At 42.8% G+C, this 288,358-nt stretch overlaps 3 protein-coding genes across 6 annotated transcripts in view; all 3 read right to left on the bottom strand.

Annotated features, from left to right (window-relative positions):
- Positions 1-69,208: 69,208 nt before the first annotated feature.
- il6r (interleukin 6 receptor) lies at positions 69,209-95,678 on the bottom strand. 2 transcript variants are annotated; one of them, XM_060921502.1, is made up of 11 exons: positions 95,267-95,678; positions 92,962-93,639; positions 92,541-92,664; positions 85,779-85,951; positions 85,537-85,691; positions 85,271-85,424; positions 73,046-73,086; positions 72,836-72,884; positions 71,205-71,313; positions 70,410-70,495; positions 69,711-69,798 (listed from the first exon to the last, which is right to left on the bottom strand). In XM_060921502.1, the coding sequence occupies exons 1-10, from the start codon at positions 95,352-95,354 to the stop codon at positions 70,423-70,425; spliced, it is 1,644 nt and encodes a 547-aa protein (XP_060777485.1). In that variant the 5' UTR covers positions 95,355-95,678; the 3' UTR covers positions 69,711-69,798; positions 70,410-70,422. The 2 variants fall into 2 exon arrangements, with proteins under 2 accessions (XP_060777484.1, XP_060777485.1); XM_060921501.1 differs by lacking the exon at positions 70,410-70,495 and having other exon boundaries at positions 69,209-69,798; positions 95,267-95,676.
- Positions 95,679-95,996: 318 nt separating this feature from the next.
- Positions 95,997-269,589, bottom strand: atp8b2 (ATPase phospholipid transporting 8B2). 3 transcript variants are annotated; one of them, XM_060921500.1, is made up of 29 exons: positions 269,378-269,589; positions 245,492-245,559; positions 211,844-211,902; positions 211,570-211,683; positions 210,330-210,428; positions 201,381-201,442; positions 201,173-201,245; positions 200,750-200,820; positions 200,251-200,330; positions 195,645-195,803; positions 195,481-195,569; positions 186,322-186,518; positions 185,108-185,316; positions 182,092-182,126; positions 181,499-181,667; positions 180,942-181,130; positions 178,150-178,265; positions 175,384-175,548; positions 168,489-168,600; positions 165,446-165,548; positions 165,087-165,294; positions 164,817-165,000; positions 145,160-145,383; positions 138,013-138,096; positions 137,675-137,920; positions 106,661-106,799; positions 106,285-106,415; positions 102,117-102,601; positions 95,997-99,437 (listed from the first exon to the last, which is right to left on the bottom strand). In XM_060921500.1, exons 2-28 carry the CDS (start codon positions 245,520-245,522, stop codon positions 102,122-102,124), a joined length of 3,828 nt encoding a protein of 1,275 aa, XP_060777483.1. In that variant the 5' UTR covers positions 245,523-245,559; positions 269,378-269,589; the 3' UTR covers positions 95,997-99,437; positions 102,117-102,121. The 3 variants fall into 3 exon arrangements, with proteins under 3 accessions (XP_060777483.1, XP_060777481.1, XP_060777482.1); XM_060921498.1 differs by lacking the exons at positions 245,492-245,559; positions 269,378-269,589 and adding an exon at positions 224,838-224,935; XM_060921499.1 differs by lacking the exons at positions 245,492-245,559; positions 269,378-269,589 and adding an exon at positions 224,838-224,935 and having other exon boundaries at positions 145,160-145,371.
- Positions 269,590-279,078: 9,489 nt separating this feature from the next.
- aqp10a (aquaporin 10a) overlaps positions 279,079-288,358 on the bottom strand; it is a 10,374-nt gene continuing 1,094 nt past the window's right edge. The window contains exons 2-6 of the mRNA XM_060920477.1: positions 283,863-283,989; positions 282,161-282,298; positions 281,837-281,955; positions 279,366-279,583; positions 279,079-279,244 (exon numbers count right to left, since the gene is read on the bottom strand). Of these exons, the coding sequence (XP_060776460.1) occupies positions 279,079-279,244; positions 279,366-279,583; positions 281,837-281,955; positions 282,161-282,298; positions 283,863-283,989 (768 nt within the window). The remainder of the gene's footprint in view (positions 279,245-279,365; positions 279,584-281,836; positions 281,956-282,160; positions 282,299-283,862; positions 283,990-288,358) is intronic.

Genomic DNA, 288,358 nt, shown 5'->3' with positions numbered 1-288,358 from the left:
GCAGGGAGAGAGAACAGCTGTCCCTTTGTGACAGGCAGGGAGCAGAAACAGCTGCCCCAGTGTGACTGGCAGGTAGTGGGAACAGCTGTCCTGGTGTGAAGGGCAGGGGGCGGGTACAGCTGCCCCATTGTGATGGGAAGGGAGGGGGAACTGCTGACCCATTGTGACGGGCAGGCAGGGGGAACCACTGTCTCGGGTGACAGGCAGGGAGCTGGAACGGCTGCCCCAGTGTGACAGGCAGGGAGCGGGAACAGCTGCCCCAGTGTGACGGACAGGGAGGGGGAACAGCGGCCCAATTCTGACGGTCAGGGAGGGAGAATAGCTGCCCCAGTGTGATGGGCAGGGAGCGGGAATAGCTGCCCTGGTGTGAAGAGTATGGAGTGGGAACAGCTGCCCCATTGTGACGGGCAGGGAGCAGGAAAAGCTTGTGCATTGTGACAGGCAGGGAAAGGGAAAACCTGACCCAGTTTGACGGACAGGGAGAGGGACCAGCTGCAACACTGTGACAGACAGGAAGGGGGAACAGCAGCTCCAGTGTTACAGGCAGGGAGCGGAAACAGCAGCTCCAGTGTGACTGGCACGGAGCAGGAACAGCAGCCAGAGTGTGATGGGCAGGGAGCGGGAACAGCTGACCCAGGTTACAGGCAGTAGGGGGAACAGCTGCCCAAGTGTGACAGACAGGGATGGGGAAAAGCTGCCCCAATGTGACGGGCAGGGAGGGGGAACAGTGCACCCATTGTGACGGACAGGGAGGGGGAACAACTGCCCCATTGTGACGTACAGGGAGTGGGAACAGCGGCCCATTTGTGATGGATAGTGATGGGGAACAACTGCACCATTGTGACAGACAGGGAGGGGCAACAGCAGCCCCATTGTGGCGGAGAGGGAGAGGGAACAGCTGCCCCAACGTGACAGGCAGGGAGCGGGAACAGCTGTCCTGGTGTGAGGGGCAGGGAGCGGATACAGCTGCCCCAGTGTGATGGGCAGGGAGGGGGAACTGCTGACCCATTGTGATGGGCAGGCAGGGGGAACTGCTGTCTCGGGTGACAGGTAGGGAGCTGGAACGGCTGCCCCAGTGTGACAGGCAGGGAGCGGGAACAGCGTTCCCCAGTGTGATGGGCAGGAAGTAGGAACAGTGGCCCCATTGTGATGGACAGGGAGGTGGAACAGCTGCCCCTTTTTGATGGGCAGGAAGCGGAACAGTGTTCCCAGTGTAACGGGCAGAGGTTGGGAATGGCTGTCCCTGGTCACAGGCAGGGAGCCTAAACAGCTACACCTGCAGGATGGGCAGGGAGGGGGAACAGCTTCCCCACTGTGACTCGTAGGGAGCGGGAACAGTGGCTCAGGGTGAAAGACGGAGCGGGAACAGCTGCCCCAGTGTGACAGGCAGACAGGGGGAACAGCTGCCCCAGTGTGACGTGCAGGGAGCGGGAACAGTGTTCCCCAGTGTGACAGACAGGGAGCGGGAACAGCTGCCCCCGTGTGACAGGCAGAGAGGGGGAACAACTGCCCCATTGTGACGGACAGGGAGGGGCAACAGCAGCCCCATTGTGATGGAGAGGGAACAGCTGCCCCAGTGTGACAGGCAGGGAGTGGGAACAGCTGCCCCAATGTGACGGGCAGGGAGTGGGAACAGTGGCCCCATTGTGACAGACAGGGAGGGGGAACAGCTGCTCTGGTGTGACGGGCATGGAGTGGGAACAGTGGCCCCATTGTGACGGGCAGTAGAGGGAACAGCTGCCCAAGTGTGATGGGCAGGGAGGGGGAACAGCTGCCCCAATATGACAGGCAGGGAGTAGCAACAGCTGTCCTGGTGTGACAGGCAGGTTGGGGGAACAGCTGACATAGTGTAGCGGGTAATGAGGGGGAACAGCTGCCCCAGTGTGATGGGCAGGGAGTGGGAACAGTGGCCACATTGTGATGGACAGGGAGAGTGAACAGCTAGCTGCCCCAATGTGACGGACAGGGAGCAGGAACAGCTGCCCCAGTGCGATGAGCAGGGAGTAGGATCAGTGGCCCCATTGTGATGTGCAGTAGGGGGAACAGCTGCCCAAGTGTGATGGACAGGGAGGGGGAAAAGATGCCCCAATGTGATGGGCAGGGAGGGGGAACAGCTTCCCCAGTGTGACTCGTAGGGAGCGGGAACAGTGTCTCAGGGTGAAAGACAGGGAACGGGAACAGCTGCCCCAGTGTGACAGGCAGACAGGGGGAACAGCTGCCCCAGTGTGATGTGCAGGGAGCGGGAACAGCTGCCCCAGTGTGACAGGCAGACAGGGGGAACAGCTGCCCCAGTGTGACGTGAAGGGAGCAGGAACAGTGTTCCCCAGTGTGACAGACAGGGAGCGGGAACAGCTGCCCCAGTGTGACAGGCAGACAGGGGGAACAGCTGCCCCAGTGTGATGTGCAGGGAGCGGGAACAGCTGCCCCAGTGTGACAGGCAGACAGGGGGAACAGCTGCCCCAGTGTGACGTGAAGGGAGCGGGAACAGCGTCCCCCAGTGTGATGGGCAGGGAGCGGGAACAGCTGCCCCAGTGTGACAGGCAGGGAGCCGGAACAGCTGCCTCTGTGTGACAGGCAGGGAGCGGTAACAGCTGCCCCATTGTGACGGACAGGGAGGGGGAACAGCTGCCCAAGTGTGACAGACAGGTGGCGTGATTAGCCGCCCCTTTGTGACTGACAGGGAGGCGGAACAGCTGCCTCTTTGTCATGGGCAGGGAGTGGAAAAAGCTGCCCCAGTGTGACGTGCAGGGAGCGGGAACAGTGTTCCCCAGTGTGACAGACAGGGAGCGGGAACAACTGCCCCATTTTGACGGACAGGGAGGGGCAACAGCAGCCCCATTGTGATGGAGAGGGAACAGCTGCCCCAACGTGACAGGCAGGGAGTGGGAACAGCTGCCCCAATGTGACGGGCAGGGAGTGGGAACAGTGGCCCCATTGTGACAGACAGGGAGGGGGAACAGCTGCTCCAGTGTGACGGGCATGGAGTGGGAACAGTGGCCCCATTGTGACGGGCAGTAGAGGGAACAGCTGCCCAAGTGTGATGGGCAGGGAGGGGGAACAGCTGCCCCAATATGACAGGCAGGGAGTAGCAACAGCTGTCCTGGTGTGACAGGCAGGTTGGGGGAACAGCTGACATAGTGTAGCGGGTAATGAAGGGGAACAGCTGCCTCAGTGTGACGGGCAGGGAGTGGGAACAGTGGCCACATTGTGATGGACAGGGAGAGTGAACAGCTAGCTGCCCCAATGTGATGGACAGGGAGCAGGAACAGCTGCCCCAGTGCAACGAGCAGGGAGTGGGATCAGTGGCCCCATTGTGATGGGCAGTAGGGGGAACAGCTGCCCAAGTGTGATGGACAGGGAGGGGGAAAAGATGCCCCAATGTGATGGGCAGGGAGGGGGAACAGCTTCCCCAGTGTGACTCATAGGGAGCGGGAACAGTGTCTCAGGGTGAAAGACAGGGAGCGGGAACAGCCGCCCCAGTGTGACAGGCAGACCGGGGGAACAGCTGCCCCAGTGTGACATGCAGGGCGTGGGAACAGCTGCCCCAGTGTGACAGGCAGACAGGGGGAACAGCTGCCCCAGTGTGACGTGAAGGGAGCAGGAACAGTGTTCCCCAGTGTGACAGACAGGGAGCGGGAACAGCTGCCCCAGTGTGACGTGCAGGGAGCGGGAACAGCTGCCCCAGTGTGACAGGCAGGGAGCCGGAACAGCTGCCTCTGTGTGACAGGCAGGGAGCGGTAACAGCTGCCCCATTGTGACGGACAGGGAGGGGGAACAGCTGCCCAAGTGTGACAGACAGGTGGCGTGATTAGCCGCCCCTTTGTGACTGACAGGGAGGCGGAACAGCTGCCTCTTTGTGATGGGCAGGGAGTGGAAAAAGCTGCCCCAGTGTGACGGGCAGGGAGCAGGACCAGTGGGTCAGGGTAAAAGGCAGGGAGCGGGAACAGCTGCCCCAGTGTGACAGGCTGGGAGCAGGAACAGCTGCCCCAGTTTGACAGACAGGGAGAGGCATAAGCTGCCACAGTGTGACAGGCAGGTAGGGGGAACAGCTGAGCTAGTTAGATAGGCAGGGAGCAGGAACAGCTGCCCCCGTGTGACGGACAGGGAGGGGGAACAGCGGCCCAATTCTGACGGTCAGGGAGGGAGAATAGCTTTCCCAGTGTGATGGGCAGGGAGCGGGAATAGCTGCCCTGGTGTGAAGAGCATGGAGTGGGAACAGCTGGCCCACTGTGATGGGCAGGGAGCGGGAAAAGCTTCCCTATTGTGACAGGCAGGGAAAGGGAACACCTGACCCAGTGTGACGGACAGGGAGGGGGACCAGCTGCAACATTGTGACAGACGGGGGGGGGGGGAACAGTGGCCCCATTGTTACAGACAGGAAGGGGGAACAGCAGGTCCAGTGTTACAGGCAGGGAAAGGAAACAGCAGCTCCAGTGTGACTGGCACGGAGCGCGAACAGCGGCCACAGTGTGATGGGCAGGGAGCGGGAACAGCTGACCCAGGTTACGGGCAGTAGGGGGAACAGCTGCCCAAGTGTGACAGACAGGGATGGGGAAAAGCTGCCCCAATGTGACGGGCAGGGAGGCGGAACAGCGGACCCATTGTGACGGACAGGGAGGGGGAACAACTTCTCCATTGTGACGTACAGGGAGGGGGAACAGCGGCCCATTTCTGATGGACAGTGATGGGGAACAACTGCACCATTGTGACAGACAGGGAGGGGGAACTGCGGTCCGAGTGTGACGGGCAGGGAGAGGGATCAGCTGCCCCAGTGTGAAACGCAGGATCAGCTGCCCAAGTGTGATGGGCAGGGGGCGGGAATGGCTGTCCCAGTGTGACAGGCAGAGAGGGGGAACAGCTGCCCCAGTGTGACGGGCAGGGTGTGGGAACAGTGGCCGCAGTGTGATGGGCAGGGCGCGGGAACTGCTTTTCAAGTGTGACAGGAAGGGAGCGGGAACAGCTGCCCCAGTGTGACGGTCAGGGAGCGGGAAGAGCTGACCTCGTGTGACAGGGAATGGAGCGGGAACAGCTGGTCCGGTGTGACGGGCAGGGAGCGGGAACGGCGGCCTCAATGTGACGGGCAGGGGCGGGAGCAGCTTTTCAAATGTGACAGGCAGGGAGCAAGACCAGCTGCCCCAGTGTGACACGCCCGGAATAGCTGACCTAGAGTGACGGGCAGGGTGCAGGAGCAGTTGGCCTGGTGTGACGGGCAGTGAGCAGGAACATCAGCCACGGTGTGACAGAGAGGGAGCGGGAACAGCTGCCCCAGTGTGATGGGGATGGAGTGGGAACAGCTGCCCCAGTTTGACAGGCAGGGACCGGGAACAGCTGCCCCAGTGTGACGGAGAGGGAGCGGGAACAGTGGCCTCAGTGTGACGAGCAGGGGGCAGGAACAGCTTTTCAAGCGTGACATGCAGTGTGCGGGTTACAGCTGACCCAGTGTGACGGAGAGGGAGTGGGAACAGCGGCCTCAGCATGACTGGCAGGGGGCGGAAACAGCTTTTCAAGCGTGACAGGCAGCGAGCGGGAACAGCTGCCCCGGTGTGACGGGCAGGGAGGGGGAACAGTGGCCCCATTGTAATGGACAGGGAGGGGGAACAGCACCCCCATTTTAATAGGCAGGTAGAGGGAATAGCTGCCCCAGTGTGACAGGCAGAGAGGGGGAACAGCTGCCCCAGTGTGATGCGCAGGGAGCGGGAACCGCTGCCCCAATGTGATGGGCAGGGAGCGGGAACAGCTGCCCCAGTGTGACGGAGATGGAGTGGGAACAGCTGCCCCAGTGTGACGGTCAGGGAGCAGGAACAGCTGCCCTGGTGTGACGGTCAGGGAGCAGAAACAGCTGCCCCAGTGTGACAGGCAGGGAGCAGGAACGGCTGCCCCAGCGTGAATGGGAGGAAGAGGGAACAGTTGCCCCGGTGTGACGGGCAGGGAGCGGGAACAGCTGCCCCGATGTGACGGGCAGGGAGGAGGAACATCTGGACCAGTGTGATGGTCAGGGTGGGGGACCTGCTGCCCCAGTGTGATGGGCAGGGAGGGGGAACAGTGCCCCCATTGCAATGGACAGGGAGAGGGAACACCTGCCCGGCGTGACGGGCAGGGAGGTGGAAAACCTGCCCCAGTGTGACAGGCAGGGAGGTGGAAAAGCTGCCCCAGTGTGACAGGCAGGGAGCGGGAACAGCAGCCCCATTGTGATGGACAGGGAGGGGGAACAGCGGCCCCAGTGTGACGGACAGGGAAGGGGAACAGCAGCCCCATTGTGACGGACGGGGAGAGGGATCAGCTGCCCCAATGTGATGGGCAGGGAGCGGGAAACCCTGCCCTGGTGTGACAGGCAGGGAGTGGGAACAGTGGCCCCATTGTGACGGACAGGAAGGGGGAACAACTGCCCCAGTGTGACAGGCAGGTATGGGGAATAGCTTGCCTAGTGAGATGGGCAGGGAGCGGGAACAGCTGCCCCAATGTGTCAGGCAGACAGGGGAACAGCTGCCCCAGCATGACAGGCATGGAGCGGGAATGGCTGCCCTGGGTGAAAGGCAGGGAGCGGGAACAGCAGCTCCAGTGTGACTGGCACGGAGCGGGAACAGCGGCCACAGTGTGATGGGCAGGGAGCGGGAACAGCTGACCCAGGTTACGGGCAGTAGGGGGAACAGCTGCCCAAGTGTGACAGACAGGGATGGGGAAAAGCTGCCCCAATGTGACGGGCAGGGAGGCGGAACAGCGGACCCATTGTGACGGACAGGGAGGGGGAACAAATTCTCCATTGTGACATACAGGGAGGGGGAACAGCGGCCCATTTGTGACGGACAGTGATGGGGAACAACTGCACCATTGTGACAGACAGGGAGGGGGAACTGTGACAGACAGGGAGGGGGAACTGCGGTCCGAGTGTGATGGGCAGGGAGAGGGATCAGCTGCCCCAGTGTGAAACGCAGGATCAGCTGCCCAAGTGTGATGGGCAGGGGGCGGGAATGGCTGTCCCAGTGTGACAGGCAGAGAGGGGGAACAGCTGCCCCAGTGTGACGGGCAGGGTGTGGGAACAGTGGCCGCAGTGTGACGGGCAGGGCGCGGGAACTGCTTTTCAAGTGTGACAGGAAGGGAGTGGGAACAGCTGCCCCGGTGTGACGGTCAGGGAGCGGGAAGAGCTGACCTCGTGTGACAGGGAACGGAGTGGGAACAGCTGGTCCGGTGTGATGGGCAGGGAGCGGGAACGGCGGCCTCAATGTGACGGGCAGGGGCGGGAGCAGCTTTTCAAATGTGACAGGCAGGGAGCGAGACCAGCTGCCCCAGTGTGACACGCCCGGAATAGCTGACCTAGAGTGACGGGCAGGGTGCAGGAGCAGCTGGCCTGGTGTGACGGGCAGTGAGCAGGAACATCAGCCACGGTGTGACAGAGAGGGAGCGGGAACAGCTGCCCCAGTGTGACGGGGATGGAGTGGGAACAGCTGCCCCAGTTTGACGGGCAGGGACCGGGAACAGCTGCCCCAGTGTGACGGAGAGGGAGCGGGAACAGTGGCCTCAGTGTGACGAGCAGGGGGCGGGAACAGCTTTTCAAGCGTGACATGCAGTGAGCGGGTTACAGCTGACCCAGTGTGACGGAGAGGGAGTGGGAACAGCGGCCTCAGCATGACTGGCAGGGGGCGGAAACAGCTTTTCAAGCGTGACAGGCAGCGAGCGGGAACAGCTGCCCCGGTGTGACGGGCAGGGAGGGGGAACAGTGGCCCCATTGTAATGGACAGGGAGGGGGAACAGCACCCCCATTTTAATAGGCAGGTAGAGGGAACAGCTGCCCCAGTGTGACAGGCAGAGAGGGGGAACAGCTGCCCCAGTGTGACGCGCAGGGAGCGGGAACCGCTGCCCCAATGTGATGGGCAGGGAGCGGGAACAGCTGCCCCAGTGTGACGGAGATGGAGTGGGAACAGCTGCCCCAGTGTGACGGGCAGGGAGCGGGAACAGCTGCCCCAGTGTGACGGTCAGGGAGCGGAAACAGCTGCCCCAGTGTGACGGGCAGGGAACAGGAACAGCTGCCCTGGTGTGACGGTCAGGGAGCGGAAACAGCTGCCCCAGTGTGACAGGCAGGGAGCAGGAACGGCTGCCCCAGCGTGAATGGGAGGGAGAGGGAACAGTTGCCCCGGTGTGACGGGCAGGGAGCGGGAACAGCTGCCCCGATGTGACGGGCAGGGAGGAGGAACATCTGGACCGGTGTGATGGTCAGGGTGGGGGACCTGCTGCCCCAGTGTGATGGGCAGGGAGGGGGAACAGTGCCCCCATTGCAATGGACAGGGAGAGGGAACACCTGCCCCGGCGTGACGGGCAGGGAGGTGGAAAACCTGCCCCAGTGTGACAGGCAGGGAGGTGAAAAAGCTGCCCCAGTGTGACGGGCAGGGTGCGGGAACAGCAGCCCCATTGTGATGGACAGGGAGGGGGAACAGCGGCCCCAGTGTGACGGACAGGGAATGGGAACAGCGGCCCCATTGTGACGGACGGGGAGAGGGATCAGATGCCCCAATGTGATGGGCAGGGAGCGGGAAACCCTGCCCTGGTGTGACAGGCAGGGACTGGGAACAGTGGCCCCATTGTGACGGACAGGAAGGGGGAACAACTGCCCCAGTGTGACAGGCAAGTACGGGGAATAGCTTGCCTAGTGAGATGGGCAGGGAGCAGGAACAGCTGCCCCAATGTGTCAGGCAGACAGGGGAACAGCTGCCCCAGCATGACAGGCATGGAGCGGGAATGGCTGCCCTGGGTGAAAGGCAGGGAGCGGGAACAGCAGCTCCAGTGTGACTGGCACGGAGCGGGAACAGCGGCCACAGTGTGATGGGCAGGGAGCGGGAACAGCTGACCCAGGTTATGGGCAGTAGGGGGAACAGCTGCCCAAGTGTGACAGACAGGGATGGGGAAAAGCTGCCCCAATGTGACGGGCAGGGAGGCGGAACAGCGGACCCATTGTGACGGACAGGGAGGGGGAACAAATTCTCCATTGTGACGTACAGGGAGGGGGAACAGCGGTCCATTTGTGACGGACAGTGATGGGGAACAACTGCACCATTGTGACAGACAGGGAGGGGGAACTGCGGTCCGAGTGTGACGGACAGGGAGAGGGATCAGCTGCCCCAGTGTGAAACGCAGGATCAGCTGCCCAAGTGTGATGGGCAGGGGGCGGGAATGGCTGTCCCAGTGTGACAGGCAGAGAGGGGGAACAGCTGCCCCAGTGTGACGGGCAGGGTGTGGGAACAGTGGCCGCAGTGTGACGGGCAGGGCGCGGGAACTGCTTTTCAAGTGTGACAGGAAGGGAGTGGGAACAGCTGCCCCGGTGTGACGGTCAGGGAGCGGGAAGAGCTGACCTCGTGTGACAGGGAACGGAGTGGGAACAGCTGGTCTGGTGTGACGGGCAGGGAGCGGGAACGGCGGCCTCAATGTGACGGGCAGGGGCGGGAGCAGCTTTTCAATTGTGACAGGCAGGGAGCGAGACCAGCTGCCCCAGTGTGACACGCCCGGAATAGCTGACCTAGAGTGACGGGCAGGGTGCAGGAGCAGCTGGCCTGGTGTGACGGGCAGTGAGCAGGAACAGCAGCCACGGTGTGACAGAGAGGGAGCGGGAACAGCTGCCCCAGTGTGACGGGGATGGAGTGGGAACAGCTGCCCCAGTGTGACGGGCAGGGACCGGGAACAGCTGCCCCAGTGTGATGGAGAGGGAGCGGGAACAGTGGCCTCAGTGTGACGAGCAGGGGGCGGGAACAGCTTTTCAAGCGTGACATGCAGTGAGCGGGTTACAGCTGACCCAGTGTGATGGAGAGGGAGCGGGAACAGTGGCCTCAGTGTGACGAGCAGGGGGCGGGAACAGCTTTTCAAGCGTGACATGCAGTGAGCGGGTTACAGCTGACCCAGTGTGACGGAGAGGGAGCGGGAACAGCAGCCTCAGCATGACTGGCAGGGGGCGGAAACAGCTTTTCAAGCGTGACAGGCAGCGAGCGGGAACAGCTGCCCCGGTGTGACGGGCAGGGAGGGGGAACAGTGGCCCCATTGTAATGGACAGGGAGGGGGAACAGCACCCCCATTGTGATAGGCAGGAAGAGGGAACAGCTGCCCCAGTGTGACAGGCAGAGAGGGGGAACAGCTGCCCCAGTGTGACGCGCAGGGAGCGGGAACAGCTGCCCCAGTGTGACGGAGATGGAGTGGGAACAGCTGCCCCAGTGTGACGGTCAGGGAGCGGGAACAGCTGCCCCAGTGTGATGGTCAGGGAGCAGGAACAGCTGCCCTGGTGTGACGGTCAGGGAGCGGAAACAGCTGCCCCAGTGTGACAGGCAGGGAGCAGGAACGGCTGCCCCAGCATGAATGGGAGGGAGAGGGAACAGTTGCCCCGGTGTGACGGGCAGGGAGCGGGAACAGCTGCCCCGATGTGACGGGCAGGGAGGAGGAACATCTGGACCGGTGTGATGGTCAGGGTGGGGGACCTGCTTCCCCAGTGTGATGGGCAGGGAGGGGGAACAGTGCCCCCATTGCAATGGACAGGGAGAGGGAACACCTGCCCCGGCGTGACGGGCAGGGAGGTGGAAAACCTGCCCCAGTGTGACAGGCAGGGAGGTGGAAAAGCTGCCCCAGTGTGACGGGCAGGGAGCGGGAACAGCAGCCCCATTGTGACGGACAGGGAGGGGGAACAGCGGCCCCAGTGTGACGGACAGGGAATGGGAACAGCGGCCCCATTGTGACGGACGGGGAGAGGGATCAGCTGCCCCAATGTGATGGGCAGGGAGCGGGAAACCCTGCCCTGGTGTGACAGGCAGGGAGTGGGAACAGTGGCCCCATTGTGACGGACAGGAAGGGGGAACAGCTGCCCCAGTGTGACAGGCAGAGAGGGGAACAGCTGCCCCAGCGTGACAGGCATGGAGCGGGAATGGCTGCCCTGGGTGAAAGGCAGGGAGTGGGAACCGCTGCCCCTGCATGACGAGCAGGGAGGGGGAACAGCTGCCCCGGTGTGGCTCACAGGGAGCGGGAACAGTGGCTCAGGGTAAAAGGCAGGGAGCGGGAACAGCTGCCTCTGTGTGATGGGCACGGAGTGGGGACAGCTGCCCCAGTGTGAAGGGCAGGGAGAGGGATCAGCTGCCCTAATATGACGGGCAGGGAGTAGCAACAGCTGCCCCAGTGTGACAGGCAGGTAGGGGGAACAGCTGACCTAGTGAGATGGGCAGGGAGCAGGAACAGCTGCCCCGGTGTGACAGGCAGAGAGGGGGACCAGCTGCCCCAGTGTGACGGGCAGGGAGCTGGAACAGCGGACTAGTGTGACTAGGGTAGGGGGTGTGAACGGCTGTCCCTGTGACAAACAGGGAGCAGGACTGGCTGCCCCAGTGTGACAGGCAGGGAGTGGGAACAGTGACCCCATTGTGATGGACAGGAAGGAGGAACAGCTGTCTCAGTGTGACAGGCAGGTACGGGGAATAGCTGACCTAGTGAGACGGGCAGGGAGCGGGAACAGCTGCCCTAATGTGTCAGGCAGAGAGGGGAACAGCTGCCCCAACGTGACGGGCAGGGAGCGGGAACAGCTGCCCCAGTGTGATGGGCAGGGGGCGGGAACGACTGTCCCGGGTGATGGGCATGGAGTGGGAATGGCTGCCCTGGGTGACGGGCAGGGAGCGGGAACAGCTGCCCCTGCATGATGAGCAGGGAGGGGGAACAGCTGCCCCTGCATGACGGGCAGGGAGGGGGAACAGCTGCCCCAGTGTGACTCGCAGGAAGTGGGAACAGTGGCACAGGGTGAAAGACAGGGAGCGGGACCAGCTGCCTCAGTCTGACGGGCAGTGAGCAGGAACAGCTGCCCCAGGGTTACGGGCAGGGAGCGGGAACAGCTGCCTCTGTGTGACGGGCAGGGAGGAGGACAGCTGCCCCAGGGTTACGGGCAGGAAGAGGGATCAGCTGCCCCAATATGACGGGCAGGGAGGAGGAACAGCTGTCCCAGTGTGACAGGCAGGTGGGGGGAACAGCTGACCTAGTGAGACAGGCAGGGAGCGGGAACAGCTGCCCCGGTGTGACAGTCAGAGAGGGGGAACAGCTGCTCCAGTGTGAAGGACAGGGAGCGGGAACAGCAGACAAGTGTGATGGGCAGGGGCGGGAATGGCTGTCCCGGTGACAAACAGGGAGCGGTAACAGCTGCCACAGTGTGATGGACAGGGAGGGGGAACAGCTGCCCCATTGTGACGGACAGGGAGGGGGAACAACTGCCCCATTGTGACGGACAGGGAGGGGCAACAGCAGCCCCATTGTGATGGATAGGGAGAGAGGGAACAGCTGCCCCAATGTGACGGGCAGGGAGCGGGAACAGCTGCCCCAATGTGATGGGCAGGGAGTGGGAACAGTGGCCCCATTGTGACAGACAGGGAGGGGGAACAGCTGCTCTGGTGTGACGGGCATGGAGTGGGAACACTGACCCCATTGTGACGGGCAGTAGAGGGAACAGCTGCCCAAGTGTGATGGGCAGGGAGGGGGAACAGCTGCCCCAATATGACAGGCAGGGAGTAGCAACAGCTGTCCTGGTGTGACAGGCAGGTTGGGGGAACAGCTGACATAGTGTAGCGGGTAATGAGGGGGAACAGCTGCCCCAGTGTGACGGGCAGGGAGTGGGAACAGTGGCCACATTGTGATGGACAGGGAGAGTGAACAGCTAGCTGCCTCAATGTGACGGACAGGGAGTGGGAACAGCTGCCCCATTGTGATGGGCAGTAGGGGGAACAGCTGCCCAAGTGTGATGGACAGGGAGGGGGAAAAGATGCCCCAATGTGATGGGCAGGGAGGGGGAACAGCGGCCCCATTGGGACAGACAGGGAGGGGGAACAACTGCCCCATTGTGACGTACAGGGAGGGAGAACAGTGGCCCCATTGTGACGGACAGGGAGAGGGAACAACTGCCCCATTGTGATGGACAGGGAGGGGGAACGGCTGCCCCAGTGTGACAGGCAGGGAGCGGGAACAGCTGCTGAAATGTAATGGGCAGGGAGTGGGAACAGCTGCCCCAGTGTGATGGACAGGGAGGGGGAACAGTGGCCCCATTGCGATGGATAGGGAGAGGGAACAGCTGCCCCAATGTGACGGGCAGGGAGTGGGAACAGCTGCCCCAGTGTGACGGGCAGGGAGTGGGAACAGTGGCCCCATTGTGATGGACAGGGAGGGGGAACAGCGCCCCCATTGTGATGGACAGGGAGAGTGAACAGCTAGCTGCCCCAATGTGTTGGACAGGGAGCAGGAACAGCTGCCCCGGTGTGACAGGCAGAGAGGGGGAACAGCTGCCCCAGTGTGACAGGCAGGGAGCGGGAACAGCGGCCCCAGTGTGATGGGCAGGGGGCGGGAACGGCTCATGGGTAGGTTTGTACACAGACCTCCAGCATCCTCTGAGCAAGAAGTCTGTTGCAAACACTTCTGACCATCTCCATGCTCTTATTCTTCTTAAAACAGACTGATGTGTCACCTTTAAATATGTAATAACTATAGTGCCTTTTTGCTAATGTCCAAAATAATCCCCCAATTCAGGTGTTTTAAAAACCACAATAACATGATTCTCTTCAATCACTTCATCCTGCACTGCAGAGGACACACGAATGGATGGAAAGCTGTTGTCCCTCTCCAGATCTTGTGAGGGTTGGCGTTTTAATGCCTCTCTCCAGGCACCAGGCAGTGCTGTCCGCACTTCCTCCACCATCCTTTCCAGTAATCATGATGAGCAGATCCGTGTGTCATATTGAAGTGATATTGGAGTTTTCCATCTTCTACCATCTCTGAGATGTTTGAGTTTGGTACATCCAGCTTATACCAGACAGTCTCTTATACTTCTGAAAGATAAAGTTCTTGATTGCATCAGGGGATTATAACATAGAGTCTCTTCCATAATCCAGTCCTTTGGCTGTGAGACATCTCTGTGTACATTAAAAGTTGTTTGCCACACTTAAAAGGGATTGATTAAAAGGAGTCATGTTGATCAGGTCCAGTTCATTACATTTCAGTTTAAAAAAAAAAAGGTGCCTATTATAACCAAGACCCGACATTTTCCTTAATAAAGCACATATAACACTAGTCCAGACCCAATTTTTACCATACAACAGTCTCTGTACAGCCTGCAGATGAAAGACATTAACTCGACTACTTACTGTATGTTGACCAGGCTCTGACAACTTTCTTGCACAGGGAGGTATAACATGAGTGCAGAAATCCAATGCTGCCCTGACCAAAAAAAGTTCAACAATTTCTTTTGCAGTTCCTTTATTAAGGCCCCGTCACACTTATTCAGAATTAGCAGAAATCAAGCAGAACCAGCAGGAATGAAAATTTTTAAAAAATTCATGCCACATTCAGGCAGGAACTTCAAACTGACCAACATTCTTACAGCTTTGTAAGAATGCCATTTGAATACTTAGAATGTGTTTTGAACCCGCCTCGAATGATTCTTGCACATTCTGGGTGTATTAGCTTTCGAATACAGTTCAAATGTAGTTGGAACACAGTAGGAATACCTAGAATGCTGTTAAAATGCATTAAGAATATTAAGAATGCACTTTGAATGCTGTACGAGTGCGGTTCGATTGCTGCCCGAATACCACCCGAAGTCTGGTCGGAAGGTGTCTCGAATGCTGTACGAATTCACCTAAAATGCAGTCAGAACGTTCCCGGAATAGCTGCCGAATATGTTTCGAATGTCTAGGAAGTCAAAAAGAATGCAGCTCGAATACTTAGAATGTACTTCAAATATCCCGGAAAATACAAAGAATTTTAATTCCGACGGCATTCCGGCTCATTCGAGGCACATTCGGGACATTGTGGCAGGATTTGAAGTGGCTTGCCATTTCGATTTTTCCCTTGAATGTGATCAGAATGTTTAGAATGCTGTTGGAATGCCGTAAGAATATTTAGAATGCAGTCAGAATGCAGTTAGAATACACTTCGAATGCCGTTTGATATTTCTCCTCTTCGAATGTACCTCGAATGTTTTGAGCATGAACAAAACATTTGGGACAGCCACAAGAATGGGCCCGAATGTTTGGAATGCACTCAGAATGCAGTCAGAATTTTTAGAATTCACTTTGAATATCCCAGAATATACGAAGAATTTTCATTCCGATGGCATTCTGGCTCATTCCGCCTATAGTGTGATTACCCTATTAGATCGTCCGGTTGCAGTACAGCTAGATTATTTGCAAAAAAGACTCCACCCCAATTGAGGTATTTCACCTGACGTCACAGGGTCACGTGACGCCCCGGTGTCCGCCATTTTGAAGGTCAAGCTAGCTAATGTCAACAACATAGTAGCTAGTATGTTACTTTAGCAATGTTTACGTTCAGTCATTTGGATGACTGTTAAAACCTTTCAGTCTCAAGTTTTTCCTTTACTGTATTTACTAGTTTACTGTAATTATGATCCGGCAGCTATTTACACCGGATCCAGTGTAAATAGCTGCCGGAGCGCGCTCCGGCTTGCTCCCCCTCAAATTAAGCAGCGCGCTCCGGCTTGCTCCCGGAGTGCTCCGGCCAAGTTTCCGGAGAGCACTCCGGTTTGCTCCCCCTCAAATTAAGCAGCACGCTCCGGCTTGCTCCCGGAGTGCTCCGGCCGAGGTTCCAGAGCGCGCTCCGGCTTGCTCCCCCTCAAATTAAGCAGCACGCTCCGGCTTGCTCCCGGAGTGCTCCGGCCGAGGTTCCGGAGCGCGCTCCGGCTTGCTCCCCCTCAAATTAAGCAGCACGCTCCGGCTTGCTCCCGGAGTGCTCCGGCCGAGGTTCCGGAGCGCGCTCCGGCTTGCTCCCCCTCAAATTAAGCAGCGCACTCCGCGCTGCTTAATTTGAGGGGGAGCAAGCCAGAGCGCGCTCCGGCAGCTATTTACACTGGATCTGGTGTAAATAGCTGCCGGATCATAATTACAGTAAACTAGTAAATACAGTAAAGGAAAAACTTGAGACTGAAAGGTTTTAACAGTCATCCAAATGACTGAACGTAAACATTGCTACAGTAACATACTAGCTACTATGTTGTTGACATTAGCTAGTGCTAACAGCTAGCTGCTAGTACACTGCTACAACACAGACACCGACCCTAATAATACAGTTCTTGGTCATTGCCTGGTAACAGCAAATTTATAACGGGCCATGTCTCAACAGACTAAGAAGTTATTTCAATGACATTTAATAACATTTTGTTTATCCTGAGGACCGAAAGTAAATGAAAATGTGAACAAACCTTAGCTGTAATAAGATGGCGACCACCGGCTCCAGGGACGACCCACTGATGTAGGCATGTTACCCAGCCTGACACAAAATATTTGTAGGCATCCAAACTCTTATACGCTATCAGATCAATACCTGTGTATGGCGATGGGTTTTTAATGACGTAGGTATACAGATCATGTGGGCCGAAGTCAGGTAAAGACGAGGGCTTCGTGTACTTCCGTACGTCAGTGAACAATCCTGGTGGAAGCAGGTAAACGTCGTTCTCTAAGCCTGCTAACCTCAATTTTTGCAAATACCTCTCCCTCTGCTCGCCCTGTAAATGCCCTACGTCGCTGGATAGTGAAGGTGTTTTCTGCATCTCGCTCCTTTTTCTTTTATGTTTTTCATTTGTCGCCTTCCTCGCATTCAAACTGATTTGAGCCGTGACGTCCAAAATGGCAGCCTAACGATGCATCACATGACTTGGTCATGTGGGTGAAAAACCTCAATAGGATAGCTTGGGTAATAGCCAGTTCCATTTAGACAATTTAGCAGACACTTTTTCCAGCATTCCATTGTAGTTTTTCTGTTGATAGTCTTCTGTACCAAGAAAAACACAAAGTACTTTAAAACCTTCCATTCCACACTGTAATCCACCTGGAAGCAGAGGAGTCCCTCTATTAATTCATGGACCCACAATGAATCCCTCACTCTTTGACCAATTGACTTTTGCAGACAAGACACTCTCATAAATACTCAAACTCCTACTGAGGGCTAAGCTATCTTCATGCCCCATAATAAAAACAGTAATGTCATCTGCATATGCTGACACAGAACAAGTTTTCCTTTTAGGATCCCCTGGTATAAGAAACCCTTTTAAATGATGTCTTAAAATGCATAGTAAAGGTTCAATCACTAGGCTATACAACTGTCCAGAAAGAGAGCAACCTTGTCAAATCCCTCTTTTCACAGACACTGGGAACTCAGTCCACCCTGGATCTTAAAGGAGATATGCAGAACCATGGCCTCACTTTTTGTTTATAAATGCCTTGAGACCTCAAGAATGGCATAAGAATAGTTTTAAGCATTAACAATGAATCTAATATAGTAATTTTTATGATTAAAATAATTCATATAGGTAGCGGTCTGAGTGAATGACCTTGACATCTGTGACGTCACCACAGGAAAGCTATCAGTCTCATTGCCATTTTCGCTATACTAAAACACAGAGCTGACTGCAACTTCAAGCCTCCATTTTGAGCTAATTTATTGCCATGCCACGTAGATGTGTTGCTGGTTGGTGCAACAACATGACAGAAGGTGGATTTACGTTGCATTCATGGCCCAAGAATGTTCAAACTGCAAAGATTTGGACGCATTTTGCGAGAAGTTTACGGGCACATTGGGCACCTATGAAGCGGTCTCTCCTCTGCTCTGAACATTTTACTGATGACTCGTATGAGACCTCTGATCTATTGAGGAGTGTTGGTTATAAGCCCATATTGAAAGAGGGTGTAGTACCAACAATTAAAGGAAAAGAAAACTACAAGAAAAGGAAAGTAAGTTCAGTTGCACCAGTTCTCCCGGAGTGTGAGCCAAGGGTTGTTGCTAAAACCCAGGACAGAACGGCACGGGATGGGACGTGACATTATTGCTCGGGCAGTGACCTCCCCATGGTTGTTGCTAAAACCGGTGATGTCCCATCCCAGGTTTTAGTAATTGCCTGAGCCGAGCAGTAATGGCGGAGTACTCAATACGGAGAAAATGGAGAATGAGTGGGCCAGCCGTCTGATTTCTCTGCTGGATATGCTTGCCTCAGCAGCAATATCTCGCCCTTACATGGAAGAAGCGAATGAATGGAAAACTGAATGAACAACTGAGAGTCAGATTGTTTCAAAACAATCGTCACAAGATCGGCCTTCAAGAAGCGAGAACACAGACAGGTAAGCCACGACTCTCATTTGGATACAAAACAAAAAAACCAACAACGCTTGTTGTTTACCTGCATTTAGATTAATACATGTAACTTGTATTGTGTACAGTGCCTTGCAAAAGTATTCATACCCCTTGAACATTTTCACATTTTTCCACCTTACAACCACAAACTTAAAAGTTTTTTATTGAGATTTTATGTGATAGACCAACACAGAGTAGCACATAATTGTGAAGTGAAACGAAAATGATAAATGGTCTTCAAAATTTTAAACAAATAAAAATCTGAAAAATGTGGTGTGCATTAGTATTCAGCCCCCTGTACTCTGATACCTCTAAATACAATCCAGTGCAATCAATTGCCTTCAGAAGTCATCTAATTAGTTAATAGAGTCCTACTGTGTGTAATTTACTCTCAGCATAAATACACTTGTTCTGTGAAGGCCTCAGTGGTTTGTTAGAGAACACTGAAGAACAAACAGCATCATGAAGACCAAAGAACTCACCAGACAGGTCAGGGAAAATGTTCTGGAGAAGTTTAAAGCAGGGTTAGGTTATAAAAAAAATATCCCAAGCTCTGAACATCTCAAGAAGCACTGTTCAATCCATCATTCAAAAATGGAAAAAGTGTGGCACAACTGCAAACCTACCAAGACATGGCTGTCCACCTAAGCTGACAGAGCGAGCAAGGAGAGCACTGGTCAGAGAAGCAGTCAAGAGGCCCATGATCACTCTGGAGGAGCTGCAGAAATCCACAGCTCAGGTGGGAGAATCTGTGCACAGGACAACTATAAGTTGTACACTCCACAAATCTGGCCTTTTTGGAAGAGTGGCAAGAAGAAAGCCATTGTTGAAAGACAGGCATAAGAAATGTAGGAGACACAGCAAACATGTGGAAGAAGGTGCTTTGGTCAGATGAGACCAAAGTTGAACTTTTTGGCCTAAATGCAAAGCACTATGTGTGGCGGAAAAATAACACTGCTCATCACCCTGGACACACCATCCCCACTGTGAAACATGGTGGTGGCAGCATCATGCTATGGGGATGCTTTTCTTCAGCAGGGACAGGGAAGCTGGTCAGAGTTGATGGGAAGATGGATGGAGCTAAATACAGGGCAATCCTGGAAGAAAACCTGTTGGAGGCTGCAAAAGACTTGAGACTGGGAAGGAGATTCACCTTCCAGCAAGACAATAACCCTAAACATACAGCCAGAGCTACAAGGGAATGGTTTAGATCAAAGAATATTTACGTGTTAGAATGGCCCAGTCAAAGTCCAGACCTAAATCCCATTGAGCATCTGTGGCAAGACTTGAAAATTGCTGTTCACAGACGCTCTCCATCCAATCTGGCTGAGCTTGAGCTATTTTGCAAAGAAGAATGGGCAAAAATGTCAGTGTCTAGATGTGCAAAGCTGGTAGAGACATACCACAAAAGACTTGCAGCTGTAGTTGCAGCAAAAGGTGGCTCTACAAAGTATTGATGCAGGGGGGCTGAATACTAATGCACATCACATTTTTCAGATTTTTATTTGTTTAAAATTTTGAAGACCATTTATTATTTTTGTTTCACTTCACAATTATGTGCTACTCTGTGTTGGTCTATCACATAAAATGTCAATAAAAAACTTTTAAGTTCATGGTTGTAAGATGGAAAAATGTGAAAAAGTTCAAGGGGTATGAATACTTTTGCAAGGCACTGTATACTTGTCCAGGGTGTATCCCACCTCTAATTGGTGGCACTAAATTGACCGTAGGTGTGAATGTGAGTGTGAATGGTTGTCTGTGTCTATGTGTTAGCCCTGTGATGACCTGGCGACTTGTCCAGGGTGTACCCCGCCTCTCGCCCATAGTCAGCTGGGATAGGCTCCAGCTTGCCTGCGACCCTGTAGGACAGGATAAGTGGCTACAGATAATGGATGGATGGATGGATGGATGGATGGATGGATAAAGAGACAAGGCAACCTGTAGGGGCTGCCAAAACAAAGCCACATAATGTATGACAGGCCACAAGAGCTGGGGGATGTAATAAGCATAACAGACAGAAAAGAAAGCCCAGCAAAGACATCCTGTGTATCTCTCATTATTAAGAGGCTATTTAATTTTTTTTTCACTAGGGTATTTCCCTTATGCAATTTCATTTAAAAAAATCAAACATAATCTCTTCCTTTTGCTCAATTTATCCTCGCCAACTCTCTGCTGCCAAGAAAGCACCAAGGTTTAGAATTGTTTTGCATCTGAGAAAAACTCCTGGACATCATTTTTTTTTTGTCAAAACTGTTATTCAAAATAATGTCTATTTCTTCCAATGAGTAAACTTCAGTGCCTAATTGAGAAAGGTCCGACATGTCTGAAAAATGAGACAAAGCATCGTCGTCGTCATCATCACCATTATCATCTTTAACATTTTTTTTTCACTTGGTGGTAATTTTCCCACTTTCAAATTAGTGTTCCCTGCAGTGGTCAACTCGGATCTTATCCCAGGCACTGAGCTTACTACTGTAGGCTCTGCAGCTACTTCCCTCTCACTATTCTCCAAAACAGTATTTTGATCTGCAGTCTGTGCCTTTGCACTCTCATCACTGACATTTTCCACAGACTCCTTATATTCTTCTGCTTTCTCAGTCCTTTCCTGTATTTGTTCCTCCGCTATAACCTCGCCTACCTGACTCTTTGTGTCTGGGCCCTTCAACAGGACCTCTGCGGTACCAGTGACTCCGTTCACCGAGTTCTTGCTAGGGCCTGCATCAATCTCACCTTCAGTCCTGAAAGGACAAGTTAACTTTGCATGTCCTAAGTTACCACAGTCAAAGCACAGCATCTTACCAGTGCTTGCATATAACATGTACAACTTCCCTTTGTACATGCACGTAAAAGATACATTTAAAGTCAGCAACTTAAGAAACATGAACACCTGTCTTCTAAAAGACCAAATATGTTTCAAAGCCACATTTTTACAGCCAAGTGGTACCGTTCTCACTCTGCTAGTGATCTTGCTCAAACAAGAGAGCTCACGCTCAGTATCCTTATCAGGAATAAATGGTGGAACATTGGATATCGTCACCTTTGTTGTGGAAGAGAGTAGTGGTATAACAGGTACATAAATTCCACTTACCCAAATCCCACTCTCAACTAATCTATTAGCAAGCTGTACATCTTTCAAAAATATCACTACGGCTTTGTTCGTTCTTGAGGCCGAAGCAATGTTTTCATGACCAATATGTTCACCAATGCCCAACAAAACATCCTCAAAAGACACACTGGCCTGAACACCACACCTAACTCCATGACACAACGATAGGGACGACATCCGCCCCCGCATCAAGAGATGCCATCCCTATCACCACACGAATCTGCTATTTGAAGTAACACTCTACAATTATACGCACCAAAAATTTGAAGCAATCTCTAATAAAGGTATTACAACCCTTCCTCAAAAGTTTAGAAAATAGAAAAAAGACAGAAAGCACTCTTTCAAAGTTCCCTCTCATCATGGTCACCCTCCGCACACCCAATTCCCAGCAGGCACAGAGAGAGAGAGAGAGAGAGAGAGAGAGAGAGAGATGTAATTTGTGTGTGTGTGTGCGGGGGGGGCGTTTTTATCTCTTTCTGGGGACCAAATGTCCGCACAAGGATAATCGTAGCTGACTACTTTGATTGTGTGTGTGTGTGTGTGTGTGTGTGTGTGTGTGTGTGTGTGTGTGTGTGTGTGTGTTTCACAGAATTCTGGCCTTGGCACTGTCACAGCTTGTTTGCTTAAGACCTACCGGTAGAAGTTCTGCATGGAGAGATAAAGTAGTACACATTGTGCAAGTGGATGCCTTCCCTTTCCCCTTCCTGATGATTGCTTTTCTGAATCATCAGGGGCTGCTGAAGGAGAGGTGATGGAGAGGAACAAGAGGCTGAAGAAACACTCTCCTTGCTCTTTTTAGAATTGAATGGCATTCTGTGTCTGAGAGAAAAACGCAGACAGAAACATATGAGGAAAACAATGAGACCTTAACACGGTCACTGCAAACAATTTCACTTTCTGTTTATTTATATTTGATCTTCCTTTGTTTTAATTTATTGATCTTCATATTCACTTTGCACCTGAGATGTACATAAATTATTTTGTGATCATTTAAATGACTATTCTCTGTTTTTACTGTTAAGTACTTTGAGTTGATTGTGTACAAAATGGGGGGCACAGTGGTATAGTGGTTGGCACTGTCACCTCACAGCAAGAAGGTCCTGGGATCAAGCCCAGCGGCTGACAAGGGTTTGCATGTTCTCCCCGTGTCTTCATGGGTTTCCTCCGGGTGCTCTGGTTTCCCCCACAGTCCAAAGACATGCAGGCTAATTGGTGGCTCTAAATTGATCGTAGGTGTGAATGTGAATGGTTGTTTGTCTCTACGTGTCAGCCCTGCGATGACCTGGCAATTTGTCCAGGGTATACCCTGCCTCTTGCCCATAGTCAGCTGGGATAGACTCTAGCTTGCCTGTGACCCTGTACAGGATAAGCGGCTACAGATAATGGATATTGTGTGTGTGTCTAATACACTGTGTGCACAATTATTAGGCAAGTTGTATTCCTGATGATTAATTTTATCGTTGAACAAATACAGTGCTCTCAGTCAATCCAAATTGTTAATAAACCTAAAACCAGAATGATTAACAAAGGAAAGGGGAGTTTAGGCCTTCTCAGGGGAATATATAAGTGTGCACAATTATTAGGCAACATTTAGTGTGCAGAATTATTATGCAACTAAATGAAAAGCTTAAAGTTTCCCATCTCACTTGTTTATTTTAATTTTCAGTGTAACAAATAAACAACTCAGAATTAACAAATAAACACTTCTAGCATTTCAAAAATATTCAGTGACCAATATAGCCACCCTTCTTTTCAATAACTGCCATGAGCCTTCCATCCAGTCTGTTAGTTTTTTGATTTGTTGACGATCAACTTTTTGTGCAGGAGCAACCACGGCCTCCCAAATGCTATTCAGAGTGGTGTATTGTCTTCCCTCGCTGTAAATCTCATGCTTAAGAAGGGGCCACAAGTACTCAATAGAGTTTAAGTCAGGTGAGGAAGGGGGCCATGTCATTACTTTGTCATCTTTAAGGCCTTTGTGGGCTCGCCAAGCAGTGGAGTACTTGGGTGCATGTGATGGTGCATTGTTCTGCATAACAATCATGGCCTTCTTGAATGATGCAGACTTCTTCCCATACCACTGCTTGAAGAATGTATCTTTTAGAAACTGGCAGTAGGTTTGGGAGTTGATGTTAAGTCCATCTTCAACCTGAAATGGTCAAACTAGCTCATCCTTAATAATAGCAGCCCATGCCATTACCCCTCCACCACCTTGCTGGTGTCTGAGTCAAAGTGCCCTGTGTCCATTAGTTATCCAGCTATGGGCCCATCCATCTGGTCTATCCAGAGTCACTCTCATTTCATCCGTCCATAAAACCTTTGGAAAATCTGTCTTCAGATATTTCTTGGCCCAATCTTGACATTTCAACTTATGAGTCTTGTTTAGTGGTGGTCGTGTTTCAGCCTTCCTTACCTTGGCCATGTCTCTGAGCACCGAACACCTTGTCCTTCTGGACACTCCAGGTCGGTTGCAGTTCTAGAATATTGTGGCACTGGAGGATAATGGGTTCCTGGTAGCTTCATGTTTAATCCTTCTCAAGTCTTTTGCGGTTAATTTGTGTCTTTTCTTCTCCACACATTTTTTGCAACCCTGTTGACTATTTGCAACAAAACGTTTGATTGTTTTGTGCTCACATTTCTATAGCTTAGCTATTTCAAGAGTGCTGCATCCCTCTGATAGGCATTTTACAATTTTTGTCTTTTCAGTGTCTGTTAAATCTCTTTTTTGGCCCATTTTGCCTGAGATAAAGAAGCTGCCTAATAATTATGCACACCTTAATATAGGGTATTAATGACTTTAGGTCACACCCTCCCTCATTACACAAATAAATACCACCTGAGAATGCTTAAATCCAATTAGCATTCAAGTGTATCTAGCTTGCGGTTGGAAAACATGCATAGAAATAATGGTAGGGTCAGAGTACTCACTTGCCTAATAATTGTGCACACAGTGTAGATAGATTGATGTAGTCCTTTGTTGTGTTGGTATTATGTGCAAGATGGAATCTCATCTCATTATCTCTAGCTGCTTTATCCTGTTCTACAGGGTCACAGGCAAGCTGGAGCCTATCCCAGCTGACTACAGGCGAAAGGCGGGGTACACCCTGGACAAGTCGCCAGGTCATCACAGGGCTGACACATAGACACAGACAACCATTCACACCTACGGTCAATTTAGAGTCACCAGTTAACCTAACCTGCATGCCTTTGGACTGTGGGGGAAACCGGAGCACCCAGAGGAAACCCACGCGGACACGGGAAGAACATGCAAACTCCACACAGAAAGGCCCTCGCCGGCCACGGGGTTCGAACCTGGACCTTCTTGCTGTGAGGCGACAGCACTAACCACTACACCACCGTGCCACCCACAAGATGGAATATTGTGAAAATATATTCCCTGTAAATATAAGGCATATTAGGAATGCTAATATAGATCTGATGTCCTGGAATACTTTAGGGACGACATAAAGAAAATTATGAGCTCAAATCTCAGGAATAAAAGTAAGGTATTCATGGGTCCACAATCACTCAGCTCTATCACTGGCCTGTGACATAATGTGAAAGAATAGTTTTATGAATCAGAAACTGAACTAAGAAAAGGCAGAAGTACCTGAGAAAGTAGACAGAGAGAATAACGATGGTGATAAAGAGACAGACTCCCACCATCCAGAACACATTCACCCACATTACACCATCACCTCCATCAGCAGGCCTAACTTCTATCTCATCAGTTGTCCAAAGTGCTCTTTTTAGATAAAAGTAAATTTTGCATTTCATTTGGAAATCAAGGTCCTAGAGTCTGGAGGAAGACTGGCAAGGCACAGAACCCAAGGTGTTTGAAATCCAGTGTGAAGTTTCCACAGTCTGATGATTTGGGGTGCCATGTCATCTGCTGGCTTTGGTCCACTGTGTTATATCAAGTCCACTGAGTAACAGTCCAGTTCTTTCTCTCCTTAGCCCAGGTAAGACACTTCTGACATCTCTGGTTCTGAGTCGCTTGATATTAGGAATGTAACAGTTGTAGCCCCTTTCCTGAAGACGTCTGTGTGGTGGCTCTTGATGCACTGACACCAGCCTCAGTCCACTTCTTCTGAAGGTCTTCCAAGTTCTTGAATTGACTTTTTTTGACAATCCTCTCAAGGCTGCAGTCATTCCTTTTGCTTGTGCACCTTTTCCAGCCAGCCTTTTCAGCAATGACCTTCTGTGACTTACCCTCCTTGTGGAGGATGTCGATGACTGTCTTCTGGACAACTGTCACATCAGCAGTCTTCCCCATGATTGTGGTTGCATGTACTGAACTAGACCAAGAGATACACAATATTTATCCTGTTTTGCTCAAAATGAAATATTCTAATATTTTGAGATACTGGCTTTCTAATTTTCATGAGTTGTAAGCCATAATCATCGAAATTAAAACAAATAAAGCATTGAAATATCACTTTATGTGTAATGAATATAGAATATATGAAAATTTACCTTTTTGAATTAAATTACAAAAATAAATGAACTTTTTCACAATATTCCAATATTTTGAGATGCACTAATATTATCATCAAAATCAAATCACTTGAACCTAGTATAATACTTAAGCTGTACACCAAATTTCATCAAAATCTTTTCACTAGTTTTGAGTTATATTGGGAACAGACAAAAAAAATCCTGGATCCACATACATGTCTGGATTTGCATCAAAATCTAATCAATTGTTCCTTGGCCCATGGCCCACCATTCCTCAAAATTTCATCAAAATCCATTAACTACTTTTTGAGTTACGTTGTGAAGAGGCAAACAAACAATAACAACAAAAAACAGGCGTGAAAACATGACCTCCAACAAAGTTGGTGGAAGTAAAAATGTAACAATGAAAGAGTGACCTCACCTATGTAAGTCCACCCCTGACTATTTCTGCTACTGATAATTATATGCATACAATTTTAACGACCTACTGTTAGCATCTGATCATGGCTGTCTCTCCCTGCATGTACTGCTTGACCTTGGTGCAGCTTTAGACACCATTGATCATTCCATTCTCCTAGATAGACTAGAAAATGTGGGAGTTAAGGGAACAGCCCTCTCCTGGTTCAGGTCTTATTTAACTGATTGCTATCAGTTTGTTGATGCAAATGGTGATTTTTCTACACATTTGGTGTTCCACAAGGTTCTGTCTGTTGTAGGTTCACTGCTTTTTTCTTTATATATGTTACCTGTGGGCAATATTATTCGTAAGCATGGTATTAGCTTCCACTGTTATGCTGATGAGGCACAGTTGTATGTTTCTGCAAAACCTGATGAGAGACACCAGCTTAATAGAATTGAGGAACGTGTAAAGGATATGAAACACTGGATGCTTATTAACTTCCTTCCGCTTAACTCTGACAAGACAGAAGTACTTGTACTAGGACCACATGCAGCTAGAAGTAGGTTTTCTGATTAGCAGTAACTCTGGATGACCTTTCTGTTTCTTCACATGTGGCAGAAAAAAACCTCAGGGTGATCATTGACTCCAGTCTTTCATTTGAAACTCATATCGATAACATTACCCAGATAGCTTTTTTCATCTCAGAAATATTGCTAAGATAAGAAATATAATGTCACTACATGATGCAGAAAAACTAATTCATGCTTTTGTTACCTCCAGGTTGGATTAGTGTAAGGCCTTACTGTCTGGATGTTCCAATAAGTGCATAAACAAGCTCCAGTTAGTTCAAAATGCAGCAGCAAGAGTCCTTACTAGAACTAGAAAATATGACCACATCACCCCTGACTTATCGACACTGCATTGGCTCCCAATCACATTTCATGGTGATTATAAAATACTACTATTGACCTTTTAAAGCACTGAATGATCTCACACCACAGTACCTGAGTAAACTTCTGGTCCTTTATGACCCACCACGCCTACTTAGATCAAAAGGTGCAGGCTATCTGCTGGTACCTCATGTAGTGAAGGCTACATCAGGGGGCAGAGCCTTTTCTTCCAAAGCCTCGCAGTTATGGAACAGCCTTCCAAGTAGTGTTTGGGAATCAGACACAGTCTCAGCATTTAAGTCTCGGCTGAAAACATATCTGTTTAGTCAAGCCTTTTGTTAATAGTTTTATTAGGTAAAGGAGTAGATCTGGAGGGTCCTCAGGCATAGAGTGTTTTGGTAAACTGGGATGTGTGGGTGCTGTCATGCTGTCCGCCCCCCACTCACTCAGGTTTGTTGCCAGTGTAGTGGCTGGCTGCTTTATGTCCCAGGACGCCTTCATGTCTGTGTTACCTTCTGGCTCTCCCCTTTTAGTTATACTGTCATAGTTAGCTTTGCCAGAGTCCCTGCTTGCACTGAGTGCAAAACATATACTGTTTTTACTCATTAAGTGACATTGGGCATACCTAACAACCTGTGCTTTCTCTTTCTCCACCCACCCCACCACTTCACTCTGTCTGTCCCTCTGAATTACATGTCAATCCTGAGACTGAGATGCTGACCTCTTCTGTTCCTTGGACCTGCCTGATCCATCCGGATGCACTACGTCTGGCTGGAGTCTCATCATTGCTCCTGTGGAGGATGGCCCCATATGGATAGTCAAAAGTCGCACATGGTAGATGGCTCTGGACATTTACAGTATTTATGTCTGAGGACTACAGTTAACTTGCTATCTTTTGGACTGCAGTTGTCATGAACAGTTTTGCACTCAAGTTTCCATCAATGAACAGTTTATAATCTCAACAAAACAGACTTCATGTAAAAACTATGATGAATTTCCTGGTTTCACAGTTATACTTTGTGACTATATAGGATACTTTTATAGAAGCAAGTTATTTATAATCACATTATCTGTTATCACCCAAATGAGGATGGGTTCCCGTTTGAGTCTGGTTCCTCTAGAGAGTTCCTCCTAATGTCACCTGAGAGAGTTTTTCCTTGCCACTGTCACCACAGACTTGCTCATTGGGGATAAATTAGGGATAAAATTAGCTCATGTTTAAAGCCTTTAATTTTCTGTAAAGCTGCTTTGCGACAATGTCCATTGTTAAAAGAACTACAAAAATAAATGTGACGACTAGATGAGCCTGTTTGCAATGGCAATAGTCAATTCGCTAATGTCAACAACTGAGGAGTCCAAATCTGACTGTGTTGACGTGTTTACCATTTAGCGAATGTTACCGTCACTCATTCATGCTATGTCAGATGTAGCATCATGTCACCCTACATGGCTGAGCACAGGAAACTTTTATTTCTAAAATATTTTAGCATCCAATTTTTTGCATCATTGCAATGTGATATGTATATGTAATTACTGTTTTCTATAATAAAATGAAATTAAATGATTTTTTTCTGCAAGGCTCTTGCGTACCACCAGGTGGAGCCTCCATATCACAGTTTGGTAGCATGGACTGTCTCTCTTTAATGACTGATTAAATGTGATCTGAGTGTGATCTCTTTCTTTTCTACTGTATCTACCAGGAGTGCCAATTGTACACTTACAATATTAATATCCCCTCAGCACTATCCAGTGCGTGCGAAATAGCCAGTTTGTGGTGAGCAGAAAAGCAATTCAGCATGCAACAGCAGAAGACCACATTGGGTTCTACTCCTGTTAGCCAAGAACAGGAATCTTAGAATCAAATATAAGTTCCTATTAAATTGGCCGGTGAGTATATATCTACACTCGCCATCCACTATATTGGCAACACCTATACCTGATGGACTGGAGTCCCAATTAAGTTTTCAAGGAAGTGCTAAAACTGGAGTGGTGCTTATGCACATTCAGAAGGCATCAGAATATTAAATCTGATAAGATGCCACACCTTTATGCCAACATGATAACTAACCAGGGGCTGTAAATCAAACAAACTCACATGGGGTTGCAAGCCCTAGTTTGAGAACCCCTGTTATAGGAGGAACTCTATATATATTACTCGAAGCTCTCTTCTGTAAAGGTTTCCAGGTAACATCTACCTCTGTATTATGTATCAAATTACATACTGATGTACAATTCTAGACCATTATTAAGTACCAACACTACCTGGTTTTCTTATTAGAGATAGTGTTTGAATTTGAAAAATCTCTCATATTCTTCAAACTTAATCTTTTGTGTATCAGTCTTCTGGATACTAAATAAGGTAGGACCTGAGGTTAATTTTACCAACTGTACTGTATTTCATTATTTCTTTCTTTGCCGTGACTAGACCATACTCATGCACAATAACAGTGTTTAAAATATGCAATGTTTATAATGAAGAAATGTAAGCCAGCTGTGTAGCATGGTGTCACTATAACCTTAAAGGAGATATACAGAACCTTATTTTTTAAATAAATTTCTGAGCGGACAGTATCTTCACCCTTGACTCTTGTATGCTGCATAAATGGGAATTAAATATATATATATATATTTTTTTTTGAGAGTTAAAATCAACCACAAAGTTGGAATTTGAGCTGCCTTGCTGAGCCAGCCAGCCCTGAGTGTGACGTCACAGCGGTAACTGGTTTTAAGGTCGAGGCCTTTTACAACTATAGACCATATAAATAAAAATTTATGGTGAAAGTAAGAAATACCATTACTGACTTGCTCAACTAAGACTGATTTGACTTCATTGATTATGGGTTGACTCTCATTAAACAGGATGGGTACTTATGCAGCGTACATGCATGCATTTTCACTGATAAAACATACAGTGGTGCTTGAAAGTTTGTGAACCCATTAGAATTTTCTATATTTCTGCATAAATATGACCTAAAACATCATCAGATTTTCACACAAGTCCTAAAAGTAGATAAAGAGAACACAGTTAAACAAATGAGACAAAAATATTATACTTGTTAATTTATTTATTGAGGAAAATGATCCAATATTACATATCTGTGAGTGGCAAAAGTATGTGAACCTCTAGGATTAGCAGTTAATTTAAAGATGAAATTAGAGTCAGGTGTTTTCAATCAATGGGATGACAATCAGGTATAAGTGGGCACCCTGTTTTATTTAAAGAACAGGGATCTATCAAAGTCTGATCTTCACAACACATGTTTGTGGAAGTGTATCATGGCACGAACAAAGGAGATTTCTGAGGACCTCAGAAAAAGTGTTGTTGATGCTCATCAGGCTGGAAAAGGTTACAAAATCATCTCTAAAGAGTTTGGACTCCACCAATCCACAGTCAGATAGATTGTGTACAAATGGAGGAAATTTAAGACCATTGTTACCTTCTCCAGGAGTGGTCGACCAACAAAGATCACTCCAAGAGCAAGGCGTGTAATAGCCGGCGAGGTCACAGCCGGCCAGGGTAACTTCTAAGCAACTGAAGGCCTCTCTCATATTGGCTAATGTTAAATGTTCATGAGTCCACCATGAGGAGAACACTGAACAACAATGGTCTGTATGGCAGGGTTGCAAGGAGAAAGCCACTGCTCTCCAAAAAGAACATTGCTGCTCATCTGCAGTTTGTTAAAGATCACATGGACAAGGCAGAAGGCTATTGGAAAAATGTTTTGTGGACGGATGAGATCAAAATAGAACTTTTTGGTTTAAATGAGAAGTGTTATGTTTGGAGAAAGGAAAACACTGCATTCCAGCATAAGAACCTTATCCCATCTGTGAAACATGGTGGTGGTAGTATCATGGTTTGGGCCTGTTTTGCTGCATTTGGGCCAGGACGGCTTGCCATCATTGATGGAACAATGAATTCTGAACTATACCAGCGAATTCTAAAGGAACATGTCAGGACATATGTCCATGAACTGAATCTCAAGAGAAGGTGGGTCATGCAGCAAGACAACGACCCGAAGCACACAAGTCGTTCTACCAAAGAATGGTTAAAGAAGAATAAAGTTAATGTTTTGGAATGGCCAAGTCAAAGTCCTGACATTAATCCAATCGAAATGTTGTGGAAGGACCTGAAGCAAGTAGCTCATGTGAGGAAACCCACCAACATCCCAGAGTTGAAGCTGTTCTGTATGGAGGAATGGGCTAAAATTCCTCCAAGCCAGTGTGCAGGACTGATCAACAGTTACCAGATACGTTTAGTTGCAGTTATTGCTGCACAAGTGGGCCACACCAGATACTGAAAGCAAAGGTTCACATACTTTTGCCACTCACAAATATGTAATATTGGACAATTTCCCTCAATAAATAAATGACCAAGAATAACATTTTTGTCTCATTTGTTTAACTGGGTTCTCTTTATCTACATTTAGGACTTGTGTGAAAATTTGATGATGTTTTAGGTCATATTTATGCAGAAATATAGAAAATTCTAAAGGGTTCACAAACTTTCAAGCACCACTGTAAAAGGCTAATTAAATAATCAGATGAACTGAGACAATCACATTCTGAAGCAAATTAAATAATCTTATACCAGTAACTTAAACACACAATACAAGTTACATGTATTAATCTAAATGCAGGTAAACAACGTGTTGTTTTTTTATCCAAAGGAGAATCACAGCTTCCCTGTCTGTGTTCTCGCTTCTTGAAGGTCGATCTTGTAACCGATTGTTTTGAAACAATCTGACTTTCAGTTATTCGTTCAGTTCTCTGTTCATTCACTTCTTCTAGGTAACGTCAAGATGGCAGCAATATCCAGTGAAGAAATCAGATGGCTGGTCCACTCATTCTCTATTTTGTCCATACTGAGTACTCCGCCATTACTGCTCAGCTCAGGCAATTACTAAAACCCAGGATGGAACGGGACATCACTGGTTTTAGCAACAACCGCAGGGAGGTCACTGCCCAAGCGATATGTCCTGTCCTGTTCCGTCCCGGGTTTTACCAACAACCCTCAGCTCACACTCTTGGAGAACTAGTGCAACTGAACTTACTTTCCTTTTTAAAAAATAAATAAAATAAATACTTTCCTTTTCTTGTAGTTTTATTTAATTGTTGGTACTGCACCCTCTTTCAATACGGGTTTATAATCAATGCTCCTCAGCAGATCAGAGGTCTCGTACGAGTCTTCAGTAAAATGTTCAGAGCAGAGGAGAGACCACTTCGTAGGCACCCAATGTGCCCATGAACTTCTCGCAAAACACATCCAAGTCTTTGCAGTTTGAACATTCTTGGGCCATGAATGCAACATAAATCCACCTTCTGTCGTGTTGCTGGTACATCTACGTAGCATGGCGATAAATTAGCTCAAAATGGAGGACCGGAGTTGCAATCAACTCTGTGTTTTAGTATAGCGAAAATGGCGATGAGACCGATAGACTTCCTACTGTGACGTTACGGTCATTCACTCAGACCGCTACCTATATAAATCACTTTAAATGTAAAAATTACTATATTATATTTATTGTTAATGCTTAAAACTATTCCTATACCATTCTTGAGGTCTCAAGGCATTTATAAACGAAAGTGAGGCCACGGTTCTGCGTATATGCTTTAATGAAGTTAGCTAAGTAGGTGTGTTATCAAATTACTTTAGATAATTTGTTGTATGTATTATGGTCTTATGGCAGAACTGGCACTTGTATATTCTAATATTTTGTATATTACTACCATGTGCTATCACTGGACAGAAAATTGACAATGCTATAAAGTTGCATTTTGTCCTATTACCCTGGCCTCCTCTGGACTCAAATGTCAAACTCTACCCATGATTGTCATGGATTAGTTCCCTGTAGGAACATGTCCTGTCTTGTTTTATTCCTTATTAGCTCATCCAGCCAACAGGTGAAGAACTTATGCTAACATGTGCTGCCCATCGTCCATCTGTCATCCATTGTCTGTCTTCCGTTGACTGGCTGGCATCGTCCACATTTCACGAAAATCGCTTCTTCTCTCTCAATTCTTCACCAATTTTATTCTTTTTGGCAGGAAGCTGGGTATCCCTGGGGTACATATAGCTTCTACCCAAATTTGCATAATTGCAATTAATAAAATGAAGATATGAGGTAATTAAGCCCTCATGAGCAGTTTCCATACAAATCGCATCTCATCACTCAATTCCTCAGTGATTTTTTTTTATTTTTTATTGTCAGGAAGCTAGGTCAGTCTGGGGTGCATATAGCTCCTACCCAAATTTGCATAATTGCAATTAATAATGAGAATATGGTGTAATTAAGCCCGAACAAGCAGTTTCCATACAAATCGCTTCTTCTCCCTCAGTTCTTCACCGATTTTGATTCTTTGTGGCATGACGGTAGGGATACCTAGGGTGCATATAATTTCTACCCAGATTTACTTAATTACAATTATTAATGAAGTTATGGACTAATTAAGCCTTAATGAGCAGTTAAACAAAAATTGCTTCTTCTTGGTCAATTCCTCGCTGTTGTGGATTCTTTCTGGCAAATAGGTAGGCATTCCTAGGGTGCATATAGCTTCTATATATAGCTTGTATATAGTGTATATAGCTTGCAACATTTATTGCTCAAGGTGGCCCACTTTAGATCATTCCTTCTGGACTAGATGGGACCCAAGCGAGCTACACAATCATTGACGGTGTCGTCTGAATTACCACATGCTTCTTGTCAGCTTGAACTAGTTCATTCTCCTCTGAGCTCACATGATTAGCTGAACTGCATGAATATGCAGGTGCTGGGGGGGATGGTGGGAATCATCCCCCCTCTGGTTTTTATCTCTGCTGAAAAAAAAATCCTCAGGGACAACCCCGTCAATAAAACAAACAAACCAAAAAAAAGTTGACATGACAGGCATGTTGTGACAGTTTTCTATGGTCTACATTGCACAAAATGACCCGAAGTGGCAGCTTTGATGTTCACGAACGTCCCCAGCAAATAGATACATTGTAGATAATAACCAGAGTGTGAACGTGAATTTAGCGCCATGAATCACATCCTTACTGATGAGCGCAACAGAATGAATGTATCCACACTGAACAGCCTTCTTTTCCTCGCTGTCAATGGGCCAGATGTGCGTTCCTTCCCTGCTGAGAAGTTTGCAGAAATGTGGATTAAAGAAGGGCGAAACGCGGCGGATAGCGCACCGACGGGAAAGCAGAAAAGGCCACATGAACTGCGCCATCAGAGCAAACTGTTCATTTAGTATTCATGTATTTTAGTGATTTTTGAGTCACTGTCCATTTAATCCGGAGGGAGAGAAACATCACAGCAATGCGACAAGCCATGCAAACTTTGTTGTGTGTTAGTGTTCGTGTATTTAGTCAGAGAGATAGGAAGATGAATTTACTATCTCTGGTTTAGTGTTCGTTTTCATTTAGTGTTTTCATTTGATATCATCGGATGTTATTGAGCTGTTAGCCTATTGTTACCTTAATTTTGTGACGTTTCATGATTAAAAAAAAAAAAACATCCTCCCTTCTGGTTTTTTGACAAATCGCACCCTGTGCAGGTGTATAGGTGTTCCTAATAAAGTGAATGATGAGTGTATATAATGTGCAATGCTAGGTTAAACTGGTTCATTTGCAGTGGGTTGTTGGTCTAATTAGCTCTATCTCTTTGTTTTTACAGAGATTATGTTTTCTTTCTGATTGTGCTTTTTTCTTATTCTTTTGGCTGCTCCCATTAAGGGTCACCATAGCGGATCATCATGATCTGCATATTTGATTTGACATAGGTTTTTACACCAGGTGCCTTTCCTTATGCAACCCTCCCCAATTTGTCTGGGCTTGGGACCGATGCTTGTGCAACCCCAGTGGCTGGGTATACCTAATCTGTATGTCTTTAGACTGTGGGGGAAACTGAAGCACCCGGAGGAAACCCACGCAGACATGGGGAGAGCATGCAAACTCCACACAGAAAGGCCCCCATCTACCATGAGGTTCAAACCTGGAACTTTCTTGTTGTGAGGTGATAGTGTTAACCACTACACCACCATGCTGTCACCTGTTGTTTGTTTGGTTTTTGTTTGGTTTTTCACCCTCCAGTATGTATTTTAACATGCATATCACAGCTTGAAGTATGGTGGTACTACAAGAAGTGACTGAGAAATGTAATTCTTGTATTATATCACTACATGTAAGGATTATTTCCATCTGATTGGTGCACTGCGAAGGGACTCACAGCCACCAGAAAACATGTACACTTTGGGAATGTAATACATTAACATCTGGTGAGAGATATCCTGTAGTGTTCACATTCAGAGACAAACTTTTAAGGAAGGCACAACAAAGTAGTAACTGAACTGGACTGCTTGGAATGTAAAGTATACTGGATATACATATATATTTTTTATATACAGTATGTGGCTGATTAAAGAGTTTAGTATGTGAATATATAAAGGTGGATGACTCACAAATTATTTTGTATATGTATGCATATATAGCTGAATAATCACCTCCCACATTTAAATGCAGTACTTTAAGTTTCAGCTTGATATCCTTGGAGACCATGTTACAGCTGTATGCCCAGATGTTTTCTGGCCGAGCACTGAATTCACAGGTTCATGTTCATGGATCTTACACTAAAAGCCCCTCCTTTTCTTTAACTCTGCCCACATTGTTGGGGTTAGTGGATTGATTGACAGCCTGCAAAACTTGCCCACTTCCCACGTGCTCCTTTGCTGAGCTCATAGCCAGGTTAGCAGTGGTTATGGATTCATTGACTTTAACATATATTCCACTTACAGTATTAATTTTGACATTTCCAGGGATGGCAAAGTTCTCAATTTCTGGATGGTGTATTCCAGTAGTACCAGGACGGTCTCTGGCTTTTTGGGGTTTCCAGTGGCTAGTTGCATCTTCTCTTGAGTCTCTGGGTTTTGTAATCATTACTAATAGCACTCTATCCACAGTGACATTGGCTCTGCAGCCTAGAATGACCTCTGACCCCATGTTCAAGGCAGGCACACCAGGACAGGATTCTAAGGGAAAATTAATATTTCAAATTAGTCAAGTTTTGATAGAACTATTTGTACTGCTATGGAAAAATATCTTGCATTAACGGTAACATTCATTCACAAAAACATTAGACTTATAATTGGCTCTAATAAAAGAGTATAATTTCCATGTGTCAGTCCTCACACAATTCCTGGGGATCCACAATTCCTAGGTAGAGACACTCTTCTTGAACAGTTTTAGCTGCGCTTCTCATTTTACCTGAGACTCTATGAGTGGATACACCTGGTGGTCACATGACTCATTTGCTGAATATTTAAACTGAGCTGAGACTGGCCTCAGTGCTCAGTCATGATCTTCCTGTGCATTATCAGGCTCCTTTGGTGGATTCTACTCCTGGGCAACATGACTGAGCCTAAATCAAGCACAGCAGAGAGCTAGAGACTGTCAGAGTTTAATTAACCATGGAACTTTGCTAGGTGAACAACAGGCTTTCCTCCAAGACTTAAGTGACAATATGACCTGCATGGGGGAGGCCATAAATGAACTATGTGCTCAGACCTTACCAGCACTTCCGATTGATCCAACTCCAGTGGCCCTTTCCCCAGCAGGGGAACCCAACCAGCCAACACCCGCCTAACCCCCAAGCAGGGAAATCTGCCTACTGGCCCCACCAAGGTTTGATGGAATGCCAGAGGCATGCTGGGGCTTTGTAACACAGTGTACTTATGTCCTTTAATTCCAGTTGACTCAGTTTCCCTCTGAACATGCCAAAGTAGCATACATCATCTCTCTGCTTGTTGGGAGAGCCCTGGAATAAGACACTCCCATTTGGTGTCAACAATCCCTTATCTGTTCAGACAGCAAGGCCTCCATCCCTTTGTTGAAGAGTGTGTTTGACCATCCATTGAGTGGGAGAGAGGCTGCATGATGTCTCATCATGCTCAAGCAAGGTTGGCATTCAGTGGTGGATTATGCCATTGAGTTCCAGACTCTGGCAACAGAGAGTCACTGGCAAGGTGAGGCCCTTCTCACCACCTTCTACTACGGCCTTGCAGATGACATTAAAGATGAGTTGGCCAGTCACGACTGGGGTAATTCTGTGGAGGAGCTTATCACCATGGCCATCCATCTGGATCTACACATGCAAGAGTGCACTGTAGGGAGAGAGGCCGAGGGGGACCCTGCTCTTCAACACCTGCAGGATTTGAGTTCCCTTCCTCCAGCTTCCCTGGAGGATGTCGAGCACTGGTGGAAGAGCAGGAGCCCATGCAGCTGGGGTGTTCCCATCTTTCCCCTGGAGAAGAAGCAGAGGAGGATCCATGAGGGGAGGTGTCTGTACTGTGGCACAACTAGACATCTCCGTGCTCAGCGTCCTGAGCTCCTGGGAAAAGTCAACACTTGCTAGAGTGTGTGGGAGCTCTGGTGAGTGGAGCAGTTACTTCTCCTACTCACTCGTCCTGACTGGTGCTGCCTATTTCCTTGAGCTGGTAGTCAACTCAGGAGCTTAAGGTTAGACTTCTTGTCTTTGTTGATTGAAGAGCTGCAGAAAATTTCCTTGACATTACTCTAGCCCAACAGCTTAACATACCATTTGATGATTGTGAAGTTGCCCTTAAAGCATATATGCAGAGCCATGGCCTCACTTTCGTTTATAAATGCCTTGAGACCTCAAGAATGGTATAGGAATAGTTTTAAGCATTAACAATAAATCTAATATAGTAATTTTTACATTTAAAGTGATTCATATAGGTAGCGGTCTGAGTGAATGACCTTGACGTCCATAGCATCACAGCAGGAAGTCTATTGGTCTCATTGCCATTTCCACTATACTAAAACACAGAGCTGACTGCAACTCCGGTCCTCCATTTTGAGCTAATTTATCACCATGCCATGCAGATGTGTTGCTGGATGGTGCAGCAACGTGACAGAAGGTGGATTTACATTGCATTCATGGCCCAAGAATGTTCAAACTGAAAAGATTTGGATGCGTTTTGCAAGTTCTTCATGGGCACATTGGACGCCTATGAAATGGTTTCTCCTCTGCTCTGCACGTTTTACTGAAGACTTGTATGAAACATCTGATCTGTTGAGGAGCACTGCCTATAAGCCTGTACTGAAAGAGGGTGCAGTATCAACAATTAAATAAAACTACAAGAAAAGGAAAGTATTTATTTTATTTATTTTATTTTTTTAAAAGGAAAGTGAGTTTAGTTGCACCAGTTTTTCCAGAGTGAGCCAAGGGTTGTTGGTAAAACCTGGGATGGAACAGGATGTGACATATTGCTCAGGCAGTGACCTCCCCATGGTTGTTGCTAAAACTGGTAACATCCCATTCCATCCCGGGTTTTAGTAATTGCCTAAGCTAAGCAGTAATGGCGGAGTACTCAGTAATGGAGAGAATGGAGAAAGAGTGGCGCAGCCATCTTATTTCTAAACTGGCTATCGCTGCCATCTCATCCTTATGTGGAAGAAGCGAATGAACAGAAAACTGAACGAACAACTGAAAGTCAGATTGTTTCAAAACAATTGGCCACAAGATTGGCCTTCAAGAAGCGAGAACACAGAAGGGTAAGCTCTGACTCTCATTTGGATAAAAAACAACAAAAACAACACGTTGTTTACCTGCATTTAGATTAATACATGTAACTTGTATTGTGTGTTTAAGTTACCGGTATAAGATTATTTAATTTGATTCAGAATGTGATTGTCTCAGTTCATATGATTATTTAATTAGCCTTTTACATTTTATCAGTGAAAAATGCATGCATGTACATGTATGTTGCATAAGTTATAACCCCCGTCCTGTTTTAATGAGAGCCAACCCACAATCAATGAAGTCAAATCAATCTTAGTTGAGCAAGTCAGTAATGGTATTTCTTACTTTCACCATAAATTTTTATTTATATGACTTTGGTCAATAGCTGTAAAAGGCCTCAGCCTTAAAACCGGTTACCACTGTGACGTCACTCACTCAGGGCTGGCTGGCTCAGCGGGGCAGCTCAAATTCCAACTTTGTGGTCGATTTTAACTCTCATCATCTCATCTCATTATCTCTAGATGCTTTATCCTGTTCTACAGGGTCACAGGCAAGCTGGAGCCTATCCCAGCTGACTACGGGTGAAAGGCGGGGTATACCCTGGACAAGTCGCCAGGTCATCACAGGGCTGACACATAGACACAGACAACCATTCACACTCACATTCACACCTACGGTCAATTTAGAGTCACCAATTAACTTAACCTGCATGTCTTTGGACTGTGGGGGAAAACGGAGCACCCGGAGGAAACCCACACAGACACAGGGAGAATATGCAAACTCCACACAGAAAGGCCCTTGTTGGCCACAGGGCTCGAACCCGGACCCTCTTGCTGTGAGGCGACAGCGCTAACCACTACACCACTGTGCCGCCCCGATTTTAACTCTCAAAAATATATTTTTATTTATCCAGCATACAAGAGTCAAAGATGGAGATACTGTCCACTCAGAAATTTATTTAAAAATAAAGGTTCTGCATTTCTCCTTTCAGGTTCAAGCCATCGATGGTCAGCCCATTAGATCAGGGAGACTGAAGTATTGTACAGCCCTTTAAAAATGACTATGGCAGACTCCCATACTGAGATGATACAATTTTTCTTAATCAAGACCCCTAATAATCCTGTTGTTTTAGGTTATCCTTGGCTACAAGTCCACAAATCACAGTTCTCACAGAGGAAAGGTGAGCTGCTCAACTGAGGTCCTGCTTGTGAGACTTCCTGCTTCCTGGACCCTGTCGCCATTAACTCTGTTGGCAAGCTTCAAAACCCTGAGATCAAGTCTCCTGTGCTCTCACCCACTACAACCTCACACACATTTCCTGACCTTCCCAAGCTCCCTCTACATTACCATAACCTAGCAGAGGTGTTCAGCAAGACCAAGGCTTCCACCTTGCCCCCTCATTGTTCATATGACTGTGAAATTGAGCTTCTGCCAGGCACCATGCGCCTCAAGGAAGGCTGTACCACAGCCTAAAGCTATGGGAAGAATACATCCAGGAGGCCCTGAGCAATGGATTCATCTGACCAAGCACATCTCTTGCTTGAGCCTGGTTCTTCTTTGTCAGTAAAAAAAGACGGGGGGCTTAGACTTTGTATCAATTACAGAGGCCTCAACAAGATCACGGTAAAGAAAAAATGTCCATTGCCCTAAATGTCCACAGCTTTTGACAGACTCAGGGGGCCAAGATCTTCTCCAACCTGGATCTGAGAAATGCTTACAATTTGATTCATATTCGCAAGGGAGATGAATGGAAAACAGCATTCAATACCCCTAGCAGACATTATGAGTATCTTGTCATGCCTTCTGGCCTGTCTAATAGTCCTGCTGTCTTCCAAGCTTTTGCCAATGATGTTTTATTATTATTATTATTATTATTATTATTATTATTATTAAGTTCAATTTATATAGCGCCTTTCTCAAAACCCAAGGTCACTTTACAATTATAGGGAATAAATAAATAAATAAATAAATAAAGTCTACCAAATAGAAGCCAGGATATCATTCCAATGGTGTAGCAGCCACAGTCCCACCAAAAGGCACACGAAAACAAGTCCCATACCGCCAGCACAACCGCTGCGCCGCCGCCGGCAACATCACTTGAAACACCATGCCATGGATCCACAAAGTGAGCACAGAAGCACTGCCACGTAGAGCGCTGATACGTCCCAAACTGCCTGCACAGCTGCTGCGATACCACCGAACAACATCGCTCGGAACACCACGCCAAGCACTAAAGCACAGAGTGCTGGACAACCACAATGTTAAAATGAGCAACGAGCTCACTGCAGTCCATAGCTAGGAGCATAGGCATCACCCACGGCGAACCAAGGCCTGGAGGGAACCAACACCCAAAACTGGGTCCGGAGCTACACCACAACCGGCTGACAAAAACACTCAAAAACAAACATCAAACTACACAAACGCACATAAATAAATAAAATTTAAAAAGAGAGAAAATAAAATAAAAAAGCTCCAGTGAGAAGTGGCAGCCAGAATGCACACAACGTACTCTCAACCGGAAGCGGAAAAAGGAGTGAGGTTGCGCCAGACAACCATTTCATTTTAAGAGAGATGTTGAGTCATTTTGTTTTTGTTTACCTGGATGACATCCTGATCTTTTCTGAGTCTCTGCAGGATCATATCACGCATGTCAAAGAGGTTCTTCTGCGGCTGTTTCAGAATAACTTGTATGTAAAATTGGAGAAGTGTGAGTTCTACACTACCTAGAATACCTTTTTGGGGTACTGTGTCGGTCCTGATGATATTGCCCTGGATTCAGAGAAGGTGAGAGCTGTCACTGAGTGGCCTATTCCGACCAACCTGAAGCAGGTCCAACGATTTTTAGGAGTCACCAACTTCTATAGAAGGTTCATCTGCAATTTCAGCACCGTGGCAGCCCCAATCACCATGCTCATGGGGGCTCCTTTCAGGATTTACTGGACCCCTGCAGCACAGGAAGCCTTTGAGGAATTGAAACGCAGGTTCACCACTGCCCCCATCTTGGTACATTCCAACCCTGACTTACCTTTTATTGTGGAGGTCGATGCCTCTGATGTTGGAGCAGGAGCTATCCTCTCCCAGAGGTCAGAAAGTGATGGCAAAGTTCACCCTTGTGCCTTTTTCTCCTAATGATTCTCTAGGGCAGAGCAAAATTATGATGTAGGCAACCATGAACTAATGGCAGTCAAACTGGAGGAATGGAGACAATGATTAGAGGAGGCAGCACATTCATTCATGGTTTGGACAGATTATAAAATCTTAGAGTACATTAAGGACATTAAGGAGGCTAAGTGCTTGAATCCCCACCAAGCTAGGTGGCCACTGTTTTTTGCCAGATTTAACTTTACTTTGTCTTACCGTCCAGGTTCCAGAAACATCAAAGCAGCTGCTCTCTCACAGTAATTAGATCCCTCCAAAGAGGACCATGACCCTGAACCTATCCTTCCTTCTGTTCACATCATGGCCCCAGTGAGAATCACCATAGAGGAGAAGGTACGTCAAGCCCAAGCTACAGCAGCATCACCCAAAAACACTCCTGGAGGTTGCCTGTTTGTTCCCCAGTCTATGTGGTCCGAGGTTTTGTGGTGGAGACACAGTTCCAGATTAGTGGGCCAATCAGGAGCAGACCAAACTTTGGAGTTCATCCAGAGGTGTTTTTGGTGGTCCAAGATGACCACAGATGTCAAGGAGTTTGTGGCAGCTTGCCAGAACTGTTCCTGCCAAAAAGCCTCCACACAATGCCCAGCTGGACTTCTGCATCCATTCCCCATCTCTCACCACCCCTGTGCCCACATCTCTATAGATTTCATCACAGGGCTTCCTGAGTCCAGAGGTAATAAGGTTATTCTGGTCATCATAGGTCATTTTTCTAAGGCTGCTCACTTTGTTCTTTTGCAGAGACTCCCTTAAGCCAAGGAGACTGCTAACATGAGGTGGTACTTTATCATGGAGTGCCAGCAGATGTAGTGTCTGACCGGGGTTCACAATCCTCCTCATGGTTTTGGAAGGCATTTTGGACTTTAACACTTCTGTGAGTCTCTCCTCAGGCTATCATCCAGAGTCCAATGGCCAGACAGAGAGAATCAATCAAGAATTGGAGAAGTACCTGAGGTGCATCACTGCCAGGAATCCATCTAAGTGGAGCCAGAACTTGACTTGGGCAGAGACGGCGCACAATCAACTGGTGTCCTCTTCTACAGGGATGTCTCCATTTGAGGTCCAGTATGGGTTTCGGCCTCCCCTCTTTCCTGAACAGCAGAAGGCAGTGGCAGTGCCATCGGCAGAAGCAGTGGTCATGCGTTGCAGACGGGCATGAAGAAAAGCTCGTCAGACCCTGTTAAAGATGTCAACCTGTCATCAAAGGCAGGCCGATAGAAGGCAACAATGGGGACCATCTTTCTGAGTGGGACAGAAGGTCTGGTTATCCACTAAGAATCAGCCATTATGGACAGAATCCAAAAAGTTCACACCATGGTATATTGGTCTGTTTCACGTCATGTAAAGAATCAATGCAGTGGCTTACCAACTGGCCATTCCCAGGGCCCTTTGGGTGAGTCCTGTCTTTCACATCTTCTTGTTAAAGAAAGTGCATACTTCTCCCTTGTCTCCTCTGGTGTCTCATCCTACTCCCCCTCATATGGTTGCAGGTGATCCCGTATATACTCGTACAGTTCAGAAGCTATTGGACTCCCACCAGATTGGACGTGGTTGGCAGTACCTGGTGGATTGGAAGGGCTATGGACCAGAGGAGTGTGCCTGGGTTCCCTCTAGATACATATTGGACTGGCCTCATATGGGACTTCCACACCACCCACCTTGATCATCCTGGGCCAGCGGCAGTTGGCCAGCGGGGTAGGGGGGGTACTGTCAGATCTCGCACAATTCCTGGGGATCACCACTCGGTGGAGACACTCTTCTTGAACAGTTTTAGCTGAGCTTCTCATTTTACCTAAGACACTATGAGTGCATACACCTGGTGGTCACATGACTCATTTGCTAAATATTTAAATTGAGCTGAGACTGGCCTCAGTGCTCAGTCATGATCTTCCTGTGCATTATCAAGCTCCTGTGGTGGATTCTACTCAGCCAAACTTCCTTGTGGATTACTTTTGTTTGATTACTCTTTGTAAGTGGACTTACTTCTCCCTTTGTGGATATTTCTGTCATGGACTGTATTCTCTGAACCCTCACTGTTTGCGGGTTATCTTGAAAGCCCTGGACCTTTATGTTTATGGACTGAACTCTCTTGTTTGGCAACTGTCTCAGCTTGTGAATTCTCTCATGTGATTACTTGCCTGTGCTGTATGAACTTTGTAAATGCTGAATCTTAAGCCCAGCCTCTTGTGAACTGCCTATCCCTTTTACTGTTTGCTCTGTCCGAACATAGTGCCCTGTGCTTACTTATTGGATTAAAAGACTGTATTATCTGACTATTCTCTGTCTCTGTGCTCAAAACCACATCCTGAAACTATGGCTTTAATATAATTTTCACTGAATTACTTTCAATGTATTTTCCACATTGTTGTTACAGTAGTTGTGTGATAGTTGTGTTAATTTCATTCATTCATTTTCACCAAATGCTCACTGTTGGTCAGGATTATGGTGGACCACTGGGCACAAGGCAGTTAAACACCATGGAATAGTCCATTGCAAGGCTCCATTCACACACACATTCAGTTAATCAATCAGTTGTTCCAAAATGAATCAAGTTGAACTTGTTTCTTTCTTGACATTGTGAAAACATCCTCCATGATTCTATCACATGAGGGTTTTCCTATATTTTAAATGATAAGCTTATAAGCAGGATGAGAGATAAGACTTTATTTGAGTCATTCTTACAATATCCAGTCTGCTAGTCATTTGCTCCTTCTAGCTCACATTCACATACCCTCACCTGCACTTCCTGGACTTGTTACTATTTCAATACAAAATAAAAGTGACTTTACAACTAAGAGTATTGTAGTCCTTTCTTAATTTTTAATAGAGTTTTCAGTATTTAAAAGGTAATTCTGAAAACTTTAGGACTGAACCAGCTATGATAAACACAGCTAATACACCAGCATCACGGACCCAAGATACAAACTAACTGAAGCCAGGACTTCTGAAAATAAACAACATGAAACAAACTCTGGTCAAACAATGTAAATATCTTAATGAGCTATTAATAGATAAGACCAATTTGCTCATTTGAAACCTGTCATAATACCGAGCTCAATGTATTGCATTAAAAATGGATAGATCAATTTATTAATCCCACAGGAAAAGTCACAAAATGCACTAATCATTTTATTAAGTTATTACAGCTGCAATTGGTGGGACAAGTGGTATAGACAGAAAATATTCAAAAGTGAACATAATTGGAGAAACTTGATATAGAAATGTCATCATGTACAAACAAACAATTTGTTTTATTTTGTAAAATAGACTTGACTACTGAAACTTATCATTTGCTGAGTGAGCGCGCACACACACACACACACACATTAGAGAAAACACTTGTTTATTCCACGAGGACATGCAGGACTCTCCTGACCACAATGGACTTTGGCCACCACACAGCACGAGAACAGTAAGTGTAATCAGGACTCTCATGGTTCAGTAGTTTACCAAATAATTGCAATTGATGAGTTTTGTGAACATGAACAAGACAAACATCATGAGAAACATAAAAGATTGATCATTAAATGTTACCTCATGTTATCTTCTTTTTTTGGTGTTTGCATTGAAAGATTGAAAACTGCTGTAATTAAAATCCTGCTCTGTTCAAAACAGTTCTTAAAAATTACATTTGACAGTTGTTTTCTGTAAAGTCTCTCTCTCTCTCTCTCTCTCTCTCTCTCTCTCAGGTTATTCTTGATGTTCTCAAATAAATCCTTATGCAATGAGATTAATTTGAACATGTAAAATATGCTAAAATCTGCATTAAATCTGGGCCTTCTGCAGTTCTTTTAACAGTGGAGTATTGACTTGGAATTGATCTCATCATTACTGTCAGTGTGACATATACTAGATACAGAAACACATTCAATTCTTGTTCAATTCTTAAGCAATTCTTAAATAATATTCATATTTGCCCATTTTTTTCATGACATCAGACTCCAGACTCTCATGATGTAGAGGTTATATTACAGATTAAAACTTCAGATGTTGGTTCGTAAAGTAACACAAGGGCTTGTCTCTTATTGCAATAAACAATTTATTGAAGAGTTTCAACATAACTACATTTCAACTTTCAAAGCAAATCACTGCCTATTATGTTTCACCCAATGGAGGTGTGAGACTTAGATTGATCCCAAACCCAATGAAACAGATAATGGTGTTATGCCATACAATACATGTATGGCTGCACGGTGGTGTAGTGATTAGCATGGTCGCCTCACAGCAAAAAGGTTCCGGGTTCGAACCCAGCAGCCGGTGAGGGCCTTTCTGTGTGGAGTTTGCATGTTCTTCCCGTGTCTGCGTGGGTTTCCTCCGGGTGCTCCGGTTTCCCCCACAGTCCAAAACCATGCAGTTAGGTTGACGTGGGGCAGCCTTGGGCTGAGGTGCCCTTGAGCAAGGTACCTAACCCCTGACTGCTCCCAGGGTGCTGTGTGTGGCTGCCCACTGCTCTGGGTGTGTGTGCGTTCACTGCTTCAGATGGGTTAAATGCAGAGGATGAATTTCACTGTGCTTGAAGTGTGCATGTGACAAATAAAGGTTTCTTCTTAGGTAAGAAATGAGTCTAATAGTCCAGCTCAGAGTCTTGGAAAACCAATATCGGGTTATCCACAGATCCACAGAATCAAGATATCTTCCAATGGTCCATGTATTTCAAAATGAGTGAATCAAATATAGCAAAACAAATCCAGTTCTCTGCAGCATCTTTAAATGCACAAATAAATCAAGCAAACATTCAAACTTGAGCTTTTGCTCATTTCCCACCAATCTGCTCTTGAGAAAAAAATTTGCTATTCTCCAGAATTCATTGACTATTTACTGCAGATTTGTTAGCTAGCTCAGGAGAGCTACCCAGGGTGGATGTCAAGGACATACAGCAGTTCCCCTATGGGCAATTTAGAGTAGCCAATTAACCTAACTACATGTCTTTGGACAGTGGGGGAAACCAGAGCACCCAGAGGAAACCCATGAAGAAGCAGGGAGAACATGCAAACTCCACACAGAAAGGCCCCCATCAGCCATGAGGTTCGAACCCGGAACATTCAATGTTATTCAACATTATTCAAAAATAAATTAATTGATCCCTGGGGGCAAGCCTGGGGTAACGGCGGCAAGGGAAAACTCCCTCAGACAACCTGAGGAAGAAACCTTGAGAATTTCTGCAGACTCAAAAGGGAACCATCCTCATTTGGGTGATAACAGATAGCATGATTATAAATAACTTGCTTCTATAACTGTGTCCTATGTAGTCACAAAGTACAGTTGTGTAATCAAGAAATTCATTATAGTTTTAGCATGAAATCTATTTTGTTCAAATTATCAACTGTTCATTGATGGAGACTTGAGTGCAAAACCGTTCATGACAACTGCAGTCCTAAAGTTATCATGGCAATTGTAGTCCTCAGCCATCATAGCTAAATTGTAAGTATCCAGAGCCATCTTCTAAGCATGTCTTTTGATTGTCCAAATGGGGTCATCCTCCATAGGAGCAACGTGATGAGAGTTCAGCTAGAAGTAGGGCATCAGAATGGATCAGGCAGGTCCAAAGAGCAGGAGAGGTCAGCATCACTGGTATCTCAGGATCAACATGCAACTCAACAGGGAGAGACAGGCAGAAGGAAAGACAAGCAGGGGGACAGAGAGAAAGCACAGGTTGTTAGGTATGCTCATTTTCACATAGTGGTTAAGAACAGTATACATTTTGCACTGAGTGCAAATGGCAATACTAACTATGATAGCATAACTAAAAGGGAGAGCCAGAAGGTTACACAGACATCAGGGAGCCCTGGGACATAAAGCAGCCAGCCACTCCACCATCAACAAACCTGAGTCAATGAGTGAGAGTGGGGGGACAGCATTGATCCATCCCAGTTTACCAGAACACTATATGCCTGAGGACCCTCCAGATCTACTCCTTTACCTAATAAAAAGCTATTAACAAAAGGTTTGACTAAACGGATACGTTTTCAGCCTAGACTTAAACACTGAGACTGTGTCTGAGTCCTGAAAATTACTTGGAAGGTTGTTCCATAACTGTGGGGCTTTGTAAGTAAAGGCTCTGCCCCCTGATGTAGCCTTCACTACATGATAGCCTGCACCTTTTGATCTAAGTAGGCGTGGCAGGTCATAAAGGACCAGAAGTTTACTCGGGTACTGTGGCTCGAGACCAGTCAGTGCTTTATAGGTCAATAGTAGTATTTTATAATCGATACAAAATTTGATTGGGAGCCAATGCTCCCAAGGAGCTAGGAGCCAAGTTGCTAGCTGAAGAAGGAAGTGACAGCTAGCAAGCTAAACTTATGAAGAACAAATTTTATAAATGAATGCATATAATCAAACTAAACTTTATACTTGCAGTTTATTTGCAATGTTGACAAATTATACCACTACTGCAGACTCCAACAATACTGTCTGATGTTGACATGCTTAAGTTTGAGATGTCAGTCATGCTCATTACTGTTTCAGTGGTTGGCAGTTGGTTATGAGATTTAATCCCAGAGTGGTTTCTGGATGGGACTCAAAAGGAAGTGTTAAAAGCCTGTTGTCCAATGAGCATTAAATTTTTGCACCATTAAAACATATTGTACTTGAATCTCACATAGACACCCTGGCATCTCCGAGAACAGCTTGCATTAAATTCAACGGAATGTTCAATATTGCCATGAGATAATGGTCATTTGATTCACTGAAATATTGAATTCCACCAAGACTGATGTTACAATATAGACACTTTTATTGCCATACTTTCTTAGTCCTCTTTTCTTTCATACTTTCGTATTAAGAAATTCCTCTGTCTTTTAATGATTTATGATAGATATAATTTTTGATCTACTACAAATTTATTTTGGTGCCTGGAATTGTTTTCCTTTTGGAACTGTATTTTTCACAGAGAACTGGCCCCAACCAATTACTCTCTCCACTGAAATGTGTCCAGAAAGCACAGGACAAATAAATATGGACTCTGTCCCTAGCAACAGTCTTAGTGATGTCCACTTAAGCCTGACAAATATGTTGAACCTTCTCGCTGTGAGGCAACAGTGCTAGCCACTGCACCACCTTGCCACTAAGTACATGCTTGTGTTTACGTGCGATGTTTATACATGTTCTATATCAACAATGTATATACGGTATTGTCCATTCATAAATGGCTGCGTAACTTTATAAAGCAAAGCTTTCTATATGAAAGTATATGCTTGTGTTTACCTGCACTACAAGACTGTAGCTTCTATCTCCACTTGTGCAATATTTGTCAGGCTTAACTGGACATCACTAAGACTGTTGCTGGGGACAGGGTCCACATTTATTTGTCCTGTGCTCACTGGACATGTTCAGTGGAGAGGGTGATTGGTTATTAGGGATAAAATTAGTTCATATCTTTAAATTCTTCATTTTTCTGTAAAGCTGCTTTGCAAAACCGTTGTACAAATAAACTCACTTGACTTGCTGGCAGAAAATGGCAGAAACTACAAACGTTGACCTAATTTTTAAAAAAGCATTTTGATGCCCATACTTATGAGGACTGGCTGAAAATTAAACAAAAAGACAAACCAAACCCCAATATCTGAATTCGAAAGCCAAGAAGCAAAAAAAAAAAAAAAAGGGCATTAATATCATTCATGTTTCATATGCATGTAATATGTACCGTAAAAACACACTGCCAACACAACAAAGGACTACATCAGGGAATATATCTATCTATCTATTACACACACACACACACACACACACACACACACACACACACACACAATATCCATCCATCCATTATCTGTAGCCGCTCATCCTATACAGGCTCACAGGCAAGCTGGAGCCTATCCCAGCTGACTATGGATGAGAGGCAGGGTACACCCTGGACAAGTCGCCAGGTCATTGCAGGGCTAGCACATAGAGACAAACAACCATTCACACTCACACCTACAGTCAATTTAGAGCCACCAATTAGCCTAATCTGTATGTCTTTGGACTGTGGGGGAAACCAGGCTACGTTTACATTACGTCGAATCAGCGGATCATCAGATTAACATTCTTAAAACGATTCGCGTTTACACTAAAACCGCTAGCCGTGCACACAGCAACACCAATACACGGATACGCTTGGCTCCGCAGGCATCCTGCACTCCAAATCACTCCGCCCTGAACAGCGAGTGCCCTCTGGAGGGTGCGCACTCCGGCCCTGCGCAACTCACACAGCACGCGAGTGAAGTGCACAAGCCACGATTCGGGACTGAGCCGCTGTGTGTGTGATCCCAGCGCATATCACTTACCACTTGCAAGTGGAAGGATGGCAAGCCTAAAGACAATCATAACTACACAATGGGCAGTATTTGCATCAGTATTTGCAGTATTTCCATACTTTTATACTCTTTAATGAAAGGTGATACAAGGCGGAAGTCCGCGCCGTTTTTCAGCAGTCGCGTCACATGACCAACGCCAGCGAATCAGGAAGGTGGATGTCACAGTGACGTTGTCCAATGAGGACGCCAGCTAGAGCTCAGCACAGCGTATTCGCGTATCTCAATGTTTACACAGCACCGGACCAGATACGATCTAGATTGAATACGTGGACGCTGGCGGATTCCCGTTTCCCGGCTTTTCCAGGTGGTTTAATGTAAACGGACAGTGCATCCGCGAAGAAAACGAGACAGATACGGTCTAATGTAAACGTAGCCCCAGAGCACCCAGAGGAAACCCACGCAGACACAGGGAGAACATGCAAACTCCACACAGAAAGGCCCTCATTGGCCGCTGGGCTTGAATCCAGGACCTTCTTGTAAGGTGACAGTGCAAACCACTACACCACAGTGCTGCCGCCACACACACACACACACACACACGCACACAAAGCTCGGGAAGAAATTAAGAGACCACTGCAAAATTATCAGTTTGTCAGGTTTTACTATTTATAGGCATGTGTTTGAGGAACATGAACATTTTAATTTTATTCCATAAACTACTGACATTTCCTCCAAATTTCACATAAAATACTGTCACTTAGAGCATTTAATTTCAGAAAATGACAACTGGTCAAAATAACAAAAAAAAAAAGATGAAGTGTTTACAGACCTTGAATTAATGCATAGAAATCAAGATCATATTCAATTCTAAATAACACAATACTAATGTTTGAATTTAGGATGAGTTCAGAAATCAATATTTGGTGGAATGTCCCTGACATTTAATCACAGCTTTCATGTTCTTGACATGGTCCCCCACCAGTCTTTCACGTTGCTCTTGGGGGACTTTATGCCACTTTTGGTGCAAAAATTCAATCAACTTAGCTTTGTTTGATGGCTTGTGATCATCCATCTTCCTCTTGATTGCATTCCAAAGATTTTCAATGAGGTTCAGGTCTGGAGAACAGGCTGGCCATGACAGGGTCTCGATCTTATGGTCCTCCATCCACACTTTGATTGACCTGGCTGTGTGGCATGGAGCACTGTCCTGCTGGAAAACCCAATCCTCAGAGTTAGGGAACATTGTCAGAGCAGAAGGAAGCAAGTTTTCTTCCAGGATAACCTTGTACATGGCTTGATTTATGTGTCCTTCACAAAAAAAAAGTCTGCCCCATTCCAGCCTTGCTGAAGCACTCCCAGATACATAGAGATGCTGATTTAAGAAAAAAAAACTGTAGTGGTCTCTTAATTTTTTCAGAGCTGTATACACACACACACACACACACACACCTTTCTGTTTTAGCCAGCATTAACTTTTTCAGCAGTTTGTGCTACAGTAGCTCTTCTGTGGAATTGGACCATATGGGCTGTCTTTGCCCTATGCGAATCAGTGAGCCTTGGTTGCCCATGACCCTGTCACCAGTTCGCGGTTGTCCTTCCTTGGACCACTTTTGGTAGGTACTAACCACTGCAGACTGGGAACACCCCACAAGACCTGCTGTTTTGGAAATGCTCTGACCCAGTTATCTATTCTAGCTAATACAGTTTGGCCCTTGTCAAAGTCACTCAGATCCTTATGCTTGCCCACTTTTCCTGCTTCCAACACATCAACTTCAAAAACTGACTGTTCACTTGCTGCCTAATATACAACCCCAATTCCCAAAAAAAAGTTGGGACACTGTGTAAAACATAAAGAAAAACAGAATGTGAAGATTGGCAAATCATGGCAACCCTATATTTTATTGAAAATAGTACAAAAACAACATATCAAATGTTGAAACTGAGAAATTTTGTTGTTTTTTGAAAAATATATGCTCATTTTGAAATTGATATCAGCAGCACGTTTCAGAAATGTTGGGACAGGGCAACAAAAGACTGAAAAACTTGTGTAATGATTAAAAAAACTAATTTGGTTAATTGGCAACAGGTCCGTAACATGATTGGGTATAAAAAGAGCATCCCAGAGAGGTTGAATCTCTCAGAAGTAAAGATGGGGAGGGGTTCACCGCTTTGTGAAAAACTGTGTGGGCAAACAGTGCAACAATTTAAGAATAACGCTCCTCAATGTAAAATTGCAAAGAATTTGGGGATCACATAATCTCTGGTTCATTACATCATTAAAAGATTCACAGAATCTGGAGAAATCTCTGTATGTAAGAGACAAAGCTGAAAACTGGCATTGGATGCCTGTGATCTTCAGGTCCTCAGGTGACACTGCATTAAAAGCAGACATATGTCTGTAGTGGAAATCACTCTATGGGCTCAGGAACATTTCAGAAAACCATCATCTGTGAAAACAGTTCATTACTGCATCCACAAGTTAAAACCATATATAAACAATATCCAGAAACACTGCCACCTTCTCTGGGCCTGAGCTTTTTTACAGACTGAAGCGGTCTGATGAATTAAAATTAGAAATTATTTTTAGAAATCATGGACACCACGTCCTCCAGGATAAAGAGGAGAGGGACCATCCTGTTTGTTATCAGTGCACAGTTCAAAAGCCAGCATCTGTGATGAAACGAGGGTGCATTAGTGCACATGACATGGGTAGCTTGTACATCTGGGAAGGCATCATTAATGCTGAATGATATATGCACGGTTCAGAGCAACATGCCTGTCATCCAGACAAAATCTTTTTCAGCAGAGGCCTTCCTTCTTTCAGCAAGATAATGCCAAACCACTTTCTGCACATATTAAAACTGCATGGCTCCATAGTAAAAAAAAAAAAAAAATCTGGGTGCTAAACTGGCTTGCCTGCAGTCCAGACCTGTCTCCCATTTAAAACATTTGGTGCATTATGAAGCACAAAATGCGACAAAGGAGACCCTGAACTGTTGAGCAACTTAAATTGTATATCAGGCAAAAATGGGACAACATTTATCTTTCAAAACTACAGCTATTGGTCTCCTCAGTTCCCAAACATTTACAGAGTGGTGTTAAAAGTAGAGGTGATGCAACACAGTGGCAAACACACCCCATCCCAACTTTTTTGAAACATGTTGCTGACATCAAATTCAAGATGAGCATATATTTTTCAAAAAAACAGTAAAAATTTCTCAGTTTCAACATTTTGTAGTATGTTGCCTTTGTACTATTTTTAATGAAATATAGGGTTTCCATGATTTGCAAATCTTCACATTCTGTTTTTATTTATGCTTTACACATTGTCCCAACTTTTTTGGAATTGAGGTTGTATCTCACCCCACGACAGGAGCCATTGTAAAGAGATAGTCAATTTTATTAATTTAACCTGACACAGGTTTAATGTGTATAACACACACACACACACACACACACACACACACACACACACACAGGTGCATCTCAAAAAATTAGAATACTTTGAAAAAAGTTCTTTTTTCATAATTGAATTCAAAAAGGTAAAATTTCATATATTCTATATTCATTACATGTAAAGCAAAATATTTTAAGTCTTTTGTTGTTTTAATTTTGATGATTATGGCTAATCGCTCATGAAAATCAGAATTCCAGTATCACCAATTATTAGAATTTTTCTAAGATCAATCAAAAAATAATTTACAATTCAGAAATGTTCAATTTCAGAAAAGTATGTTCACTTATACACTCAATACTTGGTTTGGGGCTCCTTTACCATGAATCACTGAATCAATGCAGTGTGGCATGGAGGCGATCAGCCTGTGGCACTACCAATGTGTTATTGAAGCTCAGGTTGCTTTGATAGCAGCCTTCAGCTTGTCTGTATTTTTGGGTTGCCGATTTCTCATCTTCCTTTTGACTTTCTATAGGGTTCAGGTTAGGTGAGTTGGCTGGTCAATCAAGCACAGTAATATCATGGTCAGCAAACCATTTGGTAGTAGTTTTGTCACTGTGGGCAGGTTCTAAGTCCTACTGGAAAAGGAAATCAGCATCTCCATAAAGCTTGTCAGCAGATGGAAGCATGACGTGCTCTAAAATCTCCTGGTAGACAGCTACATTGACTTTGGACTTCTTAAAATGCAGTAGACCAACACCAGCAGATGACATGGCATCCCAAATCATCACAGACTGCGGAAACTTCACACTGGAGTTCAAACACCTTGGATTCTGTACCTCTCCACTCTTCCTCCAGACTCTAGGACCTTGATTGCCAAATTAAATGCAAAATTTACTTTCATCTGAAAAGAGGACTTTGGACCACTGAGTAACAGTCCAGTTCTTTCTCTCCTTAGCCCAGGTAAGATGCTTCTGATGATCTCTCTGGTTCAGGAGTGGCTTACTATTAGGAATGTGACAGTTGTAGCCCCTTTCAGTCCACTCCTTGTGAAGCTCTCCCAAGTTCTTGAATTGACTTTTATTGACAATCCTCTCAAGGCTGTGGTTATCCCTGTTGCTTGTGTACCTTTTCCAGCCAGCCTTTTCAGCAATGACCTCCTGTGGCTTACCCTCCTTGTGGAGGGTAAGTCAGCAGTCTTCCCCATGATTGTGGTTGTGTGTACTGAACTAAACTGAGAAACACAGTATTTATACTGTTTTACTCAAACTTGAAATGAAATGTTTTAATAATTTGAGATACTGTGGATCGGGTGGCAGCCAAAGGTGGAGGCCCTGGCGTACTGATCCCCGGCTGATAAAACCGGCTTTTGGGACATGGAATGTCACCTCTCTGGTGGGAAAGGAGCTTGAGCTTGTGCATGAGATTGAGCGGTACCGACTAGATATAGTTGGGCTCACCTCAACGCATAGCTTGGGCTCTGGAACCCATTTCCTGGAGAGGGGTTGGACTCTCTTCTATGCTGGAGTTGCCAAGGGTGAGCAGCGCCGGGCAGGGGTGGGGGCTATTGGTAGCCCCCCAGTTTGGCGCGCTAACATCGGAATTCTCCCCAGTGAATGACAGGGTCGTTTCCCTGTGCCTTTGGGTCGGGGAATGGACTCTGACTATCATTTGCGCTTATGTGCCAAATGGTAGTTCGGAGTACCTGGCCTTCTTGGAGTCCTTGAGTGGGGTGCTAGACAGTGCACCAAGGGGGACTCCATTGTTTTACTGGGGGACTTCAATGCTCACGTGGGCAATGACAGTGAGACCTGGAGGGGTGTGATTGGGAGGAACAGCCTGCCTGATCTGAACCCGAGTGGTGTTCAGTTGTTGGACTTTTGTGCCATGCACAGTTTGGCCATAATGAACACCATGTTCAAGCATAAGGGTGTCCATAAGTGCACGTGGCACGAGGACACCCTAGGCCGCAGATCAATGATTGACTTTGTAGTTGTTTCATCTGATCTACGACTGTATGTCTTGGACTCTCGGGTGAAGAGAGGAGCAGAGCTGTCAACTGATCACTACCTGGTGGCGAGCTGGATCAGATGGTGGAGGAGGAGGCCGGACAGACTGGGCAGGCCCAAACGAGTAGTGAGGGTATGCTGGGAACGTCTGGCGGAGGCTCCCGTTCGTCGGATCTTCAACTGTCACATCCGGCAGAGCTTCAACTGCATACCAGGGGAGGATGGGGACATTGAGTCTGAGTGGACCATGTTCCACACCTCCATTGCTGAGGCGGCTGTGCAGAGCTGTGGTTGAAGATTGTTGGTGCCTGTTGTGGCGGTAATCCCCGAACCCACTGGTGGACACCTGTGGTGAGGGGAGCCGTCAAGCTGAAGAAGGAGTCCTATCGGGCTTGGTTAGCCTGTGGGTCTCCAGAAGCAGCTGACCGATACTGATGGGTCAAGCGGAATGCGGCTCTGGCAGTCACTGAAGCAAAAACTTGGGTGTAGGAGGAGTTCAGTGAGGCCATGGAAAGTGACTTTCGGTCAGCCTTGAAGAGATTCTGGCAAACCGTCTGGTGGCTCAGGAAAGGAAAACAGTTCTCTGTCCCTACTGTTCACAGCAAGGATGGAGTGCTGTTGACCTCAACTGGGGACACCATCCAATGGTGGAAGGAATACTTTGAGGGTCTCCTCAATCCCACATTCATGTTGTCTGAGGAGGACGCAGAATCTGAGGGTACTTGGGAGGACTCGCCCATCACAGGGGCTGAGGTTGCCGAGGTGGCAAAAAGCTCCTCAGTGGCCAGGCTCCGGGGGTGGATGAGATTCGTCCTGAGTTCCTGAAGGCACTGGATGTTGTTGGGCTGTCTTGGCTGACACGCCTCTTCAACATTGCATGGAGGTCGGGGATAGTGCCTCTGGATTGACTGACTGGGGTGGTGGTCCCTCTTTTTAAAAAGAGCAACCGGAGAGTGTGTTCCAACTATAGGAGGATCACACTTCTCAGCCTCCCTGGGAAAACCTATGCTGGGGTGCTGGAAAGGAGAGTCCAGTCGATAGTCAAACCTCGGATTCAGGAGGAACAATGTGGTTTTTGTCCTGGTCGTGGAACACTGGACCAGCTCTTTACCCTTGCAAGGGTACTGGAGGGAGCATGGGAGTTTGCCCAATCAGTCTACATGTGTTTTGTGGACCTGGAGAAAGCTTATGACCATGTCCTCCATGGTGCCCTGTGGGGGGTGCTTCGGGAGTATGGGGTTCAGGGCCCACTACTGCAGGACATTCGGCCCCTGTATGACACGGAGCAGGAGTTTGGTTCGCATTACCAGCAGTAAATCAGACTCATTCCCAATGCATGTTGGACTCCACCAGGGCTGTCCTTTGTCACCGGTTCTGTTCATAACTTTTATGGACAGAATTTCTAGGCGCAGCCAAGGGGCGGAGGGTGTCTGGTTTGGTGGCATCAGGATCATGTCTCTGCTTTTTGTGGATGATGTGGGTCTGTTGGCTTCATCAATCTGTGACTTACAGCATGCGCTGGGACAGTTTGCAGCCAAGTGCGAAGTGGCTGGGATGAGGATCAGCACCTCCAAGTCTGTGGCCATGGCGCTCAGCCGGAAACGGATGGAGTGCCTACTCCAGGTCAGGGGAGAGTTGCTACCTAAAGTGGAGGAGTTTAAGTATCTCGGGGTTTTGTTCACGAGTGAGGGTAAGGGGGAGCGGGAGTTGGACAGACGGATCGGGGCAGCGTCAGCAGTGATGCGGATGCTAAACCGGTCTGTTGTGGTAAAGAGAGAGCTGAGCCAAAAGGCAAAGCTCTCAATTTACTGGTCCATCTATGTTCCCACTCTCACCTATGGTCATGAGCTATGGGTAGTGACCGAAACAATAAGATCGTGGATACAAGCAGTAGAAATGAGTTTTCTCCACAGGGTGGCTGGGCTCTCTCTTAGAGACAGGGTGAGAAGCTTGGTCATTCGGGAGAGACTTGGAGTAGAACCGCTGCTCCTCCACATCAAAAGGAGTCAGTTGAGGTGGTTCGGGCACCTTGTTAGGATGCCCCCTGGACGCCTTCCAAAGGAGGTTTTCTGGGCATGCCCCACCGGGAGGAGACCCCAGGGCAGACCCAGGATACACTGGAGAGATTACATCTCTCAACTGGCCTGGGAACGCCTCGGTATTCCCCCGGAAGAGCTGGTGGAGGTGGCCAGGGATAGGGAAGTCTGGGCTGCTCTGCTTAGGCTGCTACCCCCGCGACCCAGATCCGGATAAGCGGTAGAAGATGGATGGATGGATGGATTTCTGATTATCATATGCTGATGAAATCATAAAAAATAAAACAAAAAAGGCTTGAAATGTTTCACTTTATGTGTAATGAATATAGAATCTATGAAAGTTTACCTTTTTGAATTAAATTATGAAAAAATGAACATACACATATTATATATATATATATATATATATATATATATATACACACACACACACACACACACACGTGTATATATATATATATATATATATATATATATATATATATATATATATTTTTTTTTTTTTTTTTTTTTTTTTTTTTTAGATGCACTAGTCTATACAGGTAAACTTTTTCTGTATCTGTGCTTATCAGTCTTTTGTTTAACCCTATATGTTAGTCTTTACCCAAATACAGATGTGTTTTTGGCATCATAGCCCTTGTACTCAGTCAGATGTAAGATCAGTGATGCATTCAAACTCTCACTCTCAGTCTACATCTCTCACTTGCCAATGGATGTTTCCCCAGAGATTGAAGTGGAGAAAGATTTCTGGCTCCACTGTGCCATGTGCCTGTTCCCCACCAGCCAAACAGTGTTTCCTATAAAAGAAAGCACAGGAAATGCTGATGAAATGTTATCCACTGAATAAAAGGCAGAAATGCCCCCTAAGCAGATGCATCCTGCTATTTCCTTCTCTTGTGAATTAAGGATCTCAGGGGAATTTTATTGATGAATATTTCCCCTAATTACAGCATCTTTCTTTTAAATGCAGCTAAATGTCTTGAACAGCTTCTCAAATCTTATTGTAGGTCATAAAACCCTGGCTAATAAAAGGTGTATGCTTATTTGTACAGTGCTTCAACTCCGAGTCTTCTGATTCAGTCCAAGCATTGGTTCACTGGACTCAAAGGAAAGGTTTCAGCATGCTTGCAGTGCTCGTTGTCAATATTTTCAAACAAATAATTCACCCAGCAACAGTCACAGCAGACAAATTATATACACTCAAAATAATTTTATTAGGAACACTATACTAATACTTGGTAGGGTCTCCCTTTACTCTCAGAACAGCCTCAATGTTTCGCAGCATGGATTACTCAAGATGTTGGGAACATTCCTTTGAGATTCTGGTCCATGTTGACATGATTGCATCAGGCAATTCTTGCAGATTTTGTCAGGTGCACTTTTATGCTGCTTTCTCCTGTTCTATCATCTCTCAAAGGTGGTCTATTGGATTCAAATCCAGTGACTGGGAAGGCCACTGAAGAACATTGAACTCATTGTCATGTTCATGAAACCAGTATGAGATTACTTTTGCTTTTTGATAATGTGCATTATCATGCTGGAAGTAACCATTAGAAGATGGTATACTGTGGCCATGAAGGGATGCACATGATCAGCAATAATACTCAAATAGACTGTGGCATTCAAGTGATGATTGATTGGTATTACTAAGCCCAAAGTGTGCCAAGAAAGCATTTCCCACCCCGGTACACCACCTTCACCAACCTGGACTGTTAACACAAGACAGGTCGAGTCCATGGATTCATGCTGTAGGCACCAAATTCTGACCCAACCGTCTGTATGGTATGTCTCAGCAGCAACTGGGATTCATTAGACCATGTTACATTTTTCCAGTCTTCACCTGCCCAGTTTTGGTGAGTCTGTGCCCACTGCAGCCTCAGCTTTCTGTTCTTGGCTGACAGAAGAGGAACCCAACATAGTCTTCTGCTGTTGTACAGTAGCCCATCTATCTCAAGGTTTGACATGTTGTGCATTCTGGGATGCTTTTCTGCTCACCACGATTGTACAAAGTGGTTAACTGAGTTACTGTAGCCTTTCTGTCAGCTCGAAACAGGCCGGCCATTCTCTGAGCATTCTTATCAACAAGGTGTTTCTGAAAGTTTTTCCTTTATTGCACCATTCTGAGTAAACTCTGGCTGTTGTGCATGAAAATCAGCAGATCAGCAGTTATACAACCTAAATCAGAAAAAAGTTCGGAGGGTCTGTTGAAATTGAAATTAAAACCGAAAACAATGATTTGTAAATCTTCTTTGACCTATATTGCACTCAAAACAATACAACAGTGCATTATTTGATGTTTTACCTCATGAATTTGATTATTTTTTCAAAATAAACACATTTCAATTTTGATTCTTGCAACACATTTAAAAAAAAGTTGGGACGCATTTACGACGTTCTGTTACCATTCCTTCTCACAACGCTTAGAAGATGTTTAGGGACTAAAGACACCAATATGTTATTTTGACCTATTCTTCCTGCAAACCAGTCTTAAAGTGTGCAACAGTACGGGGTCATCGGTGTCATATATTTCATTTCAAAATTTGCCATGCATTCTCCACTGGGGACGGAGGGGACAGGCATCCTCTTTGTCCGCAGTCATGCCTTTGGAATGTGTGCAGAATTTGCACTGTCTTGTTGAAATATCCCTGGAAAAGATGTCATCTTGAAGGCAGCATATACGGTATTGCTCCAACATCTTGATGTACTTTTCTGCATTAATATGGCCATCTCAGAAGTGTAATTTGCGTTTGTCAAGGGCACTGACACAACCCCATACCATGACAGACCCTGGCTTTTGGACTTGTAAGCTAGTAACAGTCTGGATGGTAATTTTCATCCTTGGTGTAGAGCACATGGCATCCATTTCTTACAAAAAAAAAAGACCTAGAATACTAATTCGTCTGACCACAATATACATTTCCACTGTGTGATAATACATCCCAGGTACCTGAGAGTCCAGAGAAATTGATGGAATTATGCTCATTCCACAGGTGAATTCAGCACATCATTTTTCAGTGCAATGTTGCTATGAGGCGGCTTACATTCATGATCATGAATTTATTCATGCTTAGGGAACGCTGGTCAGGACGATATTCTGGTACTAGTAAACCAGTAACTTGTAGTTTGCCACGTGTGTGTGTGTGTATGTGTGTGTATGTGTGTGTGTATACACAGAGTCCACAGAAATGGTCAGAAACTTTAATGACTCAATGAATATTCACCATCATGGTGAACACTTCACTCTCAGAAAAAAGGGTACTAAACTGTATTTTTCCCTTATCACTTGGATCTTTTGTACCTTTAGTGTGTCTTTTAGTAAAATATACCTATAAAAGACTGTGCATGTATTGTATCTATGCATTGTTGCTCTAAAAGCTCATTAATACAACCCCGATTCCAAAAAAAGTTGGGACAAAGTACAAATTGTAAATAAAAACAGAATGCAATAATTTACAAATCTCAAAAACTGATATTGTATTCACAATAGAACATACTGTAGACAACGTATCAAATGTCGAAAGTGAGACATTTTGAAATTTCATGCCAAATATTGGCTCATTTGAAATTTCATGACAGCAACACATCTCAAAAAAGTTGGGACAGGGGCAATAAGAGGCTGGAAAAGTTAAAGGTACAAAAAAGGAACAGCTGGAGGACCAAATTGCAACTCATTAGGTCAATTGGCAATAGGTCATTAACATGACTGGGTATAAAAAGAGCATCTTGGAGTGGCAGCAGCTCTCAGAAGTAAAGATGGGAAGAGGACCACCAATCCCCCTAATTCTGCGCCGACAAATAGTGGAGCAATATCAGAAAGGAGATCAACAGTGTAAAATTGCAAAGAGTTTGAACATATCATCATCTACAGTGCATAATATCAAAAGATTCAGAGAATCTGGAAGAATCTCTGTATGTAAGGGTCAAGGCCGGAAAAGCATACTGGGTGCCCGTGATCTTCGGGCCCTTAGACAGCACTGCATCACATACAGGCATGCTTCTGTATTGGAAATCACAAAATGGGCTCAGGAATATTTCCAGAGAACATTATCTGTGAACACAATTCACCGTGCCATCCGCCGTTGCCAGCTAAAACTCTGTAGTTCAAAGAAGAAGCCGTATCTAAATATGATCCAGAAGCGCAGACGTCTTCTCTGGGCCAAGGCTCATTTAAAATGGACTGTGGCAAAGTGGAAAACTGTTCTGTGGTCAGACGAATCAAAATTTGAAGTTCTTTATGGAAATCAGGGACACAGCGTCATTCGGACTAAAGAGGAGAAGGACGACCCAAGTTGTTATCAGCGCTCAGTTCAGAAGCCTGCATCTCTGATGGTATAGGGTTGCATTAGTGCGTGTGGCATGGGCAGCTTACACATCTGGAAAGACACCATCAATGCTGAAAGGTATATCCAGGTTCTAGAGCAACATATGCTCCCATCCAGACGACGTTTCTTTCAGGGAAGACCTCGCGTTTTCCAATATGACAATGCCAAACCACATACTGCATCAATTACAGCATCATGGCTGCGTAGAAGAAGGGTCCGGGTACTGAACTGGCCAGCCTGCAGTCCAGATCTTTCACCGATAGAAAACGTTTGGCGCATCATAAAACGGAAGATATGACAAAAAAGACCTAAGACAGTTGAGCAACTAGAATCCTACATTAGACAAGAATGGGTTAACATTCCTATCCCTAAACTTGAGCAACTTGTCTCTTCAGTCCCCAGACGTTTCCAGACTGTTGTAAAGAGAAAAGGGGATGTCTCACAGTGGTAAACATGGCCTTGTCCCAACTTTGTTGAGGTGTTGTCATAAAATTTAAAATCACCTAATTTTTCTCTTTAAATGATACATTTTCTCAGTTTAAACATTTGATATGTCATCTATGTTCTATTCTGAATAAAATATGGAATTTTGAAACTTCCACATCATTGCATTCTGTTTTTATTTACAATTTGTACTTTGTCCCAACTTTTTTGGAATCGGGGTTGTATGATCCTTAAGGTCCAATTACATACACGGTAAAGCATATATACATACATACAGGGGTGAAAGTAAGCTGGTCCTGGCTGGTCTGGCGTACCACTCAAAGATTTGGCCGTACCGGAAAGAAAAATGTACTGTCTCTGAAAAAAAATGCACTTTCAGCATAACAACACACCTGCTAACGTCAATTTACCAAAAGCAACATGTTTTCCTCAATATACATTGCATATAATTCATTCTGACCTGTCTCTGAATTATGTCTGAAGTGAATTCCTTCCGTGTTTCACTCGACAGTCAACGCCTAGCCCAGATAGTGCGCGGAGCCCACTGCTTAACCATCTTGCGCCAACGTGCGCAGCTGGTATCCAAAGTGTTTTAGTAGACAGACGTTTGTTGCAAAGTCTCCCAAATAAAAACAACATGTACAGAAACATATATTTATGTTTCAATATTCTATTATGTGTGCAGTGTTTCGCTGGACAAACAACGAGCGAGCTACAGCGCGTGTACAGCTTAACCAGATCTTGTGCTATAACGTGCGCAGCTGGTAATCCAAGTGTTTTAGCAGACAGATGTTAGTTGCAAAGTCTCCCAAATAAAAAGGCATATCAAGAAACATGTTAATGTTTCATGATAGGCTATTTAAAAATTACTTTGATCAGAATTCATAAATCGAGTGGAAGTTGGGGCAAAGATTCTAGATTACTGTCTGGTTGGAGCAAGCAGAGTAACTAGGCTACCAATGCATGGCATGCACACTGAGAACACATGCACTTACTGTAGAACGCGCACACTTTCTCAAACGTTCTGATACACCCATGAGAAAATAAAAAGAATCCAAAAAACACCAACAGAAAACCACAACAATATATTTGATAAGATAAGGAAGAGAGCCTATTGAGTGATAAGAAGTCCGAGTGAATGCTTGATAAGTAGATAATAATAAATAATTAAGTGTATTCAATATAATAGTACCGGCAAGAAATAAAAGTTACTTTCACCCCTGCATACATATATACTGTACAGTGGTGCTTGAAAGTTTGTGAACAAGTCCTAAAAGTAGATAAAGAGAACCCAGTTAAACAAATGAGACAAAAATATTATACTTGGTCATTTATTTATTGAGGAAAATGATCCAATATTACATGTCTATGAGTGGCAAAAGTATGTGAACCTTTGCTTTCAGTATCTGGTGTGACCCCCTTGTGCAGCAATAACTGCAACTAAACGTTTCCGGTAACTGTTGATCAGTCCTGCACACCGGCTTGGAGGAATTTTAGCCCATTCCTCCGTACAGAACAGCTTCAACTCTGGGATGTTGGTGGGTTTCCTCACATGAACTGCTCACTTCAGGTCCTTCCACAACATTTCGATTGGATTAAGGTCAGGACTTTGACTTGACCATTCCAAAACATTAACTTTATTCTTCTTTAACCATTCTTTGGTAGAACGACTTGTGTGCTTAGGGTCGTTGTCTTGCTGCATGACCCATCTTCTCTTGAGATTCACTTCATGGACAGATGTCCTAACATTTTCCTTTAGAATTCACTGATATAATTCAGAATTCATCGTTCCATCAATGATGGCAAGCCATCCTGGTCCAGATGCAGCAAAACAGGCCCAAACCATGATACTACCACCACCACGTTTCACAGATGGGATAAGGTTCTTATGCTGGAATGCAGTGTTTTCCTTTCTCCAAACATAACACTTCTCATTTAAACCAAAAAGTTCTATTTTGGTCTCATCCATCCACAAAACATTTTTCCAATAGCCATCTGACTTGCCCACATGATGTTTAGCAAACTGCAGATGAGCAGCAATGTTCTTTTTGGACAGCAGTAGCTGTCTCCTTGCAACCCTGCCATGCACACCATTGTTGTTCAGTGTTCTCCTGATGGTGAACTCATGAACATTAACATTAGCCAATGTGAGAGAGGCCTTCAGTTGCTTAGAAGTTACCCTGGGGTCCTTTGTGACCTCGCCGACTATTACACACCTTGCTCTTAGAGTGATCTTTGTTGGTCGACCACTCCTAGGGAGGGTAACAATAGTCTTGAATTTCCTCCATTTGTACACAATCTGTCTGTCTGTGGATTGTGGAGTCCAAACTCTTTAGAGATGGTTTTGTAACCTTTTCCAGCCTGATGAGCATCAACAACGCTTTTTCTGAGGTCCTCAGAAATCTCCTTTATTCGTGCCATGATACACTTCCACAAACATGTGTTGTGAATATCAGACTTTGATAGATTCCTGTTCCTTAAATAAAACAGGGTGTCCACTCACACCTGATTGTCACCCCATTGATTGAAAACACCCGACTCTAATTTCACCTTCAAATTAACTGCTAATCCTAGAGGTTCACATACTTTTGCCACTCACAGATATGTAATATTGGATCATTTTCCTCAATAAATAAATGACCAAGTATAATATTTTTGTCTCATTTGTTTAACTGGGTTCTCTTTATCTACTTTTAGGACTTGTGTGAAAATCTGATGATGTTTTAGGTCATATATATGCAGAAATATAGAAAATTCTAAAGGGTTCACAAACTTTCAAGCACCACTGTGTGTGTGTGTGTGTATACGGTATATACACACTAGTGCATCTCAAAAAAGTGAAAATGTTGTATATTATAGACTCATTACACAAACTAAAATGTTTCAAGCATTTTTCTATTTTAATTTTAATCAGTATGGCATACAGTACAAAAACATTAAAAAAAAACATCTCAAAATATTAGAATATTTCATTTCGAGTTTGAGTAAAACAGTATGAACACAGTGTATCTCTCGGTCTAGTTCAGTACACACAACCACAATCATGGGGAAGACTGCTGACTTGACTGTTGTCCAGAAGATGATCACTGATGCCCTCCACAAGGAGGGTAAGCCACAAAAGGTCATTGCTGTAAAGGGTGGCTGGAAAAGGTGCACAAGCAACAGGGATGGCCACAGTCTTGAGAGGATTGTCAAGAAAAGTTGATTCAAGAACTTGGGGGAGCTTCACAAGGAGTGGACTGAGGCTAGTGTCAGTGTATCAAGACCAATCACGAACAGACATCTTCAAGAAAGGGGATACAACTTTCGTATTCCTAATATCAAGCTACTCCTGAGCCAGAGACAATGTCAGAAGTGTCTTATCTGAGCTAAGGAGAGAAAGAAATGGACTGTTGCTCAGTGGTCCAAAGTCCTCTTTTCAGATGAAAGTACATTTTGCATTTAATTTGGAAATCACGGTTCTAGAGTCTGGAGGACGAGTGGAGAGGCACAGAATCCAAGGTGTTTGAAGCCCAGTGTGAAGTTTCCACAGTCTGTGATGATTTGGGGTGCCATGTCATCTGCTGGTGTTGGTCCACTGTATTTTATCAAGTCCAAAGTCAACACAGCCATCTACCAGGAGATTTTAGAGCACTTCATGCTTCCATCTGCTGATGAGCTTTTTGGAGATGCTGATTTCCTTTTCCAGCAGGACTTAGCACCTACCCACAGTGCCAAAACTACTACCAAATGGTTTGCTGACCATGATATTACTGTGTTTGATTGGCCAGCCAACTTGCCTGACCTGAACCCCATTGAGAATCTATGGGGTATTGTCAAGAGGAAGATGAGAAACACCCGACCCAAAAATACAGATATGCTGAAGACCACTATCAAAGCAACCTGGGCTTCAATAACACCTCAGCAGTGCCACAGACTGATCACCTCCATGCCACACCGCATTGATACAGTAATTCATGGTAAAGGAGCCCCAACCAAGTATTGAGTTGAATATACTTTTTAGTTTGAATATACTAAATGAATATACTTTTCAGAAGTTGGACATTTCTGTATTGTAAAAAAAGTTTTGATTGATCTTAGGGAATATTCTAATAATTTGAGATACTGGATTTCTGATTTTCATGAGCTATAAGCCATAATCATCAAAATTAAAACAAAAAAGGCTTTAAATATTTCACTTTACATGTAATGAATATAGAATATATGAAAGTTTACCTTTTTGAATTAAATTATGAAAAAAAGGAACTTTTTCATGGTATTCTAATTTTTTGAGATGCACTAGTATATATGTTCATGTACCACCATGATTACAAGGATATCACCTTTTTATCAGAGAGTATTTCATCTCTTAATAATTACTTCCAAAGGATGAAGTTGGATTCTTATTCAGCATTCTTATTTACTTACACCAAAAGTCAATTTTATTGCAATAAAAAGTGGGGGAGCAAACCTGTATTTTTTTTTCCAATCACCACTGCAAACTCTGAAACTCTGCACCAAATGTTTTGTGAACAGCAAAACCTCAAATCAGTTATAACTACAGAAAGCTGAGAATAGCTGGTTTTATTTTTTAGTGTTTTATAGAAAATTATCTCATCTCATCTCATTATCTCTAGCCGCTTTATCCTTCTACAGGGTCGCAGGCAAGCTGGAGCCTATCCCAGCTGACTACGGGCGAAAGGCGGGGTACACCCTGGACAAGTCGCCAGGTCATCACAGGGCTAGAAAATTATATGTTTTTTTTTTTTTTATGTGATCAGAGAAACTTCTATAATAGGGTAAGCAGGGTGGCATAGTGGCTGCTGACTTTCGGACAACCTAGTCATTGAGTCAGAGGATTTATAATGGTGAGGTAAATATTACCTACCTTTTTGCATTTTTGCTTTCATATTTGTTTTGAATATGCTAAATATAGGCTACACTGAATTGTTCCTAGTTATGAATGTGTGTGTATAGTGGCCTCCAATGGACTGGCATGATACCCAGCATGCAGCCCGCACACCCAATGTCCCAGAATAGGCTCTGAAACTACCACAACTTTAACCATCACAAAGAATTTACTGAACTTAAATGAATGACTGTTCAATATTTTTACTTATTCAACTTGCTTTTCAAAGAGCTAATTTCTCTTTTGGTCGTACATAATGTAGTAAAATGCAGAATTTCTCAGTCTTACTTTTGCTATAATTTTCTGACAGGTACTTGTTTAAACCAATTACTTGGACTTAATCACTGTCCATGTCGCATATAAACACGGTTACCCAATGAAACATTCTGCATGATATTTCATTTGCAAACTGACACAAGGTCTCTTAGAACTTTTTGTAACATTGTAATGTGATGCTGAACAAGTACAAAGTTGAAACCCCCAATCAATCCCCTGGCCCCATCCCCTGAGACTGTGGCTGTTTAGGTCAGCGTTCATTCTCAAGTTCCATTTAATCCAATTAGCACTGTTTGACTGTATAGTTCACATTCATAGAAGATAAATTAATTTATAAATCACACTATCCAGCGTCACCCGAATGAGGATGGGTTCCATTCTGAGTCTGGTTGTCCTCAAGATTTCTTCCTCTTGTTACCTCAGGAAGTTTCTCCTTGCCACCATCACCTCTACATAAATAAAACTGAATTAAATTGAATATCTCTCTATTTAGAGGTAGCAATTGGACATTTCAGTCATCAATGTCACTGATTCACAGTTTCAGATTATACTGTGGGTCCACCTACTGATCAAGGCCACTGTACACTAACATGCACAGAACATTTCACTTGGAAGATGACGATTTAAAATGTAGTTACAGTATAGACCCTTTTCAGTCACATGACCTTCGTAAACGCGACTACCATTTTGGACATGTAGCGGACTTCGGCTCGAATTGGTTTGAATGCGAGGAAGACGACAAACGGAGAACATACAAGAAAAAGGAGCGAGATGCAGAAAACACCTTCGCTATCCAGCGACGTAGGGCATTTACAGGGCGAGCAGAGGGAGAGGTATTTTCAAAAATTGAGGTTAGCAGGCTTAGAGAGCGACGTTTACCATCACACTGCCCTGGCGCTGTGTACAGTTTACCTTCTATGGTTTGTGCACTCACTATTTGCCATTACTTTCTCCAACCGTTGTTACAGATTACAGGGAACGGCCTGGATTTAAGAGACAAATACATGTTCCTCTTGTTTTGAACACTTATTTGTAGGCAGTGCTTAATTTATAAAGTGGGAGGTCCCGGAGCGCAGAGGATGAGCGGCTCCGGTGCGGAAAAAAGAGGGGGGGAGGGGGGTGCGGCGCTGTGCTGCGCTTCTGGGCATGTTTTGTAATAACACTGCAAATTAAGTTCATCTGCAGATATTTTGTGGATGTCGTTTCATGAGAGAAATCACCAACAAGACAGATATCAAAATCAGACATTAACACTAAATAAACTTGCATTTTTTTATTTAATTATTTGGGGTTTTTTTTGTTGTTTTTTTGTTACATAGTCAAAAGAGGTGTCGGATCACCGGATCCAGTGTAAATAGCTGCCGGAGCCAACGCCCGAGGTTCCGGAGCGCGCTCCGGCTTGCTCCCCCTCAAATTAAGCGCTGTTTGTAGGACACTGCCTCTGATCTGTCCTACAGTCTACCAACAGCAAAGGAACACAACGCTAGCTAATGTCGTTAGCTAATAGCTACTACAGAAGAACAAAGAGGTTACAATGGGTTATTTTAGCCTATTTGGTTACACACTCACTGCCACAGAATGTTAACAGCAATGTAATGCCTTTTCTGGCTAATTTTATTCGTCTTACCTCCAACAAAGTGGTCACTACACAAGCGTTGGTGTGCCGCTATCCATCTTCTCCGTCGGTCAGCATCTACCGGGATCCGATAAAATGATAACCCTTGCCTTGTTTGTTGATGGTTACTACATCCAGGTGCACAACAATATAGTGGCATGATGGAAGTCTTGCTGAAAATAAACACTTTCTTTGCTGCCGTTCCTCAATGCTGGCTGTGGTAAACTACTGGTAGTACATGTCCAAAATGGCAGCCGCATTTGTCGTGACATCACGTGAAAAGGGTCCATATGAGAATATATGAAAATAAACACCCAACACAGTAATTTACTGCTATGTCACAAAAATAAGGCACTCTTTATTAAGCTAAACAGATCAAATCCAAATGTACAGATTATGAACAAAACCTTAAAGGGGTTATGCTGGAAAAGAAGGATGCTTACAAAGAGGGAAAAAAAAGCTGCATATTTACATAAGACAATGGTAGGATTTTAACCAGTAACCAATTACCTGCATTAATAATTATGTCAATGGGCATTTAGCAAGACACCCAAGGACAGTAAGACAAATGTGTGTGGAATAGGGGATGTGTGCATTGCACGTGTGTGTGTGTGTTTTCAGAGAATACTGGCCTTAGCACTGTAACAGCTTATTTGCTCAAGACTTATAAGATTCATAGGAAGGGAAAAAGTAGTCCACATTGTGTACAGTAAGTGGATGCTTTGCTCAAGACTTATAAGATTCATAGGAAGGGAAAAAGTAGTCCACATTGTGTAAGTGGATGCCTTCCCTTTCCCCTTCCTGATGATTGATTTTCTGAATCATCAGGGGCTGCTGAAGGAGAGGTGACGGAGAGGAACAAGAGGCTGAAGAGACACTCTCCTTGCGCTTTTTAGAATCGAATGGCATTCTGCGTCTGAGAGAAAAACGCAGACAGAAACACATGAGGAAAACAATGGGACCTTAACACAGTCACTGCAAACAATTTCACTTTCTATTTATTTATATTTGATCTTCCTTTGTTTTAATTTATTGTTCTTCATATTCACTTTACACATGAGATGTACATAAATTATTTTGTGATCATTTAAATGACTATTCTCTGTTTTCACTGTTAAGTACTTTGAGTTGATAGTGTACAAAATTGGCTGTATAAATAAAGCATATTAGGAATGTTAATATAGATCTGATATCCTGGAATACTTTAGGAAATATATTATGGAAAGCCATAGCAGGAAATAATAATTGTGAGATGGGACAGAGCCAGGCTTGTAGTACTCGAGTCCAGGACTTGGACTCGAGTTCAACTCATGCCCTAATTTTAAAGACTCGTGACTCGACTTGGACTTGAGCACTGATGACTCTGACTTGGACTCGTGCATTAACTGCATTAGGACTCGGAAATTGGAGACAAGGACTCTGATTTTTTCTTTATTTTTTGTAACATGCCATAATAATTTGGCATAAGATATTTATATCTACATTAATTTTGTACTAATTTTGTGCAAGAGTGTCACACCTGCGCACCTTGGCACGTGCATCAGATAGACTCTCGGGCGCACTCCGGACAGCACACGTGCCAAGCGGACTCTCGTGCCGTAAATAACTCGCACCTGCACAGGGTTAAGGTACAATCAGCGCGCCTATATAAAAACTGTGAAAACACACGTACTTTGCGAAGTATTGAGTTGCACTGCGGACATATTACCTAGCTTTCTTTCTTTGCTTGGTTTCCTGATCCCTATTTTCCTGTTTCTCGCCTTTGATTCTGCCGAGTCTACGATAGCCTGTTTGTGCCTAGCTTGACCTATTACCTGTTTCACTGTTTTGCGATTTTGCCTGCTGTTCTGGATTGTTTACTTGTCTTCACTTGTATTAATAAACACACCTTCTGCACTTACATCTGTCTCCCAACCACCTCTGACAGAATACTTCACACTCCCTGACAAAGAGAATGCACATTCACCTGTTCATACGTCATGTTCAGGAACAAACTAATGTTAATGGCGCTAAAACAGCCACCGTCAAATGGTGTGGTTGGAGTGCTTTTCTCGAACTTGACTTGGACTCAACTCAGATCACTAGTGGACTCGACTCAGACTCAACTCAAATTTTTTTTATTAAATGACTTGGACTTGACTCAGACTTGAACACTGGGGACTCGAGACTGGACTCAGACTTGAGGTTTAGTGACTTGACTACCAGTGGGGAATTTATAGGCTCATTTAACCTCACTATTGCTCAGCTCTATCACTGGCCTTGACATAACTTAAATGAATAGCTTTATGAAGCAGAAACTGAACTAAGAAAAGGCAGAAGTACCTGAGAAAGTAGAGAGACAGAATAACAATGGTGATAAGGAGACAGACTCCCACCACCCAGAGCACATTCACCCACGTTACACCAACACCTCCATCAGCAGGCCTAAACTCTATTACACCAGAGAGAGAGAGAGAGAGAGAGAGAGAGATATTCAGGAAAGATATAAGCTCACAAAGATGATTACTGATGAGTGCCATTATTTCTTTTCATTTCAGTGCAGTACCATCTTGAGTAATGACAGCCAACAAAATAACAGAATTAACTTAAAATTAACTTCAGCACAAACCCATATTGTACCTCAATAGGGACCGCAAATTAAAATAATACCTGTATTGGATCTACTTGTGATTTCAATATAATGTTTAGATGGTTTGAAAATCATATTTCTCAGGCTAATTCCTCACAAGTAAGTTTTATCTGAGACCTTCGACTCACAGAAATGTTTCGTAGTGGTGACCAGTGGGGTGGGGGCATGGTGGGTTGAGACAGGAGTAGTTTCACAGACTCCCACTCAAGGGCAGGGGCTGGGGGAGGTGTCCCAGCCATCTCTGAATTTATTTATTTATTTATTTATTTATTATAAAAAATTTCATGATGTATTGTAGAGAAGTACCAAAATGATCAATTTCACATCGGCATTGACCTTGCAAGGTTCAGGATGATTGTAACCAGGAGATTGCGTTTTTGAGTCATTTCTAACCCATAAAATGCTGATTTTTTAATGATAATTTTGTCAATATTAACACCAGCATTGATGTGTTTCATCAGAGTACAATCATATAATTTAGTTTACACACAAAAAAAATTTAAATTGTGCAGTACATCTTTAAACCACATCTAAGATTATTAAGCCTATTTCTAGACATCTCATCTCATTATCTCTAGCCGCTTTATCCTGTTCTACAGGGTCGCAGGCAAGCTGGAGCCTATCCCAGTTGACTACGGGCGAAAGGCGGGGTACACCCTGGACAAGTTGCCAGGTCATCACAGGGCTGACACATAGACACAGACAACCATTCACACTCACATTCACACCTACGGTCAATTTAGAGTCACCAGTTAACCTAACCTGCATGTCTTTGGACTGTGGGGGAAACCGGAGCACCCGGAGGAAACCCACGCAGACACGGGGAGAACATGCAAACTCCGCACAGAAAGGCCCTCGCTGGCCACGGGGCTCGAACCCGGACCTTCTTGCTGTGAGGCGACAGCGCTAACCACTACACCACCGTGCCACCTAAACACTTAATATTAGCAAAATTATTTCTCAATAGAACAAGACTACTTCAAGTTTGAAATGAGTGAAAAAATGTCTAGAATTAGGTTTAATAATCTTATATTTAGCTTCTTGTAATCTTCGAATAGGAAATGCTTGATCATTTTAACTACATTCTAGATAGTTTAACTTGTTAAGATGGCTTTTTTTTGCAGTGTAGAGTGCATACTGTAGATGGGGTTTTAACTCTAAAAATTCACTACAGTAGATAGTATACACAAGTTATATGTTATATTATTTGCAGTATATAGATGATATACCTTTCAAGTCATTATTAATGACTCACCAAAATCTATATTTATGAGCCACTGATGGTGCTGAAAAAATATGTGCCTTTGTACAAGCCCAAACTCACCCACATCATCTGACCCCCCAGAACCTTCAGGATCTGTCCAAACTGGCCCCTAATACAATGTGCAGAGAAGAGAGGTCTTAAATGTCAAGGCATGTATATATTGTCCTCAACAATTAATCTGAACAAAAATTGCAGGATATATTATTACCATTTTCCTCTCTATTTTTTTTTTTTTGTGTGTGTGTGTGTGTTTGGAGAGGTAGAACTTACCAGACTGGTATTAATGTCAGGAGCAACAGTGGTTTCAGGAGCTATAAAGACAGAGACGAACTTTTGTTATAAAGCGGGCTTGTTTTGTTTGTTAATGTGTATCTTATGTTACTATTTTGATTAATATATGTAATAATTTTGTAATCTTTTCTGTTTCCAATCGTCAACTGTCCAGTTTTGATGAGTCTGTACCCACTGCAGCCTCAGATTCTGGTTCTTAGCTCAAAAGAATGAACCCGATGTGGTCTTCTGCTGTTATAGCCTGTCTGCCTCAAGGTTCAATGTGTTATGTATTCTGATATGCTTTTCTGCTCACCACAGTTGTAAAAAGTGGTTGTTTGAATTACAGTAGTCTACCTGGCAGCTTGAAACAGTTTGACTGTTCTCCTCTGAGCTCTCTCATCAATAAGGTGTTTTTGCCTGCAAAAGCCCTATTCACCGGATGGGTTTTATTTAATCGAACTATTCTGTATAAACTTTAGAGACTACTGTGCATTAAAATCCCAGGACATCAGCAGTTTCTGATGTACTCAAACGAGCCCATCTGGCATCAACATCCATGCCATGCTCAATGCTGCCACATGATTGGCTGACTAGATAATTGCATGAATATGCAAGTATATAGGTGTGCGTAAAGTGCACGGTAACTCTGCAGTCAGATCTATAAATATTTTTACACTGCTTGGACAAAAGTATTGCCATTTCTGCCGCATTACCAAAATAGATTGTAGCTGAAATTATCATAATGAATATTTCAGCTTTAAGGGTATTTACTTCCAAATCAGGTGAATGGTGTAGGAATTCTGACACCTTTTACAGTATATCTAACCCCCCCCCAGTTTTTTTTTAAGGGATCAAAAGTAATTGGACAATTGCCTGCTTCGCTGGTCTTTGCCAAGGTGTGTGTTATTCCCCCAATATATTATTACATCACTTACAAGGAAGAAGTTAAAAGGCCTAGAGTTGATTTCAAGTATGACATTTGTATTTGGAATCCGTAAACTCTCAATATGAAGTCCAAAGAGTTGTCAGTGCCAGTGAAGCAAGCCATTATTATGGTGAAAAATCAAAACAAACCAATCAGAGAGCTGGTAAAAATATTAGATGTGGCCAGATCAACTATTTGGTAGATGCTTTAAAAAGAAAGAATGGATTGGTGAGCTCAGGAAGACCAAAAGGCCCAAAAAAACCCACAGAAACCAACTGTGGTGGATGACAGAAGAATTCTTTCCTTGACTAAGAAAAAACCCTTCACACCAGTTGGCCAGCTTGGGAACAATCTCCAGGAGGTGTGTCTGTATCAAAGTCAACAATCAAGAGAAGACTTCACCAGAATAAATACAGAGGGTTTATAAGATTTAAACCATTGGTAAGCCTCAAAAACAGGAAGACCAGTTTAGAGATTGCCAAAAACATCTTTAAAAAAATCATACATTTCTGAGGCAACATCCTATAAACCGTAAAGACAAATATCAACTTTTAGCAGGAAAAGGGAAGGAACTGCTCAATTATGAAGTATAATTGAATCATCTTATGACATGGGCATGTCAATGAAACTGTTTCCCCTTATATTTATTAATGTTATGACTGCTGACAAAAGCAGCAGGATGAATTCTAATGTGTATAGGGCTATATTATGTGCTCAGCTTCAGCCAAATGTATCAAAACTCACTAGAGGAAAGCAATTTCGAAAGCAACCCAAGATTTCTTTTAAGGCAAAAAAAAAAAATTTGGAATGTTCTGAAATAGCCAAGTCAATTCCCTGACCTGAATCCAATTGACCTTGGATTTCACTTGTTGAATACAAAACCAAAGGCAAAATGGCCCAAGCACAAGCAGGAACTGAAGACAGCTGCAGTAAAGGCCTGGCAGAGCATCAGCAGAACATCAGTGTCTGGTTATGTCTATGGAGTCAAGACTTCAGACAGTCAATGACTGCAAAAGATTTTCAATCAAGTATTACAAATGACAATTTAATTATGTTAGGTTGTCAAATTACTTTTGCTTCCTTAACAAGGGACTTCATATAAAAAGTGCTGCAATTCCTATACTGGTCACCCACTTACTGTAGGATCAAATAAACATAAAACTCAGATCACTTGGCATTGAGGTCATATGAATTATTTAATTTTCATTTAACTTCAGCTCTAATATACTGTGCAAAACAACTGAAATAACTTTGTCAATGTCAAAATATTTATAGACCTGACTATACAAGTACATAGGTTAATTTTGTTGTGAATCTGCTGGCATAATTAGTTGTATCTGTTTGTTTTTACAGAAAGGTTTTTGTTTTCTTTCTTGTGGGATTTTTATTATTATTATTATTATTAGGAATTGTAACTTGTGCACATCACAGCTTCGAGTACCGGGATCCTGTGAGACGCTACTGAGAAACAGCATGATTGCACGTGTTGCACAACATGACTTCATTTAAGGATTATCTCCATCTGTTTGCATTGCCAAGAGACCCCTAGCCACTACAAATCATGTGCACTCTCAGAATGCAGTACAACAACATCTAGTGCAAGATAACTGAACTCCTTGGACTATAAAGTATATTGTACGCACACGCACGCACGCACACGCACACACACACACACACACACAAGTGGTGTGAAAAACAAAAGCGGGATCAGAGGAGAATGACTAGACTGGTCTGACCCAACAGGAAGTTTATAGTAACTCAAATAATTAGTCTTTACAACTGTGGTGAACACAAAAACATCTCAGAATCCATAACACATCAAACCTTGATGTGTATAAGCTACAACAGCAGAAGCCCACATCAAGTTCTACTCCTGTCAGCCAAGAACAAGAATCGGAGGCTATCATGGGCACAGACTTACCTAAACTGGACCGCTGAAGACTGGGGGGGGGGGGGGGGATGAATCTGTGCCCATTATCCTGGTAACTCAGACCAGTCTGGTCATTCTCCTCTGATCTCTCTCATCAACAAAGTGTAGACCCTCCGCACACAGGATTTTTTGTTTGTTTGTTTGTGTTTTGCACCATTCTGTGTAAACTATACAGACAGTTGTGTATGAAAATACTAGGAGAGCAGCAGTTTCTGAAATACTCAAACCAGCCCTTATATGCCAGTCACAGTACTATGTCTGGGAATTATTTGGTTCACTGAATCATGTTTTGAATTAAGTATAATTATGTTCATATTTTAATTACTACCGCTGTGAAAAAAAAACACTGAAATTTTGTACTATACGACAATGACACAATCAAGTAAAATTAACATTTGAATAATGTAACAAACAGCTGAGAGCAAGAAAACTTTGTTAATGAAAAATATTACTTTATGACATGGCTGCCCTTACAAAAAAAAAAGAAGTTTATTCAAGTGTGCTTCTAGTATACTTCTTTTAAGGGTGATTCTTAGAATTTGTGCACTTTTAGAGTCTCTGGTCATATTTTTAAAAATAATAGCAATTTTTGACAAATTCCTCTTTCTATGTGAAAAAGATAATAAAAAACTCTTATAAAAAAATTTACCACCTCTTAAATACAATTTTTTAATACTTTTCACCCTCCTGGAAGTTGCAAAATCACTGTTTTTCCCTTGTCACACCCCCAGAGTTTCCAACCTCAACAATGCAAAAAAAAAGGTTAAAAGTATCAGTTATATGAGAAATGTTGATGCAGTTAAATTAAGAAAGACTAAAATAAATAAAATATAGTGTAATATTTCATGTAAGTCCACTGTCAATATTATATTTTATACAAAATGTACCTGTCACATACCATTGGCGTCATTTCCACCACAACGCCTACTTTCCCTTTAAAAAAGTTCTTGTGAAAGATTGTTTGGGTAGTTTCCATGGAAATGTGAAGTGACATCAGAGCACATGTTGGACATGGAGGCCAGTTAAATTTCCACCCACAACTATTGAAGAAAAATCAAGGTAAATATTGCTTGATCAGCAAATATATTTATTGTATGTCATTTCCAAACATGCTGTAGTTCCATTGTTGTTTTGAAAAAGATTGCAATTTTTGCATAAAAAGAATAATGTTGCATGCATGAAATGCTAACTATCAATTCAAAGCTAATCAATGAAGCCATCATCCATTTTTCATGAAAAAAATGTAGAAATGTCATTTCCACCACAGTCATTTCCACCACACTGCCATCTGTGGTGGAAAAGACAGTATGTGGTGGAAATGACATTTCAGATTATAAATGAGTGGTGTAGATTTTGAAAGTGAATATATTCCTTTAATAGTATCATGTGGAGTATTAAACACCGTCAGACAAACATGTAGCTTCGTAAGAGACCACCACAATCACAATATACGCACACTAATAGATAGGAAATCTTTTGGTGGAGACGGTGGGGACCTCGACTGGCTATCGTAGCCTGCAGGGAATCGGCCGTCAGACATTCTGTCGCATGTCCCAGACCCGGTGAAATGTAACTGAATTGTCTTGGCCAGGCCTAAGGGTCCCATCTGCATCTCATCATTGCTGAGGAGTGTGCTCCCATCACCCAATCTAGCATCCAGCCAGAGCAGGTCATGATATATTTTTTTACCATATTAACATGCCATTGTGTGTCATGCCTGATGTAAAGACTCTTGTCTCTGCGAGCCTACCACACAGATTTAATACTTGTCATTTTTAGGGCATACCTAACAACATGTTTTCTTTCTCTCTCTCTCTTCCCCCCCCCCCCCCCCCCCCAATCTGTCCCTCTGAGTTACATGTTGATCCTGGGATTGAGATGCTGGCCTCCTCTGCCCCTCGGACCTGCTTGATCCATCCTGGTGCCCTGTGTCTGGTCGGAGTTTTATCGCCCCACTCCTGTGAAGGACGGCCCCATGAGGACAGTTGAGGGTTATACCTGTTAAAACTGTTAATATTATAGTCAGGCTGTCTGTTGTTGCCCAAATGAGGATGGGTTCCCTTTTGAGTCTGGTTCCTCTCGAGGTTTCTTCCTCATGTCGTCTGAGGGAGTTTTTCCTTGCCACCGTCGCCACAGGCTTGCTCATTGGGGATAGATTAGGGATAAAATTAGCTCATGTTTTAAGTCGTTCAAATTCTGTAAAGCTGCTTTGCGACAATGTTTATTGTTAAAAGCGCTGTACAAATAAACTTGATTGATTGATTGATTTTTTCCCTCTCCTGTCAGATACTGTCTTCAAGTCCTAGCCAAATGTCATGGAGAATCCTCAGCTGCTTCTGCTCTGCGCCAGTTAGTTGCCAGTGCTTCCAACCTGAAACGGTGGTCTTCCCTACATGGGATGAAAGCATTCCCTCTGCCAGTACATCACATCCTGTCGCATCCCATCACATGCAGCGCATTGCTGATCTTAACGAGGGCCTTGTTGGTCAGTGGTGTGCCGTCAATTATGATGGCGATGCCTATCCTGGCATCATTCAAGAAGTTGATGCGTATGGTGGCGCTCTAGTGAAAACTATGAGCCGAATTGGTGAAAATCGATTCTTTTGGCCCCTACGTGATGATATCATTTGGTATGAAACCATGAATGTCCTAGGCCTTATCCCTGAGCCTGTACCGGTCACTAAAAGGCACAAGGAAATTATTGTGCCCGTTTGGAAAGAAATCTGTGAGGCACTTCATAAAATGGAGCTCTGAACAGAGATAAAACACACACTCTCTCTCTCTCTCTCTCTCTCTCTCTCTCTGTGTCTCTCTCTCTCTCTCTCTCCCTGTCTCACACAGACACTCACACTCAAACACACACATACTCATACACACAGTTGCAAAATACAGTAGTTTATACTGCAGTTAAAAGTTTTTTGTATTGTTAAGAATTAAGGTCAAGAGTTCATTGACTTCCTCAGTACACACACACACACACACACACACACACACACACACACACACACACAGATTGAGAACAAAAAAACAGTTGCCTATGACACTAAAGTTACTGAAATAATCTTTTATTTGAAGTACTGTTGCCAACCCCCTGTTTTTGGGTTATTTACAGCATGTACTGTTACGGTTCTGTGAAAGTTTGAAGATTTTTTGAACAAGCCATAATTTAAATGTTAACCGCAACACTGAAGTGGACAGGTGTGCTCAGTTTTTTCACATGGTGTTGTAAAACGAAGTTGAATGATTGACATTTTTTTCTAATAAATATATCTACGTGTTCTCTATGTGTTAAGTCATTGTCATTTCCACAACACCATGTCATTTCCATCACAGCTTGTCATTTCCATCACCACACATATTTTTCAGAAAATTTCCAAAAACTAGTCAGTTCATATTAAAATCACATATACATTTCTTGATGGTTTGCCTTACTTTATGTAACAAGACAGATTATTCATTATTTACAAGGACCTCCTCAAAGTAATATTGAATTTCACGCTGTGGAAAATGTACCTTTCAGCATTTGATCCTTAGAACTGTTAATTTACATCATTCAGAAATTAATGGTTGTTGTAAATACTGGTAACTGGTACAACTAGTTAAACTAATGGTCCTAGAAGGATCCTGGGATGTTTAAATTATTGCACTGTTTATTTATTTCTGTTAATTGAAATGTGGTGGAAATGACAGTTGTTTATTCCGGGTCAGGTAAAATGTGAAAAATAACAATTATTCTTGTAAATTTAGTTTGAAATCTTATGGATCTCAATACAATAATGGTTATTTAAACATATGAATCTGTGTGAGTTCAAATTGGATAGTCTTTTTTTCACTCAACTTCACAAGGCCAAAGGTGCACATAATCTAAGAATCACCCTTAAACTAAAAATAAGAGAGGATGCTTTCAGTTTACTTTTTATTTACTTATCAGAGATATACTTAATAAAGTTATACATAAGTATACTTGGCTTATACTGAAAAGTATATAGAAAAGTCTAAGTATATTAAGCTTATACTTCAACTTTTGATCAAGATATACTTCACAAAAGTGAAATAAAGTATTAAAATATTTGTGCCTTAAGTATATTTCCAATATGCTATAAAGTATACTTTTATAAACTAAAGTGGACTAGAAGTGTGTAACGAGTAAACCAATAGTATATTTCCAGTATACTACAAAGTATACTTTAGTAAACTAAAAAGTGGACTAGAAGTATAAAACAAGTAAACTCATAGTATATCTCCAGTATACTATGAAGTATGCTTTTGTAAACTAAAGAGTGGACGACAAGTATAGAACTAGTAAACTATTAGTATATAAGTTTACTTGTGGTATACTTGCAGTACAAAATAAAAAATACTAGTTGTATACTCAGAGTTTACTTCTCTTAGACTTAAAGTATACTTTTTATAAATGAAAAGTGGCCAATTTAGTCCCAAGAAGTATTAGATTAGTTTACTTACAAGTATACTGCAAGTACATTGATATCAGTATACTTGGTACACAAAAGTATACTTAAGGAAATATACTTTAACTTTACTTAAGTATATTTAATAAAATGAATTTGAAGTATACTTCTTTTTGATAAGGGTGCTAATAACATTATCTTTGTTTTAATGAGATTGGAACGCATTATAAAGAAGCACTCAAACTTTACCTTGCAATGCATATTCTCAAAAGTACTACATTTCTGCTTCTTTGCAGGTACACCAGAATCATGTCTCTGTGATCTCAGCATGTTCCTCACTCTCTCAGTTTGGTTGATCAGAATCTCTTGCTTTTACAAAGAAACCTTTAAGAGTCACCATTTTCTGTTCAATCACATGGTTGCGTAGTGACTCCTTGACTATTGGTTCCTGGTTCGAGCCGAAGCTCGGGTTAAGGTCTGTGTTGAATTTCTATGCATGTTCTTCTTGTGAATGTATGGCTTTCCTCTGGGTTCTCTGGTTTCCTCCCAACTCCCAGAAACATGCTGGTAGGTGGACTGAATATTATAAATTACTCCTGTGTGTGAATAAATGAATAAGTGCAACTGTATTTTTTCATGTTGCCTTGTAATGGATATGTGTTCCAAATAAATTTTGGATAAAGTGCTAAAACTGGACTGGTGATAATGCACATTCAGAAGGCATCAGAATATACCCGGATGTCCACGAATTTATGATACCGACTAAAATGCTTCTAACTTTTTTGTCTTTTAACATTTTGACTTTCTGTTTCAGATTTAAGGAGCTGAGAAGATAAGAAACCCAGCCACCCATCAAGAATGCCATTCACCAAAGAACAGAAATTTTTCTGCGCGGTTAAAAAAAACTGAGAAAAACTCCTTCAAATATGCAATCGCTCAGTTTCGCCAAAAATATGATCATAATAAATACCCCACAAAAATGCAGATATATCGCTGGGTAAAGAAGTTTGAGACTGCAGGGACAATAAATGATATGAGGGAGAAGTCTCATAGCAGAGTTGGCAGAAAACTCACTGTAAGATCTCCAGAAAACATTGCTAGAGTACAGGAGTCAGTGGGACGTAGTCCCAAGAAATCTCTCCGTAAAAGGGCCCAGGAACTCCGCCAAAAAAAATCATCAGTACAGAAGATTCTGATCAAAGACCTCCATCTTTACCCTTATAGGATACAAATCAAACAAAAGCTGACTCCTGCTGATAAAGAAAAGAGAGTTGTCATGTGCCAATGGTTCTCTGAGAAGATCGAAGAGGAGCTGGACTTCCTGGACGACCTCTGGACCTCGGACGAGACCCATTTCACCCTGGAAGGCCATGTGAACAGTAAGAACAATGTGTTCTGGGGCTCAGAGCCTCCCAATGAAGTACTCCAAAGACCTCTTCACTCTAAGAAGTGTACGGCATGGGTAGCCTTATCGAAACATGGCATAATTGGCCCATTCTTTTTCAAGGATGCACAGGAGAATGCGGTCACGGTAACCAAGGAACGCTACCTGGAGGTCCTCCACAAGTTTTGGGAAGAATTAGGTGTCAGAAATAGGAGAAGAGGTGCAAACAGGGTGAAGAGGAATATACAGTGGTTCCAGCAGGATGGGGCCACCCCTCATACAGCCACTGTCACTCTGGACTGGCTGGACAGCAAGTTCCCTGGTCGTCTCATCAGCCGTAGGCGTAATCCAGAATGGGCGCCTCATTCCCCTGATCTGAACCCCCCAGATTTTTACTTGTGGGGATATCTGAAGGACAGGGTATACAAGGACAACCCCAGGACCATTCCAGATCTCAAGGAAGCAATCACCAGAGAAATCCAAGCTATATCAAAGGAGGAGTGCTGCAGGGTCATGAATCATTTTGCTCGGAGAATCCAAGTGTACCTCCAGCAGAATGGATCCCATCTGGAGCATATTATCTAAATGACGATTACTTTGTAGCCAGTAGAGCTAGAGACTTGTAGTTTTCAATATTAGATTTCTTAACTTCTCTAGTTTCCAGAAACGTATGGTTTATATATATATATATGTTGTGTACATAAAAAAGTTCTACTCACTTTATCCGGTATCATAAATTCATGGACACCTTGTAGATCTTGCAGTTCTCCAAACTGATAACACACCACACTTTCATGTCAACATGCTATCTCAAAACTGCACATTTATTTCCATGTTCCAGTTACCCCAAAACACAGGTGCTTTTCAACATCTTTCTAGTACAATGGGTGTTTTCGAAATCTAAGTAGGTGACCCTGTCTCCTCTGATGGCAAGAGGCATTAGGATGCTGCTGTATTTTGATGACTTGCTCCTATGCGCCCCAATCAAGAAGGAGGCCTGTCACCCTCCTTTCTTGTATTACGGCTTTCTGTCTTACAATATACTCAAAAAAGGGCTGCCTAATATCAAAACAGACAACATAACTCATTAGTGTGAAGCTAGATTGACAGAGTGCCTGTCACTCCAATGTGTAGCAGATATTACACTTGGCAGCTGTATTCAGTCAGGACCCAAGTGTAGGATCAGCTCCTGCTGAGGACGCTAGGACTGCTGATGGCACTTGAAATAGTAATTCCACTAAGGCTTGAATGATCTAAGAGACAAAAGCTGAATTGCCCTTATTTCAGTTAAAGGACAGTGACCAGTGATGCCTCCCTTACTGGCTTGATCGGGGGCATTTGCTCCTACCACATGGGCCCCACAGTGTGAGATCAGAATACATAGAATTGTAGCTAGAATTGTGGGCAGTTCATCTGGATTTTTACAGGTTGAGATGCTGTCAAATGCTAGTCTGGAATCATCAAGGCAACAAGGCCCTCCTCATGCTGCATAGACACTTCTGAAGTAGGTCCATCCACCATTAGCAGCTAGCGATGATTAGTGACTCTCCTACTGGGAATGTACAGTGATTCAGCTGACATGCTGTTTCCCAGATCTGGGAATAGTTTTCAAGGCTCATGTGGATGGTTTTGCAAAGACCAGGCCACCTCACTGACGACTGTGGCTCTCCCTAGCAAAACCTTCTGGGTAGAATACACTGGCCCTGTCATTTACTGTATGGCTTTTCATTTCTACCACTGAGTCTTAGGCTACATCCACACGACAACGGCAACAAGATTTTATTTAAAAAAATATCGCGTCCACATGGGCAACGGATCAGTAAAATATCAGGTACATATGGCAACGCAACGCTTGCTGAAAACGATGCAATACACATGCCACACCTCTACGTGCACTGTAAGACGGTCCCATCGGAGACACCAGAACAATAGAAGAAGTAGGACGCATGCGCATAAACCCCTTCTTCTACCCGGTGTGAAGTACTCACAGGAACAAACACACAACAACAACAAGAAGATGGCTGCGACTATGCGAGGAAATCGCGCCTTCTGTGTGTACAAATTAGTTTTATTAGTGTGCATAGTTTTATATAACTTAATTTTCTTATTGTGTGTGAATATTTTGAAAAGCATTTTTATATAATTTATATAACTTTTTATATTGTGTGTGAACATTTTGAAAAGCAGTCTTATCCAATAAAAAAAAAAGAAATTCAAGAAATCGTTCAGTTACTTGTTTATTTAAAAGAAAAGCTGTATACAAAAGTGAATGCAATGCAGTGGTTCATACAAAACAGCGAGAGTGCTGCTTGTTCTAGTCATGTGGTTGTGACGTCATCGTAAACAAATCCGTTCTACTCATCCAGACGACTTTGAAACGGCGCCGTTGCCAGATTTTTCCACTCTGGAACCCGTTGGGGCACCCAAAACGCCGGTGCCGTGTGGACGCCAGGCCGAAACGATAAACAATTTTATCAGATTCACCTGAATCCGTTGCCGTGTGGACAGCCTCTTATTATAATGCACAGAATTCAACAACTAGGCTGCAACCAGGCAGCTTCTCCAGGTTGTACAAGGTTAATTTTGCCCCTCCCCTTAGCACAAACTGGTTCTTCGTGACAATGTGTTCTCATCTCATCTCATCTCATTATCTCTAGCCGCTTTATCCTTCTACAGGGTCGCAGGCAAGCTGGAGCCTATCCCAGCTGACTATGGGCGAAAGGCGGGGTACACCCTGGACAAGTCGCCAGGTCATCACAGGGCTGACACATAGACACAGACAACCATTCACACTCACATTCACACCTACGGTCAATTTAGAGTCACCAGTTAACCTAACCTGCATGTCTTTGGACTGTGGGGGAAACCGGAGCACCCGGAGGAAACCCACGTGGACACGGGGAGAACATGCAAACTCCACACAGAAAGGCCCTCGCCGGCCCCGGGGCTCGAACCCAGGACCTTCTTGCTGTGAGGCGACAGCGCTAACCACTACACCACCGTGCCGCCCCTGACAATGTGTTATTCAGATTATTTAAATGGGATGAAAGTTTGAGGAACCGTGGTGAGAAGGTTCCAAGGAGAAAGAAAGAGAGAGAGAGAGAGAGAGAGAGAGAGGAAGAAAAACAGCTGTATGACAGCAGTATTTAATGTGAATGCAGTATGATATGCCAAATGCTTCCAAGTGATTCTCACCGCCCCCAGTGGTTATCCAGCTTTCATAGGACCGCAGCCACATATGTAACTAGTGTTTTATTAAAAAGCCAATATTTGTATATTACTTCTTCAAATAACATGTTCAACAAGTTATATTTAAAGGAGAAACATATTGGGGTGCTATACTGTATATTTTTATGTTAATATAATCTTATCTATAATCTTAAATGGTGCAGGCGTTTTCTGAAAAAAATAAACAAACCTGATTTTGTGTTTCTACAACATATTCTGTGTAGATCTGTATAATTTAATCATTGTGTGTAATGCTTATTCTGTTTATTCTATACAATCATTTTGAGCTTCCTTGAAGGTGTCATAATTCCTTGAAGGTGTGTGTGTGCGCGTACACTGTAATTACCTGTCCATGTGTGTGCATGCACAGGACTGGTCCAGTCGCTCCACTGCCCATCATACTCATCTTTTGCTCGAATCTGAAGCTCATACTGAGTGTGTGGCAAAGCATCTGAAATCAACCATAAGCGCTCTGTATCCTCCATGCGCACCAACTGATACTACACACACAAAACATACTGTTTCTTTCAGACTGTAATGTTAATGGACATTTACTACAATTTGTCATTTAAAGTTGTGTGTGAACACACACACACACGTCTCTCTACCAACCTCCTTGGCACGTAGAGGACGATATCTCAGTTGGAAGTGAAGGCTGTAGTAATTGCTCTGCTTCCAGGTGGCAGGTAAAGACCAGGAGACCTTTAGTGTGCGGGGCTCACCCATGACTGGCTTCACTACAACTCGAGCTGGAGGATCTGGTTTAACTAGGAGAGAGAGAATAATCCAATCCAATCCAATCCCATTATAATTATACCGAGACTATGTATAAAAAGATACGCATACACACTCACTGATGTTTTTTGGAATGTAGTTGTATGGAGAGCTGGTGGCATTGCCCACTGTGTTAGTCACACACAGTTTAGCTGTATAGGATTTTCTGTCAATACCGTCACTGGGTAATACACACCAGCAACGGGAGCGTGCAGCAGAGTATGAACAATTCACACGGGAGATCTTCTCTAATCTAAAAAGAAACAGAAAGGATCATTGTAATTCTTCAAAAAGACAACCTACAGTACAGGTACAGTACCTTTCGTGAGGTGCACTGTACATTTTCAATATACATTATGAATGCAGTGAAAATTATGATTAACTCGAAATAAAAATTTTATTTTAAAAAATGGCCACAGACCAGGGGCGGTACGGTGGTGTAGTGGTTAGTGCTGTCGCCTCACAGCAAGAAGGTCTGGGTTCGAGCCCCGTGGCCGGCGAGGGCCTTTCTGTGTGGAGTTTGCATGTTCTCCCCGTGTCCGCGTGGGTTTCCTCCGGGTGCTCCGGTTTCCCCCACAGTCCAAAGACATGCAGGTTAGGTTAACTGGTGACTCTAAATTGACCGTAGGTGTGAATGTGAGTGTGAATGGTTGTCTGTGTCTATGTGTCAGCCCTGTGATGACCTGGCGACTTGTCCAGGGTGTACCCCGCCTTTCGCCCGTAGTCAGCTGGGATAGGCTCCAGCTTGCCTGCGACCCTGTAGAACAGGATAAAGCAGCTAGAGATAATGAGATGAGATGAGGCCACAGACCAATAAAAATTATGGTTAGAACATGCTCTATTAAGAACGTGCTTTGGACTGCTCACTAAAGGACATCTAATCTCATCTCTTTGATTCAGACCAATGTTATTATGATCTAAATAGGAGATTTATCAGTGTTGGGAACTGACTTCCCTGCACTGTTTTCTGTGCTCAATTCACATGATCTAGCTCATCAATTAATTAAGCCCTTCATGAGTTGAGATTAGGAAAAAAAAAATCTTGAAACTGAGTAGCACCAATGAACCTCCCATATTATTTCTGAAATATAAGGATGGCCAAAGATAGCAGTAATGTTGTAAATTCTGTTTGAGCTACATTTATTAGAAGACAATGCTACAGAGCAGCTTGCTGGCAGAGATATCCCAGTTTCGATCTGGTGACTATGGTGAAATTTATTGTGATTCAAGATTCAAGAAGTTCGTCATATGTACAGCGGTAAGATGACGCAATGAAATTCTTACTTTGCAATTCTCACAATTCACCAGAGGTGGAAAGAGTACTAAAATATTATACTCAAGTACAAGTACTGTTACTCTGATGAAATTTTACTTAAGTACAAGTAAAGTTACCAGACAAAAAATCTACTCAAGTAAAAGTAAAAAGTAGATCATTTAAAATGTACTTTGAGTAAAAGTAAAACGTTACTTTTAACAATGGGTGTTTTCTGCCTCCATTGTGTTGTGCAAAAATGAAAAAGAAGAGGAAACAAGGATATATGTACATCTCAACCCAGATGTTTTATTTAAAGGAAGTGTATCAAATTGAATGCTTAGGATAATGCTGCATTAAAACTGAGACAAACAAAAAAGGTCAATACACACAGTCATGTCGTTTACATCGCCCTGACCACAAACAAAGCATTGTACACGAAATATGAAAGTGAAATGTTGCACCGAAATCTCATAGCTTGCCTGTGTGCACTGTGTGTTATTGAACAATTCAATTCAAACATTATTTGTTTTGCTTAGTATTCCTTTCTGGCCTGTTGGATGTAGAATGATAGGAGGACTGATCACGTCAGGTTGGCGAGCTAACTTGCTTGCATGATTAGCCAACCGAATAACAGACTAGTTACCGTTATGTTACAGTACCAACAGGTTGCTACTTCAACATTAGCAATGCCATCCACTATTTTTGGAATATAACCAGCCTATTGTCGGTTTTACTATGGAAAGGAAACATTATGATCAGGGGCGCAGATACGTTTTTTGAACTGGGGGGGACAAAACACTGGGGGGGACAAAGCTGCCAGCAAACCAACCCCAACCCCGATATGCCGGTCAAACTTGTTGTGGGTAACCATAGCAACCAAGCTCGAGCTCGCAACCTGTGCAGGCTGCGCAGCTCAACCAACCGAATATCAGTTTTTGTTTTGTTTTATGTGAGTTGTTGCAACTATGTATACACTGCTGTGCACCTCAATAAACCGAATGGTAATTAGTCTTTTGATTTTTCCATGAGGTTTGCCTTATGCAAAGAAAGACAGCATCGACGTTTTTTCCTCCCTATAAGTGGGGGGGACCGAACGAGGTGAATTTAAATCTGGGTGGGACGAATCCCACCCGTCCCACCCTCTATCTGCGCCCGTGATTATGATGCCAATGACAATACTTACCTCAACATGCTTGCGCAGATTAGACGTCGAATTTTTGTATGCCGCAATGGTTGTCTTCTTGAGCACACATAATCTGCATTGCATAATGAAACTGTCACCCCTTTTCTCTACGAAGCTGAAGTGATCACGTACGTAGGGCCAGGGGTGCACTTCATTACTGGAAGAAATTGCGTTTTCTGCAGGGTCGTCCACCACAGGTTCCTCGGTCTCCTCCATGTCCGCAGGGGCGCTTTATCAACACCCGTGGCCCAGGGGCTAGGCCCCTCATAGGCTACCTGTCAACCCTACCCTTACCATTGGCCAGGAAAACACTCTTATTTTATTTGCAATACGTGTCAAGCATTTACAGTGTAAGCGCGTAATGAGTCTAGAAGCCTACGATAGGTTACGTTTGGCTCAGTGTAGCTGCGCAAGGCCCACGCTCGCATCGCTCAACACATCCGACCACAGAGGGAGAGAAGAACGCACGCATTATCATTACAGAGCCGGTTCTGATTATTACCACCGACAGGACAGTGATACTGCGTAACTTTCACGCAGGGGCATGGCCAGAGATAACCACACAAGCGCACGTGCGCTAATGTAGACCTATGTGTTGTAAACATAAAACACACACACCTACAGACAAGTCCTTTTAAAAAATAAAATACATAAAAATAGCTCGGCGGCATGAAAACAAAAATTCACTGCAAGACAAGGTGCCCTAGAATCGCCATCAGTTTTTAATATCTATATGGACTTTGTTGTCAGGATTGCACAGCATGAGATATCAAAACTGTACCCAGATACAGGCTTCAAGTTCAGATATTGCATTCCAAATGAGGTATCCACAAGAGAAATGCGTACGAAAGCACGAGCATCAGGAGAGGGTTGCATAACAGAGATTCTATACGCAGATGATCAGGCCATACTCGCTGGATCCATCGAGGAGCTTCAGAATATTCTTCAGTTGTATGATAAGACCTACACCCGCTTTGGTTTACAAATATCATATGTCAAAACAGAAACAATGGCTTTTAACGTCAATGAGGATATCAAATGTAAACCAAGTATCATTTCCCTTGGCAGCACTAATATTAAAAACGTCCGCACCTTTAAATATCATGTCAGCAACTGTGATGAATCCTCACACTTCCTGCATGCTAGGATAAGTGCTGCATTCATGAAATGGAATGAACTGAAACACGTTCTAACTGACCACCGAATACTACTAAAAACCCGTATAAAGTTCCTAGTGGCATGCGTTCGATCTCGCCTCCTGTACAGCACACAGGCATGGCAACTATCATCCAGTGAAATTCACAAAATTGAGGTAGTGTGGCACGGCTTCCTAAGGAAAATGATTAAAGGTGGATATAAACGAAAGAATGCCCCTGACCAAAAGAACACTACAAATGAAGATATAGACTGGAGCTACAAGATGTCCAATGCTGACCTCCGGAAACTGACAGGAACCCAGGATATAAAACTATCCTGCTACGTACAACAACTAAAATATATTGCTCACGTTTGCCGGATGGGCAATAACCAAGTGCAAAAGCAGCTCCTGTTTGACAAAACTGGTTACAAATGGACGAAATGGGAAAATCTGCTGGGCATAGACACCCAACAGATAAGACGTATGATGATGGACAAATCAAACTTTGAGAAACTGCTGCAACTGCTACAGCAGAAGCACCCCTAGAGAGTTTAACTTTTGACAGGGGAACATGATGATGATGATGAAGGTACTTGGCTCGGCGGCCACATGAAACTTAAACACTATGGACAGCGGCCAAACTCATAACTCTACAGACCGAAATACACGAAACCGAGTCCTACTAGGGTCTATTTTACCGATCTATGTTCAAGCATCATGCAAGTCTTCCTTCTCCTTGAATAAGATCGTGCATTCAACTGCCTTTTTGACATGACTGCATCGAAATACCACTCAACAATATTTCATGCACTCCATCAAGAAAAAAGTTAAACATGATGAACACGCGCATACTGTTTTGAGCATACGATTTTTTAAAAAGAAACTAGCTACATCAAAGTCCTTCAATAAATCCATCCTTTAGCGCAAATGAGCTTAACCGAGTTCAAAGCATGACGCTAGCAGTAGCTGCATAAGGCAAAATCATGTGGGCCTTTCGTCAACAACAAGCCACGGCGGGCAAACATTAATAATCAAGTGTCCTTACCTTAAAATGTTGTCTTGACCACAGAACTTCTCAAGTATTTCACTTAAATCCACACGGGTTAACAACACACCCAACACAGCTAGCGAGAAATGTGGATCTGCGCTAGCTTTGTATTGCTATTCCCCTCAGTATGCTTACTCTGTCTGCTGCCCGAACTGTGAACATTATAGGCTACAATCTTTTCATCAATTTCTTCAGTAGATGCCGTTTTAGACATTTTATTATCCCCATCGAAATATGCTATTATACTAACAGGATTATAACTCAAATCACATGACACGTATTCAAATCACAACTGATTTATTTTACTGTTGGACAGATCATAGCATATCTAGCCTAGCTGCACATAGCCTAGCTGCTGGTAGGCTGATAACTGATAAGTAGCTGATATTCTGAACAGATTGGTGATCCTTACCTTAAAAAGTCTGTGACTTTAGGCAGCGATTCTATCATTACCTGCATCTCTCTCTTTTTTTTCCTTTTATGCGCCCCGCTAACATGTGAACGCTTCATCTTTCAAAGCCTCTAAATTTGTGTCTCAGTAGTCTGCAGTCTTTGGCACGCTTTCGTGCGCGACGTTACATTTTGTTATATTTTATTCTGGTACAGTTGTGGGTGTTCGTTTCGCGAACCACATCCACCATGTCTCTTACAGCAGGCTACTGTGCGCTCATTTATTTCCAACCTTATTTCTATCCATACATTAATGTAGGCCCACGATTCCGACAGTTTATTATTTTATTAATATTACAAGGCCCCTGATTGGCTGTGGCCCAGAGAAGCCCCCCCCCCTTAAAGCACCGGTGCATGTCCGCCATCGTCTGTGTGAGACTCGCGCGCGCGACAACTGTCCTTCCCGTGATTCATTTCCAGAACGCATTTCCCCTTCTCCGTTCTAGCCTTTTTTAAATTTTTTATTTATTTATTTTTTTTTACTCAGTAACGGTTGTGATGTAAAATGTACCGAAGTACACTACTTAAAAGAAAACATACTTAAGTAAAAGTAAAAGTACACTCTTTAAAAATTACTTGAAAAAGTATAAGTACACAAAAAAGCTACTCAAGTACAGTAACGCGAGTAATGTAATTCGTTACTTTCCACCTCTGCAATTCACAATAATAATTTAAAAAACTGAGTTAAAAAAAATAGTCATCTGTATTACAGTAAAGGAAGAGGCAATAATTAACCTTTATATTTGATGGCAGGACTAAGGCTCCCTGCCTGTACACACCCTTATTTTAACACTGATCACAACTTAAACATTTGTTTATGGGTTTTAGGACCACTAAGTCCTGAAGCCTTATCTTTCTTTTTCTTAGTGCTTAAGAGATTTCATTGAGCAACACATACAAATAGCCTGTTTGGGCCTTTACCCTCATCAATCAACGGACACCACCTGCACCTTCTTCCAAACATGTTTAACATTGCAGAGTGTAAAATTCTACAATAATGATGAAGTTGTGAGCCCTCAACCTTGAACTGTAGGTTTTAATTGTGTCCTGGATCAGTTGTGTGTGAGACTTCTGACAAAACACAAAATGAATACATCCATCCATTAGCTTATCCTGTGCAGGGTCGCAGGCAAGCTGGAGCCTAGCTGACTACGGGCGAGAGGCGGGGTACACCCTGGACAAGTCGCCAGGTCATCACAGGGCTGACACATAGAGACAAACCATTCACACTCACATTCACACCTACGGTCAATTTAGAGTCACCAGTTAACCTAACCTGCATGTCTTTGGACTGTGGGGGAAACCGGAGCACCCGGAGGAAACCCACGCAGACATGGGGAAAACATGCAAACTCCGCACAGAAAGGCCCTCGCCGGCCACTGGGCTTGAACCCAGAACCTTCTCGCTGTGAGGCAACAGTGCTAACCACTACACCACCGTGCCCAAATGAATACATGTAAATGTAAATCCACTTTTTGCATGTTGTCCCTGTAGTCTCCTCTATGCCATTCCTTATTCAACAGATACTGCAATAGTTTAATATGATAAGGAAGGTCTAATGGACCTTATGTGCATCAGTGAGACAAAGCAACAACTAGTAATTGTATGTATTATGATATGAGGGATAATCACGGACAAGACTTTAGTGGTTCAGAATAGGCAGAATCTATGTCCATCTGAACACAAACATTCCCAAACATTGGTGATGGTGTGTGACAACATAATCACTAATTTAGAATGACACACTTTCTCACTCACACACACTTACCCTTTCCTGAGGAGCATGTAACACTGAGGTTGTGGGATAATGGGCTGTCTGGATATCCACTCACACCGGATTTTGCTGGCATGGGATTTCTTGTAGCATGACAAGGTTGGGCTCTCTGGAGGGACTAAGAGAGACATAAGAATGTTTGCAATATACGAGTGAGGATTTATGGATCATTTGTCATCATATGTCTGTGTGTGACACAGACACAGGGAGAACATGCAAACTCCACACAGAAAGGCCCCTGTCGGCCACTGGGCTCGAACCCAGAACCTTCTCCTGAAGACTACAGGTTCTGGGCTCGAACCCAGAACCTGCAGTCTTCTCCATGTCATTCCTTATTCAACAGATACTGCAATAGTTTCATACGATGATATGATATATATATTAGAGAGAGAGAGAGAGAGAAGTGTCTCCTTACTGCCAACATTGATTTTCACCAATGAAACTAGTTTGCCTCTTCTATAGCAGCTGTAGTTCGCAGAATCATTCAACCTAAGAGCAGGAAGTCTCAAAGCCCCGCCATTTTCCACACCGTCTCGTATGCGCTGACCATTCCTAGTCCATCGTGCCTGCCTCTTAATGGACCTGGTCACTCTCAATCCCTCCACATTCTCCTCATAGTCCTCATCATCTTCATATTCTATGTTGGTGCTCCTCTCATTGCTCAACCCCATTTCCATGGTTACACTAAAAGCCCCTCGTTCTTCTGTAACTCTGCCCACACTGTTGAGGTTAGCGGGTTGATTGACAGCCTGAAAAACTTGCCCACTTCCCATGTGCTCCTTTGGTGAGCTCATAGCCGGGTTAGCAGTGGTTACGGATTCACTGACTTTCGCATAGATGCCAGTTGCACTATTAATTTTGAAATTTCCAGGGGTGGCAAAGTTCTCAGTTTCTGGAGGGTGTATTTCAGTAGTACCAGGACTGTCTTTGGCTTTTTGGGATTTCCAATGGCTAGTTACATCTTTTCTTCTCTCGAGTCTCTCTTTGGGTTTTGTACTTGGTACTAATAGCACTCTATCCACAGTGACATCGCCCCTGCAGCCCAGAATGACCTCCGACCCCACGTTCAAGGCCAACACACCAGGATAGGATTCTAAGGGAAAATAAAAATTTCAAATGAGTCACATTTTGATATAGTGTATTGTTAAAGCAAAACAGATATCAAATACCTTGCTATAAGGTAACATTCATTCATGAGACCATCAGACTTTTAAGAATTGTGACTGCTTTACTTTTCTACATACTAATACTTTTTTTACATTCACTTTTATTGAATCACTTTCCATGTCTTTCATATTGTTGTCACAGTTATTGCGTGATAACTGTTCATGCATGCCACTTCTACTGTGTTAGTCATTCATTCATCTTCAATAACAGCATAATGCTGAGGTGGGAATACACCCTGGAATAGGCAGGAAGTCCATCGCAGTGCACCATGCGCGCACACACATTCAGATCAGCCAGTTGCTCCAAGTTAAATCAATTGAACTTATATATATTATTTTTGACAATGTGAAACTTTTCTCCATGATTCTACACTAGGGCATTCCGACGTTTTAATCATCAGCTTGTAAGCAGGAATAGAGGAGATGTTACATGAAAGGGTATTAGAATAACCCACGTGCTTGTCCCCAAGTTTCCTGACTTTGTGTGTAAAGCAGTTGACTGATTTGTACAGATAAGCTGCAAAATTGCACAATGAAGCACCAAAGTCTCAGTTCCTTCTTCTTCTTCTCCTCCATTTGCTCTTTCTGTCTTAAAATCATATGCGCTCTCTCTCACTCCAGCTCTTCTTGGATTAAATGAAAAATAAAAATGTCTTCAAAAATATGAGTATTAATGCCCTGTGTTAGGGGTTTAATACTGATTTTCCATATTTAACAGGTAATTCTGAAAACACAGAGACTGGTATGATATAGTTTTCAGTTGTCTTTTAGACTGAATGATGAGCAGCTAAAAGTAGCAGTATGAGGGAAAACCCTAGATGCAAAATAAGTGAAACCAGTACTTCTGATGATAAACAATATGAAACATAACTTGTGGCAATGTAAATCAACTGATGGAGATAGTATCAGAAGCTACGAATGCAATCTTTTGGGACCTGTCATAATACCAATCACAATGTATTGTTTATAACATTTATTTAATCATTTTAATAAATTATTACAGCTACAGTTGGTGGGAAAAGTGGTATAGACAGATTAGCAGTCACACACTGTTTCTGATTTTAGAAAAAGGCAGTTAATATGAAACTATCTTGAATGTATTTTTCAAGAAAATGATCATACACTCTAAAAAAAACCGCCAGGCTAAAAACAACCCAATTTAGGTTGTTTTTAACCCAGGTGCTGGTTAAATATTGGCCAGAACACACAGTGGGTTAAAGTAACCCAGCAAGGGTTACTTGGGTCACTTAACCAAACCAGCTATTGGTTCATTCTGACAAAGATGCTGGATTAAAATGACCCAGAAATCTAGTCTGACCCATCAACCCAACAATAGTCAAACATCCTCAACCCAGCATTTTTAATAGTGTAATTGAGTCATCATATATAAACACACACAATTCGCTCCATTTTATGAAACAGCTGTGACTCCTGTAAGTAATGCACTATAAGCAATTGCTGAATGAGCATGCAACTTATTTATTCCATAAACAAACAGCCTGATCAAACTCTTCATTTGTCTAGCAGCTGAAGTCAAGGCTATAGTTCACTTACCTTTCCGAGGACATGCCGGACTCTCCTGACCAGAGTGAACTTTGGCTGCACACAGCACGAGAACAGCAAGTGCAATAGGGACGCTCATGACTCAGTAGTTCAACAAATAATTGCAGCTGATGAGGAGTTTTGTGAACATGGACAAGACAAACATCATGAGAAACATAACGGATAGATCATTAAATATCACCTCACGTTATCTTTTTTTTTTTTGGTGTTTGCTTCCGGTCCAAATTGCCATGTTTAAAATCCTGCTCAGTCTGTGTCAAGTTCAAGACAGTTCTTAAAAATGGTGTTTGGTTGCTGGGTGGTTGTTTCCCTAAAGTTCTTCCCCTCCTCCTCCTCCCTCTCTCTCTCTCTCTCTCTCTCGCTAACTGTGTGTTTGATAAATTGCACAACTACGCAGCAGGGTCACCCTTCTTAAGCACACAACTGAGACAAATAGTCTGTGCAGAAGCAGGAAACAGGATGGGAAGGTTGATGTGGCACTGGAATCAACTAAAGATGCGTTACCGACCTACAAAATTCACAAAATATAGAGTTCACAGAATATGATGAATAATGGAAAAGCTATTTCAAGCATATAAATAAAAAAAAAATTTAAACACAAAATAATAAAAATGAAGAGACATTTCAGTGGGACTTTCTTTTCCCAGAGGAGTACTGACAAAGTTCTTGAAATTAATCTCACCATTACGGTCAGTGCGACATATACTAGACACAAAAGCAGTTGATTTTTAAATACTATTTTAATCATATTCGCCCATTTTTTCCATTACATCAGATTCCACACCCTCATGATGAGGTTACATATATTACGTAAAACTGCAAATGCTGGTTCACATCGTAATACAAGGGCTTGTCTCTTATTGCAATAAACAAATTATTAAACTGGGATTCAACATAACTGCATTTCAATTTTCAAAGAAAATCAATACTGTTATGTTTTACCCATAGGAGGTATGAGGCTTAGATTTATCCCAAACCCAATGAAACAGGTAATGTTGCGTAGTTATGTCTTACAATACATACAGCCATATATTCAACCACGCATATAACTTGTGTTAACACACGTGTCTAAGGCCACTTTGAGATAGAGACCGTTACTGGTCCAGTAGACATTGACTGAGATCCATTTGGTTAACTTTCTGTGACTTCCTTTCCCAGTTCGTTCCTGTAGAATCCAAAGGAGCAGATTTATGGCTTTAAAGTAAATGACTCCAGCAGTCCTGCTTACAGTCTTGGGACACCAATATGGTGTGATAAATGCGAAAAGAGAAGTTGAGCGAGACGTTTTATTCCATTTAAGTTCATATTGTGTTCTCACGGAGAACTGTAGTATATGCACAAACACAAGAAGTGCTTCACACATTAGGCCATCGTCTTTGCTTGAGCTGCAACTGGATAATAGGCTTTATACATTCCATTGTCCACAGAACCAAGACAACCCCCAGTCGTCCATGTACAAGTTCCTATGCATATGACAGTATATAATCCATACCATAGATTATACTGTGGATTATGGTCATAAACTACTTTAAAATATCGCAAGTATCTTCTATAACACTGACCATCTTCGTCATTGCACCAACACCAAATAAGTAATAAGATGTTAAATATATTTTGGTGCAGAATGTTTCCTTTTCCCACCTTTTCACTCACCATCCACATTATCATCATCTGTACACCTGCTCATTCATGCAATTATCCAATCAGCCAATCATAAAGCAGTAGGAAATGCGTATGATTATGCCACTACAGGTTCAAGAGCTTCAGTTAACGTTCACATCAAACATTACACACAACAGTCTCTAGAGTTTACCCGGGTTGGTGCTGTTGTAGCCCATTTGTCTCAAGGTGTATTCATACATGTCAACCTTTGGTCAATCAAACCTGTATAACCAACCTTCAAAATCCGTATTTCCCTTATAAAATCCGTATAAGATGCAAATTAAAATAATTTACCTAAAATTTGAATGATAATTAACAATGATATATCCCAGTTACTTTTTATTCAATATTAATAACAATAAACCTTCAGAATGAATACCAAGCTCCAATGTTTGACAAAAACACAAAGTGTTATCAGCGTAGTTACGAAGGAAATACTTCGTTGTTTGGAGACAGGTTTCACCGAGCGGCTATTATGCGTGAGACTTCATATTAGCCACAAAGTCAGGAAAATCTGTTCGTAAAATTACGTTATAATGACCAAATACAATGAAAAGTATTTTTCCAGTCTCACCTGTGAAAGGTAATCCCATGTGATCTCGTTTGGACGGTAAACCTGTTGGTACAGTTAAACGCAGCACATGAATGAGGCATCTTTATTCTCGGCTACCGTCTAGACGCTATACCAGAGACGGTTGAAGAATCTCCACTTTGCCACATCCAATATGGCGGCGAGGATGACGTATGATTCTACGCAGAAGGCGGCGTCTATGTTTATATGTCTATGACTTCACGGTTGGCGGGATTCTCGCAATGCGGTGTGCACATGATCAAAAGTGGAACGAAGTCTCGCTACCACAAGATAACGCGCGATTTCATAAGACTCTTTACTGGCTGTCTGCGGTGTACAGTACGTTTGTAAATGTTATGCGCTCTTTTATCATCGTGGGAATTGATTATAGCTCTAAATAAATATTGAAGTTTTTTTTAAAGAATCTGTATAACTTTATTTATACGCCCGTATACTACGTTTATTGAATCAAATCCGTATAAAATACGGACATTCCGTATAGGTTGACATGTATGTGTATTGCATCCTGAGATACATTTCTTATCACCATGTTTATAAAGAGCGGTTATTTGAGTTACTGTAGACTCACACCAACAACCATGCCATGGTCAAAGTCACTGAGATCACATCCCCTCCATCCCATTCTGGTGTTTAATGTGAACCAGAAGCCCTGACATGTACCTGCATAATTTTATGCATTACACTGTTGCCACAAGATTGGCTGATAATTGAATGAATAAGCAAGTGTACACGTGTTCCTATTAAATGAGCCAGGAAGTGTATATCGTGTATCATGAAAATGTTTTCAAGTATTGTGAGTTGCTACACTACAGACCCCTGACCTATACTCCGGTCGGTGGCAGTTCTCTGACAAATACAGCCCCCAAAGGGGCCAAAATAACCACATATCACAGTAAAAGCCAATGAGGAATACTTTAGCAAAAAAGTATGAAAGAAAAGAGGACTAAGCAAGACTGGATGTTCTCTATTACAGTAGGTTTATCTGTTTTATCATACATAACCTTTGCAATTATTAAAAAAAAATGAGGATCAATAATGATAACTTGGATATCTAAGATAATTTAGTGCAACTAATGACTGTATGTACAGTATATAGAAGATTTACTGGTCATTGCATTGTCTAGTGGTATTGTCTAATCTTAAATCAAGCCGACAGAACTGGAAGTGTATAACACAAGTCCATTTACCTCAGACAGGAACACACTGCAACTCTAAACATCTGCATCAGTTAACTGCTCATATTACAAATTCACTGCTAGATCTTTGCTACAAAGACATAAAGGAGAAGGATATAACCCCCCCGTGATAGTAATGGCTGAGTAAAGCTATGTAGTATTTCGATGCAGAAATAATCCTTGATGCCATTTCTAAGGAATGTTCCCTCCCTGACAACTCAGCTATTTCAAAATTATTCTGAACTGAAACCAGACTTGCAAAAAAACTCGACAGTAAATGGCGTACAAGACAATTCCAGTTGTTGTTATGTAATAATTATTCGAACCTGGGACTGTTAACCCACGTTTCATTTCTAGTTCACTCTTATAAATGAACACTTTTTTTTTTTTTTTTTGTCGTTGTTGCTTGAATTAAAAGGTTGTGCAGTGAAAAATACACACAGAACAACAGAGACAGGAAATAGTATGTGTGTTGGTGAAGTCTACCATGTTCAGTGCTCTGCTGTATCTGCACTTAAAGGTTTTTTGTTTCGGTCTGTGTGTCAGTCTTTACCAAAATACATATGTTCTTGGCATCATAGTCCTTGTACTCCATCAGATACAAGAGAAGTGAAACATTCAAGGACATACGGTACAGAGGCACTCACTCTCTGTATATCTACATCGCTCACTTGCCAGTGGATGTTTCCCCATAGAACAAAGCGGAGAAAAATAGCTGGCTCCATGCGTCGTCCTATAAGAGAAAGCACAGGTAACACTGATGAAACATTATCCACTGCATAAAAGGAAGAAATGCCCCCTAAGCAGATGCATCCTGCTATTTGCTTCTCTTGTGAATGAAGGATCTCAGGGGAATTTTATCGGGGAATATTTCCCTAATTACAGCATCTGTTTTTTTTGTCTGTTTTTTAATGCAGCGACTTGTCTAATAGTTTCTTAAAATCCTAGTGCAGTTCATAAAACTCTGGCTAACAAAAAGGTGTGTGACTAAAAGTCTAATAAGACTAAGCACTGGGTTAAAAACTGTATGAGGTTCACTGGACTCAATTTATGCATGTTTAAAAATATCTTTAATTTACACATGCACTGTATAAACTATACTAAAAAATATATCATATACATAACATGTTCTGTATCAACAATGTATATGGGTAGTTGTCCGGTAACGGAATTACATTCACAGCGAAACGCTTTAACTTTTTTTAGTTACAGTACTCAAGATATTAACTAACCAGAGCGTCAGCGACGCAGTAGCTCACACCATGAGAAACCAGACTCGTTTATAATTAGCTATGTTGCTCTTCATGAGAACAATTTGGTCTTCAAAACAAAACAATCAATATCCATTGAAAACTCCGGGAGGAGTAGTGATTTTCCTGAAAGTTTGTTAATCGACCTAATTAGCAACTTGCTAATGAGAAATCACAAAACCAGGGAGTCCATTTTGTGCAGACTGATTAGATCTTCCAAACAAAACAATCGGAATCAAAATCCATTGAAAACTCAGGGAAGAGTAACCATTTTTGTGAATTGTGGACGGACGGATGGACGACGGGCACCGCGTGACGGGAATAGCTCATCGCCTTACAGCCAGTGAGCTAAAAATTTCACACTGTACGGGGAATCTTTTGTCCCTAAGAAAAGCATAGAAAACTTGGCTATGTTTAATTCTGAACGCAACATTTTTTTATGAGGAAAGAAAAAGTCAGTAACGGAATTACATCAGAAAAAAAACTGAACTTTCATTTCCTAAAATTCAAACCAAGATTTCTCTGAAGTGACACTGCTATAATTGGGGGTGATGGTTTTTAAATATGGGTTTCAGTATAGACCCTTCCCACTGATGTCACCGGAACCTGGAAGTAAACAAACCCTGCGCCATATTGGAAGACCAACAAACTCGTGATTAGGGGGAAATAACGGCAGCGCGCGGAATTTAAACCCACGAGGCACTTGATTCATCATAAACCTACAATGGTAAACTTTTGTGCTGTGTTAGGGTGTTCCAACAAAGCTGATGGGAAAGGTGAAAAGAAGTCTTTCTACAGAATACCAGCTGTGATTGAGACACAAGCAAACCAAGGAGCTTTCTGCCAGGAGACAGAGAATAAGTGCATTACTGAGTGTCTGTGAGCCAAGGAGAGCCTGAACGTTGCAACCTCCCTATTGGCTGTTTGTAAAAATGTATCAATTGTTGCCCTTCATCGCGGGCTCGAGAGACGAGACCTGACGAGTTAGTTCGTTGGTAGCAGAACAAAATGTCTGGACACAAATCGGGTTTTCAGAAAAGGAAAGAAAATAAACGCAGGGTCGAAAATACAAAAAAGGAGGCAGAAAAAGCAAAACGAGTTAAGGTAGGACAAATGGTTACTTTTCTGAGGCAGCCCGCCGTGGCTGCAGGCTTTCAGTTGTGTCATTGAATGGTTACTTTTCTGAGGCAGCCCGCCGTGGCTGCCTGCAGGCTTATTTATTATAGCCCATTTAGTTAAAATAGTTGATATAAAATGTTTATAGTTATAGTTATGTGATGGTTGTCCTCAGTGTTCGAACTATGCCGATATTTTCGGGGGGTCCCTTTTTTTCCCTGGGGGGTGCTTGCGCTTGTCTCGGAGCGCGGATCTCCAAACACGAGAAGCCTATCTTACGCACGTATCACGCGGACTCCACACCTCCACACACGCATCGCGTCTGAAGTCATAACTCATCAGGGGAAATCGTGTCCGCATTGGCATGTTCAAAAAACAACCTCGCGTCAACAATGATACCACACGCAAGAACAAAAAAAACAGTCAGGCTACTCAACAACCAACCTGGCAGCAGCAGCTGTTGTCATATCGGTTTATTTTATCTTTGATCTAAACACAACACTTCGGATATGCAAATGCTTCCCGTTACACACGATTGCTATGTCAATAAACATCATTTTGCCAATATTTTAGAGACCCCCCAACATTTCCCAAATCATGTTTTCAAGGGATCTCATGTCTGTTTCAGGGGATCTCGGATCCGCCGAGTACCCCCGTAGTTCGAACACTGGTTGTCCTGATTTAGACTGGTGTGTGTTTTTTTTTTTTGGGGGGGGGGTTGCGCGATGTTGCACCCGGGTCCAGATTAGGGCAGAACCGGCCCTGGCTACATTTCAGGTGTAGTTTGTTTTATGTATGTATGTACTTGCATAGATGTGTACTTGGTCTTCCAATATGGCGACTACCGAAATCTCGCGGCGCGGTGACATCATGCGGGATCCCTCTATATTTTGCCTTGGATGTCATACTTTAGCAAGATCACTGAGCTGACAAGTTAAGGCAATCATTTAATTATTTTGGCCTCTCTGCTGAAGAATTGCTCATATACAGTATTGTCCATTTATAAATGGCTGTGTAACTTTATGAAAGTATATGCTTGTGTTTACCTGCACTACAAGACTGTAGCTTCTATCTCCACTTGTGCAATATTTGTCATGCTTAACTGGACATCGCTAAGACTGTTGCTGGGGACAGTGTTCACATTTGTTTGCCCTCTGCTCTCTGGATATGTCTCCTGGGGGCCAATCAGAGAGAAAGATGTGGAGAGGGGCAGGGCCTGAGAGTTGGACGGTATGTTCTGAGCCGCGGAGGCCGCTGTCTGTTTTTTCTTGCGAAGTGTGTCGATCCAGCTGGTACTGTGCCGCGAGGCAAACGTAGCAAGAGTGAGTGAACTCAGGCGCATATTTTTGCCAGATGTGATTAGCTCTCCGAAGCCCTCTTGATGTGCAAATGCATAACCTGAGCGACGGGAGCCACCATGACATGAATGCCGAAGAGCTCCACCCTCTGAGGCACCCATTCCACCTGGACTAGACCTGGCACGTCCACCAGGCTTCCACTTCTTCTGACGCACAAGCTGAGTGTATCGTACCTTGAAGGAAATATGAAAACAGGTGAGACTGAATAAAAGTGCCAGCTTTCAGGAAATAAGCCAAGACATACAGAGGAAAACACACACACGCAAGGTTTTCTACTATCCTTCAAAAGACTTTATATTAACATAATTTTTAATGGAATTAATTTGTCCTATGCCTGAACCTAAATACAGTGCCTTACAAAATTATTGGCCCCCTTGGTGTTTTTCTGTTTTGTTGTCTTATAACCTGGAAATAACATGGGGGGGGGGTCCCTTTGATTAACACAACTTGTCTACCATTTTCAAGGAGCAAAATATTGTTATTGTGACACAAATAATAATTAAGGCAAAAAAAAAAACAAAAACACCTAGAAATCTTGAGTGTACAAAAGTATCCCTACCCCACCCCTCCAAGTCAATACTTTATTGAGGTTTTTCACCTGACGTCACAGGGTCACGTGACGCCCCGGTGTCCGCCATTTTGAAGGTCAAGCTACATACTAACGCTGCAGACAGAGAGGGAGAACCAGCTTGAAAAAAAAAAACGTGTTACAGACACCGGATCCAGTGTAAATAGCTGCTGGAGCACGCTCCGGCTTGCTCCCCCTCAAATTAAGCAGCGCGCTCCGGCTTGCTCCCCCTCAAATTAAGCAGCGCGCTCCGGCTTGCTCCCCCTCAAATTAAGCAGCGCGCTCGAGCTTGCTCCCCCTCAAATTAAGCAGCGTGCTCCGGCTTGCTCCCGGAGTGCTCCGGCCGAGGTTCCGGAGCGCGCTCCGGCTTGCTCCCCCTCAAATTAAGCAGTGCGCTCCGGCTTGCTCCCGGAGTGCTCCGGCCGAGGTTCCGGAGCGCGCTCCGGCTTGCTCCCCCTCAAATTAAGCAGCGCGCTCCGGCAGCTATTTACACTGGATCCGGTGTAAATAGCTGCCGGATCATAATTACAGTAAACTAGTAAATACAGTAAAGGAAAAACTTGAGACTGAAAGGTTTTAACAGTCATCCGAATGACTGAACGTAAACATTGCTACAGTAACATACTAGCTATGTTGTTGACATTAGCTAGTGCTAACAGCTAGCTGCTAGTACACTGCTACAACACAGACACCGACCCTAATAATACAGTTCTTGGTCATTGCCTGGTAACAGCAAATTTATAACGGGCCATGTCTCAACAGACTAAGAAGTTATTTCAATGACATTTAATAACATTTTGTTTATCCTGAGGACCGAAAGTAAATGAAAATGTGAACAAACCTTAGCTGTAATAAGATGGCGACCACCGGCTCCAGGGACGACCCACTGATGTAGGCATGTTACCCAGCCTGACACAAAATATTTGTAGGCATCCAAACTCTTATACGCTTTCAGATCAATACCTGTGTATGGCGATGGGTTTTTAACGACACAGGTATACAGATCATGTGGGCCGAAGTCAGGTAAAGACGAGGGCTTCGTGTACTTCCGTACGTCAGTGAACAATCCTGGTGGAAGCAGGTAAACGTCGTTCTCTAAGCCTGCTAACCTCAATTTTTGCAAATACCTCTCCCTCTGCTCGCCCTGTAAATGCCCTACGTCGCTGGATAGTAAAGGTGTTTTCTGCATCTCGCTCCTTTTTCTTTTATGTTTTTCGTTTGTCGCCTTCCTCGCATTCAAACTGATTCGAGCCGTGACGTCCAAAATGGCAGCCTCACATGACTTGGTCACGTGGGTGAAAAACCTCAATAGAGCCACCTTTTGCTGCACGTCTCTCGAGGTCTCTATTAGCTTAGCACATCTAGCCACTGAGATTTTTGCCCATTCTTCAAGGCAAAACTGCTCCTGCTCCTTCAAGTTAGATAGGTTGTGTTGGTGTACAGCAATCTTCAAGTAATGCCACAGATTCTCAATTGGATTGAGGTCTGGGCTTTCAGTCGGCCATTTAAAGATATTTAAATGTTTCCTTTTAAACCACTCCAGCGTAGTTTCAGCAGTACGTTTAGTGTCACTGTCCTGTTAGAAGGTGATCCTCCATCCCACTCTCAAAGTTTTGACAGACTGAAGCAGGTTTTCCTCAAGAATTGCCCTATATTTAGTGCCATCCATATTTTCTTCGATACTGAACAGTTTTCCAGTTCCTGCCAATGAACGGCATCTCATCAACATGATGCTGCCACCACCATGCTTCACTGTGGAAATGATGTTCTCAGGGTGATGGTAAGTGAATAGCGTTTCCCCATGATGGCTAAAAAGTTCAATTTTAGTCTCATCTGACCAGAGAACCTTTTTTGTAGCCTTGTTTTTGTCTCCTTGAAGCTCTTTCAGTGTTTGGTGTCTTTATTGAATCTCTGATTAATGCTCTCCTTGCCCAGTCTGTGAGTTTTGGTGGGCGGCCTTCTCTTGTCAGGTTTTTAGTCAAGTCAAGGCAAGTTTATTTTTATAGCACTTTGAACAATAGACATTGCCGCAAAGCAAATTTACAGAAATTTAAAGACTTTAAAAATGAGCTAATTTTATCCCTAATTTATCCCCAGTGAGCAAACCTGTGGCGACGGTGGCAAGGCGAAACGCCCTCAGATGACACAACGAAGAAACCTCAAGAGGAACCAGACTCAAAAGGGAACCCACCCTTATGTGGGTGATAAACAACGCGATTATAAATAACTTGCTTCTATAACTGTGTCCTATATAGTCACAAAGTACACCTGTCAAACCAGAAAATTCATTATAATTTTAACATGAAGTCTGTTTTGTTGATGTTATAAACTGTTCATTGATGGAAACTTGAGTGCAAAACTGTTCATGACAGCTGCAGTCCTAAAGTTAGCAAGTCAACTGTAGTCCTCAGCCATAAAAGCATTACTGTAAGAGTCCAGAGCGTCTTCCAAGTGCGACTTTCAATTGTCCATATGGGGCCGTCCTCCACACGAGCGATGTGATGAGACTCCAGCCAGACGTAGGGCATCAGGATGGATCAGGCAGGACCAAGGAGTGACCTCGTAGTGATGCCATATTCTTTGCTCTGTGGGATGTTCAAGGTTTGGGATATTTTTTATAACCCAACCTTGATCTATACTTCTCCATTTCTCCAACTCTTTGTCTTTGACCTGTCTGGAGAGGTCCTTGGTGTTCGTGTTGCAGACTCTGGGGCCTTTCAGAACAATACTGACATTATGTGACAGACCATCTAACACTTTGATTGCAGACAAGTAGACCTTAATCAACTAATTATGTGACTTCTGAAATTAACTGGTTGGACCAGATCTTATTTAGAGGTTTCATAGCAAAGGGGGTGAATACTTATATACTCACCATTTTTTAGTTTTTAAGGTTTTTTTTCCATTCATTCCACTTCAACAATTTGGACTATTTTGCCAGATCCATCACATAAAATCCAAATAAAAATCAATTTTAATTCCAGGTTGTAGTGCAGCAAAAAAGGAAAAACAGAAGGGGTGAGTACTTTCGAAAGGCACTGTATATGTCAGCAGCCAAAAGTAAACATTTAGGCTCTTATCATTTTAAATTAAAACTGCTATTTTTGTCCAAATGTTTTGGAAAAATTGGTATACCAGTCAAAAGGTCAAATCTTTTAGATATTTCTCTTCCTGTGGGGACATTTGGTAGATTATTACCCCCATCCCCATCCCCACTCCACCCACACACACACACGGAGTTCAACACTGCATTCAGTCTGTAATAACTACAAACATATTTTGACTTACTGTGTCTGACAACTGGGGTTTAAGGTTTAGTTTGAGGAAGCGAAAGGAGACCACAGGGACAATGCAAATGACGGTAGCTAAAGCAATAGTCAACCACACCACTGGTTGTGCTAATGTGTTCTGTGCACTTCCTGTGGAGAAACAAATGTGTTACACCATTAAATCTTACATACATGTTTACCTAAAGTAAAAAAAAAAAAAAACTTCTTCCCAGTTAGATCTATTGACAAACCAGTTATCTCTTTTTTCCAAAGGTCTTTACAGATCATGTACTGTAATCTGTGTTAAGCTACAAGTCCACTAATGTAGATCTCACAAATTCTGTGCTCAGATATTTATAACTGGAGTCTGGATGGCTTGGTCAATGGAGCCTTACCTAGGAAGTGAAACTGCTTGGGGAAGAAGTTAAACAGGACGCTGGAGTGCATGGTGAAGAGAATAATGAAGTAAGCCCCCAGAGAACCCCAGACAAAGAAATGGTTAATAGCTGTCCAGTATCCTGTGTCCATAGAGATCTACAAATACATACACAAACACATGAACAGCTACAAACTCAGGATGTCATTCAGTTTTAGTATCTTAACACACTGTGTTACTGTGGATTATTCAGAGGTGCCTTATGTTTAGTAGCATACTAAAATGTAGCATGCTACAACGTCTTTCTGTAACAGTCATATTCAGTAACAGACACAGTTGTTGTCAGAAGTTTACATACACTCTCATGCGCTCAAAAATGATTCAAACGATTCGATTCAAACAATAGTTAGCAACTGGGTGCGATTTGCTGGGGGGGATGGTGGGGATCATCCCCCCGTCTGGTTTTTATCTCTGCTGAAAAAAAATCCTTGGGGACAACCCCGTCAATAAAACAAACAAACCAAAAAAAAAAAAAAGAAGTTGACATGACAGGCATGTTGTGACACAGTTTTCTATGGTCTACATTGCACTCACTTTCAAAATGACCCGAAGTGGCAGCTTTGATGTTCACGAACGTCCCCAGCAAATAGATACATTGTAGATAATAACAATATCTTTGCGTTCTGCAGGGATGCAAACAGCGCGCCTTTGTTTTGGCGGATGCCGCCTTTTTCACGGCCGATTTTTTTTTTTAGGGGGGACGTTGGAGTGTCTGATTATAATTTCAAAGTAAATTCTGTATTAAAATTACTAAATAAGCAAATCCGTTACAGTCCATGAAACAGGAAGTATAAGGATGAGAAAAAAACAGTTTAAATCGGAAAGCTGCGCACAATGTGAACTGCGCCATCAGAGCAAACTGTTCATTTAGTATTCATGTATTTAGTGATTTTCGAGTCACTGTCCATTTAATCCGGAGGGAGAGAAACATCACAGCAATGCGACAAGCAATGCGAACTTTGTTGTGTTAGTGTTCGTGTATTTAGTCAGAGAGATAGGAAGATGAATTTACTATCTCTGGTTTAGTGTTCGTTTTCATTTAGTGTTATTCATTTGATATCATCGGATGTTATTGAGCTGTTAGCCTATTGTTACCTTAATTTTGTGACGTTTCATGATTAAAAAAAAAAAGCATCCCCCCTTCTGTTTTTTTGACAAATCGCACCCTGGTTAGCAATGTCAGAACCCTACCCAAGTGGCAAAAGATGGAGGACATACGACATTTTGTTTTCAAAAAAAAAAAAGGAGTGTGAGTGTTGTCTTCAGACACACTATATTAAGTTAGCTAACATTATGTTACGAACATTCATAGTGAGGGGCGGCACGGTGGTGTAGTGGTTAGCACTGTTGCCTGACAGCAAGAAGGTTCTGAGTTCGAGCCCAGTGGCTGGCAAGGGCCTTTCTGTGTGGAGTTTGTATGTTCTCCCCGTGTCTGCGTGGGTTTCCACCGGGTGCTCTGGTTTCCCCCAACGACATGCAGGTTAGGCTAATTGGTGGCTCTAAATTGATTGTACGTGTGAATGGTTGTGTGTCTCTATGTGTCAGCCCTGTGATGACCTGGCGACTTGTCCAGGGTGTACCCCGCCTCTCGCCCATAGTCAGCTGGGAAAGGTTCCAGCTTGCCTGCGACCCTGTAGAACAGGATAAAGCGGCTACAGATGATGGAGAGATGGATATTCATAGTGAGATCATGTTGGAATACGATATCACTCTGTAAACATCTTCAAGTTAACTTGCCATAGAAAATGACTTATTTTTGCATGTTATTTCAAATGAGCACAGTCTGTCTACTACTGTACCGGTACTTCTTCACTCAACACATGAATCAAAGTAGTGATCGGCAATGGATAGGGGAGTGAAAAATTGCAGAAAGAAGAAATAAGCTATCCAACTTTCTATTTAAAGTTATAAATCAATTAGAACTATAAATGGTTCATATGCCATTTTAATCTCTTGATACTTGTGAAAAAAAGATTTGTCAAATACATGAGTTTCATTTGAATTGGGACTGCCCTTTGCGCACGTGCGAGGCAACGCACTCTCAGTCTCTGGTCGTTTGTCTTTGCGCCCACTGTATGCCGCATCTGCAGCGGGATACGAGACGGTGACTGCTCATGGCAGTTCATTCCTTGGCGAGTATTTGTTTTTTGTAATAGTTTAAAAAGCTTGTTGTGAAACAGCCGTTAATTGAGGTGACTTTTACCAGGTTTTCAGTCAAGTTGGACATGGCGGGCTGGCTAGCTAAGCTAGCTCCAGAAGGGAAGCTAAGTTTACGTGAGTTTCTGTGGTCAAGTTAACTAGTACTATAACCACAGGTCTTTTTTACTGGCAAAGTATTGTACATGAATATGAATTATGAGCTCTTGCAACCAGTGAATCTATTTTGACAAATGCTCCCCCATCCTCCCGCATATGTTTTTTTTTTTACTTTTTATGTGGCAAAATAATATTTAATGAAATATTAATCATAGCGTAATTTTGAGTGCTCAAATGAAATTTTGTCTTCTTGGTAGGGTGACCAGACGTTCCCGTTTTCTGGGGACAGTCCCGGGTTTTAGTGGCCTGTCCCCGGCTGGAGCTGTCTCCAGAAATATCATTTTAACCATGACCGACAGACCGGAAAAAAAAAAAAACAGACTGAAAAAAAAAACCCAGACTGAAACATCTACAAGATTTCAGCAGATGCCTTGTGTATTGTTTTGTGGATCACTTTAAGACGGGCTCAGGACAACTGCAGAGATGTTCTAGAACACCTCTGGCAATAGCCTTTCCAGTATTTTGATTAGTGGAGCTGAGGAACAACTTTTTAGCGGTGCGTGACTGGCGCAGATTTGGGGAGGGGGGGCACCCAGCGCACATCCCCCCATCCAAAAAAAAAAATTTCATTTTAGTACATGGCTACTTGGAATTGTGACTTGATTGTATTGCAGATACCGAGATATGCCTGACGTTTTTTAATTAATAAGGTTTAAAAAAATAAATAAAATAAAAACATTGTGCAATTGAGCTGAAGAGTTTATGGTATATATTTATATTTAACAGTAGGTCCTAGTGTTAGCGCTGTCACCTCACAGCAAGAAGGTCCGGGTTCGAGCCCCGTGGCCGACGAGCGCCTTTCTGTGCGGAGTTTGTATGTTCTCCCCGTGTCCGCGTGGGTTTCCTCTGGGTGCTCCGGTTTCCCCCACAGTCCAAAGACATGCAGGTTAGGTTAACTGGTGACTCTAAATTGACCGTAGGTGTGAATGTGAGTGTGAATGGTTGTCTGTGTCTATGTGTCAGCCCTGTGATGACCTGGCGACTTGTCCAGGGTGTACCCCGCCTTTCACCCGTAGTCAGCTGGGATAGGCTCCAGCTTGCCTGCGACCCTGTAGAACAGGATAAAGCAGCTAGAGATAATGAGATGAGATGAGATGAGATGAGAGTAGGTCCTAGCTTAGGTTCTTTTGCTCATGACACAAATGAAGTGAAAAGCAAGCTGGGTTTTAAAATCCTGCTGGATTTTAGCAGGGCGTGGGAACTTCGTGCATCGATGTACTGTATGCCCCAACTGCACTGTAGATGACATGTAAAGGGTGTGCGCCATCCTTTTATGTTTATGGTATCGTTAACATGCATGTTCACAAGCCAAAATGATAAGATGCTGCAGCAGGCTTACCGCGCACACACACACACACACACACACACGTGTCGGCTGTCCGGCTACTGCTTGTGTTCATTAATAGGGTATCCCTGTACTTACTATACCCTGTGTATGTACATGGTACACCTGCCGTTTGGGATGAGCCTCACTTTGATTTTTACAACAGTGGCTGGATAGGTCAGGGCTCGAAATTAACTTTTTTTCTTTGTGTCCCCCAGTGGTCCCGAATTCTGTGTTGTATTGTCCCGAATGGAAGCAATAGTGTCCCCATTTTTTTCCTCTCTGAAATAACCAGTGGTTAATATTATCATATGAAGTCTCATCTCATCTCATTATCTCTAGCCGCTTTATCCTGCCCTACAGGGTCGCAGGCAAGCTGGAGCCCATCCCAGCTGACCACGGGCGAAAGGCGGGGTACACCCTGGACAAGTCGCCAGGTCATCACAGGGCTGACACATAGACACAGACAACCATTCACACTCACATTCACACCTACGGTCAATTTAGAGTCACCAGTTAACCTAACCTGCATGTCTTTGGACTGTGGGGGAAACCGGAGCACCCGGAGGAAACCCACGCGGACACGGGGAGAACATGCAAACTCCACACAGAAAGGCCCTCGCCGGCCCCGGGGCTCGAACCCAGGACCTTCTTGCTGTGAGGCGACAGTGCTAACCACTACACCACCGTGCCGCCCATCATATGAAGTTACTATTATATTTGTAACTATGCGATTTTGAACCCCTTATATCATTTTTACAATAAGTCACAAGACACAAGCGACACATGTCCTATACATCATCTACTTCAAAATTACAGTTATTGCATTTTCAGTTTATTAAACTTTGGCGATCTCACTGTATGAATAGATACCCGTTTATTTAAAGGGGCCAACTAGCTCATTCAGAAAATGTTTCAACTCCCTACATCTGCAGTACACTTTAGTTGAAAATAAGACCCCTTTTATGTTCATTTCATCTACTTATACCTTGAATATCTGTTGGTACTTATAAGGCCAACTTATAATTTTCACCATTACCGTTATCCATTTTTATGAACTTTCCGTTATCCATTTTATGAACTTTCGCTGCCGAAGCGTGGGTGCAAATGTTAGCAACATCAGCATAGTGGCAGGTCCGAGCCTAGTTGTGCTGCTGACTGACTAAACTTTCTGAACTAGAAAGACACCAAGAAAACTCACTTATTCTGTTGAACGGTATCTTCCGTCAATATCATCCACATCATTCCTGTTGTATTTTATAACGTGTCTAACAGTGTTAGACACGTTATATAGCGTTGCCTGCAGACCAGGCGATGACACTTTGGATCCTGAAGGTCCTGGAGACGTTATGTCTGGGCTTTCAGTTTCTTCCCCGCGGTCGGCCCGCTTCAACCACTTCAGCATTTTTGTTCTGGCAAGAGTCGGCGCAGCGTGTGCGGTAGCAATTCCATTCCAAGTCCATATAATGCGGACTCCGGCCGAAGATTCTAGAACAGAATGCGCTGCTCTGTAGCCTACGGATGCAGGTGCATCGAAAGTGTAGCTACTATGTATTTTTCGCTGTTAACGTTTTAAAATTAAAATTGACAAATTAGGTGAATGTCTACGTATGTGTTACGGCTTTGTAAATAATATTAATGTAGAACTTTTTTCTAGATCTGTTTTTTTTCCATTGTCCCGGGATTGTCCCAGATATGATAATTTTGTGTCCCGATGACATTTTTTATGGTCCCCGGGACATCGGGACACCGTTAGTTTCGAGCGCTGGGATAGGTCTGTGAGAGATGTTGATTTTTGCAATGACTCTGAAGAAAATCTGCTTGAAATCCCCCGAGTCTTGGGAACTAAGACTTATTATAGCACTTGTTCACATGCAACTCACACGATCATTATATAGTTATTAGACTCAGGAGCTCAGATTGCAGTTACTGACTTTGTATTATAGACATGCAACTCTTGCAGTCTTTGTTTATAGTTATCTTAGTATTAAGCTCGGTCTTAAGTGGCCACATACATTACCTCAGTTTATCTGGGTAGATCCACTGTTTTATATGTATTGGTGAGTGTGAATTGGTGTGAGTGTGAATGGTTGTTTGTCTCTATGTGTCAGCCCTGCGATGACCTGGCAACTTGTCCAGGATGAACCCCATCTCTCGCCCATAGCTGGGATAGGCTCCAGCTTGCCTGTGACCCTGCACAGGATAAGCGGTTACAAATAGAGAGGCCTTATCTCTCTCGCTAATACTTTCCTACCACACACCTCAGCACACTTCAGACTTCAGTAAATTACGGGCTGGGTTAGCTCAGTTGGTTAGCGTGTGGTGCTTATAATGCCAAGATCGTGGGTTCGATCCCTGTACAGTCCAACGATTAATTATGTAATGCCTTTTGTGTCTTAAAGTCAGAGGTGGACAGTAATGAAGTACATTTACTTGAGTACTTAAGTACACTTTGAGTATCTGTACTTTATTTGAGTTTTTTTTTTAACTTATGACTTTAACTTCACTACATTTGAAAGACAAATATTGTACTTTTCACTCCACTACATTTCTATCAAAGTCCTCGTTACTATGAAGCAGCTTAAAAAGTGGATGCTTTTTTCTTTTCCTTTCTAAAACGTGATTTTTAAAAAAAAAAAAATCAAAGGCTACTGTATAAAGTCAAGTTCAGTGATTTCTCAGTAGCATTATTTAAACACGATCAGTTGATGGCAGAATGGAAGGAGACGGTTCTTCTGGGGAATGCACGCACCCATGGCCATACCGAGAACCCATGTTTCAGTTTTCTGTACGGATTAAAGATTCGTTTCATTTTAAATGTTTGCGTTGTTTGCCTAAAAGGAACCACATCACGACTTCAAAAACTCGCCATCCAACCTGCGGAAGCATATTGAGGTACATAAACGTTTTATTCCAAGAGAAAGCTTGCAATGAAGCTGTCTTTGCTTTTAGAGCTAGCGGTAACGTTGCAATAGCTATGCAGTCTGGTTAGTCAAATGACTTTCTATGGATTTGCCCGGCAAGTTGCCATCGCCTTGTCCACGACTAACATTTACACATAACTAGTTAACTTGGACACTGTTAGTTAGCATGTAAAAATGGAGTTACGCTAACATGAATAACATTAACTTATCTGAAGTCCTTTCAGAAATATGTTTTAGCATAATCTTGCCAAATAAACAAAATGTAGAAATCTCTCTTTTCTAGTAACGTTAGCTACCCAATATGATTTCAAGTTTGAAAAGAGTTTGCTAGCATGTCAGGTGGAGCTTCACTGACTAGCTAGCTTAACGTTAAACCCCCATGATGGCACAGCATGCGTTCATTTTGTAAATCCAGTAGGTTGCTTCAGTCTCATTCAGTACTGTAAGTCATCATCTTCATTTAACATCCTCTTGTTCCCATATTTCATGGGGTTGGACGAGCTATGAGCATTCTCCATCTCAGTCTGTTATAGACCATCTCTTCTTCAAGGTTAAGTTCCCTCAGATCTTCCTCTATACACTTCTTCCATGTTTTCAGGGGCCTTCCTCAGGGGCGTCTTCCATCAACTACAGCTTCTGCTGCTCTCTGTACCACACTACTCTCTTCTTTTCTTTTGATATGCCCAAACCATATCAAACGTTGTCTTCTCATCAAGTTCCATATGCTTTCCACTTGACATCTCTCCATCACTTCCTCACTTGATATTCCCTCTTCCCAATGTATATTTGCCATATATCGGCGCATCCGGCAATCACATCTCTTCACCATGTGTTACGTCCCTGAGGATTAAGTCCAGGGAATGGGGGAGGTAACAAAGTACGTCAACCGAGAGAAGAAGAAAAAACAAAATAGAGGGGAAACGGAAATGAGTGAGTGAGTTTATTTATAAAAAAAAATAAATAAAGGGGCACAACAAAACGGAAAGCAAAACCCAAAACCACTCCCTATGAAGTCAAGGTTGCGCGCCTAGGCGCACCGCGACACCACTATTAACACACACACACACACACAGCGTAATCGCTGTTAAATGAAATCAGATTTCAGTTATCCACACAGCATAACTGCTGTAATCCGACAACACCAAAAAACACACACAGAGTGATCTCTGTAATACAGGGTTAAATTACGCACGCACGCATGCACGCGCGCACACAGCATCCACACTGCTGTCTGGCCAACGGCCCTGTCCGTAGGTTTCCCCAGGTCTTTTAAAATAGCCGCTTCCGGTGAACAATTAAAGGTCCCATGGCATGAAATTTTCACTTTCTGAGGTTTTTTAACGTTAAAATGAATTCCTCTGACCTTCTTAAGTCACCCCAGTGGCTAGAAATTTCATAATGTGTAAACCAAACTATGCCCAACATTTGAGAATGGCGCGTCAAAACGGCGCGTTGATGAGCTCTTCCCTTTACTACGTCAGCAAGGGAGATGATCCCCACGCCCCCCCCGGATTTCCATCCACTGTATGGATTGCCCCGCCCAGTTGTAGTGAGGAGACCATAGAGGACACAGCAACATGGCATCACCTAAGCGAGCGAAACATGGAAATTGGGCTGTACATGGATGTGACAACACAGAAAGGAGTCTGTTTTTACTGCCGACGGGAGAGCCCCTGAAGACGCAGTGGCTTAATTTTATTTACTCCAATAATACGCCGTCGAGTCTACCTAAGACGGTGTATGTTTGTTGGAAACATTTTCCTGAGGAATGTTTCCACAACTTGGGACAGTACAGGGCAGGTTTTGCACATCAACTGTCACTGAAGCCTGGGTCCGTACCAAGCATCCCTGCCGCATCAGCAACAAACACCGAACAAGTAAGTGTATAACTGGTCGTTTTGCCATGTTTTAAAATTGGTGCGTTAGCCTAGCAATGGCTACATTAGCTGTGCAGCTAACCGCTTCCTGCAGTTAGCCAGGTAATCTGCGCTACAAAACTAAAGAGCATGCAGCATGCTCTGTTAAACTGAGTTTAGTCTGGAAATTGACTGTAACTTATGAGCTTATGTTTGACTATTGCTCCGCAATGCATGTCTTCTGTTGGATAAGCGCTATGTTGCTGTAGTTGCTGCTTCTATCCTTTTTGGTTATGGAGTGCGTGTTCAAGCCTAAGGTATTATACGTTCGTAAACTACCACTCCGAACACTCTCACTCTCTGTTCTCTGTGTCACGTTGAGTTTACGAAAGGAGTCCGAGGGAGAACGGGGTTTTGTCTTAGCAGCGTGGCTACAGGCGCTGATAGCAGCGAGTATGTGTGTGCGCAGCTTGGTCAAGCCCCTCCCCCTCCCCCCATGGCCCGCCCCCACCCTCTACCCTTCCCCGCCTCCTGCTTCTCATTAGCAAAACGACGCACTGGGAAAAGCGCTGAAATGGGGCTTTCTCCCAGGAGGCTATATTTACATGCCGAGGGTTCATTTCGAGAAAGGCTGCGGATATAACATCCGGAAGCCTCCACGAGCCCGTTTAAAGCATCAACAAACCACCATGCCATGGGACCTTTAAGCACCGGCGTAGCTAACCACTCACAGCAACAGTGGAGGGTGGTACCTGGAGAGAGACATTAAAAAAAAAAAAAAAAAACACCCTCAACACCATAACACCATGTTTTCAAGGTTCCTAGTCATCAGCCATGTTTCTGCTTCATATACAAATACGGGCCTAATGCATGCACAGTACATTTTCTACTCTACTTTTTAAGGGAATTCTTTGATTCGTCAAAAGACTAGCTATCTGTCTCCATTTTGACCAAGCAGCTGATATTCTGGTTCGAACTGCTCTCTCTGCACCTTGACTGCAGTCAATAGTGTAGCCTAGGTAACAGAAGCTTTCAACTTCTTCGATAGTACCATCATCAACCCTTATTCTGCCATGTCTCCTTATCTCAGCACCTTGTTCTCTTCTTTCCCCTCTTCTTGTACAAGCAGAGCAGACAAGGTTTTTGCCTGCTTGATTTACTCTCAGTCCAGAACATCTCATGTGGCACCACTTCCTGCATTCTGTACATAGTATAGAGTTGGCGCCTACTCCCATTCCACAGACACTGCATGGATATCTACCTTGATCACTGATCTCAACCTCTTCCTTTCCCGATATCATCTTTGTCTTTCCTAGGTTTACCTTCATACCTCGCCTTTCCATCTTTCTTCTTCAGTCATTAAACATTCTTATTACTTTTTCTTCTTCTTTCTCTGCTGTTAACACCACATCATCAGCATACAAGAGTTCCCAGAATTCGTCACTGCGTCCTTCCTTTGTTACTTCCTCAATGACGATTATGAAGAGAAGTGGAGAGAGAGGGGAGCCTTGGTGGACTCCCACTCTGATGTCAAACTCCTCAGAGATTCCAGCCTTAGACTTGACCTTTGACCTAGAGTTTGTATAGAGTGCCATTATTGCCTGTATCATATGCTCAGGTACAAGTTGCCTTCTTAAAGCCCAGACAATTACATCCCTAGGTACCCGGTCAAAGGCCTTTTCAAGGTCCACAAAGATGTGATAAAGTTTTCTTTTTTCTTTCTTGATACTTTTCCTTTAACTGTCTAATGATACGGTAAATATTGCATCCGTTGTTGATCTCCCAGCTTGGAACCCAAACTGGCAATCACTAATCTTTGAAACTTTCCTCAATCTGTTTTCGAGAACCTTCTCCCAAACCTTCATCGGATGTTCTAGAAGGCGAACTCCTCTGTAGTTATTACAACTAAGAGCATCCCCTTTACGGTCCTGGGTTCGAGCCCCGGGGCCAGCGAGGGCCTTTCTGTGTGGAGTTTGCATGTTCTCCCCGTGTCCGCGTGGGTTTCCTCCGGGTGCTCCGGTTTCCCCCACAGTCCAAAGACATGCAGGTTAGGTTAACTGGTGACTCTAAATTGACCGTAGGTGTGAATGTGAGTGTGAATGGTTGTCTGTGTCTATGTGTCAGCCCTGTGATGACCTGGCGACTTGTCCAGGGTGTACCCCGCCTTTCGCCCGTGGTCAGCTGGGATGGGCTCCAGCTTGCCTGCGACCCTGTAGAAGGATAAAGCGGCTAGAGATAATGAGATGAGATGAGCATCCCCTTTACCCTTATAAATCAGTATGGTAAAGCTGCTGCATCATTCCTCTGGTGCCTCCTTGCCTTGTAAAAGCTTTTGGAAGAGCTTTGTGAGCTCCTGTACTCCCATCACTCCTGCAGCCTTTATAAGATCGCTGGCGTTCTCAATTGGTCCCTCTACTTTATCTGCTTCCTCAATCTCATATTGATTTTCTTCATTCAGAAGTCCTTCAGAGAACCTCCTCCATACTCCCATTATTTCTTTCTTGTGAACTACTACATTACCATTCTCGTCCTTCAGATATATAGCTCCATTGGCATCCGTACAGTCCCTTTTCATCTGTTTTGCTACTGTGAACATCTTCATCCTTCCTTCTGCAGATTCTATGTCCTCTGACCATTCTTGCCATGCCTTGATCTTTGCCCTTCTAATTTCTCGTTTAACAATTCTCTATTTCTCCTTATACAGTCTCTTACTATCTTCTGTACTTTGTCTCTTCCATATTCTAAAAGATTGTTTCTTTTCTACTATAGCCTCTTGAACCTCTTCACACCACCACCATGTTTCTCTTTCTTTCAGTCTCCTTCTTGATGTCTCCCTGCAAACTTGTCTGGCTGCTTCTATGCAAGCATCACTAAAAGTTTCCCACCTTCTTTCTTCTTGGTTATTAAATAGTTCCTCTAGTTTTCTCTGGTACTCTTGTTTCACTTCTGGATTCTTTAATTTCCAGCTTTTTATTTTCTTCTCTCTGCCTTTGGCCTTCTCATATCTTTGAACACAACATCTGCACAAAGAATTCTATGCTGTGTTACACATTCTTCCCCAGGTATTACTTTGCAGTCCTTTGCTCTTATTTCACTATGTCTCCTCAGTAAAATAAAATCTATTTGAGTACAGTTTTCGCCACTTTTGTATGTTATTAGGTGCTCCTCTTTCTTCTTTAACCATGTATTTACTATTTGAAGGTTTAGTTGTTGGCAGAGTTCCAACATATTGTCCCCTTCTTGGTTTCATTCGCCAAATCCAAAATTGCCTATAACTTCCTTGTAGCCACCCCTCTCTCTTCCAACATGACTAAGTGTTGTGGCAATAATACAACAATGCATTGACAGAAAATGTACTTTTAACATTTAAGTATTTTTAAAAGCAAGTACTTCAGTACTTTAACTTAAGTAAAAATTTGACTGGACGACTTTCACTTGTATCAGAGTAACATTTGACCAGTGGGATCTGTATTTTGACCGAAATAATTAAGTTGGGTACTTTGTCCACTTAATGTGGGGGGTGTCAAGCAAATGGCTTTGCCTTGCTGAGAGTGCTCACTCCTTCCCCATATAATGAATTTGAACTTGTCTGGGTCTGCCTCCAGTCCAAAGGGGGAGCTGTCTGGTACTGTAACACCTGGTCTAGACAGCCGTGACAGTTCAAATACATGGCCATTCAGTGTTCGCTAGGTGGCTATCGGGGCTTTTGGTTTGGGTAATTCTTGTTTTGCGTCATGGAGGTCCTGCACGGGCCAACCAGCGCTTTATTATTTTCCTTTAAATGCTTATTATTTTTTATTTCTTAATCATGTTTAAATAAAATACTATTTAACCCGAACAACGGTGTGGGCTCCCTTTATGTTGTGCTTATTTTGAGCCAAGTAGGCACGACATATGGGGGCTCGTCCAAACCTTTGATAGTGAATTGGATTGTGGCATTTTGGTAGTGTAAACTTCCTGTGTTTGTTTTGTGGGGAGTTTCACATCGTTTGGAAGGTTCAGGGTTAAATATTGTAGTTGTTTTGGTAAACTTCCTCATTTTGATAATACTTTTTGGAATATTGTTTTGGAAATTTGGAGCCTTTTGGCTTATTATTTTGATTGTTTGGAGTGGCAAGTGTGTTTGTGCTTGTGCTGCGGGGTGGCATATCGCGGAGCTGCATTTTCCCCAATTAGAATGCGCTGCGTTGGGTTTAGGCTGCTGTGCCACTGAAGCCTGGGTGAGGCCAATTCAGCCTTGGAAATCCGGCTGAATTGGCATCTGTCGGGACAGTACGGGTCCAACGGTATTGGTGAGTAAATGATCCTTGCTCTGGGGCCTAATGTGAAGACAGGTCAGTTTAGTGGGGGGTAAATGTTTAGGGGGAATCTTCGCTGCTGTCTCATAGCGCAAGTGGCATTCCAATTTGCCAAAATAATTTGGATTTGATTGTGTTTGGATATCGGATTTGTTTGGTAATTGTTTGAGGAAGTGTTTTGTTTGTTTGACCCAGGGTTTGGTGGCACGCGTTGGTGCCTATTTGTGGCCAGTTTGAATATTGTATTGATGACTTGGATTTGTTGCAACAAGATGAGTAATCTTGAAGCGTTTTTTAAAGCTCCTTCGGAGGCATTGTTCCTCATGCTTACCAAGGATCAATTATATAGTGTTGCTGACCACTATGAAATTGATATAGCGTTGCCGAAGACTGCATTAAAAGAGGACTTGTTTTTTTTTATTTGGGGGATGTTGATTAAGAAACAGGTGTTGCCTGCCGAGGGGCGGAAGCACGGTCATAAAGGTGAATTGGGCTTTGATGCGAAGCCAACTTTGCCGGCTGCGCACTCACAGACGGTGACCTCGCTGTCGTACGAGCAGCAAGTGGAGTTGTTAAAATTGCAACACGAACTGAAAATGCAGCAAATTAAATTAGAAATGCAAGAAAAGGACAGGGAACGCGAGTTGGAGATGCATAAACTTAGAAATGCAGAGCAGCAACGCGAGTTTGAGCGCGCTAAATTACAGCTGGCGGCTGAGGGTAACCTCGGCAGCTCTACGCCAACTTCGAACAGCTTGGCCAATATGGTAAAGTTCCTGCCTAAGTTTAACGAGCGTGACCCAGATGTCTTTTTCTCATTGTTTGAAAATATTGCATCTGAACAGCACTGGAGTGATGAGGAGAAAACTTTGTTACAGACATCTTTAATTGGTCGCGGACAGCAGGCATTTGTGGTTTTACCTTCTTCGGAATGGAAGGTGTACAAAACTGTTAAGGCGGCTGTGTTAAAGTGTTATGAGTTGATTCCTGAAGCGTACAGACAGCGTTTTCGTTCGTGGAAAAAGACTAACAAGCAAACGTATGCAGAATGGGTCAGGGATTTAACCAGTTACTTCCAACGTTGGCTTACAGCCGAAAGCGTTAATACTTTTGAAAAGCTTTGTGACCTTTTGGTATTGGAGCAGTTTAAAAACACACTGCCTGATCGTATAGCCACTTATCTTAACGAACAGAAGGTTAAGACACCATCTGATGCTGCTGTCCTCGCCGATAATTTCTCGCTCACTCACAAAATTCCATCGCGTGTTTCTACTTTGGGTTTTGACACTTGCAAGGACCGTCGTCCTGGCAGTGGTAGCACGAATACTTCTGTTAATTCCAACACCAAGTTCGTGCATTTCAAACCTTTTGGGTTTGATCCTAAAAAAGATTGCAATTATTGTTTTGGTAAAAACCACTGGAAGGCAAATTGCCCCGTTCTATTGGATAAAATAAAGAATGACGGAGGCAAAGTTGGCTTCTGTGCTTCCTCTACTCCTGCTGTGCGATCAAAGGGTAGCTCCAAAACTGTTCCACTGAAAATGTGTATCAGTGCTCAGTGTACAGCGTCAGTTGATCACACAGTAGCTGTGCAGTGTGATGCGTCTGAGTTGGTTACATCTAGTCTAGCAGATTATGTGCCATTCGTTACGGAGGGGTTTGTTTCACTGGTTGGTGGCTCTTCTCGTGTTCCTGTAAAAATTCTTCGTGACACAGGGGCATCAGAAAGCTTTGTCAGTCTGTTTTGCCATTTTCCTCTAAATCTGATACAGGTAATTTCATATTGATTAGAGGTATTGATTTACAGTCTTTCCCTGTGCCATTGCACAAAATTGAGTTGTATTCCGGTTTTGTGAATGGCGAGGTAACAATTACTGTTCGTCCCTCCTTACCCATAGAGGGAATTCATTTGATTGTAGGAAATAATTTAGCCCGTGACTGTGTGTTCCCTAATCAGGTCTCACCATCTCCTGTGGTTATGACAAAGGCTTTTCCACCAAATGAGTTGGATAAGTGTCAAAAAGATTTTCCAGATGTTTTCACAGCATGTGCTGTGACACGCGCTATGGCACGTGCGCAAAACTCCAAGATGTCTGATGTATCTAAGAACACATTTGTTCCTCATTTACCAGTACCTTTGTCTCGCCCTGAAATTGTGGAAGCTCAGAAAACAGAAGAGTTTACAAAAATATTTTGACCTTGCTGAACAAAATTGTTAGGGTTTTGCTGGGATTCAAACCTGGTTCGTTGGTGTGATAATCCAGCAAACCCCCACTAGGCCACCAGGGGGATGACTCAAATGCAGAGGCGTGAGGCGGAAGTAGAAAAAGAATCAAAAGGTTTATTTAAACTATATACACTATATACAGGGCAAAACAAAAGACAAAAAAAACCAAAGAGTATAATCCAAAAGAAAAGCAAAGTGCAAAAATTCAAAAGCTAAGAAGATCAAAAAAACACAGTACAAAGGAAACTGGAGATAAACATAACAGCACAAAGACTCCGTGACAAGAGGACTGAACTCAGGGGTATAAATAGACAAACTAATTAAGGACACAGGTGAAGATAATTAGGCAATTAACACAAACACAAAACACAGGAACAGTGGCGGCCTCTAGAGGCCAAAATAAACACGACATGAAAAGGAAATAACAGCGGCCTCTAGAGGCCAAAACAGTCCTAGTCCTAACAGGACCCCCCCCTCTAGGAGCGTCTCCTGACGTTCCCAGGGCGATCCGGATGGGCCGAATGGAAGTCCCGACATAGTTCTTTATCAAGGACATCCCGAGCAGGAACCCAGCAGCGCTCCTCAGGACCATAGCCCTCCCAGTCCACCAGATATTGCAACCCGCCGCGGACCCGGCGGGAGTCAAGCAGGCGATTCACAGTGAACACAGTCTGCCCCTGGAAGATGCGGGGGGGTGGGGGGTTCCTAGGGGCAGGGGCATACGTAGACGTCAGTACGGGCCGTAACAGGGAAACATGGAAAGTGGGGTTGATCCTCAGAGTCCGGGGCAACTGGAGCCGGTAGGAGACAGGGTTCACCCTGCGCACCACCTTGAAGGGGCCAATGTAGCGAGGAGCAAGCTTGCGGTTCTCCACCCGCAGTGGAAGGTCCTTAGTGGACAGCCAAACACGCTGCCCAGGGCGGAAAGCGTGTGCAGGTCTTCTATGGCGGTTGGCCTGAGTCTGGTTGGTTCTGGAGGTCTGTATGAGGGTCTTCCTGACCTTGCTCCAGGTCTTGCGACACCGTCTCACATATTGGTTGACCGAGGGCACCCCCGCGTCCTCCTCCTGGTCCGGGAACAGAGGTGGCTGGAACCCGAATTGGCACTGGAATGGCGACAGCTTGGTGGCCGATGACTGCAGGGTGTTGTGGGCGTACTCCGCCCATGGCAGCCAGGTGCTCCACGATGTCGGGTTATCCATAGCCAGGCCTCGCAGGGTGGTTTCCAGGTCCTGGTTGAGCCTCTCCGTCTGACCATTGGACTGTGGGTGAAACCCAGAGGAGAGGCTGGCAGTGGCTCCGATGACCTTGCAGAACCCGTGCCACACTCGGGAGGAGAACTGGGGCCCTCGGTCTGAGACGATGTCCTGTGGAAGACCAAAGACTCGGAAGACATGATTAAACAAAAGTTTCGCAGTTTCAAGAGCAGAGGGGAGTTTGCACAGTGGTATGAAGCGGCAGGCCTTGGAGAATCTGTCAACTAAGACCAAAATGACCGTGTTACCTTGTGACTCAGGGAGACCCGTGATAAAGTCGACTGCCACGTGGGACCAGGGACGCCGGGGAATGGTCAGAGGATGCAGGAGACCCTGGGGACGCTGTCGTGGGTTCTTGGTTCTGGTGCAAACCTCACAGGACAGGACAAATGACCTTACTTCCTTCTCCATGTTAGGCCACCAGAAGCGTCTTTTCAGGAAGTCCAGGGTCCTCCGAGCTCCCGGGTGGGCGGTGAGAGGGGAAGAGTGACCCCACTGGAGAACCTTGGCCCGGGCTTGATGTGGGACGTACAAGAGGCCTGGTGGCCCCGTCCCAGGACCGGGGTCCTGGCGTTGGGCTCGTCGGACAGCCTCCTCAATACCCCAGCGGACAGGGGCCACAATCCGGGACACAGGGATAATAGGCCCGACTTCATTCTCCCTGTTAGTGGCAGAGAACAGTCTGGACAGTGCGTCAGGTTTGGTGTTCTTGGAGCCGGGGCGGTATGAGAGGGTGAAGTCAAACCGACTGAAAAACAGGGCCCACCTAGCCTGTCGAGGGTTCAGTCTCTTGGCTTGCTGGAGGTACTCCAGGTTCTTGTGGTCAGTCCAAACCAGGAATGGATGTTGTGCTCCCTCCAGCCAGTGCCTCCACTCCTCAAGGGCCAGTTTGACCGCTAGCAGTTCTCGATCCCCCACATCGTACCGGGACTCAGCAGGACTCAGGCGGTGGGAGAAGTAAGCGCAGGGGTGCAGCTTTCCTTCCGAACGTTGAGAGAGCACCGCGCCGACACCACTGTCCGAGGCGTCCACCTCCACGATGAATGGTTGGGAGGTGTCCGGGAGAACCAGAATGGGTGCCGTGCAGAAGCGGTCCTTGAGGTCTTTGAACGCCTTTTCTGCCTGAGGAGACCAGCCATAAGATCCACCTGTCCCTTTGGTGAGGTCTGACATGGGTGCTGCCACAGAACTGAAGTTCCTGATGAACTTGCGGTAGAAGTTAGCGAATCCTAAGAACCGCTGAACCTCCTTAACGGACTTGGGAGTAGGCCAATCCCGGACGGCCAGGGTCTTGGCAGGGTCCATTTGGAGTTGGCCTGTCCGTACAATAAATCCCAGAAAGGAGACCTCGGGAACATGAAATTCGCATTTCTGGGCCTTGGCGAACAGATTGTTCTGTAGCAGCCTCTGGAGAACCTGGCGGACATGGTGGCGGTGCTCCTGCACGGTCTTGGAAAAGATAAGGATGTCGTCGAGGTAGACAAAAACGTATAGGTTAATCATGTCCCTTAAGACGTCGTTGATTAGGGCCTGAAAAACAGCTGGTGCGTTGGTGAGTCCGAAGGGCATCACCTGGTATTCGTAGTGCCCAGACGGGGTGTTAAAGGCAGTCTTCCACTCGTCTCCCTGTCGGATACGGATGAGGTGGTATGCGTTCCGTAGGTCCAACTTGGTGAAGACGGTGGCGCCTTGGAGCAGGTCGAAAGCTGTGGACATCAGCGGAAGGGGATATCGGTTGCGCACAGTGATCTTATTCAGGCCCCTGTAATCAATACATGGTCGGAGCCCCCCATCCTTCTTGCCGACAAAGAAGAAGCCGGCTCCAGCAGGTGAAGTGGAGGGTCGAATAAACCCAGAGACCAGGGCATCTTTGAGGTATTCCTCCATGGCCTTGCGTTCTGGCTGAGAGAGTGAAAACAGTCTGCCACGAGGAGGGGTAGTCCCAGGGAGCAAGTCGATGGCACAGTCGTAGGCCCGGTGTGGAGGAAGAACGGCGGCCCTGCTCTTGCTGAATACCTCCTTGAGATCCCAGTACTCTGTGGGAACTTGAGATAACTCGGTGAGATCAGGGGGCTCGGCAGGAGACACAGGAGAGCTAGAGAGCAGACAAGAGGCATGGCATGCAGGGCCCCATTCCACAACCTGGCTTGTTACCCAGTCTATGCGAGGGTTGTGGCGAGTAAGCCAAGGAAGGCCTAGAATAACTGGGAACTCAGGTGAAGGAATCAGGTGCAGGGATATTTCTTCCTTGTGACCTTGAGACTGGAGGAAAACTGGAGAAGTAACTTGGGTGACTCTTCCATCACCTAACGCTTGGCCATCGAGGGCAGACACAGACAGTGGGACTTCAAGAGGTGCAGTCGGAATATTGATGCTTTGGGCGAAGTGAATATCCATAAAGTTCCCAGCCGCCCCTGAGTCTATCAAAGCTTGACAAGAGTGGACAGACTCACCCCAGGAGATGGAGACCGGGATGTAGATTCCTTGGCCAGGGAGTCCGGGAGAGAGGGTAGGCCCCGTCACAACCCTCCCTCGGCTGGACGGGGCGGTCCTTTTCCCAAGAGTTCGGGACATGATGCTCGGAAGTGACCAGGCTTGCCACAGTAGATACAGCACTTGTCCCTCCTTCTGCGCTCCCTCTCAGATGCGGAGAGGCGAGTACGACCCACTTGCATGGGTTCTGGACAGTCACTGAAGGAGGTAGACGGTCTCCAGGTAGAGGTAGGGAGGCTGGGGGGGCTCAAGGCTTGGTGGCGTTCTCTCATCCTGTTGTCCAGACGAATAGCATGTGAGATGAGGGTTTCGAGGTCACTTGGGCATCCAATAGAGGCCAGACCGTCCTTGATGGGGTCAGACAGACCATGGTGGAAGGCTGACACCAGGGCAGTCTCGTTCCATCCACTTACTGCTGCGAGTGTTCGGAACGAGATGGCGTAATCTGCGACGCTTCCTCCTTGCCGGATGGACATGAGCTTTCGGGCTGCGTCGGTACTGATGTCTGCCTGATCGAAGACCCGAAGCATCTCTTCAGAAAACAGCTGGAAATCAAAGCACTCAGGTCCCTGTCTTTGCCAGATAGCAGTAGCCCAGGCTCGCGCCTTACCAGCTAATAAGGTGATCACAAAGGCAATCTTGCGGCGATCCGTAGTGTAGGTGGTAGGCTGAAGCTCAAAGGTGAGTTGACACTGGGTAAGGAACTCTCGGCACTCACTGTGCTTGCCGTCATACCTCTGTGGTGCAGGAAGGCTGGGTTCGCGAGGTGAAGAAGGCAGCATTGCAGGAGGCACTGGAGCAGGAGTGGGAGCTGGATCAGGAGCAGGAACTGGATCAGGAGTAGGAGATGCAGGCAGAGATGTCAGCTGTGCCAGGGTTTTCCCAATTTGCTGAAGCAGTTCCTCGTGGCGAGCGAGGGCCTCACGTTGGCTGGTGAGCGTACGTCCATGAGCGTCCATGGTCGCTCCGAAGCGTGTCAAAGCTGCCATAATTCCCTGAAGGTTGGCCGGGTAGACAGTTGAAGCAGCCTCTGCTGAGTCGGTCATGACGGAGTCTTTCTGTTAGGGTTTTGCTGGGATTCAAACCTGGTTCGTTGGTGTGATAATCCAGCAAACCCCCACTAGGCCACCAGGGGGATGACTCAAATGCAGAGGCGTGAGGCGGAAGTAGAAAAAGAATCAAAAGGTTTATTTAAACTATATACACTATATACAGGGCAAAACAAAAGACAAAAAAAACCAAAGAGTATAATCCAAAAGAAAAGCAAAGTGCAAAAATTCAAAAGCTAAGAAGATCAAAAAAACACAGTACAAAGGAAACTGGAGATAAACATAACAGCACAAAGACTCCGTGACAAGAGGACTGAACTCAGGGGTATAAATAGACAAACTAATTAAGGACACAGGTGAAGATAATTAGGCAATTAACACAAACACAAAACACAGGAACAGTGGCGGCCTCTAGAGGCCAAAATAAACACGACATGAAAAGGAAATAACAGCGGCCTCTAGAGGCCAAAACAGTCCTAGTCCTAACAAAAATAATGAATTGGAACACAGTTATTTCGTCAAGGATGGGTTGCTGCTGAGAAGGTGGTCACCTAATGCAGATTCTACTGTGAGAGAGCAGGTTTTGCAGGTAGTGATGCCTGAGAAATGTCGTGAAGTTGCTCTTAAGGCAGCTCATGGGGAGGCAGCAGGTCACTTTGGGGTGAAGAAAACCTACAACCAGTTGTTGCAACATTTTTACTGGCCACAGATAAAAAGGGATGTTGCTCGGTTTGTCAGGAATTGTCATGTGTGTCATGTTGCTGGTAAGCCAAGTGTTGTTATTAAACCAGCACCTTTGCAACCAATTCCATCTGTTGGTAATCCATTTGAACATTTAATTATTGATTGTGTAGGCCCTTTGCCCCAGTCCAAGTCTGGATGTGTGTATTTGTTTACTATAATGTGTCAGGCTACTCGTTACCCTGCTGCATATGCTTTGAGGTCCATCACTACTAGGTCTATTATGAAATCTTTGTCTCAGTTTGTTTCGATATTTGGCCTTCCTAAAGTCATTCAAAGTGACCGAGGTTCAAATTTCACGTCAAAGACTTTCGCAGCAGTCTTGAAACAGCTCCAAATACAGCATAACCTTAGCAGTGCATATCACGCACAAAGGCAAGGGGCCTTGGAACGTTTCCATGCTACCCTCAAGTCTCTGTTGCGTGCGTACTGTGTGGAAATGGGTCGGGATTGGGAAGAGGGTCTGCCTTGGTTATTGCTGGCAGCTAGGGCAGTTGTGTAGGAGAGTACTGGCTTTAGTCCAAATGAACTGGTGTTTGGCCATAAAGTTCGTACTCCTTTGTCCGTGTTGTCTGGTGATTTCAGTTCCTCTGAACCACCTAAGACCGTGTCTGAAAATGTGTATGGTTTTCGACGCAGGCTTCTCCTGGCATGTAAGTTGGCTAGTGAAAATTTAACTGAAGCCCAGGTAAAAATGAAAAACAATTATGATCGAAAGGCTGAAGTTCGTACTTTTAGTCCAGGAGATCAGGCTTTGGCATTGTTGCCTATTCCTGGGTCTCTATTTGCTGCTAAGTTTTCAGGGCCTTACAGTGTTGTTCGACAGGTGTCAGCAACAAACTATTTGGTTGCTACACCTGAACGTAGGCGTGCTACACAATTGTGTCATGTGAACTTGCTTAAGCCATACTATGTGTCTGTGCATTCTGCTACTGGTAAGGGTGGGACTGAGTCTGTTGGTTTAGTGCTGTCTGCAGTTAGTAGGTCTCCTGAGGTGGGGGATGACATGAGAGGCCCTGATGACCCTGTATTACATGCTCGGCTGAATAATTCAGACATGTTGGCTCAGTTGGATACTGTCCTGAGTCATATAGAAGACAGACAGAGAGAACAGTTGAAAACATTAATTTTAGAGTTCTCTTGTTTGTTTTCAGATATTCCCACATGTACATCGTGGATTGAGCATGACATAGAGGTTGGAGATGCAGAGCCTGTTCGTCAGAGGTTCTACCGTGTTGGTCCAGACAAACGTAAAAGCTTGGATGAAAGTGTCCAGTATCTTCTTGACAATGATCTTGCTGTTCCGTCATCTTCCAGTTGGTCTTCACCTTGTTTGTTGGTCAAAAAACTTGACCACATGTATAGGTTTTGTACGGATTACAGAAAAGTGAATGTTGTAACAAAGCCAGACTGTTATCCGTTGCCTCGTATAGAGGATTGTGTTGATCGGGTCGGTTCAGCTTGATATGTGAGTAAATTTGATTTACTTAAAGGATATTATCAGGTACCTCTCACTCCTAGGGCACAGGAGATCTCTGCTTTTATCACGCCAAATGGTTTGTATTCTTACACACGGATGCCATTCAGGCTGCGTAACGCCCCCTCCAGTTTCCAACGGCTCATGAATCGGGTCGTTGCGGGACTGGAGGGGTGCGCTGTGTATCTTGATGATGTGGTGTGTCATTCTGACACATGGGAAGACCATCTTGTGCGTATTTGTTTGCCTTTTGAACGGTTGCCGCTGCCAATCTTACTGTAAACTTAGCAAAGTGTGAGTTTGCTCAGGCTACAGTGGTGTATCTTGGCAGAATAGTTGGTCAAGGTAAAGTGCGGCTGATAAGAGCCAAAGTCTTGGCCATTGGCAAATTTCCACGTCCGGCAACGAAAAAAGAATTAATGCGTTTCTTAGGTATGATAGGATATTACAGAAATTTCTGCTATAATTTCTCATCTGTTGTTGCCCCTTTGACAAACTTGTTGAAAGATTCATCTCAGTTTAATTGGACTCTTGATTGTCAGCAAGCATTTGAGAATGCCAAATCCCTTTTGACTTCTGCCCCAGTCCTGTCTGCACTAGAGCCCTGCACTCCCGCGGGAGTCCCGCGGGACTCGCGGGACCCGCCGCAAAGCAGTACGGTGCGGGACAAATTTTGAAAGCTCATTGCGGGCGCGGGCGGGACCGGAAGTGCACATATGCGCACGCAGGCGGGAGTGCACATATGCGGCGCGGGCAGGAGCAGTGATAAGCTGCAGTCCCGCTAACTAAAATTTATAAATTATTAATTTGTGTCTATCATATATAATTTGTGCTGGATATTTTATTTGGCATTAATAAAAACATTTTAAGATGCCTAAATTTACAGAGAGAGTCAGATTGCCAGATTGAGTGAGGAATGGCATCTTAAATTTGCCATTGATCACCCTAACGGGAAATCCTTTGATCACTCTAATGACTCACAGTTCACACCCAGCTAGCAAGAGAACCATGAGTGAAGTGATTTACTGCTTGAGTTACGTATTGAGTTATGTAGTGTCTCTAATAATAATTAGTACTGTCAAGCGATTAAAATATTTAATCGCGAATCGCACATTTTTATCACATGAGAAACCATTGTAATTCTCTGATCAGCATAAAAAAGTGAATGGGCTTGCTTTGTACCAATGGTGGTTTGTTGTTGTTGTTGTTTTTTTTATTGCAAAGCAGAGCTAGTAAGAGAAGTGAATTGATTTACTGCTTGAGTTAGTCTACAATTTTACTCAGAGAGACAGATTACACAGTGACGGTAGGCTTGACTCAATGCTATCCCAGAAATCCTTCCTGTAATATGCAAATTTGGCCGCCTCTGATTGGACAGCCAAATTTGCATATTACAGGAAGGATTTCTGGGATAGCATTGAGTCAAGCCTACCGTCACTGTGTAATCTGTCTCTCTGATTAAAGTTGTAGACTAACGCAACAAGTAAATCAATTCACTTCTCTTACTAGCTCTGCTTTGCAATAAAAAAAAAAAGAAGAAACACCATTGGTACAAAGCAAGCCCATTCACTTTTTTATGCTGATCAGAGAATTACAATGGTTTCTCATGTGATAAAAATGTGCGATTCGCGATTAGATATTTTAATTGCTTGACAGCACTAATTATTATTAGAGACACTACATGCTGAATTCAGAAAGAAGGTAAATAATAACGAACGTGAGCTGTAGATATTTATGCTCAAATCCACTCAAAGTAGGGGGCGGGGCACCATCACGCTGTGTCAAGACAAAAACTTTCTTGAGAAATAACGCGAACGTCTGCATCATGCGGGATTTGCGGGCGGGAGCGGGATAAAATGTGGCAGGCGCGGGTGGGAGCGGGACTGAAAATCATAATTTTTTTGTGGGCGCGGGCGGGAGCGGGACTGAAAAGTCCGACCCGCGCAGACCTCTAGTCTGCACCTAAGTTGGAGGAGCTGTTCCTGCTGCAGGTAGACGTTAGTCAAGTAGGAGCAGGAGGAGTTCTCCTCCAAAAGGATGAGGATGGAGTAGACAGGCTGGTTTGCTATTTTTCTAGAAAATTTAACTGTCACCAATTTAACTACTCCACCATAGAGAAGGAGGCCCTGGCCTTGGTATGGGCGCTCCAATATTTTGACGTCTGTGTTGGTGGTGGGGTGCACCCTGTGGTCATTTTGTCTGACCACAATCCCCTCACTTTTCTGTCCTCACTGCAGAACACTAACCAGCGCTTGATGCGCTGGGCTGTTTTTCTGCAGTCTTACAACTTGTCCATAAGACATATTAAAGGGTCTGACAATGTTGCAGCTGATGCATTGTCTCGGGCCCCTGAGGATGGTTAAGGCATGTATGGTTTCTTCCCCTGTCTCAAATTCTTTCTATCTATTTCCTGTTTTTTTCCATTCTTAAATTGCCGTCCAGGCGCCGGGATTTGCTGGAAGGAAGGCAGGGATGGAGAATTTTTTTGGGGGGAAGGGTGATTGTGGTCCATGTTGTTGTGAGTGTGGGGTGTGTGTGTGTGGGGGGGGGGGTATTAAAACTGGTCAAAATAGTCAAAAAAAAAGAGAATTGTTTAAAATAATGTTAATGGTAAAGAACATGTATATATGGTGATAAATAATGGTAATGGTAAAAGAAAAGTTGAAAAAAAAAAGAATGGTAATTGTAATTTGAAAAAAATGGTTAAAAGAATGGGTTAGTTTTTGTGTTATTTGGTTTAGTTTTGGATTTTGATTTATTTAGTCATAAGGTGAACAGAGTCCCTTATATGGGTCTCTGTCTTTTGGGGGGAGTGATGTCATGCCTGGCTTTGCCTTGCTGAGAATGCTCACTCCTTCCCCATATAATGAACTTGAACTTGTCTGGGTCTGCCTCCAGTCCAAAGGGGGAGCTGTCTGGTACTGTAACACCTGGTCTAGTCAGCCGTGACAGTTCAAATACATGGCCATTCAGTGTTCGCTAGGTGGCTATTGGGGCTTTCGGTTTGGGTAATTCTTGTTTTGCGCCATGGAGGCCCTGCACGGGCCAACCAGTGCTTTATTATTTTCCTTTAAATGCTTATTATTTTTTATTTCTTAATTATGTCTAAATAAAATACTATTTAACCCGAACAACGGTGTGGACTCCCTTTATGTTGTGCTTATTTTGAGCCAAGTAGGCACAACAGGGGTCAAATGAAAAAGATTTTTGCCTTATTTAATTTCAGATTAATTATTAGTTTGAGTTGGACGAATGTAAATCAATTTAACTTCATCTCATCTCATTATCTCTAGCCGCTTTATCCTTCTACAGGGTCGCAGGCAAGCTGGAGCCTATCCCAGCTGACTACGGGCGAAAGGCGGGGTACACCCTGGACAAGTCGCCAGGTCATCACAGGGCTGACACATAGACACAGACAACCATTCACACTCACATTCACACCTACGGTCAATTTAGAGTCACCAGTTAACCTAACCTGCATGTCTTTGGACTGTGGGGGAAACCGGAGCACCCGGAGGAAACCCACGCGGACACGGGGAGAACATGCAAACTCCACACAGAAAGGCCCTCGCCGGCCCCGGGGCTCGAACCCAGGACCTTCTTGCTGTGAGGCGACAGCGCTAACCACTACACCACCGTGCCGCCCTCAATTTAACTTAGTTAATGTAATTAATTTATTTTGGCTGTACTTGATAAAAATGAGTTGGACCAACTCAAATAATATTGCATAGATGTACTTAGTTTGCGTTGGGGCTACATATATCTGTTGGATAGAAATCCTGCCCACAATTTGAGTTTATCCAGTGAGTTACTTTTTTGAGTGCATGTGGCAGCGACGGTGTTCCGCCATGCGAATGTTCTACATTTGGACATACGCCACTCCTGTCCACGTAAGCGCCCAGTGCACAGCTGCCTGAGTAGTTCTGTGTGGAGATTGTCACTGATCATGCTAGTCCAGTTTACCTCCTTCCTTATGCGGTGTTTGCAGTAAAGTGCCATCCATGTTAAGAGGCACTTGCACACCACACATGCAATACGTGCCAGTCCCTGAGTTAGATCTGGATAGTCATGTATTGTAATTGAATGGCTGAAGCTGAAAATAAAGCTGGCATTTGGTGAACATCAACTGGTGGTTTTACTCTTATTCCATAAATATGTCACCAACATAGTTGAACATTAATTATAATGTCTTCAATCAAAAACAAATCACAGCAACTTTTGGCAAAAAAATGTATTCATAATACCAAAAAAGAGTGACTTTCAGGGAGGCCTGCAAGTACCAGGCAATGCACTAGAATGCATCTCCGAGCATGGAGAACCCGTGAGAACCCCCGGCTGCTATGACTGGTGCCACTATGCTGATGTAGTCACTACGGTAGTTAGAACCCTGATATGGACACGAGTGTTTTACTGAGAAATATGCTACTCATATTTCATACGAGCTACATCTGGGACAAGGAGAACCAAAATTGTGACATATTTCTCACCCAGTCTCTCGGCCCAATTATCTCTGTTCATGGTCTATCCTACCACTGCTATGCTGACAACACCCAACTGTTTCTCTCTTTTCTACCTTCTGACACCTAGATCTCCGCTCGCATCTCTGCTTGCCTACATGACATCCAGAGCTGGATGGACAATCATCACCTGAAGCTCACCCAGGCAAGATGGAGGTACTCTACATTCCTGCTCCATTCTCTCCACCCCTGGACACTGTCGTCTCCCTGTAGGATATCTCTAGGTCACCTTCACCCAGTGAGAAGAACCTAGGGGTCGTGTTCGATGACGAACTCTCCTCCTCAGCAAACATCGTTGCAGTGACCCAGATGTGTAGATTGCTCCTCTACAACATTCAAAGGATCCGCCCTTTCCTCACCACCTACTCTACTCAGCTCCTGGTCCAAGCACTAATCCTCTTCTGTTTGGACTACTGCAACTCTCCTTATTGGCTTTCTCAGAACTGCATCTCTGTGTGGTGTGGAGGCTGCAGCGCCTCTGACTGGAAGAATGTAAGGAGAGTGGTGAGGACAGCAGAGAAAATCATTGGGACTTCTCTTCCCTCCATTCAGGACATTACACCAAGGCGCTGCATGTCTCGAGCCAGTAACATCATCAGTGACCCCTCACACCCTCACTATGGACTGTTCTCCCCTCTGGCCTCTGGAAAGAGGTTCTGCAGCATTCGATGCAGGACCACCAAGTTCTGTAACAGCTTTTTCCCCCAGGTCACCAGACTGCTGAACTCCAAATCCAAACTCTAAACTTCTATTTATAACTTGAACATTTCCTAATTCCACAGGTCACTTTATACTATTGCACTTTATAATATTGCATAATTTAATTTAATACACTTCATATTTAATTATGTGCTGAGCCAAATTGTAACAAAATTTCGTTTGGTGTACACTTTTTGCATACTGAATGACAATAAAGGTTATCTAAGTTCCAAGATTGTTGGTTCTCTCTGTTCTCCTGTGAGTCACTGAAAACAGCTGGGTTTTGGTGTGCATTTCGTTGTCTGGGAAGTGTGCTAAGGACTGCACTGTAGGTGGCTGATGAATGTTTTCAGTGACTCACAGGAGGACAGAAAGAACCAACAATCCATTGATCATCCCAACGACTCTCTAGGCCGTTCACACCCGGCCCCCAGTGACCCACACCAACAGGATGACTCAATGACACCTTAGGATTGCTTTTCATCCATGAGAGGATAAATACTTGATACTCCCTATTAGTCAGACAGAAGTGAAGAAGCCTTTCGGATGAGAGGTGAAACGTCTTCAAGAATCTTCAAGCAAGTCCAGTTGCTCTCTTTTACCACCCGCAGTTTACTATGACCTGGATGACTGAGAATCTTCACAGACAACCTCCCTCATTCTTCCCATGTTACCCCTCTGCTTGCCAACTTGCACTGGCTACCTATCGCAGCTCATATCAAATTTTATGTTACATGTGTCCATGTAACATAAAGAACATTACACGTGGCACGAAGTTTAACTTTGAGTAGTGAATGGATACATCATGAGTGAGTGAAGCAAATGAGTGATATATTTTTCAACATGAGAAGATAACCATGTAATATCCTCTCTCTCCCTTCCTATATGTACACATGTATATTACATGGTGGTGCGAAGATATGAGGTGTATATATATATATATATATATATATATATATATATATATATAGATAGATATATGATATATATATATATATATATATATATATATATATATATATATATAAAATGTGTATATGTGTGTGTATGTATGTGTGTGTGTGTGTGTAGGTACAGTCCCTTTAAGAACTACACTTCCCATCAGCCAACTTCCGCGTTGACCTACGTCACGCCTGGGCGGGATCACCTACGTCACATCCTCCATGAAGGAATAAGTAACCCGGAAACTTCCAACTCGGTCTCTTTTGGCGCCATGAATTCAACACGGACACAAGGAGGACTTCTTCTCTCTCTCTCGTCTTGGATGTCAAGCCATCTGGACACAAAGAGATACCCCGCACCAGAAAACCCAAGAAAAGACGTCTTTCTCCCGAGAATACGATTCAACACGGTTTTTGTTTACCCTTGGCCATGGTAGAACCATTTAAATCGTGCTATCTCTCTCTTGGTTGAGCTACAACAGGTTTTGTTTGTCTATTATAGTAACGTTACGAATTGCAGCCCGGAACAGTTCATTTAAAGTTTAGAAGTGACCGGATCCTTCTAATTAAAAAGCTGTGCACATTGTCTGATCAGAGAATTTCTTTTCATCATGAGCGACCACGCGTCGGACCAAGAAATCCTCTGCCTTCCACGGAAGCGACTCACGTGCTTCACAACGGTGAAACTCCAAAAGTCTCGGAACATCTCATAATCTCGCGTAGAAGCAAGATACTGAAGTAAGAGACTGGCATTTGGGCAAAACTAGTCTTAGGAATTAGTTTTATTGAAGTAGTGTGAATTTAAACTCAGGAACGGTTTAATTGTTTACACTGTAGACACGCAGCGTGTCGAATGGATGATTGTTCTATTTTGTTAATCTCTCATTGTTTAATAGATAGGCTGTGCATGCTTCTCTATTCCTTACTAACATCCTCAATTTCCTTATTACACATTTTGACTTAAGATTTCAGTGGATTTAGTAGTGTTATGAGCTAGTGGGTTAGCTACTGGCTAGTCCTTTGTTACTTAGAAACACGTGGCCACAGGCCTCACAAGCACACCTTAGCTAAACACACGGCTAATTCCTTTGTCTCGTTAGCAAGCTAGGCTAACCTTTGTTTAGGCCACACACAGGCTAACTCTTTGTCAGGCAGGCCACGTGGCCACACACAAACACACCTTAGCTAGCATTCCTTTGTCTTAGCTAGTGACACAAGGCTAATCTGTGTCTCCACACATGGCCAACACATCTCAATTAGCAACTAAAGCTAACTCTCTTGCTGTACTTAGAAACACGTGGTCATAAGGCCTCTCTCTCACACACACACACACCATATCATATTTGTATATAATGATTCCAACTGCTATTATCCATTTTTATCTTTATCATAAATTCATTTATTATTGAAACTGTGTGTACCAATATTTTTGAAGTACCCACTCTCAAAGAATTCCAAGGTGCATATGAGTTATGTAATACGGTAAGTGATCATAATAATTTGGAATATACCATAATTTAGCTGTTTGGTAATTTATTATTAAGCATCAAAATTAATGGTATTAATTAATGAGACTGATTCAATGACTGATTTAATGAGATTGATCACTCAATTACCAATTGCACCCACATATATATATATATATATATATATATATATATATATATATACACACACACACAGGTAGTCGTCGATTTACGACCTATGCAACTTATGACCGATCGACTTTACGACCGTCTGGTTATGACTGGCAAGTGTTTCCCAGCTGAGCTAGCTGAGCGCACGACAGTTTCCGCCCCAGCTCCTGACAGCGCCCAGCATCCAGCCTCTCGCCACGTACAACAGTTTCCGCCCCAGCTCCTGGTTTATGAAACGAGCAAATCCTCCCGCCAGCCCGAGCGCTGCAACAGCTGATGATGACGTAGACGACCCACAGCCAAGCACCAGTGATGCCAGCGGTCACTAAGTTTTGTATTTTGCTATGTTTTACATTTGTATTTTGGTATGTTTCAAACTAAAATGTTTTCTATTTTTCACACCTGTATTTCGTATTTTGTTTTTTTGTTTTGCACGTATTAAACGAATTGTACTGTACGCAGTGTAGTATGCAGTGTTTGACTTAAACCAAATAATGAGCCACGGTAATGAAATAAGAAAATGTTGAAAAAATAAGACTTTAAGATGATTACAATATCATTACACATCACAATATACTTACGTTCATTTAACATAGGCTGACTTACGACCAGATCGGTTTACGACCAGTCAGTCGTAACCAAACGCAGTCGTAAGTCGACACATACCTGTATATATGCACTGTGTGATGTGTGTCTGTTCTGCTGTGATGTTCCCCAGGCAATGTATAGACATTATCATTATTTTTTTTTAAGTCTTGCATGTATATATTATATTTCTAAGCCATGTTATTCAAGACACATGCCCTGAAAGTATATTAAATAACAAAAACAAAAGTGCCCAAATACCTACCGTATTTCCCCTCACTATATGATACACCCTTCTCAGCACCATTCTCAGTGACAGTTTCTGTGGCATTACTACAAAAATTGGCAGCATTACCGGTGATTTTAAAAACACTTCGATATCCACAAACCAAAAATATCCAGCGGTCATAAACTAAACACTGATGAAGACAAATAACAAGCATCTCTCCAACCTGCACCAACAAGGTAGGTGTGTCTAATAAAGTGGCCAGTGTTCTCCCCCATTAATAAATCGGGGAGAATTTGGATGACAATTTGTTATAGAATATCAGAATATCTTTGGTTATACTTTTACCTTGGTGTTTAAAAAGCTAATTTGATGATTCAGATCAGCTGAAGAATGTCTTAACTGACCTGGACGCTGACGACGATGACGAGGGCTGTGGCGGTGGTGACAGCGAAGGTCTGATAGTCAGCGAGTGGAACACCGTTGTTCTGCGTGGCCCGTGAAAGAACACCATACGGCACAAAGAACAGCACTACAGAGGTGTAGATTCCTTGAGTGATGCAAATGAAGAACTCACGCTTATTAAAGAGCAGGTTTAGTTGACCTGGCTCATACAATTTCGGGCACTCCAGACTGCGCTGTTCGGGGACGTCCTGGGGGGAAAAAGGATGATGCAAATTTCATGATTGCTAAGATCGTTGCAATCATGATTTCTACAAGAGTTATTTCTTTGTAGTGAGAATACCTGGTCAAAGATCCCCATAGCCAAAACAGGCAATGATGTATACACAATATTGTAGAGAGTAATGAAGTACTGGTCATATACTGTCTAAATGAGGAAAAAAAAACAAAAACAAAGGTTAGGTTAGGAAAACAGTTTATATAAATGCAATATGCCATAGCAGAGTACCTATTTTAAATGATACAGTGCATCATCAAATATCTTCATCACCCCTTGTTTATGCCCGTGTTCATGTCTGTTTTGTTGTGATGTTACCCCAGGCAATGTATAGACACTTTTTGTTTTAGAAATCCTTCCATGTTGTAAAGTCTTGTATGTATATATTGTATTTCTAAGCCATATTATTAAAGGTGGGGCGGCACGGTGGTGTACTGGTTAGCGCTGTCGCCTCACAGCAAGAAGGTCTGGGTTCGAGCCCAGTGGCCGGCGAGGGCCTTTCTGTGCGGAGTTTGCATGTTCTCCCCGTGTCCGCGTGGGTTTCCTCCGGGTGCTCCGGTTTCCCCCACAGTCCAAAGACATGCAGGTTAGGTTAACTGGTGACTCTAAATTGACCGTAGGTGTGAATGTGAGTGTGAATGGTTGTCTGTGTCTATGTGTCAGCCCTGTGATGACCTGGCGACTTGTCCAGGGTGTACCCTGCCTTTCGCCCGTAGCCAGCTGGGATAGGCTCCAGCTTGCCTGTGACCCTGTAGAAGGATAAAGCGGCTACAGATAATGAGAGATGAAACTGCTGGAGGAAGTTCCTCCTTTTTGGGTGTCTGTACTGCAGCAACTGGGAATGACTGTAATTTTTAGAACACCGTTTTGAGGGACTTTTTTAGCTCCAATTTCAGTGTAGGTTCTCTCCTAGCACAAGAGAAACCATGAGTGACATAAGTGTATGTTGATTGGTCCAGACGCAAGGTGTATGTTGATTGGACGAACACTGCCCGTAACCACCATTTTTAAAAATCTGTGTAAAATGTCAGCCATGTAAACAACAGCTCTTAAGGTTAGCGTTAAAAAAAATGGACTGAGAGTGAAGTCCAGGCTTTATTGAGCCTATCCAAAACTTTCCCGAACTCTGACCTTTCCCATGATTCATTGCTGCATCATTACGGAAGTCGGTATCTTTCTTCCGCTCCATTGTGTTTATGTTTGTAGCTAATGCTAACTGCCATGTAGGTAAGCTCAAAGATGACTAAAAGATGTTTACACAGGTCTGATTTTCTGATGTGCTCTGGGGATAATACGATCAAAGTGCCCCATCCGTCTACCCTCACGGAACAGACAGACAACATGAAGTTGTGGCCCAACGTCAGCTACGCTGACAATGTCAATTATTTTATTCTTAGCGAGGGCATTGATGGCGAGGAGCTAAGGAACTACAAAAGCATGGAGGCGTACAATTATCTACACAATAATAAAATTGGCAAAATTATGTGTAAAAGAGAGGGCGGCGAGTTTGTTTGCTTAAAAGCTGAGGTTGAGCCGAGCCAGAGCAAAAAAAGGGGAAATTCTGCAGTCATGCATCTGGAAGGTTAGCTGTGTCAGAGTAGAGCGATTGTATTATTGTATTGGTTTACTAATAATGTAGTGTTTATATACTGTAAGTTGCTTTGGACAAAAGCATTTGCCAAATACCATATAGGCTCAGTTTCAATATGTACAGTGGTGCTTGAAAGTTTGTGAACCCTTCAGAATTTTCTATATTTCTGCATAAATATGACCTAAAACATCATCAGATTTTCACACAAGTCCTAAAAGTAGATAAAGAGAACCCAGTTAAACAAATGAGACAAAAATATGAAACTTGGTCATTTATTTATTGAAGAAAATGATCCAATATTACATATCTGTGAGTGGCAAAAGTATGTGAACCTTTGCTTTCAGTATCTGGTGTGACCCCCTTGTGCAGCAATAACTGCAACTAAACGTTTCCAGTAACTGTTGATCAGTCCTGCACACCGGCTTGGAGGAATTTTAGCCCGTTCCTCCGTACAGAACAGCTTCAACTCTAGGATGTTGATGGGTTTCCTCACATGAACTGCTCGCTTCAGGTCCTTCCACAACATTTCGATTGGATTAAGGTCAGGACTTTGACTTGGCCATTCCACAACATTAACTTTATTCTTCTTTAACCATTCTTTGGTAGAACAACTTGTGTGCTTAGGGTCGTTGTCTTGTTGCATGACTCACCTTCTCTTGAGATTCAGTTCATGGACAGATGTCCTGATATTTTCCATTAGAATTCGGTGGTATAATTCAGAATTCATTGTTCCATCAATGATAGCAAGCCATCCTGACCCAGATGCAGCAAAACAGGCCCAAACCATGATACTACCACCACCATGTTTCACAGATGGGATAAGGTTCTTATGCTGGAATGCAGTGTTTTCCTTTCTCCAAACATGACACTTCTCATTGAAACCAAAAAGTTCTATTTTGGTCTCATCCGTCCACAAAACATTTTTCCAGTGGCCTTCTGGCTTGTCCATGTGATCTTTAGCAAACTGCAGACGAGCAGCAATGTTCTTTTTGGAGTGCAGTGGCTTTCTCCTTGCAACCCTGCCATGCACACCATTGTTGTTCAGTGTTCTCCTGATGGTGGACTCATGAACATTAACATTAGCCAACGTGAGAGAGGCCTTTGGTTGCTTAGAAGTTACCCTAGGGTCCTTTGTGACCTCGCCAACTATTACATGCCTTGCTCTTGGAGTGATCTTTGTTGGTCGACCACTCCTGGGGAGGGTAACAATGGTCTTGAATTTCCTCCATTTGTACACAGTCTGTCTGACTGTGGATTGGTGGAGTCCAAACTCTTTAGAGATGGTTTTGTAACCTTTTCCAGCCTGATGAGCATCAACAATGCTTTCTCTGAGGTCCTCAGAAATCTCCTTTGTTCGTGCCATGATACACTTCCACAAACATGTGTTGTGAAGATCAGACTTTGATAGATCCCTGTTCTTTAAATAAAACAGGGCGCCCACTCACACCTGATTGTCATCCCATTGATTGAAAACACCCGACTCTAATTTCACCTTCAAATTAACTGCTAATCCTAGAGGTTCACATACAGGCATGTGAGAAAATTAGGACACCCCATTAAATAATCAGCTTTTTATTTAGAAATGGTACACATACCAATATCCAGGCATGTTTTTATGTATTTTTCAAAAAGAAAGTGATTTGATTGCAATTTAACAACAAAAATGAACATTGTTTGACAAATCCAAAAAAAGAAAAAAAATAAAGTATGTATTTCAATGGAGGAAAAAGTTAGGACACCCTACCCCCTAGTAGCTAGTGTTGCCCCCTTTGGCTGATATAACTTCAACGAGACGCATTTTGTAGCCTTTTACCAGTCTCTGACATCGATCAGGAGAAAGTTTGGCCCACTCCTCAATGCAGAATTCTTTTAGCTGTGAGATGTTTGAGGGGTGTCTTGCATGTACAGCCCGTTTCAAGTCACCCCACAGCATTTCGATGGGATTAAGATCAGGGCTTTGACTTGGCCATTCCAGGACTCTCCACTTCTTCTTTTTTAGCCAGTCCTTGGTGGATTTGCTGGTATGCTTTGGGTCATTGTCTTGTTGCAGTATCCAGTTACGCTTCAGCTTTAATTTTTTGACAGATGGTTTCACATTTTCTTCAAGCACCCTCTGATACACAGTAGAATTCATGGTGGATTCTATGATGGTGAGTTGGCCAGGTCCTGCTGCAGCAAAGCATCCCCAAACCATGACACTGCCCCCTCCATGCTTTACAGTTGGTATGAGGTTCTTTTCTTGGAAGGCTGTATTTGGTTTACGCCAAACATGTCTTCTGTTCTGGTGTCCAAATAATTCAATTTTAGACTCATCTGTCCAAAGAACCTTATTCCAGAAGTCGTGGTCTTTGTCTATGTTCTCTCTGGCAAACTTCAGTCTGGCCTTGATGTTTTTTTTAGAGAGCAAAGGTTTCTTCCTTGCACACCTCCCATGCAAGTCACACTTGTGCAGTCTCTTTCTGATGGTAGAGTCGTGCACTTTCACATTGACAGTTGCCAGAACCTGCTGTAATTCCCTTGATGACACTTTAGGATTTTTCAGGACCTCTTTGACCATCTTGCGTTCTGCTCTTGGGGTAAACTTGCTCGGACGGCCAGATCTTGGCATGGTGGCAGTTGTTTTAAATGTCCTCCACTTGTAAATAATTTTGCGAATGGTGGAATGGCTAATGTTAAATGCTTTTGAAATCTTTTTGAATCCTTTACCAGAGTCGTAAGCGGCCACAATCTTCTTTCTGAGGGCATCAGGAAGCTCTTTAGACCTCACCATGGCGCTCACCTCAACATCCCAACTGTCAGGGCCACACCAAACTAAATTTGAGGTTTAAATAGGGCAAGGCTCCATTCAAATGCTGGGTAACGATGTACTAATCATGTGCACCTGACGTGATGCACCTGTTTGGGATTTTCAACATTTTAAGAGGGATAATATAGGGGGGTGTCCTAATTTATTCCTCACCAGAAATTGCATTATTTTTTAATTAAATTTTACAGAAAGTTTTAAAAAGGCTTTTCTTATTTTTTTATTGTTTAGTTATATTACTTGGATCCCTCATTTTAATTAAAATTTACATTAAATACCCATATGTCCAAATATATTTTAAAATACACAGGATTTCATGAGGTGTCCTAATTTTTTCACATGCCTGTACTTTTGCCACTCACAGATATGTAATATTGGATCATTTTCCTCAGTAAATAAATGACCAAGTATAATATTTTTGTCTCATTTGTTTAACTGGGTTCTCTTTATCTACTTTTAGGACTTGTGTGAAAATCTGATGATGTTTTAGGTCATATTTATGCAGAAATATAGAAAATTCTAAAGGGTTCACAAACTTTCAAGCACCACTGTATAGGCTCAAGAAGCAAAAGCTAGGTAAGAAAAGCATACGCTAACCATTTTAATGCAGATGCTATCAAACTTTGGAAACAATAAACATGCCATACTGTACTTAAATCATTCCTTGTCTATGTATTTGTCCAAACTTCAACTTCTTAACTACCCTGATCATTCTAGATATTGGATGGTATTTGTAGGCTCTATGTTTACACTAGTACTTCAGCACTGGTCGCTCTTGGATTCTCTTGGCTACATGCACTTATTGTTAGTCGCTTTGAATAAAAACGTCAGCTAAATAACTATCGTAGCGTAATGTTTGAATAATGTACAATATCTAAACAACAATTACACAGAATTAATGTTGTTGATTCAGGTCTAAAATGCAGTGGTTAGTGGAAAGACAGAAATCGCATGTACAGATTATGAGCGTATGGTGCTAGACAACACGTCTTGCGAGTCTGTTTGGGCTCGAAACAGATTCCATTCAGAAAATCTTTAAGCTTTTGCAAGTTGTTTGTGCACTGACGACAGCACATGTTGAACCAGAAAAAGACAATTTAAAAAAACGTTATCATCTGACTGAAACATGATTGTCATAGCTAGCTCCGCTCAGCTATGTTCGGTTTCCTCAGCATCAGCTGCTTGGATAAACCGGAAACCAAAGACCGGCATCCGGGAGAGGCGGGTGTCATGGTGACCCCCATTGTCTCTTGCAGGAAAGCCGTGGATATGTGATGGAGGAAATACAGCGCAATTTTGACACATCTAAGCAAAATATAAAACTCTCCGCGAACATTTCCTGCTAACGTCACGCTCGCAAGCTGGCATATGTCAGTTCAGCGTTCTTACTGGTGATGCGAATGCAAACAGAAAATAAGCCTTTGAAACTATGTAGTTCTTGGGGGAGCTTCCCAGTGGGTAGTTTCTCTCAAATAAGTCCCTAGAACTGTTTGGTTTGGTAAGTGTATTCATATTTAATAATTCTAGATCCTTTGTTTCCCAGTTTTCACAATTTTTTTGCCTAAATTTGATTCCATGTTTGTATTATGAAAATGTTTTTTTTTTTTTAAATGCCAGGATAGAGACTCTGTATTTACACATATTGACTCAGGCCCTCATTAGTTATATTGAAGTGACAATATTGGGTCAATGTTGGAGTTGAGTCCAAAATACTGTAGTCTTAGGTGGTGTTTACATTAGACCGTATCCGTCTTGTTTTCGTCGCGGATGCACTGTCCGTTCACATTAAAACGCCGGGAAATGACTCCACAGGCGGAACAACTTGAATCCACCAGGGCCCACGTATTCAACCCAGTTCGTATCTGATCCGGTGCTGTGTAAACATTGAGATACGAGGAAACGCAGTGCTGAGCTCTAGCTGACGTCATCATTGGACAACGTCACTGTGACATCCACCTTCCTGATTCGCTGGCATTGTTCATGCCACGTTGGTCATGTGACGCGACTGCTGAAAAACGGCGCGGACTTCACGTCCTGCTATTGTTTCCGCCTTGTATCACCTTTTTGTTTTTCATTAAAGAGTATAAAAGTATGAATATAATGCTTTGCTTTGTCATTCTTAATGTTGTTCATGGTAAGGTGCAAATACTGCCCATTGTGTAGTTATAATTGTCTTTAGGCTTGCCATCCCTCTACTTGCAAGTGGTGAGTGACTTGCGCATGCCCGATATGCACTGAGATCACACACACAGCGGCTCAGTCCCGAATCACTGCTCGTGCGCTTCACTCGCGCGCTCTGTGAGCTGCGCAGGGCCGGAGTGCGCACCCTCCAGAGGGCACTCACTGTTCAGGGCGGAGTGATTTGGAGCGCAGCCGCTGAGGAGGAAGCGCTGAGCCACACTGACACATTTCAACTTACTAATTAGTCTAATTAGTCATGTGATTAGCGTATCCGTGTATTGGCGTTGCTGTGTGCACGCGAATCGTGTATTGGCGTTGCTGTGTGCACGCGAATCGTTTTAAAAACGTTAATCTGATGATCCACTGATACGGTCTAATGTAAACACCACCTTAATCACAAAGAGACCACATACAATGCTACCCATGCCTGCTAAAATTTCTATATACCACCACATGGTTTCCTCATTTAATGCAACAAAACTGTTCTACTTCTCAACTTCAAAATCACGAGCTCAACGCAAGTTTCATAACAGCATTGATGTGGTCTAGTATGTGGGTAAAGTTATATGAATTGTTCTCAGAGAGAGGTCTTGAGTTTTCAGATGACATTACACTGTCTGTAGCCACAACCGTCTGACCTGAGCAGAGAAGCCGCAGAAGAAGCCAAACCAGAAGTGCACCATGGTGAAGGCAAAGTTCTTGTAAAAGAAGTAGCAGAGGAAGCGGCACATGCGCAGGTAGGACCAGCGGCCATGAACCAGTAGAAGGCGCTGCAGGAAGCGGAACTGGGAGAAGGAGTAGTCGGACGCCAGCACTGCTTGAATGCCCTCCTGCCCGCTAACTCCCACACCTATATGAGCCGCTGGATAGATAATGGAAACAAAAAATAACAGAGGGTGCACATGTTTATATAGGGTGTAAGGTTATTATATAAAAAAAAAAAAATCTAATCCAGTCTTCAGAGGGAACAGGGCACAATCAGGACTGAACTATAATGGATTACAAGTAACAGTATAGCATACCAACAATACAAAACTGTCAAATTTACAGTATATTTAGTCCATAATGTTCTGAAACACAGTATTCAAATTACAGTAATACAACACCGATTGCAAAAAAGTTGGGACAAAGTACAAATTGTAAATAAAAACGGAATGTAATAATTTACAAATCTCAAAAACTGATATTGTATTCACAATAGAACATAGACAACATATCAAATGTCGAAAGTGAGACATTTTGAAATTTCATGCCAAATATTGGCTCATTTGAAATTTCACGACAGCAACACATCTCAAAAAAGTTGGGACAGGGGCAATAAGAGGCTGGAAAAGTTAAAGGTACAAAAAAGGAACAGCTGGAGGACCAAATTGCAACTCATTAGGTCAATTGGCAATAGGTCATTAACATGACTGGGTATAAAAAGAGCATCTTGGAGTGGCAGCGGCTCTCAGAAGTAAAGATGGGAAGAGGATCACCAATCCCCCTAATTCTGCGCCGACAAATAGTGGAGCAATATCAGAAAGGAGTTCGACAGTGTAAAATTGCAAAGAGTTTGAACATATCATCATCTACAGTGCATAATATCATCAAAAGATTCAGAGAATCTGGAAGAATCTCTGTGCGTAAGGGTCAAGGCCGGAAAACCATACTGGGTACCCGTGATCTTCGGGCCCTTAGACGGCACTGCATCACATACAGGCATGCTTCTGTATTGGAAATCACAAAATGGCCTCAGGAATATTTCCAGAGAACATTATTTGTGAACACAATTCACCGTGCCATCCGCCGTTGCCAGCTAAAACTCTATAGTTCAAAGAAGAAGCCGTATCTAAACATGATCCAGAAGCGCAGACGTCTTCTCTGGGCCAAGGCTCATTTAAAATGGACTGTGGCAAAGTGGAAAACTGTTCTGTGGTCAGACGAATCAAAATTTGAAGTTCTTTATGGAAATCAGGGACGCCGTGTCATTCGGACTAAAGAGGAGAAGGACGACCCAAGTTGTTATCAGCGCTCAGTTCAGAAGCCTGCATCTCTGATGGTACGGGGTTGCATTAGTGCGTGTGGCATGGGCAGCTTACACATCTGGAAAGACACCATCAATGCTGAAAGGTATATCCAGGTTCTAGAGCAACATATGCTCCCATCCAGACGACGTCTCTTTCAGGGAAGACCTTGCATTTTCCAACATGACAATGCCAAACCACATACTGCATCAATTACAGCATCATGGCTGCGTAGAAGAAGGGTCCGGGTACTGAACTGGCCAGCCTGCAGTCCAGATCTTTCACCCATAGAAAACATTTGGCGCATCATAAAATGGAAGATACGACAAAAAAGACCTAAGACAGTTGAGCAACTAGAATCCTACATTAGAGAAGAATGGGTTAACATTCCTATCCCTAAACTTGAGCAACTTGTCTCCTCAGTCCCCAGACGTTTACAGACTGTTGTAAAGAGAAAAGGGGATGTCTCACAGTGGTAAACATGGCCTTGTCCCAACTTTTTTGAGATGTGTTGTTGTCATGAAATTTAAAAATCACTTAATTTTTCTCTTTAAATGATACATTTTCTCAGTTTAAACATTTGATATGTCATCTATGTTCTATTCTGAATAAAATATGGAATTTTTAAACTTCCACATCATTGCATTCCATTTTTATTTACAATTTGTACTTTGTCCCAACTTTTTTGGAATTGGGGTTGTATATTTTGTAGCATACATCAATACGTGTTTACAAGAGGTGTAATTAGGATGCAGTGCTGCAGCACAGCAACCTATGGGCTCCCCTAGGGGAGCCCATAGGTTGCAGTGCAAAGCACTGCAACTATTGTTCTTCTACGTGTTTCTTCTTCTTCTTCTTCTTCTTCCTCCTACGCAAATTTCGATTTCGAATAACTCAATAACCGTACGCCGCACACAGACAAACAATATATCAAAACGTGCGGTTCGATCGGACTCGCTATGCTATTACTTTTCTCTACAGAATACGATTTTTTCACGACATAGTCGCGAAAAAATCGTCGAAAAAACCCCCATTCATTTCTATGGAATTAATTGAAAAAAAGCACTTTTTCAACGTTTTTCAAACGTCCGCTGCTCTGGCATGCTTTAACCTAGAGACGTGATTCAAACTCTAAAACGTAGGAAAACTTCTCCTCTGTGGATCTGGCATTCAACTTTTCTGCTAGGTTCTACACTTTCGGATCAGTCCCGGCTCAAACGCCATGTGAGTTCTGGGAGAAAATCCGGCTTTTGAATGGGTGTCTATTGCGTTACACACCAGTGAAGCTCGTTAACTTAGAGTGGAGAGAGGTTGAAAATAAAGCTCAAACTTTCTCGCTTAAACTGTGTTTTCAGCCACAAATTTCACTCTACAGACATGATTTTCTCAAAAGTAGTAGTAAAACTTGTCCTGATTCACACAATGTGTCTACCTAAACGATAGGATTTACGGTTTTTGAATGACAAGCGTCAAACTGAGGACAGGGCAGCTGACAGGCCTCATTGACACCCATTATAAACGTGAGAGAAAAGTCACTCATTTTTAAATCGCTCTAGTGTCCTTATTTTTAACATTACAGACAAAAAAATATACATCATTTTATTCAGGAGACCCTTCTAGCGCTCACTGTGAAAGAATTTTGTGAATAGCTGCTTCCGTTGTCGAGTTATTTGTCATTGTTCGAGGCCTGTTCCGTAGTAAAACACAGCACAAAATTCAAGACCTTGTGTGTCTTAGCTCATTGACACCCATTATAAAAGTGACAGAAAAGTCTCTCATTTTTAACACTACAGACAAAAAATTACATCAGTCTATTCAGGAGACCCTTCTAGCGCTCACTGTGAAAGAATTTTGTGAATTTCTTTTTTTTGTGAAAAAAAAAACCCGCCTCGGTCGGCATGACACTTCACCTTAGCCGCCCACTTTATTAGGTACACTTCTGTTCGTACATACAAACTACAAACACTCTTCTTAGAGTTTAGAGTTTATTTTATTTTTAAAAGGGACAGTGCACAAATTAAACATTATCCTTGTGGTAAGGACAGATGTCTGTCCCAGGTTATAGCAGTACATGCTAATTTCCGCCTGTAGTCACTTTGTTTATACTCTTGAATAGCTCTTCTTCATGACGGCTGCTGTCTCAAGCACACACATAATCATTGCATTGAAACATCATTGCAGGTCACACATTCACGGCCAGCAAACATGCGTGACCGAATTGCTTCGCGCACTGCATCCTCTCACAATTTCCCCCAGGGAATTGTCCGGTCTAGTTCAACGTGCTATAGTGATGTCTAATTCTGACACATTTTCCATACAGCAAAAATAAGCCTGAATATGTGCCTTAGGTTTTTATAGTTACTTCGGTAACTAATGACAGCGTTTCTGTGATCCATTCTGCCTCTTAGCAGTTTAGAACAAAGCAAAAGCTGTGTATTAGAATGCAACAAATTAAACAAGGCTCATGAAAAATTAGCTCCCTGGCCAAGCTTTCACTTGTGTACATGGTTGCCAGGTCTGACCAAATTTTCCAGATCAATGACATCTAAAAACCTGCACAAAATACCTGAAACTAGCCCTAAACAATTGGGAATTGGAAAAGTATTTTCCCCTTAACAGACTTCATTTTTTTCCCACCCGAAACATTCTTTCAAAACTATCCCTGGCTTTTTGGTGTAAAAAAAAAAACACGCGACCCTGGCAATTTTGTTGGTGTGACTCTAAAGGGGGCATATATATATATGAAGTCATGCAGCTCTCTGTAACTCAGACGTATTTTTGAATTCTGCATTCCCTTTATAGCAAGCAGCGTCTTAAATCTCCAGCTATGAACTTTGAACTACAGCTATGAACCCACTGCCGTGCTTATTTCTTTAACCTGGATTTTTTTTTTTTTCAAACAGGAAACACTGTGTGTTCTTTTTTCTGTCTGTGCAGATGCAGTGGTACAACCCCAATTCGAAAAAAGTTGGGATGCTGTATAAACTGTAAATAAAAAAAGAATGTGATAATTTGCAAATAAATGGAAACTGGATATTTCATTGAAAATAGTTTTTTTGAAAAATATATGCTCATTTTGAATTTGATGTCAGCAACACGCTTCAAAAAAGTTGGGACAGGGGCGTGTTTGCCACTGTGTTGCATCACCTCTACTTTTAACAACATTCTGTAAACGTTTGGGAACTGAGGAGACCAATAGCTGTAGTTTTGAAAGAGAAATGATGTCCCATTCTTGCCTGATATACAATTTCAGTTGCTCAACAGTTTGGGGTCTCCTTTGTTGTATATTTTGTGCTTCATAATGCGCCAAACGTTTTAAATGGGATACAGGTCTGGACTGCAGGCAGGCCAGTTTAGCACCTGGACTCTTTTACTACAGAGCCATGCAGTTTTAATATGTGCAGAAGCCCTTGGCATTGTCTTGCTGAAAGAAGGAAGACCTTCCCTGAAAAAGATTTTGTCTGGATGGCAGCATGTTGCTCTGAAACGTGTGTGTATATATATATATAAAAATTCTGCATTAATGATGCCTTCCCAGATGTACAAGCTACCCATGTCATGTGTACTAATGTACCCTCATACCATCACAGATGCTGGCTTTTGAACTGTGCACTGATGACAAGCAGGATGGTCCCTCTCCTCTTTAGCCTGGAGGATGCGGTGTCCATGATTTCTAAAAAGAATTTCTAATTTTAATTCATCAGACCTCGGGACAATTTTCCACTTCGCCTCAGTCCATCATGAAAGAGCTCAGGCCCAGAGAAGGTGATGGTGTTTCTGGATATTGTTTATATCTGGTTTTAACTTGCATTTGTGGATGCAGTAATGAACTGTTTTCACAGACGATGGTTTTCTGAAGTGTTCCTGAGCCCATACAGTGATTTCCACTACAGATACGTGTCTGCTTTTAATGCAGCGTCGCCTAAGGGCCTGAAGATCACAGGTATCCAGTGTCAGTTTTCAGCCTTGTCTCTTGCATACAGAGATTTCTCCAGATTCTCTGAATCTTTTAATGATATTATGTACCATAGATGATGTGATCTCCAAATTCTTTGCAATTTTACACTGAGGAATGCTATTCTTAAATTGTTGCACTGTTTGCCCACGCAGTCTTTCACAGAGCAGTGAACCCCTCCCCATCTTTACTTTTGAGAGACTCTGCCTGTCTGGGATGCTTTTATATATATATATATATATATATATATATATATATATATATATATATATATACCCAATCATGGGCAATTCCATGTAAATGTCAACCTCACCATGCAAAAATAAAGCAACATGTAATACATCAAAACCACTCCCAGAGATATCACCTAGGCCTGTATTTTACAGATGTGAATAAGTTGAACCAATTTGTAACCAACCTAATATGTTACTGTCAGTCTTTCTTTCTTATAATGTAAAACCCAAGCTAAAATCAACTTTGATGATGTACAATTCTATATTATTCCCACAAGCCACAGAAATGTATGCTAAAATCCACAAAACAGCAAAACAATAGCCATCCTAAATATTATTTAAGAACTTTGATAGTTTTAGCTGATATTTAGAGAGTTTTTCAAAGGGTTATGGTGGTTAAATTGCTGATTTTCTAAACATATGCCATGTCTATTTCAGACGCGTCACATCCATAACGGAATTTCGTCACATCCATAACGCTGACTTTTCCTTCCGAAACTCTGCATGAAATACAAAATATTTTAAACAAAGATTTTTTTTAATATTCACCTTGGACCCCTCTATCAAATGGATATCTCCATTTCGACATTAGGTTTACAATTTCAGAGAGTTTGATAAAAATGTACCGTCACCCAAGAAAAGTGATACTTTTTCTGTCACATCCATAACGCATCTTTTATTGGCATTTTCTGGCATGCCCTAGATGTACTATGGGAATTGTTCTTGTTCTATCACTTCTCCAGTATGGTACAGCCTTAAAATATGCAACACCTGTTTAAATACTGGGAGACAATAAAACATGCACTGGGTCATTTGTTGCCATTTTGAGTTCAAGTGTCACGTCCATAACGCTGGAATTGCTCTCATGTTACCAACCTGTTGATAATTAACCAAGTTTTTTTTTTTTAAATCATTAATCAAGACCTGGCGACTTGTCCAGGGTGTACCCCGCCTTTCGCCTGTAGTCAGCTGGGATAGGCTCCAGCTTGCCTGCAACCCTGTAGAACAGGATAAAGCGGCTAGAGATAATGAGATGAGATCATTAATCAAATTCAAAATGAGCATATATTTTTCAAAAAACAACAACATTTCTCAGTTTCAACATTTGATATGTTGTCTTCGTACTATTTTCAATGAAATATAGGGTTTCCATGATTTGCAAATCTTTACATTCTGTTTTTATTTATGTTTTACACAGTGTCCCAACTTTTTTGGAATTAAGGTTGTATTAGTGCTGACTAGTGTGCTCATAAAAACAGCATGCTTTGGAGATGGATGCATATTTTAAGCCCTGTACTATCTTTTTCAGAGATACGCTAGGCTTGATTAAGTTAAAATATTCATTATCCCTCATGTAATATTTGACACAAAGACATATCAAATCAAGAGTGTCATATCGAATGACGAGATACAATACTTCATATCATACACCCCTATTGTTTGTACAGTTAAAAAGTAGATACTAAGTACAGCTTTACACATTAAATGCATACTGTATATCTGACTTTGAGAAAAACATTTTTCTTCACCACTGCTCTGTGAATGTAACAAGCATATGCTTTTCATACGAATTTAATTCTATTATCTGATTTCGGTTCTAGGCTAGATCAGTCTGAAATACTGATGGTACAATAAAAGAAAACTTGCATAAGTCGTTTAAATAGTTTCTCATTTCCAGGCCATTCATGTTCCCTGGCCGTTGACTGTTTAATGTAAAGAGTAAAATGCAATCATCATATTCACCCTTCGGAAGCATAACATAAAGAAAGCTGCCAGACAGTAGCACAGAGGAACATGTAACCGGCTGCATTACTGTTTAGTGAGGTGTGTACATAATCATGATAATTTTAGAATGGTCCACAGCCTTGGACAGGACGTTAAAATTCTACATCACACATCATGTCACTTTCTCAGTCTATTTGAGCAGCTCTCTTTCACGCTGTTGGCTTTGTTTTCAAATTCAATTCTGGGATTTTGATTCTTTTTGTTTTTCCTACAGTACATTGTTCTGACTACTCATGCACTTAAACTTACATCCACCTTAGAATTTGTGACATCTCTAAAGGAAAAAACAAGTAGGTGAGTCAGTGCATGGGGAAATGTGTTGAGAAAAGTGTTCCGAGATTGTGTACAGGAGATTTGCTCATAAACATAAACAACATTGCTTTCCACATCCTTATTTTTTCACTGCCACCAGTTGTGGCATGATGGGGCTTTATTGGCAAACTTTCTATTAAATGCAAACATACACAGTAGCGGAACATGGGAAAACACACACACACACACACACATACACACAGTATCCTCATAAACATTATCCCCCATGCCCCAACTATAAAAGTTTCATTTATTATAGATTTTTAATTCACTCACTCTCAACAACTTTTATCCTGATCAGGGTTGTAGTGAATCTGAAGCCTATCCAGGGAACAATGGATGCTACAGTAGGTCAGAAATACCATGCACAAACACTGACACACTCTTCCACACTTTATCTTAGCCATTCTACCTACTAATATGTTTTTGGAGGTGGGAAGAAGCTGGAAAACTTCCAATCAACTACTGCATTCTTAATGAGGTATCACCAGGGGAACTCTGGAAAAACACAAGAGTGAGTGGGGAAAATAGAATAACGGAGCTTCTATATGCAGACGACCAAGCCATTTTTGCGGAGTCAGTTGAGGAACTACAAACCATCCTCCGGATTTATGACAACACATATACTCGGTTTGGACTGAAAATGTCATACACCAAAACAGAAATGATGGCCTTTAATATCGATGAAACCGTCAAGAACCAAGAGAGCCTCGTCTATGTAAACGGCACTAAAATAAAGAATGTGAGAAGATGCCGATACCTAGGTTACACCATCACGAACTCCAGCGAGGACACGCAGACCCTTGGCTCGAGAATTGGATCCGCATTTGAAAAATGGAATGAGCTTAAACATGTTCTTACGGCCAGGCCTTTGAACCGGTTCAAGGAATGAAAACGAAAACCGGGAACTTTTTCTATTTCACATGGAACAGAAACGAAACCAGAAACTTTATTATTTTTTATGCTCCGGAACAGAAACGCTTATTAAAAATAATGGTAACCGGTTAATACCGGTTTTTATTTCGTTCCTCAAAGTTTCCGTAGCCTACAAATAAAAAAAGTCATTCTTCTCCTGCGCAAGTTTCTATGACCCGCTGGGGTTCACTTCCTGTGTGACGTTCGCTGACTGAATGGAGAGAGCGGGAAGGTGGACTACTATCACTTCTCCATGTGATAATAAGTGAGTAAGTGCATTACTGAGTGTCTGAGCAAAGAAGAGCCTGAATGTTGCAACCTCCCTATTGGCTGTTTGTAAAAATGTATCAATTGTTGCCCTTCCCACGGGAATCATCGCGGGCTCGAGAGACGAGGCCTGACGAGTTAGTTCGTTGGTTGCAGAACAAAATGTCTGGACACAAATCGGGTTTTCAGAAAAGGAAAGAAAATAAACGGAGGGTCGAAAATACAAAAAAGGAGGCAGAAAATGCAAAACGAGTTTTAAGGTAGGACAAATGGTTACTTTTCTGAGGCAGCCCAGCGTGGCTGCAGGCTTTCAGTTGTGTCATTGAATGGTTACTTTTCTGAGGCAGCCCGCCGTGGCTGCCTGCAGGCTTATTTATTATAGCCCATTTAGTTAAAATAGTTGATATAAAATGTTTATAGTTATAGTTATGTGATGGTTGTCCTGATTTAGACTGGTGGTTTTTTTTTTTTTTTTTTTGGGGGGGGGGGGGTTGCGCGATGTTGCACCCGGGTCCAGATTAGGGCAGAACCGGCCCTGGCTACATTTCAGGTGTAGTTTGTTTTATGTATGTATGTACTTGCATAGATGTGTACTTGGTCTTCCAATATGGCGCCTAACAAAATCTCGCGGCGCAGTGACGTCATGCGGTAGCCCTCTATAGGGCCTGACTAGCCTTTGGTAACACACTAAACGAATTATCTTTCATTTTTGGCACTTTTTCTGTTTGTGTAGATGGGAAGACATACTGAGAATCCAAATCGCCAACATTTGAAATAATAATTGTTTTGAATTATTTCTTGTCTTATTTAATGAAGGTTGTAATAGAATTAGCCTACATTTGGCTTAAGCTGGATGAGACAGAGACATAATTTTATAGCCATTTGTTAAACAGCTGACAGGGAACGTAATTAACCGTTCCGGGAACGAAATTTTTTTGTTCTAACCGGTTCGGGAACGTCTATTTAATGGTGGAACCCAAAACCGGAAACGTTAAAATTCCGTTTCTGTTCGGAACGAACCAATAGGAAAAAAATTCTGGTTCAAAGCCCTGCTTACGGCTCAGCGTATACACCTGTCGACTAGAGTAAAGTTCCTCACTGGATGTGTGAGATCCCGACTCTTGTACAGAGTACAGACATGGCAGCTGACCATGAAAGAAGTCGCAAAGATCGAGGTCGTATGGAATGGATTCCTGAGGAAGATGGTGAAGGGTGGATACAGAAGACAGAAGGATGACAGAACTGAAGAAAATGTGAATGATGATAAACAGGAGTGGAGATTCAAACTCTCAAATGCAGACCTTCACCGCATTACTGAGACAAAACCGATCAAGTCCTTCTACTCATATACCAGCGATTAAAATACCTGGCGCATGTCTGCAGGATGGATAACGGAGACATAAGGAAACAGATACTTTTTGACGAACGCTCCCCAAGTTGGATGAGGTTGGAGAGACTGTTGGGGATAGATGCCCCTGTGGGATAAGGAGAATGATGATGGATAGGACAAAATTTCAGCGCCTATTGGATACAACAGACACACCGTAAGGAGTTAAAATCTCCAGAAAAGGGAACATAATGATGATGAAAACCCAGAGGAATCCCAACACGAAAACGCAACCAAAGAATTCAAATGAAAAACAAAGAAACATGTTTTAGAAGCAAAAAGAAAAATATATAGCCTGGTTGCACAAGTGTGCACACACCTTAACTAATACTTTTTAAAAGCACCTTTAGCTTGTAATACAGTACTCAGTCTTTTTGGGTAAGAATCTACCAACGTAGCACTTTATGATTTGGCAATAAAAAAAAAAAACCTATCAAATTGCTAAAAGATCTCCTGTGCACAGACCTCAAGTCATTCCACAAGTTTCCAAAGCATTGATTTTCCTCTTCTAAAAGCCATTCTTTTGTTGACATTTATTCATGCTGTGGGTCCTTTATCATGTTGAAAGTGAAACCTTCAGCTGACTCTGCAGGTTTTGTGTCAAAATAGGTTGGTATTTATAGATATCCATGATTCCCTCTATCTTGACTAGAACCCCGGTGTCATAGGATGATGCCGCCACCACTATGCTTCACCACAGGTATGGTGTTCTTTGGGTGATACATACGGTATCTTTTGGAATTATGCCCAACAAGATCTACCACAGTCTCTTCAGACCAGGATAAATGTTGGCATGCAGTGTGGGTTGATTTAGGGTACCCCATAGCACAGACATTTGAAGACTATGAGGGATCGTTGTCCCATGCAGGGAGTGACCCAGTACTTGCCGGCTATTCCCATACTGTAGCTCCTTTAATATTGCTGTATGATTCTCAGCAGCCTTTCTGATACGTTTTCTTTTTGTGTTTTTGTCTATATTGGATAGACATCCTCTTATTGGTCATGTCAATGGGGTGCCCCTACACTGGACCCATGGTACAGCTAATGTTTTGGAAGTTCTTTTGTACCCCTCTTCCTCTGTGATCAATGCCTTTTGACAGTGATATTCCATACATGTTTTGTAAGCTTTTTGTGGACCTTGGCTTCAGCAGCAGAATGAAACAAAGATGATGTCAAGAAAATCCAACAGAAACAGCTGATCTTCATTTGGGGTTACAATCACTTCACTCATGGCAGATGCATGATAATTAATTTTGAACAAGTGTTTGAACGTGATTGGTTCATTTTGAGCACAGCCACATGCCCATTATAAAAGATTGTGCATACTTATGTAACCAAGTTATTGTAAGTTTTTCCTTAACTTTTTTTAACCCATAAAACATGTCTATTTGTTTTTCACTTGAATTTTTGTTGCTTGCTATACCAAATTAGAGATCTCATCTCATTATCTCTAGCCGCTTTATCCTGTTCTACAGGGTCGCAGGCAAGCTGGAGCCTATCCCAGCTGACTACGGGCGAAAGGCGGGGTACACCCTGGACAAGTCGCCAGGTCATCACAGGGCTGACACATAGACACAGACAACCATTCACACTCACATTCACACCTACGCTCAATTTAGAGTCACCAGTTAACCTAACCTGCATGTCTTTGGACTGTGGGGGAAACCGGAGCACCCGGAGGAAACCCACGCAGACACGGGGAGAACATGCAAACTCCACACAGAAAGGCCCTCGCCGGCCACGGGGCTCGAACCCGGACCTTCTTGCTGTGAAGTGACAGCGCTAACCACTACACCACCGTGCCGCCCCAAATTAGAGATTTAAAAAAAAAAAGTCTTCACACCCTATTAAAATTGTAGTTTTTTGTCATGTAAAAAATTAAACTAAGATAAATCCTTTCAGATCTTTTACCTTTAATGGAGAAAAAAAGTCAATGGCAGGTACAGTAGTGCTTGAAAGTTTGTGAACCCTTTACAAATTTATATATTTCTGCATAAATATGACCTAAAACATCATCAGATTTTCACACAAGTACTAAAAGCAGATAAAGAGAACCCAGTTAAACAAATGAGACAAAATTATTCTACTTGGTCATTTATTTATTGAGGAAAATGATTCAATATTACATATCTGTGAGTGGCAAAAGTATGTGAACCTCTAGGATTAGCAGTTAATTTGAAGGTGAAATTAGAGTCAGGTGTTTTCAATCAATGGGATGACAATCAGGTGTGAGTGGGCACCCTGTTTTATTTAAAGAACAGGGATCTATCAAAGTCTGATCTTCACAACATGTTTGTGGAAGTGTATCATGGCACGAACAAAGGAGATTTCTGAGGACCTCAGAAAAAGCGTTGTTGATGCTCATCAGGCTGGAAAAGGTTACAAAACCATCTCTAAAGAGTTTGGACTCCGCCAATTCACAGACAGACAGATTGTGTACAAATGGAGGAAATTCAAGACCATTGTTGGACTAGGAGTGGTCGGCCAACAAAGATCACTCCAAGAGCAAGGCGTGTAATAGTCAGCGAGGTCACAAAGGACCTCAGGGTAACTTCTAAGCAACTGAAGGCCTCTCTCACATTGGCTAATGTTAATGTTCATGAGTCCACCATCAGGAAAACACTGAACAACAATGGTGTGCATGGCAGGGTTGCAAGGAGAAAGCCACTCCTCTCCAAAAAGAACATTGCTGCTACTCATATGTAATTTGCTAAAGGTCACGTTGCAAGCCAGAAGGCTATTGGAAAAATGTTTTGTGGATGGATGAGACCAAAATAGAACTTTTTGGATTAAATGTTATGCGTTATGTTTGGAGAAAGGAAAACAATTGCATTCCAGAATAAGAACCTTGTCCCATCTGTGAAACATGGTGGTGGTAGTATCATGGTTTGGGCCTGTTTTGCTGCATCTGGGCCAGGACGGCTTGTCATCATTGATGGAACAATGAATTCTGAATTATACCAGTGAATTCTAAAGGAAAATGTCAGGACATCTGTCCATGAACTGAATCTCAAGAGAAGGTGGGTCATGCAGCAAGACAACGACCCTAAGCACACAAGTCGTTCTACCAAAGAATGGTTAAAGAAGAATAAAGTTAATGTTTTGGAATGGCCAAGTCAAAGTCCTGACCTTAATCCAATCGAAATGTTGTGGAAGGACCTGAAGCGAGCAGTTCATGTGAGGAAACCCACCAACATCCCAGAGTTGAAGCCGTTCTGTACGGAGGAACGGGCCAAAATTCCTCCAAGCCGGTGTGCAGGACTGATCAACAGTTACCGGAAACGTTTAAGTTGCAGTTATTGCTGCACAAGGGAGTCACACCAGATACTGAAAGCAAAGGTTCACATACTTTTGCCACTCACAGATATGTAATATTGAATCATTTTCCTCAATAAATAAATAACCAAGTAGAATATTTTTGTCTCATTTGTTTAACTGGGTTCTCTTTATCTACTTTTAGGACTTGTGTGAAAACCTGATGGTGTTTTAGGTCATATTTATTCAGAAATATAGAAAATTCTAAAGGGTTCACAAACGTTCAAGGACCACTGTACATTAAAAAAAAATAAGTACTTGCAAAACATGCTTTTTCTTTTCCCCCAGACATTCATAAGTAAACACACACACACACACACACACACACACACACACACACACGGTTGTTTTTTCTGGCTGGATTCCAGAAGCCTAAGTGGAATGTTGACCAGTAGCTGTGGCCTTTAGGGTCAGTGTTAGAATTTCCATACTCTTAAACCAACAATAAACAGCCTGTGTTCCTTGATTGAAATGGCAAGCCAATAAAAACCTGGGCAGTCAGGGTCTATCTTCCTGATAACAGAAATCTGGTGAATTGTGATGCAGGGGTCAGCACTCTTGTGCTTACTTAACAATGCAGGTCAGTTTTATTTACACTAGTAAGCATCTGCATTTAGTGGAAAGGGAAATGCTGAAGCAAGGTGGAGAGGTGGAAATCTCCAGATCCATAAAAAAAAGAGGCCGGCTTCCAGAATTTTAATTGAGTTGTTCAAGAGATAAGAAAGTCCCTTTGAACTGCTCTCTCTTTTATCTGCTCTAATACACTACCGTTCAAAAGTTTGGGGTCACTTTGAAATGTCCTTATTTTTGAAAGAAAAGCACTGTTCTTTTCAATGAAGATCACTTTAAACTAATCAGAAATCCACTCTATACATTGCTAATGTGCTAAATGACTATTCTAGCTGCAAATGTCTGGTTTTTGGTGCAATATCTCCATAGGTGTATAGAGGCCCATTTCCAGCAACTCTCACTCCAGTGTTCTAATGGTACAGTGTGTTTGCTCATTGCCTCAGAAGGCTAATGGATGATTAGAAAACCCTTGTACAATCATGTTAGCACAGCTGAAAACAGTTGAGCTCTTTAGAGAAGCTATAAAACTGACCTTCCTTTGAGCAGATTGAGTTTCTGGAGCATCACATTTGTGGGGTCGATTAAATGCTCAAAATGGCCAGAAAAATGTCTTGACTATATTTTCTATTCATTTTACAACTTATGGTGGTAAATAAAAGCGTGACTTTTCATGGAAAACACAAAATTGTCTGGGTGACCCCAAACTTTTGAACGGTAGTGTATGCATATAGTTAGCAGAGAGAGAGAGATGGAAAAATGGGCTGAGCATTCCATGAACATTATTTTAAAGCCAACATGGCACATGTACTAGATTTAAGTCATCAGTGTCAAATATGAAAGCTGGGACTGTTTTTGTAACCTTCTCAAAAGAAAGACAAAGGGGAAGAAAGGTTAATTCACTTCCTGTGTTGAGAAAGGATGGAGTTATGTGAAAGGAAGTCCTTTGCTGGCAGTGGTTGAATATTTTTAAAAACATGTCTCTAAAAATATTACAGCGCTTTCTTTTTAAATACAGGCCTAGAATCCTGTCACATTGCTTGGTACCAGGTTTGGTGACTGTCCACCACTATTTCTGTAGAACTGTGCGACTTTGCCCAGTCTAGCTCTTTACTCTGCACATCACTGTCTCGGTGCAAATTACTGAGCCAAAATGAGCTTTTCTCCTGGTTTTTCTCCCTTATGCTGTTGGATCGCTGTATTAGCTTGATATTAATATTTTTGTATCAGTATCCATTGTTTTCAAAAATCCTAGAGAATGAGAAAATGCCAAATGAATGGAGAAAGAGTGTGGTAGTCCCAATATACAAGAATAAGGGAGATGTACAGAGCTGCAGTAATTACAGAGGGATAAAACTGATGAGCCACACCATGAAGCTATGGGAAAGGGTATTGGAGGCGAGATTGAGAAGAGAGGTAGCAATCTGTGAACAGCAGTACGGGTTTATGCCAAGGAAGAGCACATCAGATGCAATTTTTGCTCTAAGGACGTTAATGGAGAAGTACAGAGAAGACCAGAGAAAGCTACATTGTGTGTTTGTAGACCTGGAGAAGGCATACGATAGAGTGCCGAGACATGAGTTATGGTATTGTATGAAAAAGAGCGGAGTGAATGAGAAGTATATTAGAGTGGTGCAAGACATGTACAGTATGAGAACAGTGAAACAGCAGTGAGGTGAGCAGTTGGAACGACTGAATGGTTCAAGGTGAAGGTGGGACTCCATCAAGGATCTGCTTTGAGTCCTTTCTTGTTTGCCATAGTGATGGATAGCTTGACGGACGAAGTGAGGCAAGAGTCACCATGGAACATGATGTTTGCGGATGATATTGTGATATGTGGTGAAAGTACGTAGAAAGGAGGTTGAGCTGGGTTTGAAGAGATGGAGGGATGCATCGGAACGAAGAGGAATGAAGGTGAGCAGGAGCAAAACAGAGTACATGTGCATCAATGAGAATGGGGATGAGAGCGTAGTGAAGATGCAAGGAGTAGACGTAAAGAAAGTTGGTGAATTCAAGTACCCGGGGTCAACTGTGCAAGAAAATGGGGGCTGCGATAGTGAGGTGAGAAAGAGAGTGCAGGCAGGGTGGAGCAGTTGGAGAAGGATTTCGGGAGTCATTTGTGATAGGAAAGTCTCAGCAAAAGTGAAAGGTAAGATCTATAAGAGAGTAGTGAGACCAGCTGTGATGTACGGATTGGAGACCGTACCCTTAACGAAGAGACAGGAGGCAAAGTTGGAGGTGGCGGAGTTGAGGATGTTTAGGTTTGCGATGGGAGGTTGGACAGGATAAGGAATGAGCACATCAGAGGGACAGCACATGTGGAGAGCTTGGGAATGAAGCTAAGAGAGATGAGACTGAGATGGTACGGGCACATCCTGAGAAGAGATGCAGAGCATGTTGGAAGGAGAATGTTGAGGATGGAGCTGCCAGGCAAACGAAAATGAGGAAGGCCAAAGAGGAGATACATGGATGTGGTGAGAGAGGACATGAAAGTGGCAGGTGTGGTAGAGAAGGATGCGGAAGACAGGGAGCAATGGAGACGAAAGATCCGCTGTGGTGACCCCTAATCGGGAGCAGCCAAAAAAAGAAGAAGAAGAAGAATCCATTGTTTTCAAAATATAAAACCTCGTGCCTTCTCATTGTGTGCCACTACTAATGAAATATCTACAGTGTTTTTGCCTCTGTACGCCACCACAATGGATTGAACCAATTAATCTCTTCTTCCATCAACCTCGTTTTACCTCCAGCTCATTTGAAAACCATGGGGTTTAGAGCCTTCAGTCGTGTTGTCAGGATTGCACAGCATGAGATATCAAAACTGTACCCAGATACAGGCTTCAAGTTCAGATATTGCATTCCAAATGAGGTATCCACAAGAGAAATGCGTACGAAAGCACGAGCATCAGGAGAGGGTTGCATAACAGAGATTCTATACGCAGATGATCAGGCCATACTCGCTGGATCCATCGAGGAGCTTCAGAATATTCTTCAGTTGTATGATAAGACCTACACCCGCTTTGGTTTACAAATATCATATGTCAAAACAGAAACAATGGCTTTTAACGTCAATGAGGATATCAAATGTAAACCAAGTATCATTTCCCTTGGCGGCACTAATATTAAAAACGTCCGCACCTTTAAATATCATGTCAGCAACTGTGATGAATCCTCACACTTCCTGCATGCTAGGATAAGTGCTGCATTCATGAAATGGAATGAACTGAAACACGTTCTAACTGACCATCGAATACTACTAAAAACCCGTATAAAGTTCCTAGTGGCATGCGTTCGATCTCGCCTCCTGTACAGCACACAGGCATGGCAACTATCATCCAGTGAAATTCACAAAATTGAGGTAGTGTGGCACGGCTTCCTAAGGAAAATGATTAAAGGTGGATATAAACGAAAGAATGCCCCTGACCAAAAGAACACTACAAATGAAGATATAGACTGGAGCTACAAGATGTCCAATGCTGACCTCCGGAAACTGACAGGAACCCAGGATATAAAACTATCCTGCTACGTACAACAACTAAAATATATTGCTCACGTTTGCTGGATGGGCAATAACCAAGTGCAAAAGCAGCTCCTGTTTGACAAAACTGGTTACAAATGGACGAAATGGGAAAATCTGCTGGGCATAGACACCCAACAGATAAGACATATGATGATGGACAAATCAAACTTTGAGCAACTGCTGCAACTGCTACAGCAGAAGCACCCCTAGAGAGTTTAACTTTTAACAGGGGAACATGATGATGATGATCACCTCTGGAACCCTCTTCCTCATGACAGTCGTAAAACTGATTCTCTTCCAACCTTCAAATCCTGCCTTAAAACCAGGGCTTTGAACCGGTTCAAGGAACGAAAACCGGGAACTTTTTCTATTTCACATGGAACAGAAACGAAACCAGAAACTTTATTATTTTTTATGTTCCGGAACAGAAACGCTTATTAAAAATAATGGTAACCGGTTAATACCGGTTTTTATTTTGTTCCTCAAAGTTTCCGTAGCCTACAAATAAAAAAGCCATTCTTCTCCTGCGCAAGTTTCTATGACCCGCTGGGGTTCACTTCCTGTGTGACGTTCGCTGACTGAATGGAGAGAGCGGGAAGGTGGACTACTATCACATCTCCACGTGATAATAAGTGAGTAAGTGCATTACTCAGTAAGTGAATTACTGAGTGTCTGAGCAAAGAAGAGCCTGAACGTTGCAACCTCCCTATTGGCTGTTTGTAAAAATGTATCAGTTGTTGCCCCTCCCACGGGAATCATCGCGGGCTCGAGAGACGAGACCTGACGAGTTAGTTCGTTGGTAGCAGAACAAAATGTCTGGACACAAATCGGGTTTTCAGAAAAGGAAAGAAAATAAACGGAGGGTCGAAAATACAAAAAAGGAGGAAGAAAATGCAAAACGAGTTTTAAGGTAGGACAAATGGTTACTTTTCTGAGGCAGCCCGCCGTGGCTGCAGGCTTTCAGTTGTGTCATTAAATGGTTACTTTTCTGAAGCAGCCCGCCGTGGCTGCCTGCAGGCTTATTTATTATAGCCCATTTAGTTAAAATAGTTGATATAAAATGTTTATAGTTATAGTTGTGATGGTTGTCCTGATTTAGACTGGTGTTTTTTTTTTTTTTTGGGGGGGGGGGGGGGGGGGGTTGCGCGATGTTGCACCCGGGTCCAGATTAGGGCAGAACCGGCCCTGGCTACATTTCAGGTGTAGTTTGTTTTATGTATGTATGTACTTGCATAGATGTGTACTTGGTCTTCCAATATGGCGACTACCGAAATCTCGCGGCGCGGTGACGTCATGCGGTAGCCCTCTATAGGGCCTGACTAGCCTTTGGTAACACACTAAACGAATTATCTTTCATTTTTGGCACTTTTTCTGTTTGTGTAGATGGGAAGACATACTGAGAATCCAAATCGCCAACATTTGAAATAATAATTGTTTTGAATTATTTCTTGTCTTATTTAATGAAGGTTGTAATAGAATTAGCCTACATTTGGCTTAAACTGGATGAGACAGAGACATAATTTTATAGCCATTTGTTAAACAGCTGACAGGGAACGTAATTAACCGTTCCGGGAACGAAATTTTTTTTGTTCTAACCGGTTCGGGAACGTCTATTTAATGGTGGAACCCAAAACCGGAAACGTTAAAATTCCGTTTCTGTTCGGGACGAACCAATAGGAAAAAAATTCTGGTTCAAAGCCCTGCTTAAAACACACCTTTTCAAACCTGCCTATTCTGCCTGACTTCAGCGCTAATGACTTTCGCAATTTTATTTTTGTATTTTAGGCTTTACATGTTGATTTTTATTGTGTATTGTAAGGTGGGCTTGAGCGCTTTGAAAGGTGCCTTATTATTGTATGATTATTATTGCAATCCTATTAAGGCACCTTATAATACATTATTATTAGAACTTATTTTGCACATCCCAAAAATGAAGACCTTAGTTGTTTATAAAGCCAAAACTTCAATGATAGTGGATCCTTAACATGAGCAATTCCTGCGTTCGATACCAGATCTCATTTCTCTCTCTTACTCACTCTTGATCATACTGACGTCATTGGCGCCATCTCCGATGGCGAGGGTGACCGCTTTCTTGTGCCGTTTGACGAGCTCAACCACTAAAGCTTTCTGTAGAGGAGTGACCCTGCAGCAGATCACTGCCTTACATGCACATGCTGTGTCCAAAAATTCTTGCTCCATGTCTGACTCCAGTGCATGAGCCTGCCACAGAGACACAAATGAGATATGCGTTAATGACTATTCAGCAAATGCCATCAATCAGATTCCAGAAAGCAACTGTCACTTACCAGGCTGTGTCCACTGATAACAAGTGCAAACTCTCCACTGATGGACTCCAACACTGAGGTAGGAAGGGACTGGGGTTGGGCACTTTTCTCCAAATTAGGGGTCTGCTTAGCTGCATCTCTCTCAAATCCATTGCCTAGTTCTTGAGTCTCTGCTTCCTTCCCATCATCTCTTGTGCGGGCAGACTCCATCATACGCTCCCTTGCTCTCCTGAAGAAAAGAGAAGAGGATCAACCAAGCTGGTCACGTGAGTGTCACAACTCAGAAAATAACTAATTGACCATTTGATACTGGATATATAGACAGGAACTGGATGGGTGGATGAATGGGCAGAAGTATGAACAGGCAGAATGGACCATACCTAAGGTCCGCACGAACGCTTTGGACAGTGTGCCCGTTCACAATGAAGACCTCGGTCATGTCAGTCAACATTTTACATGAGTAGCCAATATTCACTGCTGTCTCTGCAAGACAGCCAAAAGATATCATATTAAAATATGTTTAAAAATAAGTATGAGAATTATAATTATTAAATCACAAGTAACTTTTTCACATTTTGTAGTGTTACAACTAGGAATTAAAACTGGACTTAAGTGGGACTATATGTCATGAATCTACATAAAATTGCCCAGAAGCCATTCAAAGGACACTCCGTCAACATGGAAAAAAAGTTCTCTGGTCTGAGAAGGCCAAAAATTTAATTTAATTTCATTTTTTGGCCTGAGCACAAAGTGCTACATTTGCCAGAAACCCAATGGTGCTTATCACTCTGAGAACACCATCCTGACAGTGAAGCATGGTGCACCATGTTGTGGCAAGGTGGATAGAGTGAAATACCTTTTCCGGTCTCCAAGAGATTTTTGGCTGGCACAGAAATTCACCTTGCAACAAGAAAATGACCCTAAGCATGGTGCCAAAGCTATACTGGAGTGGTACATTGGAATAGTACACACACAGCCAAGACCTCAATCTGATTGAGAATCTGTGGCAAGACATGAAAATCACTGTTCACTAAACAACATGGGGCAGCCATGGCCTGAAGATTAGAGAAGCAGCCTTGGGCCCAGCCTTGGGTCACCGGTTCGATTCCCAGGACTGGCAGGAAAAACATGAGGGGAGTTGAGTGAAGGAACAGCATTTACCCCTCCTTCTGTATCATGGCTGAAGTGCCCTTGAGTAAAACACCTAACCCCCAACTGTTCCCTGGGTGCTGTAGCATAGCTGCCCACTGCTCTGGGTATATGTGTGTGCGCTCATTGCTCACTTGTGTGTGTTCACTGCTTCAGATGGGTGAAATGCAGAGGAGGAATTTCACTGTGCTAGAGTGTACATGTGACAAAGGCTTCTTCTGATGTTCATCCAATCTGTGAGAGCTTTGAGCAATTTTACTAATAAAATTGCAGCCAAATGTGGTACTGATGCAGGGGAGTGAATACGCATGCAAACAACAAATTTCTGCTTTTTATTTTGTCACACAAAAAATACTTTGTAATTTCAAATGTTCGACATTGTGTAAATCAAATGGTCAAAATCCCAGTTAATTCCGTTTCAGTTCCAGGTTATAACACTACACAATATGGGGGGAAAAGTCAGTGGGGTGAATATTTAGGAAAGGCACCGCATGCTACTATTGAGGTATTTCACTCACGTGACCAAGTCATGTGATGCTGCCATTTTGGACGGCACGGCTCGAATCAGTTTGAATGCGAGGAAGGCGACAAACGAAAAACATAAAAGAAAAAGGAGCGAGATGCAGAAAACACCTTCACTATCCAGCGACGTAGGGCATTTACAGGGCGAGCAGAGGGAGAGGTATTTGCAAAAATTGAGGTTAGCAGGCTTAGAGAACGACGTTTACCTGCTTCCACCAGGATTGCTCACTGACAGCTAAGGTTTGTTCACATTTTCATTTACTTTCGGTCCTCAGGATAAACAAAATGTTATTAAATGTCATTGAAATAACTTCTTAGTCTGTTGAGACATGGCCCGTTATAAGTTTTTCCTTTACTGTATTTACTAGTTTACTGAGCGCGCTCCGGGGCTGGCTGGCCGGCTAGCTAGCGCTCCGGGGCTGGCTGGCCGGCTAGCTAGCGCTCCGGGGCTGGCTGGCCGGCTAGCTAGCGCTCCGGGGCTGGCTGGCCGGCTAGCTAGCGCTCCGGGGCTGGCTGGCCGGCTAGCTAGCGCTCAGGGGCTGGCTGGCCGGCTAGCTAGCGCTCAGGGGCTGGCTGGCCGGCTAGCTAGCGCTCCGGGGCTGGCTGGCCGGCTAGCTAGCGCTCCGGGGCTCGCTGGCCGGCTAGCTAGCGCTCCGGGGCTCGCTGGCCGGCTAGCTAGCGCTCCGGGGCTCGCTGGCCGGCTAGCTAGCGCTCCGGGGCTGGCTGGCCGGCTAGCTAGCGCTCCGGGGCTGGCTGGCCGGCTAGCTAGCGCTCCGGGGCTGGCTGGCCGGCTAGCTAGCGCTCCGGGGCTGGCTGGCCGGCTAGCTAGCGCTCCGGGGCTCGCTGGCCCAGTAAACTAGTAAATCCAGTAAAGGAAAAACTTGAGACGGAAAGGTTTTAACAGTAATCCAAATGACTGAACGTAAACATTGCTACAGTAACATACTAGCTACTGTTGTTGACATTAGCTAGCTTGCCGTCCAAAATGGCGGACACCGGGGCGTCACGTGACCCTGTGACGTCAGGTGAAATACCTCAATAGTAAAGATGACCACCTGTCATTGTACATTTAACAGTTATTCCACAAAATCGTGTCGTACATGAGCTGATAGCCAGCAAGGCATGTATGACGAGATTGCGTGGAATAACTGGTTTATTCTATCCACATTCACTGGATTTTGAGAAACAGAGCATTTTTATTTTTTGCAAATTCCAGAAATAAAAACTTTATGCAAAACGTCCGACAAAATCATTTCCGCTTGGAATGTAAACAAACCGGCAAAGTGACGGCAGCAATTTGTGAAAAATGCTATAATAATAATTCTTGAAAAATAAAAAAAGATGCATTCTTACCATGAAATACTTTCATTCCATATTTTGTTGCTCTTTTTTTTTGTAATTTTGAGGGGTTTGTTTTTGAGTAAAGTTTTTATTTTGTCCTTGGTTGGTTCAGCAACACGCTCTGCCATTTTCTTATTCTTCAGGTTTTTTTAAAGCTATTTCTGTTTCTTTTAAATACTTGATAAAGTGATGTATCTGACTTGATGCGTTCTGCCATTTTGTTTTTCTCTACTCATGATATATGAGCTGATAGCCTAGTAGTAGAGTAGCCAAACAAAGCCCATGATTGCTCATATCCAGTGAATGTGGATAGAATGTAAACATATACTGTACAAGTTGTTCAGTTTCTTACGTTTTCTTATAATGTCCTTTAGTTATTAGGGTTTGTTTGTGTGGACTGTTGTCACTCACCCTGTTTGTCTCCAGTTAACACCCAGATTTTAATGTTAGCCAGTGTCAAGATAGCAATGGTCTCAGCGACACCCTCTTGTAGCTTATCCTCTATAGCTGTGGCTCCTAAAAGCTACAACATACAATTTCAAACAATATATGAACAATGCACACAGATTATATAAAAATATCCCTTATGCAAGCTCTGACACCAAGTCTGTTTCCTTTTGACTCTCTGGAGTTCCTTTGGACTTAATCTGATTCATATCATAAAATGCTTAGCAAATAGCTTAGTTTAGGCAGCAGAAAATTCTAAACTATACAGTAATGGACTGTAATACCCCTACTATATATTGCATTATCCAAACAATGAGATGCTCTGGAATATTACACTGTCCGCTTACAGAAACAAATCAATATCTGCTGCTACACTTTGTGTCTTATTAATGCATTTTTATTTTACGAAATGCCTTTAACATGGTACTTCAGAGACCTCTAATACTATCAGGCCCATTTGCTGCAGGCCCACCATAGACCCTCTTTCAGTTCTGTAAAAAAAAAAAAAAGTCTTTATGAAATTAGTACACCTTTCTAAAGGAGTCATTAAGTGTTAAAGGTTAACACTCAAACCTTGTAATTCACTTTATACCTCCAAGTTAAAGAGACAGAAGGCGACAAAGAGGCTGCAAATTAAATAAGAGTATTAAAAACAATTTCCTAAAGGGCATGGGCATCCTGTGAAGGGATTTAGATGTGTATCAGTCAGCACCATTCTGAACATGTAGTGATGAGATTTTTGGTAAAGAAGATAAGAGTAATCTTGTCATCCAACCTGCTCAATAAAGGCAATATGTTTTTTTTGTAATCATTATTGATGTGGGTTTTAAAACTGAGGTCATGGTCAAAATTACTTGCCATAACTTTTAATGGACAAAGAATCTCGATTGGCCGGCACGGTGGTGTAGTGGTTAGCGCTGTCGCCTCACAGCAAGAAGGTCCGGGTTTGAGCCCCGTGGCTGGCGATGGCCTTTCTGTGTGGAGTTTGCATGTTCTCCCCGTGTCCGCGTGGGTTTCCTCCGGGTGCTCCGGTTTCCCCCACAGTCCAAAGACATGCAGGTTAGGTTAACTGGTGACTCTAAATTGACCGTAGGTGTGAATGTGAGTGTGGATGGTTGTCTGTGTCTATGTGTCAGCCCTGTGATGACCTGGCGACTTGTCCAGGGTGTACCCCGCCTTTCGCCCGTAGTCAGCTGGGATAGGCTCCAGCTTGCCTGCGACCCTGTAGAAGGATAAAGCGGCTACAGATAATGAGATGAGAATCTCGATTGGGGTGTCAAACATACGGCCCACAGAAACAAACTGACCCCATAAGGATCTTGTGAACTGCAATAGGCTTCTACATTCTTTCTGGGACTCTAGCAAAACCCAGGGTGGGGCATCTCCGAATGGAGAAAACTTGGAACAGTGGTGAACCAAAATTCCTTCACCCCAGAAGTTACAAAAGAATCCTGATGAGCAATTAAGGAACTGTGCAATTAAGGAATTCTAATGAGCTCCTTGTGACATAGAAAGGGGAGCCAAATCTGAACGGCTTATTGAAGTGCATGTTTTCTGAAATAGGCAGCCTGTGGGGCTCTTGCATGTGACGTCACAGCCGGTCCAGATTGTAAACAGACGCCATCTTGTCGGTCAAACGCCGTATTTCCGCAATTTACCAACACTGACTTTCTTTTTTTTTCGCCCAAATCTGCAAATATTACCGTGCCACAATGCCAGAGAGTTGTATGGCATATAAATGCCACAACAGGAGAGGTCAGAAATCGGGAAGAAATTTTCATAGGCTGCCACGGGACCCTGACAGGCGTGCAAAATGGATTGCTGCTATCAGCCGGGCCAATCCAAACAACAAGAACAAGGCATGGGTACCGACTGGAAAGAACGATCACTGGCGCCTGTGCAGTGACCATTTCATCTCAGGTTCGCCATGTATTTATTCCAGTATATCCATGTGGTTATTTGCAACATAAGTTTATGACTTGCTCTAATAAAAAATTCCGGGAAGTGGGAACCTGCGAAAAGGGTTGGGGCAGGGGGGTGGATTGGGTCTTTAGTGGTGTGACATTCTATGTAGTCTCTAGATGTATAATAATTTTATACTTTTAGGGGTCACATGTAGAGATAGATAACTGTGCAGAGATTTATAAGCACGCAGTGCTTCACCACTGAACAGCGAGGGAAAGTTGATGAGGTAATTATACACATCTGGGTATTCCACCTCTGGCAGTTCAATATCCACTGACACGGTCATGAAACCTACGTCCGGTAAGCCATAAGGGTCACTAATCTGTAGGTCGTTTATTTTAGACATATATCTAATTATCTGTTCATTAGAAAAATGAGCCGTGTAGTCCGTCGGTTGAAATTGATCCATTTTGTATATGAGTGCAGCAGTATTCAGCTGTGTTGTTGACCGACAAGATGGCGGCTGTTAACATTCCGGTCACGTGACTGCAAGAGGTCCGTACAATTCAATAGACCTCTTGCAGTCACGTGACCGAATCCCGGCTGGAATGTAAACAGCCGCCATCTTGTCGGTCAACAACACAGCTGAATATTGTTGCACTCATATACAAAATGGATCAATTTCAACCGACGGACTACACGGCTCATTTTTCTAATGAACAGATAACTAGATATATGTCTAAAATAAACGACCTACAGATTAGTGACCCTTATCGATTACCGGACGTAGTTTTCACGACCGTGTCAGTGGATATTGAACTGCCAGAGGTGGAATACCCAGATGTGTATAATTACCTCATCAACTTTCCCTCGCTGTTCAGTGGTGAAGCACTGCGTGCTTATAAATCTCTGGACAGTTATCTTTACAGAAATTCAGGATTTGTCAGCCCCCCTCAGATGTGGCATCTTGTAAACAAGAAAATAACAATCCTCATTGGACGGGTAAGTCACTTAAGTATTGAGTACTAGTACTCATCTGATACTAGATATATCAGTAGTATCTAGTATAGCACTGACCAGCCGATTATAGAATAGAATAAGGTAATTCCAGCTGTAATTCCAAATCGTCCGTCTTGTTTACCATGGATCTGGCGCTGGAGAGGTAGAGGCTTGGCAGTGGAGGTTTGAGTGGCAGTTTTCTGAGCTTAGTCAACAGGCCAGCTCTGCAGCCTCGCTTTTGCTTCCTCTCCCGACGCCGCCTCCTTCGCCTGCCAGACCCGATAACAATCCACGGAGACCCCGCTGGTCTCGCTATCTCGTCCGGAATGTTGTGCATGCGATGGAAATCGCTACAAACCATCATTTTCTGCTGGAAACCAATGTCCAGTAAGTCCATACGGTTGTAGTGGATATTGAAGTCCGGTACAGACGAACAACACGCAAAAATACACACAAAAAACATAAAAAACGTGCACAGGTAGGGAGAGCTTGTAGCCGCAGCATCCCCATCATGCGCCGCCATATCCACTATTATGGTTGAATATTTTATATTATCAGTTAGATCAAGTATCAGTAGTCCATCACTATTACTGTATATATAGCAGCAATCCATTCTGCATGCCTGTCAGGGTCCCGTGGCAGCCTACTGTCAAGTGTATGTGAGCATCATGGGTTTCCCACATTTGAAAGGGAAGGACTCGGACACAGGATTCCACTCATCTTATGTTTTATTGATTTTCAGTGGAGTTGACGTTGTAGTAGAATTGTATATAGTAGGGTTTTCCAGAAGAAAAGGTAGAAGTAGAAGTGGAACCAGAAGTAGAAGGCGGAAATTTGATCGACAAGATGGCGTCTGTTTACAATCTGGATCGGCTGTGACGTCACATGCAAGTGCTCCATTGAAAAACAAACAAATCTGTTAGGGGGGAAAACATTAAAAAAATAAATCTACAATAAGCTGGTTGCGTAAGTGTGCACACCCTGAAACTAATACTTTGTTGAAGCACCTTTTGATTTAATTACAGCATTCAGTCTTTTTGGGTTCACACCTGCCATCAATTAAAATGACTCTGATTAACGCCAAATAAAGTTCAGACATTTACTCTGTTGCTCCTCCAGCAAAAGCCAGCGTTCACAGAGAGCTTACAAAGCGTCAAAGGGATCTCATTGTTGAAAGGTATCAGTCAGGAGAAGGGTGCAAAAACATTTCCACGGCATTAGATATACCATGGAGCACAGTGAAGACCATCATCAAGAAGTGGAGAAAATATGGGACAACAGTGACGTTACCCAGAACTGGACGTCCCTCCTAAATTGATGAAGACAAGACGAAAACTGGTCAGGGAGGCTGCCAAGAGGCCGACAGCAACACTGAAGGAGCTGCAGGAATTTCTGGCAAGTACTGGTGACATGTGACATACTACATGTGACAACAATCTCCCGTATTTTCCATATGTCTGGACTATGGGGTAGGGTGGCAAGACAGAAGCCTTTTCTTACAAAGAAGAACATCCAGACCTGGCTAAATTTTGCAAAAAAAAAAAAAAACATCAACTCTCCCAAAAGCATGTGGGAAAATGTGTTATGGTCTGATGAAGCCAAGGTTGAACTTTTTGGCTATGATTCCAAAAGGTATGTTGGGTGCAAAAACACCACTGCGCATCACCAAAAGAACACCATACCCACGGTGAAGCACGGTGGTGGCAGCATCATGTTTTGGGGTTGTTTTTCTTCAGCTGGAACAGGGGCTTTAGTCAAGGTGGAGGGAATTATCAAAGTCTTTCCCACGCCATGTGGCGCATAGTGCGGCGCCGATCCCCATTTACGTAGCCCTCGGCCTCTCGCCTATTGCCTAGCTAGGGTTACAGTGGGGGGCTAGTCCTCTGGTAACTGCGAGAGTTTGACTCCCCACTCGCATCTGTATTGCAGCGTGCCTTGCCAGACGGTAGTAGGTACCATTTTTATGATGGTCTTTGGTATGACCCGACCGTGAGTAGAACTCCCGATCAAGAGGCGGACACGCTACCACTAGGCCAACTCACAGTTGGAGGGAATTATGAACAGTTCTAAATACCAGGTAATTTTGGCCCCAAACCTTCAGGTGTCTTCTAGAAAGCTGAAGATGAAGATGAATTTCATCTTTCAGCACAACAATGACCCCAAGCATACATCGAAATCAACAAAAGAATGGCTTCATCAGAAGAAAATTAAAGTTTTGGAACAGCCCAGTCAGAACCCAGACCTAAATCCAATTGAAAATCTGTGGGGTGACCTGAAGAGGGCTGTGCACAAAAGCTGCCCTCGCAATCTGACAGATTTGGAGCGCTTTTGCAAGGACGAGTCGGCAAATATTACCAAGTCTAGATGCGGCAGGCTGACAGACTCCGACCCAAAAAGACTGAATGCTGTAATTAAATCAAAAGGTGCTTCAGCAAAGTATTAGTTTAAAGTGCATATTCTGGACCAATTAAGTTTATATATATGAAAGTATGTCCCTTTACACACTCATCCAGAAGGGTAATTTTGCACAAGGCCATCTGTCTACAGCAGAAAAAAATAAAATAACAAAACGCGTCTGGAAAAATCCCAAGGGAGTCTGGAGCCAGAGTCGTGACGTTACCTGTGGAAGCGCCAGCAGGCTGCGTGAGCTTTGCACAGTTTCAGTGCACAGCCTGTGTAGACCAAGCGCTCCCATTTCTCTCTCATTGTCCAGTCTTTTGGAAAACGATGAGTACTAATCCCATCAAGATTGGTGTTGCTACACCCTCCAACAATACATCTGTTAACCATTTTAATAATTACGTGATAACGTTGAAGAAATTTGCAGAAAACCACCAGGTTGTTTTCTCATAAACAAACCAGCGCTGACGTAGGATTCAGAGGGAGGCGTCCCGCACACGACATCACGAAAATCAATATTTGCCGGGAAATCCAAATGGCAAATTTTTCAGAGGCAGACGAATTCGCCTCAAATGGCTTGATTTCAACTAAATTTTTCTGGTATTGCGCAAAGTAAAAAAAACTGCACAAAATGCAAAATGTGACAGATATTTGACCAAAGTTGAATATAAAATAGGAGAATTACATTGATCTTGCTCCTGAATTTACCCGTGATATGCACTTTAAGGGTGTGCACACTTATGCAACCAGCTTATTGTACGGTTTTTTTTTTTTATGTTTCCCCCCCAACAGATTTGTTTGTTTTTCAATTGAATTGTACAGGTCACATTAAAGGTGGGAAAAGTTTTGAAATTATCGTGATCTCATTTTTTTTAACGTCAGAAAAACCTATCATTTTAACGGGGTGTGTACACTTTATATCCACTGTAGATGCCCTAACTGACTCGCCAAAAGAAACTTAGGGTAACCTTGAAGTGTGTAGAGTTTTCAAAAACTGAGATTGAATATCTTTAGCCTAGATGTAAACTTTTGGCCTCAACTGTAAAATCCCAATTCAAGGCAGTGAATACTTATTATATTTATACTATATTTATTACTGTGTACGGTAAAATATAATTTGGAATTAACATTAGACTTGGTATAATTGGACCTATTACGTAAAATATAATAGGTTTGACGTCACTGCTTAAAACAGTCTCCCTAAAATGAAACTGAAAATAAATGTGCTCAACATTGCTCAGAAGAGTCAGCCAAGTTATTTCCACCTTCCGCTTTCCCTGGTGAAGTAAGCAGTGTATTTCCCTGTGAGTCATGTCCAATAAGTAGAAAAGCAAACCGTATGAGTAACAGTAAGTAAGGCCTACATGTTATAAAAAAATAATAAAAACCATATGAGTAACAGTAAGTAAGGCCTACATGTTAAAAAAAATCCAATTTTGTTTTACAGTGGCCTCTTAGTCAGCAAAATATATTTTTTGCAAATACTTTGTTTTGCTGAACCATGGTAAAACAGTGTGTGATTTCTACCATTATACCATCCATTACGACACAGTACCATCATGTCCTGTTCAATCTCCTCATAAGCATCAGCCAGACGATCTTCTCTGAAGTCTGTAGCTTTCTCAGCACCACGGAAACGCTCTGCCCACTCCTCCCACTGCTCCTCAGACAGATCCCGACAGGCCAGCACCAGAGTCCGTAACCCGTCACCTGCATACTCCTATTAGGGTCAGTCCATGAAATGGGGTTACCAAAATGTGACATAGAGGGAGTCACTTAAAACAATTTACAACTGAAAACAACTTTTATTTCTGTGAAGCATTGACTATATAAGAAAATATAACATAGTTGTTAAGATAACTCCTGCTCTACAATGTATGATAAAATCCATAAATATTTACCCGGTTGCTAATGTAACAAGGACACGAACAAGCTTTTAAAAATAAAGGAAAAATATTGATAAAATCAATTTTTTGCTTTTATTTGCTTACTTTAAACATTAACACTGAATAAGAATTCATTAGAAATATTAGTTCAACATCATAAACACTGAAAATATGAAATACCAGTATTTCAAAATCTCTTTAAGATTTGAACAATAACAACAGTCATTAACAGGAAACAGTTTCATCCTATATGAGGTAAATGAGATTATTGAATTCATTACTTTACTTAGTCACACTTATATCTGCACTTCTCTAGAGCACGTGTTGTGGTGTGTGAGATCCCGCGAGAAGTTCTCTCGCGTCAGTTCAGCTGACCTAGATTGAGGCCCACTTTACACGGGGACGGTATAAAACAAAAACGCAAAAGTCCATTTTCGTTCTCACTTTTTTCCGCGTCTACACGACCGTTTTCAAGGAGGAAATCTGCGTCTATACGGTGACGCATAAATGTCTCCACTATGTCTGCACGCATGCGCAACGTCTTCCGTCTTGTCTGATCTGCACTGCTGTTCTGTCAAGTTATCCTACCAAGCCTACTACGCATGCGCGAAATCCAGGAGGGTAGGAAAATTCAACAGTAGTTTTGTCCCACCGATCAGCTGGGCTGATAGAAAATCGGTGAGAATTTCACGCATTTGCCGATTTTTATGTTTTGTGCGTATTGGTCGAGTCTTTGGCCGAGTCAAATAATTTGTAATGACTTGTTTTGAATAATAAAACGGTCTGTATGAGAACTTGCTAGGATAACTTTACAGAACACCGGTCCGGCTGAGGTACTGTAGTGCTCGAGGGAGGAGCAGGAGCAAACCGAAACTCTTTTAATCTGCCTTTATTAAGTAACACTCACTCTTGTTTCGGTGAAGAAGAGAAAAGGCAGTGTCCATCTCAGCAAAATAAACCCGTTCGGCTGCTAGTTTTGTTTTCAGTCTCGGGTTTATGGTTTCACGAGCGGCTTGAATAGGCGGCGCGCCTTGGCGACACCAAACTGAGGAGCTCCAGCCGGGCGGGTGAGCAGGAAAACACATCTACTGCATTAAAACACAGAGCAGCTTGAAGGTCCGTTGGATCGATGTAATCAGACATGCTCTTACTTTTTTACTTACTTTCTTACTTCCCGGGCTGGCATGTGCAGTATATGACATATGTATGACGTAAACGCGTACCCGACGTGAGCAGATCCGAGCAGAGTTTTGCGTATTGGGTAGTTTAGACGGATATGCAACAGGGGCCGTTTTTAACTTATCCACTCTGGAAGGCGTTTTCAATTTTATCCGTTTTTCAGCCTCGGAAACGCCATCCTCGTGTAAACGAAAGGCACTTCTGATAAAATATTTAGTCGTTTTTACCCGACAGCGTCCTCGTGTAAACGGGCCCTGAGTAAATAGGTCTCGCAGGTTGTGAACAAACCAGGAAGTGAGTGGACGCTAAGTTAGGATGTGAGAAAAAACATCGATAATTTCTTTTATTGCCGTTTGTTTAAATTTCTTTCTACCTACATCGTTTTATAGTATAATCTTCTTTATATTAAAAACATCAATCATGATTTCAACTCGTTTTATCATTTTTTTATAAGCCTGGTTTCTAACGTAACACGGTAGGACACCACAATGTTACGTTCACAACCTATTTTTAGTGGATGAATTCGAAGCTAAATAGTTTATAGAACCTTCTTAACTTTATTATGTGAGTGTAAAACTAAATTGCAAGTACCATGAAACTAATTTTATTGAAATTCTCAGAAAGTAATGAAGGTTTATTTAAGCTCAAAGTCAGCAAATATTCCATGTCACAAAAAACGTGTCATCCGTGTCCAGTCACAGGGGAAGAAAATGTTTCACATTTCTTTATTTCAAAAGAAAACTTCATTTTTTTATTTATTTTATTTCTTCAAACAATATTTATGGATAATCTGCTAAATATTTCTTTAAATCATGGAAATTAAAGATGAAATGATTATGTAAACCCGGACCAATGAAAAGTAACATCATTTCATGGACTGACCCATTAACAAACCCACACAGACATCAGCACGCTTGATGTCAAGTCCTAATACTTCACTCATTGATTTACTATAAATTCATTTGATTCAGGACACTTCTTCCATCCTGAGCTATAAACTCACAGTATACAGATGCAATGGGGAGAGTAATGGGCACGGACTTTTAGAACAAGCCCACTAGGTGGCAGTGTTTAACTACTAACAGCAGCAAACAGTGGGCTTCTTGTAACTTAGAACAAAGTACAGGAAATGAAAACTGTACTTTCGATACTACCGTTCAGTAGAAACAAACAGCAAGTGATGAAGTATTATTAATCTGCAAGTTGAATATAATATATTTAGCCTTTCAAACATACAGACACACAAGCATGCTCACATTGAGGTGGTCCGAGGTTATGTTCATCAGTTCATGGTTGCAAGGGTGAAGTCTTTCAAACAGCACTGTATCTGCTCCCTTACAGTACAGACGAATATGGCCCTCAGGAGTCCTTACTAAACACACACACACACACACACTTAAATTGTACCAAATTTTATGATGCACATTTAACTTAACCTTACTGAGGTCTATAAAATTTCCCTCACTTCCCAGTTCTTTTTAACAGAATGATAAAATGAGCTTAAACTGGTGATTCTTATGGTGGTGTAGAGGTTAACACTGTCACCTCACAGCAAGAAGGTTCTGGGTTCAAGCCCAGTGGCTCCCTTTCTGTGTGGAGTTTGCATGTTCTCCCCGTGTCTGCGTGGGTTTCCTCCGGGTGCTCCGGTTTCCCCCACAGTCCAAAGACATGCAGGTTAGGCTAATTGGTGGCTCTAAATTGATCGTAAGTGTGAACAGTTGTTTGTCAGCCCTGCAGTGATCTGGCAGCTTGTCCAGGGTGTACCCCGTCCCTCACCTATAGTCAGCTGGGATAGGCTCCAGCTTGCCTGCGACCCTGCACAGGATAAGCAGTTACGGATAATGGATGGATGGTAATTCTCATGCATCAAATCTATCCTAGTCCCTTACCCTCTCGCCATCTTTTCCTCTACAAGTTTACTGTCCATATCATCAGTTATGTATTGGTATTTCGCAACAATATAATGCGTAATATTGCTCAGATATCACACTATTTTTGATCTAGCCCCAGGGCCGTAACCAGGATTTTTCAAATACCGAGGTCAAACATTGCGATACATCTTATTTGCCAAAAAAAATTTCCTAATATGGTGACTTTTCATACATTTTGGAAACGAGTCAAAATCACAAGCCCAACAAGATGAACATGTAGGTGAACATGTTTATTTTAACAATTTCAAAACTGCACGATCACAAAAGTATTTTGTGTGTGTGTGAGAGAGTGAGTGAGTGAGTGAGAGAGAGAGAGAGAGAGTGTGTGAGAGTGAGTGAGAGTTTGAGTGAGTGCTGGAGTGTGAGTGAGTGAGAGTAAGTGAGAGAGAGAGTGTGAGTGAGTGAGTGAGTGAGTGAGTGAGTGAGTGAGTGAGTGAGTGAGTGAGTGAGTGAGTGAGTGAGTGAGTGAGTGAGTGAGTGAGTGAGTGAGTGAGAGTGACAACGCAATCTAGCCGAGCCTGAATGGACTTCAATTGCTTTTTAAAAAATATATGCCCTTTTCAATAGCAAAATACTAGACGGTTATTGGACAAAACCGACTAAAACGCTACATTCGGAGACTGAGCCTCACTGGAGATGGGAGTCAATAAGAGGGGCGGGACAAGACTTCCCGAGAGGAGGCTCATCTCCAGCCGCTGATTGGAGGAGGAGCTGTGAACGCGGCTGGGCTGGTCATGATTGACAGAAAGCAGTCAGAGGTGGTACATCATGTTGTAAATAAAATGTGAACATAATAAGTTTGCTACCCGTTTTCATTTCCGTTCGAAAATACAACCAATGATCAAAACAATAGTGTCTTGGGTTCACGTTAGCCTATAGTCTGGTAAGTTAGCAAAATAGCTCAAGTCTCGTCAGTATCCAATAACTTCATAAACAACAGGTCACGACTGTCCAGCCTTTTCTGATCTGAAACGCACCAAATCAAATCGAGAGAGAGAATAAAAGAGTTTGTGCCGCCTGGAAAACGAAAATCCTATCTAGCTAAGTGGCTTCCACTGTTGTTGCTTGAAATGCTAATTAAAATTGCACTGTTAATGATCATAAGCATTCCGGCACATAACTGTCAGTGACTGGCAAAATTAACTCACCTTCTTCCCTCTTTCTTTTTCTCTCACTGGTTGACTTTCCAAAGCTGAGTTTGGTTTGTTTTAGTGTAGTAGACTTCATCTTATGTCAATTTTCAGATTCCACGACTAATTGACAAACTGCCTGGCTGCGGAGTCGGACCTTGATGAGAACACTTCTCAGCTCTTGTATATCCCGTGGTGCTTAGCTGACTATCGCGAGGCTGCCTGATATGAAATGTTTCCAATGTCGGATATTTCAGCTTCGTTTAAAAATGATTATGTGGACTTTATTTTTAGACAAACAAATGAGAACAGGGGGATGCAAGCTGAATTTAGAATTTTCCACCGATCAAAGTCAGAACGATTTTCATCATATATTAATTTCACATTTCTGAGTGGAAAAAAAAAAAATACCGTGGGAAAAAAATGCCGAGGACATGACCTCGGTGTCCTCAATGGTAGTTATGGCCCTGTCTAGCCCAAACAATCTGTACTGTAAGCTTGGAAGTCGAGGGTACACGTGTGTCTGGATATGAGAAAAGTTGCTCTTGGATTGCACTTTCATCTCATCTCATTATCTCTAGCCGCTTTATCCTTCTACAGGGTCGCAGGCAAGCTGGAGCCTATCCCAGCTGACTACGGGCGAAAGGCGGGGTACACCCTGGACAAGTCGCCAGGTCATCACAGGGCTGACACATAGACACAGACAACCATTCACACTCACATTCACACCTACGCTCAATTTAGAGTCACCAGTTAACCTAACCTGCATGTCTTTGGACTGTGGGGGAAACCGGAGCACCCGGAGGAAACCCACGCGGACACGGGGAGAACATGCAAACTCCACACAGAAAGGCCCTCGCCGGACCCGGGGTTCGAACCCAGGACCTTCTTGCTGTGAGGCGACAGCGCTAACCACTACACCACCGGGATTGCACTTTGGATTAGTAAAATAGTAAGCCTGCATGTGTACGTTTGTGAATGGCACACCTATGACTGACATCCTCTTGCGGATGTTGTTGAAGTCCAGGATGGCAAGGAGTGTGTATGTGACGGCTTTGCCCAGTTCCTGCGTAGTGATTGTTCCAGGTGTACGAGAACGGAACACGAAGCCAAAATTACGTGCTGCTGTCACCAATGCGCCCTCGTCAGGGGACTGAGCCTTATACACCAGCTCTCCTACAGACAGGAGATGGAGGGGAAGATAAAATTGAGGAAAACAAAGAAACATAATGAGTTAGATATAACCGCATTACTGTCCAGAATATGCTGGCCCATTTCCCTCTAATTTTATTATGAAAAAAAATGGAATTATGTTTTCTAATTTAAACATTTTCGCAATCCAGTTTGAAAGCTCCAGGAGTACAGAATTGTCACTCTAGATCATAAGGTGTAGAACGCTCAAGCTATCTACAGCCTTTCTTGTACAAGGATTTTGGGCTTCTATTCATTAGAACAATAGAAATGAGAGGAAGGTAGCCAAATGCTAGTCATGCTCTTAACCTTATTAACAAGAACTAGGCCTGGATTTGAGAGTAATTACATACCTTCATTTTTCTCCTCACTCATGACTGTGTGACAGAGAGACAGCAGGCGAAAGAACTCATGCACTCTTGGCTCCCCAACCTTCACAGCTTCCAGGAGTGAGGAGTCGTAGAACTGAAACCCTTGATCAGCCAGCGAGTTCCATGTGCTGAAATCCAGAGGCTCAGTCCTCTGACAAAGAGACATTATATCATAAGAATCCCTTAACCTTACACACACACACACACACACACACACACTGAGGTCATGGTCAAAGATAATAAACCACACGTTGTAATAATAGATTAAGCATTTCCCACTTGTACAGCATGGAAAAAAAAAAATAAAGCTGTCATTACATATCTAACGTTAGTCTGCAGATTAAGAGTATAGATGACATCAAGAAAGAATTTCTCCCAGAACAAAATTTTATTTGCCAAAATGTCATCTGAGTGTGTGTGACTACAGTGTCTGAAGGTAAAAAGGTCAATATCTATACATAGTCCTAGATCATTTAGGCATTTTTGTGCTTTCACCCAGTAATATAAAATGTCCTCACTTTTGTAATAATTTTGTAATCACATCACCTTAATTGCCTTTGTAAAGCAGCACTCACTTTATGCTGAGCTCCTGGAATGTCCACTACCTCGCCTGTGAGTAAAAAAAAGAGAGATATCGATAGACATGTCTTAATTTACAACATGTAAGCATTTTCAGTCTTGTGCATTGCTCGTGCCTCAGGGTTAACGTCTGTTATTTACAACACTAGGACATTAATTCATACAAATCTTGCTGTTTTTGTGTTTTTTGGGTTGTGTGGTTGCATGTACAGTTGGAACTGGGGAATAATTCAATGAGCAGAAAAATAATGAATGAAAAATACATTTGTGATGAGGGGCGGCACGGTGGCGTAGTGGTTAGCGCTGTCGCCTCACAGCGAGAAGGTCCGGGTTCGAGCCCCGGGGCCGGCGAGGGCCTTTCTGTGTGGAGTTTGCATGTTCTCCCCGTGTCCGCGTGGGTTTCCTCCGGGTGCTCCGGTTTCCCCCACAGTCCAAAGACATGCAGGTTAGGTTAACTGGTGACTCTAAATTGACCGTAGGTGTGAGTGTGAATGGTTGTCTGTGTCTATGTGTCAGCCCTGTGATGACCTGGCGACTTGTCCAGGGTGTACCCCGCCTTTCGCCCGTAGTCAGCTGGGATAGGCTCCAGCTTGCCTGCGACCCTGTAGAACAGGATAAAGCGGCTACAGATAATGAGATGAGATGAGATTTGTGATGAGTAAAAAATGTAATATTTTAGGGCTTTAATTCTTGATTAAATACTTTATTTAGCCATATATTTCCTGTGTATAGTTGTGTATTTATTTCTGAAGGTACTATGCTGTATATGTTTTTTATAGTGTGTGTGTGGTGTGTTTTGACTGAATATGAATGGAGTCATTAGTATTTTAATTGGAAAAGTGTCACTATTCCCTAAATTTATGCTATTAGGTTCTGCATTCTGCATGTATATACTTGCAGTAATTATATTTAATACAAGATGCCTTTATTGTCACTGTACAAGTACAGTGAGATGTCATTTGGAGCAAACCAGCAGATGCTCAGTTACAGTGTCTTGCAAAAGTATTCAACCCCCTTCATGTTTGTCCTGTTTTGTCACATTACAAGCTGGAATTAAAATGGATTTTTGAGGGATGTGCACCATTTGATTTACACAACATGCCTACCACTTTCAAGGTGAAAATTGTAGTTTTATTGTGACACAAACAATAATTTAGATGAAAAAACAGAAATCTGGAGTGTGCATCGGTATTTACCCCCAAAGTCAACACTTTGTAGAGCCACCTTTTGCTGCAATTACAGCTGCAAGTCTCTTGGGGTATGTCTCTATTAGCTTAGCACATCTAGCCACTGGGATTTTTGCCCATTCCTCAAGGCAAAACTGCTCCAACTCCTTCAAGTTAGATGGGTTGCGCTGGTGTACAGCAATTTTCAAGTTACGCCACAGATTTTCTGTTGGATTGAGGTCTGGGCTTTGATTAGGCCCTTCCAAGACATTTAAATGTTTCCCTTTAAACCACTCCAGTGTAGCTTTAGCAGTATGTTTAGGGTCATTGTCCTGCTGGAATGTGACCCTTCATCCCAGTCTCAAACCTCTGGCTGACTCAAACAGGTTTTCCTCCAGAATTGCCCTGTATTTAGTGCCATCCATCTTTCCTTCAGTCCTGACCAGCTTTCCTGTCCCTGCAGATGAAAAACATCTCCACAGCATGATGCTGCCACCACCATGCTTCACTGTAGGAATGGTGTTCTCAGGGTGTTGGGTTTGCACCACACATGGCGTTTCCCATGATGGCCAGAAAGTTCAATTTTAGTCTCATCAGACCAGATAATCTTCTTCCATGTGTTTGGGGAGTCTGCCGCATGCTGTTGGGCAAACTCCAAACATGTTTTCTTAAGTAATGACTTTTTTCTGGCCGCTCTTCCATAAAGCCCCGCTCTGTGGAGTGTACAGCTTAAAGTGGTCCTATGGACAGATACTGCCATGTCCGCTGTGGATCTTTGCAGCTCCTTCAGTGTTATCGTTGGTGTCTTTGTTGCATCTCTGATTAATGCCCTCCTTGCCCGGTCTGTGAGTTTTGGTGGGCGGCCTTCTCTTGTCAGGTTTGTAGTGGTGCCATATTCTTTACATTTTGCTATAATGGATTTAATGGTGCTCCCTGGGATATTCAAAGTTTGGGATATTTTTTATAACCCGACCCTGAGCTATACTTCTCCACAACTTTGTCTCTGACCTGTTTGGAGGCTCCTTGGTTTTCATGTTGCTTGCTTAGTAGAGTTGCAGAGTCAGGGTCCTTCCAGAACAGGCTGATTTATACAGACATCATGTGACACATCATGTGACACTTTGATTGCACACATTTGGATCTTTCACAGTTATGAGACTTATGAAGTGAATGGGTTGGAGCAGCTCTTATTTAGGGGTTTCATACGAAAGGGGGTGAATACCTATGCACACTCCAGACTTGTTTTTACATCTTAATTATTGTTTGTGTCACAATAAAACAACAATTTTCACCTTTAAAGTGGGAGGCATGTTGTGTAAATTAAATGGTGCTCACCCTCCAAAAATTCCAGATTGTAATGCGGCAAAACAGGACAACCACCAAGGGGGATGAATACTTTTGCAAGGCACTGTAAATTTACTAAAGTATAAAAGTATTTATAAAAGTATGAAAGTACTTCAATAAAAAAGTAATAAACACAAACATGCACAGTAAAATTATTGCGGTAGAACAGAATTACTGAGATAAAACAGAATGGAGGTAATATGTACAAATGGAGGAGTAAGATTCTGTACATGATAAAGTGCATGAGTATTGCACAGAGAAATATTTACAAGTATGTTATTGAACTAGTGTTGATATAGTAATATACAGCACAGAATATACAGTAATATATAGTAATATGCATGAATATACAGCACCGGTCAAATAATAATTCATCTTATAAGTTAGTTTGCATGGCTATTTACATTTTTAAGTACCTTTACGCATAGGATTTTCTCATTTTTTGCCATTACACTAGTATCTGCAACTACGTGAAACATTAAAAGTGCTTTGTGTGTCTTACCGTAAGTATTTCCATTGATGGAGCACTTATTGAAGGTCATGATGTTCTGAGTGAGGGTTCCAGTTTTGTCGCTGAAAATATACTCCACCTGACCCAGCTCTTCGTTCAGCGTTGTACTCCGAGCCTCTGCTGCTGTGTTACTATGACTACAGAACATCCGCCGATCCCAGTTAATGAAGTAACTGTGACCCAACCGAATCACTTCCACACTGACAGAGAGGGAGGAAAAAAGAGAAAAAGCTTGTAGAATATTTTACAAAATGTATAGTGCCATTAGAGAATTCTTTCATTCACTAAAAACATGAAACAAAGCTGTGATCATATGCTTAACAAGCCCCTTAGAACGAACAGGACATCTGAGCATGGTTTCTCTTCCTGATGGGCCTTACAGGCGAAGAATACTTTAGCCCTCCCTTCTGTTTAACGTAAGAAAAGCGTGTTTAATAGTCGATAATCTAAAACAATAAAGATAAATGCTTTGATGAGAAAAAGAGCCCACCCATGACCCATTCTGTGAGAATGACTGCATTATATTATGATTTTTTTTTTCTTCCAAAGCATCATTATAACCATAGCCTGTCCGAAATCACTCCCTGCTCACTATATAGTGAGGTCACCATTTTATAGTGCTGTCTGAATGTATAGTGAGCATTATTATATAGTGCACACAAAGTATCCCACGATGCATCATGAAAAGTAGTGTACAACCGATGGTCACTAACCAAGCAATACATTCCATCATGCATTGCGATCGCGCTGAAAGAACTCAAATCAAAAGCCTCAAATTTGATTTAATAAAAGGCAGAGAAGAAAGTATTCAGCCTTGATTTAAAAGAACTGAAAGATGCAGGTACTTTGTATTGATTAATGTGGGAAATACGCTCAGTATAATATGTATTTATCACAAAAACACATGCATGTATTTATTATTTTGAAAACCCACCAGCCGACTGATCTGGCACGTTTTAACTGTGCAACAGTAATGACGTAAATACCAGCGCGACGGAGTAGTGTCCGAAAGTGTTTTTTTCATTTTATCAATGAGCTCACTATATAGTCCTCTATATAGTAATTCCCTATATAGTGAGTAGGGAGTAGTGAACGAACGAGTGATTTCAGACACAGGGATAGATTAAGAAAATTCAACTTATAGAAAAAGGGTACAACACCTGTTTCTCTATCTGTCCCTGCCTTATTTTCTCAACTTTGTTTACCTGACATACAGGGAGATTGGCACCACAGTGTTGAGAATGATGACATAGGACCAGAAGGAGAGGAAGGCAGAGAAGAGGAAGTTGTCAACAGGAGGGTCCCATGGGAGATAGCTCTGAAAAAGAGACCCCACTTCTCTCTCCCACACAGCATTTCCGATGGCCAATATTACCCCCATACACACCAGGAATCCAAAAATCTGTGAGAGAGAGAGAATTTTTTGAATTTAGCAAAAAACTTTATTGCACATCTTCAACTTTTTTTAAACTAAGGATTAAAGTATAAATAGAAAGGGAAAAAAAAGTTAAAAACAGGACAATATAAGCTTTAACTCAAAACGTATCCAGACGCTAGTTCATTATTACTAACTGAACACAATACTTCTTTGTATCCCCATACATTCTCAAATCCATCAAAGTCTTCCATTGCTGAACAAAATCTGAAGTCTATCATTATTCTGGACTTCGCCAATCTTAAAAAGACAAAAAAAAAAAAAACAGTCTTGACCAGAAAAACCTTCCACAGCATTTCTCCGGCTGATCCATATTGCCATCTTTGCCTGTCCAATTACAAAATTGTATACCTGACATTGGGTTTTTTTTCTTCTGAGTATATATAAAGCCCAAAATAAAACAGTTACTTGTAAACACAGCATTAAAAGCTCTGAATATCAACTCTAAATGACAAAACAAAGGGCCAAGTCTGTCATCTTCCATAAAACAATGAAAAACAGTTTCTCTTTTTGCACAAAAAGGACACTTTTCTTCAACAGTCGGATTACAAACAGAAACAAAAGTGTTGACAGCTACTGTGCCATGTATAATTTTCCACTGCAAGTCACCATATTGTTTCGTTAATGGTGGTTTATATAAAAGCTCTCGATGCAGGTTTAAAGGGCTGATGACACGAACATGACTCTATGCAATTTCTTAAATAAACTATACAACATGGCAAACATGTTAGATTTCTGTTATAATTACGTGAAAAGAAGCTGTTGTTATGCAAATATCCAACTTTTAATTGCACAGCGCAAGAAAACTGGGTCCGTGGCTCGCGGCCATGTTGTGACGTCAGCGGGAGAACACGCTGCGGTTCACTGGCTGTTCTACTCTGGTTCTACTCAATGGAAATGGCGCATGAAAACGCCGGTGAACTCTCTAGTGCTAGCTCTTCCTCTTCTGGGAGTCTAGAATTGTGTTGATCTCTTCCGAATAGAATCTATGATAGCCTACCCTCTTTACCCTTTGCCTCTCGTTGCTAGGCAGCAGTTACATGAAAGCCGCAAGCTTTCACAAGCAAATACATGACTGATATCACGCCGACTTTATGATTACATCTATGATTATCATGTAGAATCTATAGCTCTACGTACCTTTATCTTATATCGTTTCACAACACATGTTCTGACAGGAGGACTGTCTTTGGATCCGGCATAGCTACGAGTAGACCCCCTCCGGAATACTGGCAGTGTTGCCAGATTGGGAGGAATCCCGCCCAGTTGGGCGGTTTCAAGTGCATTTTGGTGGGTTTTGAACATATTTTGAGCTGGAAAACTTCAGCAGTATCTGGCAACAGATACTGCTGACGTTTTCCAGCCCAAAATATGTTCAAAATCCACCAAAATGCACTTGAAACCGCTCAACTGGGCGGGAAACCTCCCAATCTGGCAACACTGTGTAGGCACTGCTGATGGTAGTAACACACGTTTGTGCTGAACTGAACACCCAAGAGATTCCTTTAAGCTGGGAAGGGTGTCAAAACAATCCAAATCGAAGTGTTCAGAGCACAGGACGGATGTTGGTGAGGGCTCCCACTTGTCACGAGTGCGCCTGACTTACTTCACCCACTTCGCATGCAGCTCGGGATCTCTGGGAAACTTGAATAAACTTATCCCATCCTTGTAGGTTTTGGAGCAAAAGCCGGCAACACAACGCGAAGGCATAATAACTAATATATATATATATATATATATATATATATATATATATATATATAAAATGTATAATAATAATACTAATAATGACAAACTGAACACCTGTCGCATCAACAACAAACTGGTAAGTGAGGAGGAAGGTTCTTTCGCTGACGTCATATAGCTCCTCCTCCTCTTTCGTCTCCTGGGTGCTGCAGCCCTGTCAAATTTGCCAAAGTAGCCGCGTTTTTTATCATAACTTGTAAAATAGGCGGCTTCGTGAATTAATATATGGATCATCGGGAATTACTTTTTATGTTATAAAACATCACCAAAGATGTCAAAAACGTGTCATCAGCACTTTAACATCATCATTAAGACCAAGTTTCACATGCCATGGTGTGTCAATTCTTGCATTCAACTTTGTCTTATTCAAAGCTTTAACACAGGCTTTATAAAAAAAAAAAAAACTTTACCATTCGTTGATACTAAATTAAAATCAGCTATCTCTAAAAATGTACCGGCACACCCAGCATAATCGAGTGCGAGACTCAACATTGGGAAAGACTCTTCACCACTGGAGTTCAACCCGTCATTGTAAAAAGACTAACAGAGCACATTCAGTTTCTGTAAAAGCATTCTTCACCTCATTCAACAGTTGTGTCACTACACGCAAAGACCTTATTCTTAATCCCATAGCCACATTTTCTACGTTACTAAAAGCTGAACCCACTACAGTCACAGGGTCTCTTAAAGTTCTTATTCCTCGAACATTTAAAATATTGTCTAAGGAAGTCTCAGTAACAGCGCTGAAAATCTGAGTTCGGAGCAGCCTCCAAACATGGCTGCTCCAGACTACAACTCCCAAGCACCACAGCCCCCCCTCATCTCCAGAATACTAGGAAGTGCACCTGTTTCTATTTGCCAGTAATCACTTCCCTATATAAGCTCAGCAGTCACAAACAACCATTGCAAAGTATTGTTCTGTGTCTCTGTACCTGACCATACCAAGCCTTCTGGCTTTCTGCCGGACTACTTGTGTTCTGACTCAGTTTACATTTGTTTTCCGCCTCTGTTTCTTTGATATCCCGTTTGCTGATCGCCCGACCCATGCCCGTCCCCGACTACATCTTCAGCTTGCTGACTTGGATTGGTTTACAGTTTGAGATGCACCTGCTCTCCCCTGCGCTTGCATCCGTCAGTGCCTGCACCCTGACAGGAAGGGGTCATACCTGCTGATATGTCCAAGTGTGCCCCTTTAATCAAGGGTTCCTCCAAGAGCCAATGAAGGGAGGTACAACTTCTTTTTGCTGCATAATAAACAGAGAAAGTACCATTTTCAAAAGTCCACAGTAAAAACAAGGTAGCCTCTGGAACGATAGTCTCCTTGGATCCATTAGAAACAGATCCAACTCCCTCAGCCTCCACAATAATGTACAGGCCAGGGGTCTCCACACTAAGTCCTTTGGTCCATAGGGTAACCTTTGCAGAAACTGGAAACGAAAAGCAGCAACTCTACTCGCCAAGTGCGCAAGGCCTTGCCCCCCTTCTTCTTTTGGTAGAAACAAAACACTTTGGGGTACCCAGGGCAACTTATCCCAAAAGAAGTCCACTACTGGTGCCTGGATCCTAGAGAGCAAGCCTAGTGGAGGATCGATTCACATAAGACGGGGCCACAAAGAAGAGGCCACCAGATTGTTATAGATTAAAATACGCCCTTGACAGGACATCTGTGGTAATAACCACAACCATCTATTAAGGTGCCCGTTGACTTTCTCAAGGATGCCATCCTAGTTTTTCATCTGTGTTTGCTTGTCTCCTAGAAACACCCCAAGATATTTAAAACCTCCCGTAACCAGATTCAGCCCTTGAGGGAAAGAAAGCCTCTCCCCCCTGTCCCATTTACCTATTAGCAAGGCTTCACTCTTGTTCCAGTTTATTTTTGCTGAGGATATTGTTCCAAAATCTGTAATTTTCAATATCCTTTTGATTTTTAATGATTATGACCACATCATCAGCATATGCAGATAATAAAAGCCTTGAATCAGAATGAGGCATATTAAAACCAGAAATAACTTTTCTAAGGCTACGTTTACATTACGTCGAATCAGCGGATCATCAGATTAACGTTCTTAAAACGATTCGCGTTGACACTAAAACCGTTAGCCGTGCACACAGCAACACCAATACACGGATACGCTCGGCTCCGCAGGCATCCTGCGCTCCAAATCACTCCGCCCTGAACAGCGAGTGCCCTCTGGAGGGTGCGCACTCCAGCCCTGCGCAGCTCACAGAGCGCACGAGTGAAGTGCACAAGCCACGATTCGGGACTGAGCCGCTGTGTGTGAGATCCCAGCGCATATCACTTAGTACTTGCAAGTGGAAGGATGGCAAGCCTAAAGACAATCATAACTACACAATGGGCAGTATTTGCATCAGTATTTGCAGTATTTTCATACTTTTATACTCTTTAATGAAAGGTGATACAAGGCGGAAGTCCGCGCCGTTTTTCAGCAGTCGCGTCACATGACCAACGCCAGCGAATCAGGAAGGTGGATGTCACAGTGACGTTGTCCAATGACGACGCCAGCTAGAGCTCAGCATAGCGTATTCGCGTATTCTCAATGTTTACACAGCACCGGACCAGATACGATCTAGATTGAATACGTGGACGCTGGCGGATTCCCGTTTCCCGGCTTTTCCAGGTGGTTTAATGTAAACGGACAGTGCATCCGCGAAGAAAACGAGACAGATACGGTCTAATGTAAACGTAGCCTAAGTTTATGTAAAAAAAGTTTCAATTGCCAAAGAATACAGCATACCTGAAAGAGCACAGCCCTGTCTTATTCCCCTTTGAACCTTGAATGGAGAGCATAAACCACCATTAATTTCCAATATGTTTTCAGCATCACAATAGAAAACCTCGATCTTGGCAATAAGACCTCAGCTGAACCCTAATGCTAGAAGAGTCTTCCACAAGTATTCATGCTCAGCACGGTCGAATGCTTTTTCCTGATCCAAGGAAATTAGACCAGCATCAAAGCCCAGTAGTCTTGAGAGTTCCAAAAAGATACGAATTAAAGTGATGCTGTCAAAAAATTGACCTGCTTGGCACACAATAGGCCTGATCAGAATGGATGACCTGTCCCATAACTCTCCTCAGTCTAATGACCAAAGCTTTTGAAAGCAGTTTATAATCACAGCACAAAAGTGCAACTGGCCTCCAGTTCCTGATATCATGCAAATTGCCTTTTTCAGGAAGCAAGGTTAGAACTGCTCTTCTACAGCTGACCTTTATCAATGCTGTCATTCAACACTTCCAGCAGATCCTCCCCAAGCACAGGCCAGAAGCACCTGTACAACTCTATGGGGAGACCATCAATGTCAGGCGCTTTCCGACACTCCATGCTCTGAATTGCGACAGTCTGTTCCTCCAGGGATAAATACTGCCTCTAATTCCACTGAAGATTCCTCTGAAATCTTAGGAAGGTCATCAAAGAAGTAATTTTCCATGGCCAGTTTTTCAGTGTATTCACTGGTATAAAGATCAGCATAGAACTTGACCGCAATTTTTCAAATCTCAGCCGGCTCTACTCCTAGACTCCCAGATTCTGAAAGCAGACTATGCATACATCATCTCTGGCCATTTTTCCGCTCCAAAGAAGAATCTGGATGGAACATCCATCTGTGCCTCATTCTAAAAACGAGATCTAACCAACGCACCTTGTGTCCTTATAACCAGTAGATGAGCTAATGCAACTTTTCTCGTCCTTCCCGCTTCAATATGTGTGCAATTTCTTGTGAATTCAGCTAAATCCTGAAGTTGCACAGTTTCCATCTCAAGACTGTCCATACAGTGTCTTGCAAAAGTATTCAGTCCCCTTTATGTTTGTCCTGTTTTGTCACATTACAAGCTGGAATTAAAATGGATTTTGGGGGATTAGCACCATTTGATTTACACAGCGTGCCTACCACTTTCAAGGTGAAAATTATGGTTTTATTGTGACACAAACAATAATTAAGATGAAAAAACAGAAATCTGGAGTGTGCATAGGTATTTACCCCCAAAGTCAACACTTTGTCAAGCCACCTTTTGCTGCAATTACAGCTGCAAGTCTCTTGGGGTATGTCTCTATTAGCTTAGCACATCTAGCCACCGGGATTTTTGCCCATTCCTCAAGGCAAAGCTGCTCCAACTCCTTCAAGTTAGATGGGTTGCGTTGGTGGACAGCAATCTTCAAGTTATGCCACAGATTCTCAATTGGATTGAGGTCTGGGCTTTGACTAGGTCATTCCAAGACATTTAAATGTTTCCCTTTAAACCACTCCAGTGTAGCTTTAGCAGTATGTTTAGAGTCATTGTCCTGCTGGACCGTGAACCTTCATCCCAGTCTCAAACCTCTGGCTGACTCAAACAGGTTTTCCTCCAAAATTGCCCTGTATTTAGTGCCATCCATCTGTCCTTCAGTCCTGACCAGCTTTCCTGTCCCTGCAGATGAAAAACATCCCCACAGCATGATGCTGCCACCACCATGCTTCACTGTAGGAATGGTGTTCTCAGGGTGTTGGGTTTGCACCACACATAGCATTTCCCATGATAGCCAATTTTAGTCTCATCAAACCAGAGAATCTTCTTCCATGTGTTTGGGGAGTCTGCCACATGCTGTTGGGCAAACTCCAAACGTGCTTTCTGAAGCAATGTCTTTTTTTTTCTGGCCACTCTTCCATCAATTCTCATTCTGTGGAGCGTACAGCTTAAAGTGGTCCTACGGACAGATACTCCCATCTCCACTGTGGATCTTTGCAGCTCCTTCAGTGTTATCTTTGATGACTTTGTTGCATCTCTGATTAATGCCCTCCTTGCCCGATCTGTGAGTTTTGTTGTGGTGCCATATTCTTTACATTTTGCTATAATGGATTTAATGGTGCTCCCTGGGATATTCAAAGTTTGGGATATTTTCTATAACCCAACCCTGATCTATGCTTCTCCACAACTTTGTCTCTGACCTGTTTGGAGGCTCCTTGGTTTTCATGTTGCTTGCTTGGTAGCGTTGCAGAGTCGGGGTCCTTCCAGAACAGGCTGATTTATACAGACATCATGTGACACATCATGCAACACTTTGATTGCTCACACATGGATCTTAATCAACTAATTATGTGACTTATGAAGTGAATTGGTTGGACCAGCTCTTATTTAGGGGTTTCATACGAAAGGGGGTGAATACCTATGCACACTCCAGATTTCTGTTTTTTCATCTTAATTATTGTTTGTGTCACAATAAAACAACAATTTTCACCTTTAAAGTGGTGGGCATGTTGTGTAAATTAAATGGTGCTCACCCTCCAAAAATCTATTTTAATTCCATCTTGTAATGCAACAAAACAGGACAAACACAAAGAGGGAATACTTTTGCAAGACACTGTAGATCTGATTATGTCATTTGTGACATTGCAAGTATATTGCTGGCACGGCTGCTTAATGTGAACCTTTCCAAAGTCCCACAATTGTTGTAATGAATTAAGAAGACTTTGTTTCTCTGAAACATTCCAGAAAAAAATAAAAACCTCTTTAAAATGCACATCTCATCTCATTATCTCTAGCTGCTTTATCCTTCTACAGGGTCGCAGGCGAGCTGGAGCCTATCCCAGCTGACTATGGGCGAAAGGCGGGGTACACCCTGGACAAGTCGCCAGGTCATCACAGGGCTGACACATAGACACAGACAACCATTCACACTCACATTCACACCTACGCTCAATTTAGAGTCACCAGTTAACCTAACCTGCATGTCTTTGGACTGTGGGGGAAACCGGAGCACCCGGAGGAAACCCACGCGGACAAGGGGAGAACATGCAAACTCCACACAGAAAGGCCCTCGCCGGCCCCGGGGCTCGAACCCAGGACCTTCTTGCTGTGAGGCGACAGCGCTAACCACTACACCACCGTGCCGCCCCTAAAATGCACATCACTCAGTAAATTTGTGTTCAATTTGGTCAGGAATTTAACTTCTCATTATCATTACCACTTTCACACTTTCTGCTTCTCTATAAACTGGCGCGTCTTGGGCCATAGTTGCCTTTTTCTTCTGGACAGGACCGAATCAGATGGCTTTCTCTTCTGCATCCAAAGCATTTCATAGACTTGGTAGTAACAAATATAACGTAGTCAAATTATCAACTTTGATTTTAAATGCCACATTAAGTTTGCTAGTGTAATCCTTCGGAATCATGTAAACATGCCTCCTGAAAGACACGGCATGCTTTAAAAGTGGAGATTTACAGCCAAGGGGAACTTTCTTAATTGGTGATACCAGTTGTCATTATCTTGTCAATTTGCGTTCTAAAACTTCATCTTTTATGAATGGTGGTACATTTGACAATGTGATGCACTTAGCAGGGCGGCACGGTGGTGTAGTGGTTAGCGCTGTTGCCTCACAGCAAGAAGGTCCGGGTTCGAGCCTCGTGGCCGGCGAGGGCCTTTCTGTGTGGAGTTTGCATGTTCTCCCCGTGGGTTTCCTCCGGGTGCTCCGGTTTCCCCCACAGTCCAAAGACATGCAGGTTAGGTTAACTGGTGACTCTAAATTGACCGTAGGTGTGAATGTGAGTGTGAATGGTTGTCTGTGTCTATGTGTCAGCCCTGTGATGACCTGGCGACTTGTCCAGGGTGTACCCCGCCTTTCGCCCGTAGTCAGCTGGGATAGGCTCCAGCTTGCCTGCGACCCTGTAGAACAGGATAAAGCGGCTAGAGATAATGAGATGAGAGAGACCATTGATAACACCGTGACTTACAGTACAATCTCATTCACTTTATCAACACTGTCCAGAAAAAGAACAACAGATCCATTCATTCTCGAAGCTGAAACCACACTATTATGAGCCACAACATTACCTGCTGCTAAACCACATTCCTCAACTGAAATATTGACGCTTGCAGCAATTTTAATTCCATGCCACCGACTTAAATTCTCAAATACCATTACTGTCTAAACACAGGAAACACCCAGCAAAAGCGCTGGGAGTGAACTCAAAAGATCACTATAACAGAACCAAAATAAGAGAGAAATTAAATCATGAAAAAACAACAACAACAAAAAATTATAGCTCGAAAGATAGAAAGAAATCACTCGAGCCAAACCAACTCACAGATGCTCCACCCACTCAGAGAGAGAGAGAGAGAGAGAGAGAGCAGCTGAAGATAGGGTACAGTAGGTTTTATATAACAGGTACATATGGGTTAAGACTCTCGTACCCACAGAACCAGGGTGTTCATCAGGCGGTCTATGCTCGTCCTTTTGAACTTTGTGCGTCCGCTGTTTTGCATCAGCTTGGTGTCTGGACCTATGAGACCCATTGAGGATCAAATGTTACAGCACATTTTTTTAAAATGAGAGTCACTCACAAACCTGCACATACCTGCAAATATGACAAGACCGTAGCAGCTCTCCGTGTTGCGGAGGACACAGCCCCTCAGCAGCATGTTCTGATTAGTCAGAGCATACTTACACTGCCTCCAGTACAGAGTCCCACAGAACCGATCCAGTTTATTATTAGGAGGCTCACACACTACCTCTCCTGCAAAGACAGATAGGATGTCATAATGTTAAGAATATGGATGTCAATAATAATAAACACACACACACACACACACACACACACACACATATACATATATATATATATATATATATATATATATATATATATATATATATAAAAAGTGGGTCGCCTCACAGCAAGAAGGTCCTGGGTTCGAGCCCAGTGGCTGACGAGGGCCTTTCTGTGTGGAGTTTTCATGTTCTCCCCGTGTCTGCATGGGTTTCCTCCGGGTGCTCCAGTTTCCCCCAAAGGCATGCAGGTTAGGCTAATTGGTGGCTCTAAATTGACTGTGACCGTGAATGGTTGTCTGTGTCTATGTGTCAGCCCTGTGATGACCTGACGACTTGTCCAGGGTGTACCCCGCCTCTCACCCATAGTCAGCTGGGACAGGCTCCAGCTTGCCTGCGACCCTGTAGAACAGGATAAGCGGCTACAGATAATGGATGGATATATATAAAAAAGCCATGTACAACAAGATTGAGTGGAATAACTGTTTTATTCTATCCACAGTCACTGGATTTTGGGAAACGGAGCATTTTTATTTTTACTTTTTGCAAATTCGATAAATAAAAACTTTGTACAAAATGTCAGACAAAATAATTTCCGCTTAGAATGTAAACAAAGCAGTGAAATGACAGGAGCAATTTGTGAAAAATGCTTTAGTAATTATTCTTCAAAAATAAAAAAAGATATGTTCTTACCATCAAATACTTTTATTTCATATTTTGTTGCTTTTTTTGTATTTTTGGGGATTTTGTTTTCGAGTAGAGTTTTTAATTTTGTCCTCGGTTGGCTCAGTAACACGGTCCGCCATTTTGTTTTCTTCTTTTTTTGGCAGTTGGCAAACCAACTTAAAGGTGCATTACCACCACCAACTGGGCTGGAGTGTGGAGCAAGAGCTATTGGGGGGGGACTATATTCTTTTAATTAGCAGTTTCTGTTTCTTTTAAATACTTGATAAAGTGATGTACCTGACTTGATGGGTTCCACCATTGTTTTTCTCTACTCACGGGATACGAGATGATAGCCTAGTAGTAGAGTAGCGCATGATTGATGATTGCTCATGTCCAGTGAATGTGGATTGAATAGATAGATAGATAGATAGATAGATAGATAGATAGATAGATAGATAGATAGATAGATAGATATGAAATGTATCTTCGAGTGGTGAACATATTCACAAACAAGTAAAAATATTTTCATCACGAGAAGATAAACTTCATATCTTCGCACCACCATGTAATGTTCTTTATATTATATCGACACATTCACAAAAAAAAAAGTTAATCAAAAGAATTTTAATTTTGAACTGGCTAGCCATTTTGACAATGCATGTCTGGTCAGTGCAAAAACACTGAACGGAGCGAAAAATTTGGGAAATATATCACTCAGTTCCGCAATGTATTTCATATGAAAAATGTGAGTTTTCCAACACGAGAAGATAAACTTCGTATCTTCGAGCCAACCTATGATTTTCTTTTAATTATCTAGACACATTCACAAACAAAAAGTCCCCAAATTTATCAAAACAATTCATCAATTTCCTCACGAGTGACATATAGAAATTTATGTCATGGTTTTGGCTCTCCATGTCCTGGATGTAGCTCACATGAAAAATAACAATGGTGCATTTCCCAGTGAAACACTAATTTCCATATAATACACACACACATACATATACACAGTCGTGTTCAAAATAATAGCAGTGTGTTTAAAAACGTGAGTAAACCTCAAAATCCTTATAATAGTTTTTATTTCCATGCATTGGGAACACTGCACATTATATTCTACATCAAAACATGAAGAAAAATGTATCAATGTTTTAATTACTTTACAGAAAATGAAGAAAAATGAATTTTGGGCTGTTCAAAAAAATAGCAGTGTCTGCATTTTTCATTACAAACTCAAATATTGACTGTATAAACTGAAAAAATCTTTAGGATTTAGCGTTCCTGTGAATCACTAAACTAATATTTAGTTGTATAACCATGGTTTCTGAGAACTGCTTCACATCTGTGTTGCATGGAGTCGACCAACTTCTGGCACCTGTGAACAGGTATTCCAGCCCAGGATGATTTGACAACATTCCACAATTCCTCTGCATTTCTTGGTTTTGCCTCAGAAACAGCATTTTTGATGTCACCCCACAAGTTTTCTATCGGATTAAGGTCCGGGGATTGGGCTGGCCACTCCATGACTTTCATTTTGTTGGTCTGGAACCAAGATGCTGCTCGCTTACTGGTGTGTTTGGGGTCGTTGTCTTTTTGAAACATCCATTTCAAGGGCATTTCCTCTTCAGCATAAAGCAACATGACCTCTTCAAGTATTTTGATATATGCAAACTGATCCATGATCCCTGGTATGCGATAAATAGGCCCGACACCATAGTAAGAGAAACATCCCCATATCATGATGCTTGCACCACCATGCTTCACTGTCTTCAGAGTGTACTGTGGCTTGAATTCAGTGTTTGGGGGTCGTCTGACAAACTGTCTGCGGCCCTTGGACCCAAAAAGAACAATCTTACTTTCATCAGTCCACAAAATGTTTCTCCATTTCTCTTTAGGCCAGTCGATGTGTTCTTTGGCAAATTGTATCCTCTTCAGCACGTCTTTTTTTTAACAGTGGAACTTTGCGGGGGCTTCTTGCCGATAGATTAGCTTCACACAGGCGTCTTCTAATTGTCACAGTACTCACAGGTAACTTCAGACCGTCTTTGATCACCCTGGAGCTGATCATTGGCTGAGTCTTTGCTATTCTGGCTATTCTTCCATCCATTCGAATGGTAGTCTTCCATTTTCTTCCACGTCTCTCTGGTTTTGCTGTCCATTTTAAAGCATTGGAGATCATTTTAGCCCAGCAGCCTATCATTTTCTGCACTTCTTTATGCGTTTCCCCCTCTCCAATCAACGTTTTAATCAAAACACGCTGTTCTTCTGAACAATGTCTGGAACGACCCATGTTTCTCATGTTTTCAGAGAGAAACGGATGTACAACATGTGCTGGCTTCATCCTTAAATTAGTGCCACCTGATTGACATCTGTTTTTTCACAGAATGAATGATCTCACTAATTGAACTCCACACTGCTATTATTTTGAACACGCCCCTTTCACTTAATTATTCGATTACACAGACTCAGAAGCATGCACATCATGCATGTTGGGTCTGTTGGTTTTCTATGACTTTACTACACCTACTGGTAAATTATTTGCCATGTAGTAATATAATTTCTACCAAAAGCAGGGATTGATCTGGTTAGTCATGTTGGACTGCTATTATTTTGAACACAACTGTCTATATATATATATATATATATATATATATATATATATGTGTGTGTGTGTGTATATATATATATATATACATACAGTACATACATATATATATATATATATATATCTCATCTCATCTCATTATCTCTAGCCGCTTTATCCTGTTCTACAGGGTCGCAGGCGAGCTGGAGCCTATCCCAGCTGACTACGGGCGAAAGGCGGGGTACACCCTGGACAAGTCGCCAGGTCATCACAGGGCTGACACATAGACACAGACAACCATTCACACTCACATTCACACCTACGGTCAATTTAGAGTCACCAGTTAACCTAACCTGCATGTCTTTGGACTGTGGGGGAAACCGGAGCACCCGGAGGAAACCCACGCGGACACGGGGAGAACATGCAAACTCCACACAGAAAGGCCCTCGCCGGCCACGGGGCTCGAACCCAGGACCTTCTTGCTGTGAGGCGACAGCGCTAACCACTACACCACCGTGCCGCCCATATATATATATATATATATATATATATATATACACACACACACACCCCCCTTTCTCATACAAAACAGAAACAAAAAAGTTTGTGCTGGAATCAAACCACAGAGGTATAGCTGGTCATAGTCCCACTGATAGGTGACATTCATGGCCACTGTAGCACCAGGCACTACTGCTCTGAAAACTATGCCATGGAGCCATAGAGCTGCATAAGCAGTGCACTAAATAGGAACGGGCACCTCGTATCCCCTGGATTTGCACAGAGTGTAGGGCAAGAACATTGCTAGTTTTGTGGCCTTAAACCCCAATGCCACCCACAAATATCCATATTTCAACAATCAGGGAGATCATTACAAACCTATGGACAAAATCTGCTCATACTGCACACTAAATGTTACCTTCTGTAACTGTACCTTCTGATTCTCAAATCTTCTCAGAACCTGAGATTGTAGGCAACACAAACTAACACATCTGTTCGATGTGTATGAAAAACAGTAAGGTCATACTGTTCTACAGACATTAGACTGTAAATATTTTATGTACAAATCTGACATCTTTCTATCTACAAAAATGAGAGCAGAAAGTAGTCAAGGCAAATGGTCTGCATGCACACGCACACACACACACATCACAGTTCAACACTCTCATACCATCAAATCGAGCAAGGTTGGCAGGGTCTCCTAGCTCTGAGGTAACAGAGAGAGACTGACGCACTTTCATGTTCGTCTCCCTGCAACACACACACAGACCAGAAAAGGGGCTATGACAATCCACAAGAATATAACAAGTTTGTTTTTAATCTATGAAACGCTTGTCTTGTGTGTTTTCTTTTCATGCTGTACCCAATATGGGTTCAGCAGTTTCCCCAACTGATGCATCTATTAAAGATTTATTTATTTTTTTTTAAAGTTTATGTTATTCCTTCAACCTAGTGAACTAGCATGAGGAGGTCTTTTTGATAGCGACTACAATACACATCTGCAAGTCACTCTGGATCTGCTAAATACTGTAAATATAACTAATAAAAATCCTGCACTGCTGCTGTGGTTTTCTTTGACAATGTGATGTGATGCATTAAAACCTGTCACATGTAAACAAATTTATCTTTCATTGTGGTTTTGTGAGACAACTTAAGTGACAAAGTCTTACCCATCTAGTTCTGCAGTCTCAATGTAACACAAACCGTGCGGTTCACTGCTAGACAACAGGAGCAGGTCAGCCTGTAAAACACGTGACGCACACCCACACACACTCATTCATCATCACTATTCAGATGTACAAAACATCACTATTTAGATATGCAAAGCAAGCTACACCACAGGAAGTTAACTAGAACAAGTCCTAAAATTGTGAAGAGTTACAAAAATAGCATTACAAGCATGACTGCTCCTCTCCATACTGCATATCAGTTCTGTTCTTTCTCAAGACCGGGCCACTATTCCACTCTACCAAATATCGATTATTGATCCTCCCAATTACTGTGCACAAATTACTGTTTAATTAAATGTTAGAATTTAGTTCAAGTTGAGAACATGGTTACATCATTATACAGAGTCAGGGAGGGTGCCTTACTGCAACAAACTGGTTATTCTCTAGTTTGATGATGTCACCCACTGTCACGTTCATCCACTTCTCCTTCTGAAGACTGCAACACAGACAGATAAAATGACAACGAAGGATATGATACCCATAAAAAGAAACCATACAACATGTTATCATCTGATAATGCAGATATGAAAATCTGTAAATGATATTAAATGTTCATGGAGTTAAGACTCACATGCCATTGATGAGCACCTGAGACTGGCGGTTATTCACCTGGTTATCGCTCTTGTGACGAAACTACAACAGAGGAAAAACAGGTCTAAGAGTTTCATCTTGGTCAGTGTTACTGGGTTTTACGGGACTTGAATGAAACTGTCATTGTGGATTATTTCATTTGTACAGTGTCTTGCAAAGATATTCATCCCCCTTGGTGTTTGTCCTGTTTTGTCGCATTACAAGATGGAATTAAAATGGATTTTTGGAGGGTTAGCACCATTTCATTTGCACAACATGCCTACCACTTTAAAGGTGTAAATCGTTGTTTTATTGTGACACAAACAATAAAAAAAACAGAAATCTGGAGTGTGCATAGGTATTCACCCCCTTTCGTATGAAACCCCTAAATAAGAGCTGGTCCAAACAATTCACTTCATAAGTCACATAATTAGTTGTGAAAGATCCAAATGTGTGCAATCAAAGTGTCACATGATGTGTCACATGATGTCTGTACAGTATAAATCAGCCTGTTCTGGAAGGACCCTGACTCTGCAACTCTACTAAGCAAGCAACATGAAAACCAAGGAGCCTCCAAACAGGTCAGAGACAAAGTTGTGGAGAAGTATAGATCAGGGTTGGGTTATAAAAAATATCCCAAACTTTGAATATCCCAGGGAGCACCATTAAATCCATTATAGCAAAATGTAAAGAATATGTCACCACTACAAACCTGACAAGAGAAGGCCACCCACCAAAACTCACAGACCGGGCAAGGAGGGCCTCAATCAGAGATGCAACAAAGACACCAAAGGTAACACTGAAGGAGCTACAAAGATCCACAGCAGAGATGGGAATATCTGTCCATAGGACCACTTTAAGCAGTACACTCCACAGAGCGGGGCTTTATGGAAGAGTGGCCAGAAAAAAAGTCATTACTTAAGAAAACACGTTTGGAGTTTGCCCAACAGCATGTGGCAGACTCCCCAAACAAATGGAAGAAGATTATCTGGTCAAATGAGACTAAAATTTATCTTTTTGACCATCATGGAAAATGCCATGTGTGGTGCAAACCCAAGACCCTGAGAACACCATTCCTATAGTGAAGCATGGTGGTGGCAGCATCATGCTGTGGGGATATTTTTCATCTGCAGGGACAGGAAAGCTGGTCAGGACTGAAGGAAAGATGGATGGCACTAAATACAGGGCAATTCTGGAGGAAAACCTGTTTGAGTCAGCCAGAGGTTTGAGACTGGGATGACGGTTCACGTTCCAGCAGGACAATGACCCTAAACATACTGCTAAAGCTACACTGGAGTGGTTTAAAGAGAAACATTTAAATGTCTTGGAATGGCCAAAGCCCAGACCTCAATCCAATTGAGAATCTGTGGCATAACTTGAAGATTGCTGTACACCAATGCAACCCATCTAACTTGAAGGAGTTGGAGCAGTTTTGCCTTGAGGAATGGGCAAAAATCCCAGTGGCTAGATGTGCTAAGCTAATAGAGACATTTTTACCTTTAAAGTGGTAGGCATGTGTAAATCAAATAGTGCTAACCCCCAAAAATCCATTTTAATATCAGCTTGTAATGCGAAAAAACAGGACAAACACTAAGGGGGATGAATACTTTTGCAAGACCCTGCAGTGCTATTTTTTAATCATGAATAACAAGCATGCAGGACGTTGCCATAGGTTCCAAAATAACATACACTTTATATGATAAAAGGGACTGAAGGCTGATTCATTATTCTGTACAGACTTATTTTTACTACGACAGAGAGAACGTCACAGAAGTACCCACCTCAAAAATCTCTACTACATGTTGTGTAAAGTGATGTCTACTTTAGTGCTGTGCAAAGTGAAACCACTGATTTCTGAAGCAGGTTATGAAGTTGTGTTAGAGTTGTGAATAGACACATAACATCCATCCGTCCATCATCTGTAGCCGCTTATCCTGTTCTACAGGGTCGCAGGCAAGCTGGAGCCTATCCCAGCTGACTATAGGTGAGAGGCGGGGTACACCCTGGACAAGTCACCAGGTCATCGCAGGGCTGACACATAGAGACAAACAACCATTCACACTCACATACGGTCAATTTAGAGCCACCAATTAACCTAACCTGCATGTCTTTGGACTGTGGGGGAAACTGGAGCACCCGGAGGAAACCCACGCAGACACGGGGAGAACATGCAAACTCCGCACAGAAAGGCCCTCGCCGGCCACTGGGCTCGAACCCAGGACCTTCTTACTGTGAGGTGACAGTGCTAACCACTACACCACCCCACATAACATACGCTATATTATATACATAAAGTACACTACCGTTCAAAAGTTTGGGGTCACCCAGACAATTTTGTGTTTTCCATGAAAAGTCACACTTTTATTTACCACCATAAGTTGTAAAATGAATCGAAAATATAGTCAAGACATTTTTCTGGCCATTTTGAGCATTTAATCGACCCCACAAATATGATGCTCCAGAAACTCAATCTGCTCAAAGGAAGGTCAGTTTTATAGCTTCTCTAAAGAGCTAAACTGTTTTCAGCTGTGCTAACATGATTGTACAAGGGTTTTCTAATCATCCATTAGCCTTCTGAGGCAATGAGCAAACACATTGTACCATTAGAACACTGGAGTGAGAGTTGCTGGAAATGGGCCTCTATACACCTATGGAGATACTGCACCAAAAACCAGACATTTGCAGCTAGAAGAGTCATTTACCACATTAGCAATGGTGACCCCTCACCGAATCCAGGGACACATGTCGGCTGAAACGAATCCGAGATAATCGCAAAAGAAGCATTTTTTTTCGAAATTTGTGATTTTTGTTTTTTTCCATCATGTGCAAGTTGAGATCTTGAAGAATGCAATCAGTATTTCAGATAATAGATTGTTTTGTTGGAAAAGCATACATTTTTTGTTGCAAATTGTCTCGTTTTTGTCAGGACTGTAGCCTGCTGGGGGGTGTGGGTAAATTACCATATGGGCCATTCACATGATGATTTAAGTCTTTTGTTTTTTTTTTCCGCGACTCAGCTGTATGATCCGAGCTGAGCGCATGGCTACTTAACTGCATACAGGCGTGTGATTTCACTATGGAATGAGTTACTAAACAGAGTGCAGAGGAGCTGAAACACCGCGAAGCAAACAGACACACGGTATTTACATCGGAGATAACCATTTCTAGCAAAAAAAAACCCCGCAACCTCGTTTTCCAGATTGAATGGAATACTTGAATGATCGGATGATACACGGACCGTTCTAGGATTACATTCCATCGGCGGCATTGGTGTGCGCAAGGCGCCGTTTCTCTTTCTGATGGGGTAAGTTTATTAATCTAAGGCTGTGTGGTTATTTTTGCATGTAACGGAGAGTGTTGTGGTTTGGTTAAGCCTAGGTCACAACCGGACGTACGATTTTTTGGCCGTGTGATTTTTGGCGTTTCCCAAATCGCTGCAGTTTTTTTTTTGTTCACGGAGAAAGACGCGCGTTGGCCGTAAGTTTGTCTTGCAACCTGAAAAAAACGTAAGCGCCCGTAGAGTTTGTTTGACATGACAAAGAACCTCTGCGGCCGGTCTGCGGCTCGAAAATCAGCACATCACATGCGCGCTCTCGTGCTTTTCACACGCGCGCTCTCGTGCGTTTCATGCGCGCTCTCCGTGTGTTTCTTGCGTTTTTTTGCATGTAGACCGGCCGTAGGAGCACGGTACGGCCGGTTGTGACCGAGGCTTTACATGAAACTAGTGTTGTGTTAGTTGTGTCATCATCGTGCTATCTTTCTTTCTTACGGTGTGAGTAATTTTTCAACCACAAAGCGTTAAAGTATACTTTAGGACTTATTTTTGTACTTCATAATTGTGTTGGGCATACTTTGCATGGAAGGAAAATTGACGTGGTGATCTTTGTTTACATGAAAGTAGTATTGTGCTAGCTAGTAGGGGGTAGGGCTTTCCTTAATGTCATGCAAATGAGCACCATTATGTGCCCGCCCTACACCCAGAGTAACTGAGATGGAAAACTTTGAGGGCGATTTTCTCCCTTTTCTGTTTTAAGAAGTATACACTTTCAAAAGGCCACACATTCTTCAAATATTGTCAGATCTCCACATGGAAGGCATCATTGGAAAGCTTAGAAACTGTACTTTCTGAATCTGTCAATAACTCAAAATGCCCCTGGGCAGACATGTGTCCCTGGATTCCGTGATCTGCCTGTATTTCTGATTAGTTTAAAGTGATCTTCATTGAAAAGAACAGTGCTTTTCTTTCAAAAATAAGGACATTTCAAAGTGACCCCAAACTTTTGAACGGTAGTGTATAGAGGATATTACACGGTTGCACGAAGATATGAAATTTATCTCTGAGTGGTGAACATATTTGTGAACGAGTAAAAATATTTTCAACATGAGAAGATAAACTTCATATCTTTGTGCCACTGTGTAATGTTCTTTATATTATGGATACATCCACAAAAAAAACATGCAAGTTAATCAAAAGAATGTTAATGTTGAACCAGTTCACCATTTTGACAACACATGTCTAGTCAGCGGGAAAACACTGGGAGTGATGTCATCGGAGTGAAAGATTGGGAAATATGTCACTCAGATCCGTGATGTATTTCGTATGAAAAATGCGAGTTTTTCAACACGAAAAGATAAACTTCATATCATCAAGCCAATATGTGATGTTCTTTTTATTATCAGGGATGAGAGTGGGTCCTGATGAAAAAAGCAGAAAATGTGTAATAAGGGGTGTCCGGGGGGACACCCCCTGTGAAACTTTTTTTCAAAATGAGACCTTAAGGCCCGGTCCCACTGGCCGATGGACACAAAACGTATGCAGAAAGGACACAACGGACGAGCAAAATTTCGGGGGTGGCTCTATCCGTTTTCATCCGCTCCAGAAATGGACAAAATTGGCGAAAATTTGCGAAAACAGAACGGAAAAGAACGGACGTGGGTAGTATATAGCGGGGATGTTAAACGCATGTTCATAGGAAGCCTAGCGGATGAAAGCGGATGGAAGTGGATGACAGCTCCGAAGGGGTTACCGGTGATAACTGAGAAGCGGACGCATAGCAGAAAGAGCGGATGCATAGCGGATGAAGGGGATGCATCACGTACGCCTAACGGAAACAAAGGGGATGTTGCGTGGATGTATATCGGACGCAGACCGTTCACTGCGCATGCGGGGGGTATGAATTGCGTCTGCTCCGCGGATATAAAGGGATGCAGCACGCACGCCGTCAGCATAAAGCGGAAAGACGTGCTGGCGGCTACATCGATACATCTCTACTACTAGATGATTTTCTCCCCCTTTTTATACAAAATATCGATTGTCCGCTAGGTGTCCTTCTACATACTCTAGACATACTCCAGACATCCTAAATATACGAGATACATCCCAGATATAAACGCTTTGTCCGTTTTGAATACTTTATATACGAGATGCATACGCTTACATCCTTTCTATTTCCGTGCTACTAACGATGAATAGACGTTTCATGTACCTTATCTTTCCTCCCTCTTTCCGTTTTCAGCTGCAGCAGATGTGAGTTGCGAGGATGCCCAGAGGATGCAGAGAGGATACAGCAGACGTTTAACGGATGATAACGGACATAGAACGTTTGTTGCTCGTATATGTCGCGGATTTACATCGTACACGGCGGAAAGTTCATCCGTTCTAAAAGTTTTGTGCAGCTCAAAACTTTTTGCGCGGATGAAATCACAGTGGACGGATGCTCGATGGATAGAGCGTATGAAGCACGTATGCAATGAGTACACAACGGATGCATAGCGTTTTCCAACGGATGGCAAAGATTTTTTTACGTTTTACATCCTCTTTGCATCCGTAAGTGCAGTGGGACCGGGCCTTTACACACCCTATTTCCTGCAATCTGAGCTGTAGTTAATTAAAACACCTGATGCCTATTTTAATACTTATTGAAATAAAAACGCTATTATATAGAACAATATGTATCAAAATCAATATGTGTATTGCATTAATTCAAAATAATATCTACATTTTATGGGGACTGGTTATTACTCATTGTCAACATCACTTGTTTTTCTAAAAAATGTCCATTAAAATTCATAGTTATTTACAGTTCCATTAATAATTCAAATTTTCATATATATTCAATGTCGAATCAAACAAATGCATATTTTATGGGGACTGTCTTTATCTTATTGTCCGCATCACTTGTATGTTTTCTTCAAAAGGAAAATGTCTATTTACACTTTTTACAGTTAAAAGTTATTTACAGTTCCCAGTTATTTTTTGAAACAAATTTTCATTTGATCATTTAGACTTCAGCTTCTTGGCCAAAGCCAAAAGCTCATCAGTCCTCTCTTTTTTCCTTTTTCTTTCATTAGCCAGCACCTCCTGTGTTTTTACATGCTCTAACCTGGTTCTCTTCTGCCCTCTCTCACACTCCTCTCTTGCTTTCCTTTTCCTTTGCCAAACTTGTTTTTATACCAGCATCAATTTCACGTACCTTTGCTTCATCTCGCTTGTCAATAGTATTCGGCATCTTGAAAAAACACGCCGATTAGAGGAAGTATTTTTGATATGCAGCTCACGAACATGTGTAAGTTTTGATAAAAGAAAGCGGATGTGGGTGTCTTTGTAAAAACTGTTTTGATTGGCTATTATGGTCTCGACATCTATGTTTTGACCAATAACAATGTAGATAACACGAATTTTACATCACATTCAACGAGATTAAATGAGACTAAAGATGGCGACTTACAAATAACGTGTAAACATTGTTGGAGTTAATAAAGTTTGAACAGCATGAAGGGACATACCCCAACCCCCCGAAATTAATTAAAAAAAATTCTCAACGGATTTGGCATAATATAATAAGCTTGGTTTTTACTCAGAAAAAGCGGAAATCTGCCGGAAAGCGGAAAACTCTCATCCCTGTATTATATAGACACATTCACAAACAAAAAGTACTCAAATATATACTGTGTATATATATGGACATGAATGTTTTACTGGGAAATACACCACTCATATTTTCCATATGAGCTACATCCGGGACATGGAAAACCAAAACCATGACATAAATCTCTATACGTCACTCGTGAGAAAATCGATGAATTGTTTTGATAAATTTGGGTACTTTTTGTTTGTGAATGTGTCAGTGTAATAAAAAGAACATCACACGTTGGCTTGAAGATATGAAGTTTATCTTCTCATGTTGAAAACTTTCGTGTTGAATATGTTCACCACTCGAAGATAAACTTCATATCTTTGTGCAACCATGTAATATCCTACAACCCCGATTCCAAAAAAGTTGGGACAAAGTACAAATTGTAAATAAAAACAGAATGCAATGATGTGGAAGTTTCAAAATTCCATATTTTATTCAGAATAGAACATAGATGACATTTCAAATGTTTGAACTGAGAAAATGTATCATTTAAAGAGAGAAATTAGGTGATTTTAAATTTCATGATAACAACACATCTCAAAAAAGTTGGGACAAGGCCATGTTTCCCACTGTGAGACATCCCCTTTTCTCTTTACAACAGTCTGTAAACGTCTGGGGACTGAGGAGACAAGTTGCTCAAGTTTAGGGATAGGAATGTTAACCCATTCTTGTCTAATGTAGGATTCTAGTTGCTCAACTGTCTTAGGTCTTTTTTGTCGTATCTTCCGTTTTATGATGCGCCAAATGTTTTCTATGGGTGAAAGATCTGGACTGCAGGCTGGCCAGTTCAGTACCCGGACCCTTCTTCTACGCAGCCATGATGCTGTAATTGATGCAGTTTGTGGTTTGGCATTGTCATGTTGGAAAATGCAAGGTCTTCCCTGAAAGAGACGTCGTCTGGATGGGAGCATATGTTGCTCTAGAACCTGGATATACCTTTCAGCATTGATGGTGCCTTTCCAGATGTGTAAGCTGCCCATGCCACACGCACTAATGCAACCCCGTACCATCAGAGATGCAGGCTTCTGAACTGAGCGCTGAGAACAACTTGGGTCGTCCTTCTCCTCTTTAGTCCGAATGACACGGCATCCCTGATTTCCATAAAAAACTTCAAATTTTGATTCGTCTGACCACGGAACAGTTTTCCACTTTGCCACAGTCCATTTTAAATGAGCCTTGGCCCAGAGAAGACGTCTGCGCTTCTGGATCATGTTTAGATATGGCTTCTTCTTTGAACTACAGAGTTTTAGCTGGCAACGGCGGATGGCATGGTGAATTGTGTTCACAGATAATGTTCTCTGGAAATATTCCTGAGTCCATTTTGTGATTTCCAATACAGAAGCATGCCTGTATGTGATGCAGTGCCGTCTAAGGGCCCGAAGATCACGGGCACACAGTATGGTTTTCCGGCCTTGACCTTTACACACAGAGATTCTTCCAGATTCTCTGAATCTTTTGATGATATTATGCACTGTAGATGATGATATGTTCAAACTCTTTGCAATTTTACACTGTCGAACTCCTTTCTGATATTGCTCCACTATTTGTCGGCGCAAAATTCGGGGGATTGGTGATCCTCTTCCCATCTTTACTTCTGAGAGCTGCTGCCACTCCAAGATGCTCTTTTTATACCCAGTCATGTTAATGACCTATTGCCAATTGACCTAATGAGTTGCAATTTGGTCCTCCAGCTGTTCCTTTTTTGTATCTTTAACTTTTCCAGCCTCTTATTGCCCCTGTCCCAACTTTTCTGAGATGTGTTGCTGTCATGAAATTTCAAATGAGCCAATATTTGGCATGAAATTTCAAAATGTCTCACTTTCAACATTTGATATGTTGTCTATGTTCTATTGTGAATACAATATCAGTTTTTGACATTTGTAAATTATTGCATTCTGTTTTTATTTACAATTTGTACTTTGTCCCAACTTTTTTGGAATCGGGGTTGTATATATTATATTCCTGCCAGTCATATATATATATTACACACATACACACACAAACACACTCAAAAGAGAGAGAGAGAGACTCACATAATCATCAGTGGCATCTTTAACAGCAGTGATGCTCAGCACCAGTACTAAAGGCACTATGGTAGTGAACCAGGACAAAGAGGAGATCTGAGGAATCAACTTCAGAGAGAGAGAGAGAGAGAGAGAGAGTACAGAAAGCTTAAGAGGTACACTAACCAAATGTCTTATTCCTCAAAAAAAAAAACTAATCAGAGAAAAGGTTCTTTTTTTTTATTTTGTAGAAGCTAATATTTGGAACAATATACTTTCTACACTCTACGTCAAACTTTACTCCTCAATCTTCTTTTGCCTTCTTCTTCATTATGGGCCTGACATGACACAATACACACTGTCTTTTCCGGTGTAAGATGACACTAGACACTATCACTGACAAAGTTTTTACTCACATACCTAACCCCATATGTTGAGTAATGTCTCCCTCTCCGTATAAAGGCTAAGCCTGCCCCTTCCAGTTCAACTCGAGAATGTTGAACTTGTGCATGTGACGGAATTTAGTCGTAGAAAATATACTGTAAAATATTTTAGATCACAGTGCGGATGAATTCTCGAATCTTGGCTCGACGGTGTGGATTAATTTTATAAACCAGCACGGCTCAGACAGCAGTTCTGGCTGAACAATAGGTTCATATTGATGCACTCACCCAAACGCATTACTGTTTCTACTGTATAGTAACAACTCAATCACAGGGACTTGTACAGCAGATACTCCATATAATCTACGCTTAATAATAAACGGATTTGAAACAAACGAGTCGTTCAACAAACCACTGTAGAATCATTGGTGTTTTTTTGTGAGGAGACATTTGAGTAACATGTAACAGAAGCTGTTTTGAGTGTCAGTGATTTGCAGCAGTCATCATGGTGCTTTGCAAAGTTTCCCAGCACAGGAAAGACTTCAGATCAAATTAGTTTGTGCTTTCCAGTTTCTCAGTAAAATGACAAGCTGCATTTATTTGTCCCATTGATTTCGAGAGAACAAAAAGGAGCAAAGGCAAGTAAGACCGTTTCTTACTGTTTTAACATAAGCAGAAACAGGAACTGACTTGTCTCATGGATCTTCCACAACAATAAAATCATTCATTAATAACTTAAACATTGTCATCTTTGGCAAATCGCCATAGAATAAACAGAATAACACTCTGTTCGTGCTGTTTTATGAAAATAATACACTTCTGCGTGGTAATGGTTCCTGACAGCCCATATCGCCCCTTCCTTAAAATAATACTAAACCTGATGGTACCTGGAGAATGAGAAGAAACAGGAAGTAGGTGTTGGCAACTTCCTGGAACTGCTCAAAGAGGTTGACTGGCAGGAAGGTAATGATGTTGTACTTTGAGGTCATGATGCAATTATTCTGGGCAGACCATGAGAGGGAAACATAATGGGTCACGTTATTAAATTAAGCATTATTAAATACTGTAGCAAGGAACACAGACAGAATGTTAATTAGAAAATTGGATAACGAAGCTGATGAATGTAGGTAGAAAGCTTGTGTATATGTTGGTCTTTCTTACTGCATACTGAAACTTCTCGTTGTACTCCCTGTCGTTGGCTCGGACCCTCCTTTCCTCTTCTACAAGAAAGAGCATATGTACTTGAAAAATTAAAACATTAAAGCAGCAGTTTTTTGTTTTTTAAACCAGTGAAAACATTGACCATATTTCACTTAACAGAAGCCTGAAATGGAGAAAAAAAGATTTACTGCTATACTGACTGAATTATGAAATTGCATGTTCTAGCTTTACAAAGTGATCACTGAAATTATATGATTATTATAGATCTAGAAACTCTTAAACTGCACAACCTACACCTTAAAGCCCATGTAACCTCATTTTCATAAAGAGCTTCTTACTGTCATCTGTAATTTCTGTGGTAACCATTGCCCTTTTTTTTAGTTACAAGAGTAGTGAATTTATTTTTTCTGCTGTTTTTGGCGAGTAGTGAATGTAGTCTAACTAACATAATCATGATCAACCCAAAGTACTATAAAATGCTACAAGAGCTCCATTTTCATCGAATTAACAATTTTACAATCGTCATTACTTACACATGGGCACCTTGTATAGTCACGGCTACAGTTTCTGATAATAAGCGCGTTTCCACTAACCTGCTTAATGTGCAATATGAAATTGCAAACTAAAAAACGAGTAATGGAAACACGTCATTTTCAAAAAGCTCTTAAATATTGCAAAAAAAAAAAACATTTTTAGGCTCACATGAGGTGGTTTTCCAGATGATTTCATAAATAAATATTTTGCAAAACTGGAACACATTTCTCACATTTAAAATGGCGCTCTGTAAGAGCCATCACAAGAGGAGAAAACCCAGCTTTAATCGCATAACATCATTTAATGGAAAGACAGACCATTCGCATTTTTATTTTGTCAACTTTTTTTTTTTTAAATCACTTGCATTTTGGGGCGGCACGGTGGTGTAGTGGTTAGTGCTGTCGCCTCACAGCAAGAAGGTCCGGGTTCGAGCCCCGTGGCCGGCGAGGGCCTTTCTGTGTGGAGTTTGCATGTTCTCCCCGTGTCCGCGTGGGTTTCCTCCGGGTGCTCCGGTTTCCCCCACAGTCCAAAGACATGCAGGTTAGGTTAACTGGTGACTCTAAATTGACCGTAGGTGTGAATGTGAGTGTGAATGGTTGTCTGTGTCTATGTGTCAGCCCTGTGATGACCTGGCGACTTGTCCAGGGTGTACCCCGCCTTTCGCCCGTAGTCAGCTGGGATAGGCTCCAGCTTGCCTGCGACCCTGTAGAAGGATAAAGCGGCTAGAGATAATGAGATGAGACTTGCATTTTGCTCAAAACTGTATTGGAAACTCGGTTAATATCTTTTCGGATTTCTCATCTCATTATCTCTAGCCGCTTTATCCTGTTCTACAGGGTCGCAGGCAAGCTGGAGCCTATCCCAGCTGACTACAGGTGAAAGGCGGGGTACACCCTGGACAAGTCGCCAGGTCATCACAGGGCTGACACATATGCCGCTTTTCCACTACAAACGCGGCTGAGCCGTGCCGTGCTGAGTCGAGCTGAGCGGGGCTGTTGTGGCCCTTTTCCACTACCCTTTTTCAGCTCACTTCAGCTCGCTTCAGCTCACTTCAGCCCGACACGGCTCGCGTTTCGACTACCAAAAACCAGCACGACTCAGCTCGTTTCAGCCCTGCTTAGCCCCTAAAACTCGCACCGTTTTGGAGTGGGGCTGAAGCGAGCCAAGCCGTGCCGAGTGAGGCTGGGGGCGTGAGCAGACACTCCCCTGTGCACTGATTGGTGAGGAGGAGTGTCCTCACATGCCCACACACGCCCCGCGAGCACGCTGGGATCTGTAAACACCGTAAACCCGGAAGAAGAATAATTACGAATTACGAGAATTTCTGAAGCCTTATGCGCCTCGCCTCATCTATACGCTCTTGCCAGTATCTGTTGGCGTTGTCGGTGACAACAAGCCACAGCACCAAGACCAGCAACACTAACGACTCCATGTCCTCCATGTTTATTGTTTACTATTCGGGTCGTGAGACTACCGCTTAAAAGATCACTGAATCAGTGACATACAGAGCATCGTGGACGAGTTCGCGGAGCGCAAGGCTCGTCGTATGCCCTTCAAATAATGCGCGCAGTAGGCTATTGATGTTTTATTATGAGCCATGTACAGTATGTCGCCTAATGTTTTTTTGTTTCTGAGTTACATGTTCGTTTGAAGGACTTAATGTACAAAATAACATAGTTGCACCCCGTAGTGTTGAAATTGGTAAACACAGTGCATTCAGTGAGGTTTGCACCGCCCTCCTTTTATTTCTGACTCTTCCTGTTACCGTTGCAACCTCTGAGCGCTCATTCGTATGCCCTTCAAATAATGTGCGCAGTATAGGCTATTGATGTTTTATTATGAGCCATGTACAGTATCCTAATGTTTTTTGTTTCTGAGTTACATGTTCGTTTGAAGGACTTGATGTACTAAATAACATAGTTGCACCCGGTAGTGTTGAAATTGGTAAACACCGCAGTTGCGGACATTTTGTAGCCTAAAATGATGTTATGATAAGCTTTAATAAAGGGCCCGGTCATTTGCCCCGCCCCCGGCCCGGCTCTGACTTGTTCCGCCACTGTCACTGATGTCACTGTTTGCGCTGCTTAACGACATCACGTGACGTCCACCCACTTTCGCTAACTCCACCCAATGTGTCCACCCACTTCCAGCCAGCACGGTTCAGCGCGGTTGTAGTCGAAATGCAACTCCATAGACACAGACAACCATTCACACTCACATTCACACCTACGGTCAATTTAGAGTCACCAGTTAACCTAACCTGCATGTCTTTGGACTGTGGGGGAAACCGGAGCACCCGGAGGAAACCCACGCGGACACGGGGAGAACATGCAAACTCCACACAGAAAGGTCCTCGCCGGCCACGGGGCTCGAACCCAGGACCTTCTTGCTGTGAGGCGACAGTGCTAACCGCTACACCACCGTGCCTCTTTTCGGGTTTCTATAATAAAATTCCATGATGTTATAAACAAACAGGAAAATGACAACGTTAATCTAATCTTGTGAAGCTTCACCAGCAAAACGCACAACCCTAAAGTGTTACACTGCAAAAAATTGAAAACTGAATTTGTGCAGAAAATTACTTAATACTAGTGAAATTATCTTGCTGCATGGACAGATATTTTTACTTGATAAGTGGGTTGCAATCTAGAACTAGGTCTAATAATCTCAGAATTGGTGTCTTGTATTCTTCTAATAGGAAACGCTAGATCGTTTCAACTATTTAAGATATTTTCACTTGCTAAGATATCATTTTTTGCAGTGTAATAAGCCACCTGACACGGAGTTAGATGAGAGAACAGTAAAGTTTATTTTACTTTAGAAATCAGATGCAATATGTACACTGCATTTGCACATTGCAGTGCCCTGATGTGTCAACTGCTTTTGATTTTTAAACTAGCTAGCTGGCAGAAGCAACAGTGGATTGCATATACGTTAACCACAATGCTACCTGGTTTTGCCACCATCTCTGAGTGCCAGAAACATGTTCATGATTTCTTTCAAGTGCTGCAGAAACTCCACTGTCACAATTTTTTAGTATGAGCAGTTTCTAGCGCTAGCACTACACGAGTTGTTTGCGTTGTGCTATGGGAAGACTCCATTGTGAAACACTTGTGATCTAACACACCCACAGTTCTGCACTGCAAAAAAATGACATCTTAGCAAGTGAAAATATCTTGAAAATAGTTGAAACGATCTAGAATATCCTATTAGAAGAATGCAAGAACTCTGAAGTTATGGAATATCGCAGAGGAGGCAACTCAAGACCGTGCTGAATGGAGAGCTCTGCTGAAGACTGCTAGTCATACACACGTCTGACGTGTCAACTGACTCAAAACCGATAGTGAGTGACAAGACACCAATTCTGAGATTAAACCTAGTTCTAGATTGCAATCAACTTATTCTAAGATGTCTTATCAAGTAAAAATATGTCCATGCAGCAAGATCATTTCACTAGTATTAAGTCATTTTCTCCTCAAATTCAGTTTTCAATTTTTTGCAGTGTGAGCAAAGACTACGTTCAGACTGCACCCTGAAACGACCCATATCCGATTTTTTTGCCCATATGCGACCTGTATCCGATTTGTTATTGACAATCTGAACGACACCGATCCGATTTTTTTCACATGCGACCCAGGCCGCTTGGATATGTGGTCCTAATTCCGATGCATATCTGTTATTTTCACATGCGACTGCAGTCTGACCGGACAGGTCGCATTCATGCGACCTACACGTCATCAACAAGAGACAAACGTCACTATTCTGCGTTGGCTAATCCCGCCTCTTTGGTGGAAAACAACAACATTTGTACAGTTTTCAGAATTTAAATAGACTTTTATAGAATTGATCAAGCTAATGGTGGATTTGGTAGGGATCTGGATGTTAAATCATCCTGTATTACAAGATTATAAGATTGTTCTGGAAATTTCCAGTAATTTGACACCTTCGGTCTCATTAGTCTGCTGCCCACATTAATCAGATTATTGTGTGAGTTCCGCCGCCGCCGCAAAAACCACATCGCCAGGTCTCGCCTCATCTCCATGCTTTACTTGCAAACTTGAAGAGTGTGCTTTTTTTTTGTTTGTTTGTTTACGTATTACGTAGATATGCTTATTACGTGTCAATTTGCGCATGCGGGACACTTTTGGGTCGTTTTCCGTTCATATTGGAGATCGCATACAAGTCTCATATAATTGGTAATGTGAACGGCCTAACAAAAAAATCGGATTTCACAACAAATCGGATATGGGTCGTTTCAGGTTGCAGTCTGAACGTAGTGAAAGTGTTTTTGTAGGGCGGCACTGTGGTGTAGTGGTTAGCACTGTTGCCTCACAGCAAGAAGGTTCTGGGTTCGAGCCAAGTGGCTGATGGGGGCCTTTGTGTGTGGAGTCTGCATGTTGTCTGTGTGGGTTTCTGCTGGGTGCTCTGGTTTCCCCCACAGTCCAAAGCCATGCAGGTTACGTTAATTGGTGGCTCAAAATTGACCGTAGGTGTGAATGGTTGTGTGTCAGCCCTGTGATGATCTGGCAACTTGTCCAGGGTGTACTCTGCCTCTTGCCCATAGTCAGCTGGGATAGGCTCCAGCTTGCCTGTGACCCTGCACAGGATAAGCGGTGATGGATAACGGATGGACGGAAAGTGTTTTTGTAGCCTTTATTTATAATTAAATTATAGTTTGTGATGCATAACCTTTGACAAATGATTTGAAATCCTGTAGCCGGGGAATTTAAATGATTACAATGAACAACCATGTTATTTCACAGAGCCGCAGCATGGGGCATGGTCGAGCATCAGCTGTGGACGGTGAGGAGTCAGGTAGAATCGGCAGGTAATGCATGATGAGTTGCACGTGTTTGTTTGCTTGCAATTTACTTGAGTCTTTTGTGTTCTTTCAGAGAGAAGCCAGTAATCAGAGAGAGAGAGAGACAGAAAGATGAGCTACCCAGTGTCATGTGTGTGAAAATTAGAGAAAAAATAATAATAAAGTCACTGAAAAGTAGTCTCTAAACTAAAAATAAAGTGCACCTTGAGTTGTCAAGTCTGTCTCCCAGTTCCTCATTCCCTGAGCTGAAAGAGTGCTATACACACCTAATGCTGTCTAGCAGTGTCGTAACCAAAGGACTGTTTTGGGTTTCGTCAGTCACATGGAACCCCACTGTGTGAATTAATGGCTGTTCATCCCTGAGCCCGAATCACTGACATGGCAGTCCAGTGCCCATTTAATTAACTTTGATACGCTGTTTGTTTGAACAATATACCCACGCAAGAAACCGCTATAGATTATGTGTAAAACTTTTTGTTGTTGTTGTTGTTGTTTGTTTATTTGTTTTAAGAACCACATAGAAATCATGCGGGCGGCACGGTGGTGTAGTGGTTAGCGCTGTCGCCTCACAGCAAGAAGGTTCGGGTTCGAGCCCCGGGGCTGGCGAGGGCCTTTCTGTGCGGAGTTTGCATGTTCTCCCCGTGTCCGCGTGGGTTTCCTCCGGGTGCTCCGGTTTCCCCCACAGTCCAAAGACATGCAGGTTAGGTTAACTGGTGACTCTAAATTGACCGTAGGTGTGAATGTGAGTGTGAATGGTTGTCTGTGTCTATGTGTCAGCCCTGTGATGACCTGGCGACTTGTCCAGGGTGTACCCCGCCTTTCGCCCGTAGTCAGCTGGGATAGGCTCCAGCTTGCCTGTGACCCTGTAGAACAGGATAAAGCGGCTAGAGATAATGAGATGAGATGAGATGAGATAGAAATCATGCATGGGATGGCAAAAAAAAAATCCTCAATTGAAAAACTATGCTTTGTGCATGTATCATTGAATGACCTACTGGTCTTAAATCACTACTGATATACGACTCGTGGCTGTACAGATGTCAGACACGTTTACAGTTACAGGTACAGATTATGCTGAAATAGAAACTCCAACTTTCCCCAGTGGACAAGCATTTACATGTGGTCAGTTATAACTGCAACAGTACATGCACCTGCGAACAGTAAATAGCTCCGTGTGGTTTGTAGAGGATGATATTATTTAACACTCGCATGTTGAGGTGGCATATAGAGAACAGAATCTGGTAAGCAGAGAACACCTGTTAATTTCACTTCTGTTACTGTGAGAACTTTCAGATTCCCTTTTCCTTTTTTTTTTAAACTGCTTCAGAAACTACTTCACTGTTATACAATCTACAATCATACCGTACACATCTAGTCAAGTACGTATCTGTTTTAGGTTTTAAGTTTCAGCATACTAGTATCAACAGTTAGGAACATTTCAGTATGGTATCCAAATGTAAAAGTAAAAAAAAAAAAAGCAAACAAATCAGGCAAGACTTCAACTTAAAGCCTACAGGTTCACCTGCACAAATAAACATCTTATTGTGTAGTAGTGAAGTCACACAACTGACCAAAAGGTCAAATGTGCACCAGATGAGTGCATTAAAAAGGCCACACACACATGCATGCACAAGCTTTAGCAGCCTCCGCTTTCCTCACACTTCGACTGGTCCTGCTCTCTCTAAATTACTCACACCCTCTGTGGTTTCCTGTTAAAAGGCCATTCTGATCTCCTTTACGCTGACAAAACACTCGCACAGTGTTCTCACACACACAAGTTGCATGTACACTACAATATAAAGCTCCAGACTGTGTTTTATTTCCTTTGCACACATTTGTTTTGCACTAAACGGTACAGAACTACAAATTATTTCAGTATAAAACTTCTGTACCTTTCTCCATGGCCACAAAACAAAAGCAGAACAGAAGAGTGTACCAGGAGCCTATTGGCTGTAGATGATATAACGGCTACGAGTTAAGCACACGCAATGAGGATCTAATACCAAAACTGTGCACATCAGTGTTCAAACATAACTATGGATTTAACACAATACTTGGATATTTCGGGGGGGGGGTTGCTGAAAACCTTGACCTTGAATGATATCGGCTTCAGTGAAAAGCAGCATTACGGTTGTGGTCAGAAGTTTACATACAGTGGCATGAATGCCATCTTGGATATGAATGTCATGGCAATATTTGGGCTTTCAGTAATTTCTTTGAACTGTTCTTTTACTGTGGCAGAATGTACAGCATACATCTTTAATTAAAAAAAAACAGAATTTGGTGCACAACTTTTAATTTTCTTTGGGTTTCCTGAAATCAACACAGGTCAAAATTATACATACAGGGTCAAAATTTTACATACACTCAGATTATTAATCCAGAGGTGCTGAAACTTCCAAAATGTCTCTTATCTTGCCAGGGCCGAGGTCTCTTAACTTCCTGTTAGTGATCATGATTGACTACAGCTGGTAGCTTCTCTGTGCCTTCATAAAAACAATTTGTTTACAGCACTCCTTTTGACCAACACACAGTAAAATGGGAAAGTCCAAGGAGCTCAGTGCAGATCTGAGAAAGAGGATCGCAGATATACACAACTCCGGAATGTCTCTTGGAGCCATTTCTAAACAACTGCAAATTCCAAGATCAGTTCAAACAATTGTATCCAAGTTATTGGGAGGTGTGGTCACTTTGCCAAGCCACTTTGCTTCAAGAAAACCCAAACTGTCACCCTCAGCTGAAAGGAAATTGGTTTGGATGGTCAGGAACAACCTGGGAACCACCATGGCACAGCCCTGCCATGAACTGGAAGCTGATGGATCACTGTCTACAGTTCAGCTCACCATAGACTAAGAGGCTGCTATCCAAGAAATAACCCCCTGCTCCAAAATTGACACCTTCAAGCTTAACTAAAGTTTGAAGCTGACCACACAGACAAAGAAAAAGCCTTCTGGAGAAAAGCTGTATGGTCAGATGAGACAAAGATTGAGTTGTTTGGCCAGAATGACCACCATGTACAGAGGGACACTGTACCAACTGGTGATGGTGGTAGGATCATCATGCTCTGGGGCTGTTTTGCTGCCAGTGGAACTGGTTCATTGCACAAAGTGGATGGAATAATGAAGAAGGAGGACTACCTCAGAATTCTTCAGCATAAACCATCAGAAACTTGAACACGACTTGGGCGTTACAACAGGACAATGAACCCAAACACGCATCAGAGCTGGTTGTGGAGGATAAAGCAGGCTAACATTAAGGTTAAAACAAGTCCTGACCTCAACCCTATTGAAAATATATGGACTGTGCTTATAAGTCGAGTCCATGCCAAGAAAAGAAAAAAAAAAACAAATTTAATTGAACTCTACCAGTTCTACCATGAAGAGTCGTGAAATATCTAACCAGAATTCTGCCAGAAGTTTGTTCATGGTAAACAAAAATGTTTGGTCAAGGAGACTCTTGCAAAGAGACATTTTACCCAAATATTAGGTGTGCTGTATGTACAGTATATTTTTGACCCTGTATGTATAATTTTGACCCTGTGTTGATTTCAGAAAACCCAAATAAAATTAAAACTTGTGCACCAAATTCTAGTGGTTTTTTTTTTATTATTCTTAAAGATGTATGTTGTACATTCTACCACAGAAAAAGAACAGTTCAAAGAAATTACTGAAAGCCCAAATATTGCCATGACATTCATATCCAAGATGACATGAATGTCACTGTATGTAAACTTCTGACCACAACTATATATCCAGTGCCACTGTCTAACAGCTTGATGTACTCATAAGTCACACTGAAATGTATGTCTTGGGCTGGAAATACACTCAAATCAAATACCCTATGCCTTTCAAGGCTAATAATAGATGCTCGAACATTACACTATTACTTAATTCACTGAAATTCATTAAAGACCACAAAGTTTGTTTGTTTGTTTGATTTTTTCATACAAAGTACATCTGAGAAGAAAATACTTTAATCAGAGACATTGCTTATCTTGAGAACTAATTGTTTCATGGATAAAAGTATCAACCGCAACACTCAGCAAATGACTGCTTGGATAGCTTATTAAAATAACCAAAACATTGTCGAATTAATAAAATACCGACAAACAAATTAGAATATGAAAAATGCGATTAAATAACACCCATTCCACGCACGCATTATGATTCCACATGACGATAAGTGTAGTCGGAATTCAGACAGACACAGACATGGCTCTTGCTTTTGTCATACTTTCCATTTCGCTCTGTTGATTACTTTGTGGCTGTGCATTACTGTACTGACTCATCTCTTCCTGTCCTGTACATCCACTTACAGACGATGGCTGACTCTGTATCCTGTATCCTTCCCCTCAACATCCTTCTCTCCGTCTCCACTGGTTCTCATCTCAGGTGGAATGACTTGCACAAATCAAGAACGCTACCTTAGCTACCAGAGCTGCATCACTGACGGTATTCAGTACACTATTGTAATGACAGTAACAGATACATTACCAGGCAAAAGTTTGCAAACCTTCTAATTCAGTGGGTGTTTTTTTTCTTTATTTTTATTCATTAAAAGTCACTTCATGTCTTAAAGTAATAATCGATGTTGTTTCTCTTTACTTAGTTGAACGGTTCTTGATGTAACTTGGATGACTACAGTTGTGGAATAGGACTATTTACTGTATTTTTATTATTATTTACTGTTTGATCTCAAACGCATTAAGGCGGCAAGAAATTGGACTAATTAACTTTTTTGTCGAGGCACATTTGTTAATTGAAAAGGGTTCCAGGTGACGACCTCATGGAGCTGGTTAAGATAATGCCAATAGTGTGCAAAGCGTCATCAAGGTAAACAGTGGGTACTTTGAGGAATCTAAAATATGAAACATATTATTTTGTTTACCACGTAACTCCATATATGTTCCATATGTTATTTCATAGTTCTGATGTCTTCAGTATTCTTCTACAATGTAGAAAAAGTAGGCGTGACCAAACTTTTGATCGGTATTATAAGTAATGCTGTTATTCATTGTGAAAGTAACTACATTAGTCAGCTCACTCTGGGGTTTATTTCCTCCCTCTGTAATGAGCTACTGTAAAGAGGCAATATGACTAACTAGTACCAAAGCGAAAAGCTCATGTAAACTTGAACTGAGCAGAAGATTTGAGACGTATGTATATCAAGAAGGAAAGTGATGCTTAATCCACAGAACTTTTTTCTGCTTTAAAAAAAGGCAATTGATTTAAAAAAAAAAGTGCCACAAGTAGACGCCACTCTGTAAATGAAATAAAATGTACCATAAAAAACAAATCAATCAATTTCTAATTCATAAATGCCACCAAAATGACTTCAGATGTCCCAATTGCTGTCTGTTGAAGGGGTCCGACATGTAATGGTACTCTGACAATCCATTATAATACAGTATATCTGAACTTCAAACTTCCTTTATAGGAATATTACAACCCCGATTCCAAAAAGTTGGGACAAAGTACAAATTGTAAATAAAACCAGAATGCAATAATTTACAAATCTCAAAAACTGATATTGTATTCACAATAGAACATAGACAACATATCAAATGTCAAAAGTGAGACATTTTGAAATTTCATGCCAAATATTGGCTCATTTGAAATTTCATGACAGCGACACATCTCAAAAAAGTTGGGACAGGGGCAATAAGAGGCTGGAAAAGTTAAAGATACAAAAAAGGAACAGCTGGAGGACCAAATTGCAACTCATTAGGTCAATTGGCAATAGGTCATTAACATGACTGGGTATAAAAAGAGCATCTTGGAGTGGCAGCGGCTCTCAGAAGTAAAGATGGGAAGAGGATCACCAATCCCCCTAATTCTGCGCCGACAAATAGTGGAGCAATATCAGAAAGGAGTTCGACAGTGTAAAATTGCAGAGTTTGAACATATCATCATCTACAGTGCATAATATCATCAATCTCTGTGCGTAAGGGTCAAGGCCGGAAAACCATACTGGGTGCCCGTGATCTTCGAGCCCTTAGACGGCACTGCATCACATACAGGCATGCTTCTGTATTGGAAATCACAAAATGGGCTCAGGAGTATTTCCAGAGAACATTATCTGTGAACACAATTCACCGTGCCATCTGCCGTTGCCAGCTAAAATTCTATAGTTCAAAGAAGAAGCCGTATCTAAACATGATCCAGAAGTGCAGACGTCTTCTCTGGGCCAAGGCTCATTTAAAATGGACTGTGGCAAAGTGGAAAACTGTTCTGTGGTCAGACGAATCAAAATTTGAAGTTCTTTATGGAAATCAGGGACGCCGTGTCATTTGGACTAAAGGGGAGAAGGACAGCCCAAGTTGTTATCAGCGCTCAGTTCAGAAGCCTGCATCTCTGATGGTATGGGGTTGCATTAGTGCGTGTGGCATGGGCAGCTTACACATCTGGAAAGACACCATCAATGCTGAAAGGTATATCCAGGTTCTAGAGCAACATATGCTCCCATCCAGACGACGTCTCTTTCAGGGAAGACCTTGCATTTTCCAACATGACAATGCCAAACCACATACTGCATCAATTACAGCATCATGGCTGCGTAGAAGAAGGGTCCGGGTACTGAACTGGCCAGCCTGCAGTCCAGATCCATAGAAAACATCTGGCGCATCATAAAACGGAAGATACGACAAAAAAGACCTAAGACGGTCGAGCAACTAGAATCCTACAGTAGACAAGAATGGGTTAACATTCCTATCCCTAAACTTGAGCAACTTGTCTCCTCAGTCCCCAGACGTTTACAGACTGTTGTAAAGAGAAAAGGGGATGTCTCACAGTGGTAAACATGGCCTTGTCCCAACTTTTTTGAGATGTGTTGTTGTCATGAAATTTAAAATCATCTAATTTTTCTCTTTAAATGATACATTTTCTCAGTTTAAACATTTGATATGTCATCTATGTTCTATCCTGAATAAAATATGGAATTTTGAAACTTCCACATCATTGCATTCCGTTTTTATTTACAATTTGTACTTTGTCCCGACTTTTTTGGAATCGGGGTTGTACAATTAGACTAAAGTTTAAACTATATTGTACAGTAGTATAGGCAGCCCTGCGGGCCATGCTGCGTCACCTGCTAGAAGCCAAAGAAATATGTGATTTTGACAATTTACTTATCTAGATGACAAACTGTAACACATGACAGGGTCACTTTTACAAACCGAGTGCCAGTCTCGATGAATCAGATGTACTGTATCCCTTATCTTACTGAGTCAGCAATGTTTATTATGTATCTGTGATTCATCCAGAGATGTGTGGTCAGCGAACGCATGCATAATATTCACGAAAAGCTCAGTCATCAAAGTGACTTCACTGTTCAAGAGATAGGTTAATACTGACAAAAATGGATTGATGATGTAATGCTGGAAAAAGCAGATCACATAATATCGTGTCATCACAAAAGCAATAGTGAGACCGAGACAGACTGGAAGAGAGTGATGTCTGTGTAATGACAATGACAGTAAAAAACATACAGTATAAAATAATGGAAAGTATAACAGTATAAAGCACAAAATCTCACTTTGTAATCATTTTACACACAATATATGAAGACAGGAACAACGGAATAAAGAATATGAAATACATAAAGAATACACAAAAAAAGCTTTAAATGATGTCATTTTACCTGTCTGTCTTATCTTTGCTGATCTCCATTTCAGTGGAGGGATGAGAGGAAACAACTTCCCTGGAAAGTCTTTCGGAATAGTCATTTTGAACTGAGAATGCTCCTTCGAGGTGAGGTTTTGTTACATTATTCTTACTGACATAAAAATCAGCCACCTGATGAAAATGTTGAGCGACTGAGACACACAGGATAAACCGAGTAGCCTATGCTCAATAGCAGAGCATGACAGTCTGTCAATTGCAGCACCGTTTGAGTGACAGTATCAAGGTCTTCACTGCTGTTTGTTTTGCCGCATTAGCGAAGGTCATTCAGCATGACGATAATGTCTTGGTTAACAACGTGTGATAAATAAGGTTAATACAGTCAATTTAACATAAAGTCTGAATTTCTCTAGTCAAATGATGTGTCTTGGGTATCATTTGATCTTGCATGTATCCTCTTATTGTAAAGAAGGTCTTAACTCACCCTTTACAAAACACTTATTGATTTGTACAGAAAAAAAAAAAAAAACCTGATTTTTAAGTCAACCGACGGCTCAAATGACTCGCGCTTGCCTCTCACGAGTCACAGCAGGGCGCCCTCAGACTGTTTTTACTGCACCATGCTGTTTTTATATGACATAATCAGTTCGCATTCTGATTCGCTGTGGGACTAACCAATAGAAAAGAGCTGATGAGGTTGCCAGGGCAACTAGCACTGAAGGCTTTACTTGCTCTAATGGCAATGTAGAATGCACATGAGGCTTTGGGATTCACAGCTATGATACAGATGCAGAATATTCAGACTTTTGTGTGTGTGTGTGTGTGTGTGTGTGTGTGTGTGTGTGTGTGTGTGTGTGTGTGTGTGGTAAATGTAATTAACTGTTTCAGCCTCCTCACAGATGAATGTGCAGGCCTGGCAGGCTTGCCTTTCATCCTTCACTTGCAGTTGCACAGTACAAGCAAACACACACACACACACACACACACACACACACATATGGGCCAAATGGCCTTTGAACACAGTTTTAGACACTTGTGCACTAATGCACTAAGCTGTATTGTGCTTGTTTTTAGATGCAACCAAGACGCATTCTGTGTGTCATAAGCAAGGGAGAACCTTAAAGCTCATAGGCAACCGTTTTCAAATGATGCACATTTGAAACTTTATATGTTAAAAAACCCTCTGTAATTTTCTTCTGGTCCCAAGAAGTATTGTTAATAAGTAATAATTAAAATAAGTTAGTGCGGATCGCGGTGAATTTCTGTTCGGCGATTTTCGTGACCGCTCGGCGTGTGACGTCATTCAAGATAAACAAACCGCCTGAGTTGAGTCCACTTCCGTTTACTTGCATTACCGTTCGGCTTGAGTGCAGACGTGCGTTCGGGAATTTCCAAAGAAAAAACATGCCTTATTGTTGTGCAGTGAACTGTAACAACGGGACCGGTTCAGGAAGAAGTTTTTACCTTTTTCCAAGAGAGGAAAAGAGGCAGAAGGGGTGTTCACATGGCACATATTTGCATCGATGCTGCACCGATGTATTTTGTTGCGATATATCTTACACCGGTGTAAATTTTGTGGAGCGTTCACACGTCACAACCCTGCTTACTAGAGAGAAGCGTGTTAGCACCGGTGCAGCCCCACTTGCATTCACACGGCAGTTTTTGCGACCGTGCTATACGGTAGTAATAATGCGGAAATGAAATATGCGCATGCGTGAAAATGTACTTCCTTTTCCCGGTTGTCATGGCATCACCAAGCGCCAGGAAAACAACGTGGATGAAGACACCAGTGTTGCCAGATACTGCTGACGTTTTCCAGCCCAAAATATGTTCAAATCTGCCAAAATGCACTTAAAACCGCCCAATCTGGCAACACTGGAAGACACACAGTTCTGTTGTTGTTGATATTCGCCATTTTGGAAGCGCAAAATACCAGGATGCAAATTATGCAATGCCCGTATGTAATCAACTCCCCTCACACGTAGCGAGTCTACCCCTGAAGCGTTCAGACGTCCCATTTTATATCGGTGCTGCCCCGCAAACTAGCATTTACTCCGGAGTAAATTTCTTAAACCACCTCCCGAGCAGGGTTAGATTTGCACCGGTTTAAGCAGCTTTCAGGGGCTACACCGGTATAACTTTGTACCGTGTGAACGCTCTACCGGGGCAGCCCCGGTGCTACACCGGAGTAAAAGTTGCCGTGTGAACACCCCTAGAGAGAGTGCATTGGCTTTTTCTAAAAGAGGAGAAGAGGCGGACCGAGAGGGTTGGCTTTTTCCAAAAGAGGAGAAGAGGCGACGCGAGCGGGGTGGCTTTTTCCAAAAAAGGAGAAGAGGCGGAGCAAGTGGGTTGGCTTTTTCCAGAAGAGGAGATGAGGCGGAGAGAGTGGATTGTGCGTGTGAAGCCAGAGGGCTGTTTTTTTCTGAAAGAAGAGAAGAGGCAGAGAGAGTGGATTGTGTGCGTGAAATAAAATCAAGCAGTCAAAGAAGAAACGGAGCAGCAATGCTCAAGCAAAAAGGAGAAGATTGGAGGTAAACATTTTTACTTTTGCTTGCAATTGACAAGTCAAGAAGCCTGAGGGATCCTGTACAGTCATTGTGGAAATGAGACAAAGGGATATTTCCTCGCTTAGAGTCGGCTATAAGTAGTATAATGCCGCGGATGGCAGGCTAATGTGGCCTACCGGCGCACTGTCCAGTAATCGTTCCCTATATCCACTAGGGAGGGTGGTTTAATTATTATTCAAAAGGGCTCTTATTTAGTATTACAACGAAAGTAGGAATTTATCATAACTACCAGGATAAATCGTTTGGGCGCGGGTCTTGTTGAGGTCCGGGGTCACCGCGATCAGAGTCGGCCGAGTCGCTGTCCGAATCCGAGGCCGCACGGTCAAACCAGTGAGCCACATTCACCGACTGCTTCGCAACGGCCATAAGTTCATACATATATGGTTTCACCTCTCAATATTTAATTTGGAGAGTTCCTACTTCAAAATTGCTATCGCTTTCAGACATTTTACACAACCTCTCACGACCAAAGTCCATACATGTGTGCTCGGTAGAGGTCTGCGCGGGTCGGATTTTTCCGTCCCGCGCCCGCATTGTGCAGTCACGCTCCCGCCCGCGCCCGCAAAGAATTATGATTTTCAGTCCCGCTCCCGCCAGCGCCCACAAAAAAATTATGATTTTCAGTCCCGCTCCTGCCCGCGCCTGCCATATTTTGTCCCGCTCCTGCCCGCAAATCCCGCATGATGCAGACGTTCGCGTTATTTCTCAGAAAAGTTCTTGTCTTGACACAGCGTGATGGTGCCCCGCCCCCTACTTTGAGTGGATTTGAGCATAAATATCTACAGCTCACGTTCACGTTTGTTATTATTTACCTTGTTTCTGAATTCAGCATGTAGTGTCTCTAATAATAATAATTAGTGCTGTCAAGTGATTAAAATATTTAATCACGAATCGCACATTTTTATCACATGAGAAACCATTGTAATTCTCTGATCAGCATAAAAAAGTGAATGGGCTTGCTTTGTACCAATGGTATTTTTTTTTTTTATTGCAAAGCAGAGCTAGCAAGAGGAGTGAACTTCACTCTTCTTCCACTTCACTCAGTGAAGTGATTTACTGCTTGAGTTAGTCTACAACTCTAATCAGAGAGACAGGTTACACAGTGACGGTAAGCTTGACATGCTTGATTATAATATAAAGTACACTATTATATTAACTTTAAGTTGTTCGTTGATAAATATTGCATTGAATCTGATCTTTACTGTTTCATCTCACTTAACACATTTCGTACTTTTACACTTTTTCTGCCTGTTGATGCGTCGCGCTGTCCAATCAGAGGCGGCCAAATTTGCATATTACAGGAAGGATTTCTGGGATAGCATTGAGTTTACAGACGCTGTCTTCTTAAAACTGAATAAATATTTAAAAAGAGCCAAATGAGCCAGTCTTCTGAACGGCTCTTTTCAAAGAACGGATCACAAAGATGCGGATCCCATCAAAGAGCCATAAATCCCATCTCTACTAGTTTCAAAAGCTTATGAAAAACCTACCTCATGTCACAGAGCGTTAATCTCGCAATAAAAAAAATTATCGCCGTTAAAATTGAGTCAAGTTAACGCGATAATAACGTGACATTTTTACAGCACTAATAATAAAAATAATAATAATAATAATAAAAGACAGGCGAGCACGTAATTCCAAGTGGAAATTTGGTATATTTATTGTTCAGCCATACAAAACATTAGGCTAACCCAGTTTACATTTGTTAAGCATTTCTAACTAGAATATCCTATAGAATACCCTATAAGCATAGCATATATAAATGTTATAACAAAACACAGTCCTAGCCTACAACAACAAAAAATCGACAGTATAGGCTACTGTAGACATTATAGGGCTATGGTTGCACATTTCTAAAACTATTTGGGCTTGAGCCTCCGTGCAAGTGTTAAACTCAATATAACATAGCTGACCTTGTTTGAATATGAATAAGAAAAACGAGAAAATCAAACGCAGGTAAACGAAACAACTAAGCCTATTGCTTAGGATATCGGGTTCTTTGAACAGCTATGGAGAAACAGCAAATTGTTCACTGTTGAGGGCTTCAACATACTGCGCCTTTCCTCCAGTATGCGACCACATATGCTGAACGCGCGCTCGGATGGTGCGCTGGAACCTGGAATGGCCAGTACATGCCGTGCCAGTTTGGCAAGTGTGGGAAAGTCATAGCAGTGATTTTTCCACCACAGCAGGATATCTTTAGATTGGTGTGATTCGGATCCAATGAGTTTCACTTTCAGATAATCATCAATCTCGGAGTATGTCAGAACCTTTTGGCACTTATCACAGCAAGCAAAGGGCAGCTGATTTCCATCCGCGTCGTACACGAGTGAGAACGACTTCCAAATGTCTGATTTCAGGACTCTTGACTTTTTAACGGTAAATGTACCTCTTTTTAAACCAGCACTTACTTTTGAAGCACTGTGAGATTCAGTAAAGGAGCTCTGCTCTTCTGCCATGATCGGAGATCTCAAACACGGAAGAGGAAAAGAATCGAGAAACGAATGAGAGATATTTATCCTCTCCTGAATCAGAATCAGAATCATAATTCTGATGACCAGCTCATCTAAGGTGTCATTGAGGCATCATGTTAGTGTGGGTCACTGGAGGCTGGGTGTGAACGGCGAGTCATTAGAGTGATCAAAGGATTTCCCGTTAGGGTGATCAATGGCAAATTTAAGATGCCATTCCTCACTCAATCTGGCAATCTGACTCTCTGCAAATTTAGGCATCTTAAAATGTTTTTATTAATGCCAAATAAAATATCCACCACAAATTATATATGATAGACATAAATTAATAATTTATAAATTTTATTTCAAACACGTTTTTAGTTAGCGGGACTGCAGCTTATCACTGCTCCCGCCCGCGCCGCATATGTGCACTCCCGCTCCCGCCTGCGCGCGCATATGTGCACTTCCGGTCCCGCCCACGCCTGCAATGAGCTTTCAAAATTTGTCCCGCGCCACACTGCTTTGCGGTGGGTCCCGTGAGTCCCGTGGGACTCCCGCAGGAGTGCAGGGCTCTAGTGCTCGGTTCGCAAGTAAACACAGAGCTGCTCCCAGTCTCTTTCGCTTAAATGACGTCACGACGGCGGCCCCCTGGCGGTAAAAGTGCGCATAAGTGAGATGTAAACAAACCTTCGGAAATTGAGCAAAACAGTATATTTTAACTGTTTTATTCAATTTTAGGGTGAAAATTAGACACTAGGAAGATTGAATTCGCTTTTTGAGTCATTCTTCTAGACAATAAAGTTGATATTCTATGTTTCACTTCCGACCATTGCCTACGACCTTTAAGTTCACTTTTCCCCTCATACACATGTATTTGAGGTAGGATTTTGCAAAAGGTAAGACAATAAGAAACAGGGTGATTGCATGTCAAATCAAACGGTGGCAGAGGACTTTTCCACCGCTCCATCATATGCCGCTTTTCCACTACAAACGCGGCTGAGCCGTGCCGTGCCGAGTCGAGCTGAGTCGAGCCGAGCGGGGCTGTTGGAGTTGCATTTCGACTACAACCGCGCTGAACCGTGCTGGCTGGAAGTGGGTGGACACATTGGGTGGAGTTAGCGAAAGTGGGTGGACGTCACGTGATGTCGTTAAGCAGCGCAAACAGTGACATCAGTGACAGTGGCGGAACAAGTCAGAGCCGGGCCGGGGGCGGGGCAAATGACCGGGCCCTTTATTAAAGCTTATCATAACATCATTTTAGGCTACAAAATGTCCGCAACTGCGGTGTTTACCAATTTCAACACTACCGGGTGCAACTATGTTATTTAGTACATCTAGTCCTTCAAACGAACATGTAACTCAGAAACAAAAAACATTAGGATACTGTACATGGCTCATAATAAAACATCAATAGCCTATACTGCGCACATTATTTGAAGGGCATACGAATGAGCGCTCAGAGTGGTGACAGGAAGAGTCAGAAATAAAAGGAGGGCGGTGCAAACCTCACTGAATGCACTGTGTTTACCAATTTCAACACTACGGGGTGCAACTATGTTATTTTGTACATTAAGTCCTTCAAACGAACATGTAACTCAGAAACAAAAAAACATTAGGCGACATACTGTACATGGCTCATAATAAAACATCAATAGCCTACTGCGCGCATTATTTGAAGGGCATACGACGAGCCTTGCGCTCCGCGATGCTCTATATGTCACTGATTCAGTGAGCTTTTCAGCGGTAGTCTCACGACCCGAATAGTAAACAATAAACATGGAGGACATGGAGTCGTTAGTGTTGCTGGTCTTGGTGCTGTGGCTTGTTGTCACCGACAACGCCAACAGATACTGGCAAGAGCGTATAGATGAGGCGAGGCGCATAAGGCTTCAGAAATTCTCGTAATTCATAATTATTCTCCTTCCGGGTTTGCGGTGTTTACAGATCCCAGCGTGCTCGCGGGGCGTGTGTGGGCATGTGAGGACACGCCTCCTCACCAATCAGTGCACAGGGGAGTGTCTGCTCACGCCCCCAACTTCAGTCGGCACGGTTTGGCTCGCTTCAGCCCCACTCCAAAACGGTGCGAGTTTTAGGGGCTAAGCAGGGCTGAAACGAGCTGAGTCGTGCTGGTTTTTGGTAGTCGAAACGCGAGCCGTGTCGGGCTGAAGCGAGCTGAAGTGAGCTGAAAAAGGGTAGTGGAAAAGGGCCATTAGATGTTACTCTTTTTTCCATCAGTTGAAAACTCCAAAAAATTCTGAGTCAGCTCTCACTTGTCACAAAATAGAGGCCATTTCAAGATTTGGCCCATGTGTGTTTTGCTTTTGGAAGCACTTTTTTCCTTAACAACTCTCAAAGTATCCATGCTATGAAGATAAAACGGTATATTTATGTCATTTTTGATGTAGAATCAGCAATCAAAATGGGCTTATCAGTAATGATTTCAATGATGAATTAAAAAAATAATAATAATAAATAAATAAATAAATAAAAATACTTTTTTGGCAGGTGCTGTACTGCTGTCCAGCTGAATCCAGCTCCAAATTTTATAAAGACAAACAACTCCATCTTACACATAAGTGAAAACTGGGTATGTGTTACAGGTCTAGAAATTCTTTTTTTTTTTTCACCAGCCAGCCGGACTAGTTCCCTTCCAAAGTAACTCGCCAAACAGAAAATCAACTCGCCAAAATTTGTTCATGTATGGATTTTACTTCTGTCAAAAATAACGCAAAAGAGAGTAGTTACCATTGTTCATGACTAATGTGCATTTATTTCAAGACCCGAGTATTTTAATACTGTTGTTAAATACGTAAATGAGAACAACACAGAGCACCATAATATAATATCAACAAATAATAATATATTGGAAAACTTGGCAACTTGGTGTATGAGTATTGAAAACAAATCTACTTACTATCATGACTATAGCACCCAAAATATGTCCAGCATGCTTTCTGTATTTAACCATTTATGAGAGAGAAAGCATTAGGAGCTTCATATTGACTAGGAATCAACTTGAAAAAAAATAATTATTCCATAAAAATCGTATTGCAGCCAAGGCCTACCCTGCTCCCACGTTTGCTTATAAGTCATTTGTCGTTTCTCCTTCTCGTACGCTTTATCGGCAGCCTTTTTCTCCTCTTCAGACCGAGGTCGCTTTATCCCCGTCTCTGGCGGTTTCTGTACACCTTTCAGAAAATTCCGCATTGCAACGTAGCTTTGGCAGATGTAGATGTAAACAACAACAAAAACACGTGTTTAAATGGGTGATAATGTGGCCACATCTATTGAATTTGATAACGTGATGTGGCAGCGGGGGTGTGGCCAAGCGTCGGTCTGTGAATGGAGGGCGGAGTCAGGGAAGGTAAGTGGTGGAATCATTGCACCTGATGGGGATTAACCTGTGTTTGTGTGTCTTCCCCAGTGACCGCGCCCTTTAAAAGGAGAGGAGAGCAGAGAAAGGGAGCTCTCCCCAACCAGAACACGTGTGTGTGTGTGTGTGTGTGTGTGTGTGTGTGTGTGTGTGTGTGTGTGTGCGCGCGCGCGCCCCGCGTGCGTGTGCGCGGCTGGGAAGTGATAAAAGGCTGAAAAGCTAGCAACAAATAGTTCATTGAGAACTCAGTTCTGGCCTGCAGTGCTTCTGTGCTCCACCCACCTGGTCCAATACTACATGTGATTACCACGATATTCAACAAGATGCGTTATATGCATGCGCAGTAGTGAAAAAACCAACAGCCTGACTCGTACACGATATGATTCGGAATTCTTCGGTATTTTCTGTCCTGCCGATAAACACATCGATTAACACAGGCATGGCACGCGCTTAATATGTGGCGGCTTTAGTTGACGGTGTGTCTGAATCTTCGCTTCATGTATATTTTTTATTTTCAACTAGCCAGCCAGGCTGGCTAGTGACAGGAATTACCCGCCAAATGACAAATTAAGTCGCCTCAGGTGACCGGACCACCGCGAATTTCGAGCCCTGCGTTATAACCCTTATAACCCGTTACAATGAAATAGCACACACACACACAAAAAAAAAAAAAACAATCTATACTTCTTGGACATTTTGCCAAAAAATGCACAGGAGCGTAGATAGAAATGTACAAAGTACACTTAATAGGTTAATAAACAGATCATACGTATTGTTACTCGACCCCTGTGTGCTTGAAGAACCAGAAGCCAGTGACATCAGGATTAGCTGAAGATGATGATGACGTCTTTTCTGAACCAGAGACACATACAGTGGTGCTTGAAAGTTTGTGAACCCTTTAGAATTTTCTATATTTCTGCATAAATATGACCTAAAACATCATCAGATTTTCACACAAGTCCTAAAAGTAGATAAAGAGAATTACTTGAGAAAGGCAAAAGGCCCAGATGAATACTTTATACCATTCGAAATGGTAGGGACTGCTGCTTATTTTGATATATGGTTTGTCGTGTAAACTCAGGAGTTAGTGAGGTATTGCGCCAACAAGAACGGGTAGAGATGGACACAGAGCTGTATGCAGAATATGATTAAATTTGACGTGAATTCATTGATGTTAATTTTATTGCAAGCCGTTTATCACAGCAACTAGTGAGTAGCACCATTGGGGAGCTCAAGTCATGTGGTTTGACGTGATATATGTGTGTTAATTGTATGATGAGTATACCGACAGCAATTTAATAGAGACGAATGTGTGTGATTTGGATGCGTCGGTTGTATACGGTTATTCCGCAGTGCCAAAGACATTACTGTTTCTGAAACGTCATCAGGAAATTTTTCTGGGGCACAGCAGATATATACTGGGGCACGTGCCCCAGTAAAATGGGTCTGGCGATGCTGATGGATACATCCCAGGTTACTTTGCATCTTGTCATTGTTTACTACATGGATGGTGCTCAAGATGATGGTTCATTTAGTTGCAAAGGTTTTTTTGTTGTTAGTGATGAATTAGTGATGTGATGTGAATGGGTTAACAATATGTTTACTGAAGTTATCATGAACTGATAAAATGTTTTATGACCACATTTGAAGCTTGAACATTACTTCTCTGATGGTGCAGCAAGCTAATATAAGAATTATAAGAATTTCACAGCAATGGCTCATCGTAAGGGTGATTTTGCAGTTGTAGTTGAGTGAAAGCAGCTATGGTAAAAGCTACTGTAATGAAATTGAAGGCAATAAAACGGTTGATCATTCATTCATTCATTGCCTCCTTACAAGCACCAAAGCAAGGTCAGATTTTGACTGCAGGTAGCTTCTTTCAGTGCTACAGAGATACCATTTTAGTAGGGCTGTAACGATACACCCAACTCACGATTCGATTTGTATCACGATTTTTGACCCATGATTCGATACACCCACGATTTTTTTTAAATGTATTTTTAAAGTAGTAAATTTGACTTATTAACATTTACTTACTTACATTAACTATTTAATAACAAATAATTCAGACCACTGCAGAGAATGAGTAATATGTATGCAAAAATGAACAAATGTATATCCAAAGACTGTTTTATTTCTCTAAATAATACTGTTGAGCCGGAAGCTCTGTTTTTTCGGTTCTGAAAAAGTCATTTTTCCAAATCGTGTAAATCCGTTAAGATTTTTTTTTTGGGGGGGGTGGCTCTCTCACTGTCTCACTTTCATAGGGCCAATGATTTTCTGTGATCGCGGAAAACAGATGGAAATTACGGAATTTTTATGGTGAAACATTGCTCGCGTGTCAAAATGTAACTGCCGCAGAAGGCTTCCGCCCAAGCAGACATGCCTTCAGTGTTGCCAGATATTGCTAACATTTTCCACCCCAAAATATGTTCAAAACCAGCCAAAAAGCACCTAAACCCGCCCAATCTGGCAACACTGCATGCCTTTCCGGTCAAGTGATTGTGATTGGCTTGTGGCACACCTAGCCAGCCAATGAGCTGCTTGCTTACAGATTCGCTCCCCGCGTCGCAACCAGAATGGCGACCGCTTAAAAGAAATTAATGCTCTGCGTATCGCAATTTCGATTTCGATACGCATATTGTTACAGCCCTACATTTTAGGTATTTGGTTCATATCTGTTGGCAGTGAAGTGACTGAATAAAATGGCCGATAAATCAATAGCGAAAGTAGCTACTCCAGATGGTTTGGCTCCCAACTCTTAATTGATGAAACATTCACCATCATTTCACAGGAGTCACAACTGCAGTCAGTGTTTCTGATCTCAAACCAGGATGGTATTCCACTGTAGTCTATAATATGGAGTGACATAGGTCTGTTGCTTGTATTGAGAGAAAATGCGTTGAAAATCAGGACATTTGTTTCCAATTCCTGCACCATCGTATGCCAAAGAGGAAGGAAGAATCCTGGGTGCTATTCATATGTTATACACGTACTGTACTGGTTTCATTACCTGCAGCCTTGAGCAGTACTGAACGGGAAGTAAAAAAAATCCAGAAATGTTTTGACTACTTTAGCTCAAAAATGATCCAAACTGCCGAGTCATTGTAGTTACACAAGCTTTCTTCAGAGATATCCATCTCCCCTGCCATCCTCTCCACCCTCACTCGCTGCCTTACTGACATTAAAACCTGGATGAACCACAACTTTCTCAAACTAAACAGCAATAAAACTGAGATCATCATCTTTGGCCCAAAATCCATCCTTCCCACCTGTCAGAACTTCTCACTCTGTATCGATGGCCACGCTGTTATTCCCTCCCCCCTCGTCAGAAACCTTGGAATCTACATGGACCCTGCACTCTCATTCAAATTACACAATAATCATGTAACCAAAACATCCTTTTTCCACCTACAAAACATTGCACGCCTGCGACCCACTCTTTCCACCCCAGCTGCAGAGACATTAATTCATGCCTTTATCACCTCCAGACTCGACTACTGCAATAGCATCCTGTATGGCCTTCCCTCTACTGTTCTTCAAAAACTACAATATGTTCAAAACTCTGCTGCCCGGCTGCTCATACGCTCTCCCTTCAGAGAACATATCACTCATGTCCTCCGTCAACTTCACTGGCTTCCCATAAAACAACGCATACACTTCAAGATCCTCCTCATCACCTACAAGGCCCTCAACAACCTTGCACCCTCGTACCTGACTGATCTCCTCCATCGCCACTCCCCCACCCACCGACTACGCTCTGCAGATGCCAACCTCCTCACTCCCATCACCACGTCCAAGTACCGGACCCTCGGAGACAGAGCCTTTGCCATCGCTGCCCCCCACCCTCTGGAACTCCCTCCCCCTGGCCATCCGTAATTCCGATACACTACTTTCCTTCAAGCGCCATCTCAAAACCCACCTGTTCAAGACTATGACACTTGACACGTCACCTTCCTGCAGATCACTTTCCTATTTATCTGTTGTCTGTGTGTGTGTGTGTGTGTGTGTGTGTGTGTGTGTATTTTTGAACCTCCTGTAAAGCGTCTTTGAATACCATGAAAAGCGCTATACAAAACAGATGTATTATTATTATTATTATTATTATTATATCCACAAGTGCCGGCGACCGGCGGTTTTCTTCACCTATATAGACAGTCTGTGCCGGCTACTCGATCCCCCCCAAAAAAATAAAAACTTGCCTTTCAATGTTCAAGCGATTTATATCGTCTCCGCTGCCCATAATTTGATGCAAATCCAATTATTTCACCACGAAATTGTCTTCAATTCGGGTCTAGCATGATCAGAAGCAACGCCATATTTGTTAATCGATTCTTGCACTCTGATTGGCTGAGTTCGACCACGTAACCACACTGTAGCCTATGTAGTCATGTTACACCATGTAGTACAACCCCGATTCCAAAAAAGTTGGGACAAAGTACAAATTGTAAATAAAAACGGAATGCAATAATTTACAAATCTCAAAAACTGATATTGTATTCACAATAGAACATAGACAACATATCAAATGTCGAAAGTGAGACATTTTGAAATTTCATGCCAAATATTGGCTCATTTGAAATTTCATGACAGCAACACATCTCAAAAAAGTTGGGACAGGGGCAATAAGAGGCTGGAAAAGTTAAAGGTACAAAAAAGGAACAGCTGGAGGACCAAATTGCAACTCATTAGGTCAATTGGCAATAGGTCATTAACATGACTGGGTATAAAAAGAGCATCTTGGAGTGGCAGCGGCTCTCAGAAGTAAAGATGGGAAGAGGATCACCAATCCCCCTAATTCTGTGCCGACAAATAGTGGAGCAATATCAGAAAGGAGTTCGACAGTGTAAAATTGCAAAGAGTTTGAACATATCATCATCAACAGTGCATAATATCATCAAAAGATTCAGAGAATCTGGAAGTATCTCTGTGCGTAAGGGTCAAGGCCGGAAAACCATACTGGGTGCCCATGATCTTCGGGCCCTTAGACGGCACTGCATCACATACAGGCATGCTTCTGTATTGGAAATCACAAAATGGGCTCAGGAATATTTCCAGAGAACATTATCTGTGAACACAATTCACCGTGCCATCCGCCGTTGCCAGCTAAAACTCTATAGTTCAAAGAAGAAGCCGTATCTAAACATGATCCAGAAGCGCAGACGTCTTCTCTGGGCCAAGGCTCATTTAAAATGGACTGTGGCAAAGTGGAAAACTGTTCTGCAGTCAGACGAATCAAAATTTGAAGTTCTTTATGGAAATCAGGGACGCCGTGTCATTCGGACTAAAGAGGAGAAGGACGACCCAAGTTGTTCTCAGCGCTCAGTTCAGAAGCCTGCATCTCTGATGGTATGGGGTTGCATTAGTGCGTGTGGCATGGGCAGCTTACACATTTGGAAAGACACCATCAATGCTGAAAGGTATATCCAGGTTCTAGAGCAACATATGCTCCCATCCAGACGACGTCTCTTTCAGGGAAGACCTTGAATTTTCCAACATGACAATGCCAAACCACATACTGCATCAATTACAGCATCATGGCTGCGTAGAAGAAGGGTCCGGGTACTGAACTGGCCAGCCTGCAGTCCAGATCTTTCACCCATAGAAAACATTTGGCGCATCATAAAGCGGAAGATACGACAAAAAAGACCAAAGACAGTTGAGCAACTAGAATCCTACATTAGACAAGAATGGGTTAACATTCCTATCCCTAAACTTGAGCAACTTGTCTCCTCAGTCCCCAGACGTTTACAGACTGTTGTAAAGAGAAAAGGGGATGTCTCACAGTGGGAAACATGGCCTTGTCCCAACTTTTTTGAGATGTGTTGTTGTCATGAAATTTAAAATCACCTAATTTTTCTCTTTAAATGATACATTTTCTCAGTTTAAACATTTGATATGTCATCTATGTTCTATTCTGAATAAAATATGGAATTTTGAAACTTCCACATCATTGCATTCCGGTTTTATTTACAATTTGTACTTTGTCCCAACTTTTTTGGAATCGGGGTTGTAGTTATGTTACAGAGTCAGGTAGCGTACTACAGAGGGTAACTGAGAAAGCCAAGCACACACACACACATCTGGAGGGAAATTTCAGACACGTTTTGCAAATATTTTACAGGGAAATGGTTAGTAATTTATTAGCTGAGAATGCACCAGAAGGCATGTAAATTTAAAAATGTTCTGGGGGGGGCATGCCCCCAGACCCCTCTAGTATTAGCGTGTCTTTGGCACGCAGCAGCGGCTTTGCCACCACAAATTCCAGAGCCGCCTACTACCTTTTTTTTTTTTTCAGATTTTCTGGAGAACCCTGTTTTTCATTCCTTATCAGGATCCTTTTTGGGATGCTGATATTATTGGCAGTAACAACCACATACTTCTAAAGTCGCTTATTTGATTTGTTAGGTTGTGCCCTCACAGGTGTTTGGGTAACTGAAAAGGTTGTCCACTTTCTAGCTTAGAATGTGCTTTGAAATATTTAAACATTTGAACAGTGTTTTGCGCATATATACTGTATATTCATGATCCGAAGAATTCTGACGTTGAACACTAATAGCTATGTACCATTCTTTCTAAATTAATATTGTTATTGTTATTGATTTCATTACGCTGTGCTCAATTTAAAAGGACAGTTCTGTTTTACTTGCTTAGCTAGATATGGCTGAACAAATGTGAAATGGCTATTCCAACTCACTAGCTACATTTCTATGTACATTCCTGTATATACATCCATCCATCCATTATCTGTAGCCATTTATCCTGTTCTACAGGGTCGCAGGCAAGCTGGAGCCTATCCCAGCTGACTACGGGCGAAAGGCGGGGTACACCCTGGACAAGTCGCCAGGTCATCGCAGGGCTGATACAGAGACAAACAACCATTCACACTCACATTCACACCTACGCTCAATTTAGAGTCACCAGTTAACCTAACCTGCATGTCTTTGGACTGTGGGGGAAACCGGAGCACCCGGAGGAAACCCACGCGGACACTGGGAGAACATGCAAACTCCACACAGAAAGGCCCTCGCCAGCCGCTGGGCTCGAACCCGGACCTTCTTGCTGTGAGGCAACAGCGCTAACCACTACACCACCGTGCCGGCCATGTATATACATATTTTGGCAAAATTAAAAGATCATTGATTTTTTTTGTTTGGTTGTTTTTTTTTTTTTTTTTGCTATGGGACATAGACTCAATTTTCACTTATTTGTAAGAAAATAACTGTCTCATAAAATACGTAGGTTGATGGCACGGTGGTGTAGTGGTTAGCACTGTCGCCTCACAGCAAGACGGTTCTGGGTTCGAGCCCAGTGGCTGACGAGGGCCTTTCTGTGCGGAGTTTGCATGTTCTCCTCGTGTTTGTGTGGGTTTCCCCTACAGTCCAAAGACATGCAGATTAGGTTAATTGGTGGCTCTAAATCAACCGTAAGTGTGAATGGTTGTCTGTGTCTATGTGTCAGCCCTGTGATGACCTGGCGACTTGTCCAGGGTGTACCCCGCCTCTCACCCACAGTCAGCTGGGATAGGCTCCAGCTTGCCTGCGACCCTGCACAGGATAAGCGGCTAGAGATAATGGATGGATACAGGTTGACAGAAGTAGGGTTCAGGGAGGTCATCTACGAAATGCAACATATGAAAGAAACTGTTCTTGAGTCTCCGGGCCAAAACCAGCAGGCTCAAGAACAGTTTCTTTCACCAGGCGGTCAGGAGGCTCAACTCCCTCCCTGTTCTGCCCCTCCTCCCCCCTCTGCCCCCTGCCACAGATTCTGCTCGCACACCCCCCTGCCCCCCCTTCAGCATCTGACATGTCACCCTCACAGTTTCCCCCCCAACACACACACACACATACATCTCATCGTTCATTAACACACTGAACTCAGGGACCGCACATCTCACTTTACCTCGTTCATTAACGCACTGAACTCAGGGACCGCACATCTCACTTTACCTCACTCATTTGCACTATTCCGCACTACCTCACCTTAACAGCTGCTAGTTTGTTTATACTGCTTATTTCATGTTTCATGTTTACCTGCTATACCTCAAGTGCCCTTGACTGTTTGGTTATTTGTACCTATGTGTGTGTGTGTGTGTGTGTGTGTGTGTGTGTATATGAGTGTTTAGTCTAGTTCATATCTAGAGTGTTTATACTGTTGATATTGTCTATTTGAGTGTTTAGTCTGTCTTGTTCTTATCTAGTGTTTATATTGTTTGAGGGGCGGCACGGTGGTGTAGTGGTTAGCGCTGTCACCTCACAGCAAGAAGGTCCGGGTTCGAGCCCCGGGGCCGGCGAGGGCCTTTCTGTGTGGGGTTTGCATGTTCTCCCCGTGTCCGCGTGGGTTTCCTCTGGGTGCTCCGGTTTCCCCCACAGTCCAAAGACATGCAGGTTAGGTTAACTGGTGACTCTAAATTGAGCGTAGGTGTGAATGTGAGTGTGAATGGTTGTCTGTGTCTATGTGTCAGCCCTGTGATGACCTGGCGACTTGTCCAGGGTGTACCCCGCCTTTCGCCTGTAGTCAGCTGGGATAGGCTCCAGCTTGCCTGCGACCCTGTAGAACAGGATAAAGCGGCTACAGATAATGAGATGAGATATTGTTTGAGTGTTTAGTCTATGTCTAGTTCCTATCTAGAGTGTTTATACTGTTTATATTGTTTGTTTTTTTCAATTATTCTATTTTTATTTATTGCATTGCCAGTTTGCACCGTGGGTCAGAGAGGACTGATATTTCATCTGTGCTGTATGTCGAGCATATTTGACAAAAAAGTTGACTTGACTTGATATTCCACAGGACTTTCGTAACATGCCTTCTTTACTGGGATAGTGTCAAGTTTGCAAATGTTACAGATGTCACAGTCTGGCTGATCAATACTGCTCCATCAATACTGCTCTAGACGCCAGCCCTTTCTCAGAAAAGCAAACATCAAAGCCTGCCTTAATCACCCCGTACCACGCAGTAAAATACAGTACCAGTCAAAAGTTTGTACACCCCTACTCATTCATATACTGTACATACCTGCAAACTCATGAGGGTTGAAAAAGGTGACAAACTACCGGTAACCCCTGCATGTGCATGTGCCCCACGCTTCACTGCTGTGCCATCGTAGCCCTGTCCCACAAGGTTTTTCTTGTACTCCAGCCCATGTTTCTCAAGGAAGCATATAATCTTGTCACTTAAGGCGGTGGCATCCAGGTGTTCTGCCACTTCAAACTCCAGAAAGCTTTCATGAACCACACCGTTGTAAAAATATCTCAGAACAAATGGCATTTGCTCTTTTTTCTGAACATCTTTAGTTTCATCAACAATAACTGAAAACTGCTTGCTCGTTTTAACTTCCTGGATGATTTCCTCTTTGACCATTGCAGCCAAGCACTCAAGTATTTCATTCTGTATTGTTTTACTTGTATATTTTTCATTTTTAGCTTATTGTTCAAGTCTTTTTTTAATGATGGGGTTATGATTACCCAGCAAGTCTAACATAGAAAGAAAAACACCCTTTTTTTCAGAGTCAAGAGACTCCCTGTGACCCCGCTGTGCTGTTTTCTGTGGCTGTTAGAACTAAAATTTCAGCTAATGTTTTAACGCAGTGTTGATTTTAACAAAGTTATTACATTTTTACAATATATTTAACATAACATCACGTTATTTCATGATATTTTCATGTAATAACGTGAAAACACCTTATCAAGAAATAACGTGAAAATATGGTTTAACGTCCTAGGCTAGGCTACTTCCATTAAAAGCAGACGGCCTAGCCTACTGTAGAACTTGGGTCGAGCAAAAACATGGCTGAATCCTGAATGACTCCTATTTGTATAAATAGGGGACTACATAGGCAGCAAAACGTAGTGTTTTTCCCTGCCATGGAAGTGCACTTGTATATTGAAGAGGAAGCAATTTGCATTACAGCCTTGAATGAGGATTCAAAATGGCGGCTCGGCTCAGTTTTCCCTTCCTCCTTCAGTATACAAGTGCGCTTCCATGTTTATGCAGGAGGGCTGATAGAAGTGGCGAAACATTTTACTTTTTATCGTTTCTTTCACAATTTGAATGCGTTGAAACAAAAAATTATGACAAACTAACGCCGCTTACACTAAAATATCGAGGGAAATTTGTAATAAAAACTTTACGGTCGGCAATTTCGACGCGGAAATTCTCGATCGGTGGTTACCGGAAACACACTTTTTTTTTTTGGCCTTACATGTATAGTTAGCTAAATAACGTTCTCCAACCTGATTTTTATCCTCTCAAAATCAGCATCACAACTATGCTACGTAGCACTGTTCATTCATTATAATTTCATTTCTTGATAGATAGTTAATCAGCTTTTACCTCTTTCCTCCCGTGTCTCCTTTCCTCACGACTCCTGGCTCCCTCGCTTCGCGCCTCTTAATTTTCCAAAACAACCAATCTCTGGCGTTATCTTGTGCTGCATTCGCCGCAGTCGGACATTGGAAATTCGCGCACGTAAATGTCAAATTGGCCGTAATTTTTCTTTGAATTCGTCGCTGCCAACTGGGGTGGCAGCAGGGGTGGCAAGGCTTTCTTTTAGGGTGGCATTTGCCACCCTGGTAGATCCGCCCATGGTTATTCACCCTCGAGCGCGCTGGAAACTGTTCCATTGGTATGTTCAGATCTAGTCGCGAGCTGAGGTTGCCAGATCTCTCTATAAAAAGGTGACTTTGCGGTCTGAATCTGTGGAATATTCGTAAGCGAGGACTGGCAACCAGCAGTGGGTTGCGCACCAGCTGATCAGAACTCCAATGGAAAAGAAGCACGTGTTAGTAACTGTTTATCTTGATTGGCTGTAACCTTGTAAGTGAAATGTTTGGCAACAATAACGTTGTAGCCTGCCTACCGCCCCCCCAAAAAAAAAAAACTCTTCGGATCTACACGATTCACACAAGTGACCTATTTTGGGATCAAAACGGCGAATTTCGCTGAAAGGTGACTAGTTTGCAGGTATGACTGTAGGTGTTTCTGTATTTTGACTATTTTCTACATTGTAGAACAATCCTGAAGACTATGATATAACATTTGGAACATATATGGAATTATGTGGTAAACAAAATATGTTTCATATTTTAGATTCTTTGAAGTAGCCACTTCGATGACTCTTTGCACACTATTGGTATTATCTTAACCAGCTTCATGAGGTCGTCACCTGGAATGCTTTTCAATTAACAAATGTGCTTCATCAAAAGTTAATTAGTACAATTTCTTGCCTTCTTAATGTATTTGAGATCAAACAGTAAATAAAAAAATACAGCATGTGTCTGTATAAATACAAAATGTGTCTCAGTCCTATTCCACAACTGTAGTCATCCATATTATGTCAAGAACCGTTCAACTAAGTAAAGAGAAACGACATCCATCATTACTTTAAGACATGAAATGATTTTTAATTAATACAAATTAAAAAAAAATAAGAAAAACCGTTGAATTAGATGATGTGTCCAAACTTTTGACTGGTACAGTATGTTATGATCAACTACAGGCACTGAATGGAGCGCCGAGTCAGAGATCAGAAGAAGAGAAAGGTAAAAGAATGACTGTAAAGACCAGTCATTTTCTACGGTTTCTTTACAGTCATTGAGGTAAACAGACACAGGTGTCTCTCTCTGTAGGGATTCTTTCCATGTTGTCAGACACTTTCTGTATAATAACATCATGAGTCTGTCAGTGGCGAAAACAAGTGGTTTACATTGATGTGGATGATTTACCCATGGGATTGTGTTGTATAGACATTTTGTGGTTGCTGGTTATTGTGTTCTAACTCAATACGGGACCGTTTTGAAACGTTTTTTGACCTAGTAACTATTTGGGCCCAAAGAGATATGAAAGAGCAGGCCAGGTTTAAAAATCCTGCAATTTTCCTTTAAAGAAAAACAATTTTGGACATTTGACCTCGCTGTCACCTTGGCTCTGTTTGGATCAATTCCAAAACCTGATCAGTTCATCTGCTGGTTACAATGATATTTCCATATAAATCCAGCAAACATTCAACAAATAGTTCTGGATATATTGCTCTAACGGGAATCTCGGACAGACACACAGATACACTGGTGGATGGACAGACGGATGGAACCATCATGGATGGTGATGAAAATGGGATATGAGTTCCTGACCATGAAGGTACATCTTTGTACATCTTTCCAATATTTAACTTCTTTTATCCTTTCTGTGTACCAAATTGAAAAACTATTTTTTTGTACATTCTGCTTTGGTACTTGTAACATAAATAAATCTCATTAAATGAAGCTATTTTTCATACAAGTACCTGGGGGAGGCCTCTTTCTGAATACTGCCATGACTCTGTTGATCTGCCGCTCTGTCCCATGGGAAAACCTAAAAAAAAAAAACACACACACACATACAGACAGAGAGAGAGAGAGAGAGAGAGAGAGAGAGAGAGAGAACACAAAACACACCGTCAACAGGATCTCAAGGATAAAACAGCGGACAAATGACTGCTCACTAAGGGAATATAGTGATATCTAATCCCCAGAGCTACAGCACAGTTTGGTCAGCGAAGTCTCAGTCTAAGCCACTGCTTAATGGGCTGACTCCCATTTCTTCAGACCATGACTTGAGAAAATGTGTGGCTTTTCATGCAATAAAAAAGAGAAATTACTTTAAACCGTGTGGCTTGATCCATTTATCTATGACATTTCATTATTGTTACAATGTGGATCCATTAAAGCTTTTCTTGCATTTATTAAAAGAAAATGCCTCAAATATACCTTACCATCAGATTAATGAAAACGATATGGATACAGAAAATTGTGTCATGTTCACAATTTTATAATAGGCATTCCAATTTTTCAAGCACTTATTTTTCAAGCGCAGAAAGTAAATACTCTAGAGCAGAGGTTCTCAACCTTTTCTGCTTTGAGACCCACCTATTCATACTTGTAACGAGTCGGGGACCATTAAAAAAGATCCCCAATTATTTTGGCTCATTATTAGAATCTAATAATCTATTGAAAAGTGTATTAATGGGATGCAACATCACTCCCTGTTACAGATGGGATCCCAGGAATTAAATAAATACAGTAAAAACAAACTGTTTTTAATGGTAGGTACTGTATTTAAAACTGTATGGATGAGCCAGAAGCCAACATAAACCCATGCATGCGGGTCATTCTCAGTCAAAAGGGATTAATGATCCAAAAGTGGAGTCTGGTCCATTAACACAAGAACTTATTGCCATGTTTGTGTTCAGCAAACAAGCAAGTTATTAAAACCACGAAGTACACTCAAAAGAAGTGGATATAGAAACCACTCAATGGAATTAGATTTTTCCTATGAGTTGGAAAATTATCCATCTGTTGAGTTCCCCGACATCTCAAACAACCTGGTGCTGCAGACATCATTCTACACAGACAAACAGATGAAAACCTGGAAGAGCGTGGAGGAGAACAACTTTTTATATGCAGCTGGATTTAAAGATCTGGGGATCAGGACACTACAAGATAGACGGTGGTAGACGGATCTAAGTGCAAGAAGAGTGTTTATTAGCAGGCGTGATATTTAAGTCAAGTTTATTTTTATAACGCTTTTAACCACAGACGTCATCGCAAAGCAACTTTACAGAGAATTAAAGACTTTAAACATGAGCTAATTTTATCTCTAATTTATCTCCAATGAAAAAGCCTGTGGTGACGGTGGCAGGGAACAATTCCCTCAGACAACATGAGGAAGAAACCTCAAGAGGAACCAGACTGAAAAAGGAACCCATCCTCATTTGAGTGATAACAGATAGCATGATTATAAATAACTCGCTTCTATAATTGTGTCCTATAGAGTCACAAAGTATAATTGTGTAACCAGGAAAATCATTATAGTTTTAACATGAAGTCCGTTTTGTTGAAGTTATAAACTGTTCATTGATGGAGACTTGAGTGCAAAACTGTTCATGACAACTGCAATCCTAAAGTTACGGGTCAGCCAAGATCAGATGGACCTTATAGGTTCCAAAATAACAAAAAACCCAAGGTTACCCAAAATGGTCAAAACTGTGATATTATGGGCTTGAACATATTGGGGTCCCATACCTAAAATTTCATGTAGCATTCTCTTTCCGTTTTGAAAATATACTTCATTTTATACATGCCCCATTCTGCTAGGTTGTTGACGTTACGGACACTACATTAAAAGATATAACGGGATAGATCCACTTAAAACACCTCAAAAGCAAATGTTGATGGGGCAACGAACTGTTATGCCATAAAGTGCCCTGTCGAATGTTACAATTGAGTATAGTTACATATATTTGCTGGGTCTTCTAGTTATGTGACACGTTATCAGGGACCCCGATATTAGACAGAGAAACACAAAATTTCACAACACTTTATTAAAGCTCCAATTATTGGGCTCACAAAACGTCACTTTATGCATAGTATCGTCTTATTATACTAGTTCCTTAATTAATTGACAGTTGGTTGTCCTTTCCATCAAAGATTACACGTATTTATCCTTATAGAAGCGCCCTCCCTATTTGACGCGCCTCCACGATTTTCAGAGCTAGAATAGAATTTACCAACCATTTTCTTCATTTAACAAACTTTAAATCCAACAAACCACAACAGAGACGTTCAATTTCACCGCTGATTTTTTTTTACCGGAAATCGCGTTAGTAAACATGGACAGTATAAAATACGGACATTCACTCTGCTGCGGATATCAATACGGGTGGAGACGTACCTTTTGTTTGCACCACTCTTGTACACGTTTACGGTGAACATTAAATGTTTTTGCAGCTAAGTGTTTGCCTTTCTGCTCTGCCAGTTCTATAACCTTTAACTTAAAACTAGCGGTGAAGGGTCGTTTTGAGGACGACATTTTGTTTTGTGAGCTCATAAACATCGACGATGACGTGAATTGTGACGTCACTACAAATAGTTTACTTACCAATGTTATCCTTATAAGCGAGCTGGACATTGTTTAATTGACTTTTTGGACATATAACTGTATTTTCATGTGTTTCAAAATAAATGTTTTAAATTCCGATGATTTTGTCATGTTCGATTTTTGTCATTTAAGGGTCAAAATTGACGCTCCCCCTTCATATTTTGCATCGCGCCCGGGCGCGTTTATTAGGATAAATACGGTAGCTTATATACTTGTTGAACAATGTTACACATAACGTTACGGACACTACACCCGTTACGGACACTACATATTGCAAATATATCTATTAATATAACAACTAAAGACGTATGAATATGTAACTAGAGCCCTACATGAGGCCAACAGGACCAATGCATGTCATAATCACCAAAAATGGTAAAAAATTCTGCAGCATTCTGTTACAGCAAGACCGTTACGGACACTACAGAAAACAACGGAAATGGCACGCAAAATCTTTGGCATGTGAATTTTGCAAACATATGCCCCCAGCAACAAGGTTTTTGTATCAAATCATATCACATACTACATAAAATGTCTGTATTTAATTTAAACTGTTTATTAAAATGCATTAAATAAGATTTCTCAGGCCATTTTCAACTTTGCAGTGACAAAGAAAACAAATTAGGTTCAGCACCCTCCATTGACAAAACTATTGTGAAAGATTTCATTTTTATCGGAATTCCGTGATTCAGCTGTCAATTTGTTCCTCAAAAATCTGCTGATTTACTAAAACAGTTAGTGTTTGACAAATTATTGCCAAGTTTAAGCAGCAATGATGCATTCTGGGGTATTAAATCAAATGAACATGCGTTACATGGTGAAAATGTGCAATATGAAGAGTTTGTCTGATAAAAAAAACTGAAACATGGATTCAGTGGTGGTAAATTATGATCTGGCTTTGAAACGTCATACATTGGCAATGATAGTCTACCATTACAACATATGAAATAGTTTAATAAACATAAATAGAAGGCTGTTACATAGTGTTACATGATCTCAAACAAGTAGGTACATCTGATTGTGGCTGACCCATTAGCAAGTCAACTGTAGTCCTCACCCATAAAAGCTGTAAGTGTCCAGAGCCATCTTACAAGTTTTTTTTTAACAAAAACAAAACACAAAGCAGAGTATTTAAACAGCATGATAAACATGGCTAAAAACAAACGTGACAGTGATCATGATAATGCTTTGCAAAGCCTCTGTGAAAACAGCTTCTGTTGGTTGCGCTCAAATCAGCGTCAGGTATTTCCTATAATGATTGGGTCCCAAATGCGCATGGCCAGTCGAGCTGCGCCAGACTCAAGTGCACAAAGGTGTGACACTCAAATGCTCACCACCTGTGTGACCACAACTTTTATATCGCTCACATGTATATCACCATCAAAATGCCTCATTTTCATCTATAACCCATCGCAAAGCACCGTGAGCTGTAGTGTGACCGCAGCTTAATGAGGCGGATGTGACGTCAGATGAGCGTCAACTTGATGAGACATGACAAATGAATGTCAACTTGAAAAAAATTTCGCGTCCCACTAGATGGTGCTTCGCGGCCCGCCCAGTGGTTGAGAAACACTGCTCTATGGTATCTGTCTTCATGTCATTTGATCATAGTGCTTCTACTTGTCTGTAGGTTGTCCTCTGAAGATGACCCTGAAAACCACAACACTCTCAACCTATCTCCAGTTTTATCAAAAGAGCTTACAAAAGGTACTGAACTGCTTTCAGCCCACACTTACAGAAAGCAGGGCGCCAAAATAAATAACGGATGCTTTACCTGATCAGAAAAAAAAACACTAAAAAACCTATGTCAGCCTTAAATCCTTTTTCCTCATATATTGCAGCGTATCCAATTCTTTCACTCACTCACTTTTATTTGCTTTGTTAACACTCTCACACACACTCACACACTCTCTTGATTGGCTCATGGTCCCACCAATCACTATGTAGGTGGACTTCATTTTTGTCTGAAATTGGGGATCTCTGAGCGAATGTATGATGAATGCAAATGACAATTCTACTGCTATAAAGCTATTTTTTCTCCCATTACTCATTAATAATCATGTTTTTTAACCACACCCAACTGCCAACATGAACCAGTATGAGGTCTGCAAGAAAGCAGCTGCAAAGTTCAACAGTCCCTGGCTAGAAATCCGTACAGAGACCACCACATTCACTATGAGGAAAAATAGCTGCCAAAAGCAAAGTGCTCGGCAAGGCAGCTGTCTTTCTGGACTGCCTGGAGGAAGACACTTATTCATGGAGGAATCCACTTTCCACTATCCATCATGGGAAAGTAAGTTTTGACTAGGTCAATATACAAGGCAGTAGATTTGACCACTTGCCCCTAGTGGAACCCCTCATGGCATTCCCGACCCACTATCCATCATGGGAAGGTAAGTTTTGACTAGGTCAGTATGCAAGGCAATGTATTTGACCACTTGCCCCTAGTGGAACCCCTCATGGCATTTCTGACCCACTGTCCATCACGGGAAGGTAAGCTTTGACCAAGTCAATATGCAAGGCAGTAGATTTAACCACTTGCCCCGAGTGGAACCCCTCATGGCATTTCCAACCCACTGCTCATCATGGGAAGGTAAGCTTTGACTAGGTAAATATGCAAGGCAGTAGATTTGACCACTTGCCCCTAATGGAAGTCCTCATGGCATTTCCAACCCACTATCCATCACGGGAAGGTAAGCTTTGACTAAGTAAATATGCGAGGCAGTGGATTTGACCACTTGCCCCTAGTGGAACCCCTCATGGCATTCTCGACCCACTATCCATCATGGGAAGGTAAGTTTTGACTAGGTCAGTATGCAAGGCAATGTATTTGACCACTTGCCCCTAGTGGAACCCCTCATGGCATTTCCGACCCACTGTCCATCACGGGAAGGTAAGCTTTGACCAAGTCAATATGCAAGGCAGTAGATTTAACCACTTGTCCCTAGTGGAACCCCTCATGGCATTTCCGACCCATTGTCCATCACAGGAAGGTAAGCTTTGACCAAGTCAATATGCAAGGCAGTAGATTTAACCACTTGCCCCTAGTGGAACCCCTCATGGCATTTCCAACCCTCTGTTCATCATGGGAAGGTAAGCTTTGACTAGGTAAATATGCAAGGCAGTAGATTTAACCACTTGCCCCTAATGGAAGTCCTCATGGCATTTCCAACCCACTATCCATCACGGGAAGGTAAGCTTTGACTAGGTAAATATGCGAGGCAGTAGATTTGATCACTTGCCCCTAGTGGAAGTCCTCGTGGCATTTCCGACCCACTATCCGTCACAGGAAGGTAAGCTTTGACTAGGTCAATATGCAAGGCAGTTGATTTGACCACTTGCCCCTACTGGAACCCCTTGTGGCATTCCCAACCCAGAAGTCTCCTCTCTCATGTGACAAAGTACTTGTTGTGTCTGTGAGGGCCCAGCGTACCTTGTCACTCTTCATGGTTAATCAGTCAGAACAGGAGGAATGAGAATGAGATGTTTGCTCAAGTCATCTAGCAGTCTAATAGGTCTTAAAGTACTGGCCACAGTCCTGACCACCCAGGGCAAAAACAAACCTTGTGAGTCCTAAGGGAGGTTAAGAATAATTCATTTTCTACACCACTCACCAATGAGCTGGAGCCAATCCTAGCTGACACTAGGCAAGAGATGTGGTACACCTTGGACAGGTTGCCAATCTATCAACTATAGACTGAGAACTCATTCGCACTCCCAAAGTGCCTCAAGAAAGCTAGCCTTCTGCTCCACTCACTCAGATGGAAATGAAGAGGAAGTGTACAACCTAGTACTGTACTCCACCTGCTGGAACAGGATGCTTGCAGCCCCAACCGGACACCAGACATACACCAGCTCTAGCAAGACATCAGTGTCACCCTATTCCAAAAAGGCTCCATTCCTGAGCTAGATCCAAAGGCCATGTTTCTAGGCCTAAAAATGGAGTGCATAAACCACACAAAGAGCAGAAGAGACACACACTCAAACAACCAATTATAGCCTTAGATGAGTCTCCCAAGCACACAACATTAACATTTATAAGAGGGGTAATGTTTCAGGCTGAGGGCAGAGCCAAACACTGTTTAACAGCAACATGTCAAAACACGTGTCTCTGCCAAATGTCTTACAGAATGTAATAATTTCTCTGCAACGAACCACTGCAACGAAGCAGTGGTGCTGCCAAAGATATGCCTTTTATTTATGGTTATTTTCTAGTTCCAGATACACAGTGGCTATAAAAAGTCTACACACCTCTGTCAAAATCACAAGTTTTTGTGAAAAGTCATTTTAGGATAAGAAGTTTTCCACTTTTAATGTGATATAGCAACCAACAAAATTCAAGTGAAAACAAATAGAAATGTTTTAGGAAAAATACAAGAAAAAACTAGAAAAGCACTCGCAGACCTCCGCCAAGAATCCTTTAAAAAAATTCCGGGATCCAGACGGTGATCCGGATCACTGCCAAAATTTAATGGATTGTTACTTGTGCCCAGTCACAGCTCTGGAAAAAATTTCAGAGCAATCCGTTCTTAACTTTTTCCGTAATGTTGCTAACAGACAAACCAACCAACAAACAAACAAACCAATGCTACCGAAAACATAACCTCCTTGGTGGAGGTAAAAATTGGGTAAGTTGCACAAGTGTGCATACTCTTTTATAATGGCCATGTGACTGTACTCAGAATTAACCAATACCATTTAAACTCATGTTTAAAAGTAACTATGATATGGGGGTGTCATGGCTCAGGTGGATAAGGCCCCATACCATGAATCCGGGGACCTGGGTTTGATTCCGGCCCGAGGTCATTTCCTGATCCCTCCCTGTCTCTCTCTCCTGCTCATTTCCTGTCTCTACACTGTCCTATCCAATAAAGGTGGAAAGAGCCCAAAAAAATCTTTAAAAAAAAAGTAATTATGATATACCTGTCAACAGAAAAGATATTGTTTGTCTGAGTGTTTAGTCTATGTCTAGTTCTTATCTAGAGTGTTTATATTGTTTGTTTTTTCAATTATTCTATTTTTATTTTTATTTATTGCATTGCCTGTTTGCACCGTGGGTCAGAGAGGACTGAAATTTCATCTGTGCTGTATGTCGAGCATGTATAGCATATTTGACAAAGTTGACTTGACTTGACTAACCTCCAAATAAAGATCAGCTGTTTCTATAGGATTTTCTTGACAATTTCTTTGTTTCATCGACTGCTGAAGCCATGATCTGCAAAGAGCTTACAAAGCATTTACAGGATCTCACTGCTGAAAGGTACAGATCAGGAGAGGGGTTTAAAAGAATTTCCAAAACCTTAGCTGTACCATAGCAGCATATTGGCTAACTTTTTTTGAGCACTCGCCAAGTTTGTGGCAAGTGCCTCTCAGCAATCACAAAACCTCTTGAACACTCGCCACATGTATCAGGCCCGTACATGACTTAATTGGGGGGGGGGTCCATTTTGACAACTGTTCATTCTTAAGTTCCATATAATTTAACTTCTTTATGTATTAACTAAATGAGTATTAGAACAGGGCGGCACGGTGGTGTAGTGGTTAGCGCTGTCGCCTCACAGCAAGAAGGTCCTGGGTTCGAGCCCCGGGGCCGGCGAGGGCCTTTCTGTGTGGAGTTTGCATGTTCTCCCCGTGTCCGCGTGGGTTTCCTCCGGGTGCTCCGGTTTCCCCCACAGTCCAAAGACATGCAGGTTAGGTTAACTGGTGACTCTAAATTGACCGTAGGTGTGAATGTGAGTGTGAATGGTTGTCTGTGTCTATGTGTCAGCCCTGTGATGACCTGGCGACTTGTCCAGGGTGTACCCCGCCTTTCGCCCGTAGTCAGCTGGGATAGGCTCCAGCTTGCCTGCGACCCTGTAGAAGGATAAAGCGGCTAGAGATAATGAGATGAGATGAGAGATGAGTATTAGAACAAACGAATAGCTCCATGAGATCCCTGGTGGGTTTTTTTGGAACATTTTTGTAAACCACCCCTGTCCTATATACAAACTCTTCTGAACCCCCACTTTGTACAGCCCTGATAAATATATACACATAATTGGAGATACCTGTTATAGTTCACATGCATATAAAAGCATCATCATTATTCAGGGCCCAATAATGGAGTTTACAGGCCCGCACAAAGCGGCGCAGGGCCCCTCCTACACTGTAAAAAGTGTCCGTAGAATTAACAGTGAATTTATGTAAAATCATGACATAAAAAAACTGCAAATACAAAAACAATGAAGCAGTGTGTAATTTACATCAATATACTGTAAAACTCCTAACCAAATACCATTGTTAATTTAACAGTAAGAATGTGTTGAATTGATCATATTTTTTTGTAGAATTTACAAATTGTTGTAGTTTAAACACAGACAAACTGTAATACTAAAACAGAATAAATTACATCATTGCCCTGTTAAAAAAAATTTTAAAAATGTCAGTAGAGGCTCTCCGGCACATTTCGTAAATCTCTAAATTAAATAAAATATCTGTCTAGTAGATCATTGCTTGTAACCATCATTTTGGAGCCACAAAAACCAATAATCGAGAACACTCGCAATTCATTCCTAGATGCTTTCAGCGAAACTTTAAGTCTTAACACAAATTAACAGTTATGCATTGATTATTGTACATTGAATACCTGTAAAATTTACATTTAGTTATCATTAATTGTACATGGAATCCCAGTGAAATGTACAAGTTATTCTGTAATGTTGTTTACATTTCACTGTATTTTTAACAAGATTGTGGCAGTGGGGGCCTGGTCAAGCGCCGGTCTGTGACAGGAGGGCGGAGTCAGGGAAGGTAAGTGGCAGAATCACGACACCTGAGGTCAATTAACCTGTGTTTGTGTGTGTCTTCCCAGTGACCGCGCCCTATTTAAGGAGGGAGAGCGTAGAGCAGAGGAGCTCATCCCCGAACAAGACGCCAGTCGTGTGTGTCTGTTTGATCTGAAAATTGTTAGACTGAAAAGTGTGGCAATAAAACCCCATTGCAGAACCTGATCTCTGTCCTGCCGTCCTCTGTGCTCCACCCACCCGTACAAACTGTTACAAGGATTATTCTGGCAACCACAGCTGCCAGTATTTTTCCGTAAAAACAACGGATTTTTTTTTTTACAGTGTAGAAAATTTCTGGATCCACCAGTGAGTCCATTTAAAAAGCTCTCTGATGCATAGACTCTGTACATTTCAATGTCATTTGATAGCACTGTGTTCATTCTAAATCATTTTTTTCATTCTCATTATCTCTAGCCGCTTTATCCTTCTACAGGGTATTACTCAAATATATTAACTGATAAAAACTGCTCAGGTTCTGCCTCCAACACTTGTTTTACACATCTTGACTTTTTTTTTCATCCAATGAGAATATATTTCCATTCATAATTTTGTTATTTCTCTCATCATTTTCTGTGTTGACTTACGCTTTTGTTTTGACAGGACTGACACACTGACCTTGGATGCTGAAAATCTTCAGGACAGGGGTCCAGATGGGATGATGTAATAAATAAATAAATAAATAAATAAATAATAATGGGGGTCTACCATGCTAAACTCATGCTTAAATCACGATTTATATACCTAATAACCTATATGTACCTCCCACGTAATAGCTGGGGTCCCAAAAAAGGATATTTGTGCACTCAATATGTTCACCACTTGTAGATAAACTTCATATCTTTGCGCTACCATGTAATATCCTCTCTCTCATATAAAAATGAAAAAAAGAGACCACTTTAAATGGTGACCAAGCAAATATAGTCATCCCTCAACACATGCACCATGCAAGATTTCACAACACACTCTCAGAGTAAGAGAGAAGCCAGCATTCACTCGAGTGACCTGAAAGCAACAGAAACAATTTACAGAGAGCAATAAGCAATGAACTGCATCGCAGTCATCACCATTCCTACACCCCAAAATTCCTCTGCTAGGAAAGAAGCACAGAGATGTACGCCAAAAAGCATTTAGAAAAATCTGATTTTTTTAAACAATATACTCTGGTCAGACCAAACAAAACTAGATCTGTTTGACAATTCATCTTAGAGAAAGAAAATGTCAAGCCATCTTGGCTTGCAGGTACGGTATGATCCCAAGGACACTATACCTCTGGAAACATTACTGGAGAATTACATGTGACTGAAGGCAAATATGAATGGAGTGATGTCCCGGGATATATTAGAGGTGTTGACTATGATACTGAATCTGCTGAGAAGATGGACACAGGTTCCCGCTCCAAGCCAAATGTCAAGTTCCCTGACTTTCACTGACGAAAAAGCTGAATTTCCATGACCTATAATGAACAGAAAAACAAGCTGCCTTTTTTCTATTAACTTTGTTTTTTCGGTACAAAAATTACTTTTCACTGCCTAAACCTAGTGAAATACTGCATGGAAAATGTTTCCATTTCACCAAAATGGCAACTCAAATTTAAACTACACTACAAACAAAATTCCCTGCTATTCCATGACTTAAGCGAAAATATGATCAAATCCCCTGCCTTTCCATGTCTGGAATAGACTTTTTAAAATTCAATGATGTTCCGGAAATTCCATGACTCGTGGGAACCCTGTGGACATTTCAACAAGACACCGAATCCAAAATAACTCAAGAAGGCCTTACATGGCCTAGCCAATCTCCACTGAAAATGTATGAAGGTTTTTAAAATTGCAAGTCCATTAGAAAGACCCTCATAACCTGGGGAAAGGGAAGACAATTTGGCAAGAGGAATGCACCAACGGTGAACAACAGTGCTACAAAAAGCTAATTACTCCTTACTATAGACATCTCGAAGCTGTAATTACCAACAAGAGCATTGCAGCAAAGTACTACTGTTGTTTTATTGTTGTATCCGAATGCTTTTTTCCATTAACTTTTTTTTTACACATATTTATTGATGTTCATGTGTACATTTTTGGTTCATATATACTGTACAAGTACGACATCAAAAGATTACAGTATTTGTGTAAATTATATGCACTAGAAGTTTATTACATAGCAAAAACAAGTATCTGAATACTTATTTCCAGTGTTGTAATCAAGTCACTAATCTTCGAGTCAGAGTCCAGTCTCGAGTGCCCAGTGTTCAAGTCATTAAAGAAAATTGAGTCGAGTCCGAGAACAAGACTCCAAAAGCACCATTTGACGGTGGCTGTTGCTGCCTTTATGTGAAACCGTGTTGGACTAACGTTACTGCTCGACTGCCCCATTTTAGTTAACAGGCTACAGATAAAAAGCTTGTTCATCGCTCAGCAAGCCCCGCCCACTATCAACAGGGCAAATAACATGAGAGAGAGTTAACACTAGCTAGTTCATCACTCAGCAAGCAAGTCCCGCAATCAACAGGGCAATGGACATAGCGTGTCACTTCCTTCCCTGGGTGTAGTCTTGCCAAATGACAATTGAAGTTCGAGGTTGTCCCCATCATCTTCTCAATAGTTCTTCTACATATGGAACACACAGCAGTGCATTTTTTCCCACTGCACGAGAAGTCTGTATCAGCAAAGTGGACAATCCTAGGGGCTTCTCTCCAGGCGTTTTAGCGCCATTAACGTTAGTTTGTTCCTGAACATGACATATGAACAGGTGAATGTGCATCTTGCACAAAATTAGTATACAAATTAAGGTAGATATAAATACCTTACATCAAATTATTATGGCATGTTACAAAAAATAAATAAAAAATTCCGAGTCCGAGTCTCTAATTTACGAGTCCGAATGCAGTTAATGCACGAGTCCGAGTCCGAGTCCAAGTCCGAGACATCAGTGCTCAAGTCCAAGACAAGTCCTTAAAATTAGGGCACGAGTCGGACTCGAGTACTACAAGCCTGCTTATTTCCCCTCACTGTATGTGCACCTTGAACAAGACTTTCAGGATTTTGATGGATGTCACTCGCTTCATGCATTAATGTGACTGGTTCAATTTGATCACCTTGAACAATGCGTAGCATCTTATCCCCCTCAAAGAAAATTTCTCATGTTTGCATTTCAAGGCCATTATGTCAAACGACACTCCAAGGTTCTAAAGCCAAGTGTTTAAGTATTCAGTGTTTTTTCCAATCGCTTGCATCAGTGGAAACTTGAAAGGAAAATGGAAATGTGATGGCAAGGCAAGGACAAATTCATGATCTTTAATGCAATGCACAAATGGCTACGTGATCAGGATTCGAAGAAGTTAATCTCGAATGTACATTTTAGAAAACAGGCTATTTTGCTTAGAATAACTCAAAAATCAACACAATGGTCAGGACGTCACTGACTAACAAGTTCATCATGTATAATGCGATATACAGGCATGTGTTGAATTGGAGTCGTTTCAGCTCAGTGTTTTATTTTAGAAAGCAACAGTGGCTTGATGGTGAACAGTGACAAACGGTGGTGAACGTGAATGACTATGTACCGCATGTTCCTCTTTCTCAGTGACAGACACAGATACAGTGGGGCAAAAAAGTATTTAGTCAGCCACCAATTGTGCAAGTTCTCCCACTTAAAAATATGAGAGAGGCCTGTAATTTTCATCATAGGTACACTTCAACTCTGAGAGACAGAATGGGGGGAAAGAATCCAGGAAATCACATTGTAGGATTTTTAATGAATTAATTGGTAAATTCCTCGGTAAAATAAGTATTTGGTCACCTACAAACAAGCAAGATTTCTGGCTCTCACACACCTGTAACAACTTCTTTAATAGGCTCCTCTGTCCTCCACTCGTTACCTGTATTAATGGCACCTGTTTGAACTCGTTATCAGTATAAAAGACACCTGTCCACAACCTCAAACAGTCACACTCCAAACTCCACTATGGCCAAGACCAAAGAGCTGTCAAAGGACACCAGAAACAAAATTGTAGACCTGCACCAGGCTGGGAAGACTGAATCTGCAATAGGTAAGCAGCTTGGTGTGAAGAAATCAACTGTGGGAGCAATTATTAGAAAATGGAAGACATACAAGACCACTGATAATCTCCCTCGATCTGGGGCTTCACGCAAGATCTCACCCCATGGGGTCAAAATGATCACAAGAACGGTGAGCAAAAATCCCAGAACCACACGGGGGGACCTAGTGAATGACCTGCAGAGAGCTGGGACCAAAGTAACAAAGGCTACCATCAGTAACACACTACGCCGCCAGGGACTCAAATCCTGCAGTGCCAGACGTGTCCCCCTGCTTAAGCCAGTACATGTCCAGGCCCGTCTGAAGTTTGCTAGAGAGCATTTGGATGATCCAGAAGAGGATTGGGAGAATGTCATATGGTCAGATGAAACCAAAATAGAACTTTTTGGTAAAAACTCAACTTGTCGTGTTTGGAGGAGAAAGAATGCTGAGTTGCATCCAAAGAACACCATACCTACTGTGAAGCATGGGGGTGGAAACATCATGCTTTGGGGCTGTTTTTCTGCAAAGGGACCAGGACGACTGATCCGTGTAAAGGAGAGAATGAATGGGGCCATGTATCGTGAGATTTTGAGTGAAAACCTCCTTCCATCAGCAAGGGCATTGAAGATGAAACGTGGCTGGGTCTTTCAGCATGACAATGATCCCAAACACACCGCCCGGGCAACGAAGGAGTGGCTTCGTAAGAAGCATTTCAAGGTCCTGGAGTGGCCTAGCCAGTCTCCAGATCTCAACCCCATAGAAAATCTCAACCCCATAGAAAATCCAACTCTCATAGTTGAAGTGACAGCCCCAAAACATCACTGCTCTAGAGGAGATCTGCATGGAGGAATGGGCCAAAATACCAGCAACAGTGTGTGAAAACCTTGTGAAGACTTACAGAAAACGTTTGACCTCTGTCACTGCCAACAAAGGGTATATAACAAAGTATTGAGATGAACTTTTGTTATTGACCAAATACTTATTTTCCACCATAATTTGCAAATAAATTCTTTAAAAATCAGACAATGTGATTTTCTGGATTTTTTTTTCTCATTCTGTCTCTCATAGTTGAAGTGTACCTATGATGAAAATTACAGGCCTCTCTCATCTTTTTAAGTGGGAGAACTTGCACAATTGGTGACTGACTAAATACTTTTTTGCCCCACTGTATTAATGTCATTGTGATCAACATCATAAATATTAGGGAAAGCAAAAGCAAATGACCTTCTAACTCAATTCTCTACATTTAAACTGTGTTTTAGTTAGTTACTTGCATCACTCTATTTGCTAATTCTCTATCTCATCATTCTAGCTGATTAATACCTCTCTTTCTTTTCAAAAGGTCAAAATAAGAACCAAGCATCAGACCAGAAGCCTTATAAATGACATTTGCTACAGGAAATTAAACAAAACTCTTCTGTCCCCATTTCTTTTTCCATTTATGAATACACATATCATTTCATACAGCCAACCGTTTCCTACTTTACACATTTGCTTGTTCTCTAAGCAATGCTGAACAAGCATTTTTTTTGGCCGAGAGTCAAAATTCTTTCACTCATGAAGGAATGTCAAAGCCCAGCTTAAGTCAAATGTTCAATTACCCTGACAAATGGCTTTTCAATACTCAAAGTTGTTGTAGTTTCAAGGACATATACGCTGACCGGCCACTTTAATAGGAACACCTGTACGTCTGCTCATCGGTGCAGTCAGTGATTTTGGCTGTTTACGCCAGACAGGCTGATATGAGTATTTCAGAAACTGCTGATCTCCTGGGATTTTCACACACAGCAGTATGTATGTAGAACAGTGTGAAAACAAACAAACAAAAAAAAATCAATGAGTGGAAGTTCTGCAGGCAGAAATGCCTTGTTGATTGGAACGGTCAGAGGAGACTGGGAAGGCTGGTTCGAGATGACAGGAAGTCACAAACCAGCCCATGATGCCGGAGTCTGTCGCTGAAACTCACACTGTTTCCCTCCTGTTCTTATGTTTAATGAGAGCATTACATCCAGTGTTTCCCCGACCATTACACTGGAAACACACGCACACATTTTAAGGTCCGGGAAACAAAACAAAACAACAACAAAAAAAAACAGGAGTGCAGTTCTCTTGTAAAAATTGTTCTAATTATCATTCTAAAATAAATGTGAAGACTTAAATATGACTCCTTTAACTGTTTGTTCAGGTCCAAGTGCTTTGTAATAGGAGCCACTGGGAGGGGTCCTGCAGGTGACCATCCTCATCCAGCAACACTCCCCCCCCAACCAGTAAACGTAGGGGAAACACGGACATTGTCAAGATTTTTTAATTATTTAGCTTTGACATAGCGAGAGAGATAGATAGACAGATAGATCTGTATGTATACGGTGGTGTAGTGGTTAGCACTGTTGCCTCACAGCAAGAAGGTCCTGGGTTCAAGCCCAGCAGCCGGCAAGGGCCTTTCTGTGGGGAGTTTGCATGTTCTCCCGGTGTCTGCGTGGGTTTTCTCCGGGTGCTCCGGTTTCCCCCAGAGACATGCAGGTTAGGCTAATTGGTGACTCTAAATTGACCGTAGGTGTGAATGGTTGTTTGTCTCCATGTGTCAGCCCTGCAATAACCTGGTGACTTGTCCAGCAGGGTGTACCCCACCTCTCGCCCATAGTCAGCTGGGATAGGCTCCAGCTTGCCTGTGACCCTGTAGAACAGGATAAGTGGCTACAGGTAATGGATATATATATACAGTGGTGCTTGAAAGTTTGTGAACCCTTCAGAATTTTTTATATTTCTGCATAAATATGACCTAAAACATCATCAGATTTTCACACAAGTCCTAAAAGTAGATAAAGAGAACCCAGTTAAACAAATGAGACAAAAATATTATACTTGGTCATTTATTTATTTATTGAGGGAAATGATCCAATATTACATATCTGTGAGTGGCAAAAGTTTGTGAACCTTTGCTTTCAGTACCTGGTGTGACTCCCTTGTGCAGCAATAACTGCAAGTAAACATTTGCGGTAACTGTTGATCAGTCCTGCACACCAGCTTGGAGGAATTTTAGCCCGCTGCTCCATACAGAACAGCTTCAACTCTGGGATGTTGGTGGGTTTCCTCACATGAACTGCTCGCTTCAGGTCCTTCCACAACATTTCCACTGGATTAAGGTTTGACTTGGCCATTCCAAAACATTAACTTTATTCTTCTTTAACCATTCTTTGGTAGAAATGACTTGTGTGCTTGGGGTCATTGTCTTGCTGCATGACCCACCTTCTCTTGAGATTCAGTTCATGGACAGATGTCCTGATATTTTCCATTAGAATTCGCTGGTATAATTCAGAATTCATTGTTCCATCAATGATGGCAAGCCGTCCTGGTCCAGATGCAGCAAAACAGGCCCAAACCATGATACTACCACCACCATGTTTCACAGATGGGATAAGGTTCTTATGCTGGAATGCAGTGTTTTCCTTTCCCCAAATATAACGCTTCTCATTTAAACCAAAAAGTTCTATTTTGGTCTCATCCATCCACAAACATTTTTCCAATAGCCTTCTGGCTTGTCCACGTGATCTTTAGCAAACTGCAGATGAGCAGCAATGTTCTTTTTGGAGAGCAGTGGCTTTCTCCTTGCAACCCTGCCATGCACGCCATTGTTGTTCAGTGTTCTCCTGATGGTGGACTCATGAACATTAACATTAGCCAATGTGAGAGAGGCCTTCAGTTGCTTAGAAGTTACCCTGGGGTTCTTTGTGACCTCGCCGACTCTTACCCGACTTGCTCTTGGAGTGATCTTTGTGGGTCACCCACTCCTGGGGAGGGTAACAATGGTCTTGAATTTCCTCCATTTGTACACAACCTGTCTGACTGTGGCTTGGTGGAATCCAAACTCTTTAGAGATGGTTTTGTAACCTTTTCCAGCCTGATGAGCATCAACAATGCTTTTTCTGAGGTCCTCAGAAATCTCCTTTGTTTGTGCCATGATGCACTTCCACAAACGTGTGTTGTGAAGATCAGACTTTGATAGATCCCTGTTCTTTAAATAAAACAGGGTGCCCACTCACACCTGATTGTCATCCCATTGATTATAAAAACACCTGACTAATTTCACCTTCAAATTAACTGCTAATCCTAGAGGTTCACATACTTTTGCCACTCACAGATATGTAATATTGGATCATTTTCCTAAATAAATAAATGACCGAGTATAATACTTGTGTCTCATTTTTTTAACTGGGTTCTCTTTATCTACTTTTAGGACTTGCGTGAAAACCTGATGATGTTTTAGGTCATATTTATGCAGAAATATAGAAAATTCTAAAGGGTTCACAAACTTTCAAGCACCACTGTATATATATATAATATATATATATATATATATATATGTGTGTGTGTGTGTGTGTGTGTGTGTCAGTCCACCAGATTTTCATACCAGATGCTCAGATTATGGATTTTGAGTTATACCTGGGGCGGGAGGTGTAGTGGTGTAGTGGTTAGCGCTGTCGCCTCACAGCAAGAAGGTCCTGGGTTCGAGCCCCGGGGCTGGCGAGGGCCTTTCTGTGTGGAGTTTGCATGTTCTCCCCGTGTCCGCGTGGGTTTCCTCCGGGTGCTCCGGTTTCCCCCACAGTCCAAAGACATGCAGGTTAGGTTAACTGGTGACTCTAAATTGACCGTAGGTGTGAGTGTGAGTGTGAATGGTTGTCTGTGTCTATGTGTCAGCCCTGTGATGACCTGGCGACTTGTCCAGGGTGTACCCCGCCTTTCGCCCGTAGTCAGCTGGGATAGGCTCCAGCTTGCCTGCGACCCTGTAGAAGGATAAAGCGGCTAGAGATAATGAGATGAGTTATACCTGCTGCATTAAACTACCAAGCCTCCGTATGCAGGAAATACAAACCAGAGTGAAACTGGACCGAGGGAAGTTACTGTAAATCTGACATGAACTCATGTAGCACACAACCCAAAATGGTCCATTTTCCAGGCACTGACTACAGATGATACAGAACCTTGTGACTCCATCAGGAGACAATCGCAACTGCAGCTTATTGGTGAATTTCCCAGATTTGCTGAGCAACAGACCGCAAAATGCTGCTCAGAAGGTCAAGAAAACACATATTTAACTATTAGCGCTGCCAAGCGAATGCTGCGCGAAAACTGCGCTAGCATGATCGACTTTGATTTCTACAACAAATCAAAATGCCATTTGTTGATTTTTATGGCAGAAGGAAGATCTATACTTGTCTCAGTCATGGATGATGTTAAAAGTGGCAAATGTATCCTGTAGGGGCGTTACTGAGATGAGTATTACTGGATTACCCAGTGAAAATTATGCAAAATATTGCGCGTTTTTCAACGCATTCTGTAAACACAGCATCTGGTACAAAAATCCTGTGGTGCCACACATATGTATATACATTATGGCTGGGAAACCTCTACAGCTTGTGCCAAGTACAGTGGCACCATTGTACCTAATCTGCGTGTCTTTGAACCATGGAGGAAACCCATGCAGACAAGAGGAGAACATGCAAACTCCATGCAGAAAGGCCCCCATGGGCCGTGAGATTCGAACCCGGAACCTTCCTGCTGTGAGGCGATAGTGCTAATCACTGCACCACCACGCCACCCGTCAAGATGTTATCATGCTGCCATATGATTGGCTGTTTGCATGATGGAGCAGGGGGACAGGTGTTCCATGAAGACAACTGGTCCATGAAGATAAAAATAAATCATAACATTTAAAAAAAAGTCCCTAGCCAATATTGTAAGGTTACAAGGATTATATCAAGGGTGTTAGACATACGATTGCTGGGTTTCAGTCATGTGACTTTCCTTAACGGTTTTACTGGAAGTGAAATAGCTGGTGGTCTAAAGGCTGCCATAGTGCAAGCAACTAACGATAACTTAGATGCTCGTAATCTAGAAGCTACTGCTCGCTTTACAGGGTAGTCACACTATAGGCGGAATGAGCCGGAATGCCGTCGGAATGAAAATTCTTCATACATTCCGGGATATTCGAAGTGCATTCTAAAAATTCTGACTGCATTCTGAGTGCATTCCAAACATTCCGGCCCATTCTTGTGGCCAACCCGAATGTTTTGCTCATGCTCAAAACATTCGAGGTGCATTCGAAGAGGAGAAATATTGAATGACATTCGAAGTGTATTCTAACTGCATTCTGACTGTATTCTAAATATTCTTATGGCATTCCAGCAGCATTCGAAACATTCTGGTCGCGTTCGAGGGAAAAATCGAAATGGCAAGCCACTTCAAATCCTGCCAGAATGTCCCGAATGTGCCTCGAATGAGCCGGAATGCCATGGGAATTAAAATTCTTCGTATATTCCGGGATATTCAAAGTATAGTCTAAGTATTCGAGCTGCATTCTCTTTGAATTCTTAGACGTTCAAAACATATTCGGCGGCTATTCCGGGAGCGTTCTGACTGCATTTGAGGTGAATTCGTACAGCATTCGAGGCACCTTCCGACCAGACTTCAGGTGGTATTCGGGCAGCAATCGAACCGCACTCGTACGGCATTCGAAGTGCATTCTTAATATTCTTACTGCATTTTAACAGCATTCTAGGTATTCCTACTGTGTTCCAACTATATCTGAACTGCATTCGAAAGCTAATACACCTGGAATGTGCAAGAATCATTTGAGGTGGGTTCGAAGCACATTCTAAGTATATGAACAGCATTCTTACAAAACTGTAAGAATGTTGGTCGGTTTGAAATTCCCACCCGAATGTGGCACGAATTTTGAAAAATTTTTCATTCCGGCTGGTTCTGCTTGATTCCTGCTAATTCGGAATAAGTGTGATGGGGGCCTTAGATCTATTCAGAAGATTGCTATGTGCAATGGAATCGACCCCTACAGTCTGAGAAAGAAGGATTTTGTAATACAATCTCGAAAACTACCCTTCAGTCGAGTTCCCTGACATCTCGAACTGTCTGGTGTTGCAGACGTCCTTCTACACCACAAAACAGATGAACGTGTGGAGGCTTACAACTTTTTTGTATGTGGCTGGGTAAAGGACCTCGGTATCAAGTCGCTGCTGAATGAATCCTGTGTTGGTTTTGCCCGTGTAAGTATGTTTTTTTTTTTTTTTTAAAGCTACAATGAAGGGCTGCAAGTTGAAGTGTAAACAAACAACAGTTGCCTTGATTCTCACTTGTGTTGGCTCTTATCTCTCAGGGAAATCATTCACAAAGATCATCAGAAACCCCATTAAAGACCTGGATCTTCGTTAAACAAGACAGAGAAGTGATCACGGCGCATTGTAACTGTACGGCTGGGTAAGAATTTTGTCGCGACCTTCATGCATATGGACTTTGTGAGGAGAAAACAAAGAAACAGCTGGGGACTTTAGCGCTTTGTGACTTAAAAAAGTACCATAAAGTAACGACACATCGCAAGAAAAGTACTTGGGAAACGCTAAGGACGTAGCTGAGAAGGATATACAACCCCTTCACGAAGTGATCACTGCAAACTCGAGCATCCTTTGACTCAACAAGTTAGATTTCAGTGAGCGGTTCAAAAGCCACCTTTCTCGACGTCTTTTTGTGAAATCCTGTGTTCATTCACCCTTTATTATTAGTTCACAGCAAACCCTGAAGAAACTTTTATCAGTTTCATGGTTTGAGCGATTCGAACAACCTAAAATAATGCAAACGTAAGGCATTTTTCATGCAAGCAATGCACCTTCGTATAGGTAATCGTATGGGGCCGAGTAAAATTAAGGATTAACTTCATGAGTGATTTAGAAGTTTTGAAAATTGCAAAACTTCGAAATCACGAGTAAGATTGATCCTTAATTTTACGAGGAACCATACGATTACTTGTTTATAATATATAGGGCCAAATTCATACTTCAGAAGCCATTCAAGTTCACAACATTTGTCATTCACGTTTTCTGAACCAATCAGGGCGCAAGACTATCTTGCACGTTTGAATCAGTTTCTAAAGAGTCTTTCATCATGACACAGCGACACAACACAAGGATTTTGGACAGGATTTTAACATCTTTCAGGATTGATCCCGGATATTTCTCTTGTCTCAGATGCTGATCCAATGTTGCCTGCATTACTTTAAGAGAGTCTGGTTCGTAGTTTTCCCCATTTTCTTTCCTCACTTCTGCATAAAACTGACATAGCGCCTTGTCTAACTCACAACCAGAGGCGATTCTAGAGTCTGTTGTGGCCCCAAGCAAAAATTTCCAGGGGGCTCTTCTGACCAGTGTTCAATACCAATATGTTATAAATAATCTGACACCAACGAAAAATGTATGAAACCAAAGTTTTTTAAATTCCAAATGTGAAAATACAATGGTAAAGAACAATAAAAACAATAAAAAACAAAATAAATAAGCCCTTGGGCCCCGACCCTCGGTGGGCCCCTGGGCCAAAGGGCCCCAAGCAGTTGCCTGCCTTGCCTGTTCACAAGCTGCGTGTCTGCTCACAGCATTCATATGCCACTTGAGAGTCATTTATTTGTCTTTCTGCGGCCCATTTCTTAAACACGGAAAGCCAAAAATTCGTACTTTTTTTTGCTATTTTCATTTTCGCTTGCAGCTTTCAATTGGTTTATTATTTCTTCGTCAAATATAGCGAAACGCGGCATTGCCGAGTCAACAGAGTCAGCCATTTTGTTAACAAAATTTGCTAATTTTTGTACCTGTAACCAAGCAACGAACTAGCCAATGGCATTTCAGACATACGGCCCTCCTTGATCGACCAATCAGAATTGAGTAATTTGGCCCTATGTATGATATTATAATCCGTACAAATGCTTTGTCAAGTAAGCTTTGGTAGAGTAGACCACCAGCTAAAGTTCATCTCATCTCATCTCAACTCATTATCTGTAGCCGCTTTATCCTGTTCTACAGGGTCGCAGGCAAGCTGGAGCCTATCCCAGCTGACTACGGGCGAAAGGCGGGGTACACCCTGGACAAGTCGCCAGGTCGTCACAGGGCTGACACATAGACACAGACAACCATTCACACTCACATTCACACCTACGGTCAATTTAGCCCATGTTTACATTAGACCGTATCAGCGGATCATCAGATTAACGTTTTTAAAACGATTAGTGTGCACACAGCAACACCAATACACGATTCGCGTGCACACAACAATACCAATACGCGGATACGCTCGGCTCCGCAGGCATCCTGCGCTCCAAATCACTCCGCCCTGAACAGCGAGTGCCCTCTGGAGGGTGCGCACTCCGGCCCTGCGCAGCTCACACAGCGCGCGAGTGAATCACACTAGCAGTGTTTTCGGGACTGAGCCGCTGTGTGTGTGCTCCCAGCGCATATCACTTAACACTTGCAAGTGGAAGGATGGCAAGCCTAAAGACAATCATAAGTACACAATGGGCAGTATTTGCATCAGTATTTGCAGTATTTTCATACTTTTATACTCTTTAGTGAAAGGTGATACAAGGCGGAAGTCCGCGCCGTTTTTCAGCAGTCGCGTCACATGACCAACGCCAGCGAATCAGGAAGGTGGATGTCACAGTGACGTTGTCCAATGACGACGCCAGCTAGAGCTCAGCACAGCGTATTCGCGTATCTCAATGTTTACACAGCACCGGATCAGACACGATCTGGATTGAATACGTGGACCCTGGCGGATTCCTGTTTCCCGGCGTTTCCAGGTGGTTTAATGTAAACGGACAGTGCATCCGCGAAGAAAACGAGACAGATACGGTCTAATGTAAACGTTAACTTAGAGTCACCAGTTAACCTAACCTGCATGTCTTTGGACTGTGGGGGAAACCGGAGCACCCGGAGGAAACCCACGCGGACACGGGGAGAACATGCAAGCCCCACACAGAAAGGCCCTCGCCGGCCACGGGGCTCGAACCCAGGACCTTCTTGCTGTGAGGCGACAGCGCTAACCACTACACCACCGTGCCGCCCCCAGCTAAAGTTTTGAATAGCTAATGAGGCGGATGTGACGTCACGTGAAACCCAGCAGTGCAGATATGAGTTAAATACCAAAGCCAGAATGTGGTGTGTTGGATAAAGAAAGAAAGAAAGAAAGAAATCGTACTATTGCCTGAATGGACCACATTTCTCCTGCTGTTTCTGTTCAGTCGTGTGTTGGGTGCGCATTAGAAAAATCCTGCTAAGTTGAATAAGCATTAGAGCTGCTTAGTAATGAGATTAGTCAGGATGGAGAGCATTATTAAATAACTACATTACAGGAGTTCCTTTATGAACTAAACAAATGCAATATTAATTCATACTATAACTCATATTACATTTGCTTTAGATACAAACCCAGATATCTAACAACCGCCTGGGTTTTATTTTTCCTCAGGTTTTAACAGTTTTCCTCAGAGAGGTTAGCAGCTTCTCAAATGTTTAACGGTAAAGTATTTGTTTGAACAAGTAACGGACGGATAACGGATTTACCTTGTCAGGTCCCCCCTCTCTCTCTCTCTCTCTCTCTCTTTTCTTTCTTTCCTTTATTTTCGTTTTCTAGGCATTCATGCCGTGTCAGGACATCTTCACTCCTGTCAGAGCGCCATCCCGGTATTTTAGCGGCTTCTCGTTGACTTTAAACCCGAACACTTTAACACTAGCATGCTATTCCCCCTGAAGGCTCGCGCGCGTCGCGAGCCGCAGGTAAGACAGTCGTTCAAAAGCTGACACGCGCACAGTGAGTGGAGGCTGCGGGAGAGGGCGTGGCTTCAATGTCGAACGCCCCCCCGGACACATGTGCCGCTTATTTACATATACAAATAAAGCAGGAAATAAACTATTTTATTTATTTATTACAGTAAACTGGTTTTAAATGGCTAGATGAATCAGTAACACTGTGATTGAATGTCTATATGATAGTCACCTTCTAAAGTACTGCACATTTACTATTTTACTAATTTATAAATGTGCAGTACTTTATAAGGTGACTCTCTATGCAATTCTTTTATAAGGTGCAATACCTCACTCCATAATGTGAAACGCAACACATTCACCTCAGGACTGTGCACCTTACACACAACACATAGACTACACCTCAGGACTGTGCACCTTACACACAGCACATACACCTCAGGACTGTGCACCTTACACACAACACATTCACCTCAGGACTGTGCACCTTACACACAACACATACACCTCAGGACTGTGCACCTTACACACAACACATACACCTCAGGACTGTGCACCTTACACACAGCACATTCACCTCAGGACTGTGCACCTTACACACAGCACATACACCTCAGGACTGTGCACCTTACACACAATACATACATCTCAGGACTGTGCACCTTACACACAGCACATACACCTCAGGACTGTGCACCTTACACACAGCACATACACCTCAGGACTGTGCACCTTACACACAACACATACACCTCAGGACTGTGCACCTTACACACAATACATACACCTCAGGACTGTGCACCTTACACGCAGCACATACACCTCAGGACTGTGCACCTTACACGCAGCACATACACCTCAGGACTGTGCACCTTACACGCAGCACATACACCTCAGGACTGTGCACCTTACACACAGCACATACACCTCAGGACTGTGCACCTTACACATAACACATACACCTCAGGACTGTGCACCTTACACACAACACATTCACCTCAGGACTGTGCACCTTACACACAACACATACACCTCAGGACTGTGCACCTTACACGCAACACATACACCTCAGGACTGTGCACCTTACACGCAACACATACACCTCAGGACTGTGCACCTTACACGCAACACATTCACCTCAGGACTGTGCACCTTACACATAACACATACACCTCAGGACTGTGCACCTTACACACAACACATTCACCTCAGGACTGTGCACCTTACACACAACACATACACCTCAGGACTGTGCACCTTACACGCAACACATACACCTCAGGACTGTGCACCTTACACGCAACACATACACCTCAGGACTGTGCACCTTACACGCAACACATTCACCTCAGGACTGTGCACCTTACACGCAACACATTCAGCTCAGGACTGTGCACCTTACACGCAACACATTCACCTCAGGACTGTGCACCTTACACACAACACATTCACCTCAGGACTGTGCACCTTACACACAGCACATACACCTCAGGACTGTGCACCTTACACACAGCACATACACCTCAGGACTGTGCACCTTACACACAATACATACACCTCAGGACTGTGCACCTTACACACAGCACATACACCTCAGGACTGTGCACCTTACACACAGCACATACACCTCAGGACTGTGCACCTTACACACAACACATAGACTACACCTCAGGACTGTGCACCTTACACACAGCACATACACCTCAGGACTGTGCACCTTACACACAACACATAGACTACACCTCAGGACTGTGCACCTTACACACAACACATAGACTACACCTCAGGACTGTGTACCTTACACACAACACATAGACTACACCTCAGGACTGTGCACCTTACACACAGCACATACACCTCAGGACTGTGCACCTTACACACAGCACATACACCTCAGGACTGTGCACCTTACACACAATACATACACCTCAGGACTGTGCACCTTACACACAACACATACACCTCAAGTCTGTGCACCTTAACTTACCTTGCAATAATTCATAATCTGTAATATTTTATCTTATAATGTGACTCACTCGTGCAATAATTTATAATGTGACTGTCTCTGTGCAATACATAATATGTGCAATACCTTACTCCATAATGTGTAACACAACACATACACCTCAGACTGTGCACCTTGCCCCCCTTACACCCCCCCTTTCCCCCCCTTCCTCTCTCTCTCCACGCTGTTTGCACTGTTATTGGAGATGCTTTAATCTCATTGTACATGTGTATAGTGACAATAAAAGCATTCTATTCTATTCTATTCTATTCTATTCTATTCTATTCTAATATTCCTCACACATTCCTGAAGTCAGTATCTTTTTGTATGGCTTCATTATTAGTAGTAATAGGAGGAGGAGGAACAACAACAACAGTTCTATGCTGTTGATGTGATATAATAATAAAGAACATTATCTTATTTATGAAGATTTGACAGAGGTGAAAGTCAACCTGACATATTTATCATATTACCACGAATACTTATACGTCCTTTCAAGTCACTAAATATCAAATACAACTCTGGGACTAGTTTCTGTTCGCCCTCTATTGGCCAGAATCTGAATTACATGAAATTTGCACGCAAATGCTCTTGCTTTCTGAGGCGTTAGGTACAACTTTATCTTTTTCAGAACTTTTTAGCTTATCCGGCCAACAGGGGAAGCCATGGCCTAACGGTTAGAGAAGTAGATTTGGGACTAAAAGGTTGCTGGTTTGATTCCCTAGACTAGCGGGACTGAATAAAGTACCCTTGAGCAAGGCACCTAACCCCCAACTGCTTAGGCAAGAGTGGTGGTGGTGTGTCTGATGTGATCATCTGTCCATGTTTCTTGAAAATCAATTTAGATTCTTTTTGGCAGGAAGGTAGGTCTGCCTGGGATGCATACAAGTCCTACCCCCTGAACCACTCTTTCACAGTCTGAACCCTAATTGTATACCCATGCCATCAGGGAAGAAAAAATCCATTGATGTAATAACCTGGTCATTCAGTACATTCAGGTCGTCAACCGACTTTCTTTTATTGCCACAACGTTGCTGAGCCTCGACCTGAGCAACTGAAACAACCCCAGATCATAACACTGCCTCCAGAGGCAGTGTTATGATCTGCTCTGGTTTTCCCCACAGTTCAGAGACATGCACAGAGCCGGCCCATGGCATAGGCAATATAGACAAATGCTAAGGGCGCTGCGTCCATCCAGGGGCTCAGAAATGGGGGGAGAAAAATTATGACTTCCACTATTCTGAAAACGAGTCAGCATTATAATGTCTTAGCCTAATTTAATTGTACAGCAAAGCATGTAGTCAGGGTGCGATTTGTCAAAAAAAGCGGGGTGGGGTGGTGGTTGTTAATCATGAAACAATAAGCGCTCAACAGTGGTTCGCCCTGTCTATGGACCCTTTTCATGTGACGTCACGACAAACGCGGCCGCCATTTTGGACATGTACTACCAGTAGTTTACCACAGCCAACATTGAGGAACGGCAGCAAAGAAAGTGTTTATTTTCAGCAAGACTTCCATCATGTCACTATGTTGTTGTGCATCTGGATGTAGTAACCATCAACAAACAAGGCAAGGGTTATCATTTTATCGGATCCCGGTAGATGCTAACCGACGGAGAAGATGGATAGCGGCATACCAACGCTTGTGTAGTGACCACTTTGTTGGAGGTAAGAAGAATAAAATTAGCCAGAAAAGGCATTACATTGCTGTTAACATTCCATTCTAGTTTACTGTAATTATGATCTGGCAGCTATTTACACTGGATCCAGTGTAAATAGCTGCCGGAGCCAACGTCCGAGGTTCCGGAGCGCGCTCGCTCGCGGCCCGGCCGGAGCCAGCGCGCTCGCTCGCGGCCAGGCCGGAGCCAGCGCGCGTGCTACAGAACCTCGGACGTTGGCTCCGGCAGCTATTTACACTGGATCCGGTGTAAATAGTTGCCAGATCATAATTACAGTAAACTAGTAAATACAGTTTTCTGCATCTCGCTCCTTTTTCTTTTATGTTTGTCGCCTTCCTCGCATTCAAACCGATTTGAGCCGAAGTCCACTACATATCCAAAATGGCGGTCGCGTTTACGAAGGTCACGTGACTGAAAAGGGTCTATAGTGTGTCTTTGGGCGCGCAAGTGCGCATCCGCGGCTATTCTCTGTTTTGGCCATGTAATAGCCTAAGTGTTGTTGGCTAAAGAGTGTTTTTGCATAACGTAGATAACTGACATAGATCTGTTGCTTGTTTTGAATATGGCTGCACTTGGAGCAGTCTGGGCTGAAGTAAAGGTCTTTTATGCACCGAACACGTTTCGCTGCGAGATATTCCAATGGTGCCTGGCACTTTTTTTTTTTAAATAAAACAAAGTTGCTTTGTTGATCTGTGTTCTCATTAAAAGACAGTTTAGCAGCTCATTCAAGCAACCATGTTGCGAAGAGCTTCCTGGAGGAAAATATAATAAACGTGTTGAAAACAAGAAACAATCTCAGTGCGTCAAGACTGCATGGAAACGAAACAAGCACTCAGATGTGTTCTCTTTACAAATAGCATAAATGGCACACTTTCTCTCCTGTAAAGGAAGAAGACACAAAAGCAACTCACCGAGCGGGTGGTGAGGAATTCAGTAAATAATAATAATAATCTCATCTCATCATCTCTAGCCGCTTTATCCTTCTACAGGGTCGCAGGCAAGCTGGAGCCTATCCCAGCTGACTACGGGCGAAAGGCGGGGTACACCCTGGACAAGTCGCCAGGTCATCACAGGGCTGACACACAGACACAGACAACTATTCACACTCACGGTCAATTTAGAGTCACCAGTTAACCTAACCTGCATGTCTTTGGACTGTGGGGGAAACCGGAGCACCCGGAGGAAACCCACGCGGACACGGGGAGAACATGCAAACTCCACACAGAAAGGCCCTCGCCGGCCCCGGGGCTCGAACCCAGACCTTCTTGCTGTGAGGCGACAGTGCTAACCACTACACCACCGTGCCGCCAATAATAATAATAATAATAATTATTATTATTATCATTAATAGACCTGTTACTTTCCCAAGGCGCCCCCTCTCGTCCGACCAGGCTTTACATATGCTAGACTACTACTTGGGGAGGATGGTCGTGCTTTAATGCAAGCTGAAAAAATGTCAAAACGTCCAAAATTGTCAGGAGCCCAGGGGAGAAAGAAAAGGAAAGAGGAGGAGGAAAAACGCGACAAAGACAGAGGTAATGTCACACTCAGTAAAGATGATGTCGATTCCTGACTATGACAGAGAGCTGTTCCTTATGACTCCGATCAGGGGTGCAATCCAAAATGATCGAGAAATATTTGGATATTTTGAGCTCTCTCACAATGTGTTCTATTATTTTAGAACTGATGGAGTCTATCAGTTCATTTTGGATTGTTTTGCCGAGATAATGTACGTGACTGCCAGCTCCACTTTCCACCATACTGACATGCTGCTTCATCACTGGATCAAATTTGGCCATAAGCTCCACTTCTTTCAGAAAATTTCCATTATCTGGTTTATTTAATGTGTCTGTGGAACCCCTAAAAGCCATGTTTTCAATAGTTGAAGCTGAAGGCAGTACCAAAAAACACCACTAGGGGTCTTTTTAATATCAATTTTATATATTTTTATTTAAATCCATTTTTCATGCACACTGGTTTCTTTAATATCTTATTTTGTGCAATGCCTTATTTATATTGCATTTACGAATTACAACTCTTGTTTACATTTATTTTGGGAGTACTGTAAATGTAATACTTTATGTAAGCCATTTATATTATGTTTCATATATTCAGTTCATATTTTGTATTTGTTTCTTTAATTCAATATTAAACATTTTGAATGTGCAATTTCTTTATTTAATGCCTTTAATTAAGTATTTTGAACGTGCAAATTTTTTGTTTAAATAAAAGAATGTTTTAAGACAAAGCTATTCCATTTCTTGTTAGTATAGATACACTATCAGTGGCTTTAACTGGTGTTGGGGAGGGGGCGCCACCTAAAATCTTGCCTAGGGTGTCAAATTGGTAAGGGCCGGGCCTGGACATGCAGATTTGGTACAATGGGCCCACTGTAATTGGTGCAAGCTGTAGTGGTTTCCCAGCCACATATATATCTCATCTCATCTCATTATCTGTAGCCGCTTTATCCTGTTCTACAGGGTCGCAGGCAAGCTGGAGCCTATCCCAGCTGACTACGGGCAAAAGGCGGGGTACACCCTGGACAAGTCGCCAGGTCATCACAGGGCTGACACATAGACACAGACAACCATTCACACTCACATTCACACCTACGGTCAATTTAGAGTCACCAGTTAACCTAACCTGCATGTCTTTGGACTGTGGGGGAAACCGGAGCACCCGGAGGAAACCCACGCGGACACGGGGAGAACATGCAAACTCCACACAGAAAGGCCCTCGCCGGCCCCGGGGCTCGAACCCAGGACCTTCTTGCTGTGAGGCGACAGCGCTAACCACTACACCACCATGCCGCCACATATATATCTGGCAAAGCTAATAAATTAAAAAATATATATATATTGACTGGTACAGTACGTGTTCCCGTTCATCTGACAGCCATCTTAAACTTGGTGGAAACTTGTAACACTTGCATCCCACACTGCAAAAAAATATCTTGGCAAGTGAAAATATCTTGAACAGTTGAAACAATCTAGCATTTCCCATTAGTAGAATACAAGACACCAATTCTGAGATTATTAAACCTAGTTCTAGATTGCAACCAACTTATTCCAAGACGTCTTCTCAACTAAAAATCTGTCCATGCAGAAAGATAATTTCATGAGTATTAAGTCATTTTCTCCTCAAATTCAGTTTTCAATTTTTTACAGTGCAATCAGCTACTTGAACTCCCAGATGAATAAATATAAATGCAATTATAACCTTATACCAGTACAAATACAAAATATGCCTGAATGTAATGAGTAGAAAGAGAGGGACAGAAAGAAGCAAACAAATATTTTATTTTGTATAGGTCTCCAGACACCATGTACAACCCCGATTCCAAAAAAGTTGGGACAAAGTACAAATTGTAAATAAAAACAGAATGCAATAATTTACAAAATCTCAAAAACTGATATTGTATTCACAGTAGAACATAGACAACATATCAAATGTCGAAAGTGAGACATTTTGAAATTTCATGCTAAATATTGGCTCATTTGAAATTATGACAGCAACACATCTCAAAAAAGTTGGGACAGGGGCAATAAGAGGCTGGAAAAGTTAAGGTACAAAAAAGGAACAGCTGGAGGACCAAATTGCAACTCATTAGGTCAATTGGCAATAGGTCATTAACATGACTGGGTATAAAAAGAGCATCTTGGAGTGGCAGCGGCTCTCAGAAGTAAAGATGGGAAGAGGATCACCAATCCCCCTAATTCTGCACCGACAAATAGTGGAGCAATATCAGAAAGGAGTTTGACCATATCTACAGTGCATATCAAAAAATTCAGAGAATCTGGAAGAATCTCTGTGCGTAAGGGTCAAGGCCGGAAAACCATACTGGGTGCCCGTGATCTTCAGGCCCTTAGACGGCACTGCATCACATACAGGCATACTTCTGTATTGGAAATCACAAAATGAGCTCAGGAATATTTCCAGAGAACATCATCTGTGAACACAATTCACCGTGCCATCCGCCGTTGCCAGCTAAAACTCTATAGTTCAAAGAAGAAGCCGTATCTAAACATGATCCAGAAGCGCAGACGTCTTCTCTGGGCCAAGGCTCATTTAAAATGGACTGTGGCAAAGTGGAAAACTGTTCTGTGGTCAGACGAATCAAAATTTGAAGTTCTTTATGGAAATCAGGGACGCCGTGTTATTCGGACTAAAAAGGAGAAGGACGACCCAAGTTGTTATCAGCGCTCAGTTCAGAAGCCTGCATCTCTGATGGTATGGGGTTGCATTAGTGCGTGTGGCATGGGCAGCTTACACATCTGGAAAGACACCAACACTGAAAAGTATATCCAGGTTCTAGAGCAACATATGCTCCCATCCAGACGACGTCTCTTTCAGGGAAGACCTTGCATTTTCCAACATGACAATGCCAAACCACATACTGCATCAATTACAGCATCATGGCTACATAGAAGGGGTCTGGGTACTGAACTGGCCAGCCTGCAGTCCAGATCTTTCACCCATAGAAAACATTTGGCGCATCATAAAACGGAAGATACGACAAAAAAGACCCAAGACAGTTGAGCAACTAGAATCCTACATTAGACAAGAATAGGTTAACGTTCCTATCCCTAAACTTGAGCAACTTGTCTCCTCAGTCCCCAGACATTTACAGACTGTTGTAAAGAGAAAAGGGGATGTCTCACAGTGGTAAACATGGCCTTGTCCCAATTTTTTTGATGTGTTGTCATGAAATAAAAAAAAAAAAAACCACCTAATTTCTCTTTAAATGATACATTTTCTCAGTTTAAACGTTTGATATGTCATCTATGTTCTATTCTGAATAAAATATGGAATTTTGAAGCTTCCACATCATTGCATTCCATTTTTATTTACAATTTCTACTTTGCCCCAACTTTTTTGGAATCAGGGTTGTAGTACAGCTGGTAGTACAGGCGTATATAGCAGGTTGTATTTCTGCCTCTCAGCTCCTTGATTTCCTATAACTTTGATCTGGAACTTGTTTCCATCTATGCATTTTATTCAGGTTCTCCAGCTTCCTCCAATCTCCCAAAGACATGCTGGTAGGAGTATTCTCTACACTAAACTGCCCCTCAGAGAGGGAGAGTGTGTGTGGCTAGTATTGCCATCTCATGCCCAGTGTACCCAGAATAGTCTCTGGATCCACCCTGACCAGGATAAAGCAGTTACTGAAAATGAATAGGACATACATCTTTAGTACTCAGATTGCAAAGTTCAATTGGCTGTGTAGTGCTTTAATAAATCCCTTTAACATAGATGAAAGAAAAGTTATTTTCTTATTCTCTTTGTCAAGTACTGCATTTATTAGCTCAGAATTCATTTTACCTTGTTAGCAAGACATAAAACATTCTTTACAAAGAAATGAATGGTAGAATTTATAGTAGGTCATGTAGAAAAGCAAGCTCGAGACTAAAGCGGGATAAAGGAGGCATCAATAAAATTGTGGAACTTCAGTTGCTTTCAGTCTACTAACCACAACTACAGTCATATTGTGGCCAGACATTTCCAATCCAGTGTTGAACATTGAAGGTAGCTATTACATATAAAATAACATACAACATCTGATTCATTTTGCAGAAATAGCTCTTCCTTATTACATTTCCTGTCATGTTATTTCCAAATCAGATGACACTTTTTTTTAAACCATCCCATATCAAAAATTCAGTACAACTAAACCGGCCATAGTTTTTAATAAATGCATGCATGCGTGTGTTTGTGTGAGATGCCCTGCAATGGACAACTCCATAAAAATGTACTTCGTAATGAAACATAACAGGATGTTAAATGAGAAACATTTGCTGCCACTGTTTACATTTTTCATTACAAGGCAACTGCTTTTAAGTGAACTTCAGTATCCTGAGATTGACTTTCGACTGTTTCTGGGTCAGGGAGGTGCCACTGAATGAAGACTTGGTAGAAAAAGCAGCCTATCAAAGCCCCAAGCAGAGGAGCCAGCAGTGGCACCCAGAAGAAGTAATCATAGCACCTAAGTGAGTTACAGAGACATAAGAAATCTCAGTAAATCAGATACTATTTTCATGATATGTTGATCATATAAGGGTCCTAACCAAATGTGAGTGGAACACGTATAACCATCTCGAACTTACGTAAAGACTTCAGTGCCCCAGCCTGCTGAGAGAGTGAACAGCCGAGGCCCGAGATCCCTTGCTGGATTTATGGCTCCACCACAGTTTGAGGACATGGCCATGGCTATTCCCAAAACTACAGCTGCTACAATGGGAGGGAGCAAGGCATCAGGAGCAGGTCTGTTCCTTTTGTCACTTAGGGGCAGGATACACAACAGTAGCGTAGCGGTGCCAACCACCTACCCATAACATCATAAAGAGAGAAGAATATCAGTGATCAGATTGTGTCCAGGGTTCTGTCAAATCCTGCAGCCACGATGTTAGTGTTGAATATTTATGCAACTGATTTATTTAAATAAGTTAATATTAACTGTATTAGAACGAACATGATGTGTACTCATCACTGACTAACAAGATGGTCATGTAGAAATCAAAAACAGTAAGTGATGAGGAATGAATTGTACATTATAGATTATACAGGGGAAAGTTAATGCAACTGATCAAGCAGTTCATCAGCAGCATAAAACTTTGCTCCTGAAGTGCAAAACACAATTGGCAAAGCAAAGCAAAATATAAAATATTCATGAAAAAAATGCTACTTCCCCCCCCCCCCCACAACACCTAAAAATAATCTCATGTAAGCCAATCACTTGAGTTTTTGCTTTCTGATAATGCCTTGTGGTAGTTCTGCAATGTTATTCTGTTCCTCTAAGTATTTGATTGCATCTCATAGCAGCATTTATAAAAAATAAAAAAATAAAAAACTTTCCTTTTTAATGTTGTGTTATGGGTTAAAATTGATTGAGAACCATAATGTGGTCTCTTGGTCTGTTTCACAATCACAATTCAGCCTTCTGGGTTCGAGCCCTGGGGTAGGGTGGGGGGCTCTCTGTGTGGAGTTTTCATGTTCTCCTTGTGCTTACACTCTCCATAATAGGGGTATGGTAGGAGTCCATTTCTGACCCCTAAGGTGCAATCTACACTAATGTATCCCTAAGACTCATTATTGGACTTCAAGGTAACTGTGTACCTTTATAGGGCCAAAAATATACATACACGTTCCCAAGCAGTATATAAATGGTACAAATAAGTACCTTGAAGGGTACTGCCCCAGTGACAAGCTATTGTACCACTAAAGATACAATAATGTGCTTTATTTTCTGAGAGTGTATGTGGGTTTCCTCCCATAGTCCAGAGACATGTGTGTATGCCTTATACCGATACAGGTATAACACAGTGAATAACGATCAAATAGTCTATAGTTCATGAAGTATCGTAGTTGGTAGTTGTCTGTTATGGTGCTTTGCATGCTTTCTTTCGTAGTCCTCTTTTCTTCTGATGTCAATCCTGCGACAGATGTTAAAGTTCAGAAGTCTCCACTTGCTGCAGTCATTAACCATAGAACTCCAGTCTTCCAAAACCTCCCCACACTTGAGAGCACTCTTGCACGTGTCCTTGTAGCGAAGCAGTGGTCGGCCCACTTTTCTGGCTCCATCAACCAACTCACCATATAATAGAACTTTGACTAGGCGATCATCATCCAAACAGCAAACGTGCCCCATCCAGCGAAGGCAATTTCTGACCAGTTTGATCTCAAATGTCTTCTACATTTGCTTTATCTAGGACCTTCTTGTTTGAAACACAGTGGTCCCATTTAATTTGCAGAATGAACCTTAGATGACGCTGTTGTATAGTTCTTAACTGATTTACATGTTTTTGATGGAGGGTCCATATTTCATTGCCATACAGAAGAGGGATGACACATTGATCGTAAACTTTGATCTTTGTAGTTGTTGTCAGATCTCTACAATCAAACGCTTTTCTGCAATCATCCAACAGCACAAGAAGCACTTTGTATTCATGCACTGATCTCTTCATTCATCATACAATCTCTGGAAACATGACTGCCAAGGTACTTGAAGTGATCAACTCTTGCCAGCTTAACATCTACAAAAAGTCAAGTGGGGTTCCAGTACTCATGGTTTCAGTCTTGGAGGTGTTGATGTGGAGTACCATTTTCTTAGATATTTCATTGTAGGCTGTAAGAAGGCATTGAAGGCCCTCTGCACTATTGCTAAAGAGAGCTGTATCGTTTGCATACTGGGCCTCTTGAATGTACATATTGTCCAGACATGCAGATTAGTTCAACTGGCTACTCTAAATTACATTACTGGCGTTTAGCAGACACTCTTATTGACAACATATCTAGAGCAGCTGTGCTTAAGGGCACTTCAGCCATTCCTGCTGGCCCAGGGAATTGAACTGGCGACCTTTTGGTCCCAAAGCTGCTTCTCTAACCATGAGGCCATGGCTTCCCCCATAAACATGAATGACTTTGTATTGGTCCTACTATGGATTGGCAACTTGTCCAGGGTAAACCCGCCTCTCATCCAATGTCAGCTGGGATTGGCTCCAGCATCCCTGCAACCTGCACTGAATAAGCGGTACAGAAAATGAATGCATGAATGACAAATTCAGCCTTTTGCACTGACCTGGTCAAAGATGTTGGTCTGTAGGGACGTCCCTGGTGTGGGGTATGTGGCAAAGATGGACGCAGTTTCATTAGGACCATAAGCAGTCAGAACCCCACCACTGTATTGCATTATAGAATCTAGAGCAAAGAATACACAAAATATAAATTATGCTGCTCTTCCTAATCTTAGCAAAAAAAAAAATTAAAGAGAAAGAAAACAAATGTTCTGTGTAGTATTGTAACTAATTTTGGGGGTAATTTTTGCATGACATTTAATCTAATTTAAAAAAAAAAAAAAAAAAAAAAAAATCATGGTTGCTTGCACTTGTGCCTGTGGCCTCACCATAGTACATGGTGTAGACTACTGCAGAGGCAAGGTAGGCACCTAGCACCTGAGACAGAGAGTAGGGCAGAAGGCAGTGCCAGGGAAGCTCACCCAACACACAGAAACTCAGAGACACTGCAGGGTTCAGATGAGCACCTGAGTGAGGAAGGATGGGGAAAGATTAAAGGATCTAAAGATGGTGGTAACCAGCATTACAGAACATTTAGGAGTTCACAAAACCAGGAAAAATAAATACTGTTGTGCTATTTAAAGGTGCTGACTGCAAAGTCATCTGAAATTCCTTTTTTTGTGCATGCCATTTTCCTATGTCTCGCAAGAACAACGGACGAGATGTGATCATTTTGATATGCTTATTGTCGCTTTTCTTCGTTTTGGGACCATTTTCCTCCCTCTTGAGGTGAACAGTCTGGCCTTACGGAAATAACCGATTGCGAGGAGCTTTAACTAATTAGCATAAGTATGGAACTGCATCACACCAAGATGATGACGTGTGGAAAACATCGTAACTCTGCATCGGCCTCAGAGAGTTTTGAGTTGCAGGTATGTACGAGGTGTGTCAGAAAAGTAAGAGGACTTGGTGTGCTTCTTCAATATGAGGGACATCGTCCACAGAGTTCTTGCCACAGGGCCAGACAATCAACCAGCATGTCTACAAAGAGATCCTGCAGTGTTTGCTTCATTCAGTGCATGAGAAGAGGCGAGAGTTGTGGCAGGACAACTTGTGGCTGCTTCACTACAATGCGCCAGCTCACAATGCCCTGAGCATCTGGCAGTTCCTTGCCGAAAACATCGCCGTGCTGGAGCAACCTCCCTACTCACCCAACCTGGCTCCATGTGATTTTTTCCTTTTCCCCAAGCTCAAGGGGACCCATTTTCCGGATGTGGAAGCCATCAAGAGGGCCGTGACGACAGAGCTGCAGAGAATCCCAGGAGAATCCTTCCAGGAGTGCATGGAGGCATAGCAGAGAAGGATGGGAAAGTGCATTAGACTCTAGGGGGATTATTTCGGAGGGGAAAACTTGTAGTTTGGATTGGACAAATTTTGTGTGACCCCAGTCCTGTTTCTTTTCTGACACACCTTGTAATTTGTGGTTGACATTCGCAAATAGATCCATGAAACAAAAGACGAATATACCTTTTCTCCATTACTGCTTTTGTGTTCTTGTTCCTTTCTCTGTAAGATCAAAACATTAGGTGTATAACTCCATACTCAACTGTGGAGTCGAGCCCATGCATTCTAAGGCTAAGATAGCTAAGCACTAGCTAGAATGATTTAGTTATCTGTCCAGAAAAAAAAAAAAAGACACGTCATCTAACCTTGCTCTATCTTGCAGTTGCATTCGCTAGGCAGGCTTTCCTTTTCTTTTCCACTGTCTTTTAGCTAGCAGGAGAGTGGAGTCCACCATGTTTGCCCATGTTGACTTGTTTTGGTTAAAAGTAGATCAAATGCACTCCACTGTGGTCACATTGTTGCTCACTTGCTTCGGTAATCTCCGGAATCGTAAAATGTGGGACATTTCATCTTGGCAAAGCATTTACACATACGTAGGATACATGGTGTATGCAGCAGCAAAACATCTCAAAACTAGCAGCAATCGAAAAAATAGAACATTTTGCCCAGAATTCAACTTTGCAGTCAGAACATTTAATGTTCAGTGTAAGATCTTGAGTGTAATTCTTTTGATTTCTTTATTCTCACCCGACACCCCCATGCTGAGGTACATGGCGGACATGACCCCCACAGCAAAGCTCAGGTTGGCTGACAGATACTGCCCCTTCATCTGGTTGCTGGTCTTCACCTGAGCTGCTGCCGCACAGCCAAACAGCTTGAGCAGAAACCAAGAAGCGAGAGGTTAATAAAAAATCAAAAAGGAAAGAGAAGCCATCTCTTTTAAACCACCGTGGGTTCATGATTAAATAGCAACACGAGTGTGGTTGTGTTTGTCATAATAAATGTAAAACAAGTGAGGGGGAAAAAAAAAACCTTCTCTTATGCAGATCATTCAGACCTAAAGCTGTAAAAACACACCATTGTGCTCATCTGTGTGACAGACATCAACTAGTGAGCTAGTGTAAGATGAGAGAGAAAAAAAAAAACAGATCTTGTAAATGTAACAAATGTATTGTTTTGGAGATGCAAGTAGTGGTGAGAGGTTTACTGGTAAAAACTGGAATCCAGAATAAATGTCAACTACAATGATGTAAGGCAAAAAACAAATAAAAACAAAAAGTATACCCAGTCACCTTAATTAACCAAATTAAAAAAAAAATATTAGTTATTTAAATTGCATTTTAAAAAGCATTTTATTAAAAACCATTCTGAATGACCTTGTAGCCACCAATTTCAGTCGCATCACAGAATGTCCACAAACTTACCAGTAAAGTTTATTTTTATAGCGCTTTTAACAATAGACATTGTTGCAAAGCAGCTTTACAGAATTTTAATGACTTTAAACATGAGCTAATTTTATCCCTAGTCCATCCCCAACGAGCAAGCCTGTGGCGACGGTGGCAAGGAAAAACTCCCTCAGACGACATGAAGAAACCTTGAGAAGAACCAGACTCAAAAGGGAACCCATCCTCATTTGGGTGATAACAGATAGCATGATATTAACAGTTTTGATGTTATAAACTGCTCATTGATGGAAACTTGAGTGCAGAACTGTTCTTGACAACTGCAGTCCTAAAGTTAGCAAGTCAACTGTAGTCCTCAGCCATAAAAGCATTACTGCATTACATAAATGTCCAAAGCCGTCTTCCAAGTGTGACTGTCCATATGGGGCCGTCCTCCACAGGAGCAATGCGAGGAGACTCCAGCCAGACATCAGGATGGATCAGGCAAGTCTGAGGAGCAGAAGAGGTCAGCATCTTGATCTCAGGATTGACATGTAACTCAGAGGGAGAGTCACTGTGCCCAGTGTCACTGGCAGAGGAAATTGACACTTGTTGGTGGATGCTCTACATGAACAGATTAAAAGTCATGTCTAGCTATTGATGTGATGGCATTTTCAGTGAGATGACATTTTCTTCATCAATGGTGTGGAAGAAAAAAAATTACATGGGCACAAACTCCCCAAAACTGGAAAAAGATCTGGTGATTTTTTCCCCCCTTATCTTCAATTGTCCAATTTCAGTGAGTCTGTGCCCATGATAATCTTAGATTCTTGTTCTTGACTGACAGGAGTGGAACCTGATGTGGTCTTCTGCTGTTGTAGCCCATCCATCTCAAGATTTGATGTTTTGTGCAAGCTGAGATGCTTTTCTGCTCACCATGATTGTAAAGAGTGATTTGAGTTATGTCTTTCCTGGCAGCTCAAACCAATCTATCCATTTTCTTCTGATCTCTCTCATTAACAAGGTGTTTCCACCCACAGAACTGTCACTCAATGTTTATTGCACCATTCTGTGTAAACTCTCGAGAATGCTATGTGGGAAAATCCCAGATCAGTAGTTTCTGAAGTACTCAAACCAGTCCATCTGATACCAACATCCATGCCACCATGAAAGTCACAGAGATCACAAAATTTTTCCGATTTCTGATGTTTGATGTGAACATTATCTAATCAGCTGCAGCTAATCAAGTGTGCAGGAGTACAGGTGTTCCTAATAAATTGGATAGTGAGTGTACATGTTCTTTTCTTGGGGGAGGAAAAAAAAGTGATGTGTTGCATTATGGTTCTGGAGAAACATTTCACTCCAGTGTATACAAGCTACATAAAGGAATGACGATAAAAGTGACCAGAAGTGTTTCTGTCAGCATATAATCAAGTTTCGCATTTAGATTTCCATTCTCATGACTCTCATGGAGTGTAATACAGTCAATAACATCTATAGCATAGTATCACATACAGATACACATCAACAAATAAATCTTTTAAAAAATTATACTTTTTAATTGAAGTTGGTTCTTCATGGATGACTCCCCTACGGTATCTTTTTCTTTGAGGATATTTGATCTCCGTTAGAGGAGACCTTGGCTTGTTGCTTTCTTTATTCAGCTGCCAAGTGGTTACATTTTTATGAGCCATTATCTGAGGTTAACGATGTGTACTCCATGATTAGCATACTGTCTAATGATTAGCATATCTTAATATGAGGGTAATCAATAACAAGAATGCATTATTGCCAAAAAAGTAAAGCTTGTAAAGTCAACAAATTGTAGGAATAAACACTGCAGCTTATATTTGACAGTATGAGAAAGGTACAATCATTTGATCATGAATTTACCAGGTTAGTATGCTGGCAAGGTGGCCTGGGGGATATGATAATGTAATATTAATAAATTGCCAGGTTTTTTTTAAATAATTACAAACGTATTTGATGTTAAAAGTTTCTTTTCCCAGATTTTTCTCTCTTTTTTTTCCCCTCTCCTCATGGTTAATTTATTTTCAAATAAAATCGGTATTTTTTAAATATAAAAAAAAAAAACTTGTCAACATTAATAAAACCGCAATTTAAAAAATAAATAAATAAAAATACTGTTTTGCCGGGAAACTGTTAGCAAACCTATATAAATGTGATACACATTTTGTTTCGTAAATGTCTTCAACCATTATACCTTGCATTTACTGACTATAAGAAAGCTTTTGACTGTCAACCACTATAAGCTGTGGGAAGTACTCCACCATATGGGCATAGGAAACAGTGCTGTCAACATCATTCGATGCCTATATGAAAACCAGCAAGCAAAAGTCAGGGTGGAACAAACCTTCACCGATCCATTCAGAGTGAAGAAAGGGGTACGGCAAGGGTGCCTTCCATCACCGCTTTGCTTTAGTCTTTACAGCAAAGAGGTAATGAAGAAATCTGCTGAAGAGCTAGCCTGGGTGGGTGTCTGGGTTAATGGCTGCGCAAACAACCTTCATTATGTGGACGACATTGTTCTGATCGCTACATCACCAGAACAGCTGCAGCAACTGGTAAACAAAGTTGACACAGTCTCAAGAGAATATTCCCTCGAGATCAATGCTCCCAAAACAAAGTCCACAGCAGCGACCCGAGAGGTAGAAGCGATTAGCATCTACTGCAGTGGTGTGCTACTCGAGCAAGTCAGCTTGTTCAAGTACCTTAGGGCATATATCCATCAGGATGCTACCGTAACTGCAGCAAGGAAATCAATCATTGGCTTGGCATAGCTAGAACAACCATCAAAGCTTTAGCCAAACCCTGGAAAGACCGCACCCTCAGTAAATCCCTGAAGGTCAAACTTCTTGAAACACTCTTTTGGCCCATTGCAACCTATGGCGCCAAAAGTTGGACCTTCAGGAATGATAAGTGCATTGAGGCATTCGAGTTGTTTGGATACCACAGGATTTTACAGGTTAGCTGGGTAGAACATAGAACTAATGAGTCCATTCTGCAAGAAGCGAACACCCAAAGGAAACTCCTGCCTACCATTGCCAAATGCAAGCTAGCCTATTTGGCCACATAAGAGCTGGAGGTCTAACATGCACCATCTTGGATGCCAAATGGAGGGGACTAGATCAAGATGTCAGCCTAGGAGGAGATGGATGGATGACATTCGAGACTGGACGGGCCTGACCAATGCTGCGTGCTTTGCCTTGGCACGGGACAGGCAGGGTTGGAGGAAAATCAAATCAAATCATTTGTACAGCGCTTTTAACAATAAACATTGTCGCAAAGCAGCTTTACAGAATTTGAACGACTTAAAACATGAGCTAATTTTATCCCTAATCTATCCCCAATGAGCAAGCCTGTGGCGACGGTGGCAAGGAAAAACTCCCTCAGACGACATGAGGAAGAAACCTCGAGAGGAACCAGACTCAAAAGGGAACCCATCCTCATTTGGGCAACAACAGACAGCCTGACTATAATATTAACAGTTTTAACAGGTATAACCCTCAACTGTCCTCATGGGGCTGTCCTTCACAGGAGTGGGGCGATAAAACTCCGACCAGACACAGGGCACCAGGATGGATCAAGCAGGTCCGAGGGGCAGAAGAGGCCAGCATCTCAATCCCAGGATCAACATGTAACTCAGAGGGACAGATGGGGGGGGGAGGAGTGCGTGTGCATCTCCTAGGATCACTGACCCTCAAACATGAGGATGGCCAGAAAGAGAGAAGAGAGAAATGTCTTTGAGAATTGATATTATCTATTTTGCTTATACTGTACAAGTTACAAGAACAGTGAAAACACGAGATTCTTCTTTATATAGTATTTCACCCAAGGATG

Source organism: Neoarius graeffei, chromosome 5, assembly GCF_027579695.1.
Source record: "Neoarius graeffei isolate fNeoGra1 chromosome 5, fNeoGra1.pri, whole genome shotgun sequence".
Lineage (NCBI taxonomy): Eukaryota > Metazoa > Chordata > Actinopteri > Siluriformes > Ariidae > Neoarius > Neoarius graeffei.
Note: the sequence above shows the minus strand (reverse complement) of the source record. Positions and strands in the feature narration are given on the sequence as shown.

Coding starts and splice junctions, on each gene's coding strand:
- atp8b2 (XM_060921498.1), bottom strand. CDS start 224,922: ATGACTATTCCGAAAGACTTTCCAGGGAAGTTGTTTCCTCTCATCCCT. Junction 201,443..210,329: donor AAGATGCCACTGATGATTAT/GTGAGTCTCTCT, acceptor CCTCTGTTGTAG/TTTCGTCACAAGAGCGATAA. Junction 178,266..180,941: donor CAAGAGGATGTCAGTCATAG/GTGTGCCATTCA, acceptor GTGTGTGTTTAG/TAAGGACTCCTGAGGGCCAT.
- il6r (XM_060921501.1), bottom strand. CDS start 95,354: ATGAGCGTCCCTATTGCACTTGCTGTTCTCGTGCTGTGTGCAGCCAAA. Junction 85,692..85,778: donor CTACATTCCAAAAAACATCA/GTGAGTGTGTAT, acceptor TCTCTCTCCTAG/TTAAACCAGATCCTCCAGCT. Junction 69,799..71,204: donor CTGTCTCTCTACTTTCTCAG/GTACTTCTGCCT, acceptor TTTTTCTCTCAG/ACGCAGAATGCCATTCGATT.